The following is a 248,192-nucleotide window of genomic DNA, read 5'->3' on the forward strand; positions in this document are numbered from 1 at the left end:
ATTTGTCTGATATATTATTTATCACTTGGTATGCATTAATTCTGAGAGTAACAGAAAAGGCCAAGGCAAAGCATGTGGTATTGAGATGCACAGTGAAAGAAAATGTCGATTTCTCCCATCTTCATGCCTGACAGTGATTTTTTTCACACCGTTAAAAGCCTACATGTGTGTATATTTGAGGGGAAAAAAAACACTGAAGAAAATAGGTGGCCATTTTCCTCTTTATGATGACTTTCTATCTTTTCCTCTATTTTTTTAATTTATAAAGTTTTTGGTATATATAAACAGTTTTGACTATTCAATAAATAGTTCTGGGAAGTTGGTGAACACTTTGGGGACAATATGCCAGTTTCCCTTGGGGAAGAATCATCCCCTCTACCAATCCAAATTTCTGCTGGGTTTGCCAGGTTCATAGAGTATAACCTTGAGAGAGGAACCAACACTGAGGAAGGCAAATTCAAGAGAGACACAGATTCTTCTCAGCTCTTAAATTCAGTGATGCCTGAAATAATTCTCCTGAGTTTTATAATTATTTAAATCAATAGTCCTTCCAACCTAGTCTGAAGGGCTTGACCACATTGAGTAAGATGTAATGGAAAAGTAAATAGGGTAACATTGAACGCCCTCCATATGAACACTGTGTTTTAGACATAACTACTTGCAGGCATGAAAACCCACCACTTTGGTGTCTCTAGCTTCTGAAGTCCCTCCCAGACTTTTCTAGCTATTTTCCTCTTCATTCTCCAACAAACACCTGCTTACCCTTCAAAATGTAGTTCAAACACTGCCTATTATGAAATCTTCCTTTATAGCAGACAAAGTCATTTTCTCCTTTCTGTTTCCATTACACTTTGTATAGGACTCACTCATAATTTACCCCTATTTTACCGAAATTATTGGCTTAAACATGTGTTTCATCTCTTTTGAGTGTTGAATTCTCACTTGAATTGTCAGCATGTAGTAGAATGCCTAAGTAGGTGACTAATAAATGTCTGATAAATGGAGGAGTGAATGAATGAATGAATGAATGAATGAATGAATGTAGCACTAATAATAGTAAAAATTATCTACTGATAATCTACTGATAATCTACTGACCAATCTGTTAGGAATTTCTTCATTGCTCAAGTGTTAACATGTTTTTGTGGTCTAAATGATACATGTTTTATATATCTGGGAAAGCTACGTGGCTTCTTTATTGCTTTCATGTGAGTTCATGGTCCATTTTCAGGTAAATTCTTGAGAAGATGAATTTTGTTTCATTGACTGTGAAAGCAAAGCCCCATGCATCTGTCTCTGAATGTTGATAACAGATCCCATTGTCTATTTTGCTCTTCCCAGAATAATCTAGGAGGAGTATGGAGTTCTGTTCACGCATCAATCTTTCTAATAGTAACAAGTCTTTCTGCCAACACAACTCTTTCCTTTCTTTTTAACAATGGCATATGGTTCATATGTTTACAGCAGATCTCTACAAAATACTTCTTTGTTTTTATAGAAAGATAGGCTGGGTTATGAACTCTTAATCGTCACCTCACTTCCTACACACAAAAACAGAGTCCTTGTGCTGTACAAGCTGTGGACATATTTGTAATGAAAGCAAGGCAGAGGCAAATGGAAATTTATTTCAATGAGTTTACTGTAAGCACACTTTTTTTTTTTAATTGGTAGGTTTTAAAATTGGTATTGGTAGGTTTTAAATGCCTAATTATCTTCATATAAATGGCACCCTATCATCCTAGAAGTGCTGTACTCCTGCCCTGTGCTGTTTATTATTTTGCATTACAATTATCATGCAAAGCAGAGAAGGTGACTTTAAGCAGCTCATTTAAAGTGCTTTTTTTCTTAAGTGTAAAATCTTTGGGAGGCTATTTACATAGATGTTTATCATTGGGTGTTAAAAATCAGTCCAATTATAAGTACACAAAAGTTTTTATTATGGGTTTAATTTTGAAATGTAAATGGCCATTGTAAAGTGCCTGTTGAAATTTTAATTTGTGCTTGCATTTTTGTCTATGGATTAACAAGCCATCCTGTATTGAAATTAATTATAGAGATATACAAAACATTCAAAGATAACACAATCCGTATGGCAAAATTGCCTAAAGGTATGCAATGCAATCCCCTCTTTGGAGTTGAACATTAGAGATGTTGTAAGAAAGTGTTCGTCCGCCACCCAAACCACTAGCAATGCTGTGCAGATGATAGGATTCCACTTCATGTTGCATTCTGTTGCCATGGCTATGATGGCCTTAATATTGTATGCTCACAGCAAGGTTGCAATTAGTATTTGGATTTAGAAGAGAAACATAATGATCTCATATTGAAGAAACACTTGTTTAATACTATTTTGGATCTAGGCGTCCTTTCAAGCTGCTAACGAGCAGCACTGTTGGTCAGGAAAAAAAAAAATTCACTCAGCCATTTTGTACCTGTATCCTCAGTTTCTTCCAAACAAACTTCCATGGGACAAAGAAGCTGCTGATGTTTCTGGTGTGGCTGTACGTGCCCTCTACTAGACTTCAAAAACACATGCGGCACATACTTTTAAAGTTGTAACAGACTTTCATCTGATTTCCTGTGCAGGGAACAGAGATGACGCTGCACTGACTTAATAATCAAATTGAAATGTGTACTTGATTGGGCGCCTAGGTGGCTCAGTTGGTTGGGCGTCCGCCTCCAGCTCAGGTCATGATCTCATGCTTTGTGAGTTCGAGCCCTGCATCGGGCTCTGTGTTGACAGCTCAGAGCCTGGAGCCTTTTTCGGATTCTGTGTCTCCCTCTCTCTCTGCCCCTCCCCCACTCGTGCTCTGTCTCTCTCTCTCTCAAAAATAAATAAACATTGATATGTACTTGATGCTTTTAAGAATGCAGCTAAGGTGTGCGTTCTAAGAGTTTCAGGGTTCAATATATGCAAAACCTAATGAAATATTGTTCTGGATCACCAGTAATCATCTAGTGTGGGTGTTTTCGCTGGTGCTTATGAAGGGTTCAGTTTCATATTATTCACTTGGTAGTGGTGACAGGTGAGGAGGACATGGGTGGGCCCTGAGGGTGGGAGACGAGGAAAGATTAGCCATGATAATAAATGAGGAGATGGAATTGAGATGGCAGGATGGTTGCACCATGTTCTCAGACTACAAACTATCGTCAGAGCCAAAACACCAGGATTCCAGTCACGGAGCATGGAGGGGAGGTCATGAGCTAAAGCTAAGAGCTCAAGTTGGGGAGAAAGGCACTAAATAAATCCTGCCTCTGCTTTACCAACCAAGTTGATATAATATTCTCAAATCCTTTCTTGTCATTTCAATAATCTTCATAGCATCTTCACAAGGAGTAAATTCCATTTCAAGAAACTACTTTGCTCATCCACCAGAAAACAACTCCTCATCCATTAAAGTTTTATCATGAGAGTGCAGCAATTCAGGCTCCACTTCTAATTCTAGTTCTCGTGCTATTTCCACCACACCTGCAGTCACTTCCTCCACTGAAGTCTTGAACCCTCAAAGTCATCCATGAGGGTTGGGATTAACCCAACCTCTCTCAAACTCCTGTTCATGTTGGCATTTTGACCTCTCCCCATGAATCAGGAATATTCTTAATGGCATCTAGAATGGTCTGAGAGGATTGATTCCAATCCAGAAAAAGATCTACTGAGAGTTCAATGCTATCAAACAGCATTACACGCTACAGAGAAATTGTGAATGAAGAATCATTCAATGCAGCAAACTTCACTGTTGTCTTATTTTAAGAAATTGCCACCGCCACTCTAACCTTTAGCAACCACCACCCTGATCGGTCAGTCCACAGCCATCAACATTGAGGCAAGACCCTCCAAAAGACTATGCAGACAGATTATGACTCTCTGAAAGCTTAGGTGATAGTTAGCACTTTTTAGCAATGAAGTGTTTTATAATTAAGCTACGTACATTGTCTTTTTAAAAAAATGCTATTACACACTTAATAGACTATAGTATAGTGTAAACATAACTTTTATATGCACTGTGAAGCCAAAAGTTCATTTGGCTCACCTTTATTGCGATACTCACTTTATTGTGGTGGTCTGGAAACTAACCCGCAATTATCTCCCAGGTATGCCTATATATAAATGATTAAATCTGATCCTCTATTTGATTAACATCATAGACTCATACCACGAGAACTCAGGGCCATTATTAGGGTTTCACTTGAAAATAAGCTTTAGTAAACTACAAAATGCACATGGATTTTCCTGGCCTCACTGTTGTTTGAGTTCTGATGATGAGCTCAGGATGGAGGTAAGGAACTGTCCTATAGGGCAAGAATCAGACAGAGATATGCCTGGGGCCAGGCCATCTTAGGAGGGACAGTGTCAAGAAGACATTATGTAAAATTACCAAGCAGAAAGGGTTGAAAAAGATGAAAGTGAAGAGATGAAAACAAGAGCCTGGAAGTGGAGTGAAGGAGTTAACTAAGAGAAACAAAATAGATGAAACTTCAAGGAAGAGCTGGAACTATAAATAAAAGCTGGAATTAGTAATGTGATATAAATCAAGAGAAGGATGGGGTGCCTGGGTGGCTCCGTCTGTTAAGTGTCCACCTCTTGATTTCTGTTCAGGTCATGATCTCACAGTTAGTGAGATTGAGTCCCATGTCAGACTCTGCACTGACAGCACAGAGCCTGCTTGAAATTCTCTCTCTCTCTCTCTCTCTCTCTCTCTCTCTCTCTGCCCCTCCCATGGTCATGTATATATGCACTCCCTAAATAAATAAATACACATTTATTTATTTATACACACACATAAACAAACAAACAAACATTAAAAAAAAACAGGAGAAGGAAAATGGTGGTACCAGCAATAATAATAGCTACTATTATTAATAATAGCCAACCATGTACAACTTTCCATATATCATCTCATTTAACTTCCCAATTGTGAGCAAGGTATAATCACCCCCATATTAGAAAAGAAGCTTTTTATAGTTCCATAATCAGTTCTAATTCTTTACAATAGTAATTTCAAAGATCTCCATTCTCCCTCCCCAAATTTCCAACCTCAATCTCCCCATTCAATATCAACAGAGGATCTGTCCTCCAACTGTAAAAGGAAAATAGCCAAGAGACGAGAACTCCCTTCACTGCATGCTACCAAACCTAGATATTTAGCTGTTTTCATAGCCATTTTTTTCTGCTTCTGTCCAGTTACAATGGAAGAGATGGCATTAATATCTGAATTTAATTTCTCCACCCAAACCCTGGATCCCATTCCTTCTTGTCTCTTTAAAAGAACCCTTCCATCTACCCTACTGCACTGTTGGTAGGAATGCAAACTGGTGCAGCCACTATGGAAAACAGTATGAAGCTTCCTCAAAAAGTTTAAAATAGATCTACACTATGATCCAGCAATCACACTACTAGGTATTTACCCAAAGAATACAAAAACACTGATTCACAGGGATATACACACCCCAATATTTATAGCAGCATATCTACAATAGCCAAATTATGGAAACAGCCCAACTGTCCATCAACTGATGAATGGTTGAAGAAGATGAATGGATAAAGAGCAATTCTCAGCCATAAAAAAGAATGAAATCTTGCCATTTGCAACAACATGAATGGAGCTAGAAAGTATAATGCTTAGCAAAATGAGTCAGTCAGGGAAAGACAAATACCATATGATTTCACTCATATGTGGAAATTAGGAAAAAAACAAATGAACAAAGGGGAGAGAGAGAGAGAGAGAGAGAGAGAGAGAGAGAGAGAGAGAGAGGCAAACCAATTAACAGATTCTAAACTATAGAGAACAATCTGATGGTTCCCAGAGGGGAGATGAGTTCGGGATGGGTTATTAAGGAGTGCGTTTGTTGTGATGAGTACTGGGTGTTATATGGAAGTGTTGAATCACTAAATTGTACACCTGAAGCTAATATTACATTTTATGTTAACTAAGTGGAATTTAAATAAGAACTTTAAAAAATGAAGAAAGAAACACTTAAAAAACCCTTCCATCTGCTTTCTCTAGATCTTCTAGCTCTCCTTTTCTATAGTCTCCTTAAAATTAACAGTAAAACCAAAGAAAATTTCCTTTAGCCTATATCTCCTTCCAGTTATTTTATCTTTCTTTTCTTTCAAAGACAAGTTTCTTGGGAGAATTATCTACATTTATTCTCATCTATTTACTTTTTTTTTTTTACTCATCAACTTACCACAACATGATTTTTTTTACACTGCTCATTCCAACAGAAACCTTCTAGTTATTAAATCTAATAGAAATATTTTGGTTCCCATCACATATAAGCTTTAATAACACTAGATTTTGAAATAAACTCTGTCCTATGCTCTGTGATACAACGCTCTACTGGTATAATCTGTTCTCTGATACTTCTTAGTTTCTTTCACAGTTCTTTTTCCTATCACGCCCTTAAAGATTGATATCCCTCTTGGTTCTGTTCTTAATCTTGTTCTCTCTATACACCCCCTGTGTTATTAACTACTCATGGAGCTTTAATGTCCATGTCTATGCTGACTGCCAAATTAGTGCCTCCAAACCAAATCTTCTTGATCTTCAAGTCATAAGCCACCATCTTCTCTCACATGAATGTCCGAAACAACATCCTTATTTCTATGTTTACTCTCAGTCTTGACTCCACCATCTTGCTATAGCCAGAGTCATTATTTCAAAATGCTAATCTTACCATGTTACCCACCCCAAATCTTTCAATGGCTTTCCATTGCCCTTAGGATAAATCCAAACTTTTTGACATATCTTACAAATCCTTCAAGATCATGTTCCCATGAAATGTTCCAGCCTTATTTCTTTCCACTTTCCCCCTTTTGTTCAATATGGTGGCTTATTTGCATATACAGAAAAAAAAATTCCTGAATGTATTAATCAATGTTGCATAAGGTCTAAATGTTGCTAAAAGAGAAAGTATCTCACTTCAAAATTCATGCTTTGGAGTTTTAAATATGAGCTAGACTTCTTTTTATTTATGTCTTGGGGGAAATTTTTTAAAGTACCTAATCTGGACTGAACATATGGGAGGGGGTGGTTTATGAAGTACATTTTCTGGTTGTGATCAAATCTCTTTCTTTGATTTCAGGTCCTGCCACAAGAAAACGTTGGGATATAAACTCCAACCCCTTGGAAAAATATCTCTGAGGGAATTAGACAATTAACTTGGAGACAAGGAAGAGTCTGTAGGACATTGGGCCCTAGTTTCATTTTAGGGCAGAGCAGAGATGTTATTAGACTGCATGATAATAAAAGCAAAAAGACCATTTGCTTTTCCCACTAGCTCACTGGACCTAAGCTTGCTGCCAGAACAACACTATAGGTAATTCTTTAAACGATCTTTTACAGAGCATCAAATTGGCCCCAATAGACTCAGTTGGGTCTTATGACTGACTGAGAGTAATAGAGGGAAATATGACTTCTGAAGGATCTCTGAGGCTTTCCTGAGAACCATGACCAGGAAATGGAGCATCAAGGAACCACTATTAACAAAAACCACTGCTCTCTGGATCTGGCTCAAGCTGCTGCTAGGAACCACTGCTGGGCAACTCCACAGAGATGCAGCCTGGGGTAGCACAGCAGGCTGAGAGAGACCATCTCGCCAAGCAGTATTTATTTTTTCTGTAGCAGCTCTCAGTGTCTTTAGAGAGAATGAAGTTTAAATCCTTACTATTTGCATAGCATCTGGTGAGAAGGGTAGAGATAGTAAGTGTTTTATTATTGTCTTCATTGATGAAGGACAGTAACCTGAACCTGAAGGAACTACAAGTTGAGTGAAAGTTTAAGATAATAGAAGGCTTATATTATCTGAGCTCTCAGAATATCATCTGGCAGGGGATAAACGGAGAGGAAAAGGCTGTGCCAGGAAATTGGCTGACTTTTGATTTATATAGCAACTATCATCACGTCTTAGACACAAGAGGTGCAATTAGGGTACCTACCAGTCAGAATGTGATGGTGACAATGTGCAAATCTCAGTAGTTTAAATCAACAAATACATCATTTCTCAGGCACGGTGTGTGTCCAATGTAAATTGGCAGGGAGGCTCAGGGTTGCAGCCAATGAGCAGCTAAAACTCAAAAAGCGGGTTCTGAAGGTCCTGAACCAGTAATTAAACACTCTGCTACAAAAGTCACACATGTCAGTTCTGCTCACCACTCACTGGCCAGAAGTAGTCACAGGTCCCCCTCATCATCCAAACACAAACAAGGCCAAGACATGAAATCCTACCATGAACCATGTGCCCTGAAGACAGAGAACCCAAAAGAATTGAGAAAAATCATGAATGATGACCATAATAAATATGTTCACTGACATGATTTTTGCTTCATAAACATTTATGTTATGGTTTATGATACATGAACGATGCTCTAAAATAGTATTTTTCAATATTGAGAAGTTTTAAACTCCCCAAAATATGGTGTTCCAGTGTGAGAAACTAAAAGTTAAACACTGTCATGTCACATGATCACTTAAAACAACTTTAAGTGTAAGGGCCAATGGGCACTGAAATTGCTTGGCGGCTATCCCAAAAAGCTAACTTTAATACTTAAAAATTTTTCATCTAGGGGTGCCTGGGAGGCTCAGTCAATTAAGTGCCTGACTCTTGTTTCAGCTCAGGTCATGATCTCATGGTTTGTAGGATCAAGCCCCACGTCGGGCTCTGCTCTGACAGCACAGAGCCTACTTGGGATTCTCTCCTCCATCTCTCCCCCAGTTGTGTGTGTTCTCTCTCTTTCTCTCAAAATAAACAAATAAACATTTAAATAAAATAAATAAAATAAAATAAATTTTTTTATCAAAATGAAAGTACAAAATCCAAAATTCTTATGTACAACACTTCTGAGTATATTCCCAAGAACTTCCATTTGCTGATAGAGCTGAGTTTGAGAAGTAGCTCTCCAGTTAAAGAAAAATAGTCAACATTTATTCAGTGCTTGCCATGTACCATCGTCCTTAAATGTTCTGCGGAAAATAACTCCTTGAATCTGCATGAAAATGACATTATACAGGTATTTGTTTTTATTTTTTTAGAGTTTTATTTATTTTTATTTTTTAGAGAGTGAAAGTGGGGGAGGCTAAGAGAGAGAGGGGGACACAGGATCCAAAGCAGGCTCTGTGCTGCCAGCAGCAAGCTCAACATGGGGCTCAAACTCATGAACTGTGAGATCATTTCTTGAGCTGAAGTCCGACGCTCAACTGACTAAGCCACCCAGATGCCCACAGGTATTTGTTATCCACATTTTTTCTGTAGGGGAACTAACGCACAGAGAGTTTAACTAGCTGCCCTGTGATTTGAACCCAGGAAACATGGGTTCAAGACATTCATTGTTCTTAGTCTTTGCATTATACTGTCATTTTTTTACACTTGTTCACTTATTGACTCAACACACATATGTTTCCTAATATGTGCAGTAATGATCGTGATCCAGAAAAGGGTATAAGATAATGTCCTCATAAAACTTTCCACCTGACAGAAAATGAACGATGTACACAGTCATTTATAAAAAAAATAGAGAGCTATTATAATAAACATGTGATTATTTTGCTTATTTGTTTCTGGTTTATCAGGAAACCCCCTCCCCCAGAAGGCAAGCTTCACGTGAAGAGGTGCTATCTCTATCTTGCCCACAATTGTTTTCTCCATGCTGAAGAACCAAGAAAATTGTAGATACCCCATGAATATTTGTGGGAATGAATGAATGATTGGAAACTTCATTGCTAACACAGTAGTAGGTGCTTTATGTGGTTTTCTTGTTTAATTTTCAAAACAAATATTACAAATAAGAAACTGAAATTTAAAGTGCAATCAGATGGAAGTGGGACGGCCAGATTTTGAACCCAAGTCTTTCATGATTTTACATACAGAGCCCCTTCTCACTTGAAAACACTGCCTCTTAATGTGGGCCAGAAGACTACAAAGTTCTACAGGAAATTGTTTTCTTCCAAGCTCACGAATGATCGTGAACAAATCACATATAAAAAGAAACATTTCCAATGACTCCCACCATTTTTGTCTAAAGCAAGGACAAGAGGATATATTGCAAAGCCAGATGACTAGATATTTATCAGTCAGAAATGTCTCAAAAAATACAGCTTGATTAGTGAATTGCAGTATGTTCAGTAATTAATTAAGAGTTTGATTTGTAAAAACAAAGCATGATGGCTCCTACACACACCATGTGTCCCCTGAGCAAATGAAGATAGAGCTTAATGCTGAGGCTCCCGGTTCAGCTAAGCAGTCACAGATGTGACTCAAATTAGAAGGATGAACTCTGAATAACAATAACACCATCCAAATTAGCAAGTAGTATCTAAAATTTCTCCCAGAAATGCTGGAGACTGTGTCCAGGGTCCAGGGTTATGAGCATTAAATTCTGCTCCAACTGATTTTCAGATCTGTTTGGGCCAGTGCCACGTATCAAAAGAACTCTTGGAGAAATAAGGGTAGTGTTCTTTCTAGTTGTTTAGTGGAACACCATCCAGAGAGAGCTCTAAGGTCAAGTCTAGATAGTTTATATGGGAAAAACTGCCTATTCCTTTTCCAGGCAAGTGTGTGAGAGTGAGTGTGTGAGAGTGTGTGTGTGTGTGTGTGTGTGTGTGTCTGTAACAGAAGTACAACAGTGTATAAGCATGGTATTTAGAAATGGAGAGTTGAAAAGTAGCTACCTCTGTAGACAGCAGAGTTTGACAGAGTATAGTAGATGTTGTTTTGCTTTGCTTTGTTTTAGGCTTGTTATAGGACTATGCAATGTTTTAAAGCATAAATATTTATTTTTTACAAAATGACCACCCTAGAGGAGGATACCAAATAAAACTCAGAGTAATCTTAACAAGAAATTTAAATATTATGGCTCTGCAACCAAAGATGCATTATTCTATGAGGAATATTTATGCTATAAATACAATTAGAATTGTAATTTATTTAAGAAACAAGGACAAAATAGCTTTTTTCACCAACACATGTATAGCACGCATTTTATACACTCAAAGCAAACAAATACCTTGCATAGGTGGTCTTCTTCATTGTATAAAACACTTCACTCGTTTCCACTCCCCCTCTCCTGTGACAGAACACAGAAAAGGAAGAGGGTCTACACTTACTCCTCCCCTTTCCCTTTTACCTATTACTTGTATTACTTAGTTCCATCCGGATAAATGCTCAGTGTCTCATATATGTCTGATCCCTCACTTCCCAGTTCAGCTTCCCTGTCCCTGGCCATGTGCCATTCTTTGCTTTTCTCCCCAGTCCTGCCTCACAGTGCCTAGTTCTGCCACTGTAATGTGCTGTCCTGCCCTCACTCCCTATTTACTCCCTCCTTATCAGTTTTGCAGCCATTCTCTCTCTCTGTCTCTGGAAGACTGATGACATTTGCTTGTGGCTTTGCTACCTCCTCGGTTTTGGTAGGCTCCCCAGCCTTTTTCCTCCATCATACTGACTTTTTAATACCTAACATGGCCTGGCTGGCCTGTCATTTCACAAGGTATCATGAAGACTGCCTTCATTTCATTACTTCCATGTTGTGTTTTTAAACAATCACATGGCCTTCAGCTGACCTCTCAGAAATTTATTTCATCTACATTTTTGATAGACACATGAGCTCCAAATATTCAGTTGGGGTCAATATGATCATTTTGCAAAGAAAGGTAGTTCACAAGCTTCTGGAATTTGTAAATAACATTTATTCTCAACTATGCCTTTGAAATTTTCAGCTTAAGAAACAGTTCTGAAATTGAAGACAAAAGTCCATCAGAGAGTGACATTCCATTCTCTGAAATTAAAAAACAAAACTCCACAATCTCAGTTGTAGGAAAAGTGCTTATTTGAGCGGTTTCTATAATTTTCTACTTTGAAAGGGAGAGACATACCTCTCATGACATTTAGCTCTCACATTTCTGAATCAGTCTTGTTGACTTATACCTAAAGTAGCAAAGGTTTAGGTGTATGACACATAATCAGATTGATCATCTAGAAGTATCCTCTTAAGACAGGTGATATCAATACCAAGTTACCTGAGGGGGCAACTTTGCTCTGCTTTTTAACAGAGATTTCAACATTAACCGATACTTTGCTCTCTGGATCTCCTCTCACTTTTGATAGGAGCTGACAGTCCCAGTAATATCCACAACATCTTTCTTGGGTTGATTTTTAATTGACAATCCTTGATGTGATTGCGCATGTTGTCAGTTCTAACTTATTTTTAATGTTAGAGATGAGCTGATAGCATATGTATCTGTTCCCCATTAGGCCAGAGAAATTAAGAGAGAATTGTATCCTCAGTCTTTAGTCATTTAAAAATTAGTTTCCTTATTTTGCTGCCCCAGATGAATTCTGCATTGTTTTAATGAATTCATTCACAGTGTGAGGGCACATAGCATTGAAGAGACCTCAAGCAGATTCACATTACAGACACTGACATAGCTTGCTAGAGATCTTCAAAGGCTTTTGTACTTTATTGCTTCATCATTTCTTGAGAAAATTAGTTTTAGGCTGTTGAGATCATCCACCTTTTCTTTTTTCAACAACAAGCAACCCCCCCCCCACTCTGTAGGGGGAAAAAAAAGGCAGGCGACATGATCTGAACCGTATCTGTCGTTTAGAAAGATTAAATAATTTGTAATTGATGTAGATTACTAAAAAATACAGCCTCATTTGTAAAAGACACAACTGAATTATCAATGCCTTTCCAATATTTTTTAGCAGTAGACACATTTTTAAAACATGAAACTTTATATAGAAGCCCAATAGATAAAAGGAGGATATTCTAGTTAATTATAAGAAGGGAACTCCCAGGAATCTGCCTCATCACCCTACCTATTGGCAATCCCTGGGGCACCTCTATTAACTGCTCAGACACATTTCCAAGTCTAACACTCTAGGATTCTATTTGATTCAATTTGACAAAAATGTAATTGAATGCCTACAATATAACTGAAGATATAAAGATACGGTATAAGAGTTCACAAAAATCTGTGTTTTGAATACAGTGGCCCACTATACCCTTATCAAATTGCATGTTAAGCCCCCAAATAACCCAAGGGTCTCAGAGAACAACATGGACCCTAGTCCTGCTACTGGTTTTACTACTCAATAAAGGCTCACTGAGCAAATTTATTGAGTGAATGAGAGAAATTGAATTAAAGAGTAGACTGTTTAAATAAAATAATGGATGATATACCAAGAGTGAATGAAAACACAGTCCTAGGGGAATATTATATTCACTACAATAGCTTAAAATGTTATCTTTATAAACCATTAAATCAAGATTCTATATGGTAAAAAAAATAATGAATGCCTTGTCAGTTCTTCTCTAATAAGCAGTGATCATATACTTCAAAGGAAATCCTATCTTTTACTTAACTATGGAACAGTACTCCATGAGAGGAAATTCTTGATTCCAGTTGATGATTAGCATATGTCTTGAAAAATAAGGAAAAAGGCTCTTAGTGATTCTTAGATGTTAACTGATTTTAATATCTTAGTTGGGCCTCTTAAGGCCTCTCGGCCTCAACTAACACCCTGTAACATGAAATTCTCTAGTATTGACAAAGCAAATAAGCAAATGTCCCGCACATTTTAAGTTGAGAGCTTAAGTATTTCTTTACTCTTTCCTTCCCATATATTAGGCATTTACATTGCTTTCTTTCTACTGGATAGTTTCACAGGTCAATCTGTCCAAGCAACTATGATTTGCATTGTGGACCAAAGAGCAGTGTGAAGGTCAAAGTCACAGGAGAGCCTGTCAGAAAGTACGGGAGAGCAATGAATGGCATGTTGGTAAAACTTTCAAAAAAATCACTATTTTACATTCATCAGTTGCTGCATCATCCAGATAAACAATATCTCTATGTCTCTCTACCAAGTACACAAATAATGTTTTGTTCTTTTAGGCTAAAAGACCCACTTTTTATAAAATTTTTCTATTTGGTTCACTCACTTTGGAAAGTGAGAATGCAAATGATTAAATGAAACCATATAGAAACTCACATTTAGACAAATGACAACTTTTATAAATGGATCTTTTAATACAACCAAATATCCTTTGGTTACATAATAGTTACATATCATAAAGAGCATTACAAATTGACCACAAGAGAGAGAAAATATATCAAGCCAATAAACTAGGCTAGAGCTAACTGAAATATTAAACATACTTATGCAAGATAAGATAAATCAATTTAGAACCTACTTAAAGCACAACATTTTAAAACAAAAAGAAAATAATTAAGTACAGAATGATATGTCCATTTGATGGAATATACTAAAGTTATTTAAAATGAGCTTCATAAAAAACATTTAAAGAAAGTCTTATTGCTCATGAAGAATATTTCCACAAAGCCATATTGATGCAACTATGGTAAAAGAGCACATTTAAAATAATTCATTTTTTAAAAATCTCCAAATAATATTTAAAGCAGACACTAATGACCCTGTTCATCCTTAATATCTACCCTGATTAAAGGAGGTTTGGGGATTCCATTTCAATTATTTGACTCTTATAGGTATATAAATATCCTTTATATCTAGAAAATATATATATATGGTAATGATCTTCTAGAGCTAGGTTCTAAAAATATTATTACATCTGTCTTCCAATAGAGTACTAAGAAAGCTATTTAAAATTTAATTGAGGATTTCCTGTAGCAGAGACTAGGAAGCATATTATGGCCAGATCTACTATTTAGTCTATATCCAAAAAAGAAACATGCCAGCGAGGGAAAGCATAAAAAATACAGAGTTGTTTATTCTTTATATTTTTAAGAGAGAGGAGAATAAAATTGACTATTACACAGATAGATTTATGTATTAACTGAAAGTAATATCATCTTCAGAACTTTATGAGATAATTCAGAGTATTTAAGATGTAGACCATTCAAAATACTCACGGCAATATAGAACATTAAAAATTCTAAGAATACCTCACATCACATATAAAAAGTAATTAAAATGGGTCAAAAACTAACATGTAAGAGCTAAAAGTATAAAATTCTTATAAGGAAACATAGGCACAAATCTTCATTACCTTCACTTAGGCAATAGTTTCTTAAATATGACACAAAAGCATAAGCAACAAAGAAAAAATAGATAAATCAAGTTTCATTAAACTGTAAAACTTTTGTGCTTCAAAGGACACCACCAATAAAGTGAAGAGACAACCCACATAATGGGTGAAAATATTTACAAATCCTGTATCTGGTAAGTAACAAGTATACAGAATACATAAAGTATTCTCACAATTGAACAATAAAAAGACAAATAACCCAATTAAAAAAAAATGGGCAATGGATTGAAAATGGACCTTTCTCCAAAAAAGATATAGAAATGGCCAATGAAAGTATATTCAACTTCAAAGTATAGTCACCAGTGAAATGTAAAACAAAATGTTCATGAGATACCACCTCACGTGCACCAGGATGGCTATAACCAGGAAGATGGACAATAACGAGTGTGAGAAAGGATTTAGAGAAACTGGAACTCTCATACATTGATGATGGGGATACAAAATTGTGTAGCCACTTTGGGAAACAATTTGGCAGTTTCTCAAAAAGTTAAACATAGAGTTACCATATGACTCAGCAATTCTACTCTTAAGAGAAATGAAAACATATGGCCACACAGAAACCTGTACATAAATGTTTATAGTAACATTGTTCAAAATAAAAAGTCCAAAAAAATCCAAATATCCATCATTAGATAAATGTGTAAACAAAATGTGGTATATCTATAAAATAGAATATTTTTCAGCCTTAAGAAGGAATGAAGTACTGATACATGCTACAACATGGACGAATCCTGAAAACACTGATAAATGAAAGAATCCAGATACAAAAGGTCACATATTTTATGATTCCATTTATCTGAAAAGCCCAGAATAGGCAAATCCATAAAGATAGAAAGTAGATTGGTAGTTTCTAGGAGCTGGGAGAGAAGGAAAAATGGGGAATAACTACTAAAGGGTATGGGGTTTCCTTCTGGGGTGATGAAATGTTTTATAATTAGTGGTGATGATTGCACAAATTTGTGAATATATTAAAAACCACTAAATTGCACACTTTAAAAAGGTAAATTTTATGGTATGTTAATTATATTTCAATTTTTAAAAGGCTTAAAGAGATTGACGACACTTTCTTAAACGAGCATAAGTGGAAAATAAATAACTTGGTTAAATTTGGTTCATCAGCCAGATGTTGCTTAAATCCTACTCTATTATTCACACTAACTCTAATCCCCACTCCATTTTTCAAGGCATTGGCATCCTACTCTCTTCAGCAATAAACCATATGATAGAAGAATGTCCAGAATGGGGAGATGTGTGTTTCCTCCTGTTGGTAATATTTAGGTAAAGACAATAATGTATAATTTTGATAATTTAATGTTTTGTCATATTCAAAGAGCTGTGTCAAATCAGCTTCTTCAAAAGTGTCATGTATTGAGAGTTCTTTTGCTAGTCATGAGACCCGATCTACTCTTGCACATGACCAACTATGGATAAATCCGTGAAGCAATAGTTTTCAAATATTGGATAACAGGCAAGTCAGGACTGTGATCACTGAGAGAAAGGAAACAAATGAGATGAGCCCAGTGATGAGCCCAAAGCCTTGGCTTTCTGCCTAGAAGTACTTTCTGGACAATGATGCAGGGAAGGCAAATCCAAACAGAGCACAGTGGTTTTGCTAAAGTAAGATAGACACTGGAGTTCAAGGAGGCCAAGGCAAGTGGTATTTGTGAATCAGGAATCAGACTGTAAAAGAGAGTATTGAGAAATAGTTCCAGAAATCGTTAAGGGAAGTTGGCTCTCCTTGAGTCTGTTGCTGAACATAAGCTATGGATGTTTAGGGTGAAACTCTGTAAGTCTGAGAAAACAAAACAAACAAAAAACAACTCTCAATACTCAAATGGAGTTGAAACCCAGGACTTTTAGAGATCTCAGAAAGCTCATGCCTCAGAAGTAGGGTATTCTAGTCCTAGAGAGTAGGCAATTCTAAAAAGAAAGAAAGATTAAATCTTGAATGGATTCAGTCCACCAGCCAGAAACTCGACTGCCTGACAGAAGAAAGTCTAACACTCTTTAAAGGAAGAAAAAAATCTCAAAGCGCAACGATATAGAATTCAAAATATTCAGGACCTAAAAAAATAAGTACTCACCATAAGCAGCAACAGGAAAATGTGACCAACAACCAGAAGAAAAATTAATCAGTAGAAACATTCCCAGAACTGCCCAACATGATGAAATGAGCAGACAAGGATGTTCAAAAAGTTATTATAAATATTTTAACATATTTAAAGGCAAACATAAATATAACATAGAAATGGATGATATTAAAGGAATGAAATGAAACATCTATAGATGAAAACTACAGTACCTGAAATGAAAAATTTGCAGACAAAAAAATTAACAGCAGATTAGGAACTACAGAATAAGAAATCAGTGAGCCAGAAGACAAATCAATGGAAACAATTCAAAATAAACTATGAAAAAAATAGCTGAAAAAAAATTAGCAGAGCCTCAGTGACCTGTGGGATGATATCAAGTGGTATAACCTATGTGCAATTAGAATCTCAGAAGTGTGTGTGTTGGGGGGAAGGAACAGAAAAATATTTGAATAAATAATAGCCAGATTTTTCATATCTGGTGAAAACTATAAACTCACAGATTTGGGAAGTATAAAGAGTCCCAGATATTGTAAACACAACAAAAGCACACAAAGGCACATTACAATCAACTTGCTGAAATTTAGGGAAAAAAGGAAAATCTTAAAAGCAGCTAAAGACACAGTATTTGTGTATTCTGACACAAAGGGAGTCTGAATAGAGGACTAAAGATTAAGAGTGACCATTAATTTCTTGGCAGAACTTTGCAAGCCAGAAGATAATGAAACAGCATCTTTGGAGTGTTGAAAGGAAACCAGCAACCCCAAGGACTTCCCTCTCAGTATATTCTATATCCAGTGAAAATATTCCTCAAAACATAAAGGCAAATTTGAAATGATGTGGATGGAGCTAGAATGTACTATGCTAAGTGCAATACCATATGATTTCACTCATGTGTGGAATTTAAGAAACAAAACAGATGAAAATGGGAGAAGGATGTGGAGAAGAGAAGAGAGGGAAACAAACAATAAACGACTCTTAATGATAGAGAACAAATGGAGGGTTGATGGAAGGATGTGGGTGGGAGATGGGCTAGAGGGGTGACGGGTATTACAGAGGGCACTTGTGATGAGCATGGGTGTTGTATCTAAGTGATGAATCACTGAATTCTATTCCTGAAACCAATACTGCACTATGTTAACTAACCAAAATTTAAATAAAAATAAAATTAATTTAATTTAATTTTAAAAATGAAGGCAAAATTAAAAAGTTTTCAGAAAAGGAAAACCTCAGAGATTTTGTCATAAATAGAAATGTACTATAAGAAATGTTAAAGATAGCTCTTTAAGTGGCTGGAAAACAACACCACAGGGAAACTTGCCTATACAAAGGAATGAAGAGTAATAAATACGTGGGTAAGTGTAAAAATAATAATTTTGGACTGATAGTGTTCAATATCTTGGCTGTGGTGAAGATTACATGAGACTAAACATTTGTTAAAACTCATCAAACTATAAAGTAGATGCTTAAGTGGGTGCATTTCATTGAATGTAAATGCTTTTCAAGTTTTCTAGTATATCCACTTCTTGGATATGTGGTAATCATTTAATTTGGTCTCTTCTAGTGAAATTCCCTTGTACCAAGTTCTTCTCAGGAAAGTGCTGGATCAATCACTTACATCTTTTTCTCCTATATCTAGTCAAAAAGTACTTCTGGAGGGGAAAAAAGGAAATCAGCACACAGATTTGAGCCACTACAAATTTATTCTTCCCAGTTTCAACTGGTTGCTCAGTGCCATGTATGAACTCTATACATGTTCTTAGTTATGGCTTCTTTATTTCAAATACCAGTCCCATTCAAATATTGGGGTTTCTTTTGCTTTCAGCAGAAAACCATGCCTCTTATTTATAAAATGGAAATAGCCTGGCATAGTTGTCCCAACTGTCCCCCTACACATGTATAAATATACTTCCATTCACACATCTTTATCTCTTTACTCTCAGAGCATGAGGTGCCCCTATTGCTCAAGGCCCACCTCTCTATCTATCCCCTGATCCTGAGGACATAATTCCTCTGGGACATCACTCCAATCTTACTCTCTCATGTTCAGCCTCCCCCATAATTGGCTCCTACGTTCAGCCTATAAATATGCTCAAATACCTCTCATCCTAAAAATGAAACAAAAAAAATCTCCTCTTTCAATAGACTGACAAATTTCTCTACATTGAAAATAACCCACATTTGCTCTCCCCCCCCATTTTCCTTCCTCTCTGGATCTTCTGACCCACTACTTTACTGAAATTTGGTCATAAATAACTCCCCAACTGCCAAGCTTTGTGGGTATTTATCATCCTTAGTGGATCTTCCTACTGTACTTGATACTGTTGCTCACTTTCCCCCATTCCCCTTGATAATTAGAGCAGTGGCAATGGACAAGTGTGCCTGTCAGGAGCATGTCAACTGAGAATAAAAGAAACCCAGAGGTGAGAAATTTGGGGGATATGAACTTTTAAGAAAGCAAGATTATATGGCTGAAGAAAGAATGACTGAGATGTGGAGAGAATGGTCAGGAGACCAGAGGAATCCCAAGAAGGAATGGTGTTGTAGAAGCTCAAGGGCAGGAGTGTGATCAATGGTGTCAAACCTGGCAATTCCTTCAAGGCAGTCTGTTAAGCAAGGGAGTGGCGGTTAAAAGCCCTGGGCCCTTGCCTCACTTCATAACCGTCTAGTTCTATGGTCGGTCAGCTCTCACCCTTTGAATGCACCAGTTAGACAAGAAGATGTCTAAGATCCTTAAGTCTTTACATTTAAGTTAGAAGCCTTTCACTACTTCAGAGTAATAGCTTATTCAACATCTATTCTGTGATCTTTGCTGGGCATCTACTTCCCGCTGCCCTTCAAATAGGCAACCACAGAATTTTATCCAGTAGTGACAGTAAGCACTGCAGCATGTTTATTTACCTTCCATGCCCAAACATCCCAGCCACGTAGGTGTTCCCAGCCACAGGAGCTCTTATTGCTCTGGGCTCCTGACTTCTTTTTTTTAATTTTAACTTTTTAAAGTTAATGCATTTATTTTTGAGAGAGAGACAGAGAGAACAAGCAGGGAAGGGGCAAGAGAGAGAGGGAGAGCGAGAATCCTAAGCAGGTTCTTCACTGTCAGCACAGAGCCCTATGTGGGGCTCAAACTCATGAATAGTGAGATCATGACCTGAGCCGAAACCAAGAGTCGGACGCTAAACTGACTGAGCCACCCAGGCACCCCTAGGCTCTTGAGTTCTAAAAATTATACTAGTTTTATTCCAGTCTCAACAACAACAACCAAAAATGCAGACATACGATAATCATGTTATGGATAGATTTGTTCTCCGGAAACATAACTTCAAAAATATTATGAAATGCTATTATTACTATGAAAAAAAAGTATATAGACTTAGGGTCAGAGACTCCAGAACTGGATACTCTGCATTTTTACCCTTTGATTTTCTTTCTTTCTTTCTTTCTTTCTTTCTTTCTTTCTTTCTTTCTTTCTTTCTTTCTTTCTTCCTTTCTTTTTCCTGAAAGATTTGATCCCAGACTTAGAAATGGAAACAAAAGATTTGGGGAAGAGAAAGGAGTAGTATTGATAAATTCCTTTTATGTAATATTCTAGCCCTCTACAGTCAGAAAATAACTAAGAGTGCTGTTCTTTTGGCATTTGGAGTAAAACTGGTTCTTAACATTTTCTTTTGAGTGAACTTCTATCCCAGACACCAAGGAACAAATGAGAAGTGTAAAAACAGCACTGACTGTACCAACTCCCACTACAGTTTTCTGTCTTTAAACACTTTTTTAAAGTTCAATATAAATTGCTTGACAATGGCATTCACAGCTGTGGTAAGGGGATGGGAAGTGGATTTCTGTTGCCAAGTTTCCTTTGAGTGGTGCCTGCAGCGGCCCTTTCTAACTCTGTGGTTACACCCAACGTGGCATAGATAGTCCCCAGGAACTGCAAATTCTTTCCTTTCTACAAATTTACAGCGGCAGCCAAGAAAAACAGAAATCACTGTGACTTGATGGGAAGAAAGAGACAATTGCCAACTGGAAGGTGGCAGTGGAAAGATATACTTTTCAAAAGAAATAGATCTCATTTGTCAGGAAGGCGCGCACCTGTATGAAAATTCATGAAGCAAAGTGTAGGAATATGGTGGAGACCATTTGGCCATTGATGAGAAAAGGAGAGAAACAGAATTGATATTGTTGTGGAAGTAAACTTCACATTAAATGGCCAAAGACAGAAAATGCATGGTGTTTTCTGAATGCAGCCAATAATGCTGGCAAAGAAACAGCATCCAGAAGTGATGGAGGTAGGGCTGGGGCTTTATCTAGACAGCTGTTGAAAGTTCCATTCTGCTAAAAGCATGTATCTGATAAATTCTTGACTTGCTCTACTAATAGTTTCACCTTTCAGATGGTTGAGGAAGCAATAAGGAGAACTGCAATTAAATTTAATTATGAATTTCAGGGAAGGACTAGATGGGGATGTGTCACTGATAGGAAATTGTGAGATGATTACCCCGATATTTTGCAGATTTGTAAGAGTGAGGGGTAGGAATTCTGGGAAGCATCAGAAATATACCCTGGCCTTCAGGAAAACAGATTTCAAAGAAACCAGACAGAAATAGTTCACATTTTTTAAAGGAACATAGTTCAGGAGGGAAGGGCAGTTCTAAAAAGAGGGAGAGGGGAGGAAACTTAATGCAGTTATTAGTTCCAATATAACAACGGCTTTTTTTTTAATTGAGCTTTAAAGAAACAAAACAAAAATATTCATTTATTGGATAGTGAACACCCCAGTCACTGGAAGTATTAAATAAATTCTACACAACTTCTTCTGAGTAATAGAGCCAAGGATATTTCCTATATTAGATGGGAATTTGGACTAGATCAAAGTTTTTAGACCTTTTTAAAATGTGTGCACCTTGATTCCTGTCACAGTCTGGAGAAGCCTAATTGGATCCCTTTTCCTAAAAATGATTTTAAGTGCAAAAAATTACAAAATAACTCCAAGGATATGGAAAGGCAGTTATCAAAATGTAAAAACAAATTTGTGATGAGTGTCTTCATAATGCATTAAATAATAAAATCTAACAGCAGGTCTAACTAATAACTCTGGTAATTTTGAATAGCAAGGGATGTAAATGATACTTCAAGATACCTGCAACAAATTGGATGTGATGTGAAGACATTTCATCCACAAGTATTATTAAGGTTTGTTACCTAAATTCTTAACTTGAGGAAATGCTACCAAACAGACATTTGTCTAATTTTTTCCATCCAAATTCATAGATCCATCCATTCACAGAATGGTTAAATTCAATCCAAGGAACAATGAGATTTTATGAAAGTGATGGCATATGAGTTCCACCATATCTCCGTTTCCCAGAAATTAAAGCCCAGATGTTTCAGAATTGCATGATAGATACTCAATGTGGCATCAGAGGGACAGGAATGGAAACCAGTTTTCCTGGAATCAAATTCCAATTCAATCACCTGCCAGCTTTGTTATCTAGAGCAAATTACTTAAAATCTCAATGCCTCAATTCTCACATCTGTAAAATGAGGTAATATTATATATATATCATTGGGTTTGTCTGAAATTTCAGAGAAATAAGTTGTATATAATAGTTAACCTCTTTTCCCACTTTACTCATTCTCTGTCTCCAAACTATGCTCAGCCATGCCAAGCTAATGCAATTTCACAAGCATGCCAATATTGTTCCACCCCTCCATGCCCTACTGAAGAACCCACCTTCATTTCACTCCTGTCTGAAGCATCTACCCTAAACATCTTGTGACCCTTGCCCTTCCTTGTTCCTAATCTTTTACTTTAGAATCCACCAAGGCAATCTGGCAGTACTTCTATGAAGCCATCTCACCTCTTTCAGGGCGAATTAAAGAATTCTTTCTTTGAACCCTGTAACACTACTTCTGACCAGCAAATTCCAACATGTATTTAGCCAATCCTGGCTAACAACTCCCAAATTGATATGTCCAACTCTGACTACTCTCCTGAGTATTAGACTCATATCCAAAGTGGCATTTTTGTTGGATGTCTAAAAGGCATGCCAAACAAGTCTCTAGATTTGCCTCAACTCAATCCCCCATCCAAAACAAAAAACAAAAAAAACACCCACTCTTGCTCCCCTTCATCTCCAGCTCAGTCATGACATAACCTAACTGCCCAAGCTAAAAACTATGAGTCATCTTTCATTTCTCTTCTCATCACCCTCACCCACATTCATTCTAATACCTAGTAGCTCTACCTCCAAAACTTCTCCTGCATCTGTCCTGACTATTGAATCATTTCACCACTAACATCTAAGCCACCAGCATCTTTCTTCTGGACTATTAAATTTTCCTGTTACATGCCTCTCTATAATCTAGGACCCCTACAATCCATACAATCCATTCTCTATGGTGATCTTTTTTTTTTTAATTTTTTTTTTAAAGTTTATTTATTTTTGAGACAGAGAGAGACAGAGCATGAACAGGGGAGGGGCAGAGAGAGAGGGAGACACAGAATCGGAAGTAGGCTCCAGGCTCTGAGCTATCAGCCCAGAGCCCGACTCAGGGCTTGAACTCACGGACCGCGAGATCGTGACCAGAGCTGAAGTCAGACGCTTAACTGACTGAGCCACCCAGGCGCCCCATATGGTGATCTTTTAAAAGTATAAATCAGATCATACCACTCTCTTACTCTAATCTTCAGAATAGAATACAAACTCCTTCTATTGCCCACAAGACTTTATAGATGCTGTCTCTGGCCATAATTAAATCTCCTAATCTGGTACTCTCTCCCTTGCTCACTATGGACCAGACACATTCTTCCTGTTTTGCTTCGTTTATATATGTGCATTGTTCCCTGTTTCTAATATGTTCTTCTCCCAGTATTTGTATGTCTAACTTTTCTATCATTTAGGTCTGAACTTAAAAATTGCTGCCCCAGGGAGCCCGGGTGGCTCAGTCGGTTAAGTGGCTGACTTCAGCTCAGGTCATGATCTTGCTGATGATGAGTTCGAGCCCTGAATTGGGCTCTGACAGCTCAGAGCCTGGAGTCTGCTTCGGATTCTGTGTCTCCCTCTCTATCTGCCCCTCCCCACTCATGCTCTGTCTCTCCCTCTCTCTCTCATAAACAAATAAACAAACAAACATTAAAAAAAATTACTGCAGGGGTGCCTGGGTGGCTCAGTCGGTTAAGTGTTGGACTTTAGCTCAGGTTAGGATCTTCTGGTTCATGATTTCGAGCCCCTCATCGGGCTCTGTGCTGACAGCTCAGAGCCTGGAACCTGCTTTGAATTCTGTGACTCCCTCTTTATCTGCCCCTCCACCTCTTGCACTCTGGTCTCTCTCTCTCTCTCTTAAAAATAAGTAAATATTAAAAATTTTTGTTGAAAATGACCGCTCAGGGGCACTTGGATGGCTCAGTCAGTTCAGCATCCGACTCAATTTCAGCTCGGGTCATGATCTTGTGGTTTCCATGAGTTCGATCCTTGCATCTGGCTCTGTGCTAATGGTGCAGCTCCTGCTTGGGATTCTCTCTCTTCTCCCTCTCTCTCTGCCCCTCCCCTGTTGATGCTGTCTCTGTCTCTCTCTAAATAAATAAATAGACTGAAAAAGAAATTACTGCCCCAGAGAAGTTTTCCCTCATCACTCTATTTAATGTCCATCTTCACTGCACTATCTTATTTGCCTGATGCCACTTATCACTACTTGAAATGATCTTATTTATCTGCTTGTTATCTGTTTCTTTGTCTAGACTTTAAGCTGAATCCGTCCAGTGTCTTCTTAAATACTGTATTCCCAGGGCCTAGAATACTACTTCACGTAGAGTAGACACTCAGAGCATATTGTTTGAGTAACTGATTGAATGAATGAATGGTTGGATTTTGTTACAGTATAAGAGTTGTTCTGAGGACTAGTTGAGATGATGCATGTATATTACTTAGCATGCTGTTTACTACATAGCAAATATTCAAAAATACCAATGAGAAAGCAAAAAATTCAGTTGTTATTTTTATAAGTAGATTTTTTTTTTTTTTGATCAAGTAACTCCGGAGAACATGTGGTGACTTAAAGGCATAAGTTTGAGCCTAGGTAACTTTCTGAGTAAGATAAGAGATCATATTGGAAAGGGAGAGAAAAAGAAGCAAAATAGTGGTGATGGGATATGGAGCTTGTGAAGCACTGGTCCAGGAGATTCATTCTAAGGGCAAAGAATGTCTGAAGCAAGGTGCACTGGGACATCCTAAGACACCTGGGTTACTGAAGACCTGTTCTGCCAACTTCTTAATTTTCCTGACAACCAGTTTCTCATCGCCAATCACTTTTTAAGTGAACACAATTTTTAAAATGTATTTGCTTAATTTGAGAGAGACAGTGTGTGCGAGCAGGGGAAGGGCAGAGAGAGAGGGAGGGAGAGAGAGAATCTCAAGTTGCCTCTGCACTGTCAGCACACAGCCCAATGCGGGGCTCCATCTCACAAACTGTGAGATCATGACCTGAGCCAAAATTCAGAGTCAGGTACTTAACCAACTGAGCCATCCAGGTGCCCCTCAAACACATTTTTAATCCAATTCTCCAACTATGGCTTCAAGAAAAGACCTTGCGTTGCTCACAGGGAGCTATCTTTGGGGATGAAATAAGGGTAGGGGAGGATGGAGACCCAGAGGAAGGAGAGACATCTTTGATGCCATCGAACCCAATGTGTTACTCTCTGCTTTTGCAATGTTCTCTCTAGTATGGCTTGCAACTAGCCTGGCCATATTTCCTGCTAAGAATGCAGCAGTGGCCATTGTAACCTTTCTCCACACTTTCTTCAACAATCTTTGTTTCTTTTTTTTTAATTTTTAAAAGTTATTTCTTTATTTTGAGAGACAGAGAGAGCGAGTGGGGAAGGGGCAGAGAGAGGGGGAGAGAGAGAATCAGAAGCAGGCTCCACACTGTCAGCACAGAGCCAGGTGCAGGGCTCGAACTCATGAACCATGAGATCATGACCTGAGCCGAAACCAAGAGTCAGATGCTTGATCTACTGAGCTATCCCAGGAACACCTCAACCATCTTTGAAAACAGCATGGAGCATTGCAAAACTGGTGGCCTCCAGTCATGGGAGTCGCATGCAAGCAAAAACACGTGGGACGTGTGAGAAGGAAATCTATTTTTCTCATGAACTGCCTTGAAGCAGACCACAGACAGCCACGAAGGGGAGATCTGGGGTTAGTACAGTATGAAGGGAAGAAAAGTTTTCAGGAATCCACTGTGCCTGTATTTGTTACAGAAATAACTAACTTGCATTTTATAATCTATCACAACTCAAGACACATTAAACTCCCAGTAACAACAGAACTAACGGTGTTGAGAATTAAAGCTCTCCCACTGAAAGCCTCCACATACGCATTCTGCCCACATAGAAAACTGCACTCCAGGCTGCATTAGATCATGTGAAGCTTTAGCAAGCACGATGTTAAAATGCTGAGAGGTTTAGGTTAGATACTATCTGAACCCTAGACGTCTGAGGTTTTTTTATAGCAAGCATATTACAGCAACACAGCACTCCAAAACGTAACCGTTCTGCTAAAACAATAGATTTAAAAAAAATGTTGCTCTAAAACTAGTACAATGGGTTCAGGGAAGTATTGCTCCAAAGCTACAACTAAGTGGTTTGGAAAAGGAGAACTGCATCGTGAAAAGATCAGTATTTTGACTCAAGACAGATGTGGATTCAGAATCCAGATCTGCTGGATGGCTTTGGAAATAGTGCCTGGCACCTACTTGGGAGGTGGTAAATGTCTGCTGAACGAAAGAACTGCTTTGAACCTCAGTGAACCTATCTATAAAGTGAGGGTAAGAATCACATCTAGCCTACGGATTATCATGAGCATTAAAGGCAGTGTAGATAAGCTATCTAGCCAAGTACATTGTGACTGTTGGAACTTTCCTTTACCCTCCTAGCAATTCTCTCCTTGTGATCCATCCTTCTACTATGTCTTCTGTGTCCCTTAGGATTTCCAGGCCATGCTATTTGGACTATGTCACCTTTTCATAAGGATTACTTAGGTTAGAAGACTGGAAGAGCACATATGACAGATTTGTATCCCTAGCCCTTCAGGCTTTGCTGCAGACTTTGCTTGATCTCATTTGTATGTTTTCTGTGTATTTCCTGCTTTCATGTGTAGAGTGATTGTAACTAGCTATCCAAGAACTTAACTATTAATTACATATAGCTAGATATACCTAAAATTATTGTGGTATGTCTCCTATAGTTTACAAGTTTCTCCAAAACACAATTTCACTTGATGCTGCTCTTGGGTCTCTGTAAGAAAAAATAACTGTAGGGTAAAGACTTTTAGAGAACTAGATATCTGGGTGGAAACTCAGATGTGATGGTGACCTGGTTGCACCATCTGTCACAACTTTGAGTCCTGGTGTAGATTCAGTGAATCTGTCCAGTCAGGAGGCTGTGCTTTCCTTCAACCAACTCCACTCTTCCCAAAACTGGGAGTTCACAAAAACTGGGACAAGAAAGTCAAAAGTTCAGTTCAAGGCAATCTAGTAAATACGTATTGAAAACCTACTGTGGATCAAAGACTACAGATACAAAAGTAAGTAAGATGAGGTCTCATTCTCCAAGATGTTCACTTTTCAGTGGATAAAACAGAAACATAAACAGGCCATTTCATCGTAATGAAATAAACGTTAGAAGACAGGTGTTGACTGAGTCCTTTGGAAGCCCAAGGGAGCCCATTAGCCCAGCATTCACAGAGAAAGGCATAATGGAAGGCAGAAAGAAGTTAGTTCAGAAGATTCTATAGATGGGAAGGCACATTCCTTCCTTAACAGGGAGGAACAGGAGAGCTTAGACTAGGGAAGGAATATGTGTATTTTATGTACTCAGAAAAGGGAAGCCAGGATGGATGTAGGTGGACTCGGGCTTTTGGACAAATGTACACTGAACTCTTCTCCTTTGAATGCCACTGCCCTATTTTACTATGTTAGACTCCTAGCTTGGCTCCAGGCTCCAATCTGAACTCACTTCAAACAGCACATACACTGCTTCGCTGCCCCCAGTGTAATCTCCTTAAGTGACATTTGGTTGTGCCTCTTGCCTCGAAGATAATGGCAACAGATCTCTATTGTCTATACATAAAGTTCAAGCTCCAGGACCTGGTCCTTGTCCTCTTTGTCAGCTCCATCTACAACATCTTGTCACTTCCATTACATGGCCCATGGTTTGCAACAGATCATCAGCCTCTCAATTCTTGGTTTTAGTACATGCTGCTCCATCAGCTCTATGCTTCCCCATCCTTCTCTGCCCACATCCTACTAAAGACTTAGCCAAGACCATGCTTCCTCTGAGAGGCCTTTGATGACAGTGCTGCTCAGCCTTTCTCCCCCAGCCCCTAGCCATTGCAGTTTTCAATCTCCCTCTCTTCTCTGTGTCCACACTGTCATCTTCTATTATGCTTTCTATTGCTCCCGCCAAGGATGTAAAGTTCCTGAGTAGCAGACCTTTGCCTCTGTCATGTTTATATGACAGGTGTGCTCTGGTGACCAGCTGGGCTGCAGATCCTCAGGTTGTCCCCACCTATTCACTTTTCACCCCCTCCTAGTTTTGTGTCTTCAGAGGCCACAATGAAGTTTCTCTTGCGTTTGGCTGCCAGTTGTGTAGGCCTATGGGAGGCCCCTGCTGGAGACTAGAAGTTAGAAGAGAATAAGATCTGAAAATAAGCTAGGTTGCTGTGAATTGGCTGTGCCCCCTCTCTCTGAGACCATGGTCCCTCTCAGGAGGTCCTCTCCATATAGTTTACCCTCCTGGGTTGTAGTAACCCCTTTGGACTGTTGCCCTTTCAGGCGTGGGAGTGCTAACGGTGCCCCACTGTTACCAAGACAGCGTTTTGCACTCTACCTTGCTAGTGTCCTTACCCTAGCCCACACCTTTGCAAATATCCTCTTTATTAAGCTCAAGTCAAATCACTTCATTTAAATATATGTCTATCTCTGACCTACCAGCACATAGAAGTAACTTAATAACCATTTTGGAAGGAAAAGAAAAAGGAATAAAACAAGGAAGGAAGGAGGGAATGAAGGAAGGGAAAGAGAAAAAAACAGTAACGTCTCTAAGTAAGATCTTTCCTGAGCTGGATTCCCTAAGCACCTCTTATATTTGTGACGGTTTACTACGTCCAGCGGGTGCTGTCATTGTTCTTTACCACGTCTGGGAGACTGATCTGTGAAAAACGCACAGGGCGATCGTTGCAAGCTCTAACCTCCTGGAAGGATGGGAAGAGGAGAAGAGCAAAGACGATAACCTTAAGAAAGCACTTCACACCCTCTGGCCTGGGTGCAAATATAACTATGGTTATATTTAGAACCATCACAGAGAAGCTCCTGCAGGAAAGGAGGGCCCACAAGGGAACATCTGAGAAAAGGCAGTGCCAGATCTAGAGGGTGAAGGAGAAAAAAGGGTTTCTGCAACAGAGGAAAGGATTCATGGAACTAAAAGACTCCAGCACTAAGGGAAGCTGGTAGAGAATCAATTGACCACAGACCAAAATAAATTAATATAAAATAGTCACCATTGTTCCTGTTCAACTTTTCTGAAAATGATGAATGTTTCTGAGATGGCTGAGTGTGAAGAATTCGATTTGCAACTCCAAAGTCTCTGACCCTATGAAAGGCCCAGAGTCCCTCGGCTCGGGCGACCAGGCTGGCAGGAGACTGCCCTGGAATAATGGCACTGGTGTTCCAGGGTCTCGGGCCTCAGGCAATGGGAGAGAGAGCTTGTGTGAAGCCCTGTCATTCTCTTCACCCCAAAGACTACTGCAACCACTTCAACACCATTTTCTTCCATTTCAAAAGCCAAGTGTTAATGAGTTTGCAACTCAACATATCATTCCAATTTCCCCCAAAATCTCTTTATTTATGACTTTTGTACAGGAAAAGACAATTGGTGTCGCTTAATAGGAATATCAAAACATATTGCCATTTTGTCCACCACAACTGAAAGCTTTATTATTGCTTACTTCAAATCCCATTCTCCAAATTATTACAAAGGTGAATTTTCAACACGGCACTGATTTTTCTAAGCTTCATGTCCTCTGAACCCTAACTGTCTCAGGTGGAGCATGCCTGGAATACATGCACAGACAATATAAAAAGGCCCAGAGCCCAGGATCCAAGTGGCATTTGGAATTCCAGCCTGCTGAGAAATGTTTACACCTACTTCCCTTGACTAGAAAGCAGCTGAAGGGAGCTTACTCTGAGCAGTAATTGCATGTTTTGTAAAAGCTATCAAGAGTTGCACACAGATGCATTTTACAAAGACCTAGAGGGGTGCGCACACTTCTCGGCAGGTGTGTAAGCCTGTGGCTTTGACAAACCAGGGACGAGAGCCACAGAGGTGGCTCAGGTGGTCTTGAACATGTCTCTATTAGATGAATTTAAACATTCCCTCCACATCTGTATCGCTTGGCAGCAAGCTGCAAATGTGTTTCTGCCATGTGAGTCCTTCAAGTGCTGCCATCCTTCCATAAGCCGTAATGAATCCCACAGTCAAACAGGGCATGGCGTGCAATCTTCTGAACACCTGCACTCTTCAAATCCTGCCTTTGACTCATGTGAGAGTGTTTGTCACTTCATTGGCATGGAATGATACAAACTAGGCATAATTGTGACCTGGAAAGATTCAATAGGGAGACCAAAAAAAGAATAAAAGTAAAAGAAGCCCAGCCTGACACAGAGCATCAAGAACCTCCTTGGTATCAGAGCATCGTAAGAACCTCATGTAACAGTGGAGCAAAACCAGGCTTGTATTTGGATATTAGTTTCGGTGGAAAACACTATTTTGTTACATTAATGTCTGTGCTAATTATTATAATAACCCTGAGTTTATACCAGTAACAAATCAATTGTAATGAGCTGAACAAAAGAATCTAGGTAGAATTCTTCCCTATAACTATGCTCCTGTCAGTGCAGTCAAAACACAGTGCCAACACACTGCCAGTGTCAGTAAATAACACATTTTAAAATTGGTATGTCCTTTTAATCTCTTAATTGGTTGTGTATGCAAGAAATCAGATGAAAAGCGAAGTTTCTGTCCACCTGGATTTTTGAAGGATAGTTATACTTACAGCCAACACAAGTTGTCAGCATTGTGCAAAATGTCCCAGTCTGATTAGGTACAGAGGTGGGGAGTTTTGAGTGTGATACGAGGGACCTGAATTCAAATCTCAGAAAACAAAGGATTTCGTAGTGCCTAATACAGTGTGACTGAGATGGTTTGTTTTAATAAAGCATGACTGCCTTAAAAGTTTACCAAGCCCCAGGGGGCACCTGGGTGGCTCAGTCGGTTAGGCATCCGACTTCGGCTCAGGTCATGATCTCACAGTCCTAGAGTTCAAGTACCACGTCAGGCTCTGTGCTGACAGCTCAGATCCTGGAGCCTGCTTTGGATTCTGTGTCTCCCTCTCTCTCTGCCCCTCCCCTGCTCATGCTCTGCCTCTCTCTGTCTCAAAAATAAATAAAAACATTTAAAAAAATAAAAAAAAAGTTTACCAGGCCTCATTTCTAAAATAGTTTTGCAAGTGATATACTTAAGCACAGAAGAAACAGTTTTCATTTGAAAGCAGCTCCACAAACTAAGGTAAAGTTGACTTTAAAAGTTGTCTGTGCTGGGAGCGCCTGGGTGGCTCAGTCAGTTGAGCTTCCGACTTCAGCTCAGGTCACAATTTCATGGTTCATGGGTTTGAGCCCCACATCAGGCTCTGTGCTGACAGCTCAGAGCCTGGAGCCTGCTTTGGATTCTGTGTCACCCTCTCTCTCTGCCCCTCCCCTGCTCACACTCTATCTCTGTCTCCTTCAAAAATAAATATTTTTTAAAAATAAAAAAAAAAAAGGTGTCTGTGTTGGATCACCTGGCTGACTCAGTGGGTAGAGCATATGACTCTTGATCTCTGGGTTGTGAGTTCAAGGGCCAGGTTGAGTGTAGAAATTACTTAAAAATAAAATGTTAAAGAAAAGATTATTAAAAAATAAAAGTTGTCGTGCAGAAGATTAAGTTGTTCAAGCAGCTTTCGCATACGTTGCCCTACTTTGTCCTCATAACCTGAGAGGTAGGTAGGATAGGTAAGAGTCAGTTTAAGAGGTTCAGAAAGGTTAAATGATCTCATGAAGGTCACAATACTAATTAGTAGCAGAACTATTTCCAGAACCCAGATCACTATGCACCTTGTTTATTACAACACATTTTCTCCTGATAGGTTATTTATTGGTCAGGTCATTCGTGGAACTTTATGATTAGTGCTGAGAGAACCCTAGAAAAAATTATTCTATATTTAGGTTGTTGGCATGTGTTGTTATTTATATAAACACATCTTCAGAATTTCTCAGAAATGAAAGGAATTGCTTTTGTTCCACTAACAGAATAACTAGTGGATAATAGAACAGGGAGAAATATCACTGAAGTTTGGGGACCACTGAATATAAGCACCTAAGTGTGTCTGTGCATGCATGCATGTATGTGCACATGCAAGTGTGTGCAAGGGAAAGAGACAGAGTCTTAAGAGATCACATAGTAACACATTACAGCCTATAATATGATGTAGTGCTGTATGCCTCACAATACATTATGAAGCATCCAGATGCCATAGGTCAATCAAAGTCAGGATGGCTGAAATGTGTGTTAAAGTGTAGGAGATTAAAATATTATGCCTAACACTGTATAATGCATCATGGAAAAATCCTTGTAAGTATAAATTAGCTTTACTGTTGAGTATAAAATCTTCCTTTTGGTTATTTATGAAGCTTCATTTTGAAGATTGCCTTCACTGACTAACAAGCAAATCAGAACTTGTCATGTGCAAATCTTGTGAAGATTGCAAGGCCAGTATATAATTAGCCTCAAAAGAGTGTGACCAAATTGGGTAAAAAAATAAAAACACTATGAAAAGGAAATAGGAAAACCAAAAAGAGGTCAGGGTGTGGTCAAACCATGGGAACCCTTGACTTGAAATTCTCCTGACTTGGTTATGTTCAAAGTCTCGGAAAAAGTAAAATTCTGAAACAAATATTCCTATTCTGCTATTCAAAGGGCTGCTATTGTTCATAGATCAAAGAATCTGGTGATGAAGAGAAGTTTATACAGCTCTGAGTATGAAAAATATTCAAATCGGGAACAACAAAAAGAGAGCTGGCACAGGAGAAATAGGGGTGAGGAGGAAGGGCCAGAATGTTGGCTTGCCCCATAACAAGTGCCGGGTTAAGTATCTGCTGCATGAACAAGACCACAGGAGTGCTTCTTCCCTTAAAATGCGTCATCAACTCCACCCTTCAACAGTGATCTGTCTTCTCCTCGACTTCCCCACATTTCTTTCTACTCTACAAATCTGAAGCAAGATTCCAGTGCTACACTTCAGTCTTTGGCTAATCATCTATATAACCCCCTGAAGTCACTTTTGCATTTCCTGTAAGGCCCATACCACCCTTTTCCACCACAGAGAGTCCTGCTTGTGAGGTCAGATGGTTCTCACAGATGACACGTAGGGGAAAATTCCCAATTAATTGCTGTTGTTTAAACCCTCCTCAGTGTAAGTCTCCAGAGATGGGATGCTGGTCTCCACAGGGACCATTACATAAGTATGGTCTGTCAAGGTTTTAGCTAATGAACCCTGTTGAGATCATCGCCCATCTGGGTGGAGTACAAGTGGACCCTGGGTGTGAAGATTTCAAGGGGGAAAACCCAGGAAGTGGTCAGATGACTCAATGGTGGCACTTTGTTGAGTCAGGCTTGAGAGCTGATACTGTGATGTTTCACTGTGCAATGGTAGACACCAAGTTTCAAAAAAGGTTTTTCATGTCCATTGTCTACAAGCTGTGCAGTTAGACTCTGGGACCACTTCCTTCTTGTCCTTCTTGTTTATATCTTTTCATCACTGAATTGTGGAATTCGTGCCTTCAGAGTCACTGCTACATCCTAGGCAGGCTGTCTACAAGAAGTCAGCTGTGCTATGAAACTGAAGTGATCCTCATATACCCCTCATTATCTATAAATGTGTAATTAGTTTGGAGATATTTATCAAGCACCTAGAAAGTGTCAAGAATTCTGCTGCTTATTAGTTCACATTGAGGCAGTCTGAAATCCATATTCTTCTGAAAACATTTTCAGTTATTATCATATGCCCTCTTAAATTAAGTTGCTATTAGCTCTCTGAGAAGCATCATTAAACAAATATCTTAATCTTATCACTTGAGTCAAGCTAGTTTCTGTGTAACTCATCTAGAGAAGAGGAGACACAATAGAAAAAATGGAATAAGCACTTACTATGAGAGCATATTGAGTTTCTCCTAGAATTGAATAAGCAACAAGGAAAAACTGATAGGGTGGGGTGGTAAGAATCAACTGCATCCACTCATCTGAATTATAAATTGCTAAAACAGAAAGTCTTTCTACAGAGCCAATTTCCCAACATCTATACTACTTCTTGGTATGAATACAAACCTTTTTGTGGTCTTTGTGTCCAGTAAATCTTTCTGGACCTGAAAAGCTTTTAAAAATTTCCACTTTAATAAAGGTATTGTTTCAATGAAGAAACACTAGCCCTACAAGTCAGAAGGTCCAAACTACGGATTCCAGTAATTATTCTGAAAAAACAAATATTTTGTCTTTCTACATGTGGTAGACAAAATAATCCTCCAGTTCCCAGAATCTGTGAATGTTTTACTTTACATGGCAAAAAGAACCTTGCAGATGGAATTAAGGATTTTGAGATGGGGAGATTTTCATGAATTATGTCAGTGGGCCTAATGAAATCACGAAGACCCTTCTAAGGCAGAGACAATAGGATCAGAGTCAGGAAAAGGAGACTGGATGAGAGAATCATAGGTTGGAGTGATGTGCTCTGAAGATGAAGGAAGGATCCATGAACCGAGGAAAGCTAGAAGCCTCTAGAAGCTGGAAAAGGCAATCAGTTCTCGCCTGGAAGCTCCAGAAGGAAGGCAGCCCTGCTGACACCTTGCTTTTGTCCCCATAAAACTCATTTTGGACCTGACTTCCAGAGTTATAAGATAACAAATTTGTGTTGTCCTAAGCCAGAGTTTGCACTAATTTGTTCCAATAGCAATAGGAAATTTGCATTAGTATGTGCCTTAGCAGAAATTGAATAACTGATGCCTTTTAAGTTGACTCATTTACCAAATATTTCCATGCTATCACATGTTTGTTGCTACTGTGGGCATTGGGGATATAGGAGTAACTAAACAGACATGATTTCTGTTCCATTAAGCTTGCAATCTAGAAGGAGGTAGGATTATGTTCCTTATGGATGAGAAAACTTATGGATTTATCCAATGTGAAAATTAAACCAGTTGTTTGTATAGAAAAACAAAACAACTGGTTAACATTTTTTCACTTTTTAATAAGTTAGGTTGGTGTCCCACTGTGACTCATTGCATTTTTATATCATAATTAAACTGTATTATAATTGTGGCTGTGGTTGTCTGCTTGCCAAGTTCCAACTCTGCCTCTGTCTTTTTTAAAACCTACGGTCAGAGAAATAAATTGAGAATCTTAAAGGTCTTGCGATTCTTTACTTAATTCTCATGAGGCTGTCTATGTTCATAAGCTCGAGATATGCAAAAGATACTTCTATAGCTAATGGTAGACTAAGTGCAAATAAATCTTGAGCAGTCAAGGCTTTTGTTACAAAGGAGGTTGAGACCTTGATAGTTATATATGATCCAGAAGGGAAGAACATTCATGGGCAAAGAGAGGTTCTAATGGATGGAAAGCCTTCCTTTGCACAACAAGGCTCTTGAAGTTTAAACTTTAGGGCGCTTCGCTTATTTATACAGATTATACCTGAGGCTCTGGAAGAGGCTCTAGAAATATGTTTACATGGCCATGAGTTTTTCTAGCATGAAAAAATAAGGTATCAACCAAAGACATTTTGCTTAAGGTATCTGTCTCTTTCCACTTCAATTTTCTACTCTGCTTCCCTCCATTCAGATGATGTTGGTATAGCCACAGGTGTTTCTCAAATCTGGCAAAGGTCAAGTTGGGTTGTAGATGCCTGTGTCTTGGCTCAGTGGGATATACTGATGTAGTTTGCAGGCACACTCATGCAGAGTTGGGGTCTGGCCAACCATCTCAGTGTAATGTTGGGTTCCAAGCTTCCTCCTTTCCACTGTGCTGACTTTTCCATTGCACCATGAAGATACAAGGTCAGAGGTTACATTATGATATGAACATGTCCCACGACACCCAGCCCTGGAAATATGTGGAATGGAAAGGATAGTCAGTATTTCAATTATGTGGAATCAGACAGAAGTCGGTCTGTGAACAATTCCGTAACACGTAAATTTGTTAAGTAGGAAATTGAGCTCTCTCTGATAGCCGAACTCAGTCATAATAGAGGTTCTTCCATGTCAAGAATATACTTGACAATGTTGTGTATACAATTACAAATGCACTACACATTTTTTCTTTCTTGATGTGAATTTCATGAGAAATAATTTTTAAAATCCCTGTGTTTGTATGATGTAAACCTGTAGTGATACTAACCAGAGTATGTCTGTGAAGTCACTGATGTCTTGTGCATCTCAACTGTTAACTTTAACACAAAATCAATCAACTGAGAGGGGAAAATGGGTGATGGGCATTGAGGAGGGCACTTATTGGGATGAGCACTGGGTGTTATATGTAAGTGATGAACCACGGGAATCTACTCCAAAAACCAAGAGCACACTTTACACACTGTGTGTTAGCCAATTTGACAATAATTTATATTTTTTTAAAAAATGAAATGAAATTGACAACAAAAATAATAAAAAATAAAAAATCAATCAACCATCCTAAAGAAATAACTGACTTATTTTTTGGTTGTTATGTGAAAGCAAGGCAATTATGAAGGGGAAAAATATAGGGAGACAAAGGATTGTAGAGATTATCAGGCACTTCACTAAGAAAAATATTATATTATTTCTATGGATTTTAGGATATCGTGGTACTTGTCAGCTTCCTGACATTTATTATTCGATATGACTTTATTTCTCATAGTAAATGAATAAATGTTCATAACTTTGTATCCATAATTGTGTATTTTTAAAAGTGGTCCCTCCACAATGTTTAAGTTTTAGGTCCCATGGAGTCACCACTGCAGGACAGTAAGTAGAACAAGAGTAGAGGCACTCGATCGGGAAAAGCCGGCAGTGTGTCCCCACTGAGACACCAGGGCTCCGGGATCCGATGGAAGATGATTGTGCAATGTGCTCCTGAATCCAGTTGGTTCTTCCTGGTTCACTGTGCATTTGGAATACTGGGTGGAAGATCAGGAGAAAATACTTTTTATGATCAGATCTTCACTTAACAACTTTGAATGAGTTCCTGGAAACTTTCAGCGTCTCCGTCTTTTTTTTTTTTAAACGTGTATTCATTTTTGAGATACAGAGAAAGACAGAGTGTATGTGGGGGAGGGGCAGAGAGAGGGAGAGACAGAATCTGAAACAAGCTCCGGGCTCTGAGCTTTCACCACAGAGCCTGATGTGGGGCTTGAACTCATGAACCCTTTTTTTTTTCTTTTTCTGTTTAATGTTTGTTTATATTTGAGAGAGAGAGAGAGAGAGAGAGAGAGAGAGTGAACAGGGGAGAGGTGGAGAGAGAGGGAGACACAGAACCCGCAGTGGGTTCCAGGCTCCTTGCTATCAGCACAGAGCCTGACGCAGGGCTTGGACTCAGAAACCGTGAGATCATGACCTGAGCCGAAGTCGGACGTTCAACCGACTGAGCCACCCAGGCGTCCCATCAGTGTCTCTATTTCTTTATCCGTATACTGTTGTGTTTAAAAGCTTAATAAGCTCTAGAGTCAGACAATCTGAATTCAAAGTGGTAATTCTACCGCTTACTGTGTGACCCTGGGGCAAACCACATAATTTTGCTAAGATTTAGTTTCCTCCTCTATAAGCAAAATAAGAAAATGATAATTCTTACCTCAGAGGTTTGTTGTAGGGATCAAATGACGTAATGAATGTAAAGTGCTTAGCACAATGCTGGGGATATAGTAAGTGCTCAATAAATGATAGTTATTATTTTTCTATGTAAAAACAATACAACTAAATCTGATGTCTATCTTTCTTAGAGAAATGGTGGAAGGGAGAAATGATTAAGTAGTGTCAGAAGATAAATAAATAAGGCTACATTGAAAAATACCATGTTCATGATCATGGGGGTGAACAGTATCTGAAAATGCTCATCTATTTGTTGTAGGTCACAGAACTCAGGCTGTATGTGTATGCACGTGGATCTGTTGGCGCACAGGGGGAGCACAGACACAGAAGGACCAAGAAGGAGAACAGCAGCCAGCATGCCTGGGATGCCAGGCTCTCTTTTGCTGCCCAACTCCTGCTGCTCCTTTGTGTGGGCATCCGTTCAGATGTCCTGGACTTCCTCGCTTTCCAGGGTCCTATCATCTGAGGAACAGTAATGGGGAAGCTGCCTTGTACTCAGTGCTGTGCTAAGTCACAGGGCAGGTGTAAGCCCTGCACCCCATCTCCCCTACTCAACTAAGGCTGGTACAGAAACCTCCACACATCATCCCATTTTTCAGCCCTGAGCATGCTACCACATTCTCCGATGTGCAGACAAAATAATGCCCGCACAAGGCCACTACTTGTGCTGAAAAGGAAACGGGCAGAATGGAAAAAGATTTATGGTTGGGGCAAAGAGGGGCATCTATAGCAATAGGGAGATTTCCTACTCTTTCTAGAAAAGAGAGTGTAAACTAATATTTTATCTAATAAGTCTAATAATTTTGTTTCATTTCATCATGACGTTTACTACTTTTGAGAACATAGGTCACTTGAGATTCAAAACACAAAATTTTGAACTAAAAACAGAAATGTGCCCTTGGTGTTGCAGATGTATGTATACATGCATAATGATTAACCATGTTCATACAATTGCCTCATTTACTCCACACAACAATCTTCCAGTTAGGACTTGTAGCCTTAGCATACACTGTTCATATAGGAGGAAACTTAATGCTCTAAGATGTTAAAGGGGTTGTCCAGCAGAGACCGGTAACCTTGCCTTCTCACAAAAAAAAAAAACACACATACAGATATGAGTAAATACTTCGACTATGTGTATGAAATCATGTGAATATTTGTGAAATAATAACTTCTTTCCTCCTATGGTATTTCTCTCTTTCCCTTCACTGGATGGAGCAGAGAATCAATCTCCAGCCACAGGCTCAGAAGGACCACATGGGGGTGGGTGGGGTCAGAAAATACCCTCTGAGTTTCCTATACCTGGTTTCAAAGACCCTAACTCTTAGAAGAATTCTGATGATTTGGAGTATAAGCCAGTTGGTGGAGAAAAGAGAAAGGTGGGAAGATTTCCCTTCAAGAGTTCTAAACAGTTTATTCTGGATTGTGGGGAGGAGAGGCAGAGCAGACAAGTTAGCCCTGAGAATATAGAGGCTGGGAATGTCTAGAGCAGAGTCCAGGAGAGATAACATGAACCTGGGCAGGGAATCTGCATTTAGGCACATGGGACAAATGGTGGCCTAGCAAGGACTCATGGTTCTACTGTGCTAGGGAAGCAGCAACAAGTTCTCACCTCCAGAGTTGTTACTAAACCAGCAAGTGACCCACAGGCCTGAAGCTGCCATGTGGATAGATGGTTGGCAGTCTCTTTATGGCATTCTGTGTGGAACAGATCCCACCCCATATAGGGCCTTAAAATTCATCATAACCTTCAAATGCTTATCACAACTTCAGGAAGAAAGGGTCCCACCAAAATTCCTGAAGTTTTCTGCCATGCCAGTGGAAAAATATCTGAAAGTAGAAATTAAGTTAAATTTTAGAAAAATAAATGTATCTTGAACACCTGAAGTTGTAGCCTAAGATTTAAACCCATTGTTTTATCTAAAGAAAACAAAAAAAGAAAGAAAATCAGTAACACAAGAAACAACAGGTATTTGTGAGAATGTAGAGAAAGGGGAACATTCTTACACTCTTACACTGTTGGTGGGAATGCAAACTGGTGTAGCCACTCTGGAGAACAGTATGGAGTTTCCTCAAAAAGTTAAAAACAGAATTACCCTAGAATCCAGCAATCCCACTAGTAGGTATTTATCCAAAGAATACAAAAACACGAATTCAAAGGGATACATGCACCCCAGTGTTTACAGTAGCATTATCTACAATAGCCAAATTATGGAAACAGCGCAACTGTCCATCGACTGATAAATGGATAATGAAGATGTGGTATATATATACAATGGAACATTACTCATTCATAAAGAAGAATGAAATCTTGCCATTTGCAATGATGGATGGAGCTAGAGAGTATAAAGCTTAGCAAAATGAGTCAGAGAAAGACAAATACCGTATGATTTCACTCATATGTGGAATTTAAGAAACAAATGAACAAACGGGAAAAAAAAGAGAGGCAAACCACGAAATAGACTCTTAAGTACAGAGAACACTCTGATGGTTACCAGTTTGGGGGGGGGGGGTTTAGCAGGTAGAAGGATGAGTGAAGTAGTCGATGGGGATTAAAGAGGGCACTTACGATAGCACTGAGTGATGTATGTATTGAATCACTATATTATACACCTGAAACTAATATTACCCTATGTGTTAACTAACTAGAATTTCAATAAAAACCTTTAAAAAATAAACAAAAAATAAATAAATAAAAATAAAAACATTTATACTCCCCCCCCAAAAAAGGAAAAGAAACATAATGGCAATAGCACATATATACATTCATTTAGAAGTATCATTGTTACAGTTGAATGTGTCAGATTCTATTTCTCTAAAACAAGCAAGGGATGTTTTTCCATCCCCATATCTGATCCCTGCTAAAGGTTTAAAACCTAGAAGAAGCCATCAGATATAATCACTTGAGCTCTCCCTGTGGTGAAACCTCTCATAAAAGAGACTTACACTATCTATTGTAGGGATCTCAGATATATAAAATTTAGTGCATTCCAAGGTAGACGCTGCATACTGGGGGCCTTATCCCAAAAGGAGAACTGACATCTCAAAAATATAGGGTGCTCAAAACTTTTACTGTCTGTCCTCTTAGGCATTCTGAACTCAGAGTCTCCTGATCTCAATGACAAGGAACATAAATTTTTTGGAGCAAAAAAACACATCCAAATTATTGGTTAAGATTATCCTGCATGTAATATTGTCAGTTCATTTTTTTTTTCAAGACTTGCCTCAATTAAAACTTGGAGCTATTTTCTTTTTCTCAAACTAAGTCTGGTAAAATCATTGTTTTTCCTACCAAGTAGATATAAAATAGAGTTGTACATGTGTGACTATTGCACGTTGGTCCCATTTATTGTCTCATTCTCTGATTTCCCATACAAACACATCTTCATGCCTCTCTGGCTTTGTTCCTGCTGGTCTCTCCACCGGAGTACCTCTCTCTTCACTTGGTCCTGGGTAAATTTCCCTTCCTTGTCATAAACCTTCTTTGCTTCCTGTGAGGAGCCCCTCACTCCCCCTGTCCTCCCGTCTCATTTCACACAAGGCTCTGTGGTGGCACATGTTCAAGTAGTGGCCTACTCCCACCTTGAAGTTTTTGCATTTCTGTACCTTCTGCAGGTCTTTCTGCAAAGCCCACATCTTAGAGAGGCCTTCTCTGATTACTCAAATTAAGGGTATAAGACCCTTAATTCCACTAGCTCTTTCTCTGTTTTATCATTTCTCTTTAGTGCAAAGCATTATTGAACATACTATGTATTTCACTCATTTTATTTATTTATCTACTTCATTGATTGCCTTCCCGCTCTAAGGTAAGATTTCTGATCATTTTATTCACTATTCACCAACCACAACCCCTGGCACACAGTAAACACTCAATAATATTTGTGGAATGAATGAATGAATGAATGAATGAATGAATGTGTGACTATTATACTACTGCAGTTATATATCTACCCACTTATCTGTGCTCTGCTCGTTCTCATATGTTCTTTAGCACTTAGTACAGTGCTAGAGGCATCCTTTCATATTTACCAAGGAAAAGAGTAGATGGATAAACTGAATTAACCATGTCTTTTTTGAAACTGAGAAAGGATGGAATTTTACCCTAATCTGTAACATATTGTCATAATACCATAAAATAACAGTGTTTCCTGGAGAGTGGCAGCAGATCTTTTTCATTAGCAAGTAGAATAGTAAAAGGTATCCACAAATTATCTGGTAATACTGAGTATCTGAATACTTTTTTCAATAAGGCAAGTCATTAAATTCCACGGCAAATATTTATTGAATGGCTAGTATTTATCAGGCACGAGGCATTATACAAAGTCAAATAATTTAAATTCAGCTCCAAAGTGTACCAAAGAAATAGAAAATGCTGAAGAGTTTTACTTGAATATTCCTGTTTGTGAAAAATATGTCTCACTCTAAAAATCCAAGCCCTGTACATTGGCTCCAAGCGAGGAGAAATAAAACCATAAAGTGCAATTCAAAACTTTAATAAAAGAGTAGAATCTAAAATATAGCAGCAGCTAAAGCAGTAATAAACCAAATGAAACTGAATTACACAAGAAAGCCACGCCACCTTGTGGGTAATGGGAGTATTTTACCAGCCTCAATGTACAACTAGAGAAACAGTGACCAATTAGAGAAGGAGTAATGAGAAAGATTTTCAACAATTTTTATAACAGTACATAAAACACATCGCATTTATTTTTTGATGCTGAACTGTTAGAATCCTTATACCAAAATGCACTTCTTTGTAAATGAATGCTACATCTTCTTAAAGATGCAGACACGCACTCTTTCCTTTTCATTTGTCTTGTCTGAACAAAAGATGTTAGTTGTTTAGACAAAAAAGTATTCCAACAAAAAATAAAATCACCAATACATAGACTCTGATGTAATGCCCTAAAAAAGCAACCAGAAATTGTAATGCCTTTGTAACCTTGTACCACCAACACATAGCCTAAAATTTAGTTAAAGATATTATGTAATGAGAAACATAATTTTTCAGAAACATTGAAAGTACTAGCCATGAAACTACAAAGTGTCTCCATCACTCAGAGATAAATCTATCATTGTGTTGAGATCATTGTTTGCGGGGGAAAGTAAACATTTGTGCAGGCTAATGGGTGTATCATAAGGTATCTAGAAGGTAAAAAGTAAAGTGATCTTTCACCTAAAAGTGATAGGAAAAATTGTCCATGGTCTCAAATTAGAATCTTAGAATCATAAACTTTAATACTGGAAAGTACCTTACACGAAGCAGAGGGACCAATGACTCATTCTAATGAATCCTTAGGCAACCAAAGTATTTCATCTCTTGTTATTCTTTATCTGAGTAATTACCAAAAATCAAGAAAGAAAAACCCGCTTACTGGCAAAATCTTTAAAAAAATAAATAAATAACAAAAGCAGAGTTACTAGTATAATTGAAGGCTAGCCGGAAAGGGTTTTAGAGATTACTGAATCCAGAACTTTCAAAAGATATTTGTTATACTCTATTCCCAAAAGATATTATGATGTGTGTGCCACTAGAAAAAAAAATGTTTGGAAAATACTGAACCAAAGTTAAGCTGGGGTCTTTACCCAAAGAACCTATCACACTCCTTACTGTACTAATATAAATTTGGAGCGCATATTATGCAGCGTTTTTCAATTAATTTTATTTAATAATTTTACTTTTGCAGACAAGTTGACAAGCCTAAAGTACAAGTTTTGAGAACTCTGATCTAAGCCAGTTCCTTATTTTATAGAGAAGGGATTGATATCATATTGGTATTTAATTTTCCCAACGCAACAAAACCAAAAAATTGCATAAATAGGACTAGGTCCCATTTATTAGGATTTTTCCTAATCCCTAAATTTAGTGGGTTTTTTTTTTTTTTGGATGATGTCACTCACATTGAATTCGTTCTTTACAACTGTCATGCTTCAAAATTACTGCTCTGAAAAAGCAAATGTGTTAAGAAAAAAAAGTATGCAATAAACTTCATATATTGAAAAAAAAGTATGCCAAATATCTTTTATCATAATTTTGTGATTTATACAACCATTGACCACCCAAAGATCCAGCATCTCTAACATGGTCCCTCCCCTAAAGCTGTGACTTCCCAAAATGACATCCTTGTGGTTTCCTCAAAGTGAGACCACCAGACAAGAATAGTAATACAAATTAGTTTGATTAGCTATAGTGTTTCTGCCTCTCTTGGGTTCAAACCCAGATGTATAGTCAAATTGGTTGGCTTTAAAATGTTCATTTTGAGAAAGTGTCCTTGACTATAAATGAAGTGATTCAAATATTGAGAGAGAAATTTTCATGCTTAGTGATGTGAAAAACCATGACATTTACCAAAAATAGGTATCAATATGTTGTAGCTGTTGCTTTCATGGGGAGGAGTAGATAGAAAGGGAAGATGTGGGGGTCATAGGGTTGAGTGCAGCAAAGGCATGTTTTTCCCAAGATCATGGAGCAAAGGGGTAGATGTGTTCACTGACATATCTGTAGCTCCTTCCGCATGAGGCACTGGCCTGGGAGCACAAGATTCATGTGTAGATGGCTTTAGGATATCTCGGATGGCGAAAAAGTGGCTCTCCAGCATACTGAAATCCTGTTCTGAGGAAAACATGCATTCAGCTGTACTTCATGAAGCCATATTTATTGCTTTAGAATATTGACAGACACTTACACATTGCACTGTGGCAAACAAGGCAGTCTGAACTTGATAAATGACTTAAAGTACCAATGATACAGAATCCTGGGAACTAGAACACGACCTCAATGTAAGACACCAAAATACCTATTTTCAGGACAGACGTCCATCCACTGAGGCCATTTGTCCCTCTGAAGCACCCTTCCTCCTCCTACTCTCTGTGTGTTTAGACTGAAGGAACTCAAGATTATGTTGACAACACTACTGGAGCAGGTTTTGGTTTTGTTCTTTTTAAAAGCAACTAAATAAAAAGCAGATTTTGGGCTCTTGTTTGGGCAAATTGGGCCCTAAAACTCTGCTATTGAGGAAAAAGTTGTGATTTTGTTTTATTTTAAAGTGTGTGTTATTGTCATCTTAATACAATGCATTAAGTGAACAATTGCCAGTTTTCAAAGTACGTTTCTAGAGCTCCTATCAACCTAACTTTTTATAAAAATAATGCAAAAAGAGATAGAAAGGAGAAGTACTGAATATTAAATCTTTCTGCAGCCCACTGTCTGATTCTCTTAAGGTCTGTGGTGATATTTTTAGGCTTTGAGCACATATAAAATTTCATGGCTGTTTTAATATACATACAGGCTTGAAACAGATGAAAGCTTCCATCTGAATGATATAGATTCCCACTCCCACACGCAGTACTCAGACAAAACACATGAAACTAAGTTTAACTACTCCAGAGGAAAAAAGCTAATTCAATCCTGCCAGGATCTGAAGCTGAGATTCTAAGGATTTTAGGCTTTTCAAATCTGTTCTTTAGCTTTTTGACACACTCCCCTCTGTTAGAAACTCTCACATGGAATCGATCCCAGGACTTGTCTGGTGTCTACATAGTAAGTCTTCATTATTCAACATGGATACAATCCTGGGGGTCATGATAAACAAGAGAATATCAAATAAGTGAGCATAAAAGTCTGTTCTCCGGTAGAAGGCAAGGTCCTTCAGTGAGAAATCATTTCTGCTCCTGGATCAGTGAGAAATATGTGAGCCAATGAATAACATGACAGGAAAGAATGAGGACCTTCTATCTATATGTATTCAAATGCCATTGGAAAGAAGGGGACAGACTTATAATTGAGAACTTATATACTATCCACTGTACAAGGATTTAAAAAATACTTTATGTACCCTCTGGTTCATAGAAAAAAAAAACCTCTCTTTTTATAGAAAAAACAACAACAACAATAACAACAAAAGGCTCAGGGCTTACATAACTTGCCCAAGTTTACAAAGGAATTAGGAATGTCCAAATTTGAACGACCCAAAGCAAATTAGTACTATAAGACTCCAACCCAGCAATGGAAAATTCCCTATAAGCAACATGGCTAGAATGTGCATGAAATCTACCTACCTGGCAAACAAATACTTGCCCTACACTTTGCCATTATCTAAATCTTTCACGACTTATCCAGGTTTTGGAAAGTCCCTTCTGAATATAAACAAATACATGTTTGAGGTCTCAAGGTAAGGAAAAGGTATTCTCCTTTTTATTCATAAGACAAAATTCTATCATTATTCTTCTTTTCAGTTTTATTAAGGTATAATTGACAAATCAGATTGTAACCTATCATGTTTCTTAAGAGGAAAATAAGAGTCAGTTTGCCACTGCTGCCCTATAGGCCAAAATCAATACGTCCAATGCACATGTACTGATCGCACTTTTGTTGCAAAGTTCAATGGTTCTTTGCAATCTAAGCAATACACTAAGACGGGCTGAGTCCAGGTTCATTCAATAAAATGTTATGATCTCATCTCCCTCATTAGAAAGACTGACAATTCATGAGAATGTGTCATATGAAAACTGTCAGAAGAAATCTCAGTGCAAATCTTTTATAAACCTGTAATTGTAACTTAATAATAAACTGCTAAATATATTGTTTATTGAAATGCATTTTCCAACTATCAAAAAAGAAAGAAAAACTCAACCATTAATGTGTTCTAAGGCTTTTTTCCTATGCCATTGTTTTCAGCTGGGTCTTCATAATCATGAAACAAGGTCTACTTGTGCTTAAACTATTTCCCCTTCCTTCCTAAGATAGAGAAACAATATTCTATGGGTCTATTGCATTTCTGAATATCTTGAACATCTTGAAAGAGAAGCATTGACTGACTTTTGTTCCAGACTACCTTTTCAAGGAAGTTTGTATCCCAAACAGGCTTTGAGTATAGAAGCAGTGTTTCTCCTCAGAGCAAGAAGCAGGTTTGCTTACTGACTATTATAAAACATTTTGGTTCCCTAAGCCCAGAATTCCTCTCCTGTGACATAACCTACTGCGTGTACAGGTGTCATCTGACCTTCTTCACATCAGCCTGTGCAAATTAGAGCTGGAGGAACTGGCACAAAAATGCCAATACTCTGACTACTTCTATTAAGATGAGCAACAAATTGTTCTCTATCTCTGACCCAGGAGTCTTGTGTTTTCTACCAGCATCTATAATACAGTGGCAGGCCAATTTGTTCAATTGCAAGTGGGGTAAAATCCCAGACCTTTCACAATGTTTGGCAGTTTCGGAGATGAGGATAGGATGCTGAATGAGAGGTGGCTTCACAGAAGAGGAAGGGTGGGGGTTTCACAGGCCAAGTCAAGGGACCCAAGGGAGTCCATATCCTCAGTAGTGAATACATTGGCCAAATTGTATGATGTATAGGGCAATAAATGTGCTTTCTCTTTATTGACTGTAAATGAGGGGACATTTAGAAAGTGACTGAAGGCTGCATACAGGAAGTAGTTCAAAAAGAGCTGCCCAAATGCTGCTCTGCTTATTGTTAATTCTCTTCTAGGCTGGGGGTGAGGGAGGACGTCTTATCCTATTTAATGGTCAGCCTCAGATTCTCCATATTGTAACAAACAGCACTAAGACTTATCCTGGTGTTCCCTCTTTCAGACAAACATTACAGAGCTATAACAACTACACTAAACGTGAAAGGAGGGAAATTTTTGACCATATAGATAGATGTCAGGCACATCATTAACACCTGGCCCAATATGTTGAAAATCTGGAAAGGAATGGTGGGGAGAGGGGCAGGTTGCCTAAAATCTGTTAAGGAAGAATGGCAACAGTTGGCCATCAGACAGTCCATTCCACCCCCCATCATAACAACATTAAAACTATTTGGAAATGACAGTAAATGTCTCAGAGGTTTTTGTGTAGGTTCTGACTGATAATGGGGACCGTTGACCTTTTCAGGTAGATTTCCCCTGAGACAGACTTCCAGGAGAATTGGATTCTTTTTGCCCTGGTTGCCTTTACATTGCTGTTGAAGATGACCCACTGGAGAGGGTGAAAGTGACCCAAGAAATCTACACAAATTCTTGTGGTCAATATTGTTGCTTTGGAAAATTCCCCTAGTCCTTAGAATGAATCTGAACAAAGAATTTAAGATGTTTTCTTAGTAACAGCCAGCCATTTCTCCAGAGTAAGGTGAATCCTCAAAGAAGGCTGATGGTGTACAAGTCAAGGCTGAACTACCCAGAGAAGGCAAACCTTGCAGCTCCAGCTGGGAAGCAATGTGTCTGTGGTTGCAGACTCAACAGGTGCCTAAAGTTGAAATAGAAGGTACCAGTAATGATGGCCTTGTCACTTGACATAGGGCTTTTGGTATAGCAAAAAACATGAGAAATTTGTTTAGTGAAGACTCATAAGAAAGATAATGTCTCCCTCCAGAACAAAAGCATAAATATTTACCTCCCATTACAAAAGATCCAAGCTCTCTATGCGCAGGCTTCTCTTCTGTAACACAACTCACTGACCTGAAGGTGTCATCTGGCCCTCTTTGCATCATTCTGTGAGAATTGGAGCTCAGGAAGCTAATGCAAAAATGCTGATGCTCTGGCTTGCATGTTGCTGTATTAACTGTCCTTCGTTTCTCACCCCAGGGTTTTGGGTCTTCTACCAGCATCCGTGGAACTGTTATAGGCTAAATTGCTAGCTTGCAAGTAAAGTAAACTCAGGTTCTTCACAGTTCTTGACACCACACACATTTATGACCTTCTGTAAGGATGTAAGAATTTGAATAGATGCACGATTAATGTGTGTTTTCTGTTGATGTCTAGAACTACTTTTAAGATAGAAACATTTCATTAAGGTAAGTAAAATAGCAAGGGAGAAAATGCCAATGAAATACAGCTTTTCTCTTGGAATAAGATTTGAAGCTTCTCTTGTTCTATTACCTGACAATCCCACCATCTGAGCTTCCTCATTTTAGGTTTAAAACGTTGACTTGTAAACAAAAGTGCTCCTGGAAATGGAATACACTAGGCAGCCAGTGGTCATTCATACTTCAGGGTAATCAAAACAATACCCTCTCTCCATCTAATTATAAGAATTACCCAGAAATGATGATAATTCCATGGGTTTATAGTTTCATAGTTCATGTGTTTATAGAGGGATAAGTAAAGAGAGGCAGAACAAAAGGAAAAGAAAGAGTACTATTAGAGCAATATTTAGCCTGTATTATACCACCTGGTTTTGGTGGCCAGAATGCAGGACGACTGTAAAACATACTTCGAGTAAAATGCCTAGAAAAACCACAACAAAATGATAGTGGACAGTCACTAAAGACAAACTGCTTCTACATCCCTAGAGATGCAGAAACCATAAACATAAAGTGGCTGGAAGATTCAGTAAGACTGATCTATTGAATTCTCAATTCTCAACTCTGCTCCTAAGAACCACTCTTGACCAGGTTTTGAAGATGAGTTACATAGTAAATTTGGGCAGAGAGAGAGAGAGAGGGAGAGAGATTGAGAATCAAAAGTTAAGAACTATAGGAAATACTGGGCTCAGGAAACCCAGTAGATGTGCAGATCTTGTACTTTCCTTCATATGCAATATAGTCCTCAATAACAGAGTCTCATCAAGCATTTTAAGTTATATCCTTTTATCCTATAGATAATCCACTGGAAACACACACACAGATGCACACAAGGTACACATAAATATAAATTTGTCTCATGAATTACTTTGCTCTTCTCATAGGATATTGAGTGGGAAGGAAGGACTTTTCTGTACAGAATTGTAGCTAAGGTTCAAAGCTCAGGGTAAGACTGTAAAATACCCCTTCAGTCCCTAGATAGCTGCTATTGAACTCCTAACAATTGGAGTTGGGAGTAGTAGGAGAGACAGAACTGGCCCTCTCACCGACAATCACCACCAGAACCTCTCCTCCCCCAGTCCATACAGGAAAATAACTGAAGATAAAAGGAGGGTATGGGCAGTAAATCTCATGGAGAGAGCACTGTGGTGGAGACTTACTTCTTCCCCTGCGTGCTTCCTCCTTACTGCATGCAGATCTCAGGAACTAACTTGGAAGTGGGAGAGGGGGTCTATCCAGTACCACACCATCTATTCCTCTTCACTTCACTCCTTACTTCAGAATCTAGGGTGCAACTAGGAGGGAAAGAGCTTTGAATTGAATATGAGATTGAAATCTTAAATAGGTCTGAACAAATTTTTTTTTTAATTTTTTTTCAACGTTTTTTATTTATTTTTGGGACAGAGAGAGACAGAGCATGAACGGGGGAGGGGCAGAGAGAGAGGGAGACACAGCATCGGAAACAGGCTCCAGGCTCCGAGCCATCAGCCCAGAGCCTGACGCGGGGCTCGAACTCACGGAGCGCGAAATCGTGACCTGGCTGAAGTCGGACGCTTAACCGACTGCGCCACCCAGGCGCCCCTGAACAAATTTTAATATTCAGAATTGACTGGTAAATTATACAGTATGTCCAGGCTGCTATTAGGAATGCAAAAGGGAAAAGTATTATATAGTACAGTGAAAGGCAAAGTTTGGCCAAAGAAAATAATTTTCTATCCATACCCCAACTCTTCAATTAACCATTACACACTTTACATGAATCAAAAAACATATGCTAAATTTTTTGCAAGCCATGATCTCTCCACACACAAAACAAAAATGAAGACCCAAGATATCTGAGAAATAGGATCAATTCACAATACCTTTCTCTGCCTGATACCATTGAAACATGTTCTAAATATTTGCTGCTGTCTTTATGATGATACTAAGAATCAGATCTCTTCTGTGGTTTTAAATGAAGGAAGGAACACACTCATTTGTACATGCTAGGGCATGGGTGGTTTGCAGGAAAGGGGGAACTTAACATGTGTTGGGTGCCTACGAGTAGACATCAAAAAAAATGTGATCTCATTTAATCTTCGAAGTATGATAGATGATAAATGATAGATTATATATAGAGTTAATTATTAGAATCAAGTATCTGAAAGTTTCAACTAAAACTTCTTACTATGAAGAATTTAATTTTTCTAAAGCAAGGATGCTTGAATTCAATCTGACAGTTTTGTGGATATAAAAATCTCCCACCATAAACTTAAGACATGTTGCAGAGTCACCTATAGAATCAAGCTTAAAACTGTGTGAAAGGAAATCTAAGTTCTACTTCTCTTTCTTGACAGGTTCCTCAACAAGGAAATGATGGGAGTGGACTAAATCTCTGGGGTACATTTAAGTTCCTACAGTCTGAGATTCTTGTGTGATAAAGAGAGAAGGATAAATAAAAAGTTCAGTTTTTTGTATAAAGCAAATCTTAATTAGGCAAGTCTAAGGTTATGTCCACACGATGTCATCTAATTAGTTGAAAATGAATATGTCAGCCAAATAGATTTGCTGTTACATAGTAGACCAATGAATGGCACTACAAAAAAAAAATACTAATAAAAAATCCCTATCCTGCTATTTAAAAATATCCAACTGTGTGCATAGATATGACCTCAGATCTCTCTCAGATTTCTCAAGTCTCAAAATCCTCTTTCCAATAATAAACAATACCCCAACAAATTCCCTCCTAGGAGTGCAGCGGCTTTGGATACCAAGTGGCATTTCCTCTGCATATTTTTCCCTGGGGAGGCCTTTGAACTTCAGCCTTTTGGGGTTTCACAATCTTGACCTAACCTCAGTGAACGATAAGGCATGAGCAGGCTTTATTCTAAATCCTTTATTTTACAGATGAGAAAATTGATGCTCAAGAAGTCATTACTGACCCCACACTACCACCAATTCCGGCGACGTTGGCCACTAACTTTTCATCTCTTGAAGATAACTTCCCTAGAAAATACAAAAGGCTTTATGTTTCTCCTATTTAAGGTAGGAGCCAAAACCACCAAGCTTATTTTAAAGAAAGAAGTCTTTTCCATTAAGACTAGAAGTGATATGCTGCAGTGAATGAGAAAGATGTGGACAGAAGGAGCATGAGAAAGAGAAGGGATTTTTTGGTGGTTTTGATAAATTTCTCATCGAGTGATTTGTCATTTGTTGAGCTGAAGGCAACAGAAGCACAATTTCGAACTCTTCCAGCCTCTACATTTGATTTAAAAAAAAAAAGACTTTAAAAAATAAAGTCCTAAAAGGATACTTTGTTCTTTTTCTCTGAAGTGAGTCCAAAATCAACAACAACAAAAATGAAACTGCTAAAGGATGGAATGTTTTAATCTGGATTAGTTTGGTCACTGTTTAATTCAATTTAACTCAAAAAAACTTTTATTGAGTATGTGATATGTGTAAGTCATTATCTTTTTTTTTTGTTTGTTTTTTGTTTTTTAATTTTCCTGTCTCATTACCACGTATCTCTGAGCTTTAGAAGTCAGCTGAACGGGAGGGGACAGGGTGTATAAATTGGAGTTCAGGACTATATTTGTCACTTAAAAACTCAACTCTTTGTACTGTCTTGACTGGCTCATTCTTAATGAGGACATGATGTTGGAAAAGTATCTGGCAACCCCAAATGAAAAGCAATGCTATTACTTATATTATATTACTTACACTTTACTGAGTGAAGGAGACCTCACCTTCTCAATATTCCAGTGGAATTAATATGTAGGCATTTGTGCATGAGCAGTGGTGGAAGAGTGGCCCATTCTCTTGTTTGCCTCAGAGCTATCATTCAAAACCCACACCTAAAATACTTAAAAGACAGGGGCTCCTGGCTGGCTCTCAGTTGGCAGAGAATGTGACTTTTGATTGGGGGTTGGGAGTTCAAGCCCCACACCGATTGTGGAGATATTTAAAAAATAAAATAAAATGTTATTAAAAATAAATTTTAAAATGTTAAAAATAAAATACCTAAGGAGAGAAATGATAATCACTTCATATCAATGTTTACAGAAAAATCCTTTAAGACAGTTTCATGTAAATGTCCCCATCTCTCTACTAGCAGGAGCATAAATGGTCTTCCCAGTCCACTCATCTCAAACAGGTGGTAACTTTAAAGTCCAAAGAAAGATTTAGCCCAAACATTACTAAGGCTGGGAACTTTACTTTCCAATCACTATAACGTTGGATTTACAAACATAAACAACAAAGGTTGGAAAGGCAAATATTAAATTTCTTTTAGTTCTGAGTTTGTGAAATTGATGTTAATCATCTATAAAAATTTTCAATTCATTACTGTAGGTGAGTGAAGAGTGTCATGAGATTATTGCGTTAGACTTATGCATTTAACTAACTGCGCAGAAATTTTTTTTAATAAAATGCTAGATTTTATTTAGCACTTTGGTCCCACCTAAGATGTTTGAAGACTTCAGAGATTGCCTAAGTAAAGCTCACCACGTCACTGAGATGCAGTAAGACCTGAGAAGCATGACCTTCACTGAAGAGATCGAGCCAACGAGAACCAGAAAGTGATGGCTCATCAGGTCTGACAATAAGCAGGTGGCATACATAGCTTGGGAACAAAGGGAGAGAAGCCTCAGACTTCCCTGCCCCAGGACACAGTTGTCTCCATCTAAGTATCCACACATTGCCACAAGGTTAAGAGTTTAAACTGAAGCGAGGGGGTGAGGAGGACACTTTTTTGGAATAAGTTCCTACCACTCTGGTCCTCTCTAGCACAGAAGATAATGACAGAGGAAATCTAAGTCCAACCTTATCAGCACTCCAAACCAAGATGATACAACGTGCTATGGGGACACCACATTCTACAGATGGAGGACACAGTTGTGATGGTGGCAAACTTTTGATAAAAGACTTTCTATGCTATTTGCTTTGTACTGGTGTTATTTATGCATATGGCCTCTTGAAAAATAAACTGCAGAATCAGAAAAACAAGCCAAATCCTGGCCCTTCCCCTTATGAGCTGTGATATGGAAAGAAATACTGCACCCCAAACAAGTTCAGTTTCCTTATTTGAAAAATTGGGATAATAAAATTCATGTCACAACACTATTGTGATGACTAAATCGTAAAATATTTTAAAATTCTAGAGCTTAATGGACTAAAAAACATTATTTTTCTTTTCAATATGAGAGACTCTGGGTGGGGGGGAGGGGTTGGCAGAGTTGTGTTTGTGTAACTGGTTTTGTTGTTTGCAATTGAATCCAAATGAATCTGTGAAATCCCACACAGAACTCCACTTAGTTCAAAAGTCAAAAACTAGTTTACATCATTAGAAATGCAAAGTAACTCAACTTGAAATTTCTTTGTCACCATTAGTAAGTGAGAAGTGGTCATTAAGCCGTATGGCTCAGTCAACTGAGGCTCACGGGAAGGGGAAATTGCATGCTCTTACCCAAGACACAGCATTTAAAACCTGAAGGCAAGTTATGAAATGTCTCACAAACGATGAAGCATTAAGTGGAAATCACTGCCTCTGTAGAACTAGCTCTTACTGGCACCGAAGGCAGAAGATGCTTCTCACTGTGGTACCCACACCCAGAAGGGCTGTCACTGTCAGTCATGGCTTTCTCACACGGACTTCATGTTTTCGGTCAAAATTTTTTTCCATATCCCTACACTGCCACATATCTGGTTTTTCCATGTCTCTTCACATAGAAGAATCTTTTGACTAGAAATAAAATACTTGCAAATCCTTTTCCTTTACCAGATCAAAATCAAAACACAATGACTATGGAAAGCAAGAAGGAACGGCAGGAAGGAATCAAACCTTAAATTTTTATTTTTTAACTTTGACATAAATCTTGATGCAGGAATTAGAACTTCTTGAAAATTACAGAGGAAACTGTAGAATTCCTAGACTGACAACAAAAAATACATATTCCTTGCCAAAAATTTCTTCAGAAAAATGAAAGCTAATTCTGAAACTTCCCAAACAACAAGTAGCATGATTCTGATGGCAATGAATCCAAACATAAAAATCTTCCAATTGCCCCATAATTGCTATTTCTTCAGGACAGGTGCTCAAACTAAATGAAATCATTGTTTAGATTCAGGTTATAAAATATTTCATTGTTCTGACTTAGTTCTGGTTTATTAGTTTTTGGAAAAAAACAAAAAAAAAAAAAAAACACATGAGCTTAGGTCTGGTTCAAACAGAGCCAGGTTTTCTTTGAAATGGTTTAATTTCATTCACAGTTCAGTTAAAAAAATAACAATAAAGTCAGGTTCAGAGCAGGTTTAGCAAATCTTGCAGTTTCATATGGTTTGGGATTGAAAGGTGTTTTCAGGTCAAAGCTTGTCCTCAGAAGCCCAGAAGTTCATCCAGTGTCTCTGAATCAAGGGAATGGAAAGGGGACCAGTTGCCTGCTGTGTGAGGAGGAAAAGAAGGGCCCCGGTCCTCTGCAATTCAACCTGAGAGTCACTGTAGCATGATACTGGGGCTACTCCTCCTTGGTAGAGGAGGGAAGCCGGTACATGTCCTCACACAGGCCAATTCTCTCCATGATTCCTTCCACTTTACCCAAGGCCAGTTTCCCAAGGAGTACCCATCTCGGCTCCCAGGAAGAGTCTTCTCCCACCCCACCACCTCTTCTGTGCCTAAATCAACTTCAGTGGCACTTATCACAAAGGCTTCTCTGATCCTCACTTTTGAAAATAGAGCTGCATGTTGTACATACACACGCCCTTTATATTTTTTCTTCATTGCCCTTATTACAATTGTAATTATACATATACTCACGTGGTTATCAGTCATGGCTGGTTTCCTTCATGATGCCATTTGCTCCGTCGAGTTAAGAAAAATGTTTCTTAAAAAAAATTTTTTTAATGTTTATTTATTTTTGACAGAGAGAGAGAGAGAGAGACAGAGCATGAGTGGGGGAGGGGCAGAGAGAGAGGGAGACACAGAATCCGAAGCAGGCTCCAGCCTCTGAGCTGTCAGCACAGAGCCCAACACGGGCTCGAACTCACAGACTGCGAGATCATGACCTGAGCTGAAGTCGGACGCTCAACTGACTGAGCCACCCAGGAGCCCCGAAAAATGAATGCTTTTAAATCCTCTATTCCTAGCCCTGAAGCAGAGGGCTTGTTACCCAGTAGATGCCCCATGAATAATTGTTGAATAGGCAGCTCACTGTTTACAAGTTTTCACCCCTTTATTACTTGCCTTTCCTGCCCTCAAGTCCTAGTTCACATTCAACATACCCTATATGGGTTACATATAAGCAGCTAGCAAAAATAATAAAAACTATCCCTCATTGAGGCCTTAATATATGTCGGATGTGGGAATAACTAAAAACATCATAGACATTAGTTTATGTAATTTTCTCAACAGTGGGAAGCGCATAAAATTATTATTTATATGTAATAGGTAAAGAACTCAGGACTGGATTAAGCCTGGGGCACTGCAAATCTTGGTGTGGAGTAGGGAAAGGGGGGATGGTGAGGAGTGTGGAGGGAAAGGTCAAAGACACACAGGGAAGGTAGGAGGGTGCCAGTGAGGATTCTTTGGGTCGTAATCCTTTTTCAGAGTCAGCCCTTTCTGTGCCACTTAATAGCAACTCACAGCCCATATGTGTTGTTATCTGCAGCGTTAGACAAATATTCCATAGTGGAATCCCTCTTCCTGGTGCTACAAAGTAGCAGATCAAAGGAAAATGATGAAAAGAGATTTGACTCTGTGGCCCTCATTGTTTAGTATCTATTAAATATGTTCTTTCCCTTTGTGTCTAAAACATTACAGCTAAGACATGGGTGGTCAGAACAGATAAGTCTCTGGCCCTCTTCCCTGTGATTCTACAGTTCCATGTTGCCATAATAATTTCCCCTAGATTCTGTCAATGGGCTCTTCCTTCCTTCAGACTGAAGATTCATGTAGCAATGAAACTGGTCCTGACCACATCTAAAATGGTTTAGTTGATGGTGTCTCAAAGAAATTTCTTAACCCTATATTTATATACCACCAAGATAAATAAGTAGGAATTTGGCCATTAAAATGTTAATTGGGTCAGTTGTGATGGCCACATTGTTTTGGCATCTCATCGCCATCCTTGGAGCCATGATGAGAAGTGGTTCCTCTGGAGTCTGTCATGTAGCACTTGAACTCCTCGGTGACAGCTGGTGGGCATGCAAGATTGCAGAACACGCCTTTCTCCCACATCTCTCTCCCCGTCTCCTCTTTGCTTCTGTCTTTTCTAGGGTTTTGTGCAACTGCACTGATAAAGCACTGCTTGAAAGCTTGACAATTATATATTTTGTTGCATTGTAACTTTTTAAGAATAAGGGTTTCTGTTAGAGAATGGAGATTTGGAAGTGTCTCAGAAGGTTTTAACTAACTGGACACTAATTACTTAGCCATAACTTGAATTGGTGGATTAGAGGCAGACTTGAAGCATAAAGATATTTATGAAATAATAATGATAAATTTAGATGTTCAGGTGGAGATAGAGAGAGATGTTCTCAATGGGCAAGACTCATAATTCCTGGATTTTCCAATTCGTATGGAAAAAAACATGAGGACAACAATTACCTTGCTCAGGGGTAGATGCACTTGGAAGGAGACAGACCCAAGGATCTCCAACTTCCATCTCAATTTACTTACCTATCCCCACAAAGAAACAAGAAACACAGAATGCTGTATGGCCATCGCTACTCCTTCATTTTGCATTTTCCTATTAGAAATCTCTAGTTATTTAAAGTGATTTTTTTAGTAAAAGAGGAAAAAGAAAGAAAGTGATAATGATACAAAGATATTACCTCATCACATCTGATTTGACATGAGCTTTGAAGAAGAAAAATTCATAAATGTGTCAGAGGAAAAGGTTAATGAATGAATTACTTCTGTGTTGGCCATCATTACAACACACATACGCATAAACAACATAGCCATGCACAAGGAATGAAGGCGAACACATCGGAAGAGAAAAAAAATAAGAGACATGTTCAATTCAATAAAAGAATTTAGCAAACCAGAGCTTTGGGTTTAAGTGAGCTTCTTTAAATATTTTTTTCATTATTAATATTTTATCAAAAAATAATAGTTTTAGCACAAATTCCACTTTTCAAAGCTCACACGGCTCCAACGCTGAGGTTATCTTGTTTGGCATTAGAATAGCTCATGTCTACATTAAAGCTGGAATCTTAGAAGTGACATAAACAGGCCTTTTTCTATAAAGATAAAAGGCTAAGCTTTAAAGGATTTTATATTTATAGATAAATGTTTCCATAGTAATCAGTACCATAAAACTTGCTAGTGTCAGCAGTCCTATGCATACAAAAATGGCTCATATTAAAATGAGCTAGATTCAGAGAATCAAATGTAGATTCTTTTACCTTAGGAAAAAAACTTTTGTGAGATGATCAGAAATGTTTTTGAATTTTTCTGGAAACGGCTCTTCTTTGGGTCACATGCACCATGTACTCCCACAGAACACACAAGGGATGAAGGCCTGACCTTTGAAGGCAGCATGGACCATGATGAAAAGTAATTTAAAACAACACACTCATTATTACATGCTCAGATGATGAGCTTGGAGCTATGCATTTTAGATTTTTCCAGTGTCTGAGGTCAGTTTTGTTTTAGGAAGAAAGAAAGTTCAGGAAGAGGGAAAACAAAGTTCAGAAGGAGGCAAGATGAAAAAGAGGAGAACACAATTGTATTGCTTTAATAATAGAGTCAGAAGCGCATGGGATAAATATCACCCAGAAAATAGTAGAAAACAGGTAAGAAATCTGTTTTTAACATTTATGGCTTTCCCTGCAGAAGTGGAAACATATGTTTACCAAAAGACATGTACAAAAATGTCATAGCAGCTCTCTTCATAATAGCTTCAAACTGAAAACTATCCAAGGGCCTATCAACAATAGAATAGACAAAACAGTTGGGGTGTATTTACAAAATGAAATACTATAAGATGAGAATGAATAAACTATTTCTACATACAAATGCATAGGCCTAACGTTCAGCAAAAGAAAGCAGGCACACACAAAAAAAGTATATACTGTGTGATTCCATTTAGGTAGAGTCAAAAAATAAACAGAACTAATCTATGGGTTAGAAGTCAAGACAGTGATTACTTTGGGTAGACAGTGACTGGGAGGGGGACCGGGAGGTTTCTGGAGCCCTGGCAATGTTTGCTTTCTTAATCTGGGTACCGGCTGCATTGGTATGTTCATTTTGTGAAAATTTGTCAAGCTGTACATTCACGATTTACACACTTTTTTATATGGATATCATACTTTAATGAAAAGGGAAAAAAATTACAACTAGGAAGTGGCCTGAGCATTTTTCAGTAAATACATATAAATGTTTCCATTGTAATCAGCTCAGTTTTATCTGTCCTGGATACCTCCTCATTTCTGTTTCTCTTGGCCAGCAACCATTTGACACTCATAAGAGATTACTTTCATAAGGCAAAGTATGTGTGCGCATGTGTGCACACTTCCAACCTCAGTCATCCACATTTTTATGGTATCTTTGGAGATACACATCCAGTTTTCAGCTGCCCAAAAGCTACTGCAGTCTGGGATCTTGCTGGTTGGGGGCAAGAAGTGATTTTTAAATAAATAATGAAGCTATGTTGTGCTAATACCTCACGAGAGGGCTAAATATAGGCAGGGAAGAGTGCTTTGATTTCGAAAGATATGTCCCTGGCTGCCCACAGGCTCAAATAGGACCTTGCTGTGTCAGAAGGACTGGCAGGTGAAAGCGGGACAGTGGCTCTGCTGCTCTCCCATAGTTTATCATGCTCATGGGTTCCCATGTGGCATTCCAGTGTATGGAATAAATGGATAAATGGATAAATGGAAAATGATAAATGGAAAATTAGTTGGGAGCTTTCAAAAATTTTCCATTCCAGGAGTTTATACTGCTCAATCTGTAGCACCTTTGGCTGAAAGGAATACTCCTTTTTTTCTTTTTTCTTTTTTTAATTCTTCAGAATGAGAAGCAGCAAGCTATGAAGAAGTGGCAAGGGGGCGGTTGTGAGAGTTTCTAGGCTCTAGGGCCTCTGAGTGACTGTGTGACCTTGGGCATAATATTTCATCTCCGGGAGCCTTAGCTTCTTAGCTATGAAATGGGGATGATAATAGAGCATCTCTTATATATAACTGCCGTAAGCATTAAATGAGACAGTAGTAGAGTTAGCAGGTCATTATCTTTTGGCACAAAGCACGGTCAGTAGTCAGTAAATGTTGGCTATTGTTACTAGATTATTGCTCTTCAGCAGTTTTCAACTTAATATCTGGATTTTTCCATCACACAGGGCTTATAAAAAATAGAATCCTGGCTGCCCATGCTAGAAGATCATCAAATATCACACATAATCTTCAAATAACCACAGGTACGCTGGCAATTGTTTTCACTGGTGAAAGTTGAACCCTCAGTGTCAGAGCCACTGTGACAGAGTAGTTATGTATGTCAGAGGCCTGTCTCCAGACAGACCACAGGAAAGAAGATCATCAAACCTCAGCTTTCCCTTTGTTTCTCATTCCATTCTTTTTGGTCTCTCTGATTCTTCATTCTCACCCCTCACTTTCCCATCTGTGCTTGCTTCCTGATGTTGGCATTAGTTTAGCAGTCAGGTTGCTGGGGGACCAAGAAGCTAAACTTACATTGAAGGAGTTAGTCATGAAAGGCAGGACAAAATAGGAGCCCAAATGAAGGGACTGTGTACAGGCAGGATTCATTCGTGAGCACACATAATACTTTTGGATGGTCTCCTGAGATGGGCTGCATGGCAATTTTGCTGCCTGTATTCAAATATATTTAATAGTGCTCATTGCATTTCTAATCATGTTGCTCATAAGGGAATTTCTATCCTGAGATATGACAGAGAGGCACAACAGGCATAAGGAATAAATATTGGCAAAACAAAGAGCAAAATATTTTACCTGCAGTGCTGGCCTCTACCTCTGACAAAAGCAAAACAAAAACAAAAAACTGAATGTGGCCAGAAGTTTCTTTAGGATCCAAGAAAATGCTAATGGATGGGCAGTTTTTCCAAGATTTCTTTTCACTTCTTTCTCCATTTTCCTTTTTCAAGTAAAATGAGAAATTTAAGCACTAAAGTTCCATAGAAAGAAAGTTGTTGTTTTTTTTCCTTTCTTTTTGTCAGCCACATTGTGATGGGAGACAAGGTAAGCAAAATTTTGTGACAACATTTCAGTTTTTCAGTTTATATCATCAAGATGTATTCTAGATATATTCTATACTTGGATTTACCTGGATCTATGAAAATTAACAAATTGTAAAGGTATGGGCAAGATTTTCTGCTGTGGCTCTTCGTGATTGAGCCATGGCATGAAATTGCTTAACTAAAAAACACATTACATTTCAGGCATATCTTTCAACACACGTGTGTGTTCATGACTTGCGGGCTCCTGAAATCTTACTGTGCCTTGAATCAGTGGTACCCCCCAAATCCTTATCACAGAGGCAAAAGTAACCCCAAGCCAAACTACTCTTCTAACATGGTGGTAACCCCTGGATGTAGAAGAAAACACAGTTAAATTTGAACTTGGAATAGATGCCATATGAGATACAATCGGGGCTAATGTTATAGAAATATACAGATGGGGGGCGCCTGGGTGGCTCAGTTGGTTGAGCGTCCGACTTCGGCTCAGGTCATGATCTCGTGGTTCACAAGTTCGAGCCCCGCGTCGGGCTCTGTGCTGACTGCTCAGACCCTGGAGCCTGTTTCAGATTCTGTGTCTCCCTCTCTCTCTGACCCTCCCCCATTCATGCTCTGTCTCTCTCTGTCTCAAAAATAAATAAACGTTAAAAAAAATAAAAAAAAAGAAATATACAGATGGAAGAAACATCCTAATGACAGCTCAGTGTGCAACTTCCTTTTCTGAATTTAGAAATATCTATAAACTTAAAGGCGGAATGAGCAAAAGTAGAGAAAGATGAAGATCTTACGCAAACAAGCCAAACCATGTCGTATGCACAGTTCTATGTGCATATGACACAAGTAGTTACACAGATTAGCTCCAACCACACCAAAGAACATCACGAAGTCCAACTGCGGACCTCCAAGATCCATGCGTATTGTGGCAGATTAACATTTTCGTATATTAATCAAGGCTTCCCCACTCACATTTTCTCTTACTGCTTCTTCTTTCCACCATTCAGGCAACTTTCCAGTGCCTCAGGAAAGGTAATGCAAAGAATTTAAAAAGGAATCAAAACCTTGGCTTTGGGAAGTTTCAAACACTTAGGTTATAAATTGTGGTGGTGTTTGTATAACTCTATAAATATGCTAAAAACCACTAAATTGTCCACTGAAAATGGATGAGTTATATGGTCCCGGACTTATATCTCAATAAAGTTGTTTTTAAATAGTTACAAAGTTTAGATTAGGCCATAAACCACAGATTTGGAAGAAAAAGACCAAGGCTACCCTGCATTCCAACTAAATGAGTATTTTTCTGACTCGGAAAAGAGACGAATCTGAAATACAGGGCTTAGATACAGAGTGCTAGATAAAGGGCTTGTCTACCTTACTTAACACAAGTCAGTCTTAGGAGGAAGTGGGTAGAAATCCCCAGATAGATTTGAGGAATGTGAGAACACAGACAAATCTGTTTTCTGTTTCCTATAGTCCAACACCCCAGTGCAGAAAGTCCTATACAGGTGTCTCTACACTTGGCAGTGAGGCAGCCCCACTGAGTTTGCTGCAGCTCAGTTATATGGCATCAGTGGAATGCTTCCCAGTACTCAAGAGAAGCTCAGATATTGCACCAAAAGCCCAGGGCCTAAAAGGGACAGGTGTTTATAGAGTGATCTGTGTGGCCTAATGACCACTAGCTGGATAGCAATGAAGGTGCCTCAGGAGAACATCACATGAATCAACTGCAAACAAGAAGAGCACATGTCCACTTCTATCCCCACATTTTGGAGCTACATAATCCTTCCTGATCCTAAAGACAATCCCAAGGCAAATGAAGGAGACCCTGAATTGAGTATGTCTTTTGCCTTTTATCCCGATGAAGTATCAAGTTCAGTTTTAAACAAATAAATTACATTGATTGAACTGAGTTGGGAGATTGAAATTTTGTCTAATACAGAGTTATTTTAAAATCAGCATGTGAAATCATGAAAGCCTGAGATCCTGAATTCCACAGGCTACAGTGGGCTGGTTTTTACAGAGGATGGGGAGAGATTTTTCTGCCATTTATGCCTCTTGAGGCGGATCAACTGGGCATTCCAGACTCAGAAGGAAAGAATCAGGAAATTAAAGATACATTTACATTTTTCAAAGAAATACTATAGTTGAGTTACTTTCTCAATAATGATCTCTCTTTCCCTGAAAGGCTACACCACAATGACATGAAATCATTTCATAGGTTGAGTTATTCTATTAAACTTTGAACAACCTGATTAGAATGGCTTTGAGTTAGAAAGGGAAAAGTATATTAGAATGTTTACTACGGGTTTTTTCCATATGAGTCATATTACATATTGCCATCATTTTATCCATGTGTGCCCTTGATTCTTTCTCTTCTTTAATCTCAAGTGTTAATTGTTGGTTCTTTCAGCTATAGTTTTTTATGCATCAGAAATCAATGCTAGTGAAAATATACATTCTTGGTATCTACCATTAATGAATGAAATTGCATCTTTTTTCCTACAATTACCACGCCATTTTTCTGCTCTCCTTCTGAATATCTGAATCTCTCAAAAGAATGATCTATGTATATTGCTCTCCACTTCCTACCTCCCATTTATACTTTAATTCTCTGCAATCTGATTTCTGCTCCAAGTACTTTTGAAGAAAGGGCATGATCACTTGTCAACATCATCAATGACCTCCATGACTCCAAATTCAATGAACTCTTACAAGGTATTCTCCATGTATGCAATTTTGCAGCAGTATTTGTTACAGGTAAATACTGCCATTGTCCCGAAATTATCTCTTTTCTTAGTTTTTGAAGCATCACATTGTTTTGATTTGCCCTTTTTTCTCTGGCTGTTCCTATTCTCTTTTGCTGGATTCTTCTATAACTACTCTCTAAATAAAACTCAAAGCTAAATGAGAAGCCTCTTACCTTCTCTAATCTACTCACATATCTCATCATTTCCTGGGTTTAAATACCATTTTAATTGTGATGACTTTAAAATGATACCCTACTTCTGACCTCCATATACACACACAACATTGCTTACTTAAATAGGATATCTTATAGACATTTCAAACTTAATAAATCCAAAATGGAATTCTTGATTTCCTCCTCAAACCTGTTCCCTCATCATAAGCTCCAATCTTCTCCTCAGTAAATGGCACCACCAATCACTCAGCTGCTCAACTGAGAAATACAGATGTCATCTTTAATTTTTCCTTTTTCTCCTGCACCACATTCATACAACAGCAAGTCTTGTCCAGTCTATCTCCAAAATACATATTAATCAGTTTGTTTTTTACATCTCTTCTGCCCTCACTTTAGACTAGTATGCTGTCATCTCATTAAAGTGACTATTTAAAGATCAATTGATCTCACGTCTTCCATACTTACCCCTCACCAAGCCATGCTCAATACAGCAGCAATCAGTCATCTTATTAAAATGCAAATTTTGTCTCATGTCAGTCCACTGCTTTCAAATCTTCCCATAGCTCTTAGAACAAAATCCAAAGCCCTTATCAAGGTTTGTGAGGTCCTGTTTACTTCCCCAGTCTCAGCTCTTACTTCCCCTGCACTTACTATGAGCCAACCACTCTAGTATCCTACATTTTTAAATGACTGTTTTCTCTTCTGTTATACTCTTATCCTCTAGACTTCAAACTAAATATTACCTTCTCTGAGATTTCCTTCTTGAACTCCCTACTAAAAGTATGTCTCCTTATTTTCTATCTTAAGCTTCTTTACTTTATCTTCATAACACTTAAATGTTAATTGTAACTGTTTTACTTGTCCGTTTTTAACTGCCTCTTTCACCAGAGTATAAACTCCAATTTGTCCACAAAGTAAATCATGGTCAACATGTTCCTTGTTATATTCCTAGAGATTAGCACAGGGCCTAGCACATAGTAGGCACTAAAAAATAATCTATTGATGATTAGTATAATCATAATAGAAATCAAGTGCATATCCTCATATGTTTATATATTGATATGGATATATATGTGTACAGGAAAAAGAAAAATACATATCTCTGTGAGCATATGCAACCTACCCAATGAGACAGTGGCTGAGGCGTATGCATCTTTTGGGGTAAAGGTCATACAGAGATAACATACATAGAGTGATGCACTTAGTTAGGGCTAGTTACTTAGCTATGGGATTTCTTAAAACAATGACCTCCAAAGTTTATCTTTCTACCTACAACACTAAAAAAATGTTTAAAACTTTGCCAACCTTATCCAGGGGAATGATTGATTAGGACCTGATAATGTGTCACATTATAGTAGAAGCCCAATCATATACTTGTTAATGGATTTTTATATGCTTTGAACATTTATTTGAATTTTATTTTTTCACTTGTCTGGTTTCATTTGGATATGGCTTGTTTACTTCAAATTTTGGGCCAATGCTTTGTAGATTTATATATGTGTTTGTACACTATATGAGAGTTTGTAATCATTCTCTGATGCTATATTTTATAGCATTCCTTTTCCTCATGATATTACTTCCTTTTGGGTATGAAATTTACTCCAAGTGACTTTCAGAAAACTTCCCACCATCATCAATAAAAAGGAAAAGTATCTGTATCTGTTGCCATCAGAGACTATATTTGCCTATGTTCTATGTGATCAGATAAGGGTGTTGTCCCTGCAGCCAGGTCTCTGGCACCCTTCAATACTTAGCCTGACTGTTTTCTGTGATTGTTAATTTTGTCTGTCCACTTGGCTGGGCTATGGTGCTCAAATATGTGGTTGAACATTATTCTAAATGTTTTCAAGGAGGTTTTTAAGATGAGAGTAAAATTTCACTTAGTAAACTCTAAGGAAAGCAGATTACTCTCCATAATGTGGATGGGCCTCATCCAATCAGTTAAAGGCTTTAATAGAAAAAGACTGACCCCCAATGAAAAGGGAATCCTGACAGCAGACTACCTTTAGGCTCAAACTACAACATCACCTCTTTTCTGGGTCTCCAGCGTGTTAGCCTACATTGCAGATTTTGAACTTGCCTCCACAATGGCATGGATAAATTTCCGAAAATGAATCTCTTTCTCTCTCTCCCACAACACACACACACACACACACACACACACACACACACACACACAATTATTTTATTGCTTCTCTTTCTCAGGGGGACTCTGACTAACACCGTTTCCATCACCAACCCATTTTCAATTTGATTCCCATTTTTTTAAGAGTGCCATAGACACTACTAACAAGACTGAGGCTCATTTCTCCTGTTTTAAACTTGCACAGAGTAAGAATAACTGTAATACGGGTAAATGGAGAGACTCTGTTCTCTTAGGTGGAACACATTAGTCCCTATGGCCTTAAAACTCTCCCTGATCACCCTTCTCACCAACTCAAAGGCATCAGATTCTGTAAATGATACCCTAACAAAGAGCTTGACAATGCAAGCTCTCTGCTTCTCTATTGACCATTCATATTGACTCTGGCCAGGTCAAGAGCTTTTCATTGCTTTAGCTTCCCCATCTGTTTGTGTAATGCTTATTTCTCCAATATTCTGAACTCCTTCCATAAGCAGGTGCCCCAGAAGAGCAAGTGTAGCTATTGATCGGGTACTACACTCACAGAAAGGCTCCAAATAACACGCCTGAACCCATTACCCTGCTTTGTCACATATTAAAAGCCTGGAGATTACGAGAAGTATTTGGTTTGGGTCGTTCTTTGAAAGATATGACTGTACCCACAAATATGCACAGAACACTGGTAGAGGACTCTTGAATCACAAAGGCAGGTCCTTCCCTCTTCTTGCCACATCTTTGATGGTGATGAAGAATGTGTTTACTCAAGTTCACAAAAGAGAACTTGGTTTGCTCTGTTTTAGCAACAGATTAGGAATTTCAAAGAAATACTGGCAATGTAGGTCATTTTTTTTAACAAGCTTTGAAGCCATGCAGAAATCTTATCAGTATGTCAAGATTTAAAAACTCCCACCTGTACATCGGCCCTCCCTTAAACTCTTTTGAGCAGCTGCACCTCCTCCTTTGTTTGTTGATTATGTGTGAACAGAAACATAGCATACACTCAGCTCTAGGCACTAGAAACCACCGTAAGTCATTTCTATCTCCTTGTGGCCTATCTGGTAGGCAGATTCAAAGCAAACATGAATTCCTGGGGATATATTATAAATATATTATGTGATTAAATTGTGCTGGCTCACCTGCAATGGATTTGTACTCACTCTCTCTCAGAACCCCCATTTTTCCAGCAGTAATCTTCCCAAAGGGAAGGCCTGCTCACTGGGCTCTTTTTAAAAGGCGTGCAAATCTCAACACCGCAACCATTTAATGCCACAAACGTGATTGTAAAGAGAGCACAACAGAATGAAAATATTGTATTTTCATCACTCATCAACAGAAAGCTTATGTGTAATATACCGCTGCAGGCGGGTCTAGCGTGTATATTCATTTGTTCAAGAAACACATCAAATTACTTCACTTACAAAACCATATTAAAGAAGGTCAAAAGTCAGCCTGAAAGTACATTGGGAAGAAAAAGTCCTCCAGAGAAGAATCTGCCTCCCTCTTACTTTTGACCACCCTCGCTTTCTCTTCTAGGTAGTTTCTATATAAAGCAACAAATTCTAGTTTTTATACCAGCTCACATACGATGGTTGCATTCAGGGCATTCACAGAGTCCACTGTCATCTTTAAACTGCAGGGCCTTCTTGTGGCTGAGCAGGATTCCTCCCGCCCCTCTCTCACTGCATCTACCCCAAGCTGCAGGCCGCTGGGCTTCATTCCGTAGTGTCCTCATCACCAAGACACTGAAACCAGAGAACTAAATCCAGAGAGAGTCAGACAGCAGGGCTGGTGGACAACGAAATCAAGTCACACCGCTGATCTAACTTCATGCTCACATATATTTTCAAAAGGGAAAACTTTGAGCAGGCACGGCTTAGAATTCTCTTCCTGGCCCACACTGCAATACTTCTCTTCCGCTCTCCTGGAAAGCTGGAGCAAAATCTAACAAATAACACCCAAGAAGGACTTGCCACATAAGTGTTATTTTCCCAGCTCAATGTCACAATTATTTAGTGTGCTGAGCACTATACGTCTTTTAATTTCCTATAATCCCTACCCATAGTATACTGTGGAATTCCATTTATTCTATTTTAAAAGGGATGAAGTCATTCATGGTGGAAACTATGACCTGATTGAAAGTACTGAAATGCTGCTATGTCTCAGACTGGGCTCTGGCACATGGAGAAGTATAAATTAAACTCTTCTGCAGACATTTGATCTCTTGCTATGAAAAGGGATATTGTGTTTCCTCTGTTTAACGGTATTCTCTGTCCACTGTGAAAAGAAGCCTGTTTGCTTAAAAAAGTGTGGCATATTTTTTCCACTATGAGTGACATTGCAGACGAAATCACAGCACGCCCTGAATATAGTTCCAATGGTCTATATGAATTGTACATCTATCAAGAGAAGCCAATGTTGAAATTGTGGTCACTTAATATGAGATGAATAATTTAATAATATGATGACTGATCGCAACCACATCTCTGGATGCTAAGACTGGCAGCTTTTGTTGAGTGCCCACCTGCAGACAGCGCTGTGCAGAGCAAGTTAAACAGAAACAGTCATGCCTTCTAATCCCAGTCCATCTTGCTGCACACCAGAGGCTGCCCACACACAAAGTTAGGCTATCGCGGTTACTGGTGGGACATTATTCTGAAGTGCATGCACATTTTGTTAATTGAGCAGAAACATTCTCTTCCATTTCCATCCAGAGGTCCTATGTGCTCTATGAAAATCATAATCATTCTTTGTGAAAGGATACAAACTTTGAAAATTTCTATGATAGCATATGATAGAAATGCGCTACAATAGACCTCTCGTTAGTATCTGGCATGTGGTAGGCATGGCGTTGACTAAGTGAACCAAGGCTACCGCCCTTGAGGAAAAACCCTAGCAGAGTTTTTCAAGCTCTGCTCCGCCCTGTCTGTGGAGGCATTTCAGAAGCTACCAAAACGTCGTTTTTCATGTAATATCAACTTGTTTTATCCTAATGCCTTGAATTCTCCTCTCCTACCAAGGGAGGCTGGTGCATTTGGAAAGTGCTGATTTAGAGCTGGGAAGCCTGTAGACCTCTCCTAGCCCCCCACTTCTCCAGCCCCTGGTGAAAACATAGCTGCTTCTACTCATTTATATACCCAGGTTTGAGCAAAATGTCCAGCTGCTAGAATAACAGTTTGAAAACCATTCCTGGAAAGCATGTTTTTCTGCCTTAAATGAGTTTGATTTTTACAAGATTGTATGGAGAGATGGTGTACACGAGGAAGATTACATGGTGGGTACCACAGACCCAAAAGAAGACCTTCATTGTCATAAGCATGTAATAAAGTATATTTGGAAGAAACAAAAGATTTATTTTTCTTAACTGTAGTACTAGTAACAAATTTATTTCACTTTGTAATGAAAGGAAAATATAGTCTGACCCACATTTTTTTACCCCGACCTAATTGGCGGTACTTACTTTAGTGAAGCAATCTGGAGACCCAATAAAAAATTTGGCACAGTTGCTTTTTATATTGTCGTCATTCCTTCTACTAAAGTGGCTTGCAAAATTATAGAATATGCAGCCCCAACTATTTCCTCATTATTTTGATGCTTGGTAAGGTCCTATATTACAGTGTTCCTCTTAAGCTTAAATAGTATACGGTGAGTTGAAGAATGCTGTTTTATTCAATTTACTTAATCATTTTTGCAATGTTTCCCAAAGTTCCCTGAAGATCAGGAACACCTGGAGTGCTTGACAAAAACAGATTTCTGGACCCCAAACCAGACCCACTGAACCAAAATTTACAGAGGGCATACCTAATAATCTGCATACCTAACAAGCCCCTGGGGATGATCTTATCCTCATGGAAGTAGTGAGTACCATGAGATAGAGGTAAATCAAGTCTGTCCTAACGAATGCGCAATTTCCCATTCTACTCTCTATGTAGTTCTCTATTGCAGAGTGACAATTCAGCTAAAGAGGTTAAAAACTTGGAAGTCTTGGCAATTGCACACAGCTGTCCTGCCAAGCCACTAGACTAGCTGCTGTGATCAGTTTGGGATCAAAAGTTAAATACTTTACATCTGAATGACATAGCAGATATGCAAAGGGAATGTGTTTTTCCAATATATGTAACTGTGAGACCATTTGCTTCACTCAAATATCTCCTTCATCTCCATGCAATTGAAAGGGAAAAGAGCCGCCAGGATATGGCAGCTGAAATGGAGGAGGCTAGGCTGTGTTTACCTAGGTTTTGAGAACCTCCATTATGCAAGTTTGCATTACCCCCATGCCCCAGAGGGATGCTCCTGAGTTTCCTTTAAAGTCCATACAGCTACATTCCCCAGATGCTAAGGACTTGGAGTTATCACATATTTATCCTTTTGAAAGCCTTTCGATAAAATGATTGGTGTGTGTCTTTGTGGGTGACAAATGACTTCTCTCAACAAATGATGCATTAACTTTTCAAGACAAGTAAAATATTGAGTGGCTATCAGGTGAATTCAAACACTGTAGACAATGAAGGCAGGAAAGGCAGGTCAAGAAAATATATATTATCAGTGTGATGAGATTCGCTTTGGGACCCTAAATGCACAACTGACCGGTTAATTGATTTGGAGTTGGAACTGTACAGCCTGGCTAGCTTTCTCCTCCTCCCTACCCTTCAAAGTCTCACAGTCTCCTACAGGATCAATTCCAGACTATTTAGCACACACTGCAGGTGCTCTGTGGATTCAGCTTTCTCCTTCCTCTTCATCTTCTTTAGTCCTAACCTACTGTTGATGATTCAGTTATCAGGAACCTCTTGCAGCTTCCTATACAGACCCTGGCATTCCCCAACCTTAGAAGGTGTTGTCACCTCTACATGTATTGCTGCCCCAGCCCCTGCCTTTAGGAATCAGCTTAGGGGTCATCATCTCCAAGAAGCCACCCTCCTCTACACTTCATTTTTGCTATGGAAATAATCAATGTCATGATGTTGTCCAAATTCTAGAATATGACTACAGGACTATGGAGATAGGAAGAGAGGGAACTTACTGGCCTTTATGCCCCTCAGTGCCCAGTGCGGAGCCTGGCCTACGGAAGGTTCTCAAAGAGATGGTTATGGACTACAAGAACGTTAATCAATCCTTACTTAGAGTGTTTAAAATGATGAGACCAGATTATCCCTGCCAATATTGCTTTTCTGTTGTCCTTCAAAAATGACCACAGTACCTTTTTTTTTATTATAGCTTTGGAAAGAAGGCCAGAAGCACCAAAAGCACTCCATTCATTTTTGATAGAATGTATTTGTTTGGTGTGCTATGTGATTCTTTTTCTGCCTATTACGTGTACATTTAAAAAATTAGTTGCACCTTTTCCTTTCGAAGTGCTTAGTAACCATGTTGTTTCAGATACAAAGGCCTATAGAGCAATGCCCACTGCCCTATGAATGGGGCCTTTGTTCTCAGTGCTGTTTTGGTAGGAAATGGTTGCTATTTAGGTTTCCAAGAGGGAATATAAACTATGCTCACCTAATCAAACAGACCAGTAAATACAGCAGTTAATCTGACAACTTCAAATTCCTGAGTTGCATTCTGAGAAACAATTTAACACCAACAATCATTTAAAGCCTATGTAAATCATAAGCCTTTGGTTACTAAGAGCTTTATTGTATTTTATTTCATTTCGTTTTATTAATTACTGCAAATGCCTGGTTCTAAATCATATTTCAGTTAAAGATTTCTTGTTGGTGGAAAAGAAAAGAAATTACATAGGAAAATATAGGATGAAAGCTCAAAAATAAAACACGTTAAACAGAAGTCAAAGCAAAGGACAAAACAGCATGGGTGAGTACGTGAAAGGGAAACATGACCCTATCCTATTGGTGTGCTATAAAGAACTGATCCTGAGGACAGGAGAAATCCGAGTTCAGGTCTGTGGTGCCTGATGAGCCAGCTTGCCCATTGTTCTCATTTCTTCAGATAAGTTACTTCAAACTAATCTGCCCCATGGCTGCGGAATAAAAGGCAGTACCTGTTTGTTCAAGTTATTAACAGTTTTATAATGCCCTCAGCGAGTCACCTTGGACGTTTAGTCACACTGCTTGAGGAACAAAAGCACTGAAACAATACTTGTTGGGGAAAAAAAAATCCACCTAGTTCTTAAATGCAATATATAATGATACCTTAAAACCAAACAACAACAAAAAGATCTCTTTGTTTGAAGTATGGATATGAATATCACCATTTAGTTTCTACCTGTTTGCTAACAATTGTAATAGCCTCTTAAAACTATGTCCTTGCAATACATCAGGGAGCAGGGCCTAACATGCACACGGCACATATTAAAAGCGCTATCTGAACTATTCCTTCCCTCTTGAAAAAAAAAAAAAAATCTAGTGTTTCTGGTTTTTAAAGGAGCCATTGTCACTTCTGGTTGAATGTTTATTTTACTGTCTCCTGCACAGCGGAGGGCATTTCACCTATAAAGAGTGATTATAGAGCGCTGGCACGATTTGAATACTCTAATCAATGCTAGTTAAAGTAGGAATAAATAAACTTTTATGGCACCAGAGTTCCTACCCTTCATGGAAATTATTGTTAATTTATTGAATCAATAATCTTAAAACAATAAATTATGATGCCCTTTGTTTTACTAAGCCCTTCTCACAGTGTGTTAAAAAGCAAGGGCTTTATAAATATTGCAACAGGCTGGGAGGAGGTTTTTTAACCAAGTCTTTGTATGTGGCCCGTTCTGCAATAGATTAGACTATAAAAGTTAAAAGTGTATATGTGCTTTGGGGGTGGGAGGAAGTTGAACACAAGCAGACACTAATAATAATAATAATAACAATAATAATAATAATAAATTCCGATACTAATTAAAGTAGCTGAGAAAGGAATTTTGATTCTTTTTCTCACTAAACCTGTCACTGTTTGAGGTGGTTTGGTTTTACTTCTCAGCTGTTTGAGAATTATTAGTTATAAAAGAATATGTATTACAAATCAAGGATAAAGATTTTTGGTTGATATAAGCAGGAAGCTGAGTGTCCAAAAGGAATACTTGTCCTCAATCTTTTTCTCTTAGCCATAGTCCCATGTTTGTTTAATCTCTTCTCTACCAAAACCCTCAGCAAAAACAGAACTCCTAGACTCATTTTGAATTTTGCACCTTCTACTGTCCTGACTTCTTAAGGATAAGATAGGGGGCCTAAAACAGTGGCTGACACATGGCTGACTCTGAACCAAATGTAATGTTCCCTCTCTGAGGCCATCCTGGGACTGTTTCTCCACCCCTCACACAAGCTTAACAGGTCAGGAGAGTTGTATCCTTGCAATCTTTATTAGTTTTCTCATTATGTTTCTACCTTTCATAGCAATCAAAGTATCTTTTGGGTACCTATTCATCCTGTTACAAAACTGTACCCAAATGCAAACTCTCTGGCTTTAAAAAATAAAATATAATGGAGAAAAGTGTACATTTGGGGTAATATCTGCAGATGAGACATTACTGTAGAAGCGATGTCCCAGAAGCACCTAATATCCAAAGCTTTCTGTGTAGATTAAGCTCCTCTAATGGCTCTACAGCTACTATATACAATTATCTGCTCACTAACAGCATCCCCTAAAACAGACGTAAGGGATCTTTGAAGCCGAGCTCTGCATACCTTAATTACGGAACCAATTTGGGACACTATCTGTTCCAACATTTTTTAAAGGCCTTCCCTAGATTATAAGAACACATCTAATTCAGGATTATTTTTCGTGCTTGGAGACTACAGACCTGAATGCAGGCAGTTGGAATGGCCCCCCAGGGTGCCGGTGCCTGCCACCACATTCTGCTGGGGGTTTTACAGTTTTTGTTACAGGACTGACCTAAAACCAGAAATATTATTCCCTGGAGTTGAACTTGCAACAGAAGTTCCCACTCCTTGGGATCCAACTCTGACTACAGAACTGTAATAATTTAGCACCTGGAGGGCCCAGCAGGGAAACCTTAGAAGCTGACAATTTATGGAATTTCCATCAATCATTGGTATTCTGCTTTGAAGAACTCTCTGTGACTTCAGTAAAATTTCAAGGAATCTTCCTGGGATTATGAAGAGTTCAAGAAGTATACCTGGGCCAAAAGAGGGAAGAGAGATCCAATATGTTTTGAGCACCTACCGAATGCCATACATGATGCTAAAGCAACCGAATCCTCCTAGAGTTGAGCCATCAGCAGAAGCCCTCAGTCTGATCCACTCTTAAGAGATTGCTTCAGACAAGGAAATTCCTCGGCTGGGTTAGATTTACAGGAAGGCTATGTCTTAAGTAAAGATTCTAGCTTGGTCCTCGTTCCCTCCCACCATATATTCCCAAAGCAACTCTAGAGCCACTGGAATCTGGTTGCAGGATAAGAAAAAATCAATTTTCTGAGTATTAACTGCATTCAACTGCTAACAGGACGAATCGGGATCCCAGGCAGTAAGAACGGACAGCACTAAATCTGAAAGGATGGCTAGCCTGTAGAAACTGGCTACCACAGGGGGAGCCCTATCTTGGGAAATTTAGTGTGACTTCATGGCGCTCTCACAACAATGCTTTGAGGAATGTATTGCAATCTCAATTTTAGAAATGAACAATGGTGATTTACAGGGGTTCAGAGGCTTACCCAAGGTGACACAGTGGCAGAGCCAGAAGTCACATCTGGGCCTTCCCAAATCTAAAGGTCATCCCAGTGCCTGGAGGCCGTACTGACAGTCTTCTCCTAAAACTATTTTGTTGCTTCACTCTGTGTATCTTCAGGGACTTGGCAACTATCTTAGAATGATCTTTTTTTACTCACAGAAATTAATCCAAACCTTGCCCTCATGGATATTCCACACTCTGAAATTCTCATAAAGAAAGAATCAATTTCCATTATGTAGGTATAGGATTCATAGATTTCAGTGAATTCATTCATAACTAGGAAAGTTTAATATTGATTTAATATTAGTGGGTCTATTAATATTAAAGTTGATTAATTATATTCTTCCAGCCTTAAGCCTTTAATGTCCATGTTTTTCCCCCTTAGTACTTAATAGATTGGATTCTCTCCTTCCGTTAGGTAAATGCCAAGTTACCTGAAGAAATGGGAGGAGACATTGTTATATGGAGATACATACTCAAAAACTGAATCTTTGGGGGATCCCAAAACAATCCTGTACCTCGGCTTCACAGAGTTGAAAGCATAATTTGAAAACCAAAAGGGTCGGGGCACCTGGGTGGCGCAGTCGGTTAAGCGTCCGACTTCAGCCAGGTCACGATCTCGCGGTCCGTGAGTTCGAGCCCCGCGTCGGGCTCTGGGCTGATGATGGCCCAGAGCCTGGAGCCTGCTTCCGATTCTGTGTCTCCCTCTCTCTTTGCCCCTCCCCCGTTCATGCTCTGTCTCTCTCTGTCCCAAAAATAAATAAACGTTGAAAAAAAAAATTAAAAAAAAAAAAAAAAAAAAGAAAACCAAAAGGGTCTCAGACAGCTCTAGAACTAGAACTATTTTGTCATTTCATGTTGCGGATGCCAGCATTCACTGCCTAGACCCCGCTTTTAGGACTGAGGTTCTCATTCCCATACCCCTTCTACATTGGCTGCTGAGAGCTGATAATTGAGTCCCTCTCCAGAAATCACCCCTGGCAAAAGAGAGCCATGTTGCTCAAAGTTACACACCCTTCTAGGAAGTAGCCCACCTATGCAAGGATTGGTCCACGGGAGGGTTCAAAGGCTCGCCCTCCTGCCTCACTTAGACACAACTTTGATGTGTCACCCCAGTTCCAGAGCTTCCATCGGATCAGAAGGGGCCCTGGTGCCACTCTATCTGAATTCAGTCTCTTCCTCTATCTAACACAGCTTTCCTTTCTCCCTTATAGCTGATTTCCCCACTAACCCTCCATCTGTGTCATTTGTGATGGCACAAATCATCTCCAGTGTTTCCAGGAATCTGACCTAAGACCCACCTCTAAAGCCAGAGGTTTATCAAAACCTTGCTCTAAGTCACTCAACCCTTCTCTGCCTTTACTTCCTCTGCATGTCATTACAAACTTAAATTGTTGCCCTTGAACAAATGCTGGGTTTGTTTTTTTTTCCATATCATGGCTCCAATTTTTGATGGCTTCTGCATACACATACCTGATTTACTCATAGCTCTAGTTTTTTCTTGGTCCGTCATGTTTTGACTGCCATCAATCTCCTTTAGAAAGAGATGTTGTCACAGATCATCATCTCATGTGTCACTGGCAATACTGTTGATTTGGCTAATTTTGGTTCAGGTACCCATCTTTGGTTTGTCTAGATGGAAGGTAGAGGAGATATAAGGCATAAAATATGGCCACCCCTGCTTAAGAAAAAGCTCAAACTATTTTTTTCAGTAGAGAGAACCATGGATGTAACAATTTCTCTTAGCAGGGAAGGTAGACTTAGCTGGCACTGTGACTAGCCCATCCATTGCATTTGTTATGTACTGAATGTTTGTGTCTCCCCCAAGTTCATATAAAGTAAAACCTTGGTTTACGAGCATAATACATTGTAATCCAAAGCACTTGTTTATCAAAGTGGATTTCCCAAAGAAATGATTGACATTCAGATGATTTGTTCCACAACCCAAAAATATTCATATAAAAATGATTGCAATACTGTAATATAATACAAAATAATAAAGAAAATACAAAATATAAAGAACAATAAACAAATTAACCTGTATTTATCTTTGAAAACCCTCTTGGCTAGTATAAGGTAGACATGAGAAGAGGGTTATTGTGGAAGAAGACTTTCATATTGCTAGCAGAATCACTGCTATCTATTGGCTCAATGGAATCTTTTTCTGCATGGAGGCCACTCTCATGGATGTGTTAATATAGTACAGTGGTAACAAACTCTTGTCGTATACTGTATTTAATGGAACTGCCATTAGGCAGCAGAGGAAAGGTCTATATATACAGACAGCCTGACCTAGAAGAAAGCAAAGCATTCTTATGTTTCCTCTTGTATGGAAAAGCAAAGCACTGTCCATGGGTGCTTTGAAGTGACAAAAAATACACTAGTGCCAGTTGTGGGCACCTTCCAACATTCTGAAAACTCACTGATTACTGCCAAACTCTGCGGCCTGAGATCATGGGAGACAATCACCCACAATCCCGCAGAGAAAAAAACGATTGACTTATTTGTGATTATGTGACAGTATGTGTTGCATATTACTCATATCGCAAGACATTGCTTTTTTATCAAGTTAAAAGTTATTAGAAATGTTTGTTCATCTTGTGGAACATTCGCAGAATAAGTTATTCACAATCCAAGGTTTTACTGTATTGAAATCCTAACCCCCAATGTGATGGTATTAGAAGAGGGGACCTTTGGGGAGTGTTTAGGTCATGAGGGTGGAGCCCTCATGAATGGAATTAGTGCCCTGATAAAAGACACAAGAGTCTGTTCCTCTCTCTGCTCTCTGCCACATGAGGATACAATGAGAAGACAGCCATCTGTAAATCAGGAAGAAGACCCTCACTGGATACTGAATCTGCCACACTTTCATCTTGGACTTCCCAGCCTCTAGAACTGTGAGAACTAAATATATTTTGTTTAAGCCACCCAGTCTATGGTAATGTTACAGCAGGCCAAACTGGCTAAGACAGCATTTAAGAACAGGTCTAATTCTAATCAATGTATCAGGTAGGAATTTATTTAACAAATATTTATTGTGCACTATGAATTAAGCCCTATTTTAGGTAAGGAATAGAGCAGCACACAAAATGACAAAACTCTTGCCTTCATGGAGTTTGCATTTTAGTATAAATGACAGAAAAAAAGTAAATAGTTAAAATTCAAAGAGAGCAACAACGAACAATCTCAATAAATGTATATGTTTTCTCCAACAAAACAGATCCTCCAGGAGCCGGGTGGCTCAGTCTATTGAGCGTCCAATTTTGGCTCAAGTCATGATCTCACAGTTTGTGAGTTTGAGCCCCACATTGTACTATCGGCTGTCAGCCCGCTTCAGATCCTCTGCTCCTCTCTCTCTCTTTCTGTCTCTCTCTCTCTCTCTCTGCCCCTCCTCCACCCCCCACTCTCTCTCTCTCTCTCTCTCTCTCTCTCTCTCTCCAAAATAAATTAACATTAAATAATCATTAAAGAAAAAAAAATCCAGATCCTCAAGAGGTCAAAGCAAGTTGACCTTTCACCTCCTTTCTCTGCTCATCCTCTCCTATTCATACTAATTGGCAGGGAAATGGCAAAAGAGAGGAAAGAACCCAAAACCTTACATAATCCACTTCATTAATAAAGTTAGCTTTCCAAGTGAGCAATCAAAATCTTAGCCTGAGAGAGAATTTTCTTTCCTCTATTCAGGCTGCTTCATCCAGTCATTTATAATTTTTAACAACATTTATATAGCATTTTTACGGTTTCAGAAGCATTCCTATTTAATCTTTCATTTAGTCATTCACTCAGCAAGCATTTATTATTTAATTACGTGTGTCAGACCCATATATCATCTCCTTTCTCCCCAGTGCAACTCTGAGAGGAGAGCAAATATTAGCATACCTGTTTACCAGATGAATTTGGGGGGAAAATAAAGCTCAGCAATAAATAAGCAGAATAGAAAAACAGGCTTTAGGGGTGTGTGGGTGGCTCAGTTGGTTAAGCAGCCAACTCTTGATATCAGCTCAGGTCATGATCTCATGGTCAAGTCCCCAAACTGGGCTCTGTGCTGGCAGTGTGGAGCTTGCTTCAGATTCTCTCTCTCTGCCCCCTCCTTGTGCTCTCTCTCAAAATAAATAAATAAACTTAAAAAAAAAGAAAAGGAAAAAAAAAGCAAAAGAGGCCTTTAAAGCCAAGCAGACTCAGGTTTGTTTCCACATAAACATGTTGATAAGAATATCCTTGCACAAGAAAAAAAAATTTTTTTAGGTCATTTATAATAATATATGGAATACAGTGAGATTAAAAAATATAAATGGATTGAAAGAAGCTTAATGAAGGGACAAGAGTAGAATGGAAAACTGAAAACAAACAGCAAATCAGAGAACAGGCATGTGTGCTAATTATGTTAACAAGATCTTTCATAATTACTAAAGTTGAGTTTCCAATCCTTTATGAGATTCGTGGCTATCAGCGAAAAAATGCAAATGGAAAAGTAACACTCTTTCAATTACTAGATAGCAAGGGAGTTAAAAAAAAGAAAATGGTAGAACTTATGGGATAAAAGAGAATCAAGAGACACGCCATCCAACTGCAACATGTGGACCCTACTGGATCCTGACTCAAACAAACCAACTATAAAAAACGATTTCTAAAACAATTGGAGAAATGTTAACACTCACTGTTTTTGTGTATTAAGGAACTGGTAAGTACTTTCAGTGCGATAATTTATTGTGTTCATGTTTTTGAAAGAGACATTATCTTTAAGATGCATATTGAATAATTTGAGCTGAAAATTGGATACAATTTTCAATGTATGTAATCTATACAATGGATGTAAGATTCCTATTGCCCACACAGTAGCTTTGTGTTTTGGGGGCCAGTTGGTGGACTTTATTCTCCTACAAACCTGAGGAAAGGCAACATATTGCCCAGAGTTTTTGTGAAGATTAAATGACATATGTATACTCAATCCTCATTATTTGTGCAATCACTATTTGTGATCCTCATTATTTGTGGATTTCCCTACTCATTACAATGTATTTACAACACCAAAACCAATACTCATGGTTGCTCTGTGATCATCGACAGACACGCACAGAGCAGCACAAAATTCGAGTCGCCTGAAGCTTGTGTTCCCATCTGAAGTTCAAAATGGCAATGCTCTGCTTTCTCCTTTTTAGCTCTCTTTCAATAAGTGTCCTTCCCATGGTCTATTTAATGCCATGTTTTTGCATTTGTGTGGTTTTTGTTGGTAATTTCACCATTTATAACTCTCTCCTGCCGAAGTGTAGGACTGAAGTGCTGTCTACTGTTCCTAAACACAAGAAGGCTGTGATGTGCCTCACAGAGAAAATACATGTATTAGATAAGCTTCATTCAGGCATGAATTATAGTGCTGTTGGCCATGATTTTCATGTTAGTGAATCAACAACATATATTAAATAAGACATCTTTAAATATAAACACACATAAAACAAGGTTATATATTACCAATTGACAAAAGTTGTGGCCAGAGGCTCATAGGAACCTAACCTTGTGTTTCCCCTAGGAGCAATTATTCAGTATTCACAAATTCACTGATCATGGCAACTTTATAAAATGTAACTACTGAAGATAACAAGGATCAACTGTATATAAAAGACTTAAATTATTGCTTTCCATAGAGCAAGCACTCAGCAAATGTTGTCTCTTCTGCTCTTAAGTGATAGATAAAGATCAGACCCAAAATCCTTTCCTCAGAATCATTTCCTGGGTTCTTTATGTTTGACATAGCTCCCCCGCCCATAAGTAAATTGTAATGTGTGTAATACACTATTTGATCAAAAAGATCTTCAACTGGACATAAGTTTTCCAACTTTCAACCAATTTTTGTTTCTCTGGGGTTGTTCTGGTTAGCAGAAAATGCACTGGACTTGGAATTACAGAGAGTGAGCCAAGCTTCTGCTGTTCTATGAGTGTGTGATGCACAGTCATGTCTCAAGCACTTCAGAGTTCTAAGTGATAACTACATAAAGAAAATATAATGACTCCATTCTACAGGAAGAGCTAAAACAGAGATTAATGAAATCTGGAGAAGCTAGGAAAACAGATGAAAAACAAGTGTGACGCTACCTTCTCTTCTTTTGAAACCACTGAGCACTGCCTGTCCCCACCAAGCTGGAGAACTCCTAGACAAGTTGCATATCTCCTACTATGATTTCCAAATTAGAATTTACCTCTGGGCTTCTAAATAGGTATGCCAGGTCTACTCAAACCACAGCATAAACATGCTCCCAGGAGCATCAATTTTACTAGAATGTTCACTGAGAAAAATACATTAAAATTTATTTTATTTTTGAACTGTGGCTCCAAATTTCTACATAGGAGGATGAAGTACGTGCTATTGGTATTTCCCAGTATATCCTCTGAACTCACCTTGGAATTCAAGTGACAGCCCTCATGCAAACTAATGGCATCTTGGACTAAGGACCCACCGCATCTCTCAATTTTATGTCTCAAGACCTTTCCCAAGCCTCAGGATCTTGATCAGCTGCAAGCAGGGCAAACCAAGAAGTGCAGGGAAGTTAATGCCCCTGGGAAGAATCTGCAACTAACAAGGGATAAGTGCACCAGCTCCCTGTCCTTCAGAGGAACAATTCTAAGGAGTATTACTCATGAAGGGTTGAGCCCCATGGCCTGCAACAGCAAATGGCTCAGTGACTCATCCTGTATCCGCTTTTTTTCTTCCTGTCTCACTCTCACTACTCTCTTGCCTACCAAATAAACTACCTGTGCCGAAATCCTTGTCTCAGGCTCTGCTTTTGAACTTAAGGAGAGCTATCTAGTTGGAATGGACTTGAGCTGCATTCACACGGCACTTTACAATAAACTAAAGAAATTCATGTATCTGTTTAGACATTGAACTGCAAGTAGTATATGAGATAACTAAAAGCATAATTTTCATATACTATGCAAAAAAGATGTCAAAAAAATTTCTATTATGGTAGCTATTTTGGACCATGCTCTAGACTTCAATGTATTTTTCTCTCTGATTAAAGATCTTGAGTGAGGAGAAAAAAAAAATTCTTAGATTAATCATCAATATTCCCCCACTCAAATGACCAATCAGGAGTTGACTACAAGTGAATTCCACTGCCAATGTCTAGAATATATATTTCAGCAGATGGGGCTTAGGGAATGTTTAAGTGTGTAGTTCAGTTAGTTATCCCACTCATCATGAGACTCAAGGGGAACCATGTAACAAAGACACTCTGTCCTATTTTCAGGCAAAAGAAAATGGAAGGCTCATTCAATAACCTGGATAACTGTGGCTATATGAGGCACATTAACATAAAATTATCTTCCCTGCAAATCTGATCAAGACTTTATGTACATAGGATATGTTTCCCTAGAGGACTTCAGAAACCATTGCTTAAAAAAATTACCATCATAATTAAGGCTCTTCCTAAAAATAAAAAGTACTCATATCTAAATTGGGTAAATATATATATTTGAACACTCTTTCCCTTACTGATCATTTGTCCTCAGGAAAGGTGAATATAAACTTTGTTGCTGCTATTTCAAGGTAAAACTGAACAAAGGAGGAGAATAGAAGGAAATTAGTTGATTTTTAACCATTAGCCATGTGATAGAATTTCAGTTTATACCCATCACGCGATTCCCCAGGATGCCCCATGCCAGATTCTCTGATTCATCATCCTTCAATTAATCTTACAATCTGCACTGCATAAATTAGGGTCCTCCTTGAGTTTTATGAGAAAGACATAAATACCAACTTCGGCAGGAAAATCTAGATTGCTTTACCCTATTGAAATTCAAGAAAAGCTGCACTGTTTGTGCATGAATTCCATCCTCATCCTCACTGGCTTGGATTCTGTTTTGTTTGGACAGAAGTGATAAATAAACAGAACTTTCCATCAAAAGCAATGAAGAAGTCACAGCTTACAATATATTCTCTTTTAAAAATTTAACATCATTACTTTCATTCCTTATATGGCCAGTGGTGTGTCCACCCCTACATCTTCTGAATGTGGAAGACCTGGTGGTGAAACACACTGGCTTCCTGTTGCCAAGATCAGGCAACAAATTCATGATCCAGTTATGAACACGTTGTGTATGTTCCGTGACTTTGTTGTAAATTAGTCCTAGCTTGTTTTTGCCCCCTTCCCTTTTAAAATATACTGTCTGCACCCAAATTGCTATTTGATGACAAGAAAAAGCATAGCCATACTTCAGCCATTCATCCACCAGTTTCTTCCAGCATGCCCTGGTTTCATTTAGTGTCCAAGTAGTGACCCTTCTCAAACCTGGAGCACAAAATAGAAATGGTAACATGGTAAACTCTCCTGAATCATACCTATCCCATGTTCTAATAGTTTGACTCCATCGCCAGAAACCATGCGTCCTTGGCATCAACCACAACTGATTGTTCAAAGACGAATTGCATAAATTACCTTGACTTTACTTTTTCTTCTTTAAAATGAAGGAGAAGTCATCAGGAGCTCAGTGTTCACACAAGAATATGTCATTCACGTTGACGTACACCTGAACATAAACCCTTTTCTTTGTGAATAAAAGCAGTTTGGAAATAGTAATGTTCTATGTAAATGTACTTTAAGTTTCTTGGAAGGCTACTTGATGAGAATTGGTCTGTAGCTTACACCCTTCACATACCATCCTCTGCTAACGGGCAGTACAGAGTCTTCCAGGTCCAGCTATTCAGGGAGCAGCAGCAAGGATATATAATCTTAAGGCATAATGACCGATTGTGAGGTTTTTTTTTAAAGCATAGAATTCAATACAATTCAATAAGAAGTATATTCTAATGCAACTCATTCATTGATTCACCGATTCATTCACTGTTCAAACATTTACTTGCCAACAATTTTTATATGATACACACTATATATACCTTGGAAATTCAAAAGCAACTAGGATACCTTACCCTTTAAGAACTCACAGTCAGTGAGGAAGGTGGGTAAACAGCTATAATTAGAGATGAGGGTCCATATAGGGTATACAAAGGGCTAGAAATATGGGTGATGATGACGAGGGAGTCGTATTTTATAGTGCCATGAGAAAATGAACTTGATTTTCATTGTTTCAAATCCACGTGGACTTCCTTGCAAATATCTTCTTGGTAAATTAAGATAATTCGAAAAGAATGTCCACCCTTTTAGTCTCTGATGCACTAGGTAGGGAAGAAAACGAAAATGATCTATTGTTGCTCATATAGCTGCTTGATGGCCCATCATCATGGACAGAGTCTACTCTGCAGCACAACTCACAATTCTTATCTCTGCAGCTGCACACAGGACTCTGATTGCAAACACAGAGAAGCAAACAGATGATGGCAATCTCTTTCTAACAGAAATGTAGGAAGTGAGCTTTCTATTACTTTGGATTTATTCTCTTTTTTTGGCAAGTTCTAGGAAGGATGGACTATAGCTTCCTTGAAAGGCCTCATTATGCAGAAAGAACATTTTAGAAAGACTAGAAGGGAGGAAAGAAGAGAAAGAAGAAGGGAGAAAGGAAAGAATGGTGGGAGAGAAGAAGAAATAAAGGCATGCAAGAGAGCTATAGTATTTGGAATAAGAGGAAATTTTTTCTGCTACAAAAAATAACCAGAAGTCACACAACATCAATTAACACAAGAAGTAAAGAAATGTTGGGAATAAAAGCTAGCCCACAGTTTTTCCACAATTCAAATTTATAACTGGACAGTCATCTATTATTCATTATACTGGGTCATTTCCTACCATGCCTACCTGTCTACCCATTAGCAAAAACTGTGTGTTAATTTTGCTGCAACTATTTCAGGTGTGTGGAACACGCTAGCCCCACTGGAAAATAACTGGATCTTTAAAATCCAAAGCCTAATGACCACAGCATATAATTCTCCCATTCTGGAGAGTACAATTCACATGGATGGTATAAGTCATACACAATCACATGAACTCTTGGTATGGAGTAGGGGGGTCCAAAGACTATCTCTGAAAGCCCTTTCAGAAAGGAGACAGCTCACTGTGTTTTGGGCCCAGACTCTGAGCACATTCTCATTCTTAGACATTCTCTTGCATCATAGCATTTCTTTACTATAACCAAGTAAAACAATTAAAGGGCATTAACGTGCTCTAAGAAGGGAAATTCGAACTCTGTTAAAACAAGAGACAGAGCTCCTTTCTTTGCTTAATATTTATTGAATGTTTCCTAAGACATGCAATTTGCTACAACTCTCTCATGCTCATCACAGTGAGGATTTAATACAGTTGTTAAGCACATCAAATACGATTCTTCTCCTGGAGGGAAATCACTGTATAGAATTGTCAGGGACCTATTTCGGAAGCTTACACTAAATTGGAGTCATTCATTGTTGCTGTGCAGCTAAATAATGAAACTTAAATTGGTGACAACTTTTCAGTGTTTTCTTTACATTGCTATTTTATTTTGGAAAGTTGTCTCTAATTTGAATGATAGCATTCAATCATTCATTCAAATATACATGCCTTGAAGACCCACTATGTGTAATGCATCATTCTAGGTTCTGGGGGAAAATGGTGAACAAGACCACCCTCCTCTATGGAGGCTATGTTTCAGCAGGAAAAGACAGACAACCAATATACATTGACACAAATATCCATGCATATAAACAAATAATTACATAAGATGATTTAAAATATAAGTGCTAGAAGATACTAAAATATAAAAATGGGATAGACAATGACTGAGTCAATGTGGGGTCTGGCGTCTTCTTTAGTGTGGTCTAAGACCTCTCTGAGCTGAGAGGAAAAGGATAAAATGAAGGGAGACATGCAAAGAAATAGAGAAAGACTTATCGGGGCGCCTGGGTGGCTCAGACAGTTAAGCGTCTGATTCTTGATTTCGGCTCAGGTCATGATCTCACAGTTGTGGGATCAAGCCCTGTGTCTGGCTCTGTGCTGGCAGTACAAAGCCTGCTTGGGATTCTCTCTCTCCCTCTCTCTCTGCCCCTCCCCTGCTTGTGTGCTCTCTTTTTCTCTCTCAAATAAACATTAAAAAAAAAAAAAAAGAAATAGGGAAAGAGTAGTTCAGGCAGAGGGAACAGGAAGTGCAAAGGACATGGGACAGCTAATACTCCTGAGTATTAGAGTGTGTTTTGCACAGTTCTTTATAGCTTGGAGCACTTTCTTGTATATAGTTTCATTTGATCCTCACAACAACCCTAGAATAACGGTACTGCAGGTAATGTTATCCTCACCTTCTAAATGATAAATCACACACCCAGTGGAGGGTCAAATGAGGTCTTGTGACACCTATGCTTTCCAACACATTGTGACTCTTCTCTGTGTTCCACTGACTATGAAGGGTTCATAAATCATCTGAGCAGGAGGTTTAATGCCATGATTAGCTCTACTTTTTTCTTTCTTTCTTGTAGCATAGTAGATAAAGCTTGAGATCTGAGTCTGGCAGACCTTTATTTGAGTTCCACTCTTGCCTCAGTTACATCTACTACCTTCCTGCCAGTCACCATAGATGCACTGTCTGTTCTCCTATTAAAGCCAAACCCTCCACCTAGACCCTGGATCCCAGTGTCTCAAGCCTACTAAAAACATTACTGCAGAAATTCTCCCCTCTCTCCTGCATCATTAAATTATCCCTCCCTACTTTACCATCCCCATGAGCCTATTAACATGCCATTATTTTGCCCATCTAAAAAAGTGTTCTTCTGACTCCATATCTCCTGTGCTCAGCATGCCATTTCTTTGCTCCTGTCTTTACCAACACTACTCAGAAGAGTTGTTTGTACTCATATGTCACTGATTCTTTTCTTTCTATTCGACATATTCCTTATATTCTGACTGAACAGGATAGAAACCTTAGCATTATCTTTAATTTGCTCCTACAGACTTTATCTAATTTGGCAGGAAATCCTATTAGCTCTACCTTCAATATATATACAGAATCCAAACACTTCTTCCCTTCTCTACAGCTACCACTCTGGTAAGTCATCATGACCTCTCTTCTGGTTTCCTAATAGCCTCCTAACAGGCCTGCTGCTGCCTGCAGCCCATGCCCGATGCAGCAGCCAGACAGATCACTCCTCTGCTCAGACTCTCCAGTGGCTCTCATCTTGCTAAGCATTAAATCAAAGCACTTAGAATGGATGTGAGACCCACGTGATTTGTGCCCCCCCCCCCCCCACGCAACTCCTTTGACTTTATTTCCTACTTCCCTCCCCCTGGCTCACCTAGCTCTTGCCACATGGGCTCTACCCCCTGACTCCTCTGCTAGAATGTGAGCTCCACAAAGTCAGGTTTCTTCGGTTCCTGCATGTATTGCAAGGGCCTGGAATGGTGCCTGGCACATAGTAGGCATTCAGTATGTAACTGTTGAAAGAAAAATCCAGGACCACCTAACACAAAGCTAGGTGCAGATTTGCCCATTTTTACTGAACCTAATTAATGTGTAGAGTTCCACCAGATCACACCACAATCTTAATTACTGAATACAGATCTCTCTTAAATAAATAAAGATAGAGAAAAATTCCATCTCACTATGTACTGCACAGAGTTAGCTACTTATTAGTATCTTTCATGTACATATAAAAATCTGCTCCTTTGGCTGCTGCCTCAGTTTAAGGATCTAATCTTGACTTGGAGGGAAATATTGCTTGCTTATTGTTCAAATTATTAGTTTACCACTACTTAAGTGCCTAGAAATAGTTAGGAAATATCCTTAAGCTGTTTATTTCTTCCGGAACAGAATCAAATCTACTATTGAGTTTCTTTTTGAATCAATGAAAGCCACCATGAGAATACTGAATAATTCAATAATTTTTAACTCATCCATATAAAATAGAAAATAGTTACTTAGGAAAACAAACAAATATTACCTTTTAAAATGCTTTATGGCTTAGCATTTGAACTAAAGCTTTCTCTATATTAATCAAGAGTCTTTTCATCACCCATCAGAGGTGATGATAAAAAACAAGGGTGCTTAACCTCTTGTGGTGATCATTTTGCAATATATTCATATATCGAATGATTACGTTGTACGCCCAAAACTAATATAATGTTATATGTCAATTATATCTCAATTAAAAAAAAAAAAACAAGGGTGCTCAAATACAACTAAAACAGAGGGAAAAACAAATGTACCTGAGACAAGTAAAAAGATGGAAAAAATAAAACATTTAAAATAATAAATAACATCTCTGACTTTGATTTGAAAAAGATAATGTACTAAGTCTCATAATTACTTCATTTAACTCTACAACCAAAACCTGTTATGGCAATTTTACGGGTGTTTTGCTTAACATTCTTGAACTGCGTTCATAATACGAGTACTTCCCTCTATCTCCTGTCACTTACATAGCCTTAGAGCCTAAGATTTAAAAACATACTAAATGTGTTCTCAGACTGTATTTCGTACTTCCAAAGTTCTCCTGTGGAACTCTCAGAACTTGGAAATCTGGTGACGAGTCCTAATACTTCCCCGCTTTCCATTTGCCCTTAAAGAAGAAATCAGCAAGGAAATCCCAAACCCTAGCCACAATCCTGCTGAACTCTCCTGCAGCCATTTGATTCACAGCATGACTCTCCAATACATCTGGCTGCAGATCTCCTCAACTGGGCCTCTCCCTGCAGGGTCTGTCCTGCCTCTTTTTCAGGAGCAGGATTCTCAGTTTCCCATAAAGCTCTGCAGAGGTCATAGCAATTGGGGGGTTGAAGGAAACCCAAAACTGACTGCCAAAGAACTATTTTTGGATTATCTAGTCTTAAATCATTTCAGCTCAGCCCTATGGACATTTATCCAACTTGCAGGCACAATGCTAAGCAGTAGACCAACAAGGCCTGGCCTTGCTTTTAACACAATGAGTGCGATGGTGGAAATAGGTCTGGCGTGATCTGTAATATAAACGAGGTAGGCTCGTCTGGCCCTAGGATTCAAAGAAAACTTTCTGGACACAATCATACATGGGCTGAATTTCAATACAAATGGAGTATAAACTGGGCAAAACAAGGTGGAAAGGGTAAACACAACAAATCCCATTGCTCTACTTTATCAATTTGGTAAAAAAAAAAAAAAAAAATCAGAGAGAAGCAAGGTTGATACCCAGTCTTTTAAAGAAGGCTGGACACACATTTTCTGTGTGTCTTAGTTTATTTTTGGTGTGTTCACCTGTGTTGAGTTAGGTTGGGGTTAACTGCAGTCCCATATTGAAAATGTTTGATGTATTTTGTCTTGCACGGCATAAATGTCTTCACAAAAAAAAAAAAAAAAACAGTTGTGCTGGTCTGAATTCTGAGAGTAAAATTAATATATTCTGGATTAAGTCTGAGTAAAACTACATTTTAACTCAGTTAAAAGACATTTATTTTAATAATCAGTTTTAAAATTTTGAGTGACTGTGTGAGATTTTTAGGAGTATTCAGTCTGAGTTTTGTTTACCAATATTGGAAGAAATCCTAACTTTAAAAAAAAAAAAGAGGACTATATTCCAGTTCCTTCAATCCTTTGTTAGTTTGTCTTCCTTCATGTACCCACTGTGCTTGTTTCTATAACATATGGGACTTTATACATTAAAGCAAAACTGTGTTTGTAAAAAAAAAAAATCTGCTGGTTTTAAATTCCAGTTTTTATTCCATGTATGCTATACCCTGTTATAAAAAAGTTACAGATCATTGCTATTTTTGCCCAAATTTCACTCTACAGAAGTCTCTTTATTAAGAAATGAGAGTTAATGAAAAGAAAAGTAGGGCTACTGTTTATATGGCTGCAAATATCACTGGGGAAATATTTCATGTTTACATTTTGCTGAACTATTTATAGCAGGGACACATACTTACAGTAAAGCCCTCTTTTCCCCATATAATGGATATCTTTGTGCCTGAATTCTATATACTTATATGGTTTACATTTTTATCCAGTCTGACCACATTTCATTCCACATTACTTTGTCCTCTGAGCCCAGCTATATTATAGCAACACCTTCTGGCAGAACAGAGACACTGGAAATGTAGTGAAATAAAACAGTGCCTGCCTACCAGCGTCTTAAATTGTTAGCAGGGAACATGGACTAAATTTAGCTGTTTAATAGATCTTTCATATCAATTACTAGGATCTTTTTTATCCCCACTGGTGGTCTTTGAAAGTTCTCAATTTTAAGTACCTGAGTTTGTTCCTCTGAATTAATGGCAATATGTATTGCTGTATTTTATCTATATTTTAACTATTTAGCATGATACATTCATAAATCTAAATCTTCCAGAGTGTTTCTTGCCTGAAGTACAGTGTCGATGAGTGAACTTTGGAGTCCCTCTGGTGGTCATTTAAGTCAGTTTTAAATGAAACTGATTTCTCAAAACCTCTCAGCCACCAGCGTCACTGTTCCACCTTCTTATCTCCCAACCCTACCCATCCTAGGTCACTGCCACTCACACACACACACACACACACACACAGCTGCCCACCCCATTTCTAAAAAGTATTTAAATACAATGTAAATAATGTCTATAAATTCCTAATATTAGGTTGTGAGAATCTTTTGCCCAGGACAAAAAGATTTATTGCCAAGATTTACAATAAAATGCTCTTATGTTTTATGACACAGCTGAAAGTTAAAATTATTGCCAATTCCCTGGTTCCTCAACTGGAAATCATAGCTCTGGCTTCTTCTTTACCTAAAATAGATTTTTAAAATTAACTTTAATTATTAAAGAATATTTTTATTTGTATAGCCCTTGATGACTTGTATTTCTTTCCAGTTACCTGATTTAGTCCCTTTAAATATTTTCTTAATTTTACAAATTCAGCAGCCCAAGCAGAAAACAATTGTATTCAGAATAAACACTGGCTTGGGGTAGTCACTGTGCAAAGCTACTGTCTTTCCCTTGGCTCCTTAGTTTTACCTAAAATAGGAGAGAAGACTTCCTGGGATTGGCTCTTGAGTGATAGAAGAGGTTTTCAAATAGATAAAGTCTTGAACTGTGCTTAGAGAAGATTAAGAAGTTATTTACCTAAACAGAAATGAAATGTGTCCTTGACATTACATGATGTCCCCTTGACATTTCTGTCATTATCTATGTTTCTGGTCAATGGTCTCAGAATTTCAGAGCTTTCAACGTTCAGTTCCCATGAGTCTGTGGTTTCTCTGAGAGGGAATATATTTCCTGCCTTCACTCTCAGTTGAAAGTGAGGGATGTGTTTGCTTATCTTCAGAAAATGAGTATATTTAATTTACTGTTTAGAAAAGGAAAGGGATAAAAGTAGTGATTGTATTGATAATGAGATCGCTGGGTGCTCCTGAACCTTTCCCAACACATGGCTCCCTGAACACCTCAGAATGCACCCTCCTTCTCTCTTGTAATAGGTTTCCTTGAGTACCAAAATGCTAGATTATACAATGCTAGTCACCAAATCCAATATGTCAACCATCCATTTTATCCAATTAGACTGGAGAGAATTGAGTTTAGAAGTGTGGTACAAAATATTATCAGACTACAGATCCCGCTTTTAAAAACTGTAATAATCAAATATCAAAAATCTACATATACACATACTTCAGACTATTAAAAAATAGCCAAACAGATACAATCTTGTCCACTAGGACCTATATGTAAATAATGTTGCGTTTGTTCAGAGTTGGCACTAGTAAAACATTTTAATAGAATAATTTGCAAGCAAAAACGTGAATGGCATCTTTCACTGCCTTTTCTTAGGTGTTGCACCACACCACATATGAAATGAAGAAAACACATGAAAAAAAAAAAAAAAACAGCCACATAACTCCTTTTGCAGACATCTTTTCTCTGTAGTTTCTAATCTCCAATTCACTTGTTCATTGCTTTTGAAGGTGGGGGTGGAGATCACCTTTTAATATTTTCAAGGGCATGTAAGCAATTGGATAGGGCAAAGAGAAAACATGTTCCATTGTTCTTTGGGTTTTTAATAAGTAGTTACTTATGAATTATAGCAACCAACTTTCCAACATCCTGGCGTTCACTGCTATCTGTTGAAGGTTTTCTGAATGTGAAACAATGTGACTTGTAGACTTTCACAAGAAACTGTTTCAACCGTTATCATATGGTACTAATTATTTTAGATTGGAGGAGCTGGCTAACAACACTAGAAACATGGATACTTAGCACCATCTATTGCTCAAGAACAAAACAACTGTATGATAAAGGGGAAAGTCAGTCATTCTCGACGTAGAGCTTTTAAAAAGAGCAGTTTTCTATGACTGCTGTAACAAATCATCATAAATTTACTGGCTCAAAACAACACAAATTTATTCTTTGAATTTTGTAGGTTAGGAGTCTGAAGTGGGTCTCACTGGGATAAAATCAAGGGGTTAGCAGTATAGCATTTCTTACTATGGGAGAATTAACCCATTTCTTTGCCTTTTCTAGTTTGTAAAGGATATAGCTTTTAGAGGCACCAACATCCCTTGGCTCATAGCCCCCTTCCTTCATCATCAAAGCCAGAACTATTGCATTCTTCCATGCTTTCTGACCATGCTTTCATAGTCACATCCTCCTCTGATTCTGACCTCAGCTGGAAAAGGTTCTCTATTTTTAAGGACTCATGTGATTAAGTTGGAGGCACCAACCCAGTCTGTCCACAATAATCTCTGTACTTCAAAATCCTTAACCTTAATGACATCTGCAAATCCCCTTTTTAATGCAAAATAACAAATTCATAGGTTCCAGGTATCAGGATCCGGATATCTTCAGGGAGCCATTATTCTGCTTACCATGGAGTCTGAGAGAGCATTAATTAAAAACCTTGTACAGGGGCGCCTGGGTGGCGCAGTCGGTTAAGCGTCCGACTTCAGCCAGGTCACTATCTTGCAGTCTGTGAGTTCGAGCCCCGCGTCAGGCTCTGGGCTGATGGCTCAGAGCCTGGAGCCTGTTTCCAATTCTGTGTCTCTCTCTCTCTCTGCCCCTCCCCCGTTCATGCTCTGTCTCTCTCTGTCCCAAAAAATAAATAAACGTTGAAAAAAAAATTAAAAAAAAAAAAAAAAACCTTGTACAAAAATATCCAAATTGTAAGTCTCTTGACTTTTGGTGGAGTTAATAGTTGGCAGTGGTATATTGCTATTTATGTTGAGGGCAAAGAAAAGGAAGGCTGCATTGCAGTGTTACAATATTTGTCATTGTTATCATTTAGTTTTTATGAACCCAGCCTATAATTGTTCATTTGCTATTAGGTAGGCATTCTTAAAATGACCATCTTTTAAGAACATTCCAACTAAGTTAAATATTCCTTAGGGGAAGGGTCAGTCCTTATTTCCTCTATTCTTCCCACACACAACCTTTGCCATTCACTCCATCCCACCCTGTGATCTGGTCACCAATGCATGCACGTACACAGAGGCATACACACATCTAAAAATATTAACACAATCAATCAATGTCACTAATTTCCAGTGGCTGATTCCTGTTCCGCTGAGGGGTTCTTCTTTGAATGTCTCTTTTAGAACATATAGATAACTTTCCCACCTACCTTACAACACTGAAATGCTAGTTGTGAGTATTATTTGTTCTCTATAGTAATAATATTAGCATGTTAGTGATAGGCAACTTTGATAATCAGTACTGAGCATCCAGTTTTATTGTATTTATAACAGTAATACGGACGCACGAGCTATTGGATGCTCGGGATGCTTCTGGCATTTCAAGACTAATCTAGAGAAAGCAAAGAGCAGGTGCCAGAGGGATGCTCCGTGGACACGCTCCATCTGAAACCCATTCCCTCTCTGACCAGATACACTGGTGGCAGTTGGATATAGAAGACCGCTTTTGGCTGACAACACTGTTCATAGTCCTCACTGATTTATAACTAGTGCTGACCACTTTTAAGATTTCTGGTGGGGAGGAAATACCTAGAAAATAGTTTGTTCTGGCCGTATTCACTCTGGATGTGTTTGATGTTCCTCACTTTGGGATAGGAAGAATGGACACTTTGGAACATAGCAGCCTCTTTTTATAATTTCTCAAATTTCGTAATAAAACAAAGGCACCGAATTTTTAAAAGGACTTGAAAATTAATGTAACTATTCAAGGTCTATCAGATCATTATCCTCAAAATAACTAGAATGTATACAGAAATTATAACTTACAAATAATGTTCATGACCATCTAACTTGATAATGACATCAATCCTGTAAGACAGGTATTATTCTACAGTTGAAGAAACTGATGCTCATGTATAATTGACCAGGATTCTAAATAGCATACTTGTTGACAAGGATATGGAGAAATGATCACTATTATAGAATGTGAGTGGGAAAAAGATTCTTGTTTTTTCTCTGTTGAATATAGTCAGTTTTAATGACAGTGACCCACCTTTATTACTTAATATATAGGTCCAGTGGATATAACTGAGACTCTAAATAACAGGCTTATACAAGCTATAAGTCTATTTCTTTGACATGTGATGGGCCTGTTGTAGTGAGTTCTAGACTGGCATTCTGTCAACATCATAGGCACCTTCAGTATCCTGCTCTGGAATCTCTAAGGCAGTAGTTCCCTAAATTTGCTACACACCGGAATCACTTGGAGTGATTAAAAACACTCATGCCTGGGGCGCCTGGGTGGCGCAGTCGGTTAAGCGTCCGACTTCAGCCAGGTCACGATCTCGCGGTCCGTGGGTTCGAGCCCCGCGTCCGGCTCTGGGCTAATGGCTCAGAGCCTGGAGCCTGTTTCCAATTCTGTGTCTCCCTCTCTCTCTGCCCCTCCCCCGTTCATGCTCTGTCACTCTCTGTCCCAAAAATAAATAAAAAACGTTGAAAAAAAAATTTAAAAAAAAAAAAACACTCATGCCTGGGTTCTGCCCCCAGAAATTCTTATTTGATTGGTCCACAGTGCAACCTGAGCATCGGGAGTTTTAAAAGCTCCCTAAGTTCCCTAAGTAATTCTAGTGCCCAGCAAATTGATCCAGCTTTTCAGAAGCGTAGCTGATTATATCAAATGTTAAAACATGTCTTTGACCCAAATTTTCCACTGTAACTAATGTATTCTAAGGAAAAGTTTAAGAACATGAACAAAGATTGAAATAAAGTGATGTTCATCTCACAGTTGTTTATTACAGCAAAACACTGGAAATAACCTATAGCAAAAACTGCTGGATATTCAGCAAAATCTGTCTCTCCCCTGCCTCCTAAACACATAGCTGGAGTACATTTCCCAGCCTGTTCTACTGGTAGAGATGATTATGGAACTGCATCCTGGGTGATGAAATGTAGGCAGAAGTGATAGGAACAGCTTCAAGTTCTAGTCCTTCAATACTTCCTGAGTGATTGTCCACACTCTCTCGTCCTGAGGTTGAGTTACAAAGAATCCAGGGAAGAAAGCCAAAGACCGAAATGATAATGAAAGTAGGAGAGGTAGCAACCTGGCTCTTTCCCTGGAATGACCAGGTGGCAGACTATTCCTGACCAGGAACATACGCATTACGCTCAACGTTGAGAATGAGATAAACTTCTACCGGATTAAGACACTGAGATTTTTGGGTACGGCAGCTAGAGTTGACCCTAATACAAAATTTAGGTGCCAAATAATAAACAAATTAGTCAAAGTTAAGTGAATTTCTTGCAACACAGACTTTCGTTCCATGACTTACTGATCACAATCTGGGTAGTAGCCAAACTAGGATACGAAAGCATGTGTTTTCATTCTGCTTCATTACTAGCAATTTGAATACCAGGCTATTAAACGAAGGCACTGCTATTCACTTGACTGCAACTTTGGTGCAGCTGAGCTGGGGTAGTTCGGTTTCAAATCTCTGTTTCTGACACGATAAGAGGCAGTCAACAAAATAAAACAAAACAGAAACAAGGAACGCCGCATGTGATTAAGCCTTTTAAAAATAAAACGCCGTTGAAGTCTCCTACCTGGAGCTGGTTGCACAGACCGCGCCAGAGCTCAGCCCGGCTGGCCAGGACGGTCAGGCTGCTGCTCGCCGTCTTTGCAGACTCGCTGGGCTGGCACGTACCCCCGCGTGGCCCTCGACAGTCCCGAGAGGCGGCAATAAAAATGGCGCTTTCGGGGCGCCTGGGTGGCTCAGTCGGTTCGGCCTCCAACTTCCGCTGGGGTCACGATCTCGCGGTTTGTGGATCTGAGCCCCGCGTCGGTCTCTGTGCTGACAGCTCAGAGCCTGGAGCCTGCTTCAGATTCTGTGTCTCCCTCTCTCTCTGCCCCTCCCCTGCTCAAGCTCTGTCTCTGTCTCTGTCTCTCTCTCAAAAATAAACATTAAAAAAAATTGGGGGCACCTGGGTGGCTCAGTCGTTAAGCGGCTGACTTCAGCTCAGGTCATGATCTCCCGGTTTGCGAGTTCAAGCCCTGCATCAGGCTCTGTGCTGACAACTCAGAGCCTGGAGCCTGCTTCAGATTCTGTGTCTCCCTCTCTGTCTGTCCCTCTCCTGCTCACGCTCTCTTTGTCTCTCAAAAATAGATAAACCTTTAAAAAAAAATTTTTTTTTAATGGCGCTTTACTTGCCCCAGGTTCCAGGACAAGACCGAGGCTGTGAGGAACCCTCACACTTCACTTCATCCCTGTACCCATCACAACAAATGAAGCAGCCGCACCTGAATTCCTCCAAACAACCTTTATTTCCTCATTCTTCCTTAACCCTATGGAACAAGAAGCTGCGACTGAATAGGACCCAGTACAGGGGCTGCTTTCTTTTCTCCTCCCTCCCTCCCAATATAAAAATATAGATAGGGGCACCTGGGTGGCTCAGTCAGTTGAGTGTCCAACTTCGGCTCACGTCATGATCTCACAGTTTGTGGGTTCAGCCCTGCATTGGGCCCTGTGCTGACAGCTCGGAGCCTGGAGCCTGCTGCGGATTCTGTGTCTCTTTCTCTCTCTGCCCCTCCGCCGCTCACTCTCTGTCTCTCTCTGTCTCTCAAAAATAAATAAATGTAAAAAATATATAGATATAGTTATATTTTTTAATAAATTTTGAAAATAAAAAGTGAAAAATCAGATGCCATTTGTGACAACATGGATGGACCTAGAGTGTATTATGGTACATGAAAAAGTCAAAGACAAGTAACATATGACTTCACATATATGTGGAATGTATAAAAGCAAAACAAATGAACAAACAAACAAAAAGCAGAAACAGACCCAGAACAAACTGATGGCTGCCAGAAGGAAGAAGGGTGGGGGGATGGGCAAAATGGGTGAAGGTGAGTGGTCGATACAGCCTTCCAGTTTTGGAATAAATAAGTCAGAAGGCTAAACGTTACAGCGTAGGGAATATAGTCAGTGGTATTAGAATCATGTTGTATGGTGAGAGATGGTAGCTATACTTGTGGTGAGCACAGCACAATGTATAAAGTTGTCGAATCAAGATGCTCCACACCTAAGACTAATGCAACATTGTGTGTCAACTATTCTTCAATAAAGAATAAAATGACACATTGTGATCAGTTATGTGCCATGGAATCCTAGAATTGGAGAGCTGAGATGAATTAAGTGTTGGTTAAGCCCAGATGGCTTGAATTCTAGCCATAACATTCAGTCCAGGAGCCATTCATTTTTAACTTGAACACCTCCAATTATGGAGATTCAATGAACATAGAATGAAAAGCAGCTTAGGGTTTTTGTGTCTATTTGTCTTGCAGAGCTAGTAACAAAGATACAAAGAGCAAAGAAGGCAAGAAGACAAGCTAGCGTTTATTGCACATCTATTGATTAGGCCCTGGGTTTAGCACATCCACACACATGCTATTTTGTTTAATCTTCACTAGAACACTGTAGGGTTGGTGTGTCCATTTTTTTCAGAAGACTTGAAGCTCAAAGGGTAAAAATAACTAGTATAGCTCTCAAGTTCATATATCTGCCAAAGTGATAGAGGCAGTGCTTACCCCACCACAGCATGCTGCCTCCTGAACTTGGAAAGGAGGCAAAAGGAAAAGACAGAGGGTAGAAGAGATTTGGCTAATGACTGTTGAGCTGACATTTGACATTCGGTTTCCCTAGAGGGCTGGGCAAAACAGCATCCTGGTACACAAGTGGCTTCTAGAGTTAGAAGCTGGGATTTACATCCAACTTCCTCTGCTTCCTAGCAGTGTGGCCTTGAGAAAGTTGCTTAACATCTTTAGGTCTCAGCTTCCTTATCTGTACAGCGGGAGAAGGTGTGATAGCTACATCCTGCCATTATATTGAAGATAGTTTGACACGATGCACATCAAGTGCTTTGCATGACGCGTCTAGATAGCGGCTCAAAGGTGCAGGTTTGGTGCACAAAGAAAGGGAGGGACGGTGGTGGCAATAGGTGCGGCATTTGAGAAATTAAAGCCCTTCAGGGTGCCTGCAGCTTTCTCAGAGACATAGAGATAGAGATGAAAGAAAGTGACATAAACACATAGTATAGTTTCAAAATAGTATGTATTTATTTCAAGTTGGTATACTTCTATTTGGGCAAAAACTCTGAAATATTCCATGCATTGTATGTGAACATGATGTTATTGATGTGTGCTTTGAAATACACCTCGAGCCATCATCAGAAATTTGTACGTGGTATTGTTCTCTCGCCTGCTCTCCTCCTTCATTCCTTAAGATGAGTAACATAGAATCTTAGCGGGACAGTCCATAATCATTAAACAAAGGAGGGAAAAAAACCTAACAGATTCATTAAATGGCAGAAACCATTACTTTAGCATAGTGATCGCAGCTTTTAAGTACACCTGACTCAGATCATGAACATTATGTCAAGCAAATTAAATACTCCTTTTTCTTTCAGAATATATTAATATAAATGACAAACAAACAAGGTCACATAGATATATGGAAATCTGTTCAAAGAAAAATGAGAGAGTTTTTTTTCTTCAGTGTTTCCATTTTGTAATTATATGCCTGCAATGATTTCAGTGCTGAGAGAAAAGTAAAGGAGCCTCTGTCTAATTGGGAGTATTTACAGCTCAATTCTAGTTGTCTGTGAGAATCAGGAAGAAATGGAATGCAAAATGTTAAAAAGTGTCCTGGTGAGCTGCAAAAGAAAAGCATTTGCAACTTCATGTGGCTGCTGAGAAATTAGACAGGAAGATATATAGAATTGAAGAGAGCTATTCAGAAAAAAAAAAAAAAAAAAGCAGTGGAACTCTTTTAGCAAATAAAATCCAGCGGAACCTCAATGTATAAACAACCTAAAACTGGAGTTGCTCTGTTGAAGTAGAATATGTAAAACCTCTCTAATAAACTTCTCTTCTGTTGAAACCTGAGATCATACCTACCTGAATGCATTATTATCACCTAGGGATACTTGTTGAGAAGACAGATGTCCGGTTCCAAGCCCAGAAATTCTCATTCAGTAGGTCTGATATAGGATATGGGATTATTTATTATTGGAATGCCCTCCCAGGGATTGTGATGAATGATGAGGTTTGGGAAGTGCTAATAAAGCTACCCAATACAAGCACTTTAAGCTCAGGCTTTTGGATGAATTCAAATAATGTACCCCTTCAGGTATTTAATAAAGTAGACCATGTTATAGGTTGATGTGATAAATGGAGGCAATCAAAAAGGTTAAAGTTTTTCAGTTAAAGAATGACCAAAACTTGGCCTAAGGATTTGGTAAAAATGAAAAGAAAGCACCAATGCACTCTCTCTCTCAAGATAGTAAATAAACTTAAAAAAATATTTTTAAAAAGGGGCACCTGGGAGGCTCTGTTGGTTAAGTATCTGGCTTTTGATTTCAGCTAAGGTCATGATCTCACAGTTTGTGAGATAGAGCCCTACACAGGGCTCCACACTGACAAGCCAAGCCTGTGTGGGATCCTCTCTCTCCCTTGTCTCTCTGCCCCGCCTGCCTTCTCATTCTCTCTCTCTCTCTCTCTCTCTCTCTCTCTCTCTCTCTCTCTCTCTCTCTCTCAAAATAATAAATAAAACTTAAAAGATATTTTTTTTAAAAAATTTAAAAGAAAACACAGGTGCCCTTGAAGAGAGTGGAGTAACCTCCCATCTTCCCTATGCAGAGGTCACTATAGACAGTGGCCCAAAGCATGGGCCCCCAAGTTCAATTCCTGAGCTTGAATTCATGGTCATTCACTTAGCTGTCTGACCTTGGCCAAGCTATTTGATCAGGACACAAGGAAGTACAGGGATCGCAGGAAAGCTTCCATCAATGATCTACAGCTACCTGTAGCACCACAGTGGGCAACTCCTAGGGGGATCCCAGAAGCACGGTGGATGATCTCAGCTGCCACAGAATAATGGCTCTCCCTTTCTACACCTTTGAAACCTCATATAAATGTATATCACTTAACAGAATCTAACCTAGAAACGTATTGGAAAGGGGTTCTGAGCATTGTATTTTCCGAGATTTCCTCTGCAGAAGAATGTAAATTCAGACAGTGGTAAGGCTGAGATGCCAACAACAGTCCAGTGTATCCATGTCTGTTCCCCACGTTGCAGTGTCTTCTGACTCTGCTCAGTCACCCACCATGTTCTCTCCTCTTGTTGGTTCTTACCCTGCTATTAAGACTCCAAAATTTGCCACAGCCAAACGTTTACACATTGCCTACCACAAAATTAAAGGCTGGCGAAAAAATAACCGAAAAGCGAGAAATACCATATCGAGTTTCATAAGGGCTTACCACCTTTCTGTAGTAGAAGATGACCTGATTTCTCTCAGGGCTCACGAGCACATAGTAATTTCCTCAGCTAACTTACACTATATTATTTTACTCTTCTCAGGCAAAGAGAAGTCCATTTTGAGAAAATGTTATAGCAACATCGCCTCAGGGCACTTGAGATATATGAGTCGACGGTTCTTGACCATGTGTAATTGGTACCAACTTAACTCACTCCTCTATGCCCTACCCACTCTGCCCGTTACACAAATACATACCAAAACAGTCGTGTTTGGAAATGAGACAGGCACTATACCATGATTTTTTAAAATAAGTCCAAATCATTATCTGTCTCTGGGTCCATATGCTAAATAAAATGTAGTTAGAATTAAATGGATATCCCATCCCCTTTGGAAGAAGACTGATGTACTTACTGATACATAGTGCTATGCACACTTTAGAAATATATCCGGGAACTCACAGAGCCATGTTAAATTGGCAATTAAGCTAGTTGGCAATTAAGTGCTCTTGAGAAATGACAAATTACCTGTATGTATTGTAAAGTATAGACAAAAATTAAACCACACAAAAGGATAAACCGAACCATGTTAGCATTAGGAAGAGTTTCAAATATACTTAGGGACCTATATGCACAAAACGTCTCTATAAAAATTTCTGAGATCTGTTTGTTCCTAAAATTTTTCACTAAATATTTAAAAAATAGAAGTGCTCCTGGTGCGCTTGGCTAAGCATCTGACTCTTGATTTCAGCTCAGGTCATGATCTCATGGCACATGAGTTCAAGCCCCGCGTCGAGCTCTGCGCTGACAGTGTGGGGCCTGCTTGGGATTCTGTCTCCCTCTCTCTCTGCTCCTCCCCACTCACACTCGTGCTCTCTCTCTCTCTCAAAAGTAAATAAATAAACATTTAAAAAAGAAGACATTTCATTTCTTTAAAGAAGCGCTTCTAGACACATGTGCACACAAAGCCTGTGTACTAAAACTATAAAAAATAATTATAATGTCATATGAGGTATTTCAAATTGCTACATCTAATTTAAAAGATTTAATAGTAAGTTTAAGATGATTTAAATGCTGATAAGGAAACAGTAAAAGAGAAAACACCTGTCTTGAGAACTAGCTAGTAAAAGGATTCAGAGGATATAATTCTTATTTGTGAGAAGCACTATATGTTATTTTTCAAATGTTTAACTTCTTAGAGCAAGAAACATTATAGCACTCAGTCTTCAGTCAAATTCAAGGAATAATGCTTTGTTTTTGTTTTTGTTTTTGCATTTAATCATTGCTGGCTTCAAAGGCAATTGGTGATTGCATTATCTTTGGTCAAGTTGTCCTTGTTTCCATCCCAAAGGTTAAACATTATTAAGTCACTTGAGAGGTAAGATCCCACCCTTTTAGAATTTGGTTTTTTTATTCTTCTTTTTCTATAAGCTGAGTAATAGTATGCAAATTTGGATATATATATCATCAAATTTAGTGTAAAAATAATCAACTATTAAATTTTATAAGTAAAATTATTTATGTAACACAGTATTTCTATTTTAAATGAATTCCCATTTATTTCTACATAGTAAGACAGTGGCTGTTACATTGCAATGATCACAACTAATACTTCTCAGTAACCAAAGAGGAACCCCTAATCTTTCCTTAACAATAGCCAAAAGGGTCCTATTTATCTGCCTCCAGAAATTAATCCATGCTCCTGGTGTTTAGTTAAAATACTTCTAAAACTCCCTCATAAACCAATTCTGTATTAAAAAAAAAATTAAGGCAAAATTAAAGCCATAAGGACAGAGATAATACATTGATAAGCCCTGAACTTGTTTGCTACCTGGTATACAAAAGGTACTCAAAAGCAAGTCAAGAAAATGGTATGGGCCTTAGGTGATGCAAGGAGAGAGGAATGCCAAAGAGAAAATATTTAAGTTTTGTAAGTGAGCCCCTAAATACCTCAAACAAGGTCTTAGTGAAAAACCAATAGAGAAAATGCTTTCTTTTTGAAAGACTTATCCACAAAACTTGTAACTTACGGACATTAGGCAAACATTCTGTGCAAGGATGTACTCTTTCATTCTGCCTGGAAGAAAGCCGTAATTAGGTTAACACCTAAACATAGCCTCAACTAAGTAAAAAAGAAAAGTCCCTCCTCTTCACAATCCATCAACCACTTTATGGAAACATTCTTCTCACACGCTTGGCCCTACCTCTCCATTCCTCCTCCGCCCACCCTGGCATCCATTTGTTCATTCTCACCACCTGTGTGCATTGCATGTGACACCTTCTGTGTTCCCTGGTTTACTGCTGAGAATTTCATGTGGAACATCTGTTGCTCAGATGTTCAGTTCCTTTCTGTCTTAATCACTTCTCATTCAAACCTAGAAAGAAGAGAGTTCATCTCAACTAACACGAAATTTCAAAATCACAGTGATAAAACCAGATCTTCTGAACATCTCTGCTGTTCCCAAAGGAGGAAAAAAATATGCACATCCATTAAACGGGAAGGTCCCCATATGCAATCCACTAGCCATAATCATATCAGTTCTTTCCAGTGTCATATTAGGGTTTTAAAGTCAAAACTGATAAATATAAGAAATTGACTAAAGAAGTATTCTCATATTACAAGGAAGTGAGAAATCTCTGGGAAGTTCTCTGTCCAACTATACTCCTCAACTATGGTAGCAAATCCACATAATCTAAGAAGGATCCCAAATTACTTCTACCCATTCTTAACAAGCTCAGGCAATGTTTAACTTTCCCTAGCCTTCTTTCCTATAAAAATTACTAGTTTCTTGAGGAAAAGACATCATTTTCTGTTTACTAGACTATAAGAATTCTCAAGGACTTACTTTCAAGGACTAGGGCTTTAAAGGTAGAAAAAGCATGTGAAAAGAAGTCACTGATTAGGAGGTGTGAAAATATAGCAGGAGTAATATTCCTTTGTATTGGGTAGAAATAAGTCAGGTCTCAGAGCTAATTTAAGAGAGGAAGAAAAGGCCTACATAGCTTTTTGAAAGTAAAAAAGTAATTTATGTCTATTTCAACAACAACAAAAACCCCATGCAAACTCTGATGTAGAGAATAACCCTGAGTGATTCTGGCAGCCAAAATCAATGAGGACCACTCTAATAGCTGGAGATAAGACAAGGTTTAAACATTAAGTGAAATGAGTAAGAGTTGGAAAGTGCATTTTATCAGGAAACGTATGCTCAAGCTACTCGAGCAATGGAAATTAGATTATTTTAGAAAAGCCAAAATAAGGACAAGATAAAAATGAAAATAACAGAGGTTGCCTGGAAAGGCTTCAAAATAAAACATTAATTTAAACTCATGGGGGAAGGTACAGAAACCATGCTCCATAAAATTGCTCGTCATCTTCTTCACATTGAAGAATGCAGATTTCCCTGCTAAAGGACCAATTTTGTATGAGGACAGATTTTGCTCTTTGAAGAGAACACAATTACTCTTTTACCTTTAAAAAGGCCCAAATACTGAGCTGTGAGATAAACTCCAGCAGCACTGAACATGGCAGTTTTTAGGACTGTGCTGAAAGGACAAGATTTTAGGAGCTTGCATCCAAAACCAAACTAAACTAATCTAATAAAAGTGATAATGGGGGAAAACCCCACCTAATGCTCTTTGAAGAGAACACAATTACTCTTTTACCTTTAAAAAGGCCCAAATACTGAGCTGTGAGATAAACTCCAGCAGCACTGAACATGGCAGTTTTTAGGACCGTGCTGAAAGGACAAGATTTTAGGAGCTTGCATCCAAAACCAAACTAAACTAATCTAATAAAAGTGATAATGGGGGAAAACCCCACCTAATAACACTCATGTATGGCCAACAGTCATATAGCTTATAACAAATGAAATTTATTTTTTTTTTAATTTTTTTTTTCAACGTTTATTTATTTTTGGGACAGAGAGAGACAGAGCATGAACGGGGGAGGGGCAGAGAGAGAGGGAGACACAGAATCGGAAACAGGCTCCAGGCTCTGAGCCATCAGCCCAGAGCCTGACGTGGGGCTCGAACTCACGGACCGCGAGATCGTGACCTGGCTGAAGTCGGACGCTTAACCGACTGCGCCACCCAGGCGCCCCATCAAATGAAATTTAAATGAGAGCAAACAGTTTAACAAAAGCCATAAAGGGTCAGTATTAAACACAGAGAAAAAAACTGGTCTATATATTTTTAAAATGTGTTTATTTGGTTGTATTGAGGTATAACTGACATGGCTCATGTTAAAAAAATTGTTTTAATGTTTATTTATTTACTTTAATTTTTTAATGTTTATTTATTTTTGAAAGACAGAGAGACAGAACATGAGTGGGGGAGGGGCAGAGAGAGAGGGAGACACAGAATCCAAAGCAGGCTCCAGGCTCTGAGCTGTTAGTACAGAGCCCAACGTGGGGCTTGAACTCATGAACCGTGAGATCACGACCTGAGCCGAAGTCGGATGCTCAACTGACTGAGTCGCCCAGGCGCCCCAAATATTTATTTATTTTTGAGAGACAGAGAGAGACAGAGACAGAGCATGAGCGGGGGAGGAGCAGAAAGATAGGAAGACACAGAATCCAAAACAGGCTCCAGGCTCTGAGCTGTTAGTGCAGAGCCTGAAGCGGGGCTCAAACCCACAAACTGGGAGATCATGACCTGCCCCGAAGTCAGACGCTTAACCAATTGAGCCACCCAGACACCCTGACATGGTCCATATTTTTAAAACTATAAATGACACTATACCATGTTATATCTATCATCTATCTATCTATCTATCTATCTATCATCTATCGATATATTTTAACCCAGGTATTTAGTTTCTAAGTGATACTATAGGAGGTGTGTGTGTGTGTGTATGCATATGTAGGGAAACCACTCGAGTTATTTAATGCCCTCAATGAAAGGATCTAAGAGAAAGCTATAGAGTTATTTTCCCTACTTTCATCTGCCAAAGATAGATTTACCTTAAAGAGCCATGTTTTTCTTAGCATAACTAATGCTGCTACTATCATTTGGCAATTTGTTGAACTCTTTTTTTGACTTAATATGGTTGTAAGTTGTACCCTTTCCATCTCTCAAAGCAATGTTTCATGTCCACTTACTCATAGGAAAATGGTAATTTTATTTATCTGAAAATAATTGCCTTCCAACTCCAATGGGTTTCAAGGTAAAGCCAGCCAAAATTTACCAAAATGGTTTTAACTTTGTTCCAGGAAAAAAAATTATCTAGGGAAGCTAAACCAACTGAACATTTCAAGTTGAGAAAGGTAGTTTGGAAGATAGAAATTATAATTAGATATAGATATATCTATAGATGTATATCTATATCTACAGATATAGATATGGGTATTCTTCTGGACTAACACTGAGTTGATTCATAGAACATGGAATCTGAACAGGACTTAGAGAGTACTTGTTAACAACTCCCCACGCTCCTCCCCCGCCTTTCTTTACAAGAAGGAAAATTGTGATGGCTAAACTATCACCCAAGCAAACACCTCCTTAGTCTCAAGATGTAAAAAAAAAAAAAAAAAAAAAAAAAAAAAAAAGGAAGAAAAGAAAAGAAAGAGAAGGAAAAAGAAACAACCTTAATGAATGAGACAATATTGTCATTGAGAACAAATGAGGAATAATCCATAATGTATAGGTAAAGCTGATGAAAGAAGCAATATCAACCAAAAGAAAAATGAAATTCAGTGGCTAGGGCTGCTTGCATATATTTTAACTGTTCTATTTAGTCTATTAAAAATGACTCCATGAGGGTTCACAGCTACTCCTGGGACAACAGGGGGATGGCACCTATCATAAATATCTGATCTGTAAAGCATACATTTAAAAACATATATTATACTTTAAAAAATAGGAATAGACGGGGTGTCTAGCTGGCTGAGTCCATAAAGCCTGTGACTCTTGATCTCCAGTTCGTGAGTTCAAGCCCGACATTGGACATGGAGCCTACTTAAAACCTTAAAAAGCAAATTAAATACATATATAAAAATATATATAAACATATATATTATATAATAATTATATAATAATAATTGTATATATATATATATATTTCTACTCAGAAAAAAAGAAACCTACAGGAGCTTATTCTCTCTTTCTTTAATTTTTTTTTAAATGTTTATTCATTTGAGAGAGACAGAGCACGAGTAAGAAGGGGGAGAGAGAGAGGGAGGCACAGAATCTGAAGCAGGCTCCAGGCTCTGAGCTGTCAGCACAGAGCTGGATGCGGGGCTCGAACTCACGAACTGCAACATCATGACCTGAGCTGAAGTCAGACGCTTACCTGACTGAGCCACCCAGGTGCCCTTAGGAGCTTATTCCTATATTTGAATCCAAAAGACCCTTAAATTTTTGGTTTAATGTAACAGTTCCAGGAATACCACAAGCATGTTCATGCTGCTGATGTTCTGTCAGAAATGATCAAGGAGCCAGGAACTTGGTCGACAAAAGCTCTTTGGCAGAAAAACAAAAGAAAACAACATATGTTTCTACAATTCTTTGAAGCCGAAGTTTCCTTATGTGAAACTTCTGAGCAGCGTGAGTATCTTCCACAGGTGAAAAGGCGTTCCCCAAACCCCCCATACTTGGAAATGCTCGCATGAATTGCAAGAACTAGAAAGTTGGATGATAAGGAACCTCCCAAGATACAGCTGTTGATGTGAACCAAGTGTTTTACAAACAGGGACATTAAACGCCTCTGCTAAAGTCAAGTTGAAAGGAAGCTGTCTAAAATACACAGGCCATCGCTGTGCCAAGCAATAATTATTCATTTCTCTTGTAAGGAAATACATCTGTGGCATCTAGATTCAAGGAAGCCAAATGCTCAGTAGAGCCTGTTGTTCTGTTTCATATCTGGGTAGTTCATTTTGGGAGAAAGTCTGCACATGATGTATGATTAATAATCCCTTGTTGAGAATGTGTCCTGGAGAGCTGGTGATCCTCTTAGAGAAAGAATTTTTGTTTGCTGTATCTAAAGGCTTAGGTCTTGGGCAAAATAATGGCCTGCTGTGGCCTATTGAGTCTCTTTTCTAGAAATTTGAGCAGACACTGCAAGTGTGGCAGTGGTTATAAACCTAGAGTGAAAAGTTAACTTACGAGGTTTCCCAAGAATCAGTTTGTAACAGACTTGTGGCTCCAGGCCATGGAGAGTTGAGGAGCTAAATTCATTTCTTTTTCCTTCCGTAACCACAATACCTGGACCACTCCTAACAAAAATAAAAAAGAAAGTTCCCTAAGAGCATTTAACTCCCATTCCATATTCAAATTTCTCCAACTCTTTCCAAAAGTCTTGTCACCCAGTTTTGGTTCCCAGCCAGATCGTGGGATCTCACATTGCTGTTGGTTCCCCTCTAGTGTCCTTATAAGTCTTAGGTAACCCCTCCAACACCACTCTCTGTCCCTTCTTTAATTATTTTAAACTGAGGGGCACCTGGGTGGCTCAGTCGGTTGACTTCAGCTCAGGTCATGATCTCATGGTTTGTGAGTTTGAGCCCTGCATCGGGCTCTGTGCTGACAGCTCAGAGCCTGGAGCCTATTTCAGATTCTGTGTCTCCCTCTCTCTGCCCCTCCCCAGCTTCCACTCTGTCTCTCTTTCTCAAAAATAAATAAACATTAATTATTTTAAACTGAAATTATTATTGACATAATTGTAGAGTGAGAAATAATACCACAAGGTCCTGGGTACACTTTACCCTGTTTCCCCCAGTCATAAATACTACATTATAATACTTTAGGATTCTAGCATAACCAGCATACTGGCATTGATACAATCCACTGACCTTATTCAGATCCTCCTCGTTTAACTTATACTTGTGTGTGTGCGTGTGCGTGTGTGTGTGTGTGTGTGTGTTAGTTTTATACCTATATTCATTTTTAAATAGTGATTTCAGCTAAAATGTGTGGAGTGCCTGCTATCCGCCTGGCACTATTTTAAGTTCTTTACATGTATAATCTCATTTAATACTCATGAAGTACAGTTCTCATCCCCATTGTACAGATGAGAAAGACTACATGACTCAGCAGTGGCAGAGCAGAGCTAATTTACTTAACTGTCATGCCACGGGTCTCATTATCTCAGAGCACTTATTGGTGTACAAAATACAGCCTTGAGCAACTAGATTGTGTTCCAAGGGGAATGAGGCTGGGAACATCCTTCTAAATAGCTATACAGTCAATGTCTCTTGCAGGGGATTGTTAGCACTGTGAAATTATTCTGCATAATACCGTGTGGTGGATACATGACATTATAAACTTGTCATACCAGAAAACCATTCAACACAGAAGGTGAACACTAAATAAAGTACACATTTTAGTTAATAATAATGTATCAATATTGATTCATCAGTGGTAACTAATGCATCACACTGTTGCAATATGTTGATAATAGGAGAAAGGGGGGGGAAGTACATGAGAATTCTTCAGACCTTTGCTTAATTTTTCTGTAAATTCAACAGCTCTAAAAAATAAAGTCTATTAATTTAAAATACAGGTTTTAGAGGTCAATTGTTCTTTCAGATGGATCCACATAACGAAGTAACTGGAAATACTTTATTGTTGGAAATCTCCAAACTGTGGTCGCTGAGCATTTATATTTCACCAGCTGCCTTACATTATCTCAAGTGGCAGGAAAATAGTGACAAAAACTTAGGCACTTAGAGGGTGCCCTGGGGATATGTGTGGCTTTTTTGCCTCCTTCCACATCTTCCCCTGCACGAGCCTCAGCAGCTGAGCAGAACAAGGGCAGACAGAATACAGTGTCTGTAATTTCCATCCACTCTTGAGCCCCATGGAATTTGAACTTATGCGTACTGTATCATCACTTGAATGCTAAATCTTAAATGTCAAGATATTCTTCAGGGCAGAGGGGGGACTGCACCATGATATCCCCAAATCGCTTTTCCATACTCTTTTTGGGAACTCTGAAAGAAAATTTTGCTACCACTTTCAAAAATATTGCTTTCGTGTTCCTGTGGAAATTCACAAAGGGAATATTACACTTACTCCTTACCACAAGCAGACATACTTCTTTCTGGTGGAAATAATATGAGCCATGAACATCACGGAAAATATTATCTAAACTTTTATATTGAGTAAGAAATGTATCCTGCACCTCAGGACTAGTGTATACATAGAGTAATCAGGAAAGGTGCCAGTCGCCAATGACTGCTCGCTGTGGAACTTGTTCTTTTGACAGACATGCCATGCTCTCAGGCAAATTGTACCACCACGCATTATCATATAAAACTGGAGAGACAAATTAATCTTAGCAGCTATTTGGAGGAAGATAACTGAACACGCCTCACCCTCCTCCGCCCCAAATCACAATCCAATATTAACTCCTAATCTGTTCATCATCTTTAGTAATTGTACCCTTTGAAGACAATCTATGAATATGGATATGGCCTTTAGGCACTTTAATTGTCATTTCATCCAATTAACAGATAATTAAAAATGCTTCGTGTGAATACCTTTTCCCCCCTTCTTTTGTCACCAAAGAGTGTTCAATGCCTGTAAGGATGAGGTGCAGGAAGCAGTCCATCCACGTCAGTGGCAGAGACCAGGTGTCTCAGAGGCAAACACAGTCTTTCTTCTATCTTTGGCACTTGACCCTCCAGCTTTGGATGTTAATGATCTGCTGTTCTCCTTTAACTAGTCAACTAGTCCTTATGGGACTAGTCATAAGATCTTCCCAAAGTGATAGTGTGTTGCTTAGAGTCATTTTTCATGTAGAGTTCACATGTGGATCGTTTTCACGGGAAACAGGAAGTAAGTCATATTTATGTCTAAACTGGTGGTGATATCCCTTTATAGACACTGTAACCAGCCTTTCTTACACTCATCAATGGGAGGAAACGGGCATACCTGGTCTCAAGAAATAAAACCTGACCTGCAGAATAATCAAATGTATTTTAGGGGATTTCTTTTTTCTGTAACAACCAAGATGGACTATGTTAAAGAGTGATAATGTGCAACCCTCACATCTCAGTGACTCCATCCAGGTGTATTTCTCTTTCACGCAACATGGCCAACGTGGGTCAGCAGGCGGCTCTGCTTACTCTAGTTTCCGAGGAACCCAGGATGACAGAGGCTTCATGCTAACTCATGAGCCCAGAATCACTGAAGTAGGAAAAAGGAAGTTTGCAGTTGAGCACCACCAATTAAATGCTTCCACTTGAAAACGACACATGTCACTTCCACTCACATTTTATTGGCTGAAGCAAGTCACTGACCAAGTGTAACTTCAGTGGGGCAGGGAATTGCAATCTTAACAGGAACCCAGAAGGCGGAAAACCAGTGTATTTGTGAAGAGTTCTAATTATTACCATACCTGACTATTCTCTATGACTGACAAATAGGAGTTTAAAAACACAACGTGCTTTTGTGAAGTTTGAGAATTTAGTAGTGAGTGTTTCAACTGCATGTGAGTGGCTCCGAGGTCTATAATAAGCTCTAACATCATATGGGACGTAGCAATTTAGCTAATGAATTAGCTTCGTGGTTCTCCACTTGTTGTTACATTCACTGTAATTCAAGGAAGATGATTAAAACTATATCTCTCATAAGCATACTTAGTTGTCCCTTATGAGAATTTTTATTGTTTAGGAACTAAAAAAGGCTTTGTCTCCCTCTGAAGCGTTGGTATGTTTCCAGTTGCAAATTAGTTAGAATCTGTTGACTCTGCAAAGAATGAGGTTACAAACTTTGAATTAGCCCCAAGAGCTGATATATTTGTTTATCTGCTTTTAAATTTGTTTTCGTCTTTGTAATTAATTTTAAAATAATGACATTATAGTTGTCCTTTTTATAAACTACCCCAGGCCTTTTTGTGAAAGAGATCAAGAATGAATTTTTTTTGTTTAATCAAAACAAACCGAAACCCTGTCACTTGGTTAGAAACAATACCTTTTTCTGGAATTAGCGCTATTTGTAGAGCCCTATTTATGTAAATAAAGCACCAGCAACACCACAGGAAATCCATTTGTTGATGCACAGAGGACAAAATGTAAGTATACTGTGATTCTCAGAGCCAGCTCTTACTAGTGGGAAGGACATCTTGCTCCCCACATGTTTTCCATCTGCCCAAAATTCTGCTACAGGTAGATACAACCTATTTATTTTATTATTAGAGATTAGACTTGAATATAATATTTCTTGCAGGAATAACACTATGACTTAGACTTACATTAAAACTACGTGACAATTCTGAAGAGAGGGGACCTCCTAGGGTTAGAGAGGGAATTGCTATAGATGAGAGGATATCCAGAAGATTATACTTTCATAGCAATGTTTCACTTATTGAAGTTGTGAGGTGGGGGCATGAATCATAAAGGATTCATCTCTATGATGCTTTGGATTTTGTATATTTCTTAGTAGTTTTTTTAAATAGGTAATTGCCTTCAGATTCTCTCCTAGGATTCGTTTTCAAACAAGTAAGCTCTTAAAATAGGAAAAATAGGAAGGAGGGAAGGGTTGGAAAGGATTGTGGAAAAGATTGAGTGCTTTAATGATGGATTTCTCATAACTGAGGAGGCTTAGAACAAGAAGGGACTTGAGGGGTCAATTAGTTGAAGCCCTTCTTTTTAGAAGAGTTTATCTGTTACAGATCATGTAGCCAGTTGGTGGGGTTGGTAGAGGAGATGGGGATAAGAATCTCAAATCCAGAACTCCTGATTGCAGTCTGAGCCCAGTGTTACATAACTTCTTTTTTGCTTAGTCACTGGTGGCATCAAATTTCATTTTTGTGACCAAGGAACACACGTGAGTTAGAAGTAGACCTCAAAATGATCTTTATTGGCAAACCGGAGGAAGTAGCTTGAACAAAGATGATAAGGGGCAATGAGGATAACCACCATGGCCAAAAAGAAAGAGACACTGATGAAATAACTGCAAGTAGTTATCTAGATGAAGCAAAGCCATGTAGCAAAATGAGCTTTATATCGGGGAGTACAAAAGGAATGCCCCTGAAAGTAACAACTGTATCCTCTCCATTGACCAGAATGTTACTAAAGCTCCCTGTCCAGGTGCAGAGTCTGAAGGGTGAGAGAAGCAGAGAGCTTCGTGAGGCTTAAGAGAATAGGCACAACAGTTGAAGACAAAAAATGAGATACAAAGAGGAAAATTAGAACTCCACCTAGAAAAGCAAAAATTATTGACAGCTGGATAATATTACATCATCTGGAAGGATATTATATGGGGAAAGTTAGATTTTCTTCAGTTTGTAGATGTCTGTCTGTAGGTAGAATATGAAAATGTCTTTGGTGTCAAAAGGGACTATAACTTTAGAGAAAACAAAATTCTTGACACTTTAGACATTAGGATGACCTCCTAAAGGGTCAGCTGCTTCTCCTGTTCTGGCAATAGTTCAAAAGAAATAAATTCCTCAGATCTTGCTGATTTGGATGCAGTCCAGCCCAATCTAAGAATTACTTCTGTTCTACAAATAGAACAAGGAACCATGTTTTTGGTAAGAGCTAAACCCAACTGACTTGATTCTCAACATCCTAATTTCAGATTCTAGGAAAGCTTCTCCACGCAGAACTGAGGAAGGGTAACTCATTGAGGTCACCTGGGCCAAGTGCTGTACCCGTGGTACCTCACAAGAATGCTCCAGTTCCTCAGGTCATCAGCCAACTGTCATTGGCAGAGAACTTACTTTAATGTAAAAGGAAGCACTTATCTGGCTTAGTATTCCAAGAAACCTAAGAACAGCTGCAGCTTGGCTGGGAATCTTGTTTATCTTTTTAATTGTGTATATATGCCCAGAGGCCCTCCAATGAATGGCTCTAAATATAAAGAAAAAATAGTGTGCAGGAATTCAGTAATGAAGAATCTCCTGTTGTTTCCTGCGTGGTAATTTTCACAGAGACCACCATGGTAATTTACTCACATGAGGCTGAGACAGAAAGGAAGTGCCAGGAAAAAAGTCAGAAGGAATTAGCAACTTAGGAGGCACATTTCATAATCGAACCTGCATATGTCCAGGTTTGAGCAAAAACTCCAGGCTACCTTGAGTGATGTAAAATCACTTCCGCTTCAGAATGAATGTCTTTCTTTATAAAATTGGCTCTGCCTTTTAAATGAATCTTGTTGCTGACCTCGCAAGGACTTCTTAGCAGTACCTGCATTTGATGTGGCTCTGTTCCCATTCAGGTCGGTGCTTTGAAATTTGAATGTGCAGATTAATCCTTTTGTTAAAATGCAGACTCTGACTCTGTAGGTCTGTAGGGGGGCCTGAGATTCTCCATTTCTAACCAGAGCCTAGGAAATGCCCATGCTGCTGGTCTGGTAATGATACTTTGAGTAGCAAGGCTTTAGATAACTTCTAAACTCATCTGGCACTTGCTATTTTAGATTTTTCAAGACACTCTCTGAAAAAATTAAATTAAATTAGATTAAATTAAGCCCAGGCAACAGGAAGCTAGGATGATTTTCAATGCTAAATGGTTATGTCTCTTTGGGGCAAGAAGAGAGCTTTTGCAAGTCGAGATCCTGAGAGCAAGCTGGCAGACAAAGCAGTGCCAGGCAAGCCTCTACACTGTGGAAGAAGTAGGGATCAGCCCAAATCACCATGCCCAGGGGGTTATGGCAAACTCCTATCTAATCAAGGCCATTTAAAAAAATAAATTTAATGTTTATTTTTGAGAGAGAGGCGGGAGGGCAGAGAAAGAGGGAGACATAGAACGTGAAGCAGACTCCAGTCTCTGAGCTATCGTCACAGAGCCTGACTCGGGGCTTGACCTCACTAGCCATGAGATCATGACCTGAGCTGAAGTCAGACACTTAACCGACTGAGCCACCCAGGCGCCGCTCATCAAGGCCATTTTTTTTTTTTTTAAGGTTTATTCATTTTTCCGAGACAGAGAGAGACAGAACGTTAGTTGGGGAGGGGCAGAGAGAGAGGGAGACACAGAATCTGAAAAAGGCTCCAGGCTCTGAGCTGTCCACACAGAGCCCCGCAGCACTCGGGGCCAAACTCAAGGACAGTGAGATCAAGACCTGAGCCGAAGTCAGACGCTTAACAGACTAAACCACCCAGGAGCCCCTAATCAAGGCCATTTTTAATAACAAAGAGTTAGTCAAGTTGATGGGGTCCAGCAATAACCATAATTGAACAAGAAGCAGTAATTTTGTTCCAAAGGTGTCAATCTTTATTGAAGCTGGATTTGTCCATGTTAGGATGGGAAGAGACAAAGTCCAGGCTTGAAATGGTAGCTGGGCTGGGGCTGCGAGCAGGGTGTCTGTCACAGAGAAGAACTATACTGGGGCAGAAATCCAGTTAATCAGAATGGATGGACAGGCAGGTTGAGAGGAAGAAAGTTCAGTGGGATCAGGGCCTCATCCAAGAAACACCAGATGCTGGGGTTAGGGCGGCAAAGATAATTTCATGCCCCTGAACCTCAGCTGTTAATGCACTATCAGACCTATTTCCAATGAACTCAGGAATTGGTGAGATTTAGGCTTCAGACAAGACATCTTTAATACTTGGAGCTAAGTGGGGCTTTGATAAAGGAAGGTGTGAAGCTGCCAAATATTATGTACCTACTGGACGCTAGGCATTGTGCAAGGTGCTTAGTATATACTGTCTACAAATGAGTAAAGATTTTTTTCCTCTGGGAAGACAGGAGAACCAGTAAGTTGTAATCCTTTGAAGAGTTACTCAGCAAGTGGAAAAGGCAAACACTGGCATAATTACAAGTTCTCATAGTCACCTAGATGAAAGAGGGAGCTCCAATGTAAAACTGTGCCCTTCACACATTTGACTAAAAGCTAGCCATTCAAGCGATTAGCAAAATAATTGTCCTCAGGAGGAGGAGGATTATTGCCATGAAAGAAAGTTTGCATTAGACTTGGGGGGGGGGGTTGGAGGGTGGGGATGTTCTTGCAAAAATGCAAACATTAACCTCACGATTATGACAAAAGCAAGCCCTAGAAAAATACTGTTCGTTCTCAAATGAAATATGAAGTCCTCCTCTCCTCTGAGAGAACGACCAAAGTGGTGAGGATGGAGATCATGTTGGATGATCTCTGTGTCCATCACTTAACCTCATTTGGCTTCCTATTGCCTTTTAAAATTGCCTTGTCAAATCTCATTGGAGAAGCAGACCAATTTATTATCTTTATTCGGGAATTTACAGAAACTGTCTTGCAAATACAACTTTAATATACTGGGAACGGGGCGCCTGGGTGGCGCAGTTGGTTAAGCATCCGACTTCAGCCAGGTCACGATCTCACGGTCCGGGAGTTTGAGCCCCGCGTCGGGCTCTGGGCTGATGGCTCAGAGCCTGGAGCCTGTTTCCGATTCTGTGTCTCCCTCTCTCTCTGCCCCTCCCCCGTTCATGCTCTGTCTCTCTCTGTCCCAAAAATAAATAAACGTTGAAAAAAATTTATAAAAAAAAAAATATATATACTGGGAAGATAGGTAAATAAAAGTCCAAATGACTATAAAAGATGATTCTTAAATTAAACGTGGTAGCGAAAGCATCAGTAAATATGGGGTTGAAACTGTTTGCCGTGCTGTGTGAAGTCAGCAGGGTCTAGGTGACTCCTGCGATGATCATTGCAGCCATACATCTAGTAAACGTATGAAACCGATTTTTATCATCAGAAGGCCGTTTACCCGTCAAAACAAGCCCATCCCTCAATTACACCAGAAAGGGGTTCTTTCCATCTACTTTTGGCCATATTACATTCTCAGGGCATAGATTTGGGCCAGAAACACTAAGCTAACAATATTATATGGGCATTTGATGACGGCCCAACCCTCAAATATTTCCCTCACAGGTGCCTGCGATTTCACTTGTGATAACCTGCCTTCATTTAGTTGCTTTGGGTTGTACAACATCGCTTGTCCTGAAATTCTTACCTTCTCATAAGTACTGTTTGCAATTAGAACAGACTATTGTTGACGCCTTACATGATTAACAAGTTTCTTTTTTTTTTTTTTTCAACGTTTATTTATTTTTGGGACAGAGAGAGACAGAGCATGAACGGGGGAGGGGCAGAGAGAGAGGGAGACACAGAATCGGAAACAGGCTCCAGGCTCTGAGCCATCAGCCCAGAGCCTGACGCGGGGCTCGAACTCCCGGACCGCGAGATCGTGACCTGGCTGAAGTCAGACGCTTAACCGACTGCGCCACCCAGGCGCCCCAACAAGTTTCTGAATGAAGGCGTGCCTTAGGTTAGATACCTGAGTCAAAAGGACATAATAAAACACGTGATTTTCTTCCTTAGAAGAGGAAACTGAGTTTGGAATGTTAAGAATGTTATTTGTTTTTGTATCACTCAGGATTCTATAGGGAATCAGAACCAATATATGCATATATATAGAACTTATACAATATACAGTATATAATATGTAACATTTAAATGTATCATATATATATACATATATATACACACACACATATAAAATACACACACATGCAGAGAGTGCAAATTTTTTTTAAGGAATTGGCTCAAGCAGTTTTGGGGTCTGGCAAGTCCAAACTCTGTGGGGCAAGCTGACAGGCAGAAAACTCGGTACGAGTCAATGTTTCAGTCTTGAGTCTGAAATCAGCATGGCAGGCCAGTCAGGCTGGTGACTCAGGCAGGGTTTTTTGCTGCAGTCTTAAGAATGAATTCCTTCTTCTATGGGAAACCTATGTTTACTTGTAAGGCCTTCTTCAACTGGATGAGGCCCACCCACATTGTGGAGGGTAATCTGCTTTACTCAAATTTTACCAATTTATTTTTTTTATTTTTTTATTTTTATTTTTTTTCAACGTTTATTTATTTTTGGGACAGAGAGAGACAGAGCATGAACAGGGGAGGGGCAGAGAGAGAGGGAGACACAGAATCGGAAACAGGCTCCAGGCTCTGAGCCATCAGCCCAGAGCCTGACGCGGGGCTTGAACTCACGGACCGCGAGATCGTGACCTGGCTGAAGTCGGACGCTTAACCGACTGCGCCACCCAGGCGCCCCAAATTTTACCAATTTAAATGTTAATCACAACTTTAAAAATACCTTCTGCACAGCAACATCTAGGCTGGTGTTTAGCCAAATAACCGAGCTCTAGAGCCTAGTCAAGTTGACACATAAAATTAACCATCATAGTTGTATTCGTGTAGAACTTGGAGCTTAACTTGTATTTCTAAAAACTAAAACCATCTAAACCCTTCTTAATAATTTTTTTTATCAATCATTGCTTGGCCTAGCACTGAATTTCACCTCCAGGCTTGACTAGATCACACATTTCTAATTCGCCCTAAGCAGCCTGGGGAAGCTGGATTATGCCTCTTGTCGTGTGCCACTGGTCTGAATTAGAAACGTTCACCACTTCCACCAGGCATAGAAGGAAGAACTGGTCATCATAGCTTCTTTGTACATTTTTCTAAAGTATTTACTAGCCCCTCTCTGTCTTTGGGTTCATTATTTTTAATAAAATTCCATGAGCTCATACTTTACTCATGAATATTGTAAACTTTTTACAATATTACTTCATTAATCCTTATAACCCATGAGGCTGGTACTGCTATGATCTCCATTTTTTCCATGAATTTAAATAATTGGCTTAAAGTCACAGGGTCAGTGATGGCCCTTAACCATTCTCTTAATTATTAGGCAACGTGCATATTAAGAAAGAGGTTTTTTTTACCTCCAGCCAAAACTTGAAAAGAACCCAGAGGTGAAAAGTATCTATTATCTGTTTATCATTATCATGAATATTGAGAAATGTTTACTAGATTATTATACTTATCTTTAAAACAAAAGCAGTTTAGTTGCTTCCTTTTAGTTAAATCAGTTCAGTTTAAAAATAGCTACACCTTAGAGGTGCCTAGGTGTCTCAGTTGGTTAAGAGTCTGCCTTCAGCTCAGGTCATGATTTCATGGTTTGAGTTCCAGCCCCACATCGGGCTTTCTGCTATCTGCTCAGAGCCTGCTTCAGATCCTCTGTTCCCCTCTTTCTGCCCCTTCCCCACTTGTGCTCTCTCAAGAAGGAAAAAAAAAAAAAGAGAAAAAAAGAAAAAAGAAAAAAAAGAAAAAGAAAGAAAAAAAAGATATATATATAGCTACACTGTGTTTGGGATACTTTCAGCCTGAGTCTTGTAACTAAACTTTTTTCAGGAGTTATTCTCACAGATTTTTCAAAAATCCTCTTGACTTAGTGACAAAACCTTTGGAGAGAATGACCATGGGTTTCAGTCAGCACTGTCCCTGTTGCATACAGACATGACTGGAGAATAAACCCAGTGATTGTCTTACATACACATAAGAAGTGTCTACATGTTGGCTGTGGGTATTTTGATTACAAGAATGTGATCCTGTAAGTCATCACCACTATAAATAAAGTCAGGCTATAATAGAACATTTCATCAAAAGTTATCATGGTAGAAGGCAACTGTTGTGGAATCAGATTCTTGTTTTTAAAAATATGTTTACGATCAAATTGAATCAGCTTAGCAGAAAAATAATTACAAAGACTGAAAATTCCCTGTTCCTCCAAGCCTTTTATTTTTTGTTAGTAAACTGATGTAGAAGAGACACTTGTTCCCCTGAAGGAGACTGCTGTCTCAACTGATAAATCATATAAGCTCCAATGAATGTATGTCCTCACCCTCAGGAATGACAGGTCTTTGTCACTCTTGTGGGATTTGAGCAGTGACGCCGTGAGAGAACTTGACTAATAACCTTCACATGGACCTTTCAAAGTCTGCGTGTAACTCCTTGATAAAGATCTTGGTAAAGGCTAATATTGTCACAGGTTGACAGCGTTGGGAGAAGAAGGCCACGGAGCACTTTGACACTTTTCAGTTTATAGTAACTCCTTGAAAAAAACCTTAGGTTTTGCTGTACTTGGCAATCATTGGGACAAATCACAAGAAAATGAGTATGAAATATGTGACCCTCAGATATAATGCATTTGGCTTTATTCTCTCAGACATGTGCACATGAGGGCAGTTTATACAAAGTCTGGTTTGACTAAAAGGACACATCGCTGATGTTCTCTGAGTTTAGATGGAATGCCTTTCATTTTATACAGTGTCTTTAATTCTGCAGCTATTTAGCCACATATGGGTGTGTTGTATCAGTGAGATAGATTCACTGTGACAGTGAATGGAAAGAAGTAATCTATTCCCCTTATTTTGTGCAAAATTTAAAAGACAAAGCCAAATTTTACTAAAGACAGATCCATACCCAGGGGAAAGGACAATTCTTAAAAGCCCACTGTATTTCTAGCCAAATGTTTGAAAATAGATTTAGATTCTACCCAGGTGAATAGTTAATAGGTTTTTCGGGTGTGCTCAATTCTTTTCATGCTCCCAGTGTCATTTTGGTTTAAAAATACCACACTACATTTACTTCCCATGACCAAAAGCCTTAGAACATCACGAAAATGGTAATTAAGCATTAGTTTCATGCATCCAACAAATGTTAATTTCAAGAGACTACACAAACAGGATTCCTTTAAGTTGTTTTATTGATGACAGGAACAAGTGCGTAATTAAAGATTTCATGAGACCTGCAAACAATAAAGAATGTGTCTATTGCCAGCAAAAATACAATTATTCCAGGTCCTTTAGACATTACAAATATAGAGTTCTTTCACACCAGATGGTTCATAAGTGACAAAGCCATTTTAGGATGTTTAATTGTGCTTCTACAAAACCTTCAAAGAATGAGGTAGTTTCCTTTACCCACGTTATTCTCCACATTTCGATTACACTTTCAGTGAGTTTAAATCTTTTAACGTAACCTTTAAACAATTTTTTCATGAAAGCCAAGCCTTATTTACAAAGTGTTTATTTCTCTGCACTTGATTTTTCTTAAAGAGAATTTCAAGAATGACTACACAACTAGAGAACTTTGAGACAATCAATGGTTGGGATTTTTCATTGCAATTAAATTTAGGTGTAACAGCACATATTCTAAAAATTCCAGAGCTAAGCTGATATTCTCCTGTTTCTATCTATAAACTCCGATTTAAAAACTACTTCCTCAAACTACTTATTTTCTCTCAGTCACCGTTATTAAGCAAGTGCAAACTCTTCAGCAGTGACATAGGCTCTGTTTATTAGCCACTTGAGTCCATTTCAGAATCATTCATTCTCATAAGTCACCAGGGAAACATCTGCAGAATTTACAGATGCATACAGATTAGCTAGCTTATTTTTAAGACTTCATTCGAAATCTTATAGCCATACTCTTGAGAGAATTCCTGCACTTTTTAGAAACTTACCAAAGACGTAAAAATTGAGGCAGATATATGCATTCCTTTGTTAACCCTGAGAACGACTGCTGTGAAATTAACCTGGGGAAATTGCAGATTGTTGCGCATTTTAGTTAAAAACTAAATGACAATATTCAACTCATTTCTAAATCAGGTAGCCTTCACCAAGGAAAAGGGGATGGCGGTAAACTGTATTTCTAAGGCGCGTACGGTGGGGGGGGCGCTGTGCAAAAGTCACAATGTACTCCTTGTCACTTATTTTTTCAGCCTCAAGAAGCTTCACGAATCTTAAGTAGTTGAAGGAATTATACAGCCTTCTCTAAATTTGTAGTACAGTGGTTTCCATATAACACGACCGTCAGGTTATTATCTCGAGATCATGGCCTAATTCTAATACCTAATGAACTGGCCCTTATACTTAGCCACTTCCTCCTCGGCACTATTGGTATTTGGCACCTACGTTGAACGCTAAAGATCCCTATGGTTGGCCGAATAAGGACAAGGCTTCTCTGGACAACACAGAAGCAAGTTTGACTTTTTTCCTCTGTTTCTTCCTCTATCTTCAGTTGTTCTTCTTCTGACATCTTCTCTAATTAAAAGTTTCTTGCCCCATAATTTAATAGAACCTAGCCATTATAAAAGTGGATGTGCAGAGAAATCTGTCATTGAAACTACATTTTAATTCATTCTCATACCACAGCTTGCAGTCAAGTCTTACATCCCAACAGTGGATTCTGTAAATTGGAACATTATACAACTTAAGTTTTAAGCCTTATTCGTAGGGTCTACAGAGGTATGAAACATATACTTCCAGACAGAAAAAGGTTTACTTAAGACTTCAACTGCATCCAGCAGATTTTAAAGACCGCTTCATTTTCTAATACCAAATTTCATGCCTTCATCATTCACATTTGAATCATTCATTCAAATCATTCACGAAAGCAAATGTATGTACTTCTATCTGATCCCACAGAATTATTTACCCACAAACACTATTACATCATGTTGATATGTTTTTTTATCAAGCTCCCCAAATTAATATCTGAAGTCTTTTGATGTGGTATGTACACTAAGGATGAAAAATCACTTTCTTCTACCTCTGAATTTTTTTAAAGCGTGTTTTGGCCATGATGAATATGAATCTCTTTGCAATACATTAAATGGCCTTTCTTTTAAAATCTCAAACCATGAAAAGTCATTGTTATATTAGTCCTCTACTTGTGATTTTCTGAGTAGCTGGATCCATCATTTTCAAGCTAAAGCTCTAAAGAGTTTGGTTCATAATAGACATTTTCCAGAAAAACTCATTCTAGGAACATTTTATTTCAATAATTATCTGGCTTTGAGTTTAAGATCAGCAAGGATGCTGTAATTTCAGATGATCTTTTGTTAGATGAACCATGACAATTTAACATTGCTCCAGAGAATGTAGTTATCAAATGTACTAGGCAGGTTGGAAGTAAGTGGTAAACCAACAGGGAATCACACCATGTAGACGGTGGTTGAATAACCCTCTAAATACTAATCCCACCGAGTAGTTGTGCAGTAGAAGAAAGGAATGGAAAAAGGGATGAATTTCCTTAAAAAATGAGACGGAAATGTTCACTGTGATTTCTTGATAAGAGATGTGTTCTAGTCATCATCTATTATCTAACTGCATTAAATAACACTTTTTTTATCTAAAAATTTTAGTAGAGTATAAACTCCACGAGGATAATGTCTATATACTATTTTCTAAAACTAACTTCCTAATCCCTACCACCAGCTGTGTTAGATGCACATTTGTGGGTACTCAACCAACATTTATCAAATTAACTATAATCTCTATGATCTTTGTCAATTAATAGGTAATCCTTACTGAAAAGCTGGTAGTCTCTGTTGGGAGCAGATATCTGGAAAACAGGTGAACAAATTCTACTTGTAAAAACACAAAGTGACAGGTATTATGAATTATCCACTAATTATTCATGAGCATTACTATTGGTAACTCAAGTTTCTGAATATACACATAAGAAATCCACATTACAAGGCAGAATTCTTTGATCACATTTAGCATCTGAATATAAAATAAGTGAGCCTTACAATGTTTCTCTGACCCCTAAGCCCTTTGCTTTAGTCCATCTGACGAATATTGATTGCCCTAAATATTTTAGAAAATATAAACAAGTGAACAAGTATTGTTATTTTCTGCCTAAAATACATTTTTCCCAATCGTAATGGTAAACTCAATGTATGCTCTTAAAAAGGAACTTTTTAAGGAAAAAGAATACAGTAACTGAGCACTGTGTGGGAATAGGGAGAATAAATAAGCTTATTCTGGAAGCTGATTTTATGGCAAAAACCCCCTAACGTGGAGTTGAATCTACTGCTTTAATAAGAGGCTCCTATAATTCTTTTGACCAAAACATACTCATTAATTGCCTCAAGTGTTCAAAAGTGCCGATTTGAAAGAAGCAAGACCACTCGTTTAGGTACAATAACATCGAGCAATAAACCTGATCCTAGGGCATCTCACGTAGGCTTCCCCAAACTTCAGGAGTGCTGACGCTGCACGGCATGTAAGTGGTGTTCACTGTACTTTCCTGCTGCTATCGTCTGTCATCTTTTTTTTTTTTTTTCCTTTACCTTATGGCAACATTTTGAGAAAAGAATAGAGGGTGTTTACCAGGGAGGAAAAAAAAAAACATGATTCCTAACAAGTTTTCTCATTCGCTTATTTCTCTTTCCCTTTTACTTTTCCTTTGCACTTTTGAAAGCAAAGGTTAAAACAGGTATTATTAATTTCACTTCTGCCAGTTGCAGGTCCTTCAGAGCATGGTACACACCCCTGCAGTTGATGCTTCTTTTGGGGTATCCATGATTTGAATCCTTAATAAATGACTGTAACAAAAAAAAAAAATTCTAATAGCAAATATCTTTAGGAAATGCCCAAGTTTTGTTTATATCTGAACACTTCATTTTAAAATCCCGGTTTCTACTGGGGCACCTGGGTGGCTCAGTCAGTTGGGCGTCCGACTTCGGCTCAGGTCATGATCTCACAGTTTGTGAGTTCAAGCACCACGTTGGGCTCTGTGCTGACAACTCAGAGCCTGGAGCCTGCTTCAGATTCTGTCTGTATCTCTCTCTGCCCCTCCCCTGCTCATGCTGTCTCAAAAATAAATAAACATTAAAAAAATAATAAAAAGATCCCGGTTTCTACCAATGTGTTTAGGAAAAAGCTGACAAACTTGGTCTGAAATGTAAAACATGAAAAAAGTGGGAGGAAGAGAACATGAAAAATAAGTTAATCATTATCATTCTAAGTGCCACCAGTTCTGTTTATATTCATGCACATGTGAATTGTTGAATCTCATTTGATCAACCCAATTAAACATTAAATAATTGCAGCCAATTATGCAAATATCAGCAACAATATTAATTTGTTGATCTTTTTGAGCAGATTAGCCTCACATGTTCCTAATGCTAGACTATCTTACACCATAAATGATCAATTAGTGTTAGGATAACTAAGTCTTGAAGAATGGATAATTGCCTAGTTATAATGTGTCACTCTTGCTGTATTAATCCACTGCAATTAAACAAATAGTGCACAAGGAAAAAAGATGTGCAGATGTTCCTTTTAAATCTATTTAACAAGTTAGTGTCAAGGTCAATTTTCTGTCTTGTTACTTAAGAAAATGGCAGATTGCACTCTCTCAGTTTTAGGAGACCTCCAGTTTTTTAAAATATATATCCTTAGTTTTCACTCCATCTGGTAGAAAGGGCTTAAAATGCTCTTAAGGTTTGATGAAAGAAATCATAGAGACATAATGTCAAGACATGTTGTTCTCGAACTTTTATAACGGACATGTGTTGCCATACTAAATTTAGAGATGCAAAGTGTGAAATGTATTTATGGCAAACAAATGACTTCCATTTCTCATAGAAATGTAGGTCTAGTTATTAAGTGCTACTTGACAGGTTAGAATTACCTGCAAGTCTTTTCTAGACTACTGCTTTAAAAAGGAGGTCACAGGATTTAGCCAAGGTAAATGCATACCCTTAGAACACTACTTGGTGAAGCGTGCAGAGGACAGTTAAAGCACCTGAGGCCTGAAAAGAACAGACTTCCAAGACTTCAGATCACCAATTAAAAGCCCCCTAAAAGATATTTTTACTATTCCTTTTCATCTTATATACTTCCCTAATTTTCATTTTACCATTCCTATCTAAAAGAACCCTATGGCCAAAAGTCTTGGAAAAGAATCAAAGCCCCATTTGCTATGTGCTGCTAAATGCCTTAAGGAAATTTTTCTAACACATCAAACTTTTAGAAGGTCTTTTTTCCCCTTGCTCTGAAAAGAGAATGAAATATGATCAGCAAGATGAAAGTTACTGGAACTGAGGGAAACCAAAATATGTCTGAGAGTTGACCTTCCAAGGGTAAACGTTTTCTAGCAAGGTTTGACTGACTTTCCCCTAAATTATAAACCAGGATTCAATTTTAACTCACAGCTCCTAAATGAGGAAAAGATCATCTAGAATCGCTCTCCTGTACTCTAACCATGTGATCCTCCCAGCCCCATTCAACAGAAATGAGGTATATCAAAGTATACCCCTTTGCTTTCTACCAAAAGCTACATATGATTCTTTATTTTGTATTTAACATGTAACATATATGTATTTAACACTTCACAAAGGTCATTTCCATTTGGTTGGTATGATATCATGACCTCTCTAGAGCTGCTATTTCAATTCCAAGGCAGTCTTCAAATATGAAATAATCCCTCCAACAAACTATGCCTCTGAGTATCTCTAATGACTTAGCAGTCCCTGGAAAATAAAGACAATGTGAGGTAAACGGACACAATGTCAGAATCAACCACAAATTCTAATAAAGAGGTTTCATAATATAGAAACAAAGAAGGTACACTTCTATAGAAGCTAAATGTTCATTCATTCATTATTTAATGAGTACCTATTATGTGCCAGGCAGGGGGATACAAAGATCTCAAAGGCACAAGAGCCTCAGTCTTGTGTTGGAGGCTGACAAACAGCCAATTACAATACAATGTGGAAAGGACAATGGTGGAGATGTGCACAGGTCCTGCTGATGCACAAGGAGAGCCTGGAGGAGACTGTGACATCAGGAAGAAAGGAGATCTACTCTTTAAGATGGATTTAAGGGGCCTGCAAAGAAAAATGTGAAAGCAGAAATACCAGTTTTTCAGTCTTGATTATTAAAAAACAAAACAAAACAAAACAAAAACCCACAACCATTTTCTGAAGATGAAGATAATGTCACAGGAAACATTACCTATGAAATCTACTCAGATCAGTTTTCAAACACAAAGAAACTCATTTGGTTGAGGAGCAGAACATAACTTATACTAAGGAAGAAAATATTTTTGTATCTGAGGAAACTAATAAGGGAGGCACTAAGATTATTGAGGAAAAGTCTATGCCGTATGGCTTACATTATCATCTTTCGAAGAGAAGGTGAAGTAAGCTTTTAACACTGAGTTTACAAAATACCACTTGATGATTGCAATTCATTTTCTCTGGCATGAGGAAACAATCACCTGGTAACAACTGATAACACAAACTACATTAGGCACAACTAAAAACGGGTAGCCAAAGAAATCTATTGTAATTCAACTGCGACAGTTTGTCTCCATAGCACACAGATGATATCCTGTATTTTCCATTTAGGATACTATGATTGTCCAGTTGCTCTCTTCTCTTCCGTACTACAACAAAAGCAAGAAAACATGTTTAAGTGTAAACACTACCAGTGCAAGAATCGCTTACAAATAAGTTCAGCGATACAACCAATGTTATACAAAAAGGTCTGTTCCTATTTTGAACAGTAAAAGCATATTCATGTTAAAAATAGGATTAGAGAGAAATAAATCAAATACCTGGAGAGAATCACAAGTTTTATAATTATGGTTGAACTCAAATTTATAGCTGAAATAAGTCTCTAAGTAATGCCTTTTCATCACCATTCTGTATTTAGTTTCTGCTCCCCAAATAAAGTAACTGAGTTAAATTTAATTACAATCATCTTTATTCTAAAGAAGCGATGCTCAGAGTGTGTGCTCCAGACCCGGAGCATCGGCATCACCAGGCAGCATGTCTGAAATGCAAATTCTCAAGCCATATCTCAGACTTTACTGGGGATGGGTCCCAGCAACCATGCTTCAGCCAGCACTTTCGGGGGATTCTAATGAGAGTGAAGTCTGAGAATCACCGCTCTGAAAGCCCCCTTTCTCAAGAGGGTTTTATGTTCGTGGACAAAATATTAAATTGACAAATGCTCTGTTCTCTAAATGAAAGTCATTCAGGTTATGTTAGCATCTCAATTTTTCTTATTCCTTCAAAAGTGATGGAACTAGATCACAATCAGAATTTGATTATTTGCATCTCCAAATAATTTGCTTTCACAAACCTGAATTTTAACCTTTATTTATTTTTGAGACAGAGAGGGACAGAGCATGAACGGGGGGAGGGGCAGAGAGAGAGGGAGACACAGAATCGGAAGCAGGTTCCAGGCTCCGAGCCATCAGCCCAGAGCCGGACGCGGGGCACGAACCCACGGACCACGAGATCGTGACCTGAGCTGAAGTCGGACGCTTAACCGACTGAGCCACCCAGGCGCCCCTCACAAACCTGAATTTTAATACTTAAAATTGAATTAACTGACACAAAGACATTCCAGATGTCCAAAGCAGAAAGCTAGTTTTGATCAATTTGTTCTTTTATTCATTCATTCACGTATGCGTGCATTCATTCATTCATTCATCAAACATCTCTGTGTTCAAATGAGCTCTTACAGTGCTAACGCTATGGTGCCAGGAGCTTGACAGACTTACTACGAAATTTATCCTCACAGTAACCCCAGAGAGTAGGCGCCATTATTGATCTCATTTTATGGATGAGAAAAACTGTGTTAGGGAGATAAAACAACTCAGGTAATTCGTAAAGGGTAGAGCCGAGCCCAGACCCTAGCCAAAGGTCTCTCTCGCACCAATGACATGTTCTTGACTACCATTTGGAGTTCCCTCCACATGTTCACATAGCTGTGTCTGTGGAGATGGACTTGGAACATATCTTCCCTACCACCATGCCAGTAAGTCTGCCACCATGTGCTTGCCTAAATTCCTCCGATGATGTCCCCTTTTCACATGAATCGGCTTTTCATTCCCAATATAACTTCAGTTGAAATTCAGATAAAACATTAGCAGTTCCAAATGGGAAAGAACTTTAATGATCATCTAAAATGTAGGGGCTTTGGGGAGCCCGGCCGGCTCAGTCGGTAGAGCACGTGACTCTTGATCTCGGGGTCATAAGTTCGAGCCCCGTGTTGGGTGTAGAGATTACTTAAAAATAAAACCTTTAAAAAATAAATAAATTAATTAAATGCAAGGATGAGTCAAATAAGTGGAGCTCTGGACTTTAGAACAATTCCACTTTGATCAGTTTTGTATGTTGGGATTCTAGGAAAGATTTCCTTTGTAGAAAATTTCTGCTGCTTAAAAATCACGTATGAAGAGCAATGTACTCTTAAAGCCAAGCTTCTTGGGGCGCCCGGGTGGCGCAGTCGGTTAAGCGTCCGACTTCAGCCAGGTCACGATCTCATGGTCCGTGAGTTCGAGCCCCGCGTCGGGCTCTGGGCTGATGGTTCGGAGCCTGGAGCCTGTTTCCGATTCTGTGTCTCCCTCTCTCTCTCTGCCCCTCCCCCGTTCATGCTCTGTCTCTCTCTGTCCCAAAAATAAATAAAAACGTTGAAAAAAATAAATAAATAAAGCCAAGCTTCTTATTTTACATCTAAGGACATTAAGGTTCTAGAAAACTCTTCATCTGAAGCCCAGGGCTCCTGCCTCTATCTGATGCTATTTCTCCTATGTTATATTGTCCATGTGCTGGGTTCCCCTTAAAGAGCTTTAAAGACCTCTGGCAGCAGAATCTATCAAATTGGTAAAAATACTGGGAGCCAAGAATGGGTCTACTTACAACCTTTTGGTTTACATAAAAAAGAGAATGAAGGAAGCCCAATGACTATAAGTGACTTGCTGAATCTATATCAGAAAGAGTTGTTTCAAGAGTGTGGCTTCCCACTATTAATTGTTGATTCATGATAAATGCTAGATAAAAATTCCCAAATTCTGCTTGATTTATGTATGGTACAACATGACTTAAGGTAAGATCAAAATACGTGTTTTATTTCTCTTACTTGGATTCCCATTAATACATTAGATACTTATGCCATTAATAATTGAGTGTCATCATATTGACATTTTAGCAGATCTACATTATTGTGATTCGTGACTGCCATAATTCCATCTTGAATCTCATCAATTAAAGTGAAATTGCTTTCAATTAGTTGTTTCAGTTTTATAAACAGTCAAAAATCTATTTGGGTTACAATGACAGTCATAGGCCATATCACTCTAAGAACCTTCATAATATATATTAAGATTGGCCTCCTCATCCTATAATTTATGCTTTTATGTAAAAATTATAGCATTCTGAGATGTATCTAAGAAATGTGATAATACAGGTAATTCAAACTATCTAGACCTAGTTTAGAAGCGATCAAACTTTCCAATTAGATGATAAATAACTTGATTCAATTTTTCAAGGCAAAATAATTCAAGAGTAGAGATGACAGATGTTAGCAGAGATAGAAATTATATTCTTTCCTCAGGAGTAGGTACCTAGAGAAGGAGGGGAAAGAACACATGTCTGCATGGGCAAGGCTATCATTATCAGGGTCATTACAGAACCACAGCAGTAGGCTTACTCCTTCAGCATTTGGCAGGTCTGCTAGTAAGTCACAATGACTTGATGTTGTTCACTGGAATCGAAGATGAGGTGAAAGCAACATGGCAAATCCAACTGAGCACATGGGGTGGTACTCAGCCCATGTGGAAGATTATCAATGTGGTATGCAGAATTTTCATCTTTCATGAATTCCAGGAAGAACACTAAACCAAAACACAACTAATGACAAGTTCTAATCTTCACATCCAACATACATATGGCAAATAATTTTACATGGCCTTTGTTAAATGCCTTTTACATTAGGCAGAAAAGTTCTTAGCAACACAAAAGGACAATGTACATGTCATGCACTTATTCTCTGTGATGCCAATAAAAATATAATCAGTGCTGCCCACCAGGTGACAATTTGTCATTCTTGTTCTAAATCCTATTCAATGGCCTGCAAAGCTCTGTAATCCTGTAACGTGGAGAAGTGTGTATTAGGGAACAAGTACAGCTGGGAAGCTGGTCAAGGGGCTGAGTCATCAAGGCAATCTGGAAATGTTCACTTAGTATGCACACAAAGAGAAGGATAACTCGGGACATCAGCAGGGAAAAGGAGTAGGGCTCTTATGTAACTAAAAACCATCAAGCTGTTCCACTGAAAACAAAAAAATGCAATAACCACTAATGGTCATTTATTCTTACAAAACTGTAGCCACTAGTGGGGAAAACAGAATTTTAAAAGAAATTCCATCTGGTGGCCTACAGTCAATATAGATCCTGCACCTATCTCACTGGGCTTTCCTTTTCCTAACTACTTAAGACACCCACCTCTCTAAACTTAACCAAAGAGGTGAAAAATCTATACACTGAAAACTATAGAAAGCTTATAAAAGAATTGAAGAAGACACACACAAAAAAGTGGAAAAATATTTCGTGCTCATGGATTGGAAGAACAAATATTGTTAAAATGTTGATACTACCCAAAGCAATCTACATACTCAATGCAATCTGTATCAAAATAACACCAGCATTCTGCACAGAGCTAGAGCAAACAATCCTAAAATGTGTATGGAACCAGAAAAGACCCCAAATAGCCAAAGCAATCCTAAAAATGAAAAACAAAGCTGGAGGCATCACAATTCTGGACTTCAAGATGTATCACAAAGCTGTAATCATGAAGACAGTATGGCACTGGCACAAAAACAGACACTTAGATCAATGGAACAGAATACAGAATGCAGAAATGGACCAACAAACATATGACCAACTAATCTTTGACAAAGCAGGAAAGAATATCCAATGGAATAAAGACAGTCTCTCCAGCAAATGGTGTTGGGAAAACTGGACAGCAACATGCAGAAAAATGAACCTGGACCACTTTCTTACACGATACACAAAAATAAACTCAAAATGGATAAAAGACCTAAATGTAAGACAGGAAGCCATCAAAATCCTAGAGGAGAAAGCAGGCAAAAACCTCTTTGACTGGGGCATTTGGGTGGCTCAGTCGGTTAAGCGTCCGACTTCGGCTCAGGTCATGATCTTGCGGTTTGCGAGTTCGAGCCCCGCGTCGGGCTCTGTGCTGACAGCTCAGAGCCTGGAGCCTGCTTCAGATTCTGTGTCTCCCTCTCTCTCTGCTCCTCCCCTGCTTATGCTCTGTCTCTGTCTCAAAAATAAATAAAACATTAAAAAAAATTAGAAAAAACAACAACATCTCTTTGACCTTGGCTGCAACAACTTCTTATTCAACATGTCTCCAGAAGCAAGGGAAACAAAAGCAAAAATTAACTATTGGAATCTCTTCAAGATAAAAACCTTCTGCATGGTGAAGGAAACAATCAGCAAAACTAAAAGTCAACTGACAGAATGGGAAAAGATACTTGTAAATGACATATTACATAAAGGGTTAGTATCTGAAATCTTATAAAGAACTTATCAAACTCAACACCCAAAAAACAAATAATCCAGTGAAGAAACAGGCAAAAGACATGAATAGACACTTTTCCAAAAAGGACATCCAGGTGGCGAATAGACCCATGAAAAAATGCTCAACATCACTCATCATCAGGGAAGTACGAATCAAAACTACAATGAGATACCACCTTACACCCGTCAGAATGGCTAACATTAACAACTCAGGCAACAATAGATGTTGGCGAGGATGCAGTGAAAGAATCCTTTTGCACTGTTGGTGGGAATGCAAACTGGCGCAGCCACTCTGGAAAACACTATGGAGATTCCTCAAAAAATTAAAAATACAACTACCTTATGACCCAGCAATTGCACTACTAGGTACTTATCCAAAGGATACAGGTATGCTGTTTTGAAGAGGCACATTCACCCCAATGTTTATAGCAGCACTATTGACAATAGCCAAAGTATGGAAAGAGCCCAAATGTCCATTGACAGATGAATGGATAAAGAAAATGTGGTGTGTGTATGCGTGTGTGTGTGGAGAGAGAGAGAGAGAGAGAGATACACAATGGAGTATCACTCAGCAATCAAAAAGAATGAAATCTTGTCGTTTGCAACAACATGGATGGAACTAGTGTATTATGCTAAATGCAATTAGAGAAAGACAAATACATGACTTCAGTCATATGTGGAATTTAAGATACAAAACAGACGAATATAAGGGAAGGGAAGCAAAAATAATATAAAAACATGGAGGGGGACAAACATAAGAGAATATTAAATATAGAGAACAAACTGAAGGTTGCTGGAGGGGTTGTGGGAGGGGGGATGGGCTAAATGGGCAAGGGGCATTAAGGAAGACACTTGTTGGGATGAGCACTGGGTGTTATATATATAGGGGATGAATAACTGGATTCTACTCCTGAAATCACTATTATACTATATGCTAAATAACTTGGATACAAATTTAAAAAAATAAATTAATTAAAAAAAAAAACAGAACAGGACTTCCACCTCTCAGGTCTTTGCAATCACTACTTCCCACTTTCTAAAACCTCAACAGCAGCTCTGCTAGTTACACAAACATGCTGCCCTGATATTTAAGGCCTGGATTCCAGGTTTTTATTTGATTCCGACAGCAGTCTTGGTATGTGTATTTCACTTTAAAAATGTCTAAAATCAGGTTCTCTCAAAGTTTTCTCGAAAAGTAATATGTGGGGCGCCTGGGTGGCTTAGTCGGCACAGGACACAATCTCACAGTTCATGGGTTCGAGCCCCACGTAGAGCTCTGTGCTGACAGCTCAGAGCCTAGAATCTGCTTCAGATTCTATGTCTCCCTCTCTCTCTGCTCCTCCCCCACTCACACTCTCTCTCTCTCAAAAATAAATAAATGTTTAAAAAAATTAAAAAAAAAAGAAAAGTCATTTGATATTATTTAAGGCCTTCCTCCCACCTCTCCTCAGAATGTGTTAATATATAAGAGCAACATGTTTTTGTCCTTCAGTATCTGTCTGGTATATCACTCACTTATTTGTTCCTTTATTCATTTATTCAAGAAACATTACTGAGTGTGTATGATAGCCCAGGCCTTGTACTGAATACTGGGGTTACAAGAAGGGAGTAAAACAATTCCTACATTCAAACAACCTTAGAACAAAGACAAGTGTGTGACTAATTAGAATGCAACTTAAAGGCCATATGTGATATGGAACCCAAGTACATTGGAAGCTGGAAGAAGAAGTTATATTTGAGGGGATGAATATGTGTTTGTACTGGGGACAGGGATGTTGCTCAAGACAGACTTTAAAAGTTCCTCAAGGAGATGTGTCTTGACAGACAACCAATACCTTCTCAAGTAGGCAAACTGTAGAAGGCACAGAAAGGCAGGAAAAAGTAGACAGCAGAGTCAATTGGAGAACAGAGATTATCCCAATAGCAGGCATATTGGTGAATACGATGGTGAGTAATCAGATTGGCAAAGAGCGATGCAAGAGAAAAGAAACATAGGCAATATGGCTAATGTTCTCCATGCTGAAGTCTGGTTAAGTAACACAAAAGTGTTTTTCTTTGTCACTTGAAAAAAGAAAGAGGGGAAAAAAAAAAAAAAGACTGAAACACTCCCCTCCTAAGAGGTATTTTTAGGGCAATCTAAAATCCATGGAATTTTATGGAAAATTCGCCAAGGGGAATGAATACTTAACCTGGTGGTTAAGAAGGATTTCCACCCCCCACGTCAGAGTGGCAAGAATCTTCTGGGTTTATTGGTGGTTGTTGCTCTCTTCAATTTACCAGAGCACTTCTTACGAAATATCCATGTTTTTCATGTAATGTCAAAGAGATCAAATGTAAAACATGATGCAATTCTACGCTTTTTCCTCAATAATTAAATTATTTTTCGTGGACAGAAACAGGCACCTGTAGCTTGGGTGACAGCACCAATTTGCTATCTTATAAGAGAATAATTTTGAAACTTTAGGTTCCATGCCCACAGGCATAAAATAATTGAAAAAGAAGGACGTAGTCTTAGATTCTGAATAGATAGTCCTCTGTTACTTAACAATTTGGAGCAGAGTTGGTCCTTCTGGTTTGTGGTTTAATTCAGAATCATTATATTATCTCACGTATCCTGTGTCTCCACCCCTTTTGTTTCCTTATTCCTAGGGAAGCTCTGAATGTATCATTAATTTTCAGTGTTAATACCATTACATTTTACTACCTAGGGTAAAGAGAGAAATTAATTTCTTCTTAGCCACAGGCACTAAGTTATATAGAGAATATATACAGGTAAAAGGAAAATGTTGTTTCTTCTCATTCTCTGCTTCATATGGATCTTTTATTCTTAAAAGTATTCATGTGGTCTCACATTTAAATTGAGTATTTTGTTTCTCTACAGCTTTGACTTCTCCATTTTTTTTATCCCTTCTACTACTATTAAATCACCAGCACCTGGAATAGTCTCTTGCACACTGTTTGTGCTCAAGACATATATCTATTGAATGAATTAGTCAAAAACATACACTTATTCACTAATCTTACATCCATAATCTTACTTTAAAAATGCTCTGAGAACTTTTGTAATGGTGTGCCCTCTTGCCCCCAGAATATGTCTTTGGGCTTCTATTTTACTTAGAGTTCTGATGCATATACTTTGGCACTATCTGAAGAGAGAGGAAACATTTCTGCTTTTGCCTGCCTTAGGCAAAGCTTCATGATTATGCCCATCAAACACCTCTACTTAGATCTTTCTTCCAATTCAAATTTAATACAGTTTGATTTTCCCTTTCAAATACAGTTGACTTTTTCTTTTTTTTTTAATCCTTTACAACCAAATCAAATTAAGGGTAATTTTCTTATTTCATATAATCTCCAAGAGGTACTGAGATCTCATTTTGTGTATTAAGTCCGATAAAATGAAGGATTCCCCTCTGTATGTATTCAAGAAAAGGTTCCAAAGTGATATTTTCTTATTACCATAACAACACGACCTCCCCTCTTTTCCTTCCAATTTTTAAGTTTTATTTATTTTTTATTATTCTTTATTTTTTGTTTAAATCCAAGTTAGTTAACATATAGTGTAATAATGATTTCAGGAATAGAATTTAGTAATTCATAACTTATATATGACACTCAGTGCTCATCCCAACAAGTGCCTTCCTTAATGCCCATCACTCATTTAGCCCATCCCCCCATCCAACATGTCTCTAGCAACCCTCAGTTTGTTCTCTGTATTTAAGAATCTTGGGGCACCTGGGTGGCTCAGTCAGTGGCTCATCCGACTTTGGCTCAGGTCACGATCTTACAGTTCGTGGGTTTGAGCCTCGCGTCAGGCTCTGTGCTGACAGCTCAGAGCCTGGAGCCTGCTTCAGATTCTGTGTCTCCCTCTCTCTCTGCCCCTCCCCTGCTTGTGCTCTGTCTGTCAAAAATAAATAAACTTTAAAATTCTTAAAAAAAAAAAAAAAAAAAAAGAATCTCTTATAGTCTGTCTCCCATCTGTTTTTATCTTATGGGTGATATCATACGACATTTGTCTTTCTGCTACTTATTTTGCTTAGCATAATACACTGTAGTTCCATCCATGTTGTTGCAAATACTGCCTCCCCTCTTAAAAATCTTTCAATTTCTGTTTTGGATAAAGGCTTTCATAATTTGGCCAATTATATATTTTTATTCTATTTCTGTTTCTTATTTGTGCAAAACACTAATAACTTATTACCTTCATCAGATTTACTCAACTGTAAAAAAATTTAGATTACCAAAACATCCAAATATTCTTATTAATTTAATTTCTTCCAATTACTTTTAATTGTTTTCATGTATAAAAGTAGAAGACTCAATAAATTATATGTCTTCTAATATTAAGATATTCCTTTATTTAGTTTGCAGAATTTTTTTAAATGTTTATTCTGAGAGAGAGAGAGAGAGAGAGGCAGAGAAGGGGGAATAGAGAATCCCAAGTAGGCTCCATGCTGTCAGCACAGAGCCTGATATGGGGTTCAATCTCACAAACCATGAGATCATGACTTGAGCCAAAATCAAGAGTCAAACCCTTAACTGGCTGAGCCACCCAGGGGCCCCAGCTGAAGGATTTCTATAGAAAGCCTTTACTGAAGAGGAAAAGAGCAACATTTCATCGATTCAAAAACCACAATCATTCTTATCTTTTAATGTTATTAATTTTGCATAAAAGTTGCTAAGTCTTCCAAAAATACCATTCTTATCACTATCCCAGGACCTCAGTTGCTCTGGAGGGGCCTGCTGTTTTGTCAACTTTTTTTTTTTTTTTTTTGTATAGTTTTAAGACCTAAACCATCTGGTGTCACTCAAACTATCAAACTTTATTTCACATTTCAGTATGAATCTCAGCTCCCCTTGTGTACATTCACTGACTGGCAATGATGATATGTGGGCTCAACAAAATCGTCCAACAACGTGTGAGGGGTTTGCAAGTTATAGAACAGTCCTTTTATTGATGACCCAGCATTACGTGGTACTTGATAAGCCTGCCTAGAGATATGCTTAACTGTCTGATGAGACACCACTGTAAACTGCTGCTCAGGAAAAAACAGGCATAACAAGGTTAGCAGTAGAAAAAAATAGGTATGCACTGTTTTTGACCCAACAGTTACAATCCCAGGAACTTATCCTAAGGAAATAATCAAAGATTGTAGTGTTTGTAACAGGTAAAAAAAAAAAAAAAAAAAAAACTGCCAAGAACATAAATGTTCAATAATAATGATTCTTTAAAAGTTATAGTACATCAATATCACAGAATTCAATTAAATTTTATACATGGAATGGAGAAATTTATTTATTGATACGAAAAAGCAAATGATTTGCTAGATGAAAAAAAAGCAGGTAACAAATCACATATGACTATTTTGTTAGAAAAATACTTCAAGAAGTATATTAACACAAAATATTTTTGAGATATCAAAAATTAACAGTGGTTATATTTCAGTGTTGGAGTCACAGGTAATATTTTTCCTTTGTGCTTTATTCTACAAATTTAATTTGTTAACCCCAAATGGAAGTGTTTACTCTCTTCTCTCCACTGAAATATGATTTGGTTTTAGTTCTGATTGAAATAAAAAGAAGCCCTTTTTTTAAAAAAAGAAGCCCTTACCTGAATATCAGTCAATTTTTCCAAGATCCGACTTGCAAGTTTAGGACCATTCTCCATAGTTGGGATGTGTACAGTCTATGAAAGAATATCACAGGCATGATAATTGGAGGATATCCATGTATGCAATAAGTAAGACACTCAGCAATTCTACTGTATTAAGACAATCCCACTGAAATAAGGAATGGTACTATGATAACCTGATCATAAGGGCTATGCCAACCCCTTATGCCAAAGACTCTTTTTCTATTCTGAATTTGAATGAAAACAAAGTAGCCAATGATAGTTTGTTTCTTGCCTACCAACCGATTTTAGGGCACAACTGGTTTATATGTTGGTCTTCAGGCTGATACGAGGAACCACAGAGACCAAAGAGCTAGGGATACCTAAAATAGTGGCCAAACATAAAGAATCCTACCTCTTTCAGGATTCTGAGAATCTATAGGATGAACGCTTGGCCTCCTTACCTAATTCTTCTGGCAGGGAATGAGAACTCGAAAACCTTTTGCCACAAATTAAAGCAAGTCATTGCAGGGACGTATATGAAAGCAAGTCTATGCCTTCACAAAATAGGCTTCTAAACCTATGTCTGTTCCAAGTCAAACTTCCACAGTGCTGGACAGCATCATTACACTGGAGACTGAGAGATTTCCTGCCCCTAATTTACACTTGAGTCATGTCCATTCCTGCCTGGCTGGCTTGCAGGCTTTTGATAGTCTGATTTTAGTAGATAGCCCATGCTGTCACTCTTTTCTTCTTATGCTCTTTAGGATAATAGGGTAATTAGATGTACCTTTAGCTCTGCATGCCCTGTGAGACAAGACCAATATCAAAACGTTGAGCTTTATAAACTTATTTCTAGAGGTGAAATGATTGTACTTAAAAAATGTGACTTCATGACAACTTTAGTTCATTAAAAAAGTGGACCAATAACGCATTTACCTAGATACTACAATAATGAAACACAAAACAGTAGCTTTATACTCAGTAAAAGTATTGATACATAGTAAAATAATTCTCCCTTGAAACAATCAATCTGTAGATGGAATCATGTTAAAAGCCACTCCTTACAAGCAAGTTTGAAAATCTCAAGCAATGAAGTAGCCACCATTAAAATCAGAAAAGGAAAGTAACGGAGGAAAAATAATTATTTTATTTATCTATTTTCAATTTAAAAACCAATCAAGTTTGTATTTAATATGATTAAGTCAAGCCAATTCACATCCTAAGAATAATACCCACATGCCTGTAAGCTATAAAGTTAGACGACGATGTTAAATATCCAAGCTTTGTGATAAAGGGGAAAGCAAAAAAACAAAAACAAAAACAAAACACTACCACCAACAACAAAACTAACAAAGAGTGGAAATATACCACATATAAAATCAGACTAATTCACTGGGAGGAGAACACTTCTTCCAACCAAATGATTGAATTCTTTTTGGAGGATTTTAGTTGATGTACCAACTTAGCCAAATGAAAATTTTTCATAAAGTGGTTTAAATAGTAATAACAACAACAGAAGCAATAATAATAATAAATGTAGGAGTTAATCATTCAAATGAATTTTCCATAACTGTTTGCCATTACTACTCTAATAGTTTGGGAGTACTTTTGGAAACCAGAAACGGAAATCTAATTACCTGTAGAACCTTCTTAGCAAGCTAAAAGGAAGAAATAAGATTGGACGCTTATTGGCACATCTCCAATCCCTAAATTGACATAAAACAGATGTGATACATTTCCAAGGACGAAACTGACTCCCTCCCATACTGGAGCTTGCCCAAAATTGCTGGAAAGATGAGAGTAAGTAATTTGGTAATACAGGTTCATTGGGACAAACTGCCAAGTTATTAAAGAAAAAAATCCTTTGCATCTTGGGTCCAACTACCATTTCATTTACACATTTAAAGAATTAAATAAATTATAGGCAAATGCTTGGAAATGACAGGAGGTGAAGAGATTGTCTCTTACCTCACCCTTGTACAGTATATCAGAAACTGGGCAAACAACGCAGGCTGTACCCGAGCCAAACATCTCTCTCACTCGGTTCCCCTCCAGGGCTGTTGTCAAATCACCCATGGTGAGGTACCTCTCTGACACCTTAAATTCACCCTGTTTGGAATATAAAAAATAGAAATATTAACATTTGCAAGGAAAAGGCATGCAAAATAAGCCCTGTCGTACTTAACCTTTCAACCTGACACTCTGAACTCGAATCATGTGAGAATCATCCTCTGAGGGAAAGCTGAAGAGAGCACCACTACCTTACTGGTAAACAGGCTGAGGTGTTAAGCAATCTACTCCAAGGTCACAGCATCGCTAAACGAGATGATCAGAGTAAGACGATCAGAGTATAACGTAACACCATCACTATAAAATATGGGGTATATTTTAATGCATGCCAGCTTTTTTGGGCTTTTATTTGTTGCCATGCCTAAAGTCTCACAAGATAAGGCACTTCCCGTGCTACTTAATGTGTGTTCTATGTTAACAGTGTCTTGAACCCTGTTTACCACAAAAGAGAACATATTCTTAGATAATATTAATAATTATTTATTCAGCACCCATTGCATGCCTCCTACTCTCATTTTTAAGGTGGGTATTATCATCCCCATTATACGGATGAAGAAATTAAGGTTCAAAGGGAGGCTAAGCGACATGTCTAAATCCACATAGCTAGTAAACAGCAGAAACTGAATTTGAACTCAGGTGTGATCTGACTGGCTCTAAATTTCCTCCACTCTCTACTAGGTCTTCTATGGAGTGAAAACATAGACTGAGTTTAACTATCTGAACTATTTCATTATTTTAAAACACTGAAAGTATATTTGGACTTCGAGAAATTGCATGGGATATTCCTTTTTTTCCTTAATTCACTGATTCAGTTGTCTTTACAGCAGAAATCCCCTTGCTCCTCTTTAGTATCCTATTGGGTTGAGTTTCATCACAGAATTACTGGCATAACCTCATCAACTCGGCTGAACTATTTCAACATTTTATTTGCTCAAAGATAGGAAATTGGGGGGGAAAAAAGCTGATGCTTTTAAACTATCTGCTTAAATAAATGATCTTTTGAAACTCATTCTTTAATCTGTATTAATTCTCATTCTTTTATGTTAGTGGTTAAGGTTCAAAGTTTGTCTCAAACTTATTAAAAAAATATTTATCCATCCTTTGTTGACCTTAATTTTTTTTAAGAAGAGTATTTTTTAAAACTTACAGATCCACAATAGATAAAAATGAAATTCAGAGCCCTTGGCAAGATTCAAAATATTAGAAGAAGGCATCATGCTGTAAGTATGATTTGGGAGAGTAGGAAAATATGTCTACAACAGAAATATGGCTCTTTGCAAGTTTCAGTTTATCTCAGTCTGGAATTTCAATTATGTTGTTCAAAGGTAAATAAATAAATAAATAAATTCCAGAAAATCAGCCAAGTTAACTGAAAATGAGATGAGCTCTGTGTTCTGGAAAAAAAAAAAAATCTCTTGTAAATAAACAGAATTGTTTTTCCTCTGCTCACCCTTACTTATCTTTGGACAATTTCCCCTGTCTGGCAAGTAATGGTAACCCCCCACATGCCTCTTGGCATTTATGTCTCACTGTTTTAAAATAGCTTTTAAAATAAATTACAGCTAAGGAGTCAAGGAAAAACTTCCTCCATAATAACTAATTTCATGCTAGCAAATCATTAGTGTGGGAAAGCATTTCCACTTGCAACTTGTCATCAAACCTTCTGTACTTGGTTGATTTTTTTCTTTAATAAAACAAAAATTACTGAGCTTCGAAAATACATCTTTCCAACTGCAAACATATTTAGGACAGGGCAAGCTGTTTGAAATTATACCAACAGTTTGTAAATGTCATGCCCAATGTGCCAGCCAGCATGTGGCAGTTGGGTCTTGTCTACTTCAGGGTTTTGTAGAATTATTTATAGCACATTTCCTTTATTTCCAAAGCTTTTTCCAGAGAAAGTATGCTAGTACTCTCCTAGGTAATATGTGCGTTTCTAAACATTTGTCCTATTAATACTGTTTGACCACAGTATGCTCAAAGTCTTTTCATGTCCCGTGGAGACCATTTTAACACATGGGTCAAAAGTTCCATCCAAGAACCTTTGCCAGATAACCAACTCATCCAATATTCATCTTGAGTATGTTATAAATGTCATTTCAATACCAAATGGTTTAACATGCTTGCCTGTGTCACACAGATCAGAAACTCTACTGAAAACAACTACATTTGCTTGAGTGTTTTGACTTTAAAATAAGCATATATGTGAATTGGGGAGGACAGGGGGCAGGAAGGAGGGAGAAAATAGGCAGCCAAACTAATAAAGTTATGTTAGTAAACATTTATGTCGGTAAAATTCTCTAATTTCTGTGACTAGCATGGTTACACTGGAATAAATAGAGGAAGGGAAGAACTACAAATTATTGGAATGGGAAACAACACACTTAGATTGGAAAAGTTCAGGCCTGGTGAAATGGAAGCACATGAAGTATAAACCAGGTGAGTTGGTAGGAGACACCTGCTACAGAGCTTGTGATTAGCACTAGAATACTGCTTCACTAGGATAACTTGCCAAACTGTTTTCTCTCTGCCCTTCCTATAAACAATACTTCTATATTGGCCTTACTGAGACAGTCCTTCTAGAAGAGTTCTTTCCACTCAAGTTAAGATTTAAAGATTAGATAACACTGGATGGAACTAAGCCAGGCTCATTTTGATGACTTTTTGTTTCATGCTTCTAAAGTGGTTCACGTGAAAGGCACCCACCCACTTGCGTGCCAGGTCCAGAATGCTCTGCCTCGTCACTCCTGGAAGAATGATGCCATCTAGCGGAGGAGTTGCCAGTTCTTCTTCTGTCAAGTAGAAATTGGAATATTTTCAAACTTTAACTACATTAGCCTTATATCAACAACCATTTTTTAAAAACTGTTTCTGGCAACTTTGCTAGTAATAAACATGAAGATGATGTTACTGTTTTGCCTTGTCTACCTTCCCAAATTGATTCACACTTCAGGTAGATCTTCATTAAAAAAATAAAAGAAGAAGAAGAGGAAGAGGAAGAAGAAGAGGAGGGAGAGGAGAGGAAGAAGGAGACAAAGAAGAAGAGGAAGAAGGAGAAGGAGAAGAAAGCAGGTCACTCATCTAATCATCTTCAATTTATCCTTAACTAGGAAAAACTGAGATGATGTTCTACTAACAAATACTAAGAGGAAAATTCTGAAGCTAAATTTACCTTAGAGGATTAACACTGGCTACTAATTAGAATCATGTAGATAGATCTTAGGAACACTGGTCATTACCAAAGCATGTAAGAATACTGTGGAGGAAAACCCATCCTCAAGAAGTGTGTATGCTTATTTAGGTTGGTCACTGCTTCCAGACTGCCCTTCATAGACAAATCTATTTATAGTGATTTTCAAACCTGGAGGCATATCCACATCAAATATGGAGATGTTGACTTCACCCTTTGAGATCCAAATGTTAATGGACTCAGGATGGGCTCGAGTATGTATGTGGTTAATAAAGAAAAAAAGAAGAGAAAAAGAAATCCAAAACCCAAAATAAAACTCCATGGGTGATTCACAGAGAGCCAAGGTGAGACACCGGTCATCTTTGAGAGTGATCACATGCATTCCTAACCGACACGAGGGCTGGCATGGTGATCTGTCTATAATGGTCTGTGTGATCCGACAACCACACAAGCTCTCCTTACAAAAAATCTCTGGTACTCAACATTCTCTTCTACTCCCCACGTCTGGCACCCAAGAATCTAAATCTAGTAAGAAACTTAAACCTTAAATTACTTTATAAAGATGTTGAACCTTGTAGCAGATGTGTTACTTATGTGTTTGCAGAGAAATATTCCAGGTATGCTTCAAAGGATCACCAGGTAGCAAAAACTATAGAAATCACACTGGTATCTTTAAGTTCCCCCAACCATTTTATTTTTTATTTTTATTTTCTTTAAAGATTTTATTTTTAATCTCTACACCCAACGTGGGGCTCGAACCTTCTGAAGAAGGACTTCAGAAGTCACCTCATACAATCCTTATTTTACAGAAAAACAAAAAACAAAAAAACAGAGGCTCTGTAAACATAAATGACTTGCAAGATTGGTAACACTGGGGGACAGTCAGGATCACAACTTAAGTGGCCCAATACTGAGACCACTGTCCTTTCTTTTCATATACTGTGGTCTGGGTTCACCTGCTCCACTGTGGTTACATCAGACATCCCCAGAAAGCAAGCTGTCTGGAAGACCAAAACTCTATATGCATTCCTGTGTCCCTAAAACTTGGCATTGTGCCTGGCCTAGGGTGGTATGTAATAAGTGTTTCTGAATAAAAAAAAATAAATAAATGAATAATCTTCTTTGCTAGGAGACAGCAGTATGATTTTTTTCAAGTTTGTTTCTAAAAATCATCTGCTGAAAACCGCTTTCTGGAAAGAAGAAAATTTGTTCTTGGCAATGTTCTTAGGGCTACTCTTTGTCATGTTTAGAAGTGTTGATCTCAAAATAAACCTGTGCTTTGCAATAGCTAGCTGGCTGGATACATAAATGTAGGGATTTCTATGTGTGTGTGTGTGTGTATGTGCACACATATACCCCACACATATAGACAAACATACTTCCAGTGCCTCCAAACTGGACCTTCCCTAAAGCTTGCTGAGCTCTAAGGCTATATCAAGTTAAATAAAAACAGCGGCCTCGCATGTGCAAGTGTAGTTCTGTGAAATATACTTAACACCCAAAACTGTAACCACTAGCCTAAGGTCAAGACACAGAACATCTGTTTCTCGGGTTGCCAGACAGAGATGATGACATGACAACATTTGGGTGAGAAATATTCATTTTCCTCTGCAACCACAAACATGCTTACAAGAGCCAGAACTAGCTCCAGATTGCCCAACATGAGGAAAACAGAGCCTACAAACACAACTTGTTTTTGACAAAGAAATCATTTTTAGGAGTTGAAGAATTTAGAAGCAATAACGGCAGGAGTCATCTGTGACATCCCAAAGTCAATTTCTAATAAAAACTGGGAATGTGGGTTTGTATGAGTGCCCAAGCACACACAATTATTATCTACTCAACAAATATACATTATCGAGGTAGGCACTGTGTGCAGTTGGCTTATCTATGCACTATGAATAGAGCAGTGAACAAAACTGATATAATTCCTGTTTACTTTCTAACAGGTAGAGAACAATTATTATGTTATATAGTATGTTAGACTATGGAGAAAAAAAGGAAAAAAAAAAGAGGGAAGATAATGAGGAATTCTAGGGGTCAGGGGGGAGGGAGTTTACAATTGATTACGATGCTCGAGGAAAGCCTTAACTGAGAATGGGGTAAGTGGGCAAAGACTTGAAAGCAGTGACAGAGCAAGCCACGCCCACATCCCAGGGAAGAATGTTCCAAAGTCCGTAAATGCCTGATGTCTGAGAAGGCTCATGGGGCCTGAGCAGACTGAGCGACATCAACATTCACTGTCATGATCGTTCTCCCAGACTAACTCTAAACTCAACCACACAACTGGGTCTTATTCTCAGGACAGCTCCAAAGTCCAGTGCGAGATAAAACTGTTTGTCCCAACAGTGAATAGCAAATGTGTATGTTAAATTACTCACCAACACAGTAAAACAGAGAATCGCTGCTGTGTGATCTTAACACCAGGGTTGCTGTTACTAGAGCCAAAACCACATGGGTTATAGGCCAACTGCCACAGATAGTTATTGTGCACAGCACTGTGCTGTGAACACAGATTATCTATTTTATATACCTTTCTGCAGCAGCCATCATGTCCCAAAGGGGCAGTGAGTGTGGGGGCTCATAGAAAGAAGGTAGGTTTTTACTAAAAGAGTTCTACTCATACCTCCAATAGGCAAAGTTTGTGAAAATCAGTATTTTGTTGATTTTCAACTCATTATTCTTTGTATTTTCCTAAAGCCACATGGTGAAGTTAGAGTAGAGTTCTTTCAACGTCTTCTTTTGTTTTTAGCCTAAAGGTTATTCCTTACATTCTACTGACTTCTCTCATGGTACTGTCCAAACATTTATTCCATCTCTTGTCCCCTTCAAATTTTATTTGATATGTTAGGTGAACACCCTCAAGATGGACTAAAGCTATCTCAGGCAACCATAATGTGAATAGCAACTCTTAAGGTCTTGTATATTTTGTAAGAGTCAGAAGACAAATTCACTCATTTCCGTTCTGACCTTTAAAAGCCATGGCGGAAATGGCTCATGATTATTGTTTGGATAAGAAGTAATTTTTCACCAGGACAAGTTTCTTGTGTTCTTGGTTAAATCATGGAGCTCTGATTCAAACTGTACTTAAATCTTGACATCTCCCATCCATAAATAATGATGGTACCACTTCCGTATGATGTAACTGTTTTTGTTTAGGGTTGTGTGGTTTTCTTTTGGGGGTGGGGGGGCAAGGGCGTTGGAGTGGGCAGGCAGTGCAAAGAATGAGTTGAATCAACCTATTATCTCCTAAATACAGAGTGCAACATTGACTGTCATCTTTCAAGCATAGCTTTTGAGGTAGGTCATAGGCAATGACTCAGATTTGGAAATCACGAATATTCCAGTATAAATTTTATTTTTAAATAGTGCCAAGTATAAACAACAGGAATGGAAGAATCAGCATGACCTGTATCTGGCTTTTCAGATGCCAAGGATTACCAATGGTCAAGCCCAGGACAAGGTGTACTCACCATACCTTCTATTTATTCTACCTCTGACTGGAATATAAGGCTCATCTTACTAGTTTCTACAACTAATGCTCAAATTAGTGCATAGCTCTGAAGTCAGCCACATGTGAATCACCGTTTTCCAACATTAGTAGCCAAAAAACAAAAGAGCAAGAGAAGTTACTGTAGCTACCTCAAAATAAAAATTTTACTTAAAATTTTAATTGAAATGCACACTCAGACTTTATAAGTGTTTGGGAACTTTTTCTAGTCTCTATACTCAGTACTGTGAAATGAACAGCATAAGAACATAAACAAGCCTAAAAAGATAGTTAAAATTTTTTGTGACTATTAAAATTCTAATGGAAATAAATGCCTTTATCTGTATTTTTCCCCATGATTGGCCATTTAATCCAATACCATCGACATTGCCAATGCTTCACTAAACCTCTATGGTTTCTGCCAACTAATTAAAAAAAAACAGAAAAGAAAGATAATGAGCATTTAGGATATTTTAGGTAATATAGAAATAACTGGTTTTTATAGTAGATACCTATTAACAGTCTTGAATGAACCAGAATCTAAGTACAATCCTAAAAGGGACGAATTTGTCCATAAAAATAGTGTGTTTTAATCAAATTGAGCTCCAGAGTAAATCTGGAAGGCTCCTGATATATTATCAAAATATGTAGAAAGGGCATCAGTTGTTAAAAGACTTCTGGCAAGAGAATACACTAAATCTCATATCAGTAGAATCAGTAGACGATACTTGTTATTACATTTTATACATATAGTATATGGTGAACTGATCTGAGACCTATCTCCAAATGCAGGGGATTTCAGATAGAAGAGCTGTTAAGAAGATGGCAGAGGGGATAAGGCTACGAATCTTCAAATCATGGGGATTTAAATTCCTTAAGTTGGCATCTCAATGATAAGCACATCTAGAGCCAAAAACCGAAACCAAAACCTTTATAAATTCTGTAAATTTAAACTCATTTCTACTTGAACAACAAAGCACAGTGGTCCTTAGCCTTTGGACTTGTGCTACTTATTCCTTGTTCCAAGGTCCTAGTTCTTTTCCTTCCAGCCCTATTGAAAATGACTGACAAAGAACAAAGAGCTGAAATCTGAGTGAATTACCTCCATCTTCATTTATCCAGTAAAGAAAAAGATTCATGGTTCCAACTTCAGTTATCTGATTATCCTCTCCATACAGCCACAGAACCTGCTGACAGCTGTTTTCCACTGCTTCACATTGGGCAAAAAGGGATGAGCCATAATTCCTTTTAAGAAAGAGGAAATATATTGATTATGAATATACCACTCCCTCATCTTTGGTACCAATCTGCATGTGCATGTGATCAATGCACATCTCCTTTATGTGCGCGCGCACACACACACGTATGTATGCACATATATTCTCTAGTTAACTGCCTAACGTTAAAGGAAACTCATTAGAGAAGCTAAATGATCTAATTGCACTCATTTGAGAAAGAACACAGCAAAATACAAACTTGAAAAGTAGAGATAATGAAAAGAGGTAAATAGCTAAGTTAATGATAACAGTTAGAAGTATTTTTCACATTCCAAGCAATTGTCCATGAATTATTTCATTTAAATCTCATACCAGTACTATGAGTTAGCCAAACTTGTATCAAATAACATTAAGTAGTAGAGCACCAAGCTGTGCTCTTAGTTGAGACCTTTCAATGTACCCAAGGAATAAGCTAATGCCCAATGCCTAAATTCTCCAAAGGGTGGGACAAAATATTAAAAACCCTGATTTTAGCCAAAAGTATTCCAAAAGCCCATTTTTCTCACCCTGCACTATTTATTCAAAATCAAAGGAAGACAGTACATCTTCCTAGGATAGCAGTTTAGTATTTTAAATGTATTATCTTTTATTAAACTTAAATGAGAAAATTATGGAGTATATTACAAAATATGGATGAATGTTTTCGATAAAACATAAGAGTCCTCAAATAAAAGTGATGTTTGCTTGCCTCCCTAAGCCCCTGGTTGTTTAATTCACTTTCCTGGGCTTTCACAGGACATTAGCAAACAAGTTGGGAAAGCACTACCATATGACAAGCAGGGCTTGGAAATAAACCCTAAACCCATCCTTCGATTATGCTGCTCCCATACAAACAAGCAGAAACAACCAAACATACAACAATAACTACTACAAAGCATGAATGTCATCTTCCACAAAATACCCACCTAGGCCTTTTAAATTATCTCTTTTATATCTGGTCAAGACCAAAATGTCTAATTAGAAGTATAAGTTAGGGGCGCGCCTGGGTGGCTCAGTCGGTTAGGTGTCTGACTTTGGCTCAGGTCATGATCTCACGGTTTGTGAGTTTGAGCCCCGCACCAGGCTCTGTGCTGACAGCTCAGAGCCTGGAGCCTGCTTCAGATTCTGTGTCTCCCTCTCTCTCTGCCCCTCCCCCACTCATGCTCTGTCTCTCTCTCTCTCTCTCAAAAATAAATAAACATTAAAAAAAAAAAGAAGTATAATTTAAACACAAGAACCATATTCATGGCGGCTATCTGCCATTTTCAACTACACGGCTTGCCTTCCCATTAATATTCTCTTTGGCCCTTCCTTTGGAGCCAAGTCATTCTGCTTGGGGTGACAGTCACAATACCTCGCCCTGCACAACTGAATTAATGGATGGACATGTAACCAGGCTGCTCACATAAGCCCTTCTTACTCACTCATTCCTATTAATGCAGGCACTGGACTGAGACAGCCAGGCACACCTTGAGTTGGTTTTCTCACTTGCAACTCAAAGAGTATTGACTAATAACTAAAACATCCTAGAAAAACGATGAAAAATGGGCATTATGCTATATAGGTATAGCAACCTGAGTCATGAGGTTTACTCACATCAAAGTAATACAAGATTCATTAAAAGACCTTCAAAATGCAGATAATAAAATGTAAATTTATTGGTGCACCTGGAGATGATACCACACTTATACATAGGAGGATTTTATTTAATGAGCATAAAATTTAGGCCACCCATATTCAGAATTAGTGGTAAACAAGCAATAAGTGGAGTTAAAATTATGAATACTTTTTAATAACAACAAACAAGGCTTCAGAGGGGAGTCCAATAGAAAGAGCACAGGTTTGGGGCCAGGAGGCCTACATACAGCTCTTGTACTTCTACTATTTGGCTATGTGTGAACTTAAGCAAGTCAGTTGAAATTTTTGCCTTAACAAATTCTTCTGGCAAGTGCAAATACTTTCTTTGTATACTGCACAGAGTTATGCAGAACAAAATGAAACAGTAACAATAAAAGCTAAGAAACAGTTTATGTGAGCCTCTTATATCCTAATGAAATTAAGTTTTTTTAAAAAAAAAATGACTTCTATTTTAATTGACTTCTCTCTAGTTCATAGACACAACCAGTGAGATTTTCCAAATCTAAAAATAATTGATTTCTCTCATAAAATGCTCTTTATTAACATTAACAGAATTTTCACAGCATGAATAACTAGCCTTTCCAAGAACCTTCTAAACATACCCACACCCACACACCCACACACCCACACACACACACTTTTGAGGGTGTTGGTTGAACTAAAACCATGATTCTTTGGCATCATGAAGCTACTTGGGCAAGACAGAGAATTTAAAAACCTCAAGTGTTTCAGTATACTGAAAGAAAAAGGGGGTTTTACTTGTTTGGTGCTTATTTGATTGACTGATTGACTGATTACTATATTATATAGATAGTGTTTTTCCCCACATGAGTTTTTCCTCAAAATTCTCCCTCAGGTGTAAACTGTATTATTAATATCCACGGGTCATGAATACTTTGATAATATATTTGGGTTCCCTCCCATGTGCTGCCAATATTCAGAAAAGAAACACATGTCTTTGGAAAAAGAGAAAAATGAAAAAGTTGGAAAACTGTCTACACAGAAAATTTTTAATTATAAGTGGAATAAATATCTAGGAGAAGAGATATTAAATATATCTCTCCAAAAGAGTAAATTCTCTTGTGTGAAATCCAACAGATTGCTCTTAAGACAGGGTCCAGGAGGGGCGCCTGGGTGGCTCAGTCGGTTAAGTGGCCGACTTCGCTCAGGTCATGATCTTGCAGTCCGTGAGTTCGAGCCCCGCGTCAGGCTCTGTGCTGACAGCTCAGAGCCTGGAGCCTGTTTCAGATTCTGTGTCTCCCTCTCTCTGACCCTCCTCCGTTCATGCTCTGTCTCTGTCTCAAAAATAAATAAACGTTTAAAAAAAAAAAAAGACAGGGTCCAGGAGATGAAACAAGAAAGCAAGCTTCAGAATATCAACTATTGTCTATTGACAGGATGCTTAGTACCTGCCAGGCAGGGAACTAGGTACTTAAGCCCATTATTTCACTGAATCATCTTACAACAACACTAGACTTTATTATACTTCTGAGGACTTAGAGGAAGAGGGTACTTAATTATGTAAGATCACACAGATTACAAGCGTATGACTCCCATATCTCTGACTACCAAGCCCACGTTGTTAACTGCTAGGTTATAACACATTAATTGGGAGCTTTCTATAGGTTGACCACATGGTAGTAGGCACTTTATATTATCCCAAGTAATTCTCACAGGTAAGGTGGGTATCACTGGCCTAACTTTATAAATGAGGAAAGTGAAGCTTAAAGCAGTTAAGTAACATCCCAAGGCAGTTAGGTTAAGCCAGGTCTATCTGACTTCAAAGCTTGTAGTTAAGTGCCAAATGAGAGTACAAGACAACAAAAAAGAAAGAGGAAAAATTAAGATAGAGTAGAAAGAAGGCAGCAGGCCCCATTCCTTCCAGATTAAGAAACTAAGAAATTGGGAATAAGACATTCCTACGATGGAGGACCTTCTTCTAGCTCAGTGCTTCTCAACTTTGGCTACACATTAATATATTCTGATGCGAGGCTACAGAGCAGACCAAACAAACCAGAATCTCTAGTCGGGGGACCCAGAGAGTAGTAGTTGGTACAGCTGATTTCCACACTAACCACAGGTGAGCACTGTGCTACAACTCTCCTGCAGCTGTGTGCCATTGTATTACTTCCCTCACTTACGCATATTTAGATATAAAATAATATTACTATCGCTGGTGGCTTCAAAAAAGGTGGAGTAATCTTAGAAGTTAAAAAATCCTTCTCTCTTTTCCTCAGATTCACTTAGGAAGCAGAAAGTTCTTCAGCTTAGGAGAATCCACAGCTATTTAATAAATTCCAGTTAACAAAGAGGTCCTAAAAATCTTGGAAGGTAATTATTGAATTAATTGGCTTAGAGAAGAAGCAATAACATATAAATCTAAGGCTGCTGCCAAATGTCTCTGCCAACCAAATAGGTTAATACTAAATGCAAAATCCTGTGTTTTCCTTGCACTTCTCCGGGTGGAGAGCATAGGAGCTTTAGAACCTCTTGGAAACAACAGACAGATGTAAGTTACTGCCTCCCACTTGCCATTTCTCTTTTATTATTATTTTTATAATATTTATTTATTTTTGACAGAGAGAGAGAGAGAGAGAGAGAGAGAGAGAGAGAGAATTTTTTTTTTGTAGGAAAGAAAAAAACGGGCACCTGGGTGGCTCAGTCAGTTAAGCATCCAACTTGATTTTCGCTCAGTTTATGACCTCAGGTTCATGGGATCAAGCCCTGAGTCGGGCTCTGCCTGGGTGTGGAGCTTGCTTAGGATTCTCTCTCTCCCTGTGCTCTGCCCCCGCTCATGCTCTCTCTTAAAAATAAAAATACAGAAAGACTATAGAGGGTTCAAAGCCAGCTGTCAACACCTCTCTCACATCCCAGCAGCATGTCACTGAACGCTCCCAGGGCTCCCAGAATCTACATGTTTTCCCACAGCCCAGAAGTTGCCACCGAGTCGCCTCCCAGGACTGCTGCTGCCTGTGTCTGTGATACACATCAGCACTTGACGCACACAAAGGAAGAGCCCACACTGGTTAATCCGGCTATTCTTGTTCACCCAGAGGGGCATTCTCATGTCACGGCCAAGTCCACCCCTGAAATTGTCTAACACTTTTTAAATGCTCTTTTATTTCCAGCCAGCTACATATGGCCAATGAGACCGGCCTGACAGAGCCAAAGCAGGGCTGTCCCTCGGCCAGCTGGCAGCAGGTAGGGCTACAATCTGTGGCAATGAAGACAGCACTTGAGTGAAGCGGGCACCTTCCCCAGACAGGACTCCTTGGAGCCAACTGAGAGCCTCTGCCCCAGCACCAGATGCTCTTTAAGGCCACCTGTCCGCCTGCAGCCAGAGACACAGCCTCTGGGGACAGTTCATTCAGAGTATGCATGCTGTTCCTGCTCTAGTCCCTTCTTCCAGTTCTTGCCTTTGGTTCTCCCTTACAAAGGGTCACGGGTTTATCCTTTAAACTAGCGCAATTCAATACTGGAGAGTAAACACAAAGCAAAAAAGAGCATTTCAACTTGAATATTAATATATGTACTTGGATTGATGTGGGATGAAAATAACTCAGTGGTAGTGAAGGGCTCTTTCCTTTAGATAGAGACACAGATTTACTTACCCTCCCATTTTGCAGTCCCCAGTCCCACCTTTCCAGGCTCTGACATACTTTGGATTGGCCCACAGGGACACAGGCTTAAAGGTTCCACTTGAAAAATAAGGTCCCACTGGGCTCAAGATTACAAAGAGCAGGGCTTTGGTAGGCTTCTTGACTCCAAGGGAAGGCTAAAATAAAATAAAAGTACACATGACTGTTAATTTAAATGTAGACAACAGTCGTAAAGTCTAGAATAGATCTGTAACTACCTCCCAGAGGGGCTGTCTAGGCACAGGCGCTGTTCCTTCTAAAGTTGAGTTACACAAAGCCAGATGGTCTTTTAAGAAGAAAACACAAAGAATGGAGTGCTGAAGTTTCATGTTGCTTTGCCTTCTGAGTCAGGATTTTCGGGAAAAAAGCCAATTTGTCAACTTTTTTTTTTTTTTGTGCGTGAGTAGGGTTTTAAGAGGAGAGGTACCTTTTTGACAACTAGCTATATAACACCTTGCAATGTTGCGCTGATTGGGAAATGAAAAAGGGAAGAACCCAGACATGACTTTAGTCTGTGGAGAGGAAATGTAATATTTGCTTTTTTAGTTTCCCCTTCAATGTTCACTGACTACTGCTACTTCAGGACATGCCAGGGCCTCCAGCAGGTGGCGGGCACAGGTGAGTGTGCCATTTCCACAACTGTCACAGGAAGCAGACAGCAAGAGTGTAGCCTCCTTAGAGACAAAGATACCAGAGGAGATAAATATCCCCCTAAAAGCCAGAGAATGAAGGATTCAGGAATTTATAACGTGAATGACAAAGATAGAAAATGGTCTTTCCCACAAACACTGGAAAATCATAAGCCAGCAATGCAAAACCATATAAATATCTCCAGCATAAAACAGTTTTCATAAGTAATTACTGTCAGTTGTTTACTAAGGAGGGAAACTGAAAGACTGAAAGCCTTAAGGGCTATGTATTATAAAGGAAAAAAAAAAAGGCTACTGGGCTATTCTATGCAATTCAAGACCACTGGAAATAAGAAAACAAGTCCAGGATCATTACAGTCTTGGGATATAAAACACTTGTGTCCAGTCTTCACTAGAGTCTGGTCTGACTAGACGGTGGTAAGAGTCTGTCATGGACAGAATGAGAAGAGACTCAATTCCAGCTGATTTTGTGGCTTTTGTTTTGATGAACTAGCTAAAAGTGGATTTGGGGGTATTTTCTTCTGAATTTCATTACATCTCCCTTCTATTACCTACTGGCCCAAGGCCCCTCACTCACTACTTATGGCCAGGTCATCAAAAATCAGGTAGGTAAAGGGGCGCCTGGGTGGCGCCAGGGGCGCCTGGTTGAGCATCCGACTTTGGCTCAAGTCATGATCTCGTGGTCTGTGAGTTCGAGCCTCGCATCGGGCTCTGTGCTGACAGCTCAGAGCCTGGAGCCTGCTTCGGATTCTGTGTCTCCCTCTCTCTCTGCCCCTCCCCTGCTCATGCTCTGTCTCTCTCTCAGAAATAAATAAAACGTTAAAAAAAAAATTTAAAGAATCAGGTAGGTAAAATATTCACAGACATTAAAAAAATGTGTCTCTATATGTGCACACTGATGCCATCTAAAAGGCATGCAACCCTCAGAAAACGGGAACATGATTCCATTTGCACTCCATGTGAACATGAGACCAAGAAAGGCTTGGATGATCAGAGTCAGCAAGCAACAACAGGTTTTGGTGTTTTACCTGTCTGGATTTGTTCTTAGTTGGGGCTGAAGAGGACTCACCTACCAATAAAGAATGAAGAGCCTTGAAACTTCATTTGCCTTTTTTATTTCAATGTTTGGGACAGAAAACTTCAGAATAATAATACAAACCTGCCTTTCTTCTCAGCTTTGATAAAAACTGACTATCTTATCTCCACACTTTTATTTACTTATCAGTTAAGTAAATGCAATGATATTTTCATCTCAGAGGAACTGTGAAGATTAATATATTTTTTTAAATTTTATGAACCCTCATATTGAGTAATGAAGAGAAGCTCCCCAACAGAACTTAGAAATACAATCTGCAGGACACATCTTCAGTGATTTATCTATCTTCTACGTTTCTGAATAAAATGGCTTATTTGTGGGCAAACAGATAAGCAGTTTATTAGAGAACACATAAATGTCTGGGCTTTTTTCACTCTAAACCCATGTATTTTTCGCAACCTGCGTTATACTAAAAGCAATAACTCATCATCACGAAAATACTGGTGTGAGTTAATTTTCATCTTCCTCATTTCCTTCCCCTGACTTGAAATGATGGGTAAACTTGCATTTATTCCACTAGGTGGTGGTATAGAGAGCACAGATGGAAATGGAATAATCCTATGCGTTAAATCTATTTCTGGAAAAAAAAAAATCAATAAACCTTTAAGGAACACTTTTATTCTTAGCAAGCAGGTAAATTATAGACTAGAATTTTCCAATGTTGAGAAAATGTGGTTATGTGTACTAACATTTTATTTTCTGAAATTTAAGCAAAGTCAATTCATGTTTTTTACAAGTACTTCAAGTACTAGTGTTGAGCACAGCTTAGTCACCTTCATCCTTAAATGATTACTTATATTGATCGTCTTCTCATGAAAAGAACTCTGCGACTTTACTGCAAATGGTCACACTGCTTCAAGAGTGAAAATAAATAAAAGTTAACTGCATCAGGAAGGGAGCTTTGGGACTGGGTTTGCTTCTACTCTCAGGAACCTTTATTTGTTTTCTCTGAATTCTCCCTTCTATCCTGGAAAGCAATTTAAATTCTGTGCTACTGCTGCAATTAAGAGTAACTTCTTTTATAATATTAATTAAATGGCAGTAAACACACTTCTATGATGACAAGGTCAGTCTTCTATTCAAATAAAGCAAAAACCACACAAATAAAGAGAAGTTATGAAAGACCACATCTGATAAGTAATGTAAATCAGTTTCATTAAGTTTCATTTCCCTATGAACATTGTTGGGTTTTTTAAATTCTTTTTGCTAGTTTCCTGGATTATTTCAATATATAAGGAATTGAAGATGGCTTAAAAAAAAAAAAAAAGGCCAGGGGAAATGGAGAATATAAAATCTCATAGAGGTAAAGTATGTAACTTCTCAAGGGACCACACTGACTTAGGTTGACATTCTGATGTATACCAAAAATACTCATCTTACTTTATATTGTACCTCACAGATAAACACATAAAGGTATTCAATGCATGTATATTTTGCACAAAATAACAAGACACTTGGGTGTGATGGAAAATAAAGTGACATGTTCCAGTGAAAATTACCACTTCTGAGTCAGTCAGAAAATTAGTGCATAAAAAGACAGGATTTCAGAGGTTATGTGAACGATGGCAGGAAGTGCTTTGAGAGCTGAGAAAGGTACTATTAGTCCTTGTGGCGTGGAAGGCAGAGAAGCACAGTAGCAGTGTGGAAACTTCAGAAAAATCGTTGTTGTTGTTTTTTTAACATTCATTTATTTTTGAGAGATAGATCGTGGGTGGGATAGGGGTAGGGAGAGGCAGACATAGAATCTGAAGCAGGCTCCAGGCTCTGAGCTGTCAGCACAGAGCCTGCAGGGCTCAAACCCACGAAGTGTGAGATCATGACCTGAGCTGAAGTTGGATGCTTAACTGACTGAGCCACCCAGGCACCCTGAAAAATTCTGGTTAAGCAAGACAAATACGGGACAGAAGAAATAAGATAATTGGGAATAACAGGGACATTTTTCAAACGGAGTGGCATGACTTTTTTAATCCCCAAAGGATCCTAATTTATTTTAGAGGGGAAAATGGTAAAGAATATTGGATTGAGGGGCTCTATAAGAGATACAGAGAGGGCCAGTGGTTCATGCAAAGCTTTGAGCACGTGAGTCACAAATTCATGACCTTTTGGCAGGAAAAACTAGTTGGTCTGGTGAAAGATTAAAAAAAAAAAAAAAAACACCTCAGTAATTACACAGTTTTCGGTTCCTAAGACATTTCACAGGTTTTACCTTATATGATCAAACAGTCCTAAAAGTTAAGGGTTATAATTCCTGATTTTTACATAGGCTCCAAACAAATGATTTGCCCAAGGTCAGTTACTAAGCTCTAGATCTTCTGCTCTTAGTCCAGAGCTCTTTTTGTAGTGTTGAAACTTAAAACAATAAGTGAAGGACCCAAGATTTCTTACCCTAGAGAGGGTTCCAACCGGGGCCTCACTTCCTTTCACCTCAGCCTTCAGCAGGGCCCTCACACTCTAGGCACCCCATGCTCAAACCACACTGGCCCCTTCCAGTTCCTCACTTTTCTGCCTCTACATGGTTTCCTGAACTATTCCACCTACCCAGAATGCTCTCTGCTCCCCTGTTATGGACTGAAATGTGTCTGCCCCCAACACTTATATGTTGGAAGCCCTAACCCTCAATGTGACTACTTTTTGAGCTAAAGTTTTTAAGGAGGTAATTAAGGTCAAATGAGGTCAAAAGATTAGGCCCTAATCCAACAGAACTAGTGCCCTTATGAGACAAAGAGACATTAGAGCATGAGCTCTCCACTCCCTCCGCACACACAGAAGGCTCTGGGAGGACACAGTGAAGTGGACGTCTATGGGGAGACCTTACCAGAAACTAACCCTGCTGGCACTTTGATCGTGAACTTCCAGCCTCCAAAACTGTGAGGAAATAAATTCTGGTATTTGAGATGCCTAGTCTGTGGGATTCTGATACGGCGGCCACAGCAGACTAAGACATGCCCTCTCTTTCTGAAGTAATATAAATCCTTCAATCTCAATTTTTACTGTGATTTCAGAAAATGAGCCCTCTTCACAAGGCTAGGTGCTTGTGTTACATGCTATTACAGCACCGTGTACTTCCATACATTTAGATAAAATGTCCATCACACCTTCTTACAAATGCTTCTTTAATTCCCTACCTCTTACAAATCTGTACACCCCATGAAGACCATCTTTGTCCCCTACACAGAGCATTGTACATTGTTATACCAGGTTCACTACATTTTTGTTCAAAGACTCTCCATCTTAATAAGATGTTGTTTATAGAAAGGGGTTGTGAAAACAACCTAGGGGACTTATTTGCCATATTTGAATTATTTTGATTAAAAAAAAAATCTGATGCTAATCCTTGTATGTTGCGCTGACACCACAGAGAAAATGTTCCTTTGCCCCCTGATTTCCTTTAGTGCTGACCTCTAAACTAACAGAATTTATATGTAGACATTCAAAGAATACCATGGGAAGAAGCTAAAGTCCAGAATTTTTCTGAGGCTTGCTCTAAAATGGGTAGAGGATGGGGCGCCTGGGTGGCGCAGTCGGTTAAGCGTCCGACTTCAGCCAGGTCACGATCTCGCGGTCCGTGAGTTCGAGCCCCGCGTCGGGCTCTGGGCTGATGGCTCAGAGCCTGGAGCCTGTTTCCGATTCTGTGTCTCCCTCTCTCTCTGCCCCTCCCCCGTTCATGCTCTGTCTCTCTCTGTCCCAAAAATAAATAAAACGTTGAAAAAAAAAATAAATAAAATAAAATAAAATAAAATAAAATGGGTAGAGGATATCAGTCCTGGTCAAATAGAAAGACAGTATATATTGAACACTTGACAAAAAGAAGGTTAGCACTTCATTCTTTTTTTAGTTTTTAAATAAGAATGATCTTAAACTTTGGGGTGCCTGGGCGGCTTAGTCAGTTGAGCGTTGGACTTCAGCTCAGGTCATGATCTCACGGTCTGTGAGTTCGAGCCCCGCATCGGGCTCTGGGCTGACAGCTCAGAGCCTGGAACCTGCTTTGGATTCTGTGTCTCCCTCTCTCTCTGCCCCTCCCCTGCTTGTGCTCTGTCTCTCTCTCTCTCAAAAATAAACATTAAAAAAAAAAATCTTAAACCTTAAAAAACACAGTTTTTTTTTTTTTTTTAACGTTTATTTATTTTTGAGACAGAGACAGAGCATGAACAGGGGAGGGGCAGAGAGAGAGAGGGAGACACAGAATCAGAAGCAGGCTCCAGGCTCTGAGCCATCAGCCCAGAGCCTGACGCGGGGCTCGAACTCACGGACTGTGAGATCGTGACCTGAGCTGAAGTCGGACGCTCAACCGACTGAGCCACCCAGGCGCCCCTAAAAAACACACAGTTTAAAAAAAAACCCTAAAGATAAGGAGAAAACAACCAAAAAAAAGAACACCTACCTGTCATGTCTAAAGTTAAACGCAATGATAGTTCCTGCTCACAGGGTCGGTGTAAGAATTAGATAACCTGTGGAAAGCACCCATAACCTCATCTTGTTCAAGCATCCAACAAGTAGAGATTGTTATTGCTTTTATAAATAATCATTTATAACTGGTAAATAAATTCAATATGTACCAACATGCAGGGCATGAAGGTGACATTAAGATGACTGTAGATGGGACCATGGAACTACATTCAATGCTCAATGTTGGAATTGTGGTGAATGAACACTTAGGAAAAAGGATCATTATACCCATATCTTGGGGAATACAGCTTGGTTATATTCAAAATCAATCCTAAAGAGAAATTTCAGCATGGATTATTAAACAAATGGTCCAGAAAATTCAATAGAGAAGTACCCAGGAGGAGCCAGAATGAGTCACTCTTTAGAAAAACCACGCTTCATTTCCCTTTGTGAAATGACTTGATGGGGGGGTGGGGGGGGGGGGAGAGGGTTTTCAAACTTCAGGCTGCTTCCTGTTTTCTAAAAAATTTTATTGGAATACATGAATTCATGCATTTATGTGCTGCCTACTGAAGGTTTTGTGCTACAAAGGTAGAGACAAGAAGCTATCTGGCTTCACAGGGAAAGTTTGCTGGCCCCTTCTCCAGAGGACAGGAAAATGCTACACGTACATTTTCCTTGTACCAAGAATGGCCTCAAAACCAAGGTCTCCTCACTGACCTAGCCTCAAGCGCTCAGACTTTGACTTTGTGATTCCATCCAATTTGGTTCTATTGTCTGGGCCAAGCACACAATGGGCCCGGAATAGAGAGACAGTTTAGACCAACACAGGGAGTTGACAACTACCCTGAGATGCTCCCCAAATAGGCAAGTCCCAACCCAGCTGACCAAATGAGAAAGAGGATCCTGAGTGGGCTGGTGCACGGGAAAGGATGTTACACTGAAGGGAGCCCCAAGAATGGACTATTGGATATGGCAAATGGAGGTCCTTGGTGATCTTGACAAGCATATTTCAGTGGGGGTTCGGGGGGCTGAAAGGCTGAATGTCATGGATTCGAGAGAGAACAAGGGGAGAGGAGGTTATGAAGGGGAGTATGTACAAGTCTTGTGGGGCATTCTGTGACACAGTGGAGCAGAGAAACGGATGTACTCTACTTCTGTCACCTTTATATGGTCACGTATCACTGCCTATCAGTACTGTCACCCTCAGAAGTAGAACCATGACAAAGGTAGAGCTTGGGAAATCTTTTGAATATTTTAACAATCAATTTTCCCTTTTCTCTGGATAATTCCATCAGTTTAGAAATATGCCATTGTATCTCCCATCTAAAACAAACACATTCCCTTTACCGCATGTCCCCCTCCAGGACATCCATTTCAGCAAGGACCTTCGTGTTGCCAAATCTAAGAGTCAGTCCTTGGACCTCACTTCTCTGGTCCCGCGGGCAGGATTTGCCAGAACTGATCACTGCTTCCATGTCCTTCACTTGCCTTCCAGTTCACCAAGTCCTCTTGTTTTTCTTTCTACCTAGCAGGCTGCTACTTCTCAGACTTCTTAGCTGATTCCTTTTTATCTCCCTTTCTTCTAAATGCTGTGGCTTGCCCAGGACTTAGTCCTCACCTTCTTTTCATCAGTGTCTACATTTCTTCTCTTAATAACTTCATTCCAACCCTTGCCTTTAAAGGCGTTTTATGTTAAACACTAGAATGTATGACTTAAATTCCAAACACTCCCCTGAATTTCAGACTTGTAGATCTACCTACCACTTGGTAACTTGAGCTTAAGTTACCATGTCCAAAACTGAACTCTAGATTCTACCCATCATCGCCTCTAACAAATATGCATGAAAGACCTTTTCCCTCACTCTTCCCCATCCCAACAAACGGTCACTACCCAGTTGCTCTGACCCAAAGGAAAATTTGACCTTTCTCCTCTCATATTCACATCCAATCTGTCAGAAAATTTTGTGAGCTACAATAAATATCTTTGAAGATATGCCTTCATGTGAACTAGGGGATATGTCTACAGCATAAATTCCTTGAAGAAAGCCTGCACTCTTAAGATTCCCAAATTTAACTATCTCATTTTATTCAATTTACTAATAATAGTTCTTATGTTTGTCCTGATCAATAGGACACTAGCTGCATAAATTATTCTGCCATATTTCATAGATCCTAAGATGTTCATTTTCCCTTACACTAACATGTCTGAAATCCAGGCTCGGCATTTTACAATTGCTTTTGGCTTAGTACACTCATGGTAAAGCCGGCATTACCAGACTTGGAATTAGCTGTTCATACTGATGGTACTTCCAATGGCTTATGGGCATTGGTGATGTCATACGTGTTAATTGTCATTTAAAATGTCTTTAGGGGCGCCTGGGTGGCACAGTCGGTTAGGCGTCCGACTTCAGCCAGGTCACGATCTCGCGGTCCGGGAGTTCGAGCCCCGCGTCAGGCTCTGGGCTGATGGCTCGGAGCCTGGAGCCTGTTTCCGATTCTGTGTCTCCCTCTCTCTCTGCCCCTCCCCCGTTCATGCTCTGTCTCTCTCTGTCCCAAAAATAAATTAAAAAAATAAAAAATAAAAATAAATAAAATGTCTTTAAAAAGTTATGGTATGACTTGGCCCTGAAAGAAAAATTATCGCAGAGAAAGGTGCAAATACACGCAGGGCATGTATTTGATATTAGTGAAACAAATATCTGTATTAATATCAAACACCTGCAATTCAATATTTTCCTACAAAGCAACAACCAGTCTTCTCATGGGACCCACAGTAGGAAGACATCCATATGAAGATAAATCTGTGTTAGCTTTTGTTATTAAGATATATGCAAAAATAAAAAATGCCTATCATAAGCCAAGCAGCACAACTGATGGCTGGAAGAATTGCAGATGTTCTCTGAAAACACACATTTAAAAAATAAATAAAAGGCTGGTATGATTAATTCATGACTCAGTCAGGAATGTCAGGAAAGTACTGCATCATAGTTTAGCAATGTTTTCCATTTCAGTGCATAAAATAACGGGGTGACGTATAATTTATGGCATCCTGTATTCAATTAAGTAATATATATGTACGATGGAATGCCTTGCAGCTAAGAAAGTGGATAAAATAGAGGTAGATCCATATGTACTAATGTGGAAGAATCTCTAAGACAAATAGTGAATACAAAAACAAGAATACAAACCAGAGTGTTCATAGTATGGCTGCCATTTATGTAGAAATGAGAGAGAAACAAACAAGGGAAGAGGGAGAGAGAGAAAGAGAGAAGGTACAGCTGAGAAGCCAAACACAGACTTCATCTACGGGAAACTTAACATATCAACAGCTGGCATTGTAAATCAGGCAAGAAAAGACAGACCACTCAATAAATAGTAATGGAATAACTTGGCATCCATATGGAGAAAAATAAAATGGAGTCCTTCACAAAAAGTTCACTTCCAAATGGATTTCATTTAAATGGAAAAGCACAAGTATGACCTTGGAGTAAGGAAGAATTTCTTTAAAACACATAAAAGCCACAAAACATACTGAAAAAATAATTTAATTACATTAAAAAAAGTACTTCTGTTTTCTAAAAGATACCAGTAAGTGGGGTGCCTGGGTGGCTCAGTCAGTTGAGTGTCTGACTCTTGGTTTTGGCTCAGGTCATGATCTCACAGTTCATGGGAACGAGCTCCATGTAATCAGTGCTGAGCCTGCTTGGGATTCTTTCTCCCTCTCTCTCTGCCCCTCTCACACTGCCTCCTGCCTCAAGATAAATAAACTTAAAAATAAATAAATAAATAAATAAATAAATAAATAAATAAATAAAACCAGTAAGAGTGTGAAAAAGCAAAACACAGACACAAAAGCAAGACACAGACTGGAACACTATTTGTAATACATTTATCTGACAAAGAATTGTGTCACAGAATGGAAACTTACTTATGAAACAAATGTACCTCTGACAAAGAATTTATATCTAGAACATATAAAGACTCTAAAAAAATTAAAAAGACAAATGAATTTTTTTAATGGCAAAAGACTTGCAAAGATACTTCCAAAAAGGATTTCTAATAGCCAATAAATATATAAAAAGGTACTCAATGTAATCTATCTCAGAGAAATAAAAATTAAAACCACAAGGAGATAAGACTGCATATATCAGAATGGGTAAAATTAACAAGACACTACCAGTGTTAGCAAGGATAAGAAGCAAATAGAATTTTCATACATTGCTGGTGGGAGAATAAACTGGTATAAGCATTTTGGAACACCATTTGGCAGTATCTAGTAAAGCAAAAACACATCTAACTCTTAGGTAAATACCAAAGGAAAGTGGTACATATGTTCACTCTAAGATGTGTACAAGGATGTGCACAGCAGCTTTATTTATAATAGTCAAAAGTTAGAAATAACCCAGATGTCCATCTATAGTAAAACAACCCCATATTTGGGGGCAGGAGGTAAAAAGGAGGAGAGAATAAAGAATTAAGTACACGCCACATGGTTACTTGACTCTGGGGAGGGAAGGGGAATCAACAGAGAAGGGTACACACAGGGTTTCAACTGTACTAGTCATGTTCTGAGCCCAGTTGTACTGTCATGTTCTAATCTTCACTGGGCATTATGTGCACAGATTTTCATTCTAATTCTCTTTAAACTCTATGTGTGTGTGAGAATGTGTGTAAAAATCTTTGAGCTTTGGCAAAACTTGCACAAAGAATTACCTCTAGTTTTGGATTATCAAAAGTATGTTATGATTAATAGCATTGTATGAAAGCAGATTAAACACTTAAAGCTCTCTGTAGCAGGCTAGGGGTGAGGTAGATGGAATATTTTCCTATTTTTTTTTCTGTTCCCCCAAGAGGAATTTTGAGAAGATACCTTACACAAAGCTAAGGCTCAACAAATGCATTTTGAATTGGATTAATATTCTTTAACATCTTTCATCTCTCTCCATTTATGAGTGTTTTAAGTCTTCTAAAATGCAACCAAAGTGCAAATATAGGTTTGTGATCAAAAAATTTTGAAAATTTTTGAAGATTTTGAAAATCCTTGCAATCTTAGCAATTTGAAGTTTTTTGCTCTCACCATATCTATGGGAAGAGAGAGGCAGGAGGTGATAAATTTGGAAGGTAATCATTTTGGTGTTCTAATTTCTGTTCTGTTCTATCATTTATAAGTTATTTAGCAAGACATCTCCCTTTCTGTGTCTCTATTCCATCTTCTACCAAATGGAGATAGTAATAGTTAATCCATAGGGCTATTGTGAGGTGTAAGTATCATAGTATCTATAAAATTATGAGGCACATTGTGTAGCATGAGGTTAGTCTTAAATAAATATTGTATTCTTCCTCATTTCTGACCACTTGGGAGTGAGAATTGTGGAGTATTAAAATATTTTCTATTTTCTCCTTTATTTTTTTTAACAAAACAAAACCCAAGGGAAAAATGTAAATATAAATGTTTACAGACTATAGGAAGACATTTTAAGAGGGTTAAGTTCTACTCACAGACTAATCTCACGTATAAATGCCCTGAATTCTAGCTTTTGAGTCTATTTCAATTCCTTCTATCACTCCCTCTAAAATAAAGTGAAGTTGGAGTAATTTAAATCTTTTTTTTAAACAATGTGTGCCAAGTGACCATAACCAAGGTATGCAATTAAACTCACAGTTAATTTATATACAGCTAAAGCAGTTTCTTGTCTTTCTAGACCCTGCTCAATGTAGAAGGAAGCAAAAGAAACCATTCTGAATTTGTGTTACACTTATTCTGTTATTTAAAGTAAAAAATATAAAGCAAAAAAAATTACTTCTAGTTTTGTAAAAAGAAACACACAATGTATGTTTCAATGACAAACACATGTATGCAGGCAGAGGTATGCCTGCATATGTACCACTATGTACTATGAATATGTACCACTAGAAGAATCTAAGAAAAGCTGACAACAGGAATTGTGGAAGGAGGAAAACTGTGGAACTCTGGATCAGAATGATAGTGGGAAGGAAGCTTCTTTATCTTTGTTTACCTTTCGTACTGAGTTTGTTACCAGATGTTTTTCCCTCCCCCAATCTCACCTTTAAAATCCCAGAAAAATACCCTTGTGTACTGTTGGAGGGAATGTAAAGTGGTACAGTCACCATGGAAACAGTATGGAGATTCCCAGAAACATTAAAAATTGAAATACCATACGATCCACTGATTCCACTTCTGAGTACTTATCCAAAAAAAAAAAAAAAAAAAGAAAACATGAACTCAAAAAGATATAGGTACCTCTGTGCTTACTGCACATTTATAACAGCCAAGACACAAAAACAACCTAAGTATCCACTGATGGATGAATAGATAAAGAAGATGTGGTATACATATACAACGGAATATTACCCAGCCATGAAAAAAAGAAGGAATCCGGCCTTGCAACAACATGGATGGAACTTGAGGACATCATGCTAAGTGAAATAAGTCAGACAAATACTGGATGATCTCACTTATGCTTGGAACCTAAAACAAAAATGAAAACACACACAAAACGAGCTCATAGATACAGAGAACAGATTGGTGGTTGCCAGAGGCAGGGGGTAGAAGAAATGGGTGAAGGGGATCAAAACGTACAAACTTCCAGATACATAATAAGTAAGTCCTGGGGAGGTAACTTACAGCATGGCGACTACAGTTAATAATACTGTATCGCGAACATTTGAAAGTTCCTAAAAGAGTAAATCTTTCAAGTTCTCATCATAAGAAAAAATATTTTGTAACTATGTATGGTGATGGAAGTTAACTAGACTTATTGTGGTGATCAATTTGCAATATATGCAAGTATTGGATCATTATGTTCTATATCTGATAGTTATACCTGAATTAAAAAAAAAATTGGGGGGTGACGCCTGGATGTCTCAGTCAGTTGAGCGTCCTATTTCAGTTCAGATCATGATCTCATGGTTTGTGAGTTTGAGCCCCTCATCAGGCTTTGCACTCACAGCTCAGAGCCTGGAGCCTGCTTCAGATTCTGTGTCTCCCTCTCTCTCTGCCCTCCCCTGCTCTCTCTCTCTCTCTCTAAAATAAACATTTTTAAAAATTATTTTTTAAAATTCCTTTAAAAAAAATAAAATCCCAGAAATAGATTGGCAAGTTGGCATGTGAAAACTGATATTCCTAAATTTGGAAGTATTATAACTGAATATGTGTATATGTGTGTTATATAACACATGTGTGCATTGTGTGATTATGTGTTATGTAATGCATAATATATAACATATTATAAAATCTGGGGTGATTATGTCAAATATAATTGGGAGCAAAAAAGCAGTTAGCTCAGAGAAGGAAAGGAAATAGACACAAAGGTGGACTGATAACAGAACAGTATGGGAAAGATCTGAGTAGCCCCGTCTGTTATTTCCACACTAACCACTGTGATTAAGCCACACCACATTTCTTCACAGCACTGACCTCTACCTATCAGTACACATTCATTTCATGGGTTTTATTACGAAAATGGGACTCCTACCCTAGACACCGAGTTCCTTGAGAGCAAAACTGTGGCTTTTGCTCAGCACTGTATCCCTAGACCCAACCCCACGACAGAGAGGCTAAGAGCACAGGGGTTCTTATTTCATGTCTTTGAGCCTCGGTTTCCTTATCTCTAAAATGCCACCAGAAGCTCCTACACACAGGGTTGTTTCAGCACGATGGAGGCAGCAAGCACTATGGCTGACACTTAGGAGAGCCTCATAATGCCAGGGGACGGTGACAGTGTCAGACCAAGTGACTGCATTTCATCAAAGAAAACCAGGACTTTCTTGAAAAGCAGAACCTTCCTAGATTGGAAAGTAAGATGGGCCAAGGGCATCTGGTCGGGAAACACTCTTTAAAGAATTCCCTTGGGTGTACATTTTCAAACTGCTCAGTGCAGGACCATATAAGGCAAGAGGGAAATGGAATCCTAGTAAGACAACTGGGACAGGTGTGGCAGGTGTCTGGCAGGAACAACGCTGCAGCAGTTAGAAGTGATGGACTGGAGGGGCACCTGGATGGCTCAGTCAGTTAAGCGTCCGACGTTGACTCAGGTCATGATCTCACGGTCTGTGGGTTCAAGCCCCGTGTCGGGCTCTGTGCTGACAGCTCAGAGCCTGGAGCCTGCTTCGGATTCTGTGTCTCCCTCTCTGCCCCTCGCCAACTCACGTGCACACTGTATTCCTCAGAAATAAAAATTAATCATCAAAAAAATTGTTGAAAGAACGAAAGAACAAAAGAATGAAAGAAGTGATGGACTGGATATACACACAATAACCTGGACAGAAATGAAAAACAATGTGCCTTGGGAAAACGTTAAGAAACACAATGAGATCTGTAGAACAAAACCATTTATATAAACGAAAATGCCAGGCATACAAAGTAATGAGAAATACTTAAAAACACATACAAACCAAAAGAATATTCATTCAATACATGATAATGATTTCCAATGGGGGAGAAGGAGATGAGATGAGACTGGGGAATGAAGATGGAAGGGAATCAAGAAACCAAGAGAAAGACCTCAGCGCCCATGATGGGAGGGTGCTCTGAACTGAGAGGTAGAATTATTAACTGGCTGCACCACACTCCAAGGGTAGAAATGAAGATGACCACAAGAAGCATCCCCTGTGATAATGATGCAGTGGAAGGGGCTGTCCACTGGTATGAGTAGACTGATGAGAACAAGCTGATCATCACAAGCTGCAATCAATACAAATAAGCTGGATTTCTGAAAACCAACTCAAAATTTGAAGATACTTAGACGGGGCCATTAATGCGAAACATGTTAAGTTATGCAAATGAGAATTTAATACTGTTTGTAACGAGTGTAGTGAATAAATATCTCAAATAGGATTGCAAAAGAGCACATTAAAAGTGTGGACGAGGAGCACCTGGGTGGCTCAATCGGTTGAACATGTTGAACTCTTGGTTTCAGCTCAGGTCTGATCTCATGGTTCAGGAGATCGAACCCTGTGTCCAGCTCTGTGCTGACAGCACAGAGCCTGCTTGGAATTCTTGCTCTCAAAAATAAATAAACATTAAAAAAAATTAAATTGTTGGGATGCCTGGGTGGCTCAGTCAGTTGAGCGACCAACTTCGGTTCAGGTCATGATCTCATGGTCCATGAGTTCGAACCCCTGTGTCATGCTCTGTGCTGACAGCTCAGAGCCTGGAGCCTGCATCAGATTCTGTGACTCTGTCTCTCTCTGCCTATCCCCCGCTTGCTCGCTCGCTCTCTCCTTCTCTCAAAAATAAACATTACAAAAATTAAAGTGTAGACAAAACCCAAGTTAACGATCACTAATTGCTGCTGTAACTAGTTGTCAAATCTGTTCAGATTCTTTCATCTATAGAGGCTACAGAATGAAAAGAAAAGATGGGAAGATAGAAGATGTATAAGCATAAATAAAGGCAGTGAATAAAGGGAATTCTTTTCATGGGAACTGTTATGATTATAGGTTACATTATATGGGTGATATAAAGATTTTACAAGGTGATAAAAGGAAAAGAAAGACATGTCTACGAAATTTATGTCCTTAAGCTCCCTATGCAGTGAACCTGAAATCAAGGAGTGGACCATTTGGCAGCAGGAGTTTTGTAAATGTGAGCTCTAATGAGAATGTCATACTGACAGATTTCCAGAAGTTGTGAATGGGGAGAGTGTTTTATGTGAAGTGACTGAAAATGCTCTGCACTGTTCAGATTGTATTCTGTGCATCTGAGGCTGGAATTGACCAAAAGCAGACTGCCTCTCTAGTTGAGCTCAAGCGCAGAAATTTATTTAGGGGCACTCTGAATGCAGAAGTAGGAGTTAACTGAATATGAGGAATTCATCAACCTCCACATGAGCGAAGGTCAGTCAATCTTGGAGTACAGCTGAAAAAAAGTCCAATCTGCTGGTAGCTTACACATCTGTGGCAGTCAGCCTGGGACCTGGTCAAAGGGGCTGGGTGAGCTGACTCTTAACCATCAGACCCGACCCTTCCTGTGACACTGCTTCTCAGTCCTGCTTTTATGCAGTGCTGCCTCCAGTGAGATGAGATGGCACTGAGAGAAACTGGAAAGTGAAAGGCTGAGAGCCATGACCATACAAGAGGATTCCAGAGTTCGTGGCTGTGCGTATTTTGCTATAGACTATGGTCAAATCACCTGTACACTTAGAATCACTGACAAAATAAAGCCTGTGTCTGTTTGTATGTTCATATAGCTGCACCTGCCTGGAGTTACCAAAGAGAGTGAAGTTTGATAAAACATGTTAAAATCAGCGAAACTCAGCTTTTTTAGATGTAATGTTTGGTATCCAGTACTGAACCTGACAGTCATATAATTTTTGCTTCTTGTCTGGTAAAGTGAAAATTTAGAAACTGTTCATGTAAATGTTCTTTATTTAAATATTACGATTTCAGATTTTATCTTAAATTCTAATTGACACATAATCAGCTGTGGTCTGAAGCATTCTACAGCTTTTAGCTTCTCTTTACCTATAAATACTTCAGAAGATATTAAAGGGATGCTGAATTTTTTTTTTTTTTTTAAGTAGGCTTCAGGGGACACCTCGGTGGTTCAGTTGGTTGAGTGTCTGACTTGATTTCCGCTGAGGTCATGATCTCATGGTTGGTGAGATCGAGCCCTGCACTGGGCTCTGTGCTGACAGTGTGGAACCTGCGTGGGATTCTCTCTCTGCCCCTCCCCTGGTCACATTCTCCCTCTGTAAATAAATATATAAACAAACAAACACTTAAGAAATAAATAAATACAGTAGGCTTCAGGTGCAGCATGGAGCCCACTGATGGGCTTCAACTCACAACCCCGAGATCAAGACCTGAGCTGAGATTGAGAATTGGACACGCAACCGCCTGAGCTACCCAGGCACCCCTGAAAAATCTTTTGGTAACATGAATGATTTTACTCTCTAATTTAAGCCTGTTACAAAAGGTTTATGTATTCATGTTTAGTATTTTGTTTAATAATATGAACCTTATAGAAAAAGAAATTTTTTTTAATTTCTACCCACTGGCAGCCTGGCATTTTTTTATTGGCAATCTCTACTCACTGGTTACATTATTACTAGCTGATTATAAATGTTCCAATAAAATACTTTCCTGTTTATTACAATCCTAAACCTAAAAGGATTTTAATAATGGATCCAATTATTATCAAAGGCCAGAAGACATATGACGAACTGTACAAATACATTCATACATAGGTATTACCTATGAAAATTGGTAAAAATGAAGGGTCAGTTAATTATAAAACATGTAAAGAAGCACCATATTGCAAATATAATGAAATTCAGAAGTTGGTATTAGAGTCACTGTCTCAGTACATGGCAGCTACCAAATTGTACTAGGCATGAGAAGGAATGATTAATATTTGAATGTTATATCATGGCCCCTGAAAGTGATAACAACACCCTGCCCTTGGGATGACCCTGAGCTTTCAAAGATATAAATATTTCTACCGGGTGCCAGTTTACAATCCCTGGAGCAAATAAAGCATTCAAGACTGCCAGACATATGCTTAATTCTTTCACAAGGTTTGAGATGGTGATACTCTTGAAAGTAGTTAAGAAATCCCTGGAGAGTTTGTTTAAATGCAGAGTCTCTGATCCTGGCTCCACAGATTTAGATCATTTGGATCTGGGCTGGAGCTCAATACAAATAAATTTGTTGTTCAACACTGAATATTCTACACACATAAGGGAATATCATACCTGGGAATAGAGATCGACCAGGGGGTGATATCACTTAATAAATGACCCCAACATATATTTGCTCATTCAAAGAAATCAAAATACCTCTTTGATCGAAGTCTGCCTTAATCAGTTAATCTACTCATGAAAAGAACATGAAAAAAAAAATGGATTTCAGCCAGCAGTACATAAGACCAAAACATCAGATAACTGATATGGAGGTTGAGCCCACAATTATTCTGTGAAGCCAGTGACAAGACAGAACCCTCACAAAACCAAGTAACGTAAAAAGGGCAGCAAAAGTTAGTCATCTCTGATGAAGTAATCCCAGTGAACCAGAAGTCATTGAGACTAAGCCAATACTCCAGCCAATACTTCACTTATTAATGCAACCACCATGAAAAGACAGTGCATAATTACCAGACTAGATTATATAACATCTGTGTAGAGTACAAATGCTAAATCCATGTTTTATTATTTGTATTATGCTCATTTCTGAATTATAGGTGATCTTTTTTCTGCCTACACCATTAGAAAAATTCTAGTTGATATAAATATACCAACCAAATATAAATAATGTTGACACATCAAATGATATCAATTATTTCCTTCAATTCTTACCCTATTGCTTATAAAGCAGATTTTTAAAAATTCTTGACTCTGAGGCCCAAGGCATGATCAAATATGTAAGCTGGCAGAGTGGAAGAGAACTACTTGGAATGGCTTTTGTCACCAAGATTCTTAAATATGGGCAGGCATCAGAATTACCATTCTGATTTACTCAATGAAAATCTCTGGGGATGGGAGTCAATACATATATTTTAAAAAATACTTGGGTAATTCAAATACAAAAAGTTGAAGACTGCCAATAGAGGGGATTATTGTGACAACAGGCTAGACTATAAAATCAGATTTAAAAGCTGGTCTAACTCTAGATTATAGGATTCCGGGACTCTAAACAATTTTCTAAATCACAGAACTAATTATGCTAGAAGACTACAGACCAATACCTTTTAGGAGCATTGACATACATTCTTAACAAAATACTTGCAAACTGAATACAAGATATAATACTAATTATTCACCATAACCAAGTAGGATTTAGTCCAGGAATGCAAGGTTGTTTTAAAACCAAAAAATGAATACACTATAATTATAGAATGAAGAACAAGATCACAATCATGTCAAGACATATAGAAAAATCATTCAACAAAATCCAACATCCATTCGTGACAAAAATTCTCAACAAACTCGGAATAGAAGAATTAGATCTTACAGTGGGAAAGTACTTCAGGATAACGGGAAGACAGTGCTTCCAGATTAGTAAAAATGTTTCAACAAACATTAAAAATTGCTTCTTCCTATCCTAAAGTTAAATAATATAAAAAACTAAAAAAATAAAATTATATAAATAAAAATATAAAATAGATTAAAAGTTCATTAATATTAAAATGCCAGAGACATAAGGAGCAGATCATTTTTAAATTCTTTCAAGTTTGCTAGGGAGACTACAGTTCATGAAGTTCATTATCTAGATTCTTAATAGTCTTTCAAAGGCATCAAGAGGGTGTCAAAAGACCATTTAGGTATTTATTCTATGGCCTTCTATTTCCCTACTTCTTGCATCCAGATGGCATAGTAGAGAACTTGGTAAGCTTACAATTACTTAGTAGAGAACAGAATGGCTAGACTATAGTAAAAGCGTTATGTTTCCTCTCTATTCCTAAAGATCTCCATATGCTACCCACACTCAATCTCCCCCACCCATCAATTATCCCTTCGTATCACTCACTCTAAGAGGAATGAGACAAGTGAGAGGGTCTTTATAGAACATACTCAACCCACACAAACAGCCTTAGCCTTTCCAGGCATGTCCTTTTGCAAGGGCCTCAGCCAGTAGAGTGTGGCTCACCAGCAGATCTTACAGCCATGCTGTTTAAAGCTACTACTCTCAAGTTCTAACCCTCCCATTGTGAACTTTATTTTCAACATTTCCTGTGAGGGAAGAGGGCCTTCCACTCCCAATCCTTAGTAATCCCAAGACTTCAGGAAAATGAAAATAAGAAGCAGCAGCTCTTCCTTCTCCAAATTTCAAAACCATTACCACTTCGACCTTGGAGAACTACTGCCAAGATGAGACATGACACTGAGGAATGCCTCTGAGGAAACTCAGAAAAATATTGAGGAAATCAGTATTTGGTTAATCTTGATTAAAGGAAGGCAAACAGCCCTGCTCATTGCTCATCTACGTTGGTAACTGTGGCTGCTGCTTCTGTGCCACAATGGTGGAATCAAGTAGTTGTGACAGAAACCAAATGGCCCACAAAGCCTCATATATTTACCATCCGGTCCTTTAAAGAAATGTTTGCCAACACCTAATCTTGATAATCAGGAGAAAGGAGTCATTTATGATGTTGCTGGCGGCCCTTTCAAACTATATGCTAGAAGTTTCACACAAGAATAAACAATGATAACTTGTCTACCGAAGTACCCCAAAACAGGAGTTGGTTTGTACCTCAGTTCCAATGAATGTAGGACGAATATAGAGACTAGCAGTTGTTGAATAGGGGACCCATTCTTGATCCAGTTTCACAAGCTGTCGAATGCACTCTAAAAGCTCTTCCTTGTCAAATACCTGAAGGAATGTAAAACACAATGAATAATGGGATTTTCTTCCACTGGAGCAATAAGAAGTGATCCTCACGAAAGCTTTAGACTGTTAAAAAAAAAAAAAAAAAAGCAGTAATAATAAAACCAGACAAGAATTTTTTTTGTGTTTTTTTTTTCCACCAAAATTGTGATGGCATGATGGATTATCCATAAGGAGGAGATAAAATGTTGGATCCCTACCTCTTACTGTAGCTAATATCAACTAGAGTTGGATTATATACTTAAATACGATAAGACATTAAGACTTATATGGAGTAAAAATTTTAAAATACCTGTGTCTCCTAAAGGTAGACAAGAATTCCTAAATCAGAGACATAAAGCACAAATCATAAAGGAAAAAAATGGGTATAATTTGGCTATTTAAAACTTAATGATTTCTGTTCTTTAGAAGATGTAAGAAGCAACAAATTGGGTAAAGTTATTCATAACATATAACCAACCAAGGATCATAACTTGAATATGTTAAGATATTCTGAATCAGTAAGAAAGACACAGATGACCCAACAGGAAAATGGGCAAAGGCAAAGGGCAGTTTATTTCTAAGGAGAAAAAGGTTTTCATGTCACTAGATAGGTGACAGTATGTAAAATAAGTAATTTCTACTCACTCAACAGGGCAGAGAAACATACTGTCAGAAATGTATGTGATGGGTTATCCAAGACTGAAATGAGTCAGAAACACGCATGTGAACAAAACCCATGACATCAAGAATTGGCTATTTAGGGGCGCCTGGGTGGCGCAGTCGGTTAAGCGTCCGACTTCAGCCAGGTCACGATCTCGCGGTCCGTGAGTTCGAGCCCCGCGTCAGGCTCTGGGCTGATGGCTCAGAGCCTGGAGCCTGTTTCCGATTCTGTGTCTCCCTCTCTCTCTGCCCCTCCCCCGTTCATGCTCTGTCTCTCTCTGTCCCAAAAATAAATAAATGTTGAAAAAAAAAAAATTAAAAAAAAAAGAATTGGCTATTTAAATGGGAACTTAGAAGCAGGAATCACAGCACAATATTATAGAAATCAGGACTGTCCATCATATAGGATATATCATCACCCTGCATCACCTGTAGGCATCTCTGGTACTGTTGTCTAGCGATAAGATTTAGTGGAAAGAGAACTTGACCAGGAATTAAATAGATTTGCACCCAGTTTCTTGTCATGTCCCTTTACTCTGTGACTTAAGGCAAGTCATTTAACCTCTTAGGGCTTGAATTTTCTTCTAGTACAAAGGTGCTACTAAAATGTACAACATACACCTTCTTGGAAATGGCTTACTGTTATGATTCAACAGGCAAAGAATGTAAAACCATCAAACACAGTTTGTGGTAGAGCTGAGGTCCAAGAGATGTTACGTCCCCTTCATCCTGTCCCCATTTTAAAGTATTTCCTGGTAGTTTGTAATGGTACAAGAATTAAACAAGTTCAAAGAATTCACTGTAATTTCCCTTCTGGTACTATATTATGGCCTCTGAAGGAGGTAGGTGAAGCATGGGTTACAAAAGTATGAAGGAAAGGGAAGAACCTGGCTAAAAAGGAGTGGTTACTTGGGCTTCTTCAAAAGTGCAGCTTGGGCTAGGTTCCTGAAAGTTAGATACACAGAATAAGTAAAAGAAGAAAACAGCTTCTTCAGCTCAGAAAGGCAGCCTGGTCACGTCTCAGGCAAGGGAAGTAATCTAAGACACCTCCTACCTTGATATGAGCCTTATAATCTAAATCCAACCCACTGTATAATGAATTCTGCTCTTTAACAAACAATGTTCTAGACAGGAACCAATGGCTATGACAAACCATTTTGATATCATTTAAAAAAAATAATAAAGCTTGGGGTAAAATATCAAAATAAGTCACTGCAAACTTGCTATTGCCCAAAGCAATTAGGCAAGATACTCCCAAAATATCGTGTGGCACACCATATTTTCCATTTCACATATTATAATTTCATAAGGTCTTCAAATTTTATTTATTTTAGTTTGAGGTACATTTTTCTTCCTTATCCTATTATCTCCTACATACATATTAATCCCCCACAGACACTCACAAAAAATAGACTCTGGAATTGCTAATTTTTACCTCACTGATTACAAAGTAGATCAGAAGTAACTTCAGTGTTCACATGTTTGTACTGTATATCAATCTAAGTACAGTTGACTCTGGAACAACATGGGTTTAAATCACACGGGTGCACTTGCATGTAGATTGATTTTTTTTTTTAATAAATATAATTCAGTACTGTAAATGTATTTTCTCTTCCTTATGATTTTCTTAGTAACATTTCCTTTTCTCTAGCTTACTTTATTATAAGAATTAAGTATATAATACACACAACATAAAAAATATGTGTTAATCAAGTGTTTATGTTTTGGTAAGGTTTCCAGTCAACAGTAGGCTCTTGGTCAAGTTTTTGGGGAGTCAAAGTTGCAAACAGATTTTCAACCATGTGGGGGCCAGTTCCCCTGACCCCTGCATTGCTCAAGGGTCAGCTACATTCAGAAATGATTTGTTCCGTGGTAAATTCACAATGACCCATTACATTAAAAGAAAGAAACATACAAGAAACTCCTAAATCCACTCACATACCGGCAAAGTGGCCCTCACAGCAGATCGGTACATTCTATCCATGTTGAGGTTTGGCCGAAAGAGTCGAATTTTATTATCTACTCCTCGAAATGCCTTCAATCCTTCGAATAACTAAAGATAAAAGAGAAATAAATCTTAGGGAATCATTAATGAAAATAATCTGTGTTTAAAAGACTGACTTTTCCATTGGCGCTCATCTTCTTCATCATGTAAAGTTGTTGACTTAGACCAAAGATCTCTAAATCTAGAAAAAGTCAGCAGTTGACAGGCCAGTTAGAGTACCTGGGCTAAAAAGAACTTCTTTAAGGAAAAAAAAAAAAAAAAAAGAAGAAGAAAGAAAAGAAAAAGAACTCTTTGAGTACCAAAAATCTGGTAGGAAGTCAAAGATATCCCTTACCTAGGAGCCATATTACTAAATAACACCTCAATGTAGGTGGGAAGAAAACATCTCCAATCACAAAACATGGCAAACTACCCAGACAATGAAAATGGAGGCAAAGAACCCATGGTACCCTGCTGCCCTAAACACCCATGCATCCTTTCATTTAATCGGGCTCATTCAAACTCTGGATAGTAAATAATCTAGATGTGACCAGGGTTGGTTTAGTCTCCCAAATCATAGAACCCAAGCAGCTCAAGACTATCCTGTGTTAGGGCCATGGCACCTTTCTCAAAATGGCGCCCCAGACAAACCACTGGGCAGGGATGTTAAAAACCTTTGAAGTAGGTGCATACTAACCATAAGAGACTCTTAATACTGAGAACTGAGGGTTGATGGGGGTGGGGGAGAGGGGAAAGTGGGTGACGGGCATTGAGGAGGGCACCTGTTAGGATGAGCACTGGGTGTTGTATGGAAACCAATTTGACAATAAATTATACTTAATAATAATTTAAAGAGTAGGTGTATACTGATACACACAGAAAAGAGAAAAATCAATAATTTTAGTGGGAAATTTTAACACTGGTTCTCTAAATAACTGACAGAACAAACAGGCTGAAATTCGGTAAAGATATGAAAGATTTGAAGAACAGGAAAAATAAACTAGCCTAGTGGATACTCAGAGCCCTGCACACACCACCTGCAGAATGCATGTTCTTTTCACATATTTCCCAACCTTACATCAGAAATCAGTATCAGAAATACAGCCACAAAATGTCAACATTTTGAAAAGAAGAAACTCATTTACTAAAGTATGAGTCAAGGAAGAAAAATTATGGAAATTAGAAAATTCGAACTGAATGATAGTTGGGCCTTTAGAAGCTTATAGCCTTAGAGCTTACATGAGAAAAGAAGTCTACATCATGCAGCACAATGTAAAAGCACTAAATGAGATTTAGGTACAAATATGTGAGTAACTTATTAAATGTAATAGGACTAAAGCTTCAGTTAAAAGATAAAGTTGTCAGATTGGACTCAGCTGTTAACATCTGAAACACACATGAGACAAAAAGACATAAAAATAATTATGTCATACAAATTCTGGCTAAAGTAAAGTTGGTGGAGGCGCCTGGGTGGCTCAGTCAGTTAAGTATCCGACTTTGGCTCAGGTCATGGTCTCTTGGTTTGTGAGTTCGAGCCCCGGGTCAGGCTCTGTGCTGACAGCTCAGAGCCTGGAGCCTGCTTCCATTCTGTGTCTCCCTCTCTCTCTGCCCCTCTCCTGCTCATACTCTGTCTCTCTCTGTCTCAAAAATAAATAAAAAACATTAAAAAAAATTTTTTTAATTAAATAAATAAAGTAAAGCTGGTGGTCTAGGGCACCTGGTGGCTCAGTCGGTTAAGCGTCCGACTTCGGCTCAGGTCACGATCCCACAGTTTGTGAGTTCAAGCCCTGCGTCAGGCTCTGTGCTGACAGCTTGGAGCCTGGAGCCTGCTTCAGATTCCGTGTCTCCTCTCTCTGCCCCTCTCCAACTTGTGCTCTGTCTCTCTCTATTAAAAATAAATAAATGTAAAAAAAAATTTTTTTTAAAGTAAAGCTGGTGAGGTTATATTAGTAAATGCAAAACAAAATAAACTTTAATTCAAAGGTAATGTCACAGGATTCCATTTACCTTACAATTTAAAAATTGTATGCACCTGAGGTGCCTGGGTGGCTCAGTTGGTTAAGTATCCGACTCTGGATTTCAGCTCAGGTCACGATCTCACGGTTCGGGCATTCGAGCTCCACATTGGGCTCTGCACTGAGGGTGCAGAGCCTGCTTGGGATTCTCTCTCTCTCTCTCTCTCTCTCTCTCTCTCTCTCTCTCTCTCTCTCTCTCTCTCCCCCTCTCCTGCTTGCACTTTCTATCTCAAAATAAACTTAAAAATTAAAATTGTTTGCACCTGATATAGGTTCAAATATATATAAAGATTATACGATAATCTCATTAAAAGTAACAGATGTAAAATATACACAAGGATAACATAGCATGAAAAAGTTGGATTTATCCCAGGAACAGAAGTTGATGTAACATAAGAAAACATGAGATTCATTATATTAATAGCTTAGGTAGAAAAAAAAACTATATAATCATCTCATTAGATATAGTAAATGTATCTGACAAAATTAAACATTCATTTGAGGCTTTTATTTTTTAATTTTCTTTTTAACATTTATTTATTTTTGAGAGAGAGACAGAGCATGAGCAGGGGAGGGGCAGAGAGAGGGAGACACCAAATCCAAAGCAGGCTCTAGGCTCTGAGCTGTCAGCACAGAGCCCGACACAAGACTCAAATCCACAGAACTATGAGATCATGACCTGAGCCAAAGTGGGATGCTTAACCTACTGAACCACCCATGCGCCCCTCATTTGAGACTCTTTAAAAAAAGCCTCCCAAGTAACTAAGAAGGAAACTTTGTTAAGTGATAAAGAATATCTACAATGTGGGGTGCCTGGGTGGCTCAGTCGGTTAAGTGTCTGACTTGGTTTCAGCTCAGGTCATGATCTTACAGTTTGTGAGTTCAAGCCCCACATCATGCTCTGTGCTGATGGTGCAGAGCCTGCTTGGGATTCTCTCTGTCTCTCTCTGACCCTCCCACACTCTCTCTCAAAATAAATAAATGAACTAAAAAAATTAAAAAAAAAATATCTACAATGAACTTGAACCAAACATCATATTGATAAAATCCAAAGCTTTTCTTTTCAGAGTGGGGACATCACAAATTGCCCGCTGTAACTACTTTAATTCAATACTACGCAACTATATGCAACTACAATAAGGCAAAAATAAATAAAAAGCATTAGACTGAATAGAAAAAAGGAGTGCTTGGGTAGCTCAGTCGGTTAAGCGTCCGACTTTGACTCAGGTCATGATCTCATGGTCTGTGGGTTCAAGCCCCGTGCCGGGCTCTGTGCTGACAGCTCAGAGCCTAGAGCCTGCTTCGGATTCTGTGTCTCATTCTCTCTCTGCCCCTCCCTGACTTGTGCTCTGTCTCTCATAAATAAATAAATAAATAAATACTCTCATAGATCATGAAACAGAGGTAAGAATAAATATGTAGAAAATCAGCACAAATCAACATATTCTTTTGAAATGTATTTCCTTAGATGAGGTAACCAAATACAAAATTATATTCTTATGTAACAGCAGCAGTTAGAAAATAAAAACACTATTTATGATAGAATTAAGAGAGGACTATGGGGGGGGGGCGTGCCCAAAAGAAGCAAAGACCCATAAAGACAATATAAAACTTTATCAAGTCACTAGAGACCTAACTAAATGCAGAAAGCAATCTCACACTCACGGATCCAAAGACTGAATATTATAAAGATGTTGATTCTCCCAAATCAATTTATATATCCAGTGTAACCCAAATGAACATCATGTCAGGGAGTTTTATTTTCTTTTTAACAAACTAAGCTATAAAAGTTGATTGACTTGATAAACTAAATTTAAAAGTTATATGGAAGGGGCGCCTGGGTGGCTCAGTCGGTTGAGCATCTGACTTCAGCTCAGGTCATGATCTCACGGTCCGTGAGTTCGGGCCCCACATCGGGCTCTGTGCTGACAGCTCAGAGCCTGGAGCCTGCTTTGGATTCTGTGTCTCCCTCTCTCTCTGCCCCTCCCCCATTCACTCTTGGTCTCTCTCTCTGCCTCTTAAAAATAAATAAATTAATTTAAAAAAAAAGTTATATCGAAAAGCAAAGGGCCAAGAACATCCAAGACACTCTTGAAAGGCAAAATAGAAGGACTTTTCCCAGGCAGACATCAAGACAGTGTGGCATTTATGCAGACAGACAAACAAAAGAACAGAATAGAATAGATAAGACAGTGCAATGAAAAATGAGATCCAGAAGCAGACCCATACATACATGACAGAGGTCATAATAAAGAGCAAATAAAGGAAATGCTTAAAAATTTGAAAGGAATATGGCAAATCTGAGGGCAGTGGTCTCAAACACAGTACATGTCCACCCTCAGAGTTTCTGATTTCTACCAAACTCCCAGGCCACATTAATGCTGTTGCTCTAGGGACCACACTTGGAGAACCAGTGGCCTATGGGAAGTACATGAGAAGGGATTACTGTGATTTTTGAAAGCTAAAAAATATTCTGATAGCCACTAGCATTTGAAAACTTGTTGGAAATCTCTTTAGATGCCCTATGACACAGGGAAGGGCAGCTACCATTCTTATTTATTTTATAGTTGAAGAAATGGAGGCTTGGAGTGTTCAAATAATCAAAGAATTCATCTAAGCTAATACAGTTCAGACACAGAGATGGGAATGGAAACTGAAGACCCTCAAGTTCAACATCTAGTGGATACACTGGGCATTGAACAGGTTTCCAAATTGTTCAAATTTATAATTTTGAATAAGTTAATTGGACAGGCCTCTTCATAATTTTAGTGTATGCATTTAGGAGTGATATCGCAGAAAGCAGAAGTCAGCATTTGTACCCTGTCTTTTCCCTTAATATTGTGTAACCTTGGCCAAGAAACTTAACTTTTCTGAACCTGCTTCTACAATAGATGATAATGCTGATTAAAGGGTTAAAAATAGTAGGTAAGGACTGGGCTCTCCTTCTGCACCAGGCATGAGTGTGTATGCTTAAACAAATTACCTTACCTTAACCTTATAATAGCACTATGAAGTAGGTATTATCACTACTTCAATTTTATAGGTAAAGAAATTGGAAGCACAAAGTGATTTTAAATAAGCTTCCCAAGTCAAAGAGTTCCCTATGGAACAACAGAGACCGAATCGGAGCCAGATCACTGACCTGAATATTTAACTACGTTTTCTCACTATTAAATGAGATGACCCATATAAGGTTCAGAGCATATTACTGGAATTTAATAAACAAAACTAATTTTATCATTATTGTTATAAATATCTACTACTACCATCTTTTAGTCCCTTAATAGGTAGGCCACTGCTTATTTCCAGGATTCTAATATTCTGGGAAAGATGTCCAACACAGTAAAAATGAGTAAAACAAAATGAGGGTCAAGGGAATGAGGAGTCTATTGTGAATCTAAAAGTGTATCCTAACAAGGACCAGAGAAAGCATTCTCCAAATATTTAATATTTTATGCTTACAATTATTCTACTCATGCCTGAAGAATGACATTTAATTACATGTCTCTTAACACATATAACTACACATTAATGCCGGGGTCATAAAAACATGCAGTTAGCATTAAAATGTAACCATTATATTGTACTCAATAACACCTTCTCAGTCATTAGAAGATCTTAGAAATGACTTAGTAAAATAGTAACAGTACCAGATTTTTTATTGCTAATTCTCTTACCTACTGTCCTTGTATTTGCTGTAAATAATTTCTTCATTGACATTATGGAAAATTCCAAATTATCTGAAAAATTGGTCCTTAAGACTTATCTTCAATTTAACTGCCTATTGGGAAAGCTTTAAAGACATTTATGACTTCCTTGAGTAAATATGATAAAGCCTATACTGCCCACAAGCTATTTGAGCAGGAAGAGCTACCGTGTACTCACAGTGAAGATCTAATAAGTCACCCTCATTGATTCCCATGTACTTACTTCCACTGCATAGTGGAAAGCTGATGAGCCAGGATGCAATGATAGGTTCTGAAGCGGCTTGATATGTGGTTTATCCCATCCAAACTCTGAGGACCACTCCACGGTCAACATGTGATCCGTGAAAATACTTCCAAAAACCAGAGTCGCTGGGTCTGGTTTTTCCTTTAAAACGGTGGCTGGTGTGATTATTAGATCTTTAGCCTAGGGAAGAAAAATCAGCACCATTAAAGAAAAGTTATTGAACATCCACTGGCATGATGATACAGAAAATCAAAAGACAAATGAAATTTAAGTCACTGGCCACTAAAAAGTGAAATCATTTGACATTTAAGTGCTGGCAACTAACTCAGAAATTTAACAATACTATGTGAGCCAAATCATGCCTGCATTCAGAATTTGGCTTGTTGTTTGAAATCTCTGCACAATACACTGCCTAATAAGTATCAGAACCAAATTCAATGATATTTAGAAATGAGGACAAAAGAGCAGATGGTGTAAAATGATGGAAAAAGTCGAGAACACGTCCCTTCTTCACTCTCACCATACTGAGCATTCGGGAAAGAGGTAAGGGGTGTCTTCTACGACAAAAACAGCAACACTCATGACAATTTGTTAAACTAAAATTAAAGTCATTAAGAACTGAACCTCTTGGCGATGGTTGTACTCCAACTCCCTCCAAGAATTCTTGGCATAAGCCTTCAAAACCCCCTGGGTGCATTATAGAAGAAATGAGCAGAGGGAAGCAAATGTTTTCCTCTTTGAAAACAGAGATGTAGAGAATGAACACCAAGATATAAATCCTCTATTCTGTGCTGAAACAGTGAACAAAGGACCTCTTATTGAAAGAAGGATAAATTAGGAGTAATAGGTAACAAGTTCACACAGCAGCATTTTACTAAATCTGCACATAGCCAGCTTGCCCATTACAAATGGCCAAATACATCCGTGCCCGAATCGCAGTCCCATCACTAACTTTGCAAGGGCTGAAGCCTGCTGACAAAAACCACAGGGGAAGGAGCTTTTTGACCAATTAAAAGACAATATTAAACGAGGGACAGATTTGACTTCCTAAAGAAGGTCAAACTCGCTTGATACACAAATGTATACACTGCTCCCAAAATCAAGTATAGAACTTCCCTTTAGATCATCAGCTCTTATCCTTGTATTTTTAAAATTTTTTTTAAGTTTTAATTTATTTATTCTTTTAAGTAATCTCTACACCCAACATGGGGCTCGAACTCACAACCCCAAGATCAAGAGTCATATGCTCTTCCGACTGAGACGCCCCTCTTATTCTTATATTTAAAATGATCCAGTTGTGGGCGCCTGGGTGGCTCAGTCGGTTGAGCGTCCGACTTCGGCTCAGGTCATGATCTCGCATTTCATGAGTTCAAGCCCCGCATCAGGCTCTGTGCTGACAGCTTGGAGCCTGGAGCCTGCTTCGGATTCTGTGTCTCCCCCTCTCTCTGCCCCTCCTCTGACTGTGCTGTCTGTCTTTCAAAATAATGAATAAATGTTAAAAAAATAAAATAAAATAAAATGATCTAGTTGCTTCTGATTAATTCACTGTCTTACACATGTCTTAGTCATTTGATAGACTATGAATGATAATCAGTTTTATTTTTAGAATAACATTCAGGCTGAATGTTATTCTAAAATAACCACAAAGCTCACATTACAGTGAAGCCTAAGGCACTAAAGACAACACATTATTGTAATTTTCAGGTTAGTCTTGTGATGAATGCTACTTTGGAAGATGCCAACAAAATGCCAAATTGGGGGGTGGTGGTGATGGACTTTCTTCTACCACCATTTAATCCAAACAAGTAAATTAACTTAAAATCCTTTACTAAGTGCAAAAAAAAAAAAAAAAGAAAAGAAAAAAGAAAAAAAAAGAATTTATTTAAAGAGATACAATCGAGCTAAATTGTTTGCATCCTTGAATCCCATTTCTCTCCCTTTATCCTCTAGACCAGGTAGAATGTTGGACAAATTTCACCTACAGGCTAAATTCAGGTTTCTGGCCTCTTTGTAAATAAAGTTTTATTGGAACACAATCACACTGTCCTTTTACCTTCAATGATGGCATAGTCCACTAACAGTGACAGACACCTTATGGTCCTCAAACCTAAATATTTATTATCTGACCTATTAAAAAAGTTTGCCAGTGGGGCACCTGAGTGGCTCAGTCAGTTGAGCACCCAACTCTTGATTTGGACTCAGGTCATGATCTCACAGTTCCTGAGATTGAGTCCCTCATTAGGCTCTGTGCTGACAGTTCAAAGACTGATTGGGATTCTCTCTCCCTCTTCCTCTCTCTCCCAAAATAAGTAAATAAAACTTCGGGGGAAAAAAAAAGTTTGTCAGTCCCTCTAGACTGTTTAGGCAAGAACTCTGAGTAGATACCCCAGTTAAATCTCCAGCCCTAACTCAGTGCTTCACACTTAATACAGTACAAATTTTCTCAAATAACTGAAAACAACATCCGGCTGACTTCAGATGTACTCCCTGATGAATGTCAGACTTATTCACCGAAGATGGTTAGGATTTAAAGTGAGTAAAATTCTCACAAACTTTTCATTACATGAACGGTGTCACAGTGTTCTTGAACAATGAAGCACATATGACTTTGCTTAAGTTAGCTTTTTTTTTTAGTGGCTTTTCTTAGTCCTGGACTAAGAAAAATCTTTAACCATATCAATATAGTAACACAAACAATGCAAATTTTCACCTATTAAAACTACATATAAGGGCGCCTGGGTGGCTCAGTCGGTTAAGCGTTCGACTTCGGCTCAGGTCATGATCTCACAGTTTGTGAGTTCGAGCCCCGTACCGGGCTCTGTGCTGACAGCTCAGAGCCTGGAGCTTGCTTCAGATCTGTGTCTCATTCTCTCTCTGCCCCTCCCCCACTTGTGCTCTGTCTCTGTCTCTCAAAAATAAATAAAAATGTAAAAAAAAAAAAAATTTAAACTACATATAAAAATTTCTTCATAACAGGAGAGGGTAGTAAGACCCAAAACAGAAAGAGGAAAATAGGTACAAATGGAGATGGGAGTATGAGTAGGAGAGAGATTTTCCTACTTGCTGAGTTCAGGGTACATCTTCAACATTGTAAAGACAGCAAACCTTAGCTTCCCCCACCCCAAGTGACAGAACCAGTGCTTTGCATGGTTCTTCAAAAGTAAAGATCACGTTCCAAGTTATTTCTATCATTAGCTAAACAATTCTTTTTTTTTTTTTTAATTTTTTTTTTCAACGTTTATTTTATTTTTGGGACAGAGAGAGACAGAGCATGAACGGGGGAGGGGCAGAGAGAGAGGGAGACACAGAATCGGAAACAGGCTCCAGGCTCCGAGCCATCAGCCCAGAGCCTGACGCGGGGCTCGAACTCACGGACCGTGAGATCGTGACCTGGCTGAAGTCGGACGCTTAACCGACTGCGCCACCCAGGCGCCCCCATTAGCTAAACAATTCTAATGAGCTAATCAATAAGATATCAACTACACATGATCCTTATACCTTACAGGATTTCTAAGCTCGCCAACAAACAACCCCACCTGCCATGAAATCAATATAAGCAATGGAATATATACTTTATATCAGTAACAATCTACATAATATTTAAAAACAAGACTATGGCCTCATATCAAACAACTGTAGGGTTGTTTTTATTTCTCTTTCCCATGGTTCCTCTTTCTTCCTTATATGCTTTATTATTCTTAGTATTTTGCCCTTTTTATTCACTCAGTGAACACTGACTGAATCAGCACATGGTTCAGGCACTGCACTAAATAAGCACAAGAGAGGGGCACCTGGGTGGCTCAGGTGGTTGAGCAGCCGACTCTGCTCAGGTCATGATCTCACAGCTTGCGAGTTCGAGCCCCACGTCAGGCTCTCTGCTGTCAGCACAGAGCCCACTTCGGATCCTCTGTCCCCCTCACTCTCTGTCTCTCCCAGGCTTGTGTTGCTCTCTCTCTCAAAAATAAATAAATAAGCAAGCACAACAGATGCAAAGATGCCTGTGGCCCAGCCCCTCCTTCTCAGGCAAGCTCACAGTCAGCCACGGACAGGCAGTAGCCACTGTGAGCAAGTATTACGCATTCATTCAGCCTAATATCTGTTGAGCTACTGTGTACCTATATTGCTACAGGCCCAAAGGAATCTCAGGGAATAAAACAAGTAAAATCCTGTTGTCTTAGAGCAGGAAAAACAGTATAAAGAAATAAGTGAAGAGAGGTCAGGAGGTGATTAGTGCTATGAAGAAAATGAAAGCTGCTTAAAAGGACAGAGTGGGACAAGAAAGTGCTTATTTTTGGTAGCAGCGTTGAGAATGACCTTCCTGATGAGGTATCCTTTAAGCAAAGACTTGAATGAAGAAGGAAGTAGGCCATGTAGATATCCAGAGGCAAAATATTTGAGTAAGAGGAAGCAAGGGCCAAGATTCTGTGGTAGGAACCAGACTTGGCATATTCAAGGAACAGGAAAGACTCAGTGTGGCAGGAATTCAGGAAATGTAGGGGAAATGGAGCGGCAGAAGACGTCATGGAGGCACTGTGGCTGCTGGAGTGGGGGAAGGGGTGAGCCGAGAGAACTAGTTACTCCATGGTACACTGACTAACATTCCAATTCTGCATGGGTTCTGGCTCTGTGCAGGTAAGACTGTACGCCATCTTCCTTATATCCCCAAGAATCTTCACCATAGAGGCTGCTAGCAATTAAAGTAACCCCAGTTTACCTCTTTATTCTGGGCAATCTGAAGTAGCCATCAGGGATAATACTAGACACATGGCTTCCATGCTTTTATTTCTTGTTCCAAAAGTATGAAGGAGCAAAACAGGAAGGGGGAGAAAGATAGTTTGGCAGTGGTAAAACACAAGAATCCGGGTAACACTGAGTTTTTTCTTTGAGCCTCTACATTTCCTCCTCTGCATCAGGGATCCTCAACCCCAGATACACATTGAATTCAACTACGGAGCTTTTTAAAAACACTAACCCACACTCCATTCCAGAACTGAAACAGAATCTTTGGGATAGAGCAGGGGAAGCGTTCTTTGTTTGAACTTACCCAAGTGATTCTAACTGTGCACTCTGGGCTCAGAACCATACCACACTGTCTCCCTTGAAGATTTCAGCAATCTGGGGGCACTTAGGTGGCTCAGTTGGCTGAGCGTCCGACTTTTGATTTCAGCTCAGGTCATGATCTCACGGTTCATGAGTTCTAGCCCCAAGTCAGGCTCTGTGCCAACAGTACAAAGCCTGCTTGGAATTCTCTCTCGCTCTCTTATTCAAAAATAAATATTATACATATATATATATATATTTATATATATGTATATATATTTATATATATATGTATAAATATCTATGTATATATGTAGGCATATATAAGTGTATATATACATGTATGAACATATGTATGTATATATGTGTGAGTGTGTATATACATGTGTGTGTATATACATACACACACACACACACACACACACACACACACACACACACACAGATTTCAGCAACCTGAAGAGGGTTCCCAACACTGGCTGCTAAGACTGGAAGGGCTGAGAACCACTTCAGAGATTCAAGTCTCATTTGTGAATTCTTATCAAAATCTGTCCATTATTTTGTAATCCCAGGACCTTGGTTATCTCACACTGAACATATCTAAAATGGAACACCTATTTCCTCCAAAAGTTGGTCCCTATTTCTGATATATTATGTTCTACTTCTTTACTTCTTAATCCTTAATTCATTTAGTAAGAGTAATGCATGTTTACTACTTTAAATTTCTACTGTAAAGGGAAGAAAAATGAAAAGTGTCAAATTCTCAACTAGTACCCTGGCCACCACACTCCCACTTCCCAGACAGGACCTCCATTAACAAATTCATTGTGTATTTTTTCCTGTATTTTCTTTACATCTTCATTCCTTTCGAGGTAATTTATCATTCTCACAACATTCTCCCAACCCTCGGCTCCCCCTATCAGTAATAGAGACGCTTGTAATTTCAAGAATCTCTTTAAGAAGTCTGATTCCTCGGGGCGCCTGGGTGGCGCAGTCGGTTAAGCGTCCGACTTCAGCCAGGTCACGATCTCGCGGTCCGTGAGTTCGAGCCCCGCGTCAGGCTCTGGGCTGATGGCTCAGAGCCTGGAGCCTGTTTCCCATTCTGTGTCTCCCTCTCTCTCTGCCCCTCCCCTGTTCATGCTCTGTCTCTCTCTGTCCCAAAAATAAATAAACGTTGAAAAAAAAAAATTAAAAAAAAAAATAAAAAAAAAAAAAAGAAGTCTGATTCCTCAATTTCTATTACCCCCTCAGTAGCAAATATTCTGTATCTCTTCCTTATAATCTCTCTGAACATAATCACATGCTTGATCATGATTTTCAATGTGCACTGAATACCTAAATGGCTATAGATTTAAGGCCAAATATTTTAGCTGCAAAATTAAGTATCCCAAGTATGGCACTAACTTCTTTTTTCAGTTCTACCTCTCACTAATGTCCTGCATTAACCTTTTACTTATCACTTAGGAATGCATTCAGCTGCAAGTAAGTAAAACACAAACAGGAGTTGGTTTTCTCACGTTAAGTCTGAAAGAGCCAAGTCCGACAGAACCCCATCATCTCAAGGCCCTGTGATTTTCTTAGCCGTCTCCTCAGGGTCAAAGAAGAGCTGCTTATAGCTGTAGCTTCAGCTTTAATGATCTCATGAAGGTCCAAAGATAGGGGAGGAAAAGGATAAGAGGAGACAAGTGTATTCCTTTTGATCACAAAAGCAACATTTCTCCAGGAATTTCCATATGCCTTACTGGTCAGAAATGTATCACACTGATCTATCAAGTTGCAAGGGAGCCTAGCAGGGCTGGTCGGAGAACTGCAGACACAATCTGTTAACAAGGAACACAGGGGGGCTGTATTTGGGGTCTCCTCAGTGCCTGAAAACTGACCAGCCCTTAAGCATTCTTGTTTATATGCCATAGTTTAACAGGAAGGACTAAAACCTGGCTACAGATGTCCTCCCACCTTTACCTCTTTTTCTTCCCATCATTTCCTCCATCTGTAACACTGGACATGTGGTGCGGCCAGTTTATCCAAACTCTCTTCTCTTTTACTCCAGCAGGAAGTATGGAAACTGTAGCACCCCATCTGGCCCAGCAGTCTGGGGGTATCCTCAGCTTTTCAAACTGCCTAGCAGTTGCTCACACAATCCCTCTACACAGATAGACATTCCAGCTCCCAAAATGTTTGGTTTGGCTCTATAAACTCTTTTAGCCAATTTGAACATTTGGAAAAGGCAGTCATTGCTTTGGATTATGTTGGACTCTCATTTAGCACAGTAACTACTATACACATCAAATATGTACTAATAATTCTGTTCTAAATTTCACTAAACATGGATTGATCTTCATGGTTTAGTGTATTTCAACACAACAGACTGCTGTAGATTTTATAAAAATCTTACTAAAAGACCTTTTTTGTTACTACAGATCCTTAAAGAACCAACTTTAAGAATTATCATAACCTAGGGGCTCCTGGGTGGCTCAGTGGTTAAACCTCGGACTTCAGCTCAGGTCACGATCTCACAGTTTGTGAGTTTGAGCCCCGCATCAGGCTCTATGCTGACAACGTGGAGCCTGGAGCCCATTTCCAGTTTGGTGTCTCCTCTCTCTGTCCCTCCCCTGCTCATGCTCTATCTCTCTCTTAAAAAAAAAAAAAAAAAAGAATGAGCATAGCATAGTATATAATTTTTACTTTTCTGAACTCTCCTTAAAATATCTCTAGGACCACCCATAGTGATCCACTGGCCCTGTGAGATCAAGCTAGTTAATGGCAAAGACATAGAATAGGTGGTTTTATGCTCGACTTAGTGCTCCTGTAATTATAACTTGATACTACTAATTAAGTTTCTGGAAACTGAATACAAATGATTAAATTATAAGTCTTATTTTCATAGGCCGCTACATCCTTTTATAAGATGCGATTTTTAAAAAATATTTATTTATTTTTGAGAGAGAGAGAGAAACAGAGTGTGAGTGGAGGAGGTATATAGAGAGAGGGAGACAGAATCTGAAGGGGGCTCCAGGCTCTGAGCTGTCAGCACGGAGCCCGACGCAACGCTCGAGCCCATGAACCATGAGATAGTGACCTGAGCCGAAGTTGGACACTTAACCGACTGAGCCACCCAGGCACCCCTATAAGATGTGATTTATTAATGATATGAACAGCAACCCTCTAACTTTCTAATTTGTAAAGAAGGATTGCCCAACATACAGTTTTTCAAAGTAATGCACAACTTAGTGCTTTCAGAATTTCATCAAGAAGTCTATTTTCCTTCCTTTAAAAAATTTTCTGCAATTCTGGAAACTAAAACTAACAGCTTTTAACCTGAGCTCCAAGAGAAATTACCTAAGAATATTAAATATCCTAATTGGACACTGAATGAAATTCTAAAGTAAACAATATTAGCTGAAGGTTTGTGACTGGTTTTGAGTAGATATGAAATCAAGTCTAAGGCGGTGAAAAAATTTTTGGCATAAAAGAAATTTTGCAAACAGTTTTTATCAGTGTTCTTTAGAAACTTTACATTTACTTTCTAAAGATGGATAAAAAAGAACAATATTTGTTAAGTGATACTCTCTCCTGCATAATTAGTCTGTCCCTTTCCAATGTTCCATGTTCTCTGATGACTTCAGGCCATATTATGCCTGAGGAAGAATTTGAAAGGCAAGGCCACAAGGACTGGACTGTGAAATGGCAAATATTGACAAAAACAAAGCATATTAAAAAAACAATGAGTTCCTAACTCAAAGCCACGCTTGGGTAAGTGTTTGCTCTGAAATGGGGAAGCCCGTAAGAGGCAAATGCAACCTGGTTGCACCTGAGGGCTGTATTAGCCAGCATTCTAGCAACATCTCTCCTTCATTGCTCAGTATTGGAGCTGTTCTCTGCATTGGACACAACACGTAATGTTTAAGAGCTATCTCAGCCTTACAAGTGTATCAGAAATTGTACAACTTTGTTCTACAATAAGTGCACTTTTCTTACTCTACTTTGAAAGCTTTAGGTGCTATGTTCATGATCTTTTAGAGACCCTCTTTTAAAACCTAATAGAAAGGTACGAAGAGCAGAATTACAGATTTCGAGTGTCACATTCTGTGGAGATGAATAAAGCAGGGGAAAGTGGAAGAAACAGCAGATTTCTTTGAAACAAAGATGACTCTGGAGTCCATAGAAAGATTCTGTAATAAGGCATCTTATTTCTGGGCTTTGTTGGGAAACTGGACCCTCACTTTAAAACTGAGAACAAACTGAGGGTTGATGGGGGGTGGGAGAGCGGGGAGGATGGGTGATGGGCACCTGGAGGATTGAGGAGGGCACCTGTTGGGATGAGCACTGGGTGTTGTATTGAAACCAATTTGACAATAAATTTCATATTAAAAAAATAAAAAATAAATAAAATGACTGCATCAAAATGAGGGGAGGAGATACAATATGAAAACTCCCTATGAGAAATCCAAAAGGCAATTTAAAAATACAAATGGAGTAAATAAAAAAGAGATAGAAAAATATTTTTGCTTTTTGTCAAAAGCAAAAATGGTCTTATAAAACCCACCATTTTTCTCCTAAAATTATCAATTTCATTTTTCATTTGCCTCATCACATATGCACTGTGAATACAACCACCATTAACAACCCATGTTTTAATATATAAATACAAATGTAGAATGTCAGTACACCTCCCCCTTAACTAAAACATAATATATAGAAATCTAAATTCAGCAAATAGATTATTTACATTACAAATTAATTTTAACTTAGCAAAAATTCTCTATGTATAAAAATATAAAGAAATTTTGAGGAAAAAAATCACATTCATCTATATACCCTTTGAGGAATTTACCTACTATATAAAAGGACTCTGAGAGATTATCAAATAGGAGTCTGTTTTATCTCATTTTTCCTAGGACCCAATATCTCAATATATTTAAGTCTCCAAATGTATTAGAACTTAGTCTTAATAGGTTAGCAGAGTAGATTAGATCAGCTATAAGGTTACAGAGGATATGATCTTTAAAGGACCAGGAGTATTATGGACACAAAAAATTCACAAGCTTATTTTTGTAAAGAAATTACGATATTCTATTTTTTTTTTTTTTTAAATCCTGACAGCAGAGACCTTATCTTGAATTTATCTTCAGATTTCCAATGCTTAGCACACAGTAAGAGCTGGGTGTGTGTTAAATTGATGAGTCAAGTTTCCACTCCCTCTCTGAACCCTGCCAGGATGTGAGATCATGAGGACACTCTGTGCTATGGATGACAATTGACAGTGAGTGACAAATAGGCAGGAGACATAAAGAGAGGAAGCAAAAACCTCCATGGTTGGTGGGGTGCAGTGGAGATGATAATTTATAAAGAAAATAATAATACACCTTATATTTGTATTTTTATGATTTTCAAAGTGCTTTTACAAGATTGTTCCTCATTTGCTCCTCACTATTTGCCTGGGAAGTTATGAGATTATTTAATATACAAACCCCATAATTCAGAGAGTAGGTAGGGAAATACAACACATTTACTGTAAAATGTTAGGTGTTGTTTTAAAGAGAAAAATGACAAGTGTAACTTTTTCCACAAGCATAGTGAAAGGTTATACTTAGACAATCAGATAAACCTCTATCTAGATGAATATTTACAAATTAGTTGTTTTTCAAGAAAAAGTTATGATTCATGAAATAAGTAATTAACTGCTAGGTAATTTTAGATATGAAGATATTACTGCTCCCCAAATGACCCCCCCCAGTGGAATCTAAAATGCATGGCAGCATATCTAAACTACTGTAAAATCCACACCGTGAAATTGCCCCAAATCTCAACAAGAAATAGATTTATTCAGTTAATTGTTGTAGCACTTAACCTTGAGCAAATAACCTTACCTTGAAAGTCCCCACCGTCTCTTTTGATCCCGCTGCTCCGGTACATTCTGGGGAGCATCCGTTACTGCAGTCCTTAAAGAAGAATTAAATTCATTAAGTAAAACCAGGTGGGTAAACTGTGGCCTGGGGTAATCAGTATCACTCACCATCACACCGCGTGCTCCGCTCAGGTACCCAAGCAAACAGGAGGAAGATCAAGCACCCGGGCACCAGCCCCAAAGGAGAGCGTCCTGGGAGTGCTGCCCTTCACTTTCAACCTTTCAGGAGGACGCAGCTGTTTTCGTCCTCCACCGCTAGCTTAGGGCAGACTGGTTAAATTCCAGGTTCGCCCTACAGAGCCAGGGTTCACCAGCAAAGAACAAGAAGGTGATTGTCCCCCTTACATCGGAGCGAATAGTCTAGACCAGGGTTTTAAGCCATTTATAGAAAAATCTCCTGGGCGAGCTCAGCCTCGTGGTCTTGTCAATCACTGGCGCACAATAGCAAGGCTGGAAAAGGGATGAGGACGAGAATGAACCATTTTCTCCTCGGGCAGGGTCCTGCAATGCGGGCGCACGGACACCAAACCTCACAGGTTAAGGACATAACCTCAGGAAATTAGGGGGTAATTCAAAAGATACTTAAGGGCACAATGGTTGAGGGACGAGTTGGGGAAAGGTGCAGACCTTAAAAACAAAACAAACACCCCCCCCCCATCTGCTAAATAGCTACATAAGAGATGGAGGGGGGAAAAAAAGGTGGGGGGGTGGAATCCAAGAAGGCAGAAGGCTGCGGTCAAAATATTTTGGGGTGGCAAAGGAACGCAGGATGTGGTTGTCAGTTCTGGCAGCCCAGAAATTCCTCTTCCCCCTCCTCCCCCAAAGCAGCTTCCATGGCGACCCTCACATCCCCGGTGGCTGTCCACGCCGCGCTCCGGAGCACGTCAGCGGCTGGGCATTAGACTGGCCGGCGGGGGCCTCTCCAAGGCGGAGTTCGCTGGCTGGGGCTCTAGATTTCGGTTAGGATTGGGGAGAGAGGAAACGCCTGGGTGGAGACGGAACGGCGGTGTGCGGCGAAGCAGGATAGTGCAGGAAACGACAGCGATGCGCCCGACCAGGCCGGCAGGCTTCGGAGACGCCGGTGCAATCCGCCCCCCTTCCGCAAACGTCTGGGTTCGGGTACCTGGCGGGCGAAGGCCGCAGCGGCGCGGGTTGGGCTGGCCATGGGGAGTCCCCGGGGGCGCGGGGCTGCGGAGAGCTGCGGCCGCACGCAGCGCGCGGCTGGACGCGAAAGCCGGCGGCGTGACCAAGCTCCAGCGCACCGACTGCGCGGCGCGGACTGCTGCCGCCTGGGGCACAGCGCCAGGGCCAGGCGCAGGGAACAACGCAGCCCCTCCAGCATCCCCGGGGGTGGAGCCTCCAACCGTCTGGTCCCTCTCGCTTTTCGGTGGGTAAAACCAAAGCCCTAGTTTCCACCACTTGGTCTCCGGCTGGGGCACGAGCGTGCGCGCCACGAGCGAGCGCCTTTCCAAAGGCAGGCACTTCAGGAGCATTTACCGAGCCACCCCAGGGTTACCGGCCCGGACACGCCCCTCGGCCAGGGCGAAGGCAAACTTGGGGAAATTAATTTACATTAGGGGAAGAGTTTCCGTGGACAGAAAGGCTAAAAGCTTCTGCCCCCGAGTCTGCAGTCCGGGATTGGCAGTTGCGCACTGGCTCTCTTCTGCCACCGATCCCCACGTGCAAACTGATGAGCGAGAACGTGAACCTAGGGTTTAGATTTCTTTGCACCACCTCCTCAAGTGGGATTTGTTGTGGGGTGCTGCAGGGTTACCAGGCTCACGCCCTCTAAGAGCTCTTTCTGCCGGAAGACCTCGACGCTATTGCATCCGCCCAGCCATTCAGTGTTGTAGGCAGAATAAAGAGCCCCCAATCGAGCTGACCGGTCGCTGCTGTAAACCCGTGGAAGCAATATTTAAGGAAGCTGATAAAGCAACCTTTGAAAGGAAAAAGGAAGCTACTGCCTTCTCTACGTGTTCTCCCAGGGCGACGTCAGCTTCAGTTATGAGCCTTTCTGGGCTTTTAAATTAATAGGAAGTGGCTCATTTGTTCTTGGAAAGGGGGGAGAACGGTTTATTCTGGGTAAGAGCGGTTAAATCTGGTCTGGTTTTAGAATTTATTTCATAGAGTCCTAAAGACAATATAGCTCTAATCTTTTCAACTCAGAAAACAGCATTCACTTCTCCCTTCCCTTCAGAAAAGGCATAGAACAGCTCCTGAGGTTTGGGTGGAGCGACAAGTTCCAGCCCAGGCAGGTCACATGTGGCTGGAAACCAGAGTCCCTGAAGAAATTTAAAATCGAATTTTAAAATAAAATTTTTAAAAAAGTATAGACTAAGTAAACTCTAGGGCTGCCATTTTCCAACCTTGTCCCCATGCCTAAAAATAAGAAACCCTTAGGTGAAGAACTATTAACAGTTTGCATTCAAAAGCTTGGTTTAGGGGCACCTGGGTCGCTAGTCGGTTAAGCATCCAACTTCAGCTTAGGTCATGATCTCACGGCTGATGAGTTCAAGCCCCACACCCGGCTCTGCATGACACTGTGGGACCTGCTTGCGGTTCTCTCTCTCTCTCTCTCTCTCTCTCTCTCTCTCTCTCTCTCTCTCTTTCTCTCTCTCTCTCTTTCTCTCTCTCTGCTCCTGTTCTGCTCATGCTCATTTGTGTGCTCTCTCTCAAAATAAATAAATAAATGAACTTTAAGAAAAAAAAAAAGCTTGGTTTAAATGACTACACCAGGGGCGCCTGGGTGGCTCAGTCGGTTGAGCATCCGACTTCAGCTCAGGTCATGATCTCGCACTCCGTGAGTTCAAGCCCCGCATCAGGCTCTGTGCTGACAGCTCAGAGCCTGGAGTCTGTTTCAGATTCTGTGTGTCCCTCTCTCTCTGGCCCTTCCCCCGTTCATGCTCTGTCTCTGTCTCAAATATAAATAAATGTTTAAAAAAAAATTAAAAAAAAATAAATGACTGCACCAGACATGCATTAAAAGTCTGTTATTGTTTTAAAGATAGATATTACACAGCTCCAATTTTCTGGCTATTTTAAGTGTTACTTGTAAACCCTCCCTTTTTTAAAAAATTTATTTATTTTTGAGACAGAGAGGGCATGAGTGAGGGAGGGGCAGAGGGCGAGGTAGACACAGAATCTGAAGCAGACTCCAGGCTCTGAGCTGTAGGCACAGAGCCTGACGTGGGGCTCAAAATCGTGAACATGAGATCATGGCCTGAGCTGAAGTCAGACACTTAATGGACTGAGCCTCCCAGGTGCCCCCAAACCCTCCCTTTTCCATCAAGAGAACATATACTGCAAGAATGAAGTTACTGAACAATTATCACGGTACTACCTATACCTTTTGGCTCGTCAGAGCCAACATTTGTGCAAGGGCAATCTGTATTAACTACTTCTATTTCCTCCCACTTCTAGTGGCTACAATTTGACTCCTGTCCTATTATTCCACCTGAACAAGGCTCCTAACAGCCTTCATTTCATTTAACCCAATGGTTTGCTTCCTGTGCATTTTTGTGGCTGAACCTATATACTGATGGCTCCCAAATATGTATTTTTTTAGTCCACCTCTCTCCTGAGCAGTGAGTACTTACACCAAAAATCTGTCTAAAATACTTATTATTGTGTATGTAACATTCGTGAAGGAACTGGGCTAGGTGCTGGCGATGTATTGTGAGCATACTTCCATCGCATTATCATGCATTGCCTTTAGCCACATAGAAAAATGGTACTTGTGTTAAAAAGCAGCAACTAATCCTACAAATGTAAAAGAGCAAAAGTAACAAGTGCTACCTGTATTTTACCAGAAATGTCCGGAAGGGCTTTCCAGCAAGGGACCCTTAACTAGAGACCTAGGGGATAAAAATATTCACTATAAGAGAGAATGAAAAACATCTGAGATGAAAGTGAGTTCCAGGAAAAAACATCTCTGAGAAGGGAAGAAATGTGGCACTTACAAAAGACAAGAGAGACAGGGCTGGAGTGGAGACAAGCAGGGAACTTGGTCGAGGGTGAGACTGGGAGGGCTGGCAGACAGCCAACCACGTAGTGCCTTTTAAGAGAGTTAAAGGATAATTTCCCTGATAAAGGTAAAAGTATGACTGCCATATACATATAAAATGAATTTATATTATAGTCTATGTAACTATAATGAAGTTACCAGGCAGATGTTAAAACTTGTTCAAAGAACAGACACACTTCTGGGTCAGGAATAGTGACATGAATTTGCAAATGGACATAAAACCAGCTTCTTCCACAATAGGGGAGATACATTAATTGAATCCTGACCTTCAGAACTTATTTGCATGTGTACTGACAAGAATTATTTTGCACTCCTGTTATCTGGACAGTAACTCAAAAACAATGAAACAACACAAAAACACAACGAAAGAACTCATGGAATCCTAAGAACAAGAAAAACCATCCAAAGGGTAGGATTAGATAGGGAACAGGGGTGGAGGTTGACAGGACTGAAGTGCACTGTGGCTGCAGTTTGGAGACTGGAGGAGGGTGTGGCTGAAGAAATGGATTTATGAGAAAGCTATTATAGAACCCACATAAGTGCTGACCTATTAATAAGTTGGATCTGGCAGGTGGTAGGTGACACAGCTGGAGAGAAGCAGCCAGATTTCTGCAATCTTTATACAGAGTGGACAAGAGAAAGAATGGGGAGAGACAGGTGACAAGAAGGGCTCCTTGGTTTCTGGCTTGCTCTTCTTGTTGGTGATATTCGCTAAGAAAAATGGAACACTGAAAGATGAACCAGCAGGAGTCTGGTTTGGGGCATGCTGAGTTTTTGGTCTCTGAGACTGGCTGTTAGACATATGCCTGTCTGAGGCTCAAACGAGAGGTCTGGTTTCGAAGTAGACACCTGAGGAGTCAGTGGCATGCAGGTGGTCACTGAAGCTACGGGAGTGAATGAGAATGTCACATCTGTGCCTCTGTAAAATGGGGCAACGGCAACACTTCATGTTTGCCAAATGGGATGGACCATCGTAACATGTACCATATGTAAACTACTTAGAACCTTGTCTGGTAAGTGCTAATTCCTCAATAAATGAAGGTAATGATCATTTATCTCCTTTGGCAAACATTCTCTGAAAGGGCCAGATAGTAAATATTTTATGTTTTGAGGACCATGTGGTCTTTGCTAAATTACTCCGATCTGTCAATGTATGGCAAAAGCAGCCACAGATAATATGTAAAAGGTCAAGGCTGGGTTCCCATAAAACTGTATTTTCAAAAACAGGACACAGCGGATTTGGCCTGCGGGCTGTAGGCTACTGACCCCTACTCCATGCAGCTGCCCTACCGAGAAACATCAGGGTCATCCTTCAAGCACAACCAAGTGATCACCAACGTCTATACATTCTACCTACAAATATCCTGACAGTCGCCATTTCTCCAGCCATGTTATTGCCACCCTGGTACCAAATAGCTTCCAAGTAGCCTCTATATCTTCAGCCTCACTTCCCCTTAAGCATTCTTAGCATGGCAACCAGAGAAATTGTCTCAAAATGCAAACCTGAACATATCTCTTCTTGGCCAATAAAAACCTCAAACTTTACATCATCCTGGTGACAAAATATTTATTTATGTATGTATTTATTTATTTATTTTATTTATTTTTAAGAGAGAGAGAGAGTGTGTGTGAATGAGGGAGGGGAAGAGAGAGAGGGGGAGAGAGGATCCGAAGTGGGCTCTGGGCTGACAGCAGCAAACCCAATCTGGTTATCAAACTCAAGAACCGTGAGATCATGACCTGAACTGAAATCAGAGGCTCAACCGACTGAGCCACCCGGACGCCCCTGTGACAAGATATTTTAGCAAGCTGTCCCACCCATCCCAAATTATGACCCCTGCCCCTGACTCTCTGGCTGTCTGTTCCCTACTCTCCCTCTCTCCAGCCACACATTTAACTATTTCAGTCCTTCTTTTGGGCATCAGGCCTTCTCACAGCTGGCCGTCTGCCTGAAACATGCCCCTGCCATTGGCTGGCTCTCTCATCCCCCGTTATCAGTTTATGGGGCACTCCGTCCTCAGGGAGACACCCCTGAACCCTATCAAGGCTGCCATAGGCCCCTCTGCTATTTCTTTTTTTTTTTATAGAATTATTTCCACTTCAAAATAACTGCCATACTTTATTGGAATTATTTGATTCATGCTGCTCTAATTTCTGTGATGGTAAATTGTGCCTGTTTGTTCCCCCTCACCCAATGCCAGGCACAAGGTTGAGATTTAACTATCCATTAAATTGTAACTCTCTGATTTTTAAAAAGTATATATTTAACATGCTTCGGAATTTTCACTGCTAAAGTTCACAAAGTAACAGACTAAAAATGTCTTCAGAAACCCACTCTTCCCCTAGATGTAGGTTTCTTTCTTCACCAAAAGGCTCTCCCTCACCCTAAATCTTTCTCTTTCCTTTTCCTCTTTCCTGTTCCTTCTCTTCCCTTAACCAGTCATAACAGGGGTTTTCAATGTATTCTATTAAGGGATTGGACCAGTGCTTTCCAATAGAACTTTCTACAAGGATGGAAATGTCCTGTACCTGCACCAGGCCACATGAGACTACTGAGCATCCAAATGTGGTTAGTGTACCTAAGGAACTGAATTTTTAATTTTGCCTAATTTTTATTTATATCTTAATACGCCATGTGGCTCTGGTCTCAGTGCAGGTTTGGGCATTGTCATATATTTGGTCATAGCGGAAGGTTGGTATCCTGGCTCTATCACTTATTAGCTCTATGACCTTTGGCAAATTACTAGCCTGTTTTGAGTTTCACCTTTAAAATCAGAGTAGGGGCGGCACCTGGCAGTCAGTTGAGCACCTGACTCTTAATTTTGGCTCAGGTCATGATCTCACGATTCAGGGTTCAAGCCACACATCAGGCTCTGCTCTGACAGTGCAGGGACTGCTTGGGATTCTCTCTCTGTCCCTCTCCCATGTTCTCTCTTTCTCTCAAAAATAAAATAAACATTAAAAAATAAAATAAAATCAGAGTAAAAATTAAGGCAGTGATGAGATTCAGCATGAAGATATGTACAAAGGACTCAGCAGTACTTAGCATCTTGCTCAATAAATGTTAGCTATTGTTACGTTTCTATTTTTTAACTTTAAAAAAATGATTGTTCTTCACTTGTAAGTAGTTGCCCTTGGATTATCTATATTAATGATCAGAACAATATTATATGGGCGAAAACCTTAAAAATATCTAGTTAGCTTTTCAAGTGTTTCTCTTTTTTTAATAATAAACAGTTTAAAAATAAGGCTGTTTGGCTCATAAAACAAACTGCATACCTATTATTTACATGCTTTCTGCTTGCCTTTGGGAAGGCACAGACAGATGAGGCGCCCTGAGAAAGCCCCATCTCCGGTCTCTGGAAACCAGAGAACTGGTTCAGTGAACCAGAAAGAAATCTTGACAAAAGAATTAGTTGGGCTTATTCAATGCCAAACCCCTTAATCAAATAAAATGAATAATTCTTTGTAGTACATATATAGTTACTATATCTGTTTCCTAGGGCTGTTGTAACAAAGTATCTTAAACTGGCTGGCTTAAAACCACAGAAACTGTCTTGCAGTTCTAGAGGCTAGGTATGGGCGACACATGCTAAACCTGCAGTGGAGGGACGCCTGGGCAGCTCAGTTGTTTGGCTCAGGTCATGGCTCACAGTTTGTGAGTTCAAGCCCCGCATTGGGCTCTGTGCTGACAGCTCAGAGCCTGGAGCCTGCTTCAGATTATGGCTCTCTCTCTCTCTGTCTCTCTGCTTGTGCTCTCACACTCTCAAAAATAAATAAATAAACAAACATTAAAAACAAAACAAACAAACCAATTTGACAATAAATTTCATATATTAAAACAAAACAAAACAAAACAAAACAAAACAAAACAAAACAAAAAAAACCAAAAAAAACCTGCAGTGGAAAATCCTTTGCCTCTCTTCCAGCTGCTGGTAACTCCAGGTGTCCCTTGGCTTACAGCTACAGCAGAGTCTCTGAAGGGGGTGATTACAGGTGTCTCTATTTTCCTCCTAAAGACACAATTCATATTGGACTAAGGCCCCTCTTAATTCAGTTTTACCTCATTCTAACTTGATTACATCTGCAAAGTCCCCCATCTTCAAATAAGATCACATTCACAGGTATTGGAGTTCAGGATTTCAACATATCTTTTTGGGGGGACTCAATTCAACTCGTAACAGTTAACTAACTTTATTTCAAATTAAATGATCATAGCACCTTTAATGTCATGTTTTCTATCTTGAGCAATAATATTTTTACCAATAAAATGAATTGATTTACAAAATAAAAGGACTTTCACACAATGCTCCATTAGGACTTGATGATTTTATGGGGATGGATTCTTAGCAAAATTTGCTTACCATGTACAAAAGATCAATCACAAAAGCATACCTCTAAATGTTCCCTTTCCTTTCTCACCCCATTCAGTATGTCGCCAATTCACACTAGGACTTCTGTATGCACGTTTCTCCGCCTGCGTCTCTCCTTCCTCGATGCTCCTTACCTGGTGACGGTCCCCCTGTTGGTCTCCTTGGCCCCATCCTTGATCTTCCACCTTCTCCTCTATCTGATACATCCCCAAGCTGTCATCAGAGTGCTTGCTCTATAAAGTGTCTACACCAGCCCCTCCCCAACTCAAAACCATAAGAATATCTGCTACCGATCCAGCCAGTTATGATACTGTGGGTACTTTGGTGCACATCTTCTTATCTAATACTCGAAAGTGGCCCCACTGCACCCCACAGATTCTACCTTCTCCATTGTCAGAGATGTTAGCTAAATTCCCCAAGATCGAGGCTATAGGTCAAGTCACTGTGACAAGGTATGTGATCTTACCTACCATTCTGAGTCCTTCCAGTGGATTCAAATTTTTTGACTATATGCCCCATAAGGAAAAGTTTTAGCATATGTGGCCGACTGTAGTTTTCAATGATGGCCATAATATGCTCTTCTGTTCCAACCCCATCACGAGGTGGTTTATTTTCCCCGTGCTTTTGAATCTGGGTAGGCCCTGTGACTATTTTGACCAATAGAATATGGCACAAATGTAGAAGTAACACTGTTCCAATTTTAGGGGCATACTTTAACAGGTCCAGAAGCTCCTGCTTCCTTCCTCTTGGAAGGCATGGGGTCTCCCCCATTTGGAACCCAGACACCATGCTGTAGAAAGCCCAAAGCCCATGGAGAGGCCATGTGCAGGCTCACTTGTCAACAACCCAGATGAACTCCCTGCCGACATCCAGCATCAACTGTGAGTGTCTATCTTGTACATCCACACCATACAGCTCCCAGAAGACTGACTGAAACCACAGGAGAAACCCCACGTTAAAACTACCCTGCTGAGGGGCACCTGGGTGGCTCAGTCGGTTAAGCGTCCGACTTCGGCTCAGGTCATGATCTTGCGGTTTGTGAGTTTGAGACCCGCGTCGGGCTCTGTGCTGACAGCTCAGAGCCTGTAGCCTGCTTCAGATTCTGTGTCTCCCTCTCTCTCTGCCCCTAACCCACTCCCATTCTGTCTCTGTATCTCTCAAAAATAAATAAACATTAAAAAAAAAATTAAAAAAAAAAAAACTACCCTGCTGAGTCCAGACAACCAACAGACCATGAGAGACAATAGTACCTTGCTGTTTTAAGCCACAAAGTTTTGGGTGGGTTGGTTATATAGAAATATATATGTTTAACCAAAGCAGTATGCAAGCCTAACATGTTTGTTTAGTTATCATGAAAATAACCTGATACATAGTAACTCATACACACAAATAGGAGTAAAACAGAGGAGATAATCAGGGCACCTGGGTAGTTCAGTCAGTTAAGCGTCTGACTTCAGCTCAGGTCATGATCTCACAGTCTGTGAGTTCAAGCCCTGAGTTGGGCCCTGTGCTGACAGCTCTGAGCCTGGAGCCTGCTTCTGATTCTGTGTCTCCCTCTCTCTCGGTCCCTCTCTCCCCCTCACGTTCTGTCTCTTTCTCTCAAAAATAAACGTTAAAAAAAAAAAAAGATGAGATAATCATTAAAAATTCATATTTTTTGAAAATATCTGATGAATTGTTGTTTTCTTATACCATCCTTGACTAAAGGCCCCAATATACACAAGACCCAAGTAATCATTAATGATAGTAGACATAAATGCCTTGTAAAGTCTTCTTGATGATACCAAAATTTTGTGGCCCACCGCTTGTCAGTTCTGATTAAATCATTGATATTTTTATCTTGGAATATGGATAATGGAGAGCTTGGAATAAGCGTTGACAAAATATTAGTTGTCTTATTTTTGTTATATCCTTGTGTTTTATATTACCAATATTTTCTTTATTCTGATTCTATGATTTTAAATTTTTTGTTTGTGTTTGTTTTGTTTGCAGAAATCTTTTAAGGCCCGTTGTCCCTTTTGCAAGGATTATCAATTAACACTGGCTGGCGTAATCTGTAAATCTCCTTAACCAGGCTCGCATAAATTGCCACAATCACAACCTGCTGAAAGAGGGCAAATACAGGTGGCCCCTTGGGGCAGTGGCCGCACTCCCTCTCCCCAAGGAAAGTTTGTGACAGCATGATCATCTGGTGCACAGACTGAGCAGAGGGTGCCCATGTCGACCCCTGCAAGTTAAATACGAGTAATTTTTTCTGCATATTAAAGAACACACACACACAATCAATGCTTCGGACACCCCAGGGGTCTCTGGGGCACACACTCAGCTTGGAAACCATGGGGCTCCAAGGGCAGATTCCTGAGTTCAGTCTGTGTGCGGGGGTTCTGCACATTGTGGACCTGCCTGTCAGGATTCTTTCTTTAATCTCTCACTTCCTGACCTTCCCCTCCCCCTCATTTGCACTTCCCATTTCCCTTGGTCCACAGAAGAAACTCTCAGCACGCCCAACCTCTAGGTCACCCAGCAGTACTCTACAGAGAAGCGACAGGACAGAGAAACAGACAAGATTCCAGATAGAATCTAGACTAGAAATTTCATTTCATGTCTGGAAACAAGTAAGTTTCTAATTTTGCTTTTTACCAAAATAGAAGCATATATCAACTTCTGGGAGGGAGAAATTAATCCTAATTAAATGAGCCTTGTTTTTGTTTTTGTTTTAATCCAGAGTATTATATCCTGATTGTGTTAGAGAACATTTTGTTTTACACTAGTACCTAAGGAGTTGCTAAGATAAGTTGGTAAGATTCCAGGTTAATCTACTTGGAGGAAATTAACCGCAAAAAGAAAAGGCACTGGGCCACAACTGGATGTGTTAAGTTTTATTCATGATTGTTAAGTACATTATTTACAGTAAAATCCACAATATATTACCACTAAGATAAACTAGTTTTAATTATGTGGTAAATAGGAAAAACATGAGAAGTGGTTGGTGCTTGACACTGAGCAAAAGATAAACATAAAGGAAAAAATGTGGTATTTTGGAATAGAGTAGCCTCTTGGAAAATGTTAATGAAAATGCCTTTCCTGTGAGTGTAATACATGCTCAAGAAAATATAAAATCCTACTTTCTCTGGATATGTCCCTCTTGCTCTAAGATATATCATTCCCTATCAGAAGTAAACAGGACACTGAACCCCTCTCTTTTTTTTTTTTAATGTTTATTTATTTTTGAGACATAGAGACACAGCATGAGCAAGGAAGGGGCAGAGAGAGAGGGAGACACAGAATGTGAAGCAGGCTCCAGGCTCTGAGCTGTCAGCACAGAGCCCGACGCGGGGCTTGAACTCACGAACTGTGAGATCATGACCTGAGCCGAAGTCGGACGCTCAACCAACTGAGCCACCCAGGCACCCCTGAACCCCTCTCTTTGAGAAGATGCCAAGTACACAACAGAGACACAGATGGGAAGAGTGAGTCTACCAAGCTTTCTCCTGGTGAGAAGGGGCATGCCTCGTGTTTGTCATTCCTGGTCTTCTTATAAACTTCAAATACTCTGATTTTAATATGGAGAGATAAGGCAGGGAAGCATTCCATGTGTCCCTCACCCGGATGAAACAAGGACCCACCCCTCTTCAGTGTTTCTCTCCTGCCCTGATGATTCACAGACCAGAATTAGGGGATGGAAGAGGCAAGATCTTTAAACAAAATTTGTCATTGCTCCTGCTGCTTCCATCTTTAACATAGTCTGAATGTGGACTATGGCAACACACACCAAACTTCCGGTTTCTGATGCCATCCTTCACCCCTAGTGGGGAGAAACAGCAGTGACACAGACCTGAAGCCTGGCAGTGGATTTATGGTGACTTGATTAGAGAAGGTTTTGCTGACGTGATAATCCCAGCCATCCATTTCTTTATGCTCTGGTGGCTTGCTGGACAATTTGGAGTGAATGAAAGAGAAGCTTTTCTTTTGTAGAGCAGGAGAAGGGCCGTTTTGTAACGGGAGGTGGCAAAGAGAACTGGCAAGATGCTTCCTCCTTGGCAGGGCTTAGGAAAGACTTACAGAAAGGTTAGGAGCCTTGAATTTGGTTGACTTCCTAACACTCGTGTGTCCCGTGTACCACTGCGGAAAGTCATCTTGCATCCCTAGGGGTATAAGTTCTGCAGGCTGGAGACACGGGGTTAGCCTTACGTTTACTAGAGCAGTTATGACACTTGATTACTGCCTTGCTTGTTTGTACAGCAGTCTCTGCCTGTCGGGCAGTGACTTCATTTTCTTTTGGATTTCTGGGCCTTAGTATACATCCAGGCTAACGTACGAACCTCAAAAAATATTTTCTGAATAAATTTTTGGAATGTATAAATCCACCATGTTTTTGTTTAAGGTAAAAATTAATATGATGGATGTTGGCTAAACTTATTACGGTAAGAAAAAAATTGATAGACGGGCTGATATGTTTCTCTCTCTCTCTCTCTCTCTCTCACTCACACACACACACACACAAAGGGGAAAGAGGGAGAGCAAGAGAGCAAGAAAACAGACACCTGTATAAACTGTATTGTGTCAGGCATAAAAGAATCAAAAATAGATTTTCAATGTGCTCACTTGTTCAAGCTCTGTGTCATCGATATATTGAAGCTTACGCACTAAAACTGCCTTCATCTACTTACAAGGTATTTTGCTTATGTCCTCTAATTTCTGGACAGTCCCTTTGGAACTTTTTTCTGAATCTTATTAAGACATGAGTTCTGAGTCCATTACAAGATTTTGTTTCAAGCTAGCTCATTGTCTAGTTCATATGTGACCTTGACATATCAGCTAATATCTCTAAACCTCACATTAATATCTCTGAAGTTCAGCTACCTTCCCTATAGAGGTAAAAATGAAATACGTAAGTGAGAGCATTTTGTAAACCATTGAACAGAATATGTCACAGTCATTTCTTTGTTTTAATATAAGGTTATCAAGGTTCTAAAGAGACCCTATAATACAGCAGTGAAGCACATAGACTGTAGAGTGACATTGCCAGACTTCATAGTTTTGCAAGCTTAATCTAGTTATCGCATCTCTCTGTATCTCACTTTCCCCATTTGTGAAATGCTTTAAGTAACAGAGTTTTCATGAGGACCAAATGAGACACTCACAAAAGCCCACGCTGGCACCAGTGAATTCTCAATTTATGCTGGTTATAATTATTACAGTGAAGATTCACATTGAATCTGAAGGTTTTTAGAGAAATTTTGGCATCTGTGAAACTGGAATTATTTATCATTTTAGAGTGAAGAAAGGATCCACAGATACTTCACTTCACTAAAACCGAACCTTGCTGTGTGGCTTCCTCAGAACCCTGCTGCCTGGCTGAGAAAAGGTGGTTTGGCCTTAGATGCTCCCTAAGCATCTAAGGAACACATGGCCTTAGACCACTCCATGTGGCCAGAACTTCTACCGTTGTACTAGGAGGTCCACAGTGTTTTTCAGCCTTTCCTCAGATTACTGGAGCAATTTTCTGCTGGAGATCCTTTACTGTTCGGATTTGGTGCAGTCCTCAAGTGAGTTAAAACTTGCTTCCTCAAAAAGTCTGGTTAACTTATTTCTCTACTTTAAAAAAAATGGTATGGAAGGTCTTTCTCACCAATAATGGTGGCAAACATTTTTTCCCACCGTAAGTAAGCCCAATAGATGACAGTCTCAATTTACAAAACAGATGTATCATAGGGTCTCTGATATGCTAAAGTTTTGCCACAGATGGCTTTTATTTTTTCTTAATGTTTTCTTTATTTTTGAGAGAGAGAAAGAAACAGAGTCCAAATGGGGACTGAGCAGAGAGAGGGAGACACAGAATCTGAAGCAGGCTCCAGGCTCCGAGCTGTCAGCACAGAGACTGACCAGGGACTCAAACTCAGGAGATCAAGACCTGAGGTGAAGTGGGATGGCCTAACTCACTGAGCCACCCAGGAGCCCCTACAAACGGCTTTTAAATAGCAATTCGCTTTGGGCATTTGAATGGGATTCATTTACAAAATAAAAGCAGATCTTATGACTTTAAAATAATGCAATCACCTATTGGGTAAAAATAGGCTCAACAGTAAAGAACTGCATTTCTCTCAACCAGTCTATCTTCTGCCATAAAACAAGACATTTTTAAAAGTGTTAGCATACCTGTGTGTTTTATGTTTACGTGGTGTTTTCTGCCGTGGTGATTCCAGCTACTTCAAATCATCAGAAAAATAGCCTATTGGTCATAAATTATGTCAGATCAAATAAAATATCCTATAACAGGTCTAAATTGCAATTCATCATCACCATACAACTCTTTAAAGCAGATAGCAGTAAAAAGTAAGTAAGGTTTAGTCACAGGAAGTTGAGGGAAGTATAAGATAAAGAAGACTAACGAGAAATGATTTGGGGAGGCAGGGCAAGGATTATTAAGGAATATGTATGCCGCTAGTTTATTCTATGGGCAATGGGGAACATTTTTAAGGCACTTGATTCAAGAAGTTACAGGTAGGGCACCTGGTGGCTTAGTCGATTAAGCATCTGACTCTTGCTATCTGCTCAGGTCATGATCTCAAGGCTTGTGAGTTCCAGCCCCACATAGGGCTCTGTGCCGATAGTGAGGAGCATGCTTGGGATTCTCTCCCTCTCTTTCTGCCTTTCCCACACTCGGGCACACACACATGCACACACGCTCTCTCTCAAAATAAATAAATTAAAAAAAGGCTACAGGTGATATCAGTCTCCCAAGAATGTATAGAATGGGTTGGAGCAAGAGGAACTGGAAGATGGATGCCCTCTGGGGAGTTATTCCAGCTTCCTGGGTCCTGAACAGAAAACAGGAGCAGACAGGGAGCGGTAGCAATTCTGCAGTCTGCAGAAAGTGCACTGCCCAGATGGCAGACAAGGGAGGGACAGCCGATTTGGATCCAAAGCCTCCAGTCTCGCCCCATCATGTTTTACATATGTAAATAGCACGAATGGACAGTTCTCCAGGATACAGGACTCTGAATGTGAGACTGCTCTAAATCTGGAGCCACAGAGCCAAAAGTCAATATCCTCTGGGATTCTGCCTTTAATGAGCCTGATTTGTACTCTTCCTGAAAGTCAGCTTTGATAGTGTGGTGCTTGTGGTGTTGAGGCATGTTACATACCAGTCAGGAGGCATCCTCAGTGCTTTGCTTTCTTGATCCTAAGAGATACCAAATACCTTGGAGACCTTTGTATTATTTAATGAGACATTCAGCAGCATTCCCTCCATCTCAAGGCAGCCGACGGACAAACTTTGTAAGAAGTTTGTAGAGGACGTGGATTTATGATGTATCCTTGGAACATTTTCTTTTAATAGTTCCCACTAGTCACAACTTGAGAAACTTCAAAGTTCCTCTCTAAATCCACTCCATGCCCCCTCCCCACTTCTGTAACTTTCTGCCATTAGAATATATAGTTTGCGTTTACAGATTACCAGGCACACGACAAAGGAAAGCATGAATAAAAGAGAAGAAGAAAAAAGGGAAAACTGTCTTAGTCCATTCGGACTACTATAACAGAATACCGCAGACTGGGAAGCTTATAAATGACAGAAATTTCCTTCTCACAGTTCTAGAATCTGGAAATCCAGAATCGCAGTGCCAGCATGGCTGGGGAGGGCCCTCTTTTGAGTTACAGACTCCTCATTGTCCTCACATGACGAAGGGGCAAGGGATCGGTCTAGAGCCTCTTTGATACAGCAGTAATCCCAGTCCTGAAGGATTAGTCACCTCCCAGAGGCCCCACCTCCTAATGCCATTCCCTTGGGGGGTTAAGATTCAACATGTGATTTTGGGGAGGACACATTCAGACGACAAAACAAGTCCCAAATTATTTTATGATAGTTGTTAGGTGGTGAACACACATGTATGTTTGAGTGAAAGAACCAGGGACCCTTATAAACTGGCATGTGAACCTGGCGTGCCCATCAGATGAGTCATCAAAGATTTGAGAGTTAATTTACTTGAATAGATATAATAGTGCTACCTGACGAAAAGATATGAGCATACACACATGAACACAAGATGTGCTCTATGGGAACAGTGAACATATTCCATAATAACAACCACCCTCTATCAGATGCACCCTTCATCAGGCCCTTAGTTCCACACACATTTTATCCTCACAACACTATAAGGTAGATATTATTATTATTATTATTATTATAAACCCTATTTTACAGATGCGAAAATTGGAAGAGGTTTGATGATTTGCTAAGATGACTCACAGGATCCGGTGCTCGCGGCTATGAATTATTACAGGATAAAAAAGGACACAGGGCAAAAATCAGCAAAGGGTAAAGGCACGTGGGACAAAGTTCAGAGGAAGCCAGGCACAACCGTCCAAGAGTCCTCTTCCAGGGGAATCACACAGAACACTCCTCATTCCTCCAGCAACAAGTTGAGACAACGGGCAGCAGAGACTCACACAAAGAGGGTGGGGACACTGAGGCTTTTCTTTCCATGAAGCAGCTTTATTCGTGCCAGCACGGGCTCAGTGGACAAAGACCCCAAAAGGCTGAGCCCTGAGTGCAACAGGGGTTGGTGGCCTTTTGTACAGTTTTGGCTCCTTTGTCTCCAGTCTACGGTAACATACAATCTGAAGAGGCGCTCTATGTTACGGAGTCATGACGAATGTTGTGCACACGCACATAGCCAGGTTGCCTTCCCTTGTCTTGAGGTTTTCACTGCATTCCTTAGGGAGGGGCTCTACCACAAACACATGTGAAGTGCTGTCTCCCAGGGAAACACATTTGAGACTCGGTGCTCAAGGTCTTTACTGGGGGCTGGTCATGTAAGCACCTTCTACCTAGCACATACCAAAATTTCACACTCCCGGAAGGAAAGCAGATGTTCAGTAAAAACCACATTGTTTGTACAAATAGTTTAGGCACAGTGAACCCTTAACGGGGAATTGTGGGAATGCTCTCAAAATCCAAGTTCCTAGACAACAGCCAAGGGCCAACCCTGCAAACAGACGTCTCCAAGACTGGCATTCTCAGGCCTGCTTTGTTAACTCTCTTCTGCATGGGAATAGACTGAGAGGCCTTGATTAACCATGGAGATGCAGAAGAGAAGAGCTGTCTTTGAGGGAAGGAGACATGAAGGATTCAAGTATATTTCTTATGTTCACTTTAGAAACATAACATGGGTATCAGGAAGGCTGCCTTGACCAGAATAAAAGGCCCAGAATGAGGCAGAGCTGACACTAGAACCCAGGCCTTCAGACTACATGGGGGCACTTAATGAATATTACAGTAGAAAGTAGTGTGGGCAGTCCCCATCTTTTTCTGTAATCAGTGACGATCCTGATCAATTTGTTTAATTTTTACTCAGTTGCTGTCAGATCTTATTACAAAACAAACAAAATCCAAGTTGATTTTGCACAGGTAGCTTTTTAGTCTGTATGATGGCATGATTCGAGCACTAGACAATTTCAAGCAAGTGTATTGGTAACTTACTTTCTCATTTCCTCTTTTCTAGATGGAGGAGACCATAAATTGCCATCAATTTATTGAAAATATTGTGAGTAATTCTTAATAACTTGTAAGAAAATAACAATAACAAATTATAATGAGAGAGAAGGGAGAGAAAGGGAAACCTCTTCTTTATACCAGAATGTCAGCTGATTGATGCTGAGAATGATAGAATTAGACCAGTTACAGGATACTAAGGTCATCAAATGAAAAGTTGTTGCAGACTGGGGTATTTACACAGTCTCAAAGTATCATGCACTAATTATGTATTAATTAAAAGGGGAGGAGGGGAATGCCCCTTTACAAGGGAGAGAGATGCTGGGCATCACTTTCACCAAATGACCAAATTTAACATGACTAATGGAGGTACCAACAAACACTGTGTGTCTCCCGATGTGAGGCAATGAGGAGTATACAATCTTACCTTGGTGGTATTCTTACCTCTTACCAGGAGGTTCAATCTCAATCTAATAAAGCAGTAACTAGCAAAATCTAGAATGTGGGACACCCTACAAAACAACTGGCCTGAACTCTTCAAAACACCCTACTATTTATAGCAGGACTATCAACAATAGCCAAATTATGGATAAAGATGTGGTGTGTGTGTGTGTGTGTGTGTGTGTGTGTGTGTGTGTGCATCACAGAGCATTTATGGATTCTTCACATACCCTTCTTCCCTTATCCCCACCACCAAAGAAGGCCTCTGCCCTGCAGCTCCCTACTGCAAGGATGCATGCTCTGCCTCACTAATGATGCTCCTTCAGCTCTGGCTCTGGCATTATGCCCTACAGAGCCTCCAATAGCTGGGCTCTCCTTGCCCCAGCAAGCAGCCTTCTTGGACAGGGTTCCGTCTAGGTGATTCCAATATGGCACCTTTCCTCAAAGTCCACATAGCTCATGGTGTTGACAAACACCCTTTCTTGACTCTCCCACCACAGGCAGTATCAGCCAGCCTTGACTGTTCCAGGAGTCAAATCTCAGTATATACCACACCAATAGGCCAGGGAACACACATCAAGAGCCTCTAGGCTCCACTCCAGACCCTTAAGGCAAAGGAACCCACAAATCTCCTCACAGAGTGTTTGGTAAGTATTCTGTTGGAGAGATGAGAATATCACCCCCTCCCTCCTCTGGGGTAAATAAAGAAGGGGAAATGGCAAACACACCTTGCTTGGCCAATAATTTTTTCTCCCCAAATTTGCCTCTTCTGCCTTGCCTACTCAATCTCTAGCCTTCTCTTAAATATAAATTAGAGGTAAGTTAAGAAGTTCAAGGTTGCAGAATTGGTTTTGCTGTTGTTCGGAAAGTTCTTTGGGTACACCAAACATGTCTGTTTGGAGCATGGAGGTACTTTTCCCTCTGTGCTTAGCACTAGAGCCTCAGTGGAGGCCACCGTCTCATTTGACATCCTGTCTCACCCATAGAAGGTTCACACACACCTACCTCTGTGTCTCTACACCCACCTAGCACCACAGTGTAACTACCCCTTCCAGATTCCAGCAGGAAATGGAAGAAATGAGCACAAAAGATCCAGGTCTGAGGGAATCTAAACACTGTTTTTAGGGGATTAAGTGAAAACCCACTTAATGATGAAATTCGTAGTCCCCTACCCCTGGTGGGCCTGTAGAACACTGGCAGGAAGTCCTTTGCAAATTGGATGATTCTTCTTGCAAAAACTACATAATATCCTGAGAACATACCTAGAGTTAAGATTATCTGGGAGTGCTCCAGTGAAACAGCCTAGTCACTTCCATGTGGTCATATAACCGAAACACCCAGAGAAGGAGCCAGGCAGAACTTCTCTATAGGCTTCTTAATGCCTAGATAGATTGCTATACGTCACCAGATATTTCAAGAAAGCCTACTAACATGAAAGGTAAATTCCGGGGCGCCTGGGTGGCTCAGTCGGTTAAGTGTCTGACTTCAGCTCAGGTCATGATCTCGCGGTCTGCGAGTTCGAGCCCCGCGTCAGGCTCTGGGCTGATGGCTCAGAGCCTGGAGCCTACTTCCGATTCTGTGTCTCCCTCTCTCTCTGCCCCTCCCCCGTTCATGCTGTGTCTCTCTCTGTCTTAAAAATAAATAAACGTTAAAAAAAATTTTTTTTAAAAATAAAGAAAGAAAGGTAAATTCCTCCACAAAAAAAAAAAAAAAACATAAACAAAAATGGGTGTTGGGGAGGGGTGATGAAGAGAGCAAAAGAAAATATTTTAATTAATTTTCTCAAAAATATAGGTTTTAATTAACTTCCTCAGAGGGCCTCCTGGGTGGCTCAGTCTGTTAAGTGGCCGACTTTGGCTCAGGTCATGATCTCGCAGTTCGTGGGTTCAATCTGTGCTGACAGCTCAGTGCCTGGAGCCTGCTTCAGATTCTGTGTCTCCCTCTCTCTCTGCCCCTCCCTCACTTGCAGTCTGCCTCTCTCTCTCTCTCCCCAAACTAAATAAACATTAAATTTTTTTTTTTTTTGCTCTTAGAAATAAGAAGGCTAAAATTTTAGAATTTCAAGAAAAAGGTTAGGAGAAAAACATTGATAAAAATCATCCCCTAACCCAAAAAATGGATACAAGGAATGAAAAAATTTAAAAATGAGAAGATCAGTTACAGGGGTCTAACATGAAACTAATATAAGTCTAAGAAGAAAACAGGGAAAGAAGAGGGGAAGAAACTATCAAAGACATATGACCAGAAAACTTCCTAGGATGGATAAGGACTCAGACATCATAGAGTTTCTAAACACAAGCAATAAAAAGAGATCTTGTATACTTCATGGAAGAACAAAAAAGGTTACATAAAAAAGTGTATTTAACTAAGAGTGCCCTTGGTGTTGGGGTACCTGGGTGGCTCAGTCGATTAAGCGTCCGACTTCGGCTCAGGTCATGATCTCGCAGTCCGTGAGTTCGAGCCCACATCAGGCTCTGTGCTGACAGCTCAGAGCCTGGAGCCTGTTTCAGATTCTGTGTCTCCCTCTCTCTATGACCCTCCCTCGTTCATGCTCTGTCTCTCTCTGTCTCAAAAATAAATTTAAAAAAAAAGTTAAAAAAAAATTTAAGAGTGCCCTTGGTGTTCTCATTAGTGATACAGGACACTAGTAAACAATAAGGCAATTATTTTAAAATTTTATGGAAAATCATTTTTAAACTAGAATGTTATTCACAATCAAATACCAATGTAGTGATGGTAGGACAAAAGCATTTTGAGGCATGCAAGGATCAAAACACTGACCTCTCCTGTGCTCTTTATTTGACAACTATTGGAGCATAATTCTCCACACAGACAAGGAAGTAAACCAAGAAAGAGGAAGCCATACGATCCAAAAGTCTGGAGACCTAACACAGAGGATAAAAGAGGTTAAGGGGAAGTCTTAGAAAGATACCAGGACAGACTGGAGTAAGAATAAGGAGGGTAGTGGGAAAAAGAGTTGAGAAAAAGAGGAACTGACATTTGACCTATGCAAAATTTTGTTCGGAACCCTATTGGGCAGGTGGGAAGAATCATAATAAATACATAGTAAAGTAAATAAATGGAAGAAAATAATGCAATAACTGCAGGAAAAGCAACTGTTGTGCAAGAAAAAAATGTGACCATAGTACACTACTTGACTCACCAATGACTCTTAAAAATGTGATTCTTTCTGTGGCTCAACACTCACCCAACCCTCCACCCTCCATTTCCTTCTCCCTACCCCTGCCCAGGGGCATTCACTGCACTAGAATAAAATGTACACTCTTCAGCACCATTTAAAGGAGTTTTCATTCCTATAACTTTCTTCCTGGCTCACTAAACCCCAGGAAATCTCATTTGTTCCTCCCTCTGCTGGGACACTCATTTTCAAATCACCCTGTAGTGTTTTCCTGTGTATGTAGTGCTCAGGTCGTGGCTCAAAGTTCACCTTCTCTCTGAAGATTTCCCTGACCAGCCAGTATGAATGAGTCTGGCTTCCCCTCAACTCTGTCACTATAACATCATTTCATTTTATTTTCTTCCTATTACACCACTAATTGAACTATTTGGTACCAGTATATGAGAGTAAATTATGATATTACTTACTATCTATATAGGACTTATTTTGGATCATGTGCTGTTACAAATGCTTTACACTTGTTATTTTATGTAATCCTCACAGCATCTCTATGAGGTAAGGTACTATTATTACCACAATTTTTTTTTAATTAATTTATTTTTTTTGAGACAGAGAGAGACAGAGCATGAACAGGGGAGGAGCAGAGAGAGAGGGAGATACAGAGTCTGAAACAGGCTCCAGGCTCTGAGCTGTCTGCACAGAGCCCGACGCGGGGCTCGAACTCACGGACCGTGAGATCATGACCTGAGCCGAAGTCGTACGCTTAACCGACCAAGCCACCCAGGCGCCTCCCCCACAATTTTTTTTTTTTTAAATAAGAAAACTTAGGCACAAATAACTTGCCAGAGGTCAATCATAAGCAAAGCCAGGACTCAAAACATCTACAGTCTGGCCCCGGTTTGTGCTCATAACTACCATGTTACATGACCTTTCCCTGCAATGGCCAGGAGGGCAGTGACTTTGCCAACTCTTCATCCTTATGGCCTCAAGATCTTTAGCAGTGCCTGATATTTACATAGTGGGTACTCTACGAACATTTGTCCAACAAATGCATTACAGTATCTGAGGTAATCATCCTGAGGGAAATGGAAAGGAGCTAAGTATTTTGTTTGGAAACCAGTATTTGGCTTGGAAATCTCAACTACATACCCAACTTCATCACCTACAAGTTCTGCTTTCCACATAACTATAATACACAATTCCATTAAGCTTTCTTCCATATTTAACAAGGATGACCTTTCCTCAGGTTTCCATGAACACGTTCTTCAATGTTTCCTGAGCCCTCATTGGTAGTGCTTTTAACATCCATGTTTCTACCAATAGTTTGTGACTTTTTAGATATTCTGTAAGATTCTATACATTTTCTGTATCCTATTCCTCACTTCCTTCTAAGTCCTCACCAGCAGCACTTTTGATTTCCATATTCTAACCAGCAGTCCATTCATTTCAAGGCAATCTCTGCTTTGTCTATCATGGTCCTCAAAGTTCTTCCATTCTATGGCCAATGCTCAATTCAAAGCCTCTTCTACATTTTTACGTATTTGTTACAGAAGCACCCTGTTTCCAGGTACCAAAATCATTTTGGTATTCATTTCCTAATGCTGCTGTAACAAATTAGTGCAAATTTTGTGGCTTAAAATAACAGAAATTTATTATCTTACAGATTTGGAAGTCACAAGTCCTAAGGCAATGTGTTCACATCGACTGCATTCCTTCTGGAGGCGCTAGGATGAGAATTTGCTTACTTGCCTTTTCCAGCTTCTAGAAGTCATAGAAGCCGCTTAACAGTCTTTGGTTCATGGCCACTTCCTCCTCCATCTTCAAAGCAAGCAGTAAGCATGTGCAAATCGAATTCTCTCTCTCTCTCACACTCCCCTCTACTTCCATTATCACATCTTCTTCTGACCATGACCATCCTGCTCCCTCTTGTAAAGACCCTTGTGATTACAATGGCCCACCCAGATAATCAAGGAAAATCTCCCTATCTCAAGATCTGTAACTTAATCACATCTGCAAAATCTCCTTTATAATACAGTTTCTGGCAATTAGGTCATGAACATCATTGAGGAGCCATTATTGAGCCTACCACACTCATCAACCATCTATAACAGGCCAGGTATTAGAATACATATGGTTGCATGGTAGTAAAAAGCAGTATATTGCCTGCCATTAAGAAATGTATGATCTAGTGGGAGAGTCAGACATCAGTCCCAAAACCACAATGATAATCACACCAATAAACAATTACACATTGCAGTTAGTGCTCCGAAAGCCTGGGAATCACAGGGGGTCATGAGAGTCTTTGTGAGGTAACAACATGCAATCTGAGGCTGGCAGGGTGATAAGACGCTGGCTAGATCAAGAGTAGGAAGACAATCCCTTCCAGGCAGAGGGATTCCCAAGTACAAAAGCCCTGAAGAAAAAGTTTGGGGGCTAAAGGGTAACAAGGTATGGTTGCAAAGGTGAGAGGAACTAGATCCCTCTGGGACTTCTATGGTAGGGTCTTTGGGTTTTATTCAAAGCATAACTGAAAGGGGTTCACGAATTTTTTTAAGCAGATGGATGATGTAATTACTTTGCTCTATGGAGAACAGATTAGGGGTAGGAGGTGGAGGTGAGCAAGAGGCGAGCAAGAAACATACACACATAGTAAAACCTTGGATTGTAACTCATTCTGCGAGTGTTCCGCAAGATGAGCAAATATTTCTAATACATTTTAACTTGATAAATGAGCGATGTCTTGCAATAGGAGTAGTACGTGATGCCAGTGTCACATGATCACAACTGAGCCAAAAGTTCTTGAAATTTGCTTTGATATACAAGTACTTTGGATTATAAGCATGTTTCCAGAATGAGGTATGGTCGCAACCAAGGTTTTACTGTATATTCAGTGAAGAGAAGACAGTGACTTGAACTAGACACAAGGAAGTTAAAATGGAGAGAGCTGTACAAATATCAGATATATCTTGGACCAAAAATAACCCAAGGACTTGTAATTTAGTGTCATTCAAAAGTCCAGGGTATAGCCATAGGTGTGCGTTGCATCTGGGAAATATAGCAAGTTAATGGAGATGAGAAATTAAAGTGACTGAGATACCAAAAAGGGAAATGAGCCACCCATGTACCTTGAAATAATACAGGAAAACAAGACTTGGGTTGGAAGAGAGAATTGGGAGCCAAGTGCTAAAATCTTCAGGGGATAATGGGGGCAAAGTAACCAGGAGGTCTTTCAATGATCATTACAGGAGGAGATAGGGTACACAGACTGATGGCATGATTAGCAGAGGGATTTCACAGGAAATAGCACTGGACATAGTGAAGGAGATCAGCCCCTTCCAATTCTGAGAAAGTGGAGAAAATGAGCAACATCCACCAGAGGAAGGTAGGGAAATGACCTCACCTAAGGCCAGAAGGATCAATATATATTTAGTGAAGGTGAAGGGGGATGTGCTAATACTGAGTTGCAAAGGGTATTATGGACAAATTTGGGTGGGAGGTTCTAGTGAGGGTTGAGTCAAGACAGAAAACACAGAGAGAGTGAAGGTGAATGAGGGCTTCATGAAAAAAAGTATAATAGGGCCCATTTAACACATTTGTCAGGTTGCCAATGCTGTGAGTTCCCATAGTTCATTCTCTGGAGTTTGCTGGATACTGGGGGCTGTCTGTGTTTACCAGTGTTCTGGAAGGAAAGCCAGATATGCTTTTCTTCATGGTCTTCTATGGTAAGGGAATCTAGGTCCAGAATCTGAGGTTGGATAAAAGCACAACATGTATATGCCTAAGATGCTCTTACTCCCTTGGTCATCTGGCTTTCTTTCATGGTTCTGCTCAACCTTCACCTCCACTAGAAAGCCTTTTCTGATTTCTCTGACTAATCTTTGTTATGCTCCCCTGTACCTTGTGCAGACTTCTATTGTGGCAACTGTTATACTTTACTGCATTTGCTTTTTATACATTTCTCTCCCCGAGTGGTTATTTCTCAAGAGTGAGGATAATGCTTGAACTATTTCCATTTGCCTATTACCTAATACAAAGCCTGATAGCCTTAGTAAGAGCTACATAAGTGTTTAATTAAATGAAACCCGAATTAATCATTGTTTGCCGGTCATTATTGTAATATATACATTTTAGGTTTGAAGAAGAGTTTGTATACTCTTAATATAACAATTACTGTAAAGTTTGGTGTCCACATTGTGTTTAACCTGCCTTCTCAATAGATCATGTTCAGTTAGTAAAAATTAAATACAACCGTTTAGATATTTTGTCAAGGTATATATCCTGGGTCTTAACCAAATTGTGCTTAACTACCCAGTATTTCAGATTTTCTTGACAATAGCTTTAGAGTCAAGTTAATTTCACTCTACAGCATTTCCATTTCCTTTTTCATTTCAATTGTGAACATAATAAATTCATGTGTCAAAAATCAAACACTATATAAACATGTACAGTGAAAAGGCTCATGGAGATTTTCCTCTTATCTATAGAAAGAGCTTACTCATTCTTCCCTCTACTGATTTTTTTTTTTTTACCTCATTCTTTTTAACATCTGATGAATATATGGGTGTGTTTCAATCTTTTGTCTTTACAAACAATGCTGCAATAAATACCCTTGTTCATACATCATTTCACACATTTACAAGTAAATACAAGACACTTCCAATTAAGCTAAGTCTTAACAATGATGTTGAACCATTAAATCTATCTGCTATTATGTAGTTAAGTTCATATGGCTGCTAATGACTCCTCATTCCCAGCTTCAAAGTGTTGTCCTTTTAAGTCAAGTGGCGGACTCATGGGTTACTGTAAATAATGTTCTCAGAACATTGGTTAAGAGGAAGGAAGGTGCCTGGTTTACCAGCAGGGATGACGTTAATGTTAAGACTCATGCATGAAATTATTAAAGACGCACAAACCTCATTGACATCCTTTATCTATATATTCACTGAATTACTGACATTACTAGTAGAATATTCGCTCTAATGTTACTGCAAAAGAAAATGCCAGTTTAGTTAACAATGTTGTAGTTTGTAACCAAGTCATGAACACATACATAATGTTATATATTTTTTAAAAGCATATAGACTCATGGCAAATGATAAGCATAGCCAAGCAAAAATGGTTGATGTATATAACTGAAAGGAAAAAGAAGTTAATTATCAGAAAACTTTAAACAGTGACTATACTACGTGGCAGAACTGCCCACAGAAGATTTGAAGAGTCTTAGTTGTTGAGATATTTAAGTGGAATAGAATTGAAAGCTAGAAAAATAAACTTGAAAGGACAATCCTTCTTTGGCAGAAGTAAATGCCTAAAATGACCTAATAGATTTTTTCTTTCAAAATTCCAGTATTCAATGAACACTGCCTCTAAGTGCCTCTTTTGTTGGATTTGTTTGTCAGTGTATGCATTAATTAGTTTGCTTAAAAACTGCATTGTTCGCAACAACAACAACAAAACATGTTAAACAGTATTGGAATTGGTTAGCATTCCCAGACACATGACTTTGTTCAATATTCTAAGTCAGTTCCTTGGGATATGACAGGGGAGCTTCCCTTTACAACCTGCCTAAATATGAAAACAGTAGTGATTTAGCAGACTGGCATTGCTGGGTTTATTTGCTAGGAATTTCATGGTATTCAGTTCATATTGCTATGAATTTTCCCAGAAACATTTAAATTGTTTATGCTTACAGTCTATTTGCAATCTACATAGTTTCACCACTGACATTCTGTAAAAAAAAAAAAAGTCAATCAGAAAATAACAGCTATATAAAATGAGTTTGGCCAGGCACCTGGGTGGCTCAGTCAGTTGAGTGTTGGACTTTGGTTCGGGTCATGATCTCATGGTTTGTGCATTTGAGCCCCACGTTTGGCTCTCTGCTGTCAACGCAGAGTCTTGGGATCCTCTATGTCTCTCTCTACCCCTCCCCCATTTATGCTCTCTCTCTGTGTCTCTCAAAAATGAACATTTAAAAATAAATAAATAAAATGAGTCTGTCAATTAGGCATTAAAACATGTAAATATTTACTGTTCTCTATGTCTTTATAAACCTTTATCTTTTGGGAGTCAACTAAAGCTTTGACTCCGAACAAATCCAGATGTTAAGATGTAACTGCTGTTTGAAAAGGTATACAACACGAAGAGGTATAAAACATGATTAACTGATCTGATCTATGAAGCCTAAAACAGGTAGACGATTTAGCTCAACTAATCTATCAAACACCAATGATGGTAGGATGTTCATGCCAGAGGAGAGGAAAGGTGAACGCAGAGAGACTCTAGGATATGATCAGTATCTCATATCCTGACTTCAAAATGTAACCCTACTATTTCCTTCCACCACCTTCCACCCATATTCATTTCCCTTTAAAAGTAGTCAATGTTCTTCTCAAAAAGTGCCTGGGGAGTGAGCCACATAGTGAGGGGTGTGCCAGAGGGCATAGACAGGGAGAGGCATAAATGGAGACAAAGAGGTTAGGAGGGAATATGTGGAAATATAAGACCTCATTCTGAGGTAGAGCAAACCTACCCACTATGACTGGAGGAGTGCACAGATAGAAAAGTTATAGAAAGAACAGATTAGAAAAAGACCTTATGCACTACGCTAAATTCAGTAGACAATGGGGAAGTCATAGAGGTATTTTGAGTGAAGAAATGATATGATCAAAATAGTGCCTTAGGAAAATTAAGCTTGAGACCAGTTGAGAGACTTCTGAGAAAAATTCAAGTAAGAAGTAATGAGAGCATAAATCAGTACATTAGCAATGGGAAAGAGAAAGCATATAGATATGGAGAAAAGAGAATCCGCAGGGTACGATATCTCGTTGAACACGGGAGACAAGAGAATAAGAAAGAAGTAAACGATGGTTGAAATTGGGTCAAATATCCACCCTTGCTACAATCATCTGTGGCTAGGGTGCGGTCACCAGGTAGGACATGGCCTTGTATCCCTGCCCCTTTCACAGGCACTGTGGTGGGGAATTTATAGCTAAGAAATGGGAAAACAAGGCACCCCAACTATTAAGCTCTAGTAAAAAATTGTGTATTAACCCTGCTTCACAAAACAGCCATGCACACCCTTCAAAACTACATTGAGATCAAAGATATTAGGGTGCAGATTCTGTAAATCAAGGTCTAGTCTATGAATAGTATAAGGGATCAAAATGTGCCACCCAAAATATGTCACTTTGATATAAGGATTGCTTTTGTTTTGGGGAGAGCACAATCAAGGAAGGGGTAGAGAGAAAGGGACAGAGGATCCAAAGTGGGCTTTGGACTAATAGGCTGACAGCAGCAAGCCTGATGTGGGGCTCGAACTCATGAACCGTGAGACCATGACCTGAGCCGAAGGCAGACCAACTGAGCCACCCAGGTGCCCCGACATAAGGATTACTTTGAGCTAAAGGCAATGGAGATCCATGAGATGGAGAAAGACGCCTTCCTGGAGATTCCCTTCTCTGACTAAAAGCAGACAGTTCTGAGAAATCCCCTCTCCTGAGGAAGTTTCACAGCATTAAGACAGTCAGCAGTGAGATGGACTTACACAAACCTTACCCCATTAGTTTCCCCTAATGTATTTATCTGCCCAGTCTGTTGTACTTGAAAACCTAAAACCTGTGCCTTTTTCTTTGTTATTTTTCTACAAATTTATCGTTCTTTGTTAAGATGCTATGTAAGCCCAAATTCTGACCACACCTTTGAGTTACTCATCACTGAATTTCTCTTATGTGCATGTATGCTACAAGAGCTAATCAACTTCTTTTTCTCTTGTTAATCTCTCTTTTGTCAGTCTAATTTGCACGCCCCCAACAACAGAACCTAAGAAGGTACTGGAAAAGTTTTTATTCCTCTCCTACACTATACACCTTAGATCTTTATGAGATAAAACATAAAGAAGAAACTGATAACTCACATCCTGATAAAAAACAAGGAAACTGCCTTTCTGTTTGAGCTAAAGGCAGGTGATTACTTGGGACTTTTCAACAGTCAAAGGACAGTGTGGATCTTTTATATATTTTCACACCTCAGCTGATTGCAGAGGCAAGAGCCAATAGTTCTCTACTGCTCTAAATAACTAGATCATTTCAGTATTTCCCATCAGTCTCTCATCTTGGTTGTACTAACAAATAACTGAGACACACAATTTTATTCCTAAGTATGTTTGTAAATTTTGCTAGAGAGATTGTTTATACTTTCCATAAGATTTACAACATGTTATCAGACCCAAAAGAGGCTAGAATGACTGGTAAAATGGATAGCTCATTGGACTCTAATTTCTCATTATGCTCTGCAATTTGTGACCTTAAACACTTCCAGTATTCTGATCTTTATTTTCCTGGTCCTTAAAACAGGGTTAATAATAGCTGCAATGCTTTCCTTATACAAATGTTTTGAGGTTACAATTCAATGTCATGTAATTTATATGGCATGCAGAAATATAAAGCATCATCTTAGTTAAGCAACGAAGTCCTTCCTCAAGCTTGAATGTATTTCTTCTATAAACACCAACACTGGGGCGCCTGGGTGGCGCAGTCGGTTAAGCGTCCGACTTCAGCCAGGTCACGATCTCGCGGTCCGTGAGTTCGAGCCCCGCATCGGGCTCTGGGCTGATGGCTCAGAGCCTGGAGCCTGTTTCCGATTCTGTGTCTCCCTCTCTCTCTGCCCCTCCCCCGTTCATGCTCTGTCTCTCTCTGTCCCAAAAATAAATAAACGTTGAAAAAAAAAAAAATTTAAACACCAACACTCACCTTGCAAGTATATATAACATTCACAGCACTGAAAACCATGGAATCCGTGAGGAATGCATTCCGCTTCCACTGTAAACTTTATAGCTCCATTTTAACTCTACTTTTTATCTTCGAAGCTCAAACTAACATTTATTGTGATTTCAGATGCTTGAACATCTAGTACTAAAATCAAAACAATATAACTTTGAATCTGAATCAGCTAAAATGAAGTAAAATGTACTAGGCAAAATCGCCCTTTAATGTAGTGGTCAAATGGTAACAACTGCTGGGCAATCATCCTGTGCAAATACATCCTTGGCCTCATGCCCAAACTCTGTTGAGACCTTTGTTGGTCACATAAGAGATATCTATGGCAATGTTTGGCATAGAACATCCCAACAGGTGTCCCTTCTGTCTAGACATACAAGGAGTCAGAATTTGAATGCTCTAATTACATCCTAGGCTGGTTAGGGCTTCCTAAGGCAAATAGCCATTTACAGTTAAAATAGGAAAAACATTTCTCAGACTAGGGTAGACTATAAATGCAATCGATCAGATATTTAGATCTACATATCACAATAAAGAACTAAGAAATCAATTCTTTTCAGATGGACTCTAAGACAAGTGTTAAGGGAACTAGCTGAATTTCACAATGTAAAATACTTGTGTTTTTCAGTACAACTTCTCTGGAATATTGTTTGTGGTAATATAATTTCCTCTTTTTTTTTTTTAACTTGTCTTCTCTGTTCCCTCTTTTCAACTTTTTTCTATATTTTTGCACCTTGAATATCTCTTTAGATTTTCTTTCTCCCATTAGCCACCGAACACAAAAGAAGTGTTGTGTAAAATAGCTTTTCTCACAAAAAAAGGCACAGCCAATATGACAAGAGAAAAAAAATGTTCATGTGATGGGCTATGCTGCATTAATAAGGTGATCTAATTTCTAAGTTATTCTTAAAATATAAATGCTCATTTTTCAGAGGTAATATTATGCAGCTTGTGGACTTAAGAGAACTAATTAGAAGCATAGGTGCAATTGGCACTTGAACGCTGGGGTTCTTGATTCTGTTTTGGCTTTGCATTCACCATTGATGGTGTGACTCAGACTAGATCTTATAAAGATTGCAAATATCGACAAAGTAGTATTTATAAATCCGAGCATCCCAAATGCTTAATTTGGAAGTATTTTAAAAATCTGAGTTGCACCTCACATTCGTGTCTCAGTTGATTTATACAGAATCCAATTTCAGAGGCGTTAGTTGAACGGCCATGACATGTATTACCAAATGGGCTACAGAGGCTCAGGAAAGCCTATCAGTTGGAATGTTTACCATATGTTATATTAAATGCTTAGAGCATTTGGACAGCTGTTGAGGGGATAAAGTTACAACACAAAGACTGCCCACACTTACAACTGTAAAGTGAGCAGAGCAGCCAGTTTCCTCCAGTGCTCAGAAAGAATGTTAGTATCATTTAGAAAGCAGAGGATGCCTGAAATAATGATGTCTATCATGGAAGGTCCTAGATTCTCTCCATTATATGGTAACAAAATCCCCTTAGGCATAAGGATGAACATTCCACTGGGTTTCCCCAGGGTGGCATCTGTTATTTACAGGAATTGCCGTTGCCAAGCCTAAAGGAAAAAAGAGAAAGCTCTTCATTTCCATCTTCCTACACCCACGGAGAAGAGGCCATTCAAAGAAGCAGACAATTTGAAACCCCAAAAGATATAACCAACCCAACACTCAAGCTGGCCAGAGTTTAGAAACAACTCTTCATTTATGCACAGAAATAGTCTACTCATAAGCCCAGACCTCTCAGGTTAATAACACTACTATCCAACTGTTCACTGGTTTACAACCTGATATTAGAAATAAAGAACTCAAGGGAAGTGGAATATACCATGCTAAAAATATGCCTCTGGCATAACAATTATTTTGGACCAGTTATTTTTGAGAGGTGTCAGACATAGGACAATTTCAGAAAAGAGAGTGGAAGTTGCCCTTTTCTGAAAGAAATTCATATTTATGAGGGAAATCTCCATTTTTCAGGGAGTCTCTCCTCCCCTGTACAGGGTGTCTCTTCTCTGAAGAAAAGGATAACTCAATCTCTAAAAACTTACCAATGGAGAAAGTACTGATTTAAATCTGCAATCTTACTCTTGTTTACTGTGCTCTGCCTGAAAATTTCCCAACCTGGTTCCCCCGCTCTCACTGCACCCCAACATCTTTCCTTGGTCTTTAGCTGAGGATGATATTTTAAGGTGGTAGCTTGGGCCATTTTGTGGAGTTACTCACTTTTCCTGGATATCTCACATGTATACAGGAAGTACACATGGGATTAAACTTTTTTTGTTTTTCTCCTGTTAATCTGTGTTTTACAACCTAAGAAGGTGTAGAGGAAAAATTATTTTTTCTTCCCTACAGATCTAAAAGTCCTGACTTGAACGGAGGGATAAAATCTAAACTCATGAGCACAATGGGGGAAATACGCAGCTCCTGAGGGAAACCATAACTTGTTTTCAGTCTCAGCACAAATCTCTGTAATAATCAAATGACTGTTTTCAACTTTTTTTTCATAAGGTTTTAAACCCATTTCAAATAATTAGACCTTCCCCGGTTCAATGAGCTGATTGAGCAAGAGAAATTCCTCCATACAAATGGAAAATTTTCTTAATTTTCCTTCCTTTCTCCCTGTAGTTCTAAAATGAAATGAAGTGATGGAAAGTCACTAAATGAAATATTAACCAAAACAAATTCTTGTCTTTTTTTTTCCCCTCCCTTTTCCCTTTTTTCTCACCACCAGTTGCTACCAATGCCCTTTTGTTAGGCCTGCTTAAGTGGTTACGCATCCCTGAGCTCTGCCTGAGGGGCCACATCTGAATCTGAAAAGTAAACCCTTCTGCCTGCCAGGCCCCAGGACCTGCCCCCTGCACACACACAAAACAGCCCTCTCTACCCTCTCACTTCCTTCACTTACCCACACATCCCTGACTATGACTTCTCTTGTCTCTCTTTCCCTTTAGATATGTGGCTCCTTAAATCACCACCTTAGTTCAGCAAATCATAATATGTACTTACAATTCTTAGACACATCCTATTCAATGTATATGCTAGTTTCATTATTTGGTTGCCCATGCTGCATGTGTCCATCTTAAAATAGAAGCTCCCAGGCAAGGGAGCCCCGTCTGGAAAATGTGTCAAAGACAGAGCCTATCTTGGTGCCATGGGCAAATAACATTAAAAAAAAAAAAAAAAAAAGAATCATGGCAGCAAAACTTCGGTGAAAAGTTTTTGAAATAACAAAACAAACCGGAAGGAACCTCATGCCTAGAAAGCAATCTTTTCTTTCCCGATCTCAGTAAGATATCAGAAAAACAGATATGAGACTACTTGAGGATATCTTCTAGAGTCCTGTGTTATAAAACTACCTTGTAAAAGGGATAGGTAGGAGTTTGGGGACTCATGTTAGACTATCCATGAATTTACAAAAATTCATAATCGACAACTCCACATAGGACAGGGAAAAGCTAGAAAGAGTGTTTATTCTCATGATTTTCACCTTTTACTCCCTAACCCCATACGTGATCAAAGTGTATTTTTCAGTTGAAATGAGACAGGAATGAGCACCGCAGAAATGGAGCATCTGACTGTGGAAGCAAAAGGTTGCTAAATCTTGTCACTGTGGCACATTTGCCTGATCTTTTAACACCCAACAGTGTTTCCACTCAGTTCCTATTTAATCTCAGTAGAAATTTTTGGCCAAACAGGCACCATTTACATATTATTTCTTGAGAGTGGAATTGTAGATTGGGGCGGGGTGTGGGTAAGTGCAGTTGAGAACCATAACTTCAATCTTCCTCCTTCAAAATGCTCAAAGGTGGGTTTCTTTCTCCTAAAAGTTCAGGTCGCACAGCTCTTCCAAGATATTCAGATGGCAGGGCTATGTGCCCATCTTTTACACTCTTTAAAAAAGCTGCTCTTCAGTTTTTAACCTCAAGGAAGTTTTCCAACGTATAAGACACCAGGAAAACACTTAACCAGGGTTCTTTTCTACACCTAAACCATCAGAAGTAATAGGCAGCTAGGCTAATTACCCTTGATTAGCATAAGAATTAAAACCATTAAGGCGCTCACTCAGTTTAATAAAAGAATGCCCTTAGGCTTCTAAGATCTGTAACTCGTAGAAGCTTTAATTTCCACCAGCCAAAGACTAGCCTTCAGCTTTTTAACAGCGAAGAGACGATTTTCCCCCCTTCTCCCACCCTCGTGCCCCGGTTCTGCACCTCCCTCCTTCATTGCATACACCCACCAGGAAACCCCTGTTTACAGCCAGAGACGCCCCAAGACCTCGTGCCCCAAACCCCCCACCTCCTATGCATCTTAACGATTGAAAAAAGCGTCCTCTTCCTTCCCAAACTTCAAAACAAGGTAGGGGAGGGAGCGGCGAGCAGTCTTCCATCTCCGTTCACAAATGCGGCTGTGAAAAAGCCTGAGGAGGGACATCCTGTGAGCAAGTTCGAAAAGAAAAGGAAGGAAGTTCGAAAAGAAAAGGAAGGTCTGAGCATCAGACTTCAGTCGACCAACCACGACTGACAAAGAAGGTACTCCAAACGTCTGCGTGGAAACGAACCACGCTCGTCTTTCTTCCGCCCCCTTTCTGCCAACTGTGCTTCTGCGGGATCGCAGGCTCAATCCATGCCCACGTTTTTGCAAAACACAGGCAGAATCGTAAGCAGTTACCTTCATGGTTCGGCGGGCCGTGAAGAGCGCTGGAACGGCGCGCAGGGCAAGCCCGGGGCGTCCCAGGCGCTCCGGGGCTGCGCGGGCGGGGGCGACCGGGGCGCGCGGCGGCGGCTGCGGGAATGAATGGCTGGGCACCGGGCCGGCGCGGCGGCGGCCACACGTGGCGGGCGGGATTGCTGACTGGTCCGCCCGCAGCGGAGCTCGCCGGCTCTCTCTCTAGCAGATTGCATCAGCAGGAAGAGTCTCGAGGCTGTGTTTCCCCCAGACCGCCCCCAGAGGGTAGAGTCACTCCCAGCACCGCGAGTCAGACCCAGCGCCCTCCCCAGCCGCCCTCGTCCCTCACTCCTGGGGGGTGCCAGTGTTGCAGACACGTTTCCACATGTTACCCCGCGCTCGGTTAGTGCCTGTGAGTGTGCATCCGCGTGTGGGGATGCCAAGGAGAAGGACGAAATGAATAGATCGTGATTGTCACTCCCTCTAAGCTAGCTGCGCGCCCGCCTCACTTCCCACCATCCCCGAAGTAACGTTCCCGAAAGTCCTGTTCAGAATTCTACGGTGGATTCCCGTCATCGAAAGCAGAAAATTTTAAACGTATGTTTTTAATGTACAGAGCATGTGTCTGGTTTTTAAGAGTTTACCAACCTCGGTTTCTCCCATCCTTGGTTTTTAGTCCCACGGCCCACCCTCAGATACAACCATTTTTTTTTTTTTTTTTTTTTTGCCAGTTTCTTGCGTATCTGGAAGAATAATCCTTAATCCTGGGAGCATATAGAATTCTTTCTGATGTGAGCCTTGCCTGCTGGCCCAGTTCATCCTCTGTGGGACCCTCTCCGCAGCACAAAAGATACAGCACTGCTACTTTTCCATGCCCAACGGCTCAGGTCAGGCTCCTGGCCTTTGCTTAATGGCCCTTCTGGTTGAGGTGCTCTCTCCGTCAATCTGGCAATGTCCTATTTTTGTCAATCTCAAATGAAACCTTTGCTAGGACGTCTTTGCAGAGTCTCTCAAGCAAACTTGAACCTGTGCACTGTGCTTTATCCATAGCCTTTATTAAATTCAATTTTCTTTTAATTATGTGTTTGCACAGATAGTACTTCATTAGATTAGTAGATTTGTAACGACAGATCCCAGTGTTGAACAAAAATGTGTGTAGGGGCTGCTTAACAAGTGTTGGTTAGGTGAATGCATGATTCAATCATTCAACAAATTTATTGATCTCTTATTACATATCAGATGCTGGGCAAAATACTAGGCATAAAGTAGTAAACAACAAAAATGTTCTCATGCTCATAGAATTCATATTTTAGCGTGGGAAACAGAAAACAAACATTAATCCAGGTAGCAAAATGTTCATGCACTGATTTACACAATGAAATATCGTTCGTTAATAAACAAATGAATTACTGATTCATGCTTACATAGGGCATGAATTAACCTTGAAAACATTATAAGACATGAAATAAGACAGTCAAAAATAACCATATATTGTATGATTTCCATTTTTCTGAAATGTCTAGAAAATGGATGGTTGTTGCCAACGGTAATGGGGAGTGATGGCTAATGGGTACAGAATTTCTTCTTGGGGTGATTAAAATGTTCTAAAATTAGGGGCAGTTAGGTGGCACCTGACTTAAGCTTAGGTCATGATCTCACTGGTTCGTGAGTTCAAACCCCACGTGGGGCTCTGTGCTGACAGCTCAGAGCATGGAGCCTGCTTTAGATTCTGTCTCCCTCTCTCTCTGCCCCTCCCTCACTAGCTCTCTCTCTCTCTCCCTCTCTCTCTCTCTCTTTACGTCTTTCTCTCAAAAATAAACACTTAGGGGCACCTGGGTGGCTTAGTCCGATAAGCGTCCGACTTCAACTCAGGCCACGATCTCACAGTCCGTGAGTTCAAGCCCCACGTCGGACTCTGGGCTGATGGCTCAGAGCCTGGAGCCTGTTCCAGATTCTGTGTCTCCCTCTCTCTCTGCCCCTCCCCTGTTCATGCTCTGTCTCTGTCTCAGAAATAAATAAATATTAAAAATAAATTAATAAACATTTTAAAAAATAAATTTTAAAATGTTCTAAAATTGGATCGTGGTAATGATTGCACAACTGTGAATACACTAAAAACCAGTGGATTATACACTTAAAATAGATGAATTGTATGATATATGAATTTTATCTCCATAAACATACTACTTTTAAGAATCAAGTTGCAAATAGTAAATTTAAGAGGAGAAAATAGGGCATGAAAAGGGAAAAGAGCATGATAGGACATTAGACCAGAATTAATTAATGTGTCAATTCTAGAGCATGCCTGTCAATGACTTCTAGATCCAATGACTACCTAAGGATTCTTTTGATGTTAGCAATAGAGGAAGAGAGAAGGTGATATAAAGAGCTTTAAAAGAAGGTAGAAGTGAAAGAGGAATTAGGGAATGAACATATCCAGAAGAGTATGAGAGCAATCTGGCTATGTCTGCCCTCCCATTTCCCTCCAATGTTGAGAGGAGGATCCCATAGTTCTCCCTCATTGCTACATGTAAACTCTCCCAAAGCTTCCCTCCTAGACACCCAAAATGTTTTTTTTTTTCAAATGAAGAGGGTCATCATCAACCAAGATTGTTACTCTGCCAACAGCACTACACTTCAAGAAAGTCACAGTTAAAAGATACGAGGGGTGCCTGGGTGGCTCAGTCGGTTGAGTGTCAGACTTCGGCTCAGGTCATGATCTTGCATCTTGTGGGTTAGAGCCCTGGGTCGGGCTCCGTGCTGACAGCTCAGGGACTGGAGCTTGCTTCGGATTCTGTGTCTCCCTCTCTCTCTGCCCCTCCCCCACTTGTGCTCTGTCTCTCTCTCTCTCTCTCAAAAATAAACATTAAAAAAAAAAAGATACTAAAGGCAGCTGAATTCTCCAAACTTAATGTATTCCATATCTTTACCTGTAGGCAGGGACTTTAACTATACTTGAAGAAGAGACAAAATAGTTCTAACATACCCACACTAGCTTTGAGATTGATTTCAGAGCCCCAGAGAGCTCAACTCCTTTTTGTCACCACTGTTTGAACAGTCTATTGTTGTTATCATTATGAAAATTATATACCAACTACTTGCAGAATTTCTCTTCTGATTCTTACTAAATCTTATCTAGAGGAAGGGAAACTCACAAATTTTCCCTGTTCCCAGGACTTGGGAAAAAGTTAGCAGAAAGCAATGATGTTTTCTGTCATAAAGAGTAGAGGGAAGTGTACTCTAAAATTCCACTCTACCAATTTAGGGGAACAAAATCACTCCTCTCTTTATTTCTTAAATGAAAAATACTGCAAAGTATTATCTTTTTATATTTCATATATATATATATATCCCATTACATATATGTACACACACACACCAAAAAAAATTAAATATTCAAATTAAAATTGCAAATAGTAAATTTAAGAGGATTAAATTAAATTAAATATTCAAAAATCATTTATACTGTACTTTATGGGAAATATATAAAGTTTTCTAGGACATTTTACACCCATTGGACCTATTTTTAGCCTTACTGTACATCTTCTAGAACCTAATCTTCATGTAAAATTAGACTCACTTTATCAGAGAGCATTGGCTGCCCCATCAAATGTAGGGGAAAACCAAGTTGGATGATCCCTTATGCCCAGAAGTGGTGATAGCCAAGGAAGGAAAAGGTAATTATCCAAAGAGTTCTTGTTGGACATGGAAGCAGTAGCAGCCTTCACATCCAGCTGCCACTAAATACCTCAATAATCTTTGGATAAACTATTTCTGGCCGAAGGGGGAAAAAAAAAAGATTAGTGTTTTTACAACTCCTTCACACTTTCTTCTTAGTTTGATTCTTTATTTAGGTCCCTCAAAGAACAAATCAGACTCCAGCCTAATCCTAGAGCAATATCCAAAGTAAGTTAAGAGAAGACTGAGGAGCTATTTAATAAATGATCATCAAACAAAGGGATGACACAGATTGGGGAAAATCACCGGCTTTAGCTGCAGATCTGAATTTGTATCCCCAGTTGCACTGATTTGTAATGTACAAACTTTCGCAGGTTATTTAATCTCTCTGAAACTCAGATTGATTTTTTTCTAATCACTAATATAAAGAAAGGAACAGTTAATTTGGAAGTATAAGAGAGAGAGACAACTTAATACATGCACAGTGCCCAGCATTAGAGGCTTCCTGTGTATGCCCCACATATCTCCTATGAATCTTTCAATCCTAATCACCTTAGAACAAGTACCAGCTACTCATTTTCCATGACTAATAAGGATATAAAATGAAGGTACAACAATAGAAATTCTAGAATATTAAAAACACATCACTTATTAGCCAAGAAAAAATCTGGGGTGCCTCGCTGGCTCAGTTGGTGGAACATGTGACTCTTGATCTTGAGGTCATGAGTTCCAGCCCCATGTGTGACATAGAATTTACATAAATTTTTAAAAATTTAGGGGCGCCTGGGTGGCGCAGTCGGTTAAGCGTCCGACTTCAGCCAGGTCACGATCTCGCGGTCCGTGAGTTCGAGCCCCGCGTCAGGCTCTGGGCTGATGGCTCAGAGCCTGGAGTCTGTTTCCGATTCTGTGTCTCCCTCTCTCTCTGCCCCTCCCCCATTCATGCTCTGTCTCTCTCTGTCCCAAAAATAAATAAACGTTGAAAAAAAAATTTAAAAAAAAAAAAAATTTAAAAAAATACGAGGAGAATTTATGGAATCTTTCTTCCAGGTTCTTTTTTTTTTTTTTAAGATTTTTATTTTTAAATAATCTCTACACCCAAGTGGGGCTCAAACCTACAACCCCAAGGTAGAGAGTTGTATGCTCTACCAACTGAACCAGCCAGGTGCCCCTCTTCCAGATTTTTAAAAATAAGCTAATTCTTGAAAGAATGTTGTAAATCTTCCTGCTAGTTCTCTACAGTCTCTCAGGCACCTCCCACCCTGACTTTTAAAACTGACCACTCTCTCCTTGAAATCCTTCCCTTCCATGATACTGTGCTATTCTGGACTTTCTCCAGTCTTTCTGACAGGTCCTTTTCTTTCAATTATGATCACGATTCTTTTTTCCTCAGGCCTTCTAGATGTGGACAAGATAATGGTCCCACCAGAATCTGACCTTAAATCTCCTTGCTTTATACTCTGTTCCTAGGTGATTTCAACTGTTACCTCTAGTCTGATAATTTGCAAAACTATGCCTCTAATTTTAATCTATTTCCTGATCTCCAGAACTTTATTTCCAAAGGCCCATATCTGGTTCATCACCTTTACTTCAAGCCAGTTGGTCCAAATTCAAGCACATAATCTTCCCTCTTAAACCTGCTTGTCTTGTCTTTCTTCTTTCTGCTGATGCCATCAGCAACCTTCCAGTCATCCAGGCTCCAAAGTTGAATACAGTTCATGCCATCATGGATAGCTTTTAAAGCAGGAGGGAAAGATATGAGCCTCCCACATCCAACTATCACTAGGCCTTCCCAATTCTATCTCCACAAGATCTCTTATAACCTTCCTGCTCTGTCCCCATTCTCATTGCCCTACTTTCTTTAGTCATTTATTATGCCTTTCCCCTGGATTACTGTTATCCCTGCCTCCAATCTCTCCTTGCCCCAATCCACCCAACACACAGATGGCCAGTAATCTTCCTAGCCCTCAGTTCTGATTAGATTTTCCCCCTACTCAAAAGAATGTAACTTGCACTCATATGCTTTAACATGAGCCAGACTAGAGCACATGCTGTGTGCCTAAGCACATCTGAAATCTTCCCTCCTTGCTTTTATTTATTTTTTTTTTAATTTTTTTTTCAACGTTTATTTATTTTTGGGACAGAGAGAGACAGAGCATGAACGGGGAAGGGGCAGAGAGAGAGGAAGACACAGAATCGGAAACAGGCTCCAGACTCTGAGCCATCAGCCCAGAGCCTGACGCGGGGCTCGAACTCACGGACCGCGAGATAGTGACCTGGCTGAAGTCGGACGCTTAACCGACTGCGCCACCCAGGCGCCCCCCCTCCTTGCTTTTAAATAACACTACTTGGAACTTCTTTTCCTCCAGCTTGCTTGCCTAAATGATATCCAATCTTCAAGATCCATTTCACCTAGTATTGTCTTCTTACAGTCTTTCCTGAAGACTGGCTCTATAGACCTGTGGTTCTCAACTGAGAGTGGACATTTTCAGACTATTCCTCTTCAATTCCATCATATCCTCTTCTACCTCTTAATAACTCTTTACGTATTGATCACCCTTGGGTTTTCATCGTCTGTTGTCAACATTTTTTCTCATTCATTGAAAATGCTGTCCGTGGGGGGCGCCTGAGCGGTTCAGATGTTTAAGTGTCCAATTCTTGGTTTTAGTTTAGGTTACGATCTCGTCGTTTTGTGAATTTGAGCCCCATGTCAGGCTATGCACTGCCAGCATGGAGGCTGCTTGAGATTCTTTCTCTCTCCTTCTCTTTCTGCCCCTCCCCCACTGGCAGTTTCTCTCCCTCTCTCTTTCAAAATAAATAAATTTAAAAAAAAATTTAAATGCTCTCTATGGGTGAGTTCATCTACTCTTCATCCAAAACTACCAAAAGACCATTTTCCTCCCTTTCTTCTTTGAACAAAACCCTGATTCTCCCCCCCTACCCCCACCCCCTCGGGCAGAGGCACAAAATATGCTTAGTCCTGGGGGATGAATGATTATTAATCCAAGGCAGTAATGACAATCTTATTTGACTTTTATTATTTTTTAAGTTTACTTATTTATTTTGAGAGATTGAACATAAGCAGGTGAGGGACAGAGAGAGAGGGAGAGAGAAAATCCCAAGCATGCTCTGTCCTGCCAGTGCAGACTTGGACTCAGGGCTCTATTTCACAAACAATGTGATCATGACCTGAGCCAAAATCAAGAGTTAGATGCTCAACTGACTGAGCCACCCAGGTGCTCCTCATTTTACTTTTCAGTATACCTATTTTCTCATACTCTCTTGAGCCAGGGAGGACCAAGGAATCAAGTTCTAATCACTGAGACCTAAGGGGAGGTATCTAAGTGCTTCTAAGAAGGGTCATACTTTCTAATTAGAAAAACAACAAAAAAGTCAGGCAAGGAGACCTTGTCGGTGCCATTCCCTTCTTCATTTTAAAAAAAAAAATTTTTTTAATGTTTATTTATTTTTGAGACAGAGAGAGACAGAGCATGAACGGGGGAGGGTTAGAGAGAGAGGGAGACACAGAATCTGAAGCAGGCTCCAGGCTCTGAGCTGTCAGCACAGAGCCCGATGCGGGGCTCGAACCCACGAACCGTGAGATCATGACCTGAGCTGAAGTCGGACACCCAACCGACTGAGCCACCCAGGCGCCCCTCCCTTCTTCATTTTAAAGGTTGTTTATAAATGTATGTTTCAGGGAGCTGCCAATAGCCATGCTGCAACCATGAGTGACACGCCCAAGATCAAAAACCAATATATTGAAGATGGCAAAACAGAGAGAGAGCCTGGGCTGTTGAGCCACCTTGCCAACCTTGGAATTGCCCACCTTCAAAATATTTGTCTTAAGAGATAATTAAATGTCTTTATTGCCTTGCTGCTATTGGTCAGGTATTTTATTACTACCACTGAAAGTATTCTTTGGCTTCAATTACATCTACAGTCCAGTGCCACTTGCTTCAAGAATTCTTTACTCATATTTCCCATGTGTTTTCCCATGTGTTTGACCCAAAGGCATCTCCAACTCAGTAGGAAATTCTTATCTTATGTATAATTAACTTATATTTACTCTCAAATCCTTTTCTCAGCAAACACACACACACACACACACACACACACACACCCCTACCATACATTGTATGCTTGGCAGGCTCCCCTTGCATTTCCTATGTTTCTTAGTAACAGTATACTTTAACTAGTAGCCCGAACAATTGCCAGTCAACTTCAAATCCTATCTTTCCTTCACTCTCCACCAATTTCAGCATTTATAATTTCCATAAACTTTTCTCTTTACTATTTCTCAAATTTGTCTTTTGTTCTTAACACTCATTAGAATGCCTTACTTCAAACTTCATCATCTCCTGGTTGGACAGTAGCCCCTTAACTATTATCTGTGTGACATCTGGACATATTAATCTATCTTGACCTTATTTTCCTTACCTATAAAATGAGAATTAAAAAGCCTGCTGTTTTCATGAAGACCAAAAGAGCTATTACATGTAAAGTAATTAGAGCTATTACATGTAAAGTAATGTGCCTAGCACATAGTAAATACTCAGTAAACATTAGTTATTATTATGGCCTTCAATTTCTCCCAACTAATATGTTTGTTTTGTTTTTTATTATTCTGTAGGATGTTTATCTATACCATAAAGCACCTTCACTAAATCACTACTGCCCAAATACTCTCTACTTTAACCAAACCATTTTATGGAAGTTCCAAAGATCTTGTTTAAAACACATCAAATTAGGCTCAAGACACTCTCTTATATGACTTCTTAACACATATATCATTTACAGCCTGCTCAGACCTTCCATTTCAAAACGCCTGAAGACTTCCTTATACGGTACACAACTTTCATCTCCTTTTAAAATCGTCATTTTCTTCCATCTTCAAATGAGAACTAACACCCAAGTATCTAGAAAATGTTTATTTTTACTCTAAGTAAGCCATTCATGTACACAGTTATACCCTTGACTCCTTTTGAAGATGCTCACCCCAGGCTCCATCCCAGATTTACTGAATCAAAACTGCTGGGAGGGTGGGTAGGGGTAAGACTGCAACATTTGCATTTGAACAAGCACCTGAACCGACTGATATGCATACTGATGTTTGACACAATTGAACTAGACTTTCTCATCTCCCAGAACTACTATACCTCTAAAATTTTTATGAAAACATTATCCTCCAAACAAAGCCCCCTATCCTTCCAGTTTTCTCAGGTACACATAGTAAATCTGTTCTTCAACTTTATCCACCTTTTTAGCCTTTTGACATATATAGTAAGCCCTCAATAAATATTTGTTAAATAAAGTTTAACATACACTCTAGTCCTGCCAAGGGATTCTCCTTTGTCTTCATATTTTTCCATATCTAGAATATTATGCCTTGGTCTATCATTTAGGTCTCTTTTTTTCTCCAATCTGATAATATTTGCTCTTTGAGTGAGTTGATGAGCTCATTTATGTATTATGATTATGAATACGGTTGTGTTTAAATCTACCATCTTGCTATTTATTTTCTATTTGTCCCATCTGTTCTTAGTTCTTTTTCTCTTATTTTGCTGCTTTTGGGGGGGGGGGATTAAATGAATATTTATCATGATTCCATTTTGTATCCTATAATTGTTTATTAGTGATACCTATAATTGCTTATTAGTGATACCTATATTTGCTTATTAGTGGTAGCTTTTCTTTTTTTTTTTTTACATTTATTTATTATTTTTGAGAAACAGAGTGAGACAAAGTGTGAGTGGGGGAGGGGCAGAGAGAGAAGGAGACACAGAATCTGAAGCAGGCTCCAGGCTCCAGGCTAAGCTGTCAGCACAGAGCCTAATGCTGGGCTCGAACCCATGAACTGTGAGATCACAAACTGAGCCAAAGTTGGATGTTTAACTGACTGAGACACCCAGGAACCCCATATTTTTTTTTATTGATTGCTTTAGGATTTTTAGTATACATCTTTAATCACAGTCTATCTTTAAGTTGTACTATACTATTTCATGTATGGTATAAAAATCTTACAAAAGTAGTCTTCCATTTTTAATCTCCTGGCCTTTGTGCTATCATTGACATACATTCTATTTCTGTATATGTTGTTATTTTGGCTTTAAACAATCAGTTATCTTTTAATATGATTTTTAAATTAAGAAAAAATTATTACTAATTTATTCACCATTTCTGGTGATATTCCTTTACCTGTGTAAATTCAGCTTTCCACTAAGTATTACTTTAATTCTGCCTAAAGAATTTCTTTTAACATTTCTTATAGGGCAGGTCTGCTGGTAACGAATTCTTTTAGGTTTGTATGTCTGAAAAAGTCTTTATTTTGCCTATGTTTTTAAAGATATTGTCACTGGATATAGAATTCTGATTGACAGTTTTTTTTTTTTCTTTTAACATTTTATAGATGTTACCCTATTGTCTTCTTGCCTGCATTGTTTTCATTGAGAATCTCCTGTCATTCTTATATTGGACCTTCTATATGTAATGTCTTTTTGTCTTGCTGCCTTTAACATTGTGTTTATCACTAATTTTAAACAATTTGATTTTGATATGCCTTGATGTAGTTTTCCTCATGTTTCTTTTGCTTGGAGTTGTTTGAGCTTCTTGGATCTATAGGTTTACAATTTTCATCAAATCTGGAAAATTTTTTTTCAAATTTTTTCTATTCTTTCTCTCTTAAATTCTTCAGAAAGTCAAATTTTATATAATATAGGTCACTTAAAGTTGTCCCCTAGCTGACTGATACTCCATTAATTTTCCAATCTTTTCTTGTTTGTGTCATTTTCAATAGTTTTTATATCTTATGTGTAGTATTTTTTTGTAGTGTCAAATCTGCTGTTAATCTAGCCTGTATTTCATCTCAGACATTATATTTTTCTTCCTTATAATTTTATTATTTGTCTTATAATTTTATTTTTTTATTTTTACTTTTTAAAGTTTATTTATTTATTTTGAGAGACAGAGAGAGAGCATGGGCAGGAGAGGGACAGAGAGAGAGGGAGAGAAGGAGAATCCCAAACAGGCTCTACACTGTCAGCACAGAGCCCCATGTGGGGCTCAAACTCATGAACCACAAGATCATGACCTGAGCTGAAATCAAGAGTCAGATGCTGAGCCAACTGAGCCACCTCGGTGACTCTATTTGGGTCTTTTTTATAACTTCCATATCTTAACACGCCTGTTTTCCTCTACCTTCACAAGTATATGAGATATAATCTAAAATACAAATATACTTTGTAATAACTGTTTTAGTATACTCACCTATGAATTCTAAACTGTCACTTCTGGATCCATTTCTAATAGTTGATAATTCCCCTCATTATGGGTCATATTTTCTTTTTTTTTTTAAGTTTATTTATTCATTTTGAGAGAGAGAGAGAGAGAGAGAGGGAGGGAGAGAAAGAGAATGTGAGTAGGGGAGGGGTGGAGACAGAGAATCCCAAGCAGGCTTCACACCATCGGCACAACGCCCTACGCAGGGCTCCATCTCACAAACCATGAGATCATGACCTGAGCCGAAATCAGTTGGACGCTTAACTGACTGAGTCACCCAGGTGCCTGTGTCATATTTTCTTATTTATTTGCATGCCTGATAAATATTTACTGGATACTATATATTGTGAGTTTTATCATATTGGGTGAGAGATATTCTTCTTCTTTTTCTTCTTCTTCTTCTTTAATGTTTATTTAGTTTTGAGAGAAAGAGAGTGTGTGCACACAAGCACACTAGTGGGGGGAGGGGCAGAGAGAAAGAGGGAGAGAGGATTCAAAGTGGGCTTTGTGCCTACAGGAGAAAGCCCAATGTAGGGCTCAAACTCATCAACTGTGAGATCATGACCTGAACCGAAGTAGGATGCTTAACTGACTGAGCCACCCAAGTGGCCCTCTTATTCTGTTTTTGTTTCAATATTCCTATGCTTTGTTCTGGGACACAGTTAAGTCCATTGGAACCAGTTTTATATTTCTAGGTTTTGCTTTTAAATTTTATTTGGTGGGATCAGTTCAGTCTTCAGTGAAGGGTGATTTTGTCCCACTACTGAGACAATACTCTTCTGAGTATTATACCCAATGTCCAATGTATTATAAGGTCTTCCACTCAGGGTGGTGAAAATGACAACTTCTCCAGGCCCTGTGGGAACTCTCTTGTTTGTTCTGCCTACTCCTTTCAAGTGGTTTCTTCCCCAACCTTGGGTAGTCTCCTTATACACATGTGCTGAGCAGCACCCAAGGAAAGGAGGGACCCACTATAGATCCACAGACCTCTCTCTGTGACATTCTCATTCTCTTTTATTCAAGACTCTTGTCCTGAAAACTCTAGATGCTTTGGTTTTCCTGTAGTCCCAGCAATGTCTCTTCAACTCATTGATACCCCAAGTAGACAGATCCTCCTTATGCTATAGCCTGAAAACTTTCAGGTAAGAAGCTGAACCAATCAATGGGTTTAATTCACTTGTTTTCTCTCTTTCAGGAATTACTGTTCTCTTGTTTAATGTCTGACAACCATTGTGCCATACATATTTTTCTGGTGTTAGAATTATGTAAGGCAGGAATGTCAATCTGATCCTAATACTCCATCTTGTTCCTTTATAGAAAGGTGATGGTGGGGGCAGGGAGGGAGGAGGTTAAGTAATGTGGAATGCCTTGTCATAAATAAATATTTTGTTACTACAGCAAACCTCATGAGCACACATAATATGACCTCCTATCATCAGACATATTCCTTTTACACCTTTATAAAGTGCTAAAATTGAGCACATTCACGTTAACACAAAGTTATACCCACTCTATCTCATATAAAAATAAAATGCAAAAGTATATGTTGGTATATTTGGTAGGAAATGTATCAATATTTTATCTTATTTAGAAATTACCAGGGGCACCTGGGTGGCTCAGCCAGTTAAGTGTCCCACTCTTGATATAGGTTCAAGTCATGATCTCGGAGTCATGGGATCAAGCCCCATGTTGGGCTCTGGGCTGACAGCATGGAGGCTACTTGGGATTCTCTTCTCTCTCTCTCTCTCTCTCTGTCTCCTTCTTTCTCTCTCTCTCTCTCTCTGCTCATCTCCTGCATGCATGCTCTCTCTCAAAATAAATAAACGTGAAAAAAAATTTTTTTAACTCATGCATTGGCATATTTAAAAAAAACAAATTACCAACTTTCCAAATAATATTATCTAAATTTTGTATTAGTCCAAAGTTTTGTTACCTAAGAATTTTGAATATTATATTTAATCCAACACATTAGAAAATATAATTGTTGATATGAAAACATTTGTTGGAATTATAACTCAATATCATTACCACATTATTTTATATTTTCAGTATTTTTTTTAAGTTTATTTATTTATTTTGAGAGAGAGCACAGGGGAGGGGCAGAGAGAGAGCAAGAGAGAGAATCCCAAGCAGGCTCTGCACTGCTAATGCACAGCCTGTCATGGGGCTCAGTCCCACAAACCCCGAGATCATGACCTGAGCCAAAATCAAGAGTCAGAGAATTAACCAACTGAGTCATGCAGGAACCCCAATACTTTCAATATTCTTAAACATTTCTAGTTTATCTCATCTGTAAATACTATAAGGCTTTCAGGAAGTTCAGATTAACTAGTTTCTTTGTTAAAAAATAAACTCAATCTTATTTTTAAAAATTATGCACTTATACTTCACACTGATAAAATTGGGGAAAAGACATACTGCTATTTTTATTTTTTATTCAAATTTTTAAAAAAAAATTTATTATTTTGAGAGAAAGAGAGACAGAGACAGAGCACGAGTTGGGGAGGGGCAGAGAAAGAGGGAAACAAACACAGAATCTGAAGCAGGCTCCAGACTCTGAGCTGTCAGTCAGCACAGAACCTGACACAGGGCTCAAACTCACAAGCCATGAGATCATGACCTAAGCCAAAGTTGGATGCTTGACCAACTGAGCCACCCAGGCACCCTGATATTGCTATTTTTAAATCAAAATTATCAAACTAGTCTGATTTGTCCAAGGATTCACATGATATTTTGAATTTGGCTTCTTATATCAAATGCTTCTGAGCAGAACTTTCTATGAGGGTTTGTTTTTTTTTTTTAACTGGCACTTATAGAACACTACCTTGAAAGTTCCATTTCTTTATTTTCAAGGAAACTTAGGGATATTAAATTTATGTAAGCACTTATTATTTCCTGTAAACCAATAAAAACAGGTCTCGTATTCTTTAAGGGCCTGATCTTTTTAGAGCACTTTTATGTTTACAATAAAATTGAGAAGAATGTACAGAGATTTCTCATATACCTCTTCCCCTCAGATGAGTAAACTCCCCCATCAACATAATTTTTTTAAACCAAGGATGATGTGTTTTTTTAAACCAAAGATGGACCCACATTATATGACACATTATGATCACTCAGAGTCCATATTTAAATAAGGGTTCACTCTTGGTGTTCATTCTATAGGTTTGGGCAAATAAATACTGACGTTTTCATCATTATAATATCATACAGAATGTGTTCACTGCCCTAAAAATCCTCTGTGCTTTGCTCATTCATCTTTTCTTGCCTCCTCCACCCTTCCCTTGTCCCCACCCCCAAAAATCATCTCCATAGTTTTGCCTTTTCCTAAATGTGATATGGTTGGAATCATATAGTATGTCGTCTTTTCACATTGTCTTCTTTTGCTTAGTAGTATGCATTTAAGTTTCCTCCATATCTTTTTTTGTTTTCAGCATGGAAAAATATTCTATTATCTAGATGTACCACAGTTTATTTATCCACTTACATACTGAAGGGCATTTTGGTTGCTTCCAAGTTTGGGCAATCATGAATAAAGATGTTATAAACATCCACGTGTGATTTGTTTGTTTTTTATGTAGACATTAGTTTTCAACTCCTTTGGGTAAATACCAAGGAGAGGGATTGCTTGATCATATGGTAAGAGCGTGTTTAGTTTTGTAAGAAACTGCCAAAATGTCTTCCAAAAGGTCCGTACCATTTAACTTCCTCACCAGCAATGAATAAGAGTTCTGCTTGCTCCACATCCTTACCAGACTTTGGTGGTAGTTTCTGGATTTTGACCATCCTAATAAGTGTATAGTGTTATTTAATTATTATTTTAATTTGCATTTCCCTGATAACATATGGAGTCTATTTTGAGGTGAGGTGTATGGTAAGGTCTTTAGTCCATCTTTTGATTGAGTTGTTTATTTTCTTATTGTTGAATTTTAAGCGTTCTTCATATATTTTGGACAATAGTCTTTTATCAGATTATCTCTTGCAACTATTTTCTTCCAGACTGGTTTGTCTTTTCATTCTCTTGACAGTGTCTTTCACAGAACACAAGATTTTCATCTTAATGGAGTCCAGCTTATCAATTATTTCTCTAATGGATTGTGGCTTTGGTGCTGTACTTAATATATCATCACCATACCTAAATATAAATGGTCATCTAGATTTTCTCCTAAACTATCTTCCAGGAGTTTTGTAATTCTATGTTTCATATTCAGGTCTATGCATCATTTTGACTTAATTTTTGTGAAAAGTCTAAGATCTGTGTCTGGATTCACTTTTTTGTATGTGGATGTCCAATTGTTCCAGCATTTGTTGTGTAGACTGTTTTTGCTCCATTGTACTGTCTTTTCTCCTTTGTTAAGGATCAGTTGACAATATTTGCCGGAGGCGGGGGAGGGGATTATTTATGGGTTCTTTATTCTGTTTCATTAATCTATTTGTCTCTTCTTTCACCAATATCACACTATCTTGATTATTGTAGCTTTACAGTCAGTCTTAAAGTCAGGTAGTGTCAGTCTTTTAACTTTATTCTTCTCTTTCAATATTGAGGTGATGATGATGATGATAATGATAATGATGTTGCACATTTTGGCTTCTTTGCCTCTTCATATAAAACTTTACAATCAAGTTGTCAATACCTAAAATAAAACTTGCTAGGATTTTGGTTGGGATTGCATTGGCAATAAATCAAATTGGGAAGAACTGACATTTTAACAATAATGAGTCTTCCTATCGGTGAACATGGAATATCTCTCCATTTATGGTAGTCCCACCCTTATCCACTGTTTTGCTTCCCACAGTTTCAGTTACTTGCAATCAACTGTGGTCTGGAAACAGATCATCCTCCTGCTGACATATCATCACAAGGTCACAATATCACAACAGGGGCCTAATGCTACATCACAATGCCCCATATTCATCTCACTTATCTCATCATACAGGCATGTTATCATCTGACATCATCACAAGAAGAAGGGTAAGTATAGTACAATAAGATATTTTGAGAGGGAGTGTACATTCACATAACTTTTATTACAGCATATTGTTATAATTTTTCTATTTTATTATTAGTTATTGTTGTTAATCTTTACTGTGCCTAATTTATAAGCTTTATCATATGTATGTATGTATGTATGTATAGGAAAAAACATAGTATATGTAGGGTTTGGTACTTTCTGTGGTCTCAGACATCCACTGGGGGCTTGGACTGTATTCCCTGTGGATAAGAGAGGACTACTATTTTTAGTTCTTTGATTTTATTCATCAGAGTTTTGTAGTTTTCCTTATATATATCTTGCATATATTCTGTTAATTTGATATCTTAGTACTTCATTTTGGGTGCTAATATAAATGTTATGTTTTTAATTTCAAATTCCACTTGTTCATTTTTAGTATATGTTGGTTCAAAGCAATTAACTTTTTAATATTAACCTTGTATCCTAAAACCTTGCTATAATCACTTATTAGTTTCAGGAGCTTTTTGTAGATTCTTTTGGATTTTCTACACAGATGATCATGTCATCTGTGAACAAAGACAATTTTATATCTTCTTTCTCAGTCTGTATACCTTTTATTTTCTTACTGTATTATCAAGGTCTTCCAGTACAATGTGGAAAAATAGTAGTGACAAGCAATGTCCTGGCTTTGTACCTGACTTTAGTGGGAAGGCTTCAAGTTTCTCACCATTAAGTACAATATTATCTGTAAGATGGTTGAGAAAGTTCCCTTCTATTCCTATTTTACTGAGAGGTGATGATGATTATGATGATGATGAATGGGTATTAGATTTCTTCAAATATTTTTCATGTGTACATTGACATGATCATGTGGTTTCTCTTGTTTATTGATATGATAGATTATATCAATTAATTTTCAAATGTTGTACCCAGCCTGGCATACCTGGGATAAATACCACTTGGTTGTAGTATGTAATTCTTTTTATACTTTTTTTGGATTTGATTTGCTAATATTTTGTTGAGGATTTTTGCATCTATTTCATAAGAGATATTGGTCTGAAGTTTCTTGTAATGTCTTTGTCTGGTTTTGGTAGTAGGGTAATGCTGGCCTTATAGAATGAGTTAGAAGTACTCCCCCTGTTGCTATCCTCCAAAAGTGATTGTAGAGAATTCGTTTAATTTATTTCTTAAATGTTTGTTAAAATTCACCAGTGAACCCATCTGGACCTGTAGTTTTTCTGTTTTGGAAGGTTATTAATTTTTTATTCAATTTCTTTAATAGATGCATGCCTATTCATATCATTATTTCTTCTAGGTGAGTTTTGGCAAATTGAATATTTTAAGGAATTGATCCAGATCCCATTTTTGAAGGCATTATAACTAATTTATTAGTGTTTTAAATCTAATTTATTAATATTTAATCTTTTGTCAAAAAGAGGTAAAGACTACCCTCATTAATAGACATACAGGCATCAGAGAATTTGTACTTTCAGTTCTCATTCACAGGTCAAAATCCAACACAGAAATATAAAAACTCTCTGATCAGGTCTCCAAGAGCTGTTCTCCTTCCCAGTGGGCACAAAATATTTTCTTAGTTGATTTGTGCTCACAAATAGATGAACAGAGAAATAAAACAGGCTAGCAGACCATATTCTCTGTTTGTCATGTTGCACCAACAGAAAATTGGTCCTCATCTTCATGAGAGACTTTACCAGGGACCAGGTGATAAAAACTTACCAGGGATCAGTTATTATAATTATTACTGCCAACAATTAAGAATAAATCATCAGCCATGTGCGTCACAGACTCACAGGGTTCTCTCTTGACCAGCCTGGAAGTCCTTTATGCACTACTTCCTGGACCATATCATGGAAGAAAATGTTGCCCAACCACTATTTTCTAAGGACTCAAGAATGTACAGGATGTTTCTCAATAATGAAGCCAAGACCTGATTAGTGGTTCATGACCATCTTTGTGCTACAGCTTATTGCACTGGCTCACAAGAATGGATTGTGCTTACTTCTTCCTAACTTTGCCCTCAGTGACATCACATTGGTAGCTTATCATTGGCCATATTGGAAGTATTTATACCACAGAAATCAGTAGACAATGAAAAATCAGCCCCTATGCCACCTCAAAGAACCAACTGTTGAACATTTTCCAGCATACAATTGTCTTTTACTCACTGGACCCAGTAATGGGAAAATAAATGGCCCCAAATGTAAGTTAGACAAGATGTGGAAAGTTAGCAGACTTGGCCAAGAAAAAAAAAAAAAACAGAAAACAAATACACAGAATGAAAAGAGAAGGAAACAGAGGAAGAAAGTCAGCAGAGGGAAATTCCTTTGACACATGACTGAACTTAAGCAGCCCATGAGGTACAACTCCAAGGTAGTTTAACGAGTCTTAGCAAGTGAGTCCACTTGGACATCTCAGTGACCTCCCAAACTTTCAAAGCTAAAAGCTAACAACATGACTCCCATACAAATATAGAATCAACATGTATTAAAAAAAATTTATTTAATTCATTAATGAGGGAGCCAGCATAAGAATAAAGCTGATTCAAAGAAGTATAGCAAAGACTGAAGTATTTGTAGTCAGTGAAAGATGGAAAGTGGAAGCACAATGGCCAGGTCTGATACAAACTGGACTCTGGGAAAGCAAAGAAGGAAAGTATCCATTCTGACACAGACCAAAATAAGAAGGGGGAGGAGGAGAAGAAGGAGGAGAAGAAGGAAGGGGACAAGGAGGAGAGAAAGGAAAGATGGAAGGAAGGAAAAAAGAGAGAAAGAGAAAAATGGTTTAAGATGATGTTAATATTGACTGGGATATAATAAAGATCAAGTCATAGTTAACCATTTTTCCTCATAGGTTTATCTGGTTTCTGTTATGTAGGTCTCTCTTATTAACGATGACCAGGATTACTGTCAAATATGGAACAGACCAGGGCTTATCAAACTTTGAACTCATAGAATGAATGAGGAATATGTTACTGAATATGTTAGGAATATGTTACTGAAACTTCAAACATTGTCACTTCAGTTGAATCCTTGACTACATACATGCTCAAATGTGGGCAACGAAATTTATGATCATTTCTGGCCACAAGATGCTCTTCAGAAAATTTAGGGGATAGCGGGGGATATATATATATATATATTATTAGAAAATGCCCACACACCCATGGACCTGCACCCTGAGCAGAAACAGAGGGTCAAAATTAACCAACAGCTCTGTGTAGATGAAAATCCCCAAGGAAATGGTGCCCGCTTGGAAGTGAGGGTTTCCAAACATGACAACGTGCTTGGTGTGGTTGACACGAGAACCAGCACAGCTGGCAGCAGGCCAGCATGCTCCAGAGCAGAGGCTTTCAAGACTTCAAGCCCAAAGTGTCCTTTTTTATTGCAAATATTTGACAATGCTCCATTTACTATCCTAAAATCAAATTCATAGATGAGATGATCTACCCACACACATAGTTTCAACACGCACACGATAAAGGAAAGCCAAAGGAAAAGTAATTTATAATAAAATAATCAAGGTTTCCATGTGTAAATGCATGGCCGTGACCCTTCAGAAAAGCACAGCGGGGGGTGGGGGGGTGCCTGGGTGGCTCAGTCAGTTAAGTGTCTGACTCTTGGTTTCAGCTCAGGTCATGATCTCACAGTTCATGAGTTCGAGCCTTGTGTCGGGCTCTGCACTGACAGTGCAGAGCCTGCTCGGGATTCTCTCTGTCCTCCCTCCCTGCCCTTCCCTCGTTCTCTTACTCTCTCTCTCTCTCTCAAAATAAGTAAATAAACTAAAGGAAAAAAAAGAAAGAAAGGCAGAGTGGAGCCAAACGCTTACACCTGTATGTGGTATCAGCATGAATAGGATAGCTTCAAATGCAGACTGATCCTGGGTGTGGCCTGATCACTCACAACCAAGTGTGTTGCCTGTAAATGATCTGTTTTTCCCAATAGTGAACACCTCTTCCAAACCCTAAAGTTCAAGATTAAAGTACAATTTGTCCTCTATTTATATGGCTATTGCATTTCAAAAAAAAAAGTTTATTAAACCAGCCATGTGCGCGCGCACACACACACACACACACACACACACACTTTAAGTATGGCTTTTCCATGTTGGACTTTCGATGCCAACAGGCAGTTGAAATTTACTGTAGAAAGTTCAGAAGTTGGAATTCAGTTATCTTTAATCTAAGAGATTAATACTCAAACCTAGAAACTTCACAGCACTTTAAATGCAACCTCTCCTGTCCAGAACAGTGTAGAAATCTAATTTCTCTCAAAACCCAGCTAAGATCCCTAAGAATCTATATCTTTTCCAGGCTTGGGATTTGTTTCTAACACTTCCCTGGAATCATAATGTCTGAAAATGCTACTTACTTTAAAAAATGTTTCCCCAAGTGAAAAAAAATAATTAAATATGAGTTAAATATGGTTACAAGTATATCACTCCAGCTCTGTATTTCCCAAACTCAAGGAAATTGCTATGGCAGCCACTTCCAGTCACAAAGAAGATCCTGCCTGTTCTATTGGTCCACACAGCTGCAATTCTTGAGACCCCCAACTGACCAGTCTATATACCACTCATGCTCAGGGACCACACCAGAAGTTTGGGAAGAGTTTGAACTCATATAATTAAGTATCTTTGCTGCCCACATGTAGCTATTTAAATTGAAATTTAAGTTAATTAAAATAAAATAAGAAATTCAGTTCCTCAGTCACACTACCCACATTTCAAGTGTCCCAAAACCCCATGTGTCTAATGGCGACTGTAGTGAATAGAGCAAAATGTAGAACATTTTCACCACCACAGAAACTTCTATTTGACAGTGTTGCATTTGATTTTAAAAGGTTGCTCAGTACTGGGAAAGTCTGGTTACTTAATTTCTGACACAGATGTGTACATGATATGAAAGTTGTTCTTATCTCCTGAAACTGAGAATGCAAATAAGAATTTATATTAATTAAGACAATGGGACTGCCTTCAAGAAGAATATCACATTTAGAACTATCACGGTAAGTTGCTGTAATCTACTATCTTTTTTAAAAAATGTTTTTAGGGGCGCCTGGGTGGCTCAGTTAGGCATCTGACTTCGGCTCAGGTCATGATCTCACGGTCCGTGAGTTCAAGCCCCGCGTCCGGCTCTGTGCTGACAGCTCAGAGCCTGGAGCCTGTTTCAGATTCTGTGTC

At 39.1% G+C, this 248,192-nt stretch overlaps 1 protein-coding gene and 1 long non-coding RNA gene across 4 annotated transcripts; one reads left to right on the forward strand and one right to left on the reverse strand.

Annotated features, from left to right (window-relative positions):
- Positions 1-125,486: 125,486 nt before the first annotated feature.
- On the reverse strand, positions 125,487-227,226 carry BCAT1 (branched chain amino acid transaminase 1). Of its 3 annotated transcripts, none has more exons than XM_047066033.1 (11): positions 227,092-227,226; positions 192,113-192,184; positions 181,182-181,382; positions 175,195-175,305; positions 172,476-172,595; positions 152,103-152,266; positions 146,700-146,842; positions 141,624-141,709; positions 138,816-138,956; positions 136,845-136,919; positions 125,487-126,285 (listed from the first exon to the last, which is right to left on the reverse strand). In XM_047066033.1, the coding sequence occupies exons 1-11, from the start codon at positions 227,095-227,097 to the stop codon at positions 126,244-126,246; spliced, it is 1,161 nt and encodes a 386-aa protein (XP_046921989.1). In that variant the 5' UTR covers positions 227,098-227,226; the 3' UTR covers positions 125,487-126,243. The 3 variants fall into 3 exon arrangements, with proteins under 3 accessions (XP_046921989.1, XP_046921988.1, XP_046921990.1); XM_047066032.1 differs by lacking the exon at positions 227,092-227,226 and adding an exon at positions 193,274-193,410; XM_047066034.1 differs by lacking the exon at positions 227,092-227,226 and adding an exon at positions 192,259-192,279.
- Positions 226,812-234,626, forward strand: LOC124501665 (uncharacterized). Its single transcript, XR_006959797.1, has 3 exons — positions 226,812-226,952; positions 227,820-227,975; positions 234,464-234,626. It is a non-coding gene; the product is annotated as an uncharacterized LOC124501665 (long non-coding RNA).
- Positions 234,627-248,192: the final 13,566 nt, after the last annotated feature.

Source organism: Lynx rufus, unplaced genomic scaffold, assembly GCF_022079265.1.
Source record: "Lynx rufus isolate CCGP_SWC_20201006 ecotype Redwood Valley unplaced genomic scaffold, mLynRuf1.p SCAF_7, whole genome shotgun sequence".
NCBI lineage: Eukaryota > Metazoa > Chordata > Mammalia > Carnivora > Felidae > Lynx > Lynx rufus.

Coding starts and splice junctions, on each gene's coding strand:
- BCAT1 (XM_047066032.1), bottom strand. CDS start 193,315: ATGGCCAGCCCAACCCGCGCCGCTGCGGCCTTCGCCCGCCAG. Junction 192,185..193,273: donor CTGCGGCCTTCGCCCGCCAG/GTACCCGAACCC, acceptor TTCTTCTTTAAG/GACTGCAGTAACGGATGCTC. Junction 146,843..152,102: donor GGGGACTGCAAAATGGGAGG/GTAAGTAAATCT, acceptor CTTTCTTAAAAG/GAATTATGGCTCATCCCTTT.